This window comes from Natator depressus, chromosome 6 (genome assembly GCF_965152275.1).
Source record: "Natator depressus isolate rNatDep1 chromosome 6, rNatDep2.hap1, whole genome shotgun sequence".
Taxonomy (NCBI): Eukaryota; Metazoa; Chordata; order Testudines; family Cheloniidae; genus Natator; species Natator depressus.
The window spans coordinates 49,054,211-49,333,651 of NC_134239.1; the positions used below are offsets into that span (position 1 = coordinate 49,054,211).

At 40.6% G+C, this 279,441-nt stretch overlaps 2 protein-coding genes and 1 long non-coding RNA gene across 3 annotated transcripts; all 3 read left to right on the plus strand.

Moving 5' to 3' along the window:
* Positions 1-109,596: 109,596 nt before the first annotated feature.
* LOC141990033 (uncharacterized) lies at positions 109,597-123,094 on the plus strand. Its single transcript, XR_012640053.1, has 3 exons — positions 109,597-109,619; positions 120,036-120,068; positions 122,959-123,094. It is a non-coding gene; the product is annotated as an uncharacterized LOC141990033 (long non-coding RNA).
* A 2,357-nt stretch (positions 123,095-125,451) lies between these two features.
* On the plus strand, positions 125,452-241,083 carry ANO1 (anoctamin 1). Its single transcript, XM_074956985.1, has 28 exons — positions 125,452-125,504; positions 125,792-125,875; positions 167,971-168,149; positions 174,030-174,356; positions 179,167-179,265; positions 181,021-181,172; positions 182,519-182,573; positions 186,725-186,776; positions 190,981-191,036; positions 192,605-192,646; positions 195,856-195,920; positions 198,198-198,332; positions 202,994-203,154; positions 214,454-214,536; positions 216,607-216,618; positions 217,497-217,568; positions 219,496-219,573; positions 220,699-220,773; positions 222,610-222,811; positions 223,875-223,986; positions 224,580-224,637; positions 224,749-224,849; positions 225,344-225,489; positions 228,346-228,498; positions 231,208-231,260; positions 234,524-234,708; positions 238,032-238,137; positions 239,218-241,083. Exons 2-28 carry the CDS (start codon positions 125,818-125,820, stop codon positions 239,476-239,478), a joined length of 3,078 nt encoding a protein of 1,025 aa, XP_074813086.1. The 5' UTR covers positions 125,452-125,504; positions 125,792-125,817; the 3' UTR covers positions 239,479-241,083.
* A 13,746-nt stretch (positions 241,084-254,829) lies between these two features.
* Positions 254,830-260,118, plus strand: FADD (Fas associated via death domain). The gene is made up of 3 exons (XM_074956986.1): positions 254,830-254,922; positions 255,301-255,609; positions 256,268-260,118. The coding sequence occupies exons 2-3, from the start codon at positions 255,312-255,314 to the stop codon at positions 256,543-256,545; spliced, it is 576 nt and encodes a 191-aa protein (XP_074813087.1). The 5' UTR covers positions 254,830-254,922; positions 255,301-255,311; the 3' UTR covers positions 256,546-260,118.
* The last annotated feature ends 19,323 nt before the right edge of the window (positions 260,119-279,441 follow it).

The window sequence follows — 279,441 nt, forward strand, 5'->3', positions numbered from 1 at the left end:
AAAATACCACAAACCCTTAGATGTTCAATAATAGCCTCTGAAATTATACTAGATAACTGATAAAAAATTGGGTAAAACACACAATGTATTTTCACTTTAATATCTGATTACATCCTTGTGGAGAAGACCATGGTTCGGCTTGTCAATGAGCTAAACTTGATATACAAGGTATATCTACACGGCATCTGGGAGTGAGGCTCCCCGCCTGGCTCCGCAGACCTGTATTAGCAGGGCTTATGCTACCATGCTAAAAAATAGCTTGTATAGATGTTGCAGCTTGGGCCCAAGCCCACCCCCACTCCACGACAGCCCAAGATCCAGCCTGAGCTGCAATGTCTACATAGGAATTTTTAGTGCAGTAGAGCAAGCCGCACTAACACAAGTCTGTGGACCAGGGCTGGGACCTTAATAGGTCATTTCTATTTCTAATTACTGTGATTCTATTAAACTATATATTGACCAATGGCTTTACTCTGTCCTTATGAATTATATATTTCAAATTCCATTAAGGACAATGGAAGGACTCCCATTGACTATTACGATGATGATGATGATGGTAGTGTCTAGGGACCAACCAAAAACATGGCCCATTGTACGAGCACTGGACAGACACAGCATAGTAGATGTCCCTGCCCTAAAGAGCTTACAATCTAAATAGATAATACAGTCACAGTGTAGGGGGAAAGAGATACAAAGTGAGCTGAATCAGGCCCGGTGCTATTACATAGAATGGACTGGGATCTGGATAGTTAGTACCCTGGAAGTCAACATCCTAATTAACATGATAGCAACTCTGTCATACCTATGTTAGGGTCCAGTATTTCTTCCTCTGATACCAATGTGAGTTTTATCACTAATTCAAAGGAGCACAACTTGCCCTTAATCATGACTCTGTGTGTGTGTGTGTGTGTATTCTAAATACTTTATAAAGCATATTTTAAAGTTTTGGACCTAAAAAGAAATCCCAGCTGAATCTTGAACTACAAGGTTTGTTTGGTTTGAATTTTTATCATTTTTTGGACTGGGTTTATATTGCTTTTTTGGCAAGTTATAAAGTTAAGAAGTGAATGATGACAAATCTTAACTGTGCATCAGCATGTAAAGTACCAGGGACTTTGCCATGAGAGGGGACCATCAGGGCCTGAACAAGAACTGCTGGATCTGGGGTCTGATCCTGCTTCCTATACTCTGGTTTCTGAATGAGTACTGCTGAGTCAGGCTTTTAGCCCCAGAAGGGCATTATTAGTAGTATAATTAAGGAGTATTTTCCTTTGCTTCTGGAAATCTCACAGACTCTATTAGTACCAGGCATTTTTTCATACAGCATTACATAGATACCATTGCTTCCATACTGTACCTGATCAATGTCATTGGGCATTTTGCCTAAATAAAGACATAAGAATTTGGGTCACTTAGCATTAAAATCCGGATACCTTTTGTTTGGACTTTGAACTAGTCTTTGACATCTGAATGGATTTTGTTATTTTGAAAAATATGCTTGCAGCCTGCCCCAGTGAGAGAATCTGGTTTTACTATTTCAAAAATGCTGCTCTTGTGACGCATGAGGCAATTGGATGAAACATGGGTCTCCTCCAGCTAGGCCTTTTCCAATGAGGTTGAGGATAGGGAAGCTGCTATTCTGAGGGTGCACTACAGCCCTCAGTCAGCTTGTCCCAATCTGAAGAGTTGTAAGAATTCTGAGGCATTATAAGCAATGAAAACCCACAGCTGCTATTCACATCCTGAAATTAGTCCCTCCCCAAAAGACTCTTTTGGATCATTATGTGATCCTGTCTCGCCGCCCACTCGCTCTGTCATTTCCTAAACTCTGATGTTCTTTACAGCATCTCTGGCAGTTAAAAGAACATATGTATCATTGCTGGTTTCTCCTGCCCACCCACTCCCAATGAGATGACTACAGTGATATTTTAATCAAGAATGAAGAACGCATAATTTAAGAAGCAGGGTCTGAGGCCTTGCCTGTACAGGAAAATTGCATCGTTTTAATTTAAATCTGTTTTTAAACCAATGGAGTTAAACTGATACAAAGCCCTATGTAATGGATTGATGACCTTAGTTTGGTTTAAGAGTAATTTATTTTGCTTTAGCTTAAACCTGTTCCCAACTGATTTAGGCTAAACAAATAAAAGCTGCTCTTATACAGACATAAGTGTCCACACAGTATTTGCACTGGTTTAGCTAAATCACTTTAAATTCACACTTTAGGTTATACCAGTTCAACTTTCCTATGTAGATAGGGATTTTTAAGGACAACAGTTTTGATTCAATAAAGCACTTTTACATAAGCCTAAGTCCTATTGAAGTTAATGAGTTTTATGCATATGCTCCAAGTTAGGCATATCCTTACATGCTGTCCTGAATCAGAGACCTAATCCTGCTCCCATTGAAATCAGCAGCAAAACTCTTCTTGACTTCAAGGGGAGTAGAACTGGGCTCCGACAAGTTTAACATTTACCCTGGCAAAGCCCTTTTCCAGTGGTTTGTGTGTTTGCTTTATGACTTAATGAATGTTGTTTTCTAGATATGAGTCCAAAATGGATCCAAGTACTCTAGAATAGTGAGGAAATGTGTTTCAACATTCTTTATTTACAGCTTGGGTCCACCTCTGCAAGATTCATTTGGACCCCCTTTATTTTGGGAAAATTTCTATCCGGATCTGAGCTTTACAATTTAGAACTGTCTTCATTATGGTCCTCACTCCCTCTTTTTTGACTCAGACAAGATCTTTCATATATTTATTTTGATATCAAAGAATGTTCTCCTTTTCCCCCTCAATTTTGAGATCATTCTGTCATAACTGTATAGGCTTACGTAAATTTTACCTGAAACAAGTGGATTGCACCAATTGTTTCTAGCAATTCCATTTGGGAATTGCACCTTTCACAGCAGGTGAGCTCATTGTTATGTGCTTAAAAGATGCTGATGTTAAAAGGGATGTATTGAGCCCTGCTACACAGAACAAAATCAATATTTTTTTAAAGAAGCATAGGGAGAGATGGAGGAGGCCTTTTACTCTAAAGCTCAGTAAAATCTGTACCTGCCACCAAAAAACCCCAAAACCCAACAACAAAAACCAGCAGTATACAATGTGTTTTTTGCATTTTAGCTTCTTTCAGACAAATGGTATCCCTTGAAATGTTTTACAGAGTTAGACTAACAAAGTCCCTTGCTCAACAGTACAAGGTTGGAGGGCTCTGGGGAGTAGAAGAACCAGTAATCTTGTTGTGCACTGCAAGTGGCTTCCTCTGTTCTGCTCTTTACACAAATTCTTAACACTTCAGGCTATTCCCTGGTGCTCCACCTGGGGTAAGGCAGCTTTATACTTTTGGCACAGGGTACCACAGTGTAGCGCTTAAATAATAGTTACCTAAATAAATAGTACCCACAGGGAAGAGAAATACAGACATAGAGACAAGGGATCAAAGATATGTATTCATCTGAAAAGAGTTGGAGACAAAAGGTACCTCTGCACTGCAGCTGGGTGCATGCTTCCCAGCTGCTCGAGCTAGCATGCAAAAAATAGCAGCATGGATGTTGCGGCACTGGCAGAACTTGGGCTACCTGCCTGAGCACAAGCCCACCTGGACCCCTGGGTACATATTTGGGCTGCTAGCCTGAGCCACTTATGTTGCTATTTTTAATTGGCTACCTTGAGCAGAGCTAGTGTTTGTCTACCTGAGCTGGAAAGCATGCTCCCGGCTGCAGTGTAGATGTACCTTAAGTGAGGCAGAGATCCATAAGAAGTCTGTCCAGCGGACAGGAGCTGCAGAGGAAAAGACACTCACAACAGCGTTGGTAAGGCTGTGTGGAGCAGTGGTTCTCAACCAGGGGTACATGTACCCCAGAGGGTGTGCAGAGTTAGCTTTGCAGGTGTTTATGGGGAGCTCCTCCCAAGTGAGTGCAGCAGCAAGGGGAAAGGCAGTGGAGCATCATGGGGCTGATCGTAGGCAAGCACTGACAGCTCGAGTGAATGAGAGATGATAGGTAGGATGGTGATTGACTGTGAAGGGCCTAGAAAGTGATTACAAGCAGCTTATGTTAGATGCAACAGAGATGCTGAAATGAATGGTGGAGACAATAGAGTTGTTTAAGAAATGGGGAGGATGTCCCTGTTTTCTAGGTATATGTGAGAAGGCAGGAAGTCAAAGACATAATGTGGTGTGTTTTGTCCTTGCACTGTATTCAAGTAATATATATTTCCAATTGCCCCCCAACTCAAATCTCTCCTTTTTGTACATTATTTGAGATTGACTTTAGAGCACAAAGATATATTGTTGCAGTTTTTATCTGTTAATTTTAAACATTTTTTTTCTCCTGCATTTTTCATTTTCAAAGCCTACAAAGTTCTGTGCTGTTTTTCGAGTGTATTGCTTGTCAGGCAATGCTCCATGCCCTTGGCTGCCAATGTTTCATCTAAACACTGCTAGTCATTTAAAAAAATCCAGATGTGCCCATATGCTTAGTCACTACATAATTTTCATTTGATTTCCTGTGCCTCTCGAAACACTCTCCTAAACTCAGAGCATGCTAAACTCTCTCTCTCTCTCTCTCTCTCTCTCTCTCTCTCACACACACACAGACACACACACACACACCCCTGCCTACCTCACTATGTTAACACTAGAGTTGAGCACATGTTTCAACACATATGCTGTGACTATTCATTTGACTGTTTAAACAAATTTGCTTGAGCTCCTTTTGCATTTGCTTTCCCAGGCTGCTCTAGCCAATGACTTTAGTGGCAAAAATGTGTGTGGAAACACTGAATTTCGAGCAAACATTGAAAAGAGTCACAGGAAGTGAATTCTGAATGTGAAAATGTCAGTATTTGCACCAGAAATCTGATCCTAAGACCTACATCCATCTAGTCAGATGCAGAAAGTTACCTATGTGTCTGAAGTATAAAGCACAATACATATTTTTTTAATGTAATTCCTTGAACTGTCATGTAATTTCATTTTGTATAATACATATGTCAGCTGGAATAACAATGGCAACAGCAGCAATGCACTACCTGCCTGTGAGAAGGATGTTGATAGGATAATTCCTTTTATTCTGTCATTAATGGAAAATGGAACATACTGAACCATCATTCTGCTCTCCCTTGTACGCAGTGTACACTGGAGTAATTCTACTGACTTCATTGTACACGTGCAACGTAATGAGGTGCTCTGATTTTTCTTTATAAAAAAAAGTCTTATTAGGACTAAATGCCAATAATAACATAGAACATATTGGATGAATTAGGGAGTTTTTACAGTGCAGATGAAAAGTAAAATATGTGTAGTAATCCTATATGTTTCTATAACTTCTTCTTTAGGGTGTAAGTTGATTGCAGCAATACAGAAGATGATAAAAACCTTCCTTTCCAAACTATAGTATGAATGAGTGATATTATCTTCCTCAGTTCCTATGACTATATGAAAAATAAACCCAAACATTAGTAGCATAGCTCTAAATATTATTATCCCAAATAAGTCAATAGCACCTAGATCCTCAAAGGTATTTAGATACCTAACTCCCATTGATTTCCCATTGGATGTTTTCACTTCGCCATCTAAGAGGCCCAGTATAATTGGAATCAGATTAGAGGTTAGAACCCCTGAAGTCCTGCTATAGATTAAATGTGTAGCCTTTGGCAAGTCACTTCCCTTGCATCAGTTTCCCAATCTGCAGAACTGAGAACTATTTACTTACCTCCCTGGGATACTGTGAGAATTCGTTAATGTTAATAAATTAGCATGCAGATGAATAGGATGATCGATGCTCTGAATGCATTTTAACTGCTTTGAAGATATGATATGTTAAATCTTGTCACGTGATTGACCACTATAAATATCTCTATATTTTAGATGAATCATGAGAAGTCATTATCTGTCCCAGCCACCGCAAGTACTGCAGATCCCTGCATTTTTTTATATCGCTTTTCTAACCTGGTTATTTTCACTATGGATAGAATCAGACCATTCTCACTTAAAGGTGCTTATGCAATGTTATTGATGCAGAGTAAATTGGTTCTTTAAGCATATCAAGGAAACAATCTGATGCTTTAATCCTTCAACATGTCTAGCTTTGTTGGCAAAACAACAAGGGTTTATGGATATTGTGGCTGCTTTAATTTCTGCCCATAATTGTTAATAGTTCATAGCAATGATTTAAACAAAAAAGAACTGAAATATTACTATGGGATCAAAGCAAAGGAAAGAACAGGTTAGAAACCCACATGAAAAAATGTGAGGTCTAGGGGGCTATGGGGACATTGTCTCATGAGGTAAGAGTTTTCTCATGGGAAAAGTAACACTTTGCTTAAATAAAAGAAAATAGATAGTCAAGGACAATCAGTTTGTTGTTTGATGTAACAATGTTATCTGTTCTTCAGGCTTTTTTTGTTTCTGTTCAAGGCATAAACATAATTATTGAAGGAGGCTGTTTCATCTTCCCAGAGTACAAAAGTCCCCTTGCTAATTGCCACATCAAATGATTCAGAAGAACCCAATAGAAACCTGCAAATGACTGTGAAAAAATTCAGGCCATCACTAAAGGCTGGGTACCCCCTTTTTTTTTTGGTGATTTCCCATCACAGATTAGGTTACTTGGGTGGGGGGCTTATCACACAGGAAGGGTCTGGCTGCAGATTAGTTCTGCACCATTGCAGGTCTGTTATGCCAGTCTCATCCTTGACCAAATCCACGGCTAGCACCTTTATTGTATTTTCGCGATAAGCAAGAACATTGGACTGCCTAAGGAACAAAGAGGGAAGCAGAAGGCCTACTGTGTTACTAAAGTGTAACTTCTCTACTTTTGGTCATGCATCAGTGACATGAGTGCCAGGCCCCAGACTCTAACCCCACACAGAGCCAAAAAAAGCTGTCAGTCTCGGCGTGTTCAAAGACATCTCCTTTGTGAGGATAAAACTATAGTGGCATGGTCCATATACTCACTAAAGCATGCCTGAAGTCAAAAAGTCATAGTCCTCCTTTGTACTTATTGCTATTCACATTTTCTTCCATACTTGGTGCCCAATTACCACTGCTGTAATTTTTCTCTTGTTGGAAGCCATATAAGTTTAGCCACCACTTATCTTATCCAGGTCATGACCTAATGTATTTAGACTTTGCAAATATAAGTAACAGTTCCCTTATCAGTGTCACCAGGTCTCTTTAACACTTAGAAAGCAGAAAGATAAATATACTTGGCAGATACAATTTGATCCATTGCTAAGCCTTCCATTTTACCGATGACCCATGGAGCTGCCATTCACACATATGTTAACTATTATAACCTTATACCCTTCAGTTAAATCTCTGAAACTGATCAATTTATGTTTACAAAGCCAGACTTTCATATAACAGCATGTTTCAGAGTAGCAGCCGTGTTAGTCTGAATTCGCAAAAAGAAAAGGAGTACTTGTGGCACCTTAAAGACAAACAAATTTATCTGAGCATAAACTTTCGTGAGCTACAGCTCACTTCATCGGATGCATCATGCATAACAGCATGCAAACCTCACCTGTAACAATGAACAGTGGATTTTATGTGTCTAGCTGTAGAGTCATTTATGCACATGCTTCTTGGGAAAAAATTGGCCAGGTTCTGATCTCACTTATACCAGTTTTAGATTGATCCAATTTCACTGGTCTCACTGGAATTACTCCTGACCTACACCAATATCAGCTGATCAAGAGTCAGGCTCCACTTAAAACCAGATTCAGACCTAGTGGAAGCCAGCTGATTTCAGCATTGCTGGTCGAACTTTAACTTTTCTGAATTTCCTGACTTTTGGGGATGAATTGAGCAGCCTTAATGTTACTTTACAACTCTAATGCTGCCCTCCCAGGACTGTTCTCTAAGGCCTTTACCCTCTTCTCCTTCAAATCCTTTCTCAAAACCCACACCAGCCATGATGCCTACAAGACATCAACCTGCATTTTAATGGCTAGGCTGAGAGGTGGGTGAAAAAAATTGATATTCTGTTATGTATTAAGTTAATTACAAAGCTCTCTGTGTGTTTGTACGTATACACACATAAGCAAGTGTATATATGTATACATTTTTCATATTTTGATCATTTAATTCTTCACCACCTGGCATATATTGTTAGAGGGTAAGCTTTTTAAGGCAAGGACTGTGTCTACCTCTATTTTAGTACAGCTTCTAGCACAATGCGAATACTGACTAGGGCCTCTATGGGTGCTATTTCAGTATCAAAATTATATATATTGTTGCATTATATTTCTTAACGAAAAGTTCTGAAGGAGGTCAAAGCATTTAAGAACTTTCAGATGCTAAAGAGGGCATAATCTTTAAACCTCTTTAAATATTTATACCTGTATTAGTGCTTGAGCTACTTTGCAGCTACATTAGCATTTAAACAACTTGAAATCCTTAAGTGGCATGAGGTTTTAAAGCACAGTAGATTTTTAAATAACATAATAATCTAAACCACCTCAGATCGTCTTAAAAGCACCATTACTTAGAGAGGCATAACCATGTTACAGTGGCAGAATTGATCAATCCAGTAATAGCATACATTGAAGTGTGTATTGCATTAAGCCCTTTACAGTTAGCCCTTTTAAATCCTTATGGCTCTCTGCCTCACTGAAATGTGCTGAAAAGAGGTGCACACTTAACAGGCACCTAGTTAGAGATGGGCTGAAGATGCAATATCAGATCTGGATGGGGATCCAGTTTAGAATGAATGGGGTGAGGGGGATTCAAGGGTAAATTCAATAATGTCAAAATCCTTTAATATTTTGGTCCCAAATGATGGAAATCTCACAAGATCATCATAGTATCTGTTTTGTTGAATGACAGTTTTGAAAGACGCAAGGCCATCAGTTTTGTAGCATCCAACCCCTTGAATAGTAACTTCAGAAACCCATTGTTTATTAATCATAGAATAAACTTTTAGGCTGAAATTTCAAAGCTAAGCCTAAGGGGTTTGATGTTCAGTGCTCATTAAAATGAATGGGAATTGAGGTTCAAAATCTCCTAGATGGTTTGAAAATTTCAACCGAACTCTTCATTATTTTGTTCTCCATTTATAATCAGAGGGGTAGCTATGTTAGTCTGGATCTGTATAATGATATCCAGGCCAAATGATCCCTTCTCTCCTTGAAGTAAATGCACAACTTATGTTAATGTTATCGTGAATTGTATGGACACATCAAAGGGAGAATAGTCAAAAAGGTGCTGTTCTGTGATTTTTTAAAAGTGTTCTGCCTCGGAGCCAAATCTTGGTCTCATTAGAATTTTGCCATAGATTTTAGCGCCTAGATAGAAAACTGTTCTAACAATATATTAACTGTACAAGAGCTGAATAGTTTGAAGTCCATTGGTAAGGATAACTCTGGCCTGATTCTTCTCTCAGGTACACCAGTATACACCACAAGAAACTCCACTGAAATCAATAGAGTTACAGCATCATGAGATGAAAGAAGATTAATGAGCAATATGGAGAGTCTAATTTGTTTCTATGAGTTGTATATGCCTTCTAGTGTTATTTCCTGCATTACTATATAGTGCTGACTCTTAATACAAAGAGCTTAAATACAATCCCGTTCTGTTACCCACATTTTATTAGACATAGAGCAATGTTGGCAAATACCAGAATCAACCCTTCAATTAATAATGGAGATCTAACATCTTAAGATGCTTTTTTTAAACTACAGAGACTTCACAAGCTGTTATCGGGTATTTTGGTTCGAACTGTAGACAATTTTTTATGACCACTACAAACATCCTCTGAGTATCCCCCTTGAGTAGGTTATAATATGCTTCAATCATCTAGAGTTCTTAAATGCTAGTTAACTAATAGAAAAAAGAAGAAAAGGAGGACTTGTGGCACCTTAGAGACTAACAAGTTTATCTGAGCATAAGCTTTCATGAGCTACAGCTCACTTCATTGGATGCATTCAGTGGAAAATACAGTGGGGAGATTTAGATACACAGAGAACATGAAACAATGGGTGTTACCATACACATTGTAACGAGAGTGATCAGGTAACGTGAGCTATTACCAGCAGGTAACGGTAACACCCATTGTTTCATGTTCTCTATGTATCTAAATCTCCCCACTGTATTTTCCACTGAATGCATCCGATGAAGTGAGCTGTAGCTCACGAAAGCTTATGCTCAAATAAATGTGTTAGTCTCTAAGGTGCCACTAGTCCTTCTTTTCTTTTTGAGGATACAGACTAACACAGCTGCTACTCTGAAACCAGAAAAAAGAAGATAACTATTTTAAGAAAATTAGAAACAACCTACTACTTACAGTGGAATCTTAACCAATCTAAAATGATGGCTCAGATTCATTATTTATTAAATTAGATGAACCAGAATTAACGGCTGAGCAGCACCACTGGCTCATTTACACAAGCAATCTGGTGGCAACTACAAATTTAGATGTGATTAAAGGCACAACTTAAATATATGTCCATGTATTTAAAGGAATGTATGGTCCTTAATTTCAAATCTGGAAATCAGAGTGTGATTCTACACTCCTTGCCTAGGCAAAGCTTCTATGGAAGTCAAAGAGTTTGTTTGAATAGAGACTGCAGAATCATTCCCTTAGTATTGATATTGACAAGAAAATATTGTATTGTGATTAAACTTCTAACTCTCTATCACTAGTAGTGCAGTGTCAGTATTAAATATAAGCCAATGACTGAGAAATGAGTTAAGCTTTTGGTAAGTTCTAAACACTGAGCTTTCCTGACAAGATACAGCAGACAGAGGATTAATACCATTGGCATTGCACTTAATTTTTGTATTGCATTTTCAGCCCAGGATGACAACACTTTTTTAGTCCAAATTAGAAAGTTGTTTGTTCCTGTTTTTTGAGCAGTTCCAATTTTTAAAGGGACCTTCTTCAGATCAATGTAACGAGGAACCATGCCATGGAAATGAGAGAGTATTCTTGGAAAAAACAATTCAGTAAGCAAGTTCATTCTTCCTCTTTAAAAAAAAAAACAAAACCTCTCTGACTGCTTGATCTTATGGAAAGCTGTATAGTCAAAATCAGCAAGGAAAAGGGCATTACACACATTTATCGTATTGCTTTTCTAGATTCATATAGTCTACCTTTTTCTTGCTTCCATCCTTTAATCCATCTCTTTCTCTACAGCTGAACATTAGCAGTTTGTTTTTTAATACATCTCAGCCTTAACTAATGAATAGTAATTATATAGGGTGGTTCCAGCCCTACTGAATGCAATAGGAGCTTTGCCATTGACTTAAAGAGTGAATAAGATCAAACCCTTACTGAGCCTTACTGAGTGAACCTGTAGGGGTGATAGTCCCAAACCCTATATCCAAGCATTCCATGTTTTGGTAAAGTTTTTCTCCAGGGACAGACTTTGCAGTTGTCCCATTCGCTACAGCCGGGCAAGCCAAACCCCCAGATTCAAATTCTTCGTGAGTTTGGGGAAGATGGAAATTGGTTCCAAACTCTTTGACTCAAATCTTTTCTCTGATTTCATTTTCTTAGAGTCCATAATCTTAGTGAGCACCTCACAGCAGCTTTTGGTGGAAGAGCCAGTTTTATGGGATCCATTTTCAGATGTTACTCTTACCTAGAGTGAAGATGCCCAGGGGAATAAAGAGTAGAGATTCTTTTTATTAATGATGTGTCAATGGATGAAGATTCCTGAACATTTAGTAAAGGGATGTCAGGGTGGAGCAGCTGCACAGATTAAGAGAGCAGTGAACTCCAACTCCTTTTCATCTTCTAATTTATACAGCTCTTTGTGAAATTACTCCACAGGGCAATGTGTGAATAACTGCTAAGTAATGCATGATCCATCCCATTTAAAGGTGATACAAATGGGGCTACCTGTGTTAAGCCATCCCCATCCCCCAGTAGCTGTTATAGGCAATTGAGCCAGTGATGAGAAAACTCAGTGTCATAAACTGATTCAAGTGATATGGGCTGATTCTTAGCTAATTATTTTATAGTTCATTGACATCCAGCAAATGTGAGAACTGCAAACCTTATAGCCACAAGGTGCTATAAGATAGCTGTAAACAAAATGTCTTTGATCCAACAAATGGCATGCCAGGGCAATTCTGTACAAGGATCACTATGACAGAGCCTCACAGAAGGGACCACTGCCAAAATTAAGAATAAACTAGGCCCACCTCTGCTATTCCAATCCTGTGCCCATGGGAAAACTCTGACATGAAAAAGTCCAAAGCACTCAACCTACTTGTCACTATCAGATCTTCATCTCTGATCCAGTTACAATTCAGTAGATGTTTGTGAATTATAAAAGAAAAAGGACTCCTTCATTTGTGTTGGTATAAAATGAAAACCCTTATGAAAAGAGATCTCATCTGCTCTGAGTCTCTAAGGCTATGTCTACACTACAGCTTATGTCGGTATAAGATATTTTGCTCAGGGGTGTGATTTAAATAAATCACACACACACACCCTGAGTGACATAAGTTACACCGACATAGGCACCGGTGTGGATAGCACTATTTCTGCATGGTGACAGGTTTCAGAGTGGAAGCCATGTTAGTCTGTATCAGCAAAAACAACAAGGAGTCATTGTTAGTCTCTAAGGTGCCACAAGGACTCCTCGTTGTTTTTGCTATTTCTGCGTGAGAGCTTCTCCCTCTGACATAGATACTGCCACTCACGGGGGCTGGAGTGGTTAAGCCGATGTTGGCTTAGAGAGCATCGAAGCAGCTGCATCACTGTAAACTCTCTAGTGTAGCCATGCCCTGAAACTTTGTAACTCAAGGGGACAATTAGAATTCTTGAAAACCTGTAAAAACAAGAATACAGGTAAAGCAACATGGAATGTTTACAGAAAGCTTATACTAGAATCATAGAAATGTAGTGCTGGAAGAGACCTCAAGAGGTCCTCTAGTCCTGCCCCTTGTACTGGGGCAGGATCAAGTATATCTAGGTCATCCCTGACAAGTATTTGTCTAATCTGTTCTTAAAAACCTATAATGAGGGGGATTCCACAACCTCCCTTGGAAGCCTATTCCAATGCTTAACTATATTACAGATTAAATGGAGAGAGCCTGGCTTAGCTGATCATGTACTGGCCTGGGATGCACAAGACCTGGGTTCTATTTTTGGTTTTGGTACTGGCCTGCTAGTGACCTTGGGCAAGTAATTTCACTTCTCTGTGACTCAATTTCCCCATCTGTAATATGGGGATAATGATATGCTACCCCCTTTGTAAGGGGCTTTGTGAACTATTATTCTTCGTTTCCCTTTAAAGACATAAATCCAAGAGTTAGCAGTAAAAAGCTGTCTCCTAATTATAGATAAATGCTACTTGCTGTTATAATGTCATAAAACTCTGAGAAAATGATGTTTTAACCAGGAGAACATGCCCTGAAAATCATTCAGTTAATCTGTTAATCTGTTTAATACATGTTCTATAATTTTTCACTGAAAAATCACAATTCACTTTATTTTTTAACTGTAATTACGTGGCCCTTAAGTTTTCCTGTGTTACTTTTACTGAAGAGAAGATCAAGTATTGGAGATCCAAAAGGTTTCTTGGTGTCCATCCTTGAATTAATTTCAGTGGTGTACATTCAGTGAATTTATTTTGTCAATCTACTTGCAAGTATTTGAAGGAGGGTTTCAGCCTTCAGTGATCAAAGTTTCTTCAAATTAAACATAAATAACATGTGTTTAAAGGTTTATTAGCATTGTTTACAAAGAATACATAAAATCTCCTTTTAATCTGTTACTGACAGATGTGAAGACTGCAAAACATTTACAAGGCAATTTGGTTTGAGATGTGTTGACCAAAGTGCCACTTAGTTGAGTGAGCTGGACATTTTTCTCAGAGTTTTATGACATTATAACATATTTTTAAAGTACCAGTTTAAATGTCCTAGCACAATAGAAATCCAAAGTGAAAGTATTTGAAATTCTTTTTTCTGTTTTGTTTTTTTTTTAAATGTGAGTTCAGAAAAGTGTGTTGAACACTCAGGAAGAGAACCTACATGCAGCCATAAGAAGTTTATCATTCTGTTAGAATGAAATCTCACACTGAGTACCTGAAAATAGAGGAGTTAGATATTTATATCCTTGTGATATATATAAAGAAAACCCCTTTTTCCGCATATGTCATTAGCGGGCACTCACATCCACCTCAAAATACAGGAAAACAGGACCCTTTCATGAGCTCTTTCACTACAGCTTTGTATAGTCAAACCTCTTTTATAGGAAGGGGTTGCTCTTGGGGTTAAAGCACTGGACTAGGACTCAAGAGATCCAGGGTGAGTTTCCAGCTCTGCTGCATACCTCCTGTGTGTCTTAGGCAAGCCAGTTACTCACTCTTTGCCCCAGTTCCCAATTTTCTGCTTGTATGATGTAACCTGCTCTTTGTTGTCTGTCCTGTCTATTTAGACTGTAAACTCTTCAGGGCAGGAACTGTCTCTTATGCATTTTTTTTTTACAGTGCTTAGCATAACGGGGCTCTGATCTCATTTGGATCCTCTAGTTACTGCAATAGTAATAATAATTATCATTCCCATCCCCTGGCAATGCCACAGACTTCCTTTGTGACCATAGTCCAGTCACTTGGAGCCTGAGTTTTAGACTAGCCTCAGGCCAGTCTCCCTTTTTTGTGCCAACAAAATTGTGGGTGCAAATAATTGTGCGTGTAAGTAATGTCATGTGACATGTGAGACTCTGATTTCACTCACTAATTGGGTATCTCAATATCTGAAAGCTGTTAATTCTAGCTCACAATTATCTGCACTTGCCAACTATGGTCAAACAATAGGGAGCCAGCTTTTAAAACCCTAGCCTTAGGTTCTCTGTCCCCCAGTTTACTCATCTATCAAATATTGGCTCCAAAACTTAATTAGTATTTTGTAAAGCACTTTAATGATCCTTGCAGAAACAAGGAATTAATTCAAAGCCTATCAATTAATTTTACCCTGATACCTTTACTGCAGCATCCTATTATTATTATTTATTATAATATTTTCGTTTACCACATCGTCTCAAAGAGATACTAGAAAAATACATGGGTTTTTTTTTTTTCCAAGCTTGGGACACCTTTCTCCTTCTTAAGGTTTGATTTTTACAGAAAGCAAAGCAAACAGCTGAACTGTTCAATTTTTGATGGGAAAAACTTTGACTGAGTGTTCATTCATTTAGGTAATTAATGCTTTAGTGCTAGTGGTCAGATATGCAATGGAGTTCAGCTCTGCCAGACCTTTCTCCTTATTTTAATGGCAAAATACAACACTGCATATCTTTAGATCAATGATTCCTACTTAAGGAGATCCCACATTCCGATTTAGTCTGATGAATTTCTATTGATTTATTATTACAAGTCTCATTATTCACATCATGACTTTAAATTCAGGGATGTTCTCTTTAATCTTATTTGTATTAGTATTCCGCATACAGTCTGAGTTTCGGTGTTCTGAATGTCCTCTGCTCAAGTTTCCTTTAGATGATATTATACTTCCACTTGGGAGCTCCCATCATACCTTATGTTCTGTGAATATAAGCACATGGAATGTTTAATTCCAGCAGTACTTTCTCTGCCCTGATTTTGGGCTGCATGCTGCTAATGTTCTTAATACTAGATTCCCATGTGGACTTTACTAGAAGTTATGTGAGTTCACCAGGGTAGGATATGATCAGTTCCACACCAAACTGGAGCCATACCGTAATACTTCCTTTATATGCATCTTTTTATCTAGCTGTTCAGCCAGAGGATAAGTAAGAAAGCTCTTAGTTCTGAGCTGCAAATAAGAAAATAAGAATTGCTGCAAAATTCTCCTCCCAGTTACATCTGGGAAATTGCATTGACTTACAGAGGAAAGGTGTTATGAGCAAAGGGATAGCCTGGGAAAAGGATAAAAGTGAGACTAAAAGAAGGAGGGAAACTTAGGAAAAGTCAACAGGCTTAAAATTGTGCTAAGCATAGAAAGAACTCAGAGATTTCAAATCTTCCATATACAGATGGCCTAAGCCAAAAAATTCAGGGATCTTTAGATATGGGGTTTTGTTGCAGGACCTTCTCTAGTTTCTAGGCCTGAGATTTTCAAAGGAACCTTTAATGGAGTTATGTATCCAACTACCACTGAATTTCAGTGACATTGGGACACTTAATTCCCTTAGGATATGTTGAAAATCCCAGTCTAAATGTTTAAATGATTTCTTTGCAGAATATTATGAATGCACTACATTTCCTAAGTTCTTATTGGATATCCAGTATCTACACTGAAAGCATGTTTAATATATAGTTGAAAGCACTTACAGTAAACAGTCTCTAAAAATTGAGGTTCAATATTAGGAGACGTTTCCTTCCTTCCTTCCTTCCTTCCTTCCTTTTTTAAAATATCCTACTACAGCAAAATATCACAGGCTTAAAAGACATGATATAAATAATAGGCCCAATCTTGCATGGTGCTGGGTGACCACAACTTCCATCAATTTCAAGGGCAATGGAGGGTGCTTGGCACTCTTAAGAGTCAACCCCATTTTACATCTTTTTTTTGTTCATTTGCTTTCTGAAAAAAAAAATTCACATGAAAGATGACAGATTGATAGCCTTGTTGCTTGTGGTTGGCAGGACTGCATTCAGATATCATGAATTTGGCCCAAAGTATCACGAGATTGGCTTTAAAAATCCTTATATTTTAAAAGAATAATAAATATAGGGCTCTGTAACCATGAGGGCTAGAAACTAACTTTTCAAAAAATGAAAGCTGAGATTCTCATGGAGATGTTGGACTCCAAGAACTGGGGCTTTAAGAAAAACACTAAATATTGTGAGACTCTCACTAAAATCCTGAGAGCTGGCAACACTGCTTGTTGATTGAAGTCCTTTAGTTTTACAATGTCACAAGTCTATTGCAAGCTGTAGCTGTGCAAGCGTCTTCAACAGACTCTTCTGATATTTTAAGGCTGAGCTTGGGAGCCCACATTTTAAGGTAAGAGCTTATTCACTCAGCTGGAAATACCTAAACGTCACTATCAACCTGAGCAAATTCAAGCCATGTAGGAGGTCAAAACCTGTATTTCCCATTACAAATCTTCTCTACCATCCTGTCCCTTGTGATTTTTTTTTTACATCTAGATAAGTGTAAGATATTTCAAATATGAAATTTCAAATATGAATTTCAAATATGATTTTGTAAGGGATTGCAAGAGTCCACCTATTTCAGAGGAATGGCATTGTCATACTGGGGGAAAGACTTAATTTCTAAAAGGATAATAAAAATTAAGATTAGTTCAGGAATAGCTCCAAGAATATTATATAACCTATAAAATGTCTATTTAAAAAGGAGACACTTTGTCTTTTTTAAAAAAATCAACAACAACAACAAAAAACAACCCCGAAGCCTGTGAGAGTCCCACCATCTGAACAGAGTTCTTTTTCTTCCCAGATGAATTAGTTGTCAGGGGAGGAATTATTTTAGGAATCAAGTAACCTATGATTGTGAGTGACAGACTAACACAAGAGCAGATGCAAGGTTACTGCTGTCTATCCATTATACAGAAGGGAGGCCCATGCTTGTACTTCTCACTGTGAATACTGACTTAAGTTATTGAAAGAGTAATTAGAAGCAGGTCAAACTCACAAAACTATCCATATGACTTATAATATTGTCTGTCAAATAGTGGATATTTTCTTGGGATATTGCTGGGGCGGGGGGAGTCTTGATTGCCTTACAGTATACTACTGACTCAAAAGTTCATAGAAATATAAATATATCATTGCACTTAAAGAAGAATTGGTATGATAGAACTTAGACTGTAGAGAATTCTGCAGCAACTGTGTCTCTGGTCTGTGTCTTTAGATACTGAAGGTGCTGTAAATCCACACAAATATGGTTACTTATAAATAGCAATATTCTGGATTCATTCAAAGACATATGATCATGAGCACTGCAGCACATCTTGAAAAAAAGCCTATAATAATTTGAAAATAGAAACCATTAAAAATTCAGTACTGCCCACCCCAGGTATCTACAGCAATTGGGCTAACTTATTTAGCTAGAAGAATAGGGAATGCCTTGCTATTGCAATCACTATGCTTCTATGGAGTCTCTAATGACACCCATCATATTGCTATATCTGTTTAGAGCATATTATATATAACCATATATATATTCCTACATATAGAGAAAGAGATATTGATATTAGAGCCATATGAAATGCTTCTATGAATCCACATGAAACTTACCTGATTTTATTTATATATATATATATATATATAGTTGCAAATTCAAAACTCAGACTAGCTTCACCCAAAGGATTGCCAAGGTTTGTGATATTTGCATTTGTACCTGGGTTGCCATATGATTTCACGTCCAAACCAATGTTGGTTTATATGGGAACCAAAGCAAATTTCAGTTACTTTGACTGAAAACTCAAAGTAAAATGTATGGCTGGGAATCCTGCATAGATTAGAAAGGAAAATAATATGTAGGTGCACTCCATAAAGAATCCATGTATAGCTAGATCCCCATGTTTTAAAAGCTAATGCATACACAGTGTGTAGATAAAATAAACAGGTGTATATAATATATGTGCCTGTTAAATATTAATGACATCTGGCTATTTTCTCTCTACAGCACATGGTGAAACATAAGAGCACTGTGGACTGCAGTAGTAGACAATAAAGAAACAAAAAAACAGTGCCATCTTGTGGTAAATAATATATTCAAAGTGGAAGAATAGTTTTCCATAAGTACTTAAAACTCCGCTCCAGAATTTTGAATTCAAACAAATTTGGATTTAGCACCAGGCCTTTTGCCCATCGCTTTTCATGGTGAACCTGAAAGTGCTAATAATTTTTTTTTTATGTGGAGTTTGGCAGGTTGCTCAGTTATACCAACAAGAAATGTAACTGCTTACAATCAGCAGCTAAAACAAGAAGTTGTTAGACAGTAACTTCGGTAGACACACGCAGTTTGATTCACCATTGTGTTAATCCTGTTTTACACCAGTGAATATGCACTGAATTCAAACTCCCAAGCCACATAACTATTCTTTAGTGGTTAAAGAATTTGCCCACGATCACACAGCAAAAGTGTGGTAGAGCCGGGAACACGTACGAGGAATATTGATTTAGGAACTAGAGCACACTGCTTCTTAGAGATATTAGTTGGAATTAATTCACAAGGCCTGTTTGTCAAAAATAGACTCTCAACCACAAAGTACGGTTTTGCATGAGCAAATCTGCACGTTTGGAATGTGCATGTGTTTTCTATCTCAGCCTCTGTATGAAACATGAAACTGGTTAATCAATGCATTATTCCAACATCTGAAATTCCAGCATAACTAAAAATCAGCTCCTATATTTTATCTGGGGTGAAATTCTGGCCCTACTGAATCAAGAGGAATGTTGCCATTTACTTCAATGGGGCCAGGATTTCACTCCCTTGCACACGTATATCTAAGATCACAGAACATTTTCGTTCTTACTACAAAAGATTTTTCCAAACTCATGTGATCTGTTTACCAGTGCAACTAGTAGTAATGACATATAATAATAATATAGTAATAATAAAAGACTGATAATTATTTGTAAGAGCCATGGACTGTCTGGTACAGTATCTTACAAAAAGTAATAAATAATCTGAAAGCTACTCCATTAATTTGCTCCATTTAATTGCTTTGGGATAAGGAAAACACTTTAAAGGAAAGAACAGCTACACTTTTGTCATTAGAAGTTAGTTCTAACTTTCAAAAACCCTCAATTTTTTGGATATTTGCAAGCATCATGGAAAATAAGGAACAGGGAGAGAGGAATATCATTTTAGACACATATTCTACATGGAGTTTGAGCAAATTTTTTTGGACATTTTCAACCTAAGACTTAAGGTTAATGAGTTTATTTGTGTCATTAATTCTTGGCTCTTAAGCAATAGTACTGGTAATAAAGGGATTGAAATGTCTTTATCAAAGGTATGTCATTCATCATAAGCAATAAAGCCTACTCTTTGTCATAAACGTTGGTTTTAAGTGTTCTGAATGCAGCCAGGAGGAGAGACACTTAAGTGAAATATTATAGGTAACTTTCGGGCAAAACTTAAGTGACCCGATTGCCACTGAGGTTTCAAGCTCCTGGATAAACAACCATTTTACAATGTTATTGAAACAAGTAACTTTAAATTTTATAACACCATACCTTTGAAAAGACAATTCAGCTGATTTTTATTGATGAATAAATTCCAATCCCACAATTCCAACTGAAGTCCATGAGAGCTGCAGATGCTCTGCACCACTGAAACATCAGGTTCAATGTGTTCCAAGTTGGGCACTGAAAAATCGAGGCATCCGAAATCAGTAGCTGCTTTTAAAAGTTTTAGGCCAAAATTGGACTCAGAAGGTCACACAGGAATATGAACCTGTTTTGTTGTTTTTCCAGACACAAAGGTAATCATACACTTTCTGTCTATATTGACTTTTGGTTTAGATTAAGGAAAACAACAAGAAAAAAAGTCAAAGTCACCACAGATGAGCTATGTGCATGTGTCTTTTCTGTAACAGGCTGCAGCAACTCTGAGAACAAAATGATTGATCTCTCTGCGCATAGAGATCTTTGACATTTTGAAGTGTAGTGCATTGAAAACAAAGGAATCTTAATTTCATAGCTGTCTACACCACAAGATCTGAAACCAGGTCTTTGTTGTAACTATTAGATAAACTCCCTCCCAAAGAGTAACAATATCTACATTAAAAATAAAAGTCAGATCCTTTGGCTTCAATGGTGCTATGCCGATTTACACCAGCTGAGGAACTGGTTTAAAGCAGCCACAGCACTTCATCACTTTGGGCTAGACTGATGCTCAGAGTATCATAATACTTCTCCTGTTTGCACATGCTCCTGTGGGCAGAAAGTTGTAATACCCTTCCCACCCCATAATGCAAATTAGTTCCCCCCTGCCCTAATCTACATACTGCCCACCTATTTGCTTGAAGAGGGAGTAGCCAGAGTGCAGGGGCTGCACTCCACACTAGACCCAGATCCAGGATCCATGGGCCCCAAAAGCTGCCATGAGGCATGTAGGACAAGACCACAATCTAGCCCTTTGTGTCTAGCTATTGAAGGATAATTTGAGCACTGCCAGTGAGTGTGCTCTACCAATAGGGCCTTATTTTGTGGAGATCTCTTAGACATGTGGGAGTTTGGCACAAGATTCAGGAATGAGATATAATCCCACATTTGCTATAATATTTCCACAGCACCAGAAAGATGATAAATAAACTGTCTGGTCTAATCTGAATTTCTGGGCAAGGAAAGGATTGTACCACTTAAGAATAGACAAATGGCTCTGGTCTATTGTAGAAAAATGTATTTCCACATTTTAAAAGTAGGTGCTATTTAAATGGATGATGCGACGTGAGTGCCAACAAAAATACACTGGCTCAGCATTGCAATTTTAGGACTGATCTTAATTATTTTAACAAAATAAAGCAGAAGTCAACAACTTCAAACACAAAAACTAAAAAGCAGAAAGGCAACAAAGCACAGACAACAACCCAAGTTTCCAAATGAATTTCTTGTTTCCTTCAGATGCCTCCTACCCCAGACTCAGCTCTCTGGAAAGGGCGGCCTTTATTCCCTGGAGAAGGTTTTCAGAATATGCCTTTGCTATTTTTTTCTTAACGAAGAAATCAGTCACATCCGCTTCTCTATCCTTAATTATACCTTTGGGGGAATAGATGGGCTTCTAGGTATCAGGGGCCTAACCTTGGTCTATCTCTTTTCTCTGACCAGCTCAAAAAAGGCAGCTGTTAATAAAACAGCGTGGATGGGATTAAAAACCTTGCAAGACAAATCAGCATTTCTGCTTTCAGAAGGTCCTGATTCCCTGTGGTCCTATTTCAGATAACTGACTACTACAATCTTTCAGTCCTGAAATTACTGTCCCTTGTATGTAGTGCACCCAGTTTTAATGCACCTGACCCGTTATATCTTATTTTCTGGAAACATTATGTTTCCCTTATTCAGTTTAGCCTTCCTCTTCTCTCTATCGCCTCTCCTCATCCTTAACAGACCACCCAACCTTTGGATGATTAGTATGACTGCATGTTAACAGATTCGTGTCCCAAGGAGCTTACAGCAGAAAAGTTCCAGGAGATGAAGAATTAATAGAGAAAATGAAGAGAAAAGAGGTAGATCTGCCAATTGTAACAGGGCGGGCTGTCCTTGTCAGGGCCAGGAAAGCAGCCGGTCCTCTTCTGGACAGAAGCCCAGATGGCAGTTGCTGGGAATCAGCTGACCCAGCTGGAGAACATTAAGTGATTGAGTCTGAATCCCACCTGGGGGATATAAATGAGGGCCCCAGCAGCCCCAGACTAGGAGAGGGTTCCCAGCCCCTTCCTAGGCTTCAGAGCCCAAGCTTCAGCCTGAGCTGTAACTTCAAAGTGCAGTCTATTTTTGCAGCATTAGTGGGAGTCCCACAAGCCCTAATCTGTTGACTTGGGCTGGGAGGCTTATTCCAAAATTCTGTGTAGACATACCCTTAGCTAGCAGAGGCCAGAAGGCCCCATAGTCTCAGTCAAGAACAGGACTATTGCTTTTGTTATTGTTCCACATGTCCTTCTGTTTGTAAGTTGAGGATAAATTAAGCCCTGAGGAAAGGACTGCAAACTGAACTGGGCCTTGCCAATTGTTTGTCTCAGTCTGGCGAGTGGGTCTACCAGCCTACACCAGTTATTCTTCAGGAGAAAAGAAAAAGATGGGACCACACAAGCCATGAAGACCCACCCTGATGGGCAGAAGCTTTGGGCCTAGCATACATATACTGTTCACAAATATTGTTGGAGAAGTTACTTACTTCCCTTGAGACTGTGAAAAGAAGACTCAATGTTTCCTTCGGGCACCCTTAAATAAAATACTCCTTTCAAACTAAAGATCTGTAGACTCTGGAATTTCATAAATTAGATCACTGTTTGTAGTCAGAGACCACAGGGCTTAGGTCACAGGGATTCAATGATCCTATCTCATCCATTCTTGTAAAATAGAGTAAGACAACTCCCTGTTGATGTATAAGCCCTACCCATTAGTTCGTATAAGGATCTGACCTCAGAGATTAAGGGGCAGCAGTACTATGTACCCAGGGTACTTCTCCTCCTCTTTGGGTCTTGTGCTGGCAGGAGGTGGCCAGCCAGTATTAATCAGTGCCTTTACTATTAAATGACTGGCACATCGGTGTCTCTCCCCTACCTAACTACAGAGCACAGGGGCCAAGGATCCTGCAGAGATCAGGAGAAGACATGCTTAAGCAAGAGGATTTCTAAGAGGCTTTCCAGCATGAGCAGAGGCAGGAAGATCTGGTAATCTCATAAGAAGCTGTTCTTGTGAGATTTTCAGCCCTATATTGCAGTTCCACAAGAATCAGAAAAGAATCCAAATGTCTGTAGGCTTATTAGCGATGGTTCAAATTTCAAAGTTCAGAACTGGATCCAAACATCTCCCAAAACTAAGGCCCCCATTTCTTGCTTATCCATATTAAATCAAAAGTCCTGAGATTTTCTCTTGAGAATTCCCCCTCTGTTGTAAAGACAATACAATAAAATCCATATTTTTGAAGGTAGATGCTAACATTGGCCCATATTCTGCCATTACTTTTTAAACAGAACTCCCAATTTGTCTCAAAAAGCCTAACAATTGATGGCATAATCTGGTCCATGGTTATTCACTTACGTTGTGAACTTACAAATTACATCCTGTGGTTTGACCCCTGTGCCCACCCAGAGTCCTACTGAGTTGATAAGGACTCTGCAGAAGCTCAGAGCTCTACCTCTATGGAGCTCGTTGTAGGATAGAGACCTTAGGGCCTGATCCAATGACTACTTAGTCAGAAGGACTCCTTCCACTGCTGAGTCTTTAGGGCCCTGTGGTGACATCTGTGAGAGATTTGCCTATTAACGAATGAGCTTATTATCTTAGTATCTAAGAAATCCAGCTTCCACAGCAATTGAAATAAGAAGAGGGAAGGAAATATGCAGTTTTCTGACAGAAATAAAATCACAGACACAGATAACTGCTTCGCTGAATGAGCATTTAGTTGCTAGTATTTAAAAAATGCCAAAAGTGAATCATTATTTCCAATCCTTCCTATGAAAATATACCCCAGGCCTAAAGCAGAGCAAAGCATCATGTTCTAAACCTTGGCACATATTTATTCACTGACACTAAGAAGTAATTGATTTTAACATGACTGAAGTAATCAATTTCAACAAATGGCCATGAGCTATATATTACATGATGACAGCAGCAGGTACGTATATGAATGTGTTATAATTCCACATAGGTCAATGCACAGATTAACAAAGCATTTTAGTCACAGTTTAGGTCATAACATACAAAGCTGTCCAGTAGGTGGTGTTATGAGTCACAAGAACTGGAAGTTTCTCCAGAAAACTAAAGTAACATGAATGTAAGGCAATGTTAGGATTTCATAGGGTTGTGATATTGCTAAATTAACTTTTAGAAAGTGGTTAATGAAAGTAATTATATGTAGAAGAAAACAACAAAGCATCTGGAGTGAACCATTTGTACAAGCAAACTCCACATCCTGCAAGCCATTTCTTTCACAGGATTGCCATTCTGTCACAAATTCATGATAGGGGAGAGAACTTGATTTTTGTCACCTAAGGTCTATTCGGCCTCATTTTAAACATTAAAAATTAGAGATGAACCTGAGTTACACATTTAGAACCAGAAGAGGGGTTGTTCGAATCTAGGATTTGGGCCTGAGCCAGCTCTGTTAAAAGTAAAGGACCAGATCTGCAAGAACACCAGAGCATCAATCAGGGCACCAGGGGAGAGTGGAGTACAAGGGGCTTTCTACCCTCTTGAGCCTTGGGGCTTTGGATGGCAAACTGGCCCCCAGCCCAAGTTAGAACAGACTCAGTAGTGATCTAACATGCATGGGTGGATAATATCTCACACGGAGCTGCTCTGCTGGCCATGATTGCTAGTGCACATCACACCCTGGTATTGGTCCCAGCCCAGCAGCTGGCTGTGTCGATCCTAAACCAGCTAACCGTTCCTTTGTACCAGCAGAATCCTCATCCGCTACCTCAGGGCTGCTGTAAGTCTCACCGCAGTGTTGGTGTTGTACAGAGGAGTCTTAGAAGGTGATGAGGGTCAGGCTCCAAAAGCTGAAAGAATGGTGGATTTACCAAACTAGTCCAGAGAAATGTGGCTATCCTTGAAAAGAGGAGACCTGAAGAAGGGTGAACCTTTTTGCTACTCACACCACTATTTAACCCTGTTGAGATTCCTACAGCCACAGAAGCAAGATGTTACAAAGTAAGGATGAGATATATCAAATGGTCTCCAACAGCTTACCAGTCAGGGCATATCCTTGGATAACTTTGTATCCTTGGTATCTTAGGCATTAGAGAGATACTGTACATTTCAGCGTCATCTCTGACTTTCTTCACTTTTGTGGTTTTATGGTTCAATATAACCAAATCTTCAGAAATTTTGACGTTTTTGGATTCTTTCATACTATTGTACCAAGTGAAACTAAATAAAATGTAGTCAATCTATTTTTTCATTCTAATGCTTTAGCCAATAAAATATAAACTATATTCTGAAAATGTATAGCTGCTGAGAAAGAGCAATAGCATGGATTTGTCTGTAGCAGAATTAATGTGCAAAATATTGTGCCAATAACTATCCGCTTAGGGTCAGATTTTCAAAAAAGCCCAGCACTGACATTTTCTATTATTCTCATGGGGAGCTTCTGGGAATTGAACACTTTTGAAAATCTGGCCACTTCATTTAGATGCCTACATGGTAGCTGAGCTCTTTTGGGCCCAGGTGTGGGAGCTAAGTTCTTTGTTCATTTTCAGATGTCTGAGACACGTGAAACATGTACCCTGTTCTCTTCTTCTCAAAAGTAGGAAAACTGGCTTAATGATATGTTATTGAGGGCCTGAATGTGAGGAAAGAGTCTGCTCTCTTTTGTGTCTCATTCCCTCATTTAATGTAACACATGATCTTATCCCATAGGTCCAGTGATGTGTCACTGTTCAGCATGTCACAGGACAATGCATCCATTGATCCAGAGTCCTTAGGTTTCAGTTTAATTTTACAAACCAGAGGGAGACATCCCCTGGCAAAAGTGAGTTTATGGCTTCTGTCTGAAGGCTGAATTTGACAGTACACTCTACAAATGACATATTAACTTACAAAATTCCATCAGGATGCAAAAGAAACAAAGACTGTTCTTCAGGTCCATCGATTAATTATGTTACAAACGCTAGCACAATACAATTTAAATAATGGCTATTCTTGAGCATGAGAATATGGCTTAAAGAACACAAAACCATAGAGTTGTGAGCTTATTAACCACTGCTGCCTATTTATTACTCCAGATGTGCATAATGTTTATAAACATCTCTGGTGCTCAGTGTGCTACAAGGCTGGAAGGAAAGTATAACTCCTAATGAAATAAAATATACAAATGACCTTTTAATGTAGGTAAGGAGTTCAGAGTTACACAGTTGTTATTCCTTAATTGCTTGGGTTAGAACATTCGTTATCCAGTGATAGTGCTTTCTTCAACATTCTTACTTTCTGGTAAAGGGTAGCAGTCACATAGCTAGCCTCCTACGCCTTCATATGCGATTTCACATAGATAAGCCAGTAATGGAAAGAAACAAAAATTGAGAGAAACACAGTCAGTTGACTAACTATCTATTCATCAGCTATAAACATCTAATCACAGGGTTTATCTCTAATTTGCCTTTCACCACCAGTTACAGTTTTACTGGTGTATGAGAATTATCTTGTTTATTACTGATAACTAAAGTGAGTAATATCAGGCTGTGACAGGGAGTGCTGATTTACCAGGAGTACAATAAAGAGAAATCGTATAGCCTCAGCTATTTGCTATGATTAACAAGGGCAGGGTCGACAATACTTATAAGGAAATATAAAAAATGTTGAAAATGGTTGTGGGGCGAAAGGCATCCAAAAAGATGGCATTCAGTGAATATTTAACATGGATCCAGTGCTGAATATGTAACCGAAAATAAAGTCAATACACTATTAAGACAGTTAAGCACATTGAAATCAATGAGAGTATTTTAATTGGCTTTAGTGGGCTTTGGATCAAGCCTTTATAAAGCAAAGCAATCTAATGCATAACACTGAATGAAATCCCCATGCTTTGCTGAACTCCAGTGTGTGTGTGCCCTTGTTACTCAGAATTATAAGCCAAGAAAATTCCAGGCCAGGTCTGTAAAAGGTATGGCTTCTGCTTTTTCTATCAAAGTATTCACAATTCTCTATAAAGCAAATTCCAAGAGAAATTCTAAATGTTTAAAAATATTTTTGCACTGGTATGCTCCAACAATCTTTTCTAAGACATAAGCTGGACATTAATGTCTATGCATAGGCTGGCACTTCGCCAAGATTGCCTTAAAGCTTCAATTGGTAGTAAGCAGCATGTTATCAAACAGTTTTATAACGTGACAACCAATACAGGTAGCTGAGCTTTCACGTGAACAATGAATATGACTTCTGTTTCTGAGGCCATTTTAAAATAGGAAACAAAGCATAAGAGGTGTTTGTTGAACCTAGGCAGCAACTGGAAGACTCTGTTGTTCCATATACATGCAACTAGATGGCAAAGTATTTATTCAGTTTGAAGAATGTATTCTAAAGAAAGACAAGTTGACTCAAGAAGACCCACCCCTCTGAAGTGCTAAGCAATTCCAGCAAGATTCTCATGTTCAGTTCCCAGTCACATAAATGCATTCAGCATCTCATAGGAAGTACTTAGCATCTTTAATATGTTATGTACCCATTCCTTGGCACAGGCTAAATCAGATTTATTATACTGCAGATGTGCAAAGGGACTTAAAGCTGCAATTCTCCTATTAATGCCATCTACTCACCCCTCTCTGTATTGATTGGAATGGGATGTGGCCAGAATATAGTATGGTCTAGTCATCCTACGCCAGCCCAACAGTTCCTAAGGGGCTGTTCCAACCAGTCTAAGTTATAGCAGTCATAGGGCTGCTATAATTTGCATCAGGGCTCAAAGTGGCCTCTTGCCACCTTCAGAGTGAGTGGAGGCAGAAAAGTAGCTTAGACCCTCTTTTGCATAGTCTCCCACAGCTGGGCCTAGCCTGAGTTTAGCACCACTGATGATTCAGCACTACATTTCTAACATGTAAGAAACAAAGTAACTCTTGTCTTTAATAAGATGATGGCTATCAAACTTAAACACTGGTGTTTTGGATAACGTCACAAACCGCATAAGGTAGTTAAATCAATAAAATTTGCGTGGATGAATATGTGACAGTTTTGTTACAAACACACAAAAGCTCCTTAAATTGTATTGTATGAACTGAAAAAAAAATATATATATATATAAATATATATATTTCTTTCTGCCTCTGTAGTTTTTAGAAGATAATTCCAGAAACTTAATTACAGTCTGGTGTGTGAATTCATATTTACATTATTTATACAATCAGAGGCGGTGCATAATGGTGACTGGGGAAAGCTAAGCCTCCCCAAACCTCACGCTGCTGGGTCGGGGGGTGGAGGGGCAGTGGTGGATTTGGGGCCCCTGGAAAAATCTCCCCCTGCCATAGCCCGGGGGCTGGAGGAAAGCTTTTCCAGTCTCTGGGCCACAGCGGGGGGCAGGGCCTTGAGGGGAAGAGGTGGAACAGGGTGGGGCCATGGGCAGGGTTGCAGGTGGAAGATGCAGAATGGGGGAGGGGCTCTGGGCTTGGAGCTCCAGCCTGGGCCGAGACGAGAGCTCAGTATGGTCCCGACTGAGGTTGAGAGCTCGACCCCAGCAGGGGGCTGAGCTCTCAGGCCCCCACACCCCCGGTGGCCCCGTCTGAGCTCTCAGACCCCACTGCCCTGCCCAGGGCCACTGGGGGGCTGCGAGCAGTGAGTGGGATGGCCTTGGCCAGAAGAGGTGGGACAGGGAACGAGCCTCCCCAAGGGGAAGCTTTACCTGCCGCCCATGTATACAATGAAGCTGGGATTTTCAAAGAGGCCTGATTGAGTTAGTTATCCAAATCACACTGAAATTCAATGGGAGCTGGACAGCTAACTCACCTAGGTCTCCAGATTACTGTATGCATCAGATACTGATATGATAAGAAAATATTTGGTCCCATGCTCTGGCAGCCAAACTTCCAGGTTCAAAAATCTCCAGAGACTTTTTAATTGGTCAGGGGCTTCAACAGGGACAATACAGGGACAATTTGTTAGTCTCTAAGGTGCCACAAGTACTCCTTTTCTTTTTGCGGATACAGACTAACATGGCTGCTACTCTTTCAGTGTTAGTCTGTATCCGCAAAAAGAAAAGGAGTACTTGTGGCACCTTAGAGACTAACAAATTTATTTGAGCATAAGCTTTCATGAGCTACAGCTCACTTCAGTATTTAGGTCACATGGGGAACTGAAGTTCTGGCACAATACCAAAGAAGACACCAGTGCAGTGCAATTTATGCAGTGGGCCCAGAGAATGTTAACGTTTTCTTGCTGTAATGGTTTCATTCTCTTTCACAGAGGCACCTTTCTTTGCAATTTAAAGAAAGCTGTCAGGGCTTAAGTTGAACCAACTAGCTGCTGATATTGTAATCCTTTTGCAGTTCATTGACCATAACTGAATTAAGTATTGGTCAAGTGCCATGTCACTAGTTCAATGGAATTCAGACTTTGGCACCCTGAAAAAGGCAACAGATGTGCTTTAATTGTTATATAATAACTTTATATATATATATATATATATATATATATATATATATATATATATATATATATATATATATATATATATATATATATATATATATTTTTTTTTCAGTTTGCTGTGCTAATGAAATCTAATCTCATTGACCCTGCAGACAAAACCATAACATTAAGGACATTAATGGGAAGACAAAGGACCTGAACAATAACACAGTTTGGCAAGAGTCTAGGAATCAAAGCTTTATAGAATGTATTAGAAGTGACAGATGGCCGGACCTCACTTGCACAAGCCCCCTTTTTTAAATTAACTAAACAATCTGAGAATTAATGGCAAATATATGAAAACAACTTGTGTACACATAATCATCCTAAAATACAACTGCTTTCCCCAGGATTGCAGTAAATCAGAACAAAAACAAATTTGGTTAAATTAATTTATGTTGGAATTTCAAGTTATATCAGGGATGAATTTGAATCATAGTACATTATCTTGTGAATACAATAAATCATAAAAGGCCTCAGGGATTATTGTACATAAGACAGTAAAGGAAGTACTGAGTTTATTTCTTCACTTCATGTATAATGTGCATAATCTCATGTCATGAACTCACAAGTGGAAAACAGATTAATAAAAGGACATTCAGTTTTTCACATATTTAGTTATTACCTCTTTTGTAGTCGTGCATTTGAGTTTTCCTTCCTAAGTGTCATGCTTCACACTTGTCTTTATTGAATTTCATCTTGTTGAATTCAGACGATTTCTTCAGTTTGTCAGGGGTATTTCGAATTGTAATCCTGTCCTCCAAAATGCTTGCAACTGCTCTCAGCTTGGTGTCATCTGCAAATTTTATAGCATACTCTTCACTCCACTATTCAAATTATTATGAAAATATTGAATAGTACCGGACCCAAAACTGACCCTTATGAATAGGGTGACCATATTTCCTTATGCTCAATATGGGACACCTTGTAAAATTTCTCATATTCAACAGCAATCAATCAGAACTATGCAGTAGCCCTCACAACATACTATAAAAACTCCAGAGCCCAGAAGCGAAAGGGGGGCCTCAAGGGTTGGGGGAGGTGGCCTCGGGCATAGGCGTAGTATATCTTCTATTTTGGGGGGCAGGGGCCAGCGGGGCTCAAGCCAGCTCCACATGGCGGGTCTGGGGAGGGAGTGCCACCTTCACCCCGACTTTCCCCAGGAGGCTACCCAGTCTGTCTTGGTTGTGACAGGAGGGAGGCACAACCAAAAATTATAACTCAAAAGTTGGGGGGAGGGTTTCAGCTCAAAAAGTTTGAAAACAGTTCAGGGTGCAGGGAAGTGGGTAGCTGGGGGCTGTGGGGGGGCGGGAGGTAGCTCAGGGTGCAGGGAGGGGGTAGCAGGGGGCTATTTGTGGGCAGGGTTAGCTCAGGATACAGGGATGGGGGTAGCTGGGGGCTGTGTGCAGGCAGGGGGGTAGCTAGGGGCTGTGTATGGGCAGGGGATAGCTCAGGGTGAAGTGAGGGGGTAGCTAGGGGCTGTGTGCAGGCAGGGGGTAGCTCAGGGTGAAGGGAGCAGTCTCTGTTCCCTGAGGGCTCTGCCAGCCCCACCCCTACGGCTCTTACTGGCTGCCTGAGAAAAGGGTGCTGGGAGCTGAGGACCAGCCAGCAGGAGAGGAGGGCAGAGGGCTCCATGGTACCAGCCAGAGGAGCAGTTGCCCTGCACTGCCCGGCTCCAGCGTCCCGCCTCTGAACTGTCCAGAGGGCAGAGAGAGAAGGAGGTGTGGGGGGTGTGGAGCTGCCCCCGGGATACCCCTTCACGTGCACTGCAGTTTGGGGTGGCAACTTTCCCGGTGCCCCCCAACTCTGCCCATGGGCTCAGGGGGCTTCTGCCCCATGGAGAGCACTGGGGATCCAAGATTCAGCCCTGCAGCTCCTGCCTTCAGCCTCACGGAGGTTACCAGGGCTCAGGCATTCAGGCCCACAGCTTCAGCCCCACGGTGGGTACTAGGAATCAGGGCTTCAGCCCCATCCACGGCTCTGGCTTCAGCCCTGCAGTGGGTGCTGGGAATCAGGGTTTTAAACCCCCTCCCCCCTGTGACTCTGGCTTCAGCCCCATGACAGGCGCTGGGAAATACCGGCTTCAGCCCCCCCATGGCTCCAGCTTCAGCTCTGGAGTGGGCGTCAGGAATCAGGGGCTTCAGCCTCCCCGCGGCTCTGGTTTCAGTCCCACAGCAGGCACCAGGGATCAGGGCTTCAGTCCCATGGCAGGCACAGGGAATCGGGGGCTTCAGCCTCCCCGCAGCTGTGGCTTCAGCCCTGTGGTGGACGCCAGGGATCAGGGCTTCAGTCCCACATCTCCAGCTTCAGTCCCACGGTGGGGGCCAGGTATCAGGGCTTCAGTCCCATGTCTCCTGCTTCAGGCCCGCAGAGGGTGCCGGGGATCAGGGTTGCAGCCCTACGGGGGGTGCTGGGGCTCAGGCTCTGGGTTTCATCATCGGCACCCAGTGACCCCCTTAAAGCACTTGCAGACCCCAATTGAGAACCCATGCTTAAGGTTTCACATGGTGAGGGGTGACACACACCCCTAACCCCTCACACATGGGGCTGCCTCTCGTCCTACCTGACATGTCATCTTCCTGCCTCTCCATGCAGCCTGAGGCCACCACGTGCTCTCACTGACAAGCCACCGCCTGCCCGCACTCACTCGCCAGCCACAAACAAGACACAGCTGGGGCTGCGCTGACTGACCACTGACTGACCAGCAGCAGGAGCAGAAAATACTGGACAATTTGCCCGTTTTTTTAAAAAAAGGTGGAACACCTGCAATAGGGCTTAAATACGGGACTGTCCCGTTAAAAACAGGATGGATGGTCACCCCACTTATGGAGCCCCACTAGATATGCCTTCCCAGTTTGACAGCAAACCATTGATAACGATTCTCAGTATCATCTTTCAACCAGTTGTGCACCCACCTTACAGTAATTTAATCAACCATGTTTCCATAGTTTGCTTATGAGAGTGTCATGTCGTACTTTGTTAAAAGTCTTACTAAAATCAAAATATATCATGTCAACTGCTTCCCCCCCTCATCCAATAGGCCAGTAACCCTGTCAAAGACATATCTTAGAGGTATTATGAAAATAAATTAATTACTGTTTGTGAAGCACTCTGATACTATAGTGATGAGTGCCTTAGAAAATCCCCTGAGGAAATTAATAGTTCTCTCTTCAAAGCAGGGTTTGAACAGTGTGCAGTATTTAAGGCCTAGGGCCACACATTGAGCAACGAGGAGAAAACAGTATATTGAATAGTTGCTTATTAAGTAAGCATCATCTAGCTGGTTCACTATGTGGTAGGACTCCTATGGAAAAAAAATAGAATGTGATCATATAGTTAGACTCTGTCATAATACATATACACAAGACATCCCTTTTAAGGTTGCACAGGCAATGTTCATTCTGGCATTTCCTAACTTTTATGTGCTTGGCTTTGCAACTTGAACAATGTTCTTTTAAGATAGATTTGCTGCGTGTAGCATAAAAAGAAGGAATAATGTTGGTGTTTAAACTTTTCAGCTTTTGACTGAAATCTTTGCTTTCAGACACAGACAGGACTGCAAACATTTGGAGCTTCCAAACACTACAAGTGCCAAATATTTACTGGGAATGCTAGAAGGTATTGTAATTTTTTCCTTGTTTAGTATCACAAGCATGAATGGCTCATAAGAGGTTGTTGTTTTCAACTTGAGGGGAATTAGTTTAAAAGTTTAGTTAGTTATATGAATTTATATATCCCATTTTGAATTGCCTTATATCAGTTTGGTCTCACCTATTCAAGTCTGTGTCAGGATATACTCTAGGAATTATTTCCGGAAAGTTCTGTGGCCTGTGTTATACAGGAAGTCAGACTGTATAATGGTCCCTTCTGGCTTTGGAATCTATGAAATCTATGAATCTATACAGCACACACAAAGGAGTAAAAGAAGTAGGGTAACATCCTGGCCCAATTGAAGTCAATGTGAATTTTGGCATTGGCTTCAGAAGGCCAAGAATTTCACTCATAGTGTGTTCACAATTTGTATTATGCATCAAGATTGCGCAGATTACATCCTCATTATGCCCTGACAACAAACATATCCGCTCATCTTTACAAATAAGACAGCATGACTGAGAGCCATGGCAGTGAATTCAAGGCATAAGATGTCAGAAAATAGCTTGGCATTAAAAGGAAAAAATATTTTCATGTTGAGAACAAAATTAGTAAGACGGAAATTAAAGGCATGCATCCCACAAATTGTTACATTATTCTGAATGTATTAAATCAGAGTCATTAAGAGAACAAATCTCTCTCAGAACTCTGGCTCACACTTTTCACAAATGTAGTGGGAGTTTTTCATAAAAGGTCTCTTATTCTATTTGGATTTAGATCAATACTTTGTTCAATGCATCTTGACATTTCATCCATCATTACAAATTTCTCAAGAGGGAAGAAGGAAGATCCTTGTCTCCATGAGAGCAGAAAACAATGATTGAAATAAGAATACTGTATTTGTTGTTATGGCAGTTTATTTCAAAAATGACATAACCCAATATCACATACAGTACAAAGGCTGCATCATGTTCTTAGCCTTCAAGTTATGTCTTGTTGCCCAATATTGCCTCGTATAGCAGCAACTATGGAGTTATGCTTTAAAAAAAAGTTTGAGGACAATAAATCAATATTTGGATCTGTAATACAGAATAGAAATAAAATCTTTTCAGCATATTCTGAGAAGTTTCAGCATACCATAAATCAGTGTTCAAAACCCTTTTCTATTTCTACTTGTCCACATTATTCTAGAAGATAGAATTGTGATTACAGATCTAAATAAATATATATCCATCAGCTGCAAACTAAACAGAAACAGAACTCAAAACTCCATTGACAAATGGCAAAGCAAAGTTGCCGGGTTTTTCCTCCGCATTTTAGTGTTCGATATTTTTTTTTTAACATATACACACAACAGCAGGATTATTTTATTTCCTGGAATCATTTGAATCATAGAAACACAGAAACGTAGGGCTGGAAAGGACCCTGAGAAGTCAGCAAGTCAAGCCCCTGCGCTGTGGCAAGACCAAGTAAACCTAGACCATCTCTGACAGGTTTGTGTGTGACCTGTTCTTAAAAACATCCAAGGATGGGGATTCCACAGCCTCCCTTGGAAGTCTATTCCAGAGCTTAATTAGCTTTTTTAAGTAGAAGGTTTTTCCTAATATCTAACCTAAATCTCCCTTGCTGCACATTAAGCCCATCACTTCTTGTCCTACCTTTAGTGGACACAAAGAATAATTGATCACAGTCCTCTTTAAAACAGCCCTTAACATATTTGAAGATTGTTATCAGATCCTGTCTCAGGCTTCTTTTCTCAAGACTAAACATGCCCAGTTTTTTTTAACCTTTCCTTCTACATCAGGTTTTCTAAACCTTTTATCATTTTTGTTGCTCCCCTCTTGACTCTCATCAATTTGTCCACATCTTTCTAAAGGTGGTGCCCGGAACTGGACAATGTACTCCTGCTGAGGCCACACCAGTGCCAAGTAGAGCAGGATAATGACATAACTCTCTTGCATAAGACACTCCTGTTAATACACCCCAGAATGATATTACTCCTTTTTTGCAGCTGCATCACATTGTTGACTCACATTCACTTTGTGATCCACTATGACACTCAGATCCTTTTCAGGAATACTACCACCTAACCAGTTATTTTCCATTATGTAGTTGTGCATTTCACTTTTCCTCCCTAAGTGAAGTACTTTGTATTTGTCTTTATTGAATTTCATCTTGTTGAATTTAGACCAATTCTCCAGTTGGTCAAGGTTGTTTTGAATCCTGTCCTCCAAAGTGCTTGCAACCCCTCCCAGCTTGGTGTCATCTGCATATTTTATAAGCATACTCTACTCCATTATCCAAGTCATTAATGAAAATATTGAACTGTACCCAAGACTGACCCCTGCAGGACCTCACTAGATATGCCCTCCCAGGTGATAGCAAACCAGTGGTAACTATTCTTTGAGTATTGTGCACCACCTAACAGTAGTTTCATCTAGAACACATTTCCCTAGTTTGCTAATGCATGTCATGTGGGTCAAGATATAATACATCTGCCCCACAACCAGTAGGCCAGTGACCCTGTCAAAGAAGGAAATTAGATTGGTTTGGAATGATTTGTTCTTGACATGCTGGCTATTCCTTATGATTCTTACACATTGATCGTTTAATAATTTGTGCTAATATCTTTCCAGGTATTGAACTTAGGCTGACAGATCTATAATTCCCCAAGATCTTTTTGTTCCCCCCTTTTAAGATAGCTACTATGTTTACCCTTCTTCAGTCTTCGGGACATCACCTGTTCTCCAGGAGTTCTCAAAGATAATTGCAAACAGTTCCAAGATTGCTTCAGTTAGTTCCTTAAGTACCCTAGGATGAATTTCATCAGGCCCTGCCAACCTGAATACATCTAACTTATCTAAATAGTCTTCAACCTGTTCTTTCCCTATTTTGGCTTGAATTCTCTCCCCCTTATTGTTAACATTAATTGTGTTGATTATCTGTTTGTCATTAACCTTTTTAGTGAAGACTGAAGCAAAATAAGCATTAAACACCTCAGCTTTATTGATGTCATCATTTATTAGCTCTCCTTCCCCACTGAGTATGGGACCTACATTTTCCTTCATCTTTCCCTTCTCCTAGAAGGGAACATCTTCTTCTTGTCTTTTATGTCCCTTGCTAGGGTAACTCATTTTGTGCCTTAGCCTTTCTGGTTTTGTTCCTACATGCTTCTGCTATTCGTTTTGTACTCCTCCTTAGTAATTTGTCCATGTTCCACCTTTTCGTATGATTTCTTTTTGATTTTCAATGGAGTCATATTGGCCTCCTACTATTCTTCCTATCCTTTCTTTGCATTGGGATAGTTTGCAGTTGTACCTTTAATATTCTATCTTGAGAAACAGCCAGCTCTCCTGAGCTCCTTTTTCCCTTAGATTTTCTTCCAGTTCCCTGAATTTGTTAAAGCCTGCTTTTATTGAAGTCCACTGTCCTTATTCTGCTGCTCTCACTCCTTCCTTTCCTTAGAATCTTGAAATCTTGCACTCCGTGGTCACTTTCACCCAAATTACCTTTCACCTTCAGATTTGCTACCAATTCCTCCCTGTTGGTCAGAATCAAATCTAAAATGGCTGCCTCCTTGGTTACTTCCTCCACCTTTTGGAACAAAATATTGTCCCCTGTACATTCCAAGAACTTATTGAAAATTTTGTGTTTTGCCATATTACTTTTCCAACAGCTATCTGGGTTGTTAAAGTCCCCCACTAATACCACGTCCTGTGTTTTGGATATTTCCTTTATTTGTTCTAGAAATGCCTCATCCACCTCTGTTTTCTGATTTGGTGGTATATAGTAGACCTCTACCATGATGTCACCCTTATTTTTTTTGAATGCATTATCCATCTATACTTATAATGGGGAAACAGTGCCATAAATCCATCTTAAACTATTTTTGCTGGCTGACCTTCAGTTAGCTACTAATCCTTCTGGACTGCACTTTTTATTGATTCCGAATGCAAACAACTTTACTCCTACAGAATATTCTAACACTCTCCCATTCATCATGATGTTCCAGAAATCTAACCTGCATAAAGTGCAACCATCAAAATCAGGTTTCATAAACAGTACAAATTTCCACTGTAAACATTTTCACTCAGTTCACAAAATTTTCGTTTCACTATGCTAATGCTTTTGGTTGGGCCCAGTTCTGTTAATAGTAAGATATGGTTATACCAGAAAAGAATCCAACATTTGACTACATTAGATGATGACTGGAGATTAGAGAACAGGGCTAATAACACATCCGTCCCTTGGGTCTTTGTTTATAAGGTAGGATGTGAAAAGAGAATCCCAATGCCTCCCTCCATTTCTGCAAGCAAAGAAGAGCACAAACTTGCAGATCCAGCGCAGACAGCCATCGTAGGGAGGAGAGTGCTAGCTACCTGCTTGCCCCTACTGAACGCTATGGGTGTTCAGGTGGCTTCAGCTGAGCAGATTAAGAGGGAGCATGACTGGGAGGACAGCTGCTTCCGATATATTGGAGGGGAGGGAGTAAGGATATAATCACATATTTAATTAATAGCATAAAGCACTGTGATTGAGAAGGCTTTTACAAAGCAATAGTTACAAAAAGTGCCAAGCTAGTACACCAGAGCACAGGGAGGTCTGTATCCTATGTCATAATGGTTGTTATAACAGCTGGCTAAATTCAACATCAATTGCAGTGGACAGCAGCAGTTGGGGGCCCTGCTTGTTGGCTGGCCACAAGGGACCCCTACTATAACCTGTCATCACTCATCTAATGAGCTTGAAACAAGAGCAAAGACTTCTTGATCATCGTTTGCTATCTTTAGAAGGGATGGCATGAACTCACAACTGCTGTGTGTGGCAGTCCCCGTTGGAGCTGAGCACTGGGTGCTGATGACAGAGTGTCAGGATCAATTTGCACTTACTCCTACACTCAAGTGGGCAGACACTGTGGATTCACAGTGCAAATACACATTTGTTTCTGTCCTGGCTAAAGCAACATTTTAGAAAAGACCTTTAAGTCTTGCAAGTCCGACCAAACTGAAGCTATGATTGGGACGCCACATCAAATTAAAACATTCAGTATCATGATTTTGAAAGCACATCATTTGTGTGGCTCCTTTGCTCATTACAATTATTTGATTAAAATTTGCTTCCGTTTACGTGGAGATAAAATACAAGATTAAACAAAGAACACGTGCATTAATCTTGTTGAAATATGAGAAGCTGAGAAATTCAAATTCATAATGGCATAAAAACGTTGGGTCTGAACCTGTAGAATGCTAAGCAGCTTCTGTGAAGAGCTGAGCACTCTCATCTCCCACTGCAGGATCATGACAGCCTTACTGAGCTTCTGTTGGACTTTTGGTGCCTAAACCCCATTATCTAGTGATCAGTAAGTTAGCTGACTTGCCCTTTGATCATACAGTGACTGTTGTTTGGTTGTCTGCACCATTGATTTGATCAATATGTCTAATTGTCTCTCTGTAGCAGCATCTGGTCGATATGGTAGAGTTAAGGGCCATCCAGAAACCCTGTAATCATAGCTTAGCATTCAAAACTTGGTCTGAGTGAAAGCATTCCATATCAAGGTGGAGCCAGGAAGGATATTTAAGACAAATATTTAGAGGGACAAATCAGTGATTTCAAGTTACAAGAATTAAGGTGTAACAGAAGTTCCATCATTCACAGCATCTGATGAAGTGGGTGTTAGCCCACGAAAGCTGATGCCCAAACAGATGTGTTAGTCTCTAAGGTGCCACAAGGACTCCTCATTTTGGGTTTGTTTTTTTTTTGCTGATACAGCCTAACACGGTTACCACTGAAACCTGTCATTATTTAGGCTTTTTTATATCACACCCAATAAGCAATTACATTTGGTGAACAATGCCGGCTATATCCTGGCCTATTTTTGTGACTAGGGTGCACTTTCCTGCCCTAATTGAGGAAAGCAAGCACTGGGAAGGAAACCTCTTTACCTCCACTCCTCCACTCCATGAGAGTCCTTCCTACTCAGTAGGTCAGGCTGGTGCAGATCTGGTTACCATGCCAACTAATGAACTTTCTTAATTAATTTTGAACAGCAGGCTACAAATCCCAGTTAAGGCCCCAATCCTACATAAATGTATGCATGTGCTGGATTTAAACACATGAATAGGCCCATTGATTTTGACAGGACTATTGACATGCTCACAGTAAATCATGTGCATTAGGGTTTGCTCGATTAGACCCCATTTGTGGATGTAATAAAATCCCCATGTGACTGGTAGTCTCTTTCCAGGAGAGTCCTCACTATTTGGACTGTACTAGCAGGGGTGCTGTTGTACTGTTACATGAGGACTGAGATATGGACTGGTGGCTGAGATGTTGGGGAGAGGAAACATATTTCCTGGCTGGAGTCAGTGCTATTAGCTACTCATTTTCATAAGCGCTGTGTCCACTTGTAACATTCTGAACAAAAGAATGGGTAAAAGCAGTAAGAACAGTGGGGGAGAGGGTATTATATTCATGTCTAGGTATGTTTGGCCTCCTACTAACAGCAAACCTCACCATGAATTATTACACCATAAATCAAGCTTTAGACTAGTTTAACTATAGAAATGTCTTATCCAGGTGCATGCAGGGTTAGCAGTCTTAACTGCAAGATACCTAAGTATATAGTAATCTCCTTTAATTTACAGCATGCTGTGGGATTCAGATTCTTTAGAACCACCATTCATAATTTGAAAGCGTTGATTTGGCATCCTGATAACACACTTGGGTTGTATCTGACTTTCATAGGTGGATGTCTCAGCACACTATCCTTGTGGTATAGATCAAATGAGCTCCAGGCAACTAGCTGTGTGGAGTTTTTCAGGATGCAACTTTATAAAATGAAGGTCCTTTCCACCCAGTATAGACATTAGAAATTCCATGGCACCTTTAGCATTCCCATTCTTCTTGACCAACATTTCTCTTCCCAGCACTGTTGTGCAATGTACTGTGTGCTGATTGGCTCTACCCTTGACTTCAAAGGGTGAGACTACTGTCCTATGTAAGTGTTTGCTAGCAATACATTACAGAAGGGCTTGAGCCCCAAAACTCCCACCTGGATCAGGATTTTAGACATCCCAAAAGTTTAGGTGTGGCCCATTGTAAAGATATGGGCCAGCTGTGAAATTTGGATTCAGAATCTCATCTCCTCCAGAAAGTTCAAAGATGCGTCTATCCATGGTTTTGGTTCAGATCCATCCATAATAACGGTGCTAGAACTTCTTTCTGTTGGGAAATAATATGATCACTGGTGCATGGTAACTCAGAAAAGGAACAGTGCTATGCAGTGACACCTATATATTCCTTCCAGTGGTTCTCAAACTTTTGTACTGGTGACCCCTTTCACACAGCAAACCTATGAGTGCAACCCCCTCCCCCCCTATAAATTAAAAACACATTTTTTATAATTAACACTATTATAAATGCTGGAGGCGAAGTGAGGTTTAGGGTGGAGGCTGACAGCTCACGACCCCCACGTAATAACCTTGTCACACTCTGAGGGGTCACGACCCCCAGTTTGAGAATCCTGTTTTACTACATTTAAAGTAGGTGGCTGAGATTTGCATAAACAGGAGCCAGAAGTTATGCTCCTAGATCCTTAATTAGGCATATACAGTCTTGAAAATCATGGCTTATAGGGGGAAAATAACTTAGGATTCAATTCTGCAACGCTTATGCACTGTGATTAACACTTTCACAAGAGAGCAGGTCTGTTACTCCTTATGCAGCTTGAGCAGTGTTTACACTGAACTCAGTGGGACCACTCACATCCATGAGTACTACCCAAGGTCAGTAAGGGTTACAGCATCAGGCACTTAGTAGAATTTGTTTTCTGACCACCTTTTCTCTACTAAAGTATTTACTTTTCTCATCCCACTTAATTTACTGGGTGAGATGTAGCAATACCTGTGGAGTTCATCAGCACTGTCACCATTGTGACAATCTTTCTCCTGAACTGTACTATCATTTCTCAGCTATGACTCACTAACAGGCAAATCAAACTACTTGATTTCCTAATGCCATTTCATAGATTATGTCACACTATGGCAGGAAGTGCATTGCCCTGTGGGCCATATTACCTTACCCCATATCACTTTACAAAGCACAAGGCTTTGTCGGTCCATCTTTGGGGGAGGTTAGGATGTTGCTGCTGTGCTCAGTTCTCCTGGGCCAAATCCAGGAATATTTGCTCAATCCTTTACACGGTCAACAGTCCCACTGACTCGGAGCTGCCATTTCTTGGAGGGGGTGAGGCCATGGGAGTTTTGCCTAACTAAGAACAGAAAAATAGTGGAGATCCCCCTGCATCTCCTAATCCTGTATATATCTTCTGTGAAGGGGACCCTTGTCTCCACACTGTCCCCTGGGCCCACCATCTCCCACTGTCCCCTGGACTGGACAACTCCTGCCAGCTCCCCCAACTTCCCTTGCAAAGATGAGGTGGCAGCATCCAAATCACAGAGGAGGCAGCAGAGAAGCTTCCTCTGTTTTGCTCTTAGGTTTGGGGGAGGGAAAAGAATGATTTGCTTCCTTTCCCCTCCAAATCCATGTTGCTGGGACCCTACAGAATGCCCATAGAGGGACTCCCATGGAGCCTGGGTGGGGTGGATGGAGAGGCAGCTTCCTATGTGCTGGCACTTCCCCATTCCAGCAGCCTGTTCCCTCTCCACCACATACAGTGTGTGATCCACATTGTGCAGGCTCCCATACAGATGAGACGAATATTACCGTGATTAGAATATGGGGGGCCTGAGTAAGGACTTCATGATTTGGCCTAATAATTTTGCTATTCTTTGCTTTCACTGATGTCAGTGGAGCTTTGCTGATTTACATGAACTCAGGATCTGGCCCTTAACATTTTTGCTGTGCAGGGTTAGAGATATTAAAAGATTTACATTACAGACAGCACAACAGTTTGAGCCAAAGCTGATAATTTTCACACAGGGTTCAGCTACATGTGATTTTAAATGGCTGAAATGAAGGCATCCTGGGAATCAGTATGTACAATGACAGAGTCACTTTGAATGGCATTGCAATAAATAGACATAAAAAACAACCTTAACAACAAAATAACAGCTACATTTCACTGATGTGTAGAGGCTGCCATCTGGTGGCAGTATTAAGAAATTGGTTACTGAAAATAATACACCAAATAATGAAAAAAGTCATTAGAATTAGCTCTTGCAAAGTAATAAGTTCCTTATATAGGTAATAATGTACACACATTATACACACAAAGTGAAATCAAGCAGACCATTTTAATAGGGTCTTACCTTTCAAGATTAAAAGGAGACATGCATTATGATGCAGGGTAATGTTGCCACTGCAATACCCAGTTCTTGAGCAATTTCTTCAGTGCATTAGGAACTAATATGTTTTCCCTGAATAGCAGATCTTTTCCACCCAGACTTTTTGGTGCATACATGTTTATATAATTGTTTGTAAAACAGAAGTTTTGTCTAACAAGAAATTCAACCATTGCAAAATTAGTTTCCATTCTGCACTGGAACAGAAATCAAAGTACTGAAAAGTTCCTAAACAGAAATGTCCACACACACAAAAAAAGTTGCAACATTTCTTTCTAGAAAAAATCAAAAATTTTCATTAGAAATGACATTTTCCTGCAAAAAAATTCAGTTTAAACTAAACCATGTTTTTTGGCAGAAAAACTTTCCACATTAGAAATTTTGACTAACTACTGAACAATTGTAAATTTAAATATTTTGTAAATATTACACCTGTTTATGTATCCCGAACACAATGTCATCTGGAATTGCAGTATGCCTCACAATTTAATACAGTGAAACTCAAGAGAAAAATACACACAAAATCCTCTCTATCCCAAACCATGTTCCATATCATTCAATGTTAAATCCAGTTGTTAAAAGAATTGCTTTTAAAAGAAAAAATACATTGGAACATAGACGAAGGAGTAAGAATAAATTACCTTGGCTAATTAATTATTCTCATATTAATATCATACTCTATTTTAGTGAGAATTTAGGGACATTTCTGAAGACCTTATTCTTCCTAAATATCCATTGATGTTGGCAGGAATGTTGCCTAAGTAAAGACTAAATAATGTGATTGTAGTATAAGAGTCTCAATTTGGGGTATACAGAAGTGGGTAAGCATAAAGATGACCCTGAACAGAGGGGCAACATAAAACTATGCACTTAGGCTCTGATCCTGCACCGTGAAAGTCAATGGGAGCTTTGTTACCGACATCAATGAGTGTAGGCTCAAGCCCTAAAGCACTTAAGTGGGTCTTTGATGGTTCATAGGCCTTGTACATCCTTCTACCCAGGGGTGAATTTTATCTATACTGTATATCATCCTCCAGCTTCACAAGTGATGAGATATTTCCCCTGAAATTTGTAGACACAGAGGCCTTGATTCTTCATTGCATTAGCTTAGCCTCAGATTCTCCAAATGTCTCTGCCTCTATCTCATCCTGATTGTTATGTCTGCTCATTATGAGTTGGCAAGGCATAAAAAAAGACTAAAATGGTCTGAACTCTCTAGAACACTGTAGCTCCCCACATTTGACTTATGATCTCTCTTGCCTTAAAATCATCAGCACTTCAGACTGTTCCCGGAAACATTGGTGGGAATTCTGTTCTCCTCTGCAGAGATGAATTATGTGATTAATAGTGCATACACATACCAGAATCTCCCAATGACCACACATTGTAAAACTTCTGAAATAATGTTTCCAGAAAATGAAGCTACCAAAACTAGCCACTTTTATTTAGGTGCATGGCAGGCTATGATTTCACCATGAATGTTTAAGAATTTCAGTAGTAAACTAACTGCCCCAGTTCAGGATGATGCCTAAGCATGTGCATGTGTTACTCTCCCTTGTTTCAATAGGACACCTGACATACTTAAGGTTATGGATGTGCTTAAATACCTTTCTGAATCATGGCCTATTCCAGTAGATAGATCTTTACATACCAGAACTTTCAACAAAATAAATGATTTTTTTTCAGGAGAAGGAGACGGAAGGAGGTATGGGAGTGGAGAACTGGTGTAAAAAGACTGACAAATACAATGAACACTTCTACATATGTAGCAACAAATACAAATAAATAGAATTGATTGAATGCTTAGTTCTTGGGACTGGGAGTCAGGGCCCCAAAACTCTACTCCCAGATCTGTGCCAAGTCACTCTGGGTCTGATCCAAAACCCATTAAAGCCAGTGGAAATACTCCATGTATTAGATCCTCCACGTCTTTGGTTTAGTCACCTACCCACTATGTACCTCATTTTATTCATCTGTTAATAGGTGAGTGCGGCTAAGCTAATAATTTGTCAAATGCTTTGTCATGGAATGAAAGATAATATTGAAGTGCAAAGTCTTGTTTATGACTTCTTGAAGATTTGGGAGGTGAATATGGAAAAACCTAGAGTAAGTATAAAAATATAACCAATGGATCATCATAGCAGGTCCAAAACCAGTGTAATGAAAAACATCAATTTTGGATGATTCCATTTCACAGGGTTCAAAGTGGGCCTGTTTTCCTCCCCACCTCCACCCCTCACAACATTTTTGGATTTTTTTTAATTGAAAAGGGACAACACTTTGTCCAGCTATTAATCATCTAGTGCTATGAATAGAGACCATAACATATCAGTCCTTCCTCTCTAGACTTGCAGGTTCACTGACACCAGAGTATCATTCCTCTGCATTCATATCAGTCTTTGAAAAGTGCTCATCACTGCAGTACATGTGAAGGACTCTCCTCCATTTTTCACTCATTTGACTCTGTTTTCCTCAGTGCAATGTTCTGGCTTTATGAATATACAACAGAAACCTGAACTGTAAACTAACTGACCTGGGACTCGTTTGAAAGTTCATTTTGTTTGATAATGCTATTTTATTTTACTGAAGACAGTTTTCTTTCTCATTGGATTTTCAAGAAAAGTTTCTCCCCCACAGTCATAAAATGAAATTGTGCCCCTTCAGTCAAATGCCCTGTCTGTAATTTCCACAATAGGGCGCAGAAATCCATTTCAAATATTCACCTCGTTCATTCATTGCCCCTCTCTTCTAAGTGCAGGCCAGTGAACTAGAAGTCATTTTTTATTCTCAGCTTCCACTGACCAGCTGATAAAAATAGATTCAAGAACTCAGATCCCAATCTCACAGTGAGCTTTGTGTAGATGACCCCAGCATCCATGAGGAGCCCTATTGTCTTCAGTGGTGCTCTGACTAGAGGGAGAGGTCTGCCAACATGGAGTTCATTGCAGAATTAGAGCCTCTGAATTTAGGTTCACAAAGAATTTCAGTGATAACGGTGATATTGCCAAGAGGCCCCAATCAGAGATTGGGGCCTCATTGCACTAGAACACATTACACACATAAAAAAACAGTTCCTTCACCAAACAGCTTATGATTGAAGTATATGATGAAACACAACAGACAGATACCACAAACAGATGTGGGATGCACAAGTAACAATGATGCTAACTGTATGTAATAAAACACGGCCGTAGCAAAACTGCCCATCCGTAGTCAGGTTTTTGTGGGCATCATGGCATAATAGAGGTCTGAAGGAGGATAGCATGGTGACCTTGCAAATGTTTACGAGGTGCTCCACCCAAGAATAAGAGGCAGCACTGGAGAAAGTGCAAAGGAATTTGTGGGGAAAAATTGGTTAATGGGTAATGAAGGATGGCATCATTGGTGGACCAGAGCAAAGGTCAACAGCTCAGCAGCCATGAGAGATCATACTGGAGTCAGGAATAAGCCATGAAGTCCCTTACTGGTGAAAAAGAGCCACTATAAGGATATAAAAAGAAACTGGTGACATGGTTGAAATGAGGAGTCAAGAAGACTTTTCTCGCAGGTTTTTGAATGGATTTAAGGGTGACAAGATGGCATTTGTCAAGAATAGAATTGGTCGAATTCTGGCCTTTGTCCCGGAAGAGATTGTGAGACCAGCTTCAGTGGATTGCAAGTATGCAAGAGAGACCATCTAGGATGGAATTAGAGGAAAGGAAGTCCAAATATCAAGTGTAACTGGTACATTCATTGAGCTGAGACATGATGCAGGTTAGAATGACTCTGCTCTACCAGTTTCTTAATAATAATAATAATAAATGTTAGATCTAAGTACCGTGGCATTTTGAAACAGGTTTGAAGCAAGAATGTTCCCTTAAAAATAAATAAAGATAAAACAGATGAGAGGTCATTTTCTATTAGCACTAATCACATCTCTTTCTGATTGTTAAATTTTCTGCACGCCAGATTTCTGGCTGAGCTGCTCTTTTCTCTCGTTGCTCAATGTGATTGGAAATCTGAGGTATTTATTGAACACTCCATAAGGTGGAAATGCACCATCCCTGTCTAAAACTTGTACATCTTCATTGTCTTTCGATAAATTTAAATCTGTGCACCAGCTCAAGTTTTCAGTCTGTTAAATATGATTTTTTTAAAACTCTTTTTTGCAATATAAAATGGACAAAGGGACCATTTTTCTTAAACGAATAAAAGTGTAATGGTGCAAATTTTATTTTAATGACTAGATGAAATCCTGTATTACTCAACCAAAAGTCCAATTGACTTCAAAATTCAGGACCCAAATACTGCAGTCCTTACTTGTTCAAAGCTCTCACTGACTTCATGTGTGCTCCCAAATGTGCATTTGTGTATGAAAATAAGGTAAGTACATGCACATATGGGTAGCTAACCGAAGGGTGAAATAACAGAGGGTGAGGGGCTGCAAGATATAATAATGGTGGAGGACAGCTTCCCCTCTTCTGTTAAACCAGAAGGAGAGTGCCCGCCTTCTTGGTTTGCATAAGCACAGCTCCCTCTTCTGACTGCTGTGATTAGACCTTCCCTCCTATTTTAACCACCGTAGGTATCTATTTGCAAGTAAAGGTTGTTTGTTGTCCCTTGTTGTATTGGATGGGAGGTTAGACCGAGTTGTGGACAGTGTGAACTGCAGGGTTACCATAAAATTGAAAGCTTCATGGAAAATCTAACTGATGTGTATAAAAGCCAAATGAACAGAACAAAAGATTAATTCCTGAGTTTTTATGTTTATTGAAAAGAGAATCTAAATACACTCAAATATTGCAACTTCACATTGCTATGAAATACAGTTTTCTGTGACTATACAAGAACTCAGTAATTATCGCGAGAACAATTCTATCATTTGAAAATACAGCAGATACTCAAGGAAGAGGGACTAAAATACTGCAAAATGGGAATAGGACTGAAATTCTACAAAGCTAATGCATCTACTTGTTCCTTTAATATATGTGGCCCATGTTCCCAAGGTTGGTAAACTGAAAGTACAGTTTAGTAGCCAGTAGATGGGGCTTGACATCTCCTGCCGCGATAAGTTTGGTTTTTTTAGATTGGAAAGTTATATCTTTCTTTGGGATTTTTTGCATGCTTTTTTCCCCACTTCTGGTTACTTTGAGAGTCTGATTTGTTGCCATGCTATTATGTATTAGTTGGTTGGTGGTATAATACTGATTTAGAGTGAGAAATAAAGAATGCCCAAATTTTAAGAAGCTTTTGAAATAAGTATTCGGATACTACAGTGATGGGGCCACAGAAATATCTAGGTGGAGAGATATAGTAGACTGGCAGTACAGAAGTTGACATTTTGTAGTAAACTCTTTAAAAGGGCTGTTTCATATTATTCTAATTCCCAGGTCTTTTTCTTTCTTAAGGAAGTAACTTCTGAAGTATTCTGCATTCAGAAAGGGGATTTAGCAAAGCACTTGCCTAACTTTAAGCAAGTGCTTAAGTGTGATTGAAGACAACGGAATTTAGCAGGTGCTTAAAGTTAAGCATGTTCTTAAATGCTTTGCTGAGAAACAATGAAGTTAAGCATGTGCTTAAGTGCTTTGTTGAATCATGGTCTTAACTTATTTACCCCCTTTCACCAAGCTATAAATGGTGTCTGGTGGCTCTATTGTTTGTGAGCCTAAAAAATACATTTTCTAATCCATAGGTTTAAAGGAGTTCTTGGTGTGTGTTAAAGAATAAGGATTATCGGTCACCTATTCCTGTCTCCAATAAAACCTGACAAGTTTTAGACTGGCAACCACGTATAAGGTGTGAGAAATGACATTGCCACTCTTCCAGAAATAACAGGGTATAATGAAGGCTCCCTTTCGTAATATAAGGGTTTAGGCTTGTTTATGCAGTGTGGTATTTCCATCCCAGCACAAGTCTTATGCACCACTTAAGTTTTAGGAATAACTCAGAAGAGAATTTACCCTCCAAAACACAAAACAACAGTTCAGGGCTATTTAGTTTGGGGATTTTGGTTTTGTTAGTAGGTCTCATATATTCTTTGTTCCTGAGCATATACTGTACTTAAAGCTCCCCCTCCAGGTGGCATTTTTGCCTCTGCAGAGTTTATAAGGGCAGCAGACTACTGGCCAAATCAGCTGTCCTTAACTAGACCATGATTCACTGGTTGTAAGTTGCTTGATATGGAGGTATTCAACCTGTGGGATTTACACTTACGCAAATAAATCATTAACAAATGGGTCCTTCAACTGCATTAGAAAAAAGTAATAATGGAGAAGTTCTAATGCACTTGAGCAAAATTGACAACATTAATCATTCATATATTTAAAACTGATGGTCATCAGTCCTGGCTTGATTTGAACTCAGTGACATCCACAAAACAAGCCCATGTGTAAAATTTCTAGTTTATCCATTTTTGAGTTACCAGATCACTACTGGAAGACATAAAGAAAACATTCTTTTTATTCATGCTAAATAATTGAAAAATGGTTAAAACTTTCCCTCAACATTTCTTGGGACTAAGACCAAACATGAAAATATTCAGCCCAAAAGATATGTAGATAGATGATTTTTTTTAAAAAGAATGATGTGGAAAAATGAGGATTAGAATGGAAAGCATATTTCATCCTTCTCTAAAGTAGATGCCACTGTAATTACAGTAACAGAAACAGCTAAACTAGGAAAATGACAGATGATAGGCAGAAGGAGGGGAGGTTCTGCATTTAGGATGAGTCACAGTGAGTTTGCAGATAAAATGCAGTAAAATATTTTGGCTCGACAGTGTGAACAGAAGTTAGATAAGTTAAATGATTCTCTGTAAGTGGTCTGGTCTTTAAATATGCAGCAGACGAAAGGTTGTGGAAGGACGGAGACATTGCTGACCAGGTGGCAGTCAGTGAATTACCTGCTATTTCTATCAGTCTTTCAGTATGAAGAGATTGTGGAGGAGATGTTGTGATAGTGCAATATTGCAGCTACAGGGGCAGCACAGTTTTACACAGGAACAATTTCGATTTTAAGAAACCCAACATCCATAGGATGTTGAATGCCCTGAGGAGTTTTAATTAAAACTCTTTAATGTGAGCTTCTCCAGACAAGCAAGAAACATGAAAGAAGCAAAACTACAATTAAAACTCATTCCAAGTCATCCTGATTAGGGAACCTGACAAAATGGTGTAGTCAAGAAATAAAAATGGAAGGAGTGTTGTCTAGAATTTACAGTAGATGGCTGGGATTCATGCCTCCTGGATTTCCAGTTGTGTCACTGACTTGCTCCCTTCCTGTGGACAAAGCACATAACCACTCTATATCACAGTTGCTCCAACGGTACAATGGAAAATTTAGATATTTATTAAAATCTATCTGTGAGGTAATTATTTTTCAGGTGTTTTGAGATTCTTACATGAATGGTGCCATATCAAAGTGTACTTCACTAACCAGGTAGCCTTTAACTTTTTCTTTATCCCTTCTTACCAGTGACACACCAGTCTTGTTACCTCATTCCACCAATGGCACAGCAGCTTTGATACCCAGTTTGTATCCTTCTTTTATAGGCATCTTTGTGCTTTCTCCTGTGCTGCTCCTTATATTTGGGATGCCTTCCCTCAACCAAGTCACCTCCCGCACACCTTCAAATCCCTTCTAAAAACCTCACTTCTGCCATCTTGCCTCTGAGAAGTGCATAGGAGGAAATGCTAAACACACTAATAAATATATAAGTTGTTTTAATGTAACCATCAAGATGCTGGTCGTATCAAAAGGCCCTACCCAATGATTGCTAAATCAATTAAAAGATTCCCATTGACTTCAGTGGGCATTAGATCAGGTGCTTATTGTGTAACCACATTATCTTGTTCTCATCTCCTTTATTCTTCCTCTCCCTTCCCACAATTTTGTCTGTTTTTGACCACCCCCATCATCTACATCCACATGCACTGTTTGTATCATGTTGAATCCGGATTGTATGCTATTTTGGGCAGGGATTGGTTTTTCTTTTGTAAGGCACACAGCTTATCTTTGGGTGCTTGATAGTAATAGATACAAAATGTTATTTTAAAAACATGAACTATTTGATAAGAATAAGAAAACATAGTATGTTACATGTTAATTAGCAGAAAGAAATATTAAACAAAGTAACAGAACACTTTAATTGACATTAATGAAACCCTGGAGATTCAGTGTAGACAGAAAGTAAATGAGGAAGCAATCACTAAGAACAAATGGTGAATCTCAGACAGGATAAGGAAATGTCAGGTTAATCTGACAATTATTTAGCTTCTGTCTTTACAGAGCAGGGAGAGTCCAAAGAGCTACTGGCCCATGAGGGTTAGATTTCCTAACATGGAGTGGGAGGAGTGAAAGATTGTTTAGATCATAAGGGAAACGGCTATGGAAAGACTGAATACACTTATGTGGACAAAAGTCTGAACAGTATGTGTATGTGAGTTTCCAAGGAAGTAACCAAAATTAATGACATCCTTATTGATATTTTTAGATAACTGCTAATCCCTTTGTCCTGTGGACTAAATGACAAAGATAATAGAAGGGGCACTGAAGGGAGAGAGCCAGAAATGAAGTTTGGCTAATACCAAAATTGAAAGTATTAAAATGACAAAGGGTGGTGCACAATTTTAAGGGATTTGGATTTTTCAGGTACACGAGAACTCGGGGTTGATGGTACGCAATGAAGGGTTGACATACAGAAGAGACTGACTTTATTTACCAGCCAAATTCGTATGAGATGGGTCAGGATTACGAAAGAGTTTACCATGACATGTAGCAGAAGGCAATGTCCACTGAGTGCAATGGCTTCTGTTACAACATAGAAAAAATAGGCATTGAAGTCATTGGATAGTCACCAGAGATGAATTTGGGCAAATAAAGCTTTGGGCAAAAAAGGTAGAGCAGGCTAAAGTGGAACAATTAGGCATCATGCTGATCCATGTAATGGGACTACAGGTAGATTGAAATCAACCTCAATGTATGAAGAGAAAGAGTCCTATGTAAACAAGTAAAGTTGCTATACAAGGGTCTGAGTCAAACTCCAGGAAACTGCCATGATTTGCCACAAGTGAAAAATCTAGTAAATTTGAAAAATTGCATAACACATGACAAAAATATTAAACTACATTTTCCATTAAATACAGCATAACTGTGGCCCAGATTTTTAAAGGTTTTGGAACGTAGCTCCACTGATAAAATACATAAATAGTCATTGGACCAAGGGGGGTGAGAGATTGACTATATCCCTGTGGTTAGGGCACTCATGTAGCAGGTGGGAGACCCAAGTTCAAGTTCTGCTCCTGTAAAATTTAAATATTTTATAAAATATGGAACAGGTTCAACAGAAGAAAGCTCCACCCCAGAATGTCCCATAGGCATTAGGGCAATCACCTGGGACTTGTGAGACAATGGTTCAAATCCCTGTGTTCTGTATCAGGCAGAAGGGGAGGGTGCAACTGGGTCTCTGACATCCTGGGTGAGTGCATTAACCACTGGACTAAAGGAAGAGGTTACTCCTCCTCCTTGTTTTTTCTTGACCTGACCTGGTTTAGCCTAACTCCAGGAAAGCATTCACAGCTGTGAAGCCCAAATTGAAGGAGGAACCTACTGCCTTTGCGGTTTGGGCCCCACCCTTTCCTTGGCATTTCCTACTGGCTATTTTAGGCTAATCAGCCCTGGTCTACACTAGGACTTTAGGTCGAATTTAGCAGCGTTAAATCAATGTAAACCTGCACCCGTCCACATGATGAAGCCCTTTTTTTCGACTTAAAGGGCTCTTAAAATCGATTTCCTTACTCTACCCCTGACAAGTGGATTAGCGCTTAAATCGGCCTTGCCGGGTCGAATTTGGGATACTGTGGACACAATTCGACGGTATTGGCCTCTGGGAGCTATCCCAGAGTGCTCTATTGTGACCACTCTGGACAGCACTCTCAACTCAGATGCACTGGCCAGGTAGACAGGAAAAGAACCGTGAACTTTTGAATCTCATTTCCAGAGACTGCGGGAACTGTGGGATAGCTACCCACAGTGCAACACTCCGGAAGTCGACGCTTGCCTTGGTACTGTGGAAGCACTCTGCTGAGTTAATGCACTTAATGCACTTAGAGCATTTTCTGTGGGGACACACACACTCGAATATATAAAACCGATTTCTAAAAAAATGACTTCTATAAATTCGACCTAATTTCGTAGTGTAGACATACCCTCAGAGTGCTGGTTTCAGTTAGTCCCCATTTGAGATGCCTAACTCTCCTCATGTGTTGTATAACAAGCCTGGGTACCTAACCTGGTGGTAGGGCACCTAAAAGTTAGGGACTGCCAACACTGAGTCTAACTCCCCTTTGCTCCCTCCTTTCCAGTTAGTAAGTATATGTCTCCTCTTTTTATATTGCTTTTTTCCCTGAGTTTCCCCTGAAGAAAATTTTCTTTGAAGCTGGGTATGAATGTTGAGCCAAGATTTTTTAACAGTCTGAGTGGGTTCTGCTTGGCGTCTCTACCCTTTTGCTGAACCCAGCCAGTTATGTAACTAAATCAGTAGAATACCTTTTCCATTAAAGTAAAAAAATTTATGTTTCACCATTTTGGTGGGGGGGGGGGGAGGGGTGTCAGTGTGAGGATTCTCCCCTCACACCAAGTTTTTCTTGAGGTAGCTCAATTGACTTTACTGGGGTTACTCAGGATTTAAACTGGTGTAAGTGAGAGGAGAAACTAGCCTAGCCAAGAGCATTTATTTCTTAGAGGCATCATGGGGATTAGCTTCCATCAGGTGTTCTTGCTTTTGACTACCTTCCTGCAAGTCAGGAATGGTCCTGCACAAGATGTAACATAGGTGGGGGGTGGGGGGGTGGGGGGGGACAAGAATTACGCTAAAGAGGTTGGATTAATTCAGCCGAAGAGAGAGCACTTTTAAGGTTACTTCTAGAGGTACTGAAAAAAATCTATAATCGAGATTGATGAAACTGAATGAGAAATAAGAAAAGGAGGACTTGTGGCACCTTAGAGGCTAACCAATTTATTTGAGCATGAGCTTTTGTGAGCTACAGCTCACTTCATCGGATGCATACTGTGGAAATTGCAGAAGACATTATATACACAGACACCATGAAACAATACCTCCTCCCACCCCACTCTCCTGCTGGTAATAGCTTATCTAAAGTGATCATCAAGTTGGGCCATTTCCAGCACAAATCCAGGTTTTCTCACCCTCCGCCCCCCCCACAGACAAACTCACTCTCTTGCTGGTAATAGCCCATCCAAAGTGACCACTCTCTTCACAAGAGAGTGGTCACTTTGGAGGGGCGGAGGGTGAGAAAACCTGGATTTGTGATGGAAATGGCCCAACTTGATGATCACTTTAGATAAGCTATTACCAGCAGGAGAGTGGGGTGGGAGGAGGTATTGTTTCATGGTGTCTGTGTATATAATGTCTTCTGCAATTTCCACAGTATGCATCCGATGAAGTGAGCTGTAGCTCACGAAAGCTCATGCTCAAATAAATTGGTTAGTCTCTAAGGTGCCACAAGTCCTCCTTTTCTTTTTGCGAATACAGACTAACACGGCTGTTACTCTGAAACCTGAATGAGAAATGAGGCTGAGAACATCACAAGTGAAGGGAAAAAGGAAAATTAAGAACAGACTGAGGATTCAGGCCCAGAGATTTCACTGACGCGGTAAACAACAGGACTAATTTGCCAAGTAAGGCCATCAAATAAAGTAAAGTTTAATGAGTTAGAGAGGAAGATGAACATTTTACTTGAGAGAGTGGATTTAAGGATTTAGTGACACAGCAGGAACACAGAATAGAGATAAACATAAAAGGCTTGTTCGACCCAGCAACCTTTCCCAGTTCAGCAATTCCATATGGCTTTATACTTTTCATCTCTGATTCATCATTCTAAACAAGGTCAATTAAATGCCATAAGAAGAGTATAGTTGCACTGGAGGAATGGATTTAGGCAGGCGAGTCAGGGCCAAATTAATCCCTGGTGTAACACCACTGATATCTAGAGGGCTAACAGAGTTGTGCCAGGCATCAATTTGGCCCATTGACTTTATCTGGAGCTAAATAGCTCTGTATCCATATCAATGGAGAAGTGCCAAAAATAAAAAGCTGTCTCAATCTGGTTCCACGGGGTCTACGTTCTGTTGTCACATCACTGGTGTGTGATGTCATGAGCTGTGAAGCTCCTTTGTAGTAATTTTGCCATAATTTTAGACCACCAAGCTGGACTGACACTTCTTGTTTTAATCTGTGCATGAGAAGTTTGTTCTCTTTCTGGCAGTTCCTAAAAATGTTTACACAGCTTTCTACTGAGTGACTCAAATGGGTCAGGGGCAGAGTTAGGGATTCTCAGGCAGATGGTAATGTTTTTTCATAAACTTGTTCTTTGAATTTGATGGGGGTGGGGAGGTACAGTTCATGGCAATGGCCAGATACAAAGAATCAAATGAAATCAAAAGGGATGAAAGTATCAAGCAACCAGTAAGAGTAAAGGACAGCCAAAAAAAAAGTCTGCAAGAATAAAAATAAAGCAATAAGAAATGTAGTAGATAGCAGTGCAACTTACATAAAGCAAAGCATTAGAGAATGCCACAGCATCCATAGATACAGCAAGGCAAAATAAAGGATATTGTAATAAACATGTTCCTGGTACAACAGCTGAGAAAGTGACTATCAAGCTGTCCAGAGTAGCACACGACCATGAGTGCCAACCTCATGGCAGACTGTCAAGGAACAGATCAAAAACCCCAAACTGGTTTAATGTTCTATAATTGGATTTCACCAACCAAGTAACAAGTTTGAATTCCTAAAGCACTATAACAGCCTTAGCATGGAGTCATAGACAGTCCCCTTTGGCACTCCACTCTATATTGCCACCCAAGCAAGCCTGCCTTTGTGATAGATGGTTTCTTATGCCAAAAATCACAACAGTATTCATGTTACAACCAGTCACTTGCCCCTAGGTCAATTGTACCTGAGATCTCAAACCAAAGACAATGCTTTTAGCCAGTCCTATAGTACTAAAAAGATTCATTAACTATGAAAAAGAGTTATTTTACAAGGTAAAAGCTGATAAACATACAGACACAAATGGAGATAGAGTCTTAGGTTCCAAAAGCTATATGTGCTATAATATGCAAGCCCTGTGTGTCTTTTAGGGCTAACCCAAGTCAAATAGCTTGGGGATCCCTTGCTTGTGCTTAGAAATATTGCCCTCTCCAAAATCCAAGCAGCATACTGATCCAGTTTCTTCTTGTCAGGCATTTTTATTCCATCCCCCCAGAGTTCAAGCTGATGGGAGGAGTTCATGCACAGATCCCCTCTTCATGGGTGAGGTGAAGAGAAATCAACAAAATGTCCTTTGATATTTCACAATGGCTCATTTGGTTTCACTGGGCCTTCTTGTGTACAGGACCAGCATTTTATACTATCTATTGCTTCTTTCCTGTTTGAGGAGATACACAATTACAGAGGTTTCAGAGTACGCATTTCAACAATTTTCATCCCACCATCAACCTCAGCCTAGACCAATCTACACAAGCGGTCCATTTCCTGGACACTACTGAGCTAATAAGCGATGGTCACAAACACCACCCTATACCGGAAACCTACTGAGCGCTATACTTACCTACATGCCTCCAGCTTCCATCCAGGACACACCACACGATCCATTGTCTACAGCCAAGCTCTAAGATACAACCGCATTTGCTCCAACCCCTCAAACAGAGACAATCACCTACAAGATCTCTATCAAGTATTCTTAAAATTACAATACCCACCTGCTGAAGTGAAAAAACAGATTGACAGAGCCAGAAGAGTACCCAGAAGTCACCTACTACAGGACAGGCCGAACAAAGAAAATAACAGAACCCCACTAGCTGTCACCTTCAGCTCCCAACTAAAACCTCTCCAGCGCATCATCAAAGATTTACAACCTATCCTGAAAAAATGATCCCTCACTCTCACAGATTTTGGGAGACAGACCAGTCCTCGCTTACAGACAGCCCCCCAACCTGAAGCAAATACTCTCCAGCAACCACACAACAAAAACACTAACCCAGGAACCTATCCTTGCAACAAAGCCCGTTGCCAACTCTATCCATATATTTATTCAAGTGACACCATCATAGGACCTAATCACATTAGCCATGCCAGCAGGGGCTCGTTCACCTGCACATCTACCAATGTGATATATACCATCATGTGCCAGCAATGCCCCTCTCCCATGTACATTGGCCAAACCGGACAGTCTCTATGCAAAAGAATAAATGGACACAAATCTGACATCAGGGATCATAACATTCAAAAACTGGTAGGAGATCACGTCAACCTCTTTGGCCACTCAGTAAAAGACTTAAGAGTGGCAATTTTGCAACAGAAAAGCTTCAAAAACAGACTCCAACGAGAAACTGCTGAGCTTGAATTAATATGCAAACTAGATACCATTAACTTGGGTTTGAATAGAGACTGGGAGTGGCTGGGTCATTACACATATTGAACCTATTTCCTTAAGTTAAGTATCCTCACACTTTCTTGTCAACTGTCCAAATGGGCCATCTTGATTATCACTACAAAAGTTTTTTCTCCTGCTGCTAATAGCTCATCTTAACTAATTAGCCTCTCACAGTTTGTATGGTAACTTCCAACTTATCTGTATGTATATATCTTACTCTATGATCCATTCTATGCATCCAATGAAGTGGGCTGTAGCCCACGAAAGCTTATGCTCTAATAAATTTGTTAGTCTCTAAGGTGCCAAAAGTACTCCTGTTCTTTTTACAATTACAGAGGTTTACAATGCAAACACTCAAAATAACTTTATACCATGGGCTACAGATGTTAGAAGTGAGATCAATACATGCAGCATCATACAAGCATTTTGTCCATTCTAAACATTCTTGTCAACTTAACGTCTATTTTAACAATGCTAACTCATAGGTGAGCCAGACTGGTTTCCAGCTATGCATTTATCAGCATGCAGTGAGGCCTCGGGGCCTTGGCTTGAGCTGGCTCCTGGTCTGCTAGCACCACAGTGAAATTAGAGGCTGTGGGAGGAGGACGATTTAGTTGTTTTATTTGAACTAGTCTGAGGAGTCTTGAGATGGGATTTTAAGGTGGTCTGGGGATCTGAGAGCAGCAGACAGGGGGAGACAGGAAGGGTCATCTCAAAAATCCTTAATCTCAAAGGATGGCTAATACAAGAGAATCATCCTGTGGTGGCAGCTATGTGGTACTGGCTATGATGGAAGCAGAGTCCAGAGAAATCAGACTACAATTGAAGTAAGGGTTAGAGAGAGAAATATAACTAAGGAGGAAAGGCTGACAGAAACCCACCTATATACAGTTCTTGAGACAGGGAGAGTGGGAGAGTCCATAGCTCACTCTCATTGCCTTGCAGGGGGCTTGTGTATCATATGGGATGGTGTTACTGGAGAACAATCACATCCACTTCCCCTCCTTAAGGAATTGTTCATCCTCAGCCTCCTCCTTTCACCACTTTAAGCTCTGAAGAAGGGGACCCACTACAATAGTCCCAGGTACACTAATGGGTTTTAGCATCTCACCTGAAGGAGCAATTAGTTCCTTTCCCTGCTTCACTTGTGCTCTGCAAACCACGACCATTTATCCAGTTCTATGGATTTTTTCACATCAATAGCACAAAGCTGATATTTTTTCAACTGTTGCTCAGGGATGCTTCTTCTTTAGGAAAAATGACCCCCTTGTCACATTACAATTGTAACTCTAGGTCACAAATGTGTGCAGGTCCTTTTATGGGATTGTAGTGGTGTAGGGATGTGTGTGGCCCTCCCTCACTGCCAGTCTCCGAGGAAGGCCACAGTTCTTTGCTGTCATGCCCCTAGAGTAGCAGTCTATCAAAGGGGGAAAGTTAGCAGTCTCACGGGCTCAACCCTCAGTCATGGGAGAGCAGCAAACAATCTCGGGGCCCAAGCCCATAGGTGAGGCAAGGCCCCAAGCAGCCTAGAGTTCCAGTCCTCAAGTGGGGTACAGTAGTTGAGGACTGTTCAGAGGCCCAGGCCCTTGGGCAGGGTGGGGCACCTTGCAATCTAGCGCTCTGGCCCTCAGGCAGGAGCAAGCACCACCCACAGTCTATGGGCTCAGGCCTGGGGTAAGCACCAAGCTGAGTCTATGGGTCAGGGTCAGGCACCCAGCAAACACTCTAGGGCACCGGCAGGGGTCTCATTGGGGTATAATGCCAGTGGCAATCCTAGCAGCTCCTCAACGTCGGGTGTGTCTGGCAATCCTGCTCCCTGTCGGAGGTGTCCTCAGGGCAGCAGGAGTCTTCCACAGGTTCCAGTTCCAGCAGCAGGCTAAAGGCATCTGCCTCCTTTGGCAGCTCCTGCTCAACTGAGCTACAGGGCCTGCCCATTATGCTTCCTGTTCCTGTCCTGCCTCTCTACATTCAGCGTGGTGGGCATGGACTCCCTGGTTCCGCCCACCATGGTGTGTGTGGCCCTCCCTCACTGCCAATCCCTGAGGGAGGCCACACCTCTTTGCTACAGGGATCCACTATTCATTCCTCCTGCCCTTCGGCCAAGAGGCAATACAAGGCAGGGCCATAGCCCTAAACTCCACTTTCTTAAATTGCTTTCAGGAGGCTTGCATAGCTGTCAGTACTAGCTTCAATCCATCTCCTCAGGGTAAAGATGGGACTTGTGCCTGGCCCCTGCAAAGTGAACAAATAAGGGGCAGCTTCCTTGTTCCCTCCTCTTCCTTCCTCTTCCATCCTGTACCCATCTAGTTGTTAACCAGCATGATTATCTGGTACCTTGTATTTTCTGTTATAGATGACTATTTGTGTGTGGAGCAATCTGTGATACTTGGGTTTGAACAAAGCGATGCCAGAATAAGATCTCCTGTCATGCATTACATTTCCTACTTGCCCTATTAGCTTTACTGTTGCTGACTGGAGATACAAGGATCACATCTTTGGTGTCACATTTGACTGCTTTCCCTCCGTCTCCACTATATCCAGGCTGTCACTGTATCCCATCAAATCTTCCTTTAAAATGTCTATAACTTCTTCCTTTCCTCTTCATTGAATCATAGGACTAGAAAGGACCTCAAGAGGTCTTCTAGTCCAGTCCCCTGCACTCAAGGCAGGACTAAGTATTATCTAGACCTGCCAGGTGTTTGTCTAACCTGCTCTTAAAAACCTCCAATGATGGAGATTCCACAACCTTCCTAGGCAATTTATTCCAGTGCTTAACCACCATGACAAGAAGCTTTTCCTAATGTCCAATCTAAATCTCCTTTGCTGCAATTTAAGCCCATGCTCAATGTTTTTTAGGATGTCTGTGCCTTATTGTTAACAATTCACTCAATGAGGCCCGATGACTTGTACTTTTATCTACAGCTTCCTATTCTACAGGAGCATGAAAAGAAAAACTGCTGGTGGAGAATTGCAGAACTGTGTGTGCCTGCTGGCTGTGCATTACTGGACCATTACAATCCTAATGCCACTTCCATCTTATAAATGGATTTCTGAGTTTGCATTACCTGTTGGTGAGCACAGAAATTAGGAAGTGTAGTGTAATATGCACTAACAGCCTGATCCAAAGTCCATTAAAATCAACAGAAAAAAATTCATTAGGTTTGGATCAGACCCTGTGTATGGGAGCCAGCTTTATCTTTGAACCAGTGCATTATAGTCTGCATTATAGATATGAAAAAGATATAATGTACTACTCATTGTTTTTCTTATTAGCCCCTTTTTTGATGTATCTAAACAATCTATTTTGTTCAAATAAACATATTTCTACATTGTATCTGAAAATATGTGAATCTATGAGGATCTTCAAACCAGAAGATTGCTTAAACAAGGAAAGGGCTGAAAAGAAAGGAAAACACCAAGAAAATAACGGATTGAGCCCTTCCTGGAGACAAGAACCAGGTACAGTCAAATGCTGGAGTCCACAATTACTTAAAATTCTTTTGACCAATGTATTTCATTGTGAAATTAATCAAATACTGTTTCTGTTAGAAGCCGGGGTTCATTTCCTTTCCTTAGATAAACACTTGAAGGTGCCAGACTCCTCTGTGGGATGATAAATGACTTCCTAGACGTCATCAGAAAGGAAGTTGTTCCTCATAACTCTTCTAAATCTGTTACATATCAAATTTCCTGTGCATGGCTGCCACGCTGTGATGTTTTCCAAACTGTGTTTCACAAATTCTCAGTGTGCCCTAGAAAATCGAGACACTCCATTTCTAATTCAATCATTGGCCACGTTTTCAAAACACAAGAGGCCATAGATTGGATTCGTAAGCTAGTACATTACATCCTGCCTACCCAGAATACAAACAAGACTCACTTCAGATGTTTGATTTATGGGGCTGTTCCATTTTGTTTTATTCTGTGATGAGATTGGAAAAAGATGAGGTACAGGTTCTACTGGAATAATCATGGAATACGAGTTTGTACTTTTACTGGTATTCTCTGCAATCGCATTGACGACCAATAAATATCATAACATCAGATCTGTAGAGTCTTCATCCATTTCCTTTACAACAAAATGGTTATAATAATAATTCTTTGAGTTCTATAGCACTTTGCATTGGTGGAGCATTCTTTATCAAAGCACTTTAATTCACCAAATTGCTTAAAGTCTAACAATACCACAGTGAGATAAGTTAATATTTTTAATATTCAGAGCTTGAGAAAATGAGATAGGGAGAATGTAAGTGACTCAACCAAGGTCACGCAGCAAGTCTGCAGCAGAGTCAGAGATAGAAAGCAGATTGCTTGATGAGCAGTTCTATGTTTTAGCCACCCAATTCTGCTTCATCTCCGTATAGTGATCTAAAGGGCATGTCTACGCTACAAAATTAGGTCGATTTTATAGAAGTCGATCTTTTAGTAACCGATTTTATACAGTCGATCGTGCATGTCTCCATTAAGCTCATTAGGTTGGCGGAGTGCATCCTCAATACTGTGGCTAGCTTCAACTCACAGAGTGGTGCACTGTGGGTAGCTATCCCACAGTCCCCGCTGCCCATTGGAATTCTGGGTTAAGCTCCCAATGCCTGATGGGGCAAAAACATTGTTGTGGGTGATTTTGGGTACATATCGTCAGTCTCCCCTCCCTCCTGCCTTGAAAGCAACAGCAAACAATCATTTCACGCCTTTTTTCCTGGGTTATCCATGCAGATGCCATAGCACGGCAAGCCTGGAGCCCACTCAGCTGAACACTGCTTTTGTGAGCATTGCAGACACCTTGTGCATTATCCTGCAGAGCCTAGCTAGGAGCCGCCAGCATGAGGAAGAGTGTGAGAAGGACATGGACACAGACATTCCTGAAAACACAGGATGTGGCAATTGGGATATCATGGCAGCATTGGGGCATGTTGTTACAGCAGAATGCCGATTCGGCCTGGGAAACAAGCACAGACTTGTGGGACCGCATAGTGTTGCGGCTATGGGATGATTCCCAGTGGCTGTGAAACTTTTGCATGTGTAAGGCCACTTTCATGGAACTTTGTGAGTTGGTTTCCCCCGCCCTGAAGTGCAGGAATACCAAGATGAGAGCTGCCCTGACAGTTAAGAAGCAAGTGGTGATAGCCCTGTGGAAGCTAGCAAAGCCTGACTGCTACCAGTCAGTCGGGAATTAGTTTGGAGTGGGCAAATCTATCGTGTGGGCTGCTGTGATCCAAGTAACCAGGGCAATCAATACCCTTCTGCTAAGAGGGGTAGTGAATCTGAGAAATGTGCAGGTCATAGTGGATGGTTTTGCTGCAATGGGATTCCCTAACTGTGGTGGGGCGATAGACGGAACGCATATCCCTATGTTATACCATGGGTACTGTGCTATATAATTGGTTATGTTTTGGCTATATCCAGTGTATGTTTTATAGTAAGAATTAAGGTATTAAAATAAATGAATAGGATAGTGGATACTAGTATTAGGCCTTTTCTTTTTATGCCTTGTAAGTAACAGACAGGATTTTATCTGTACCTATGTTAATTAGATTAGAGGAATTTTGGAGGCCCAGGCCCCAGTGTGGGAAAGGACAGTTACAAGATTTAGTAAGGTCTAATTTATGATGCCTTTCTTGTTCAACATAAAACCCTGCTATTTGTTACCTTTTGAAGGTCTCTGCAAAGAATTGTTTGCGTGAATGAGGAATGTATGCATCAGGGAAAGATAAGGTGTGAAGGCCATTTTTGAAGCCAGATGGCCAAGGGAGGAGGGGTGAAGAAACTGAAGAGACTGAAGAGACTCAGAGACACCAGAAAACCATCAACGGGCACCCATGGTTGAGGAGGGGCAGACTGACAACCCTGAGGTGAAGGCTGGCACCCTTAAAACACAAGATAATTGATTAAATCGAAACCAGATAGGATGACCCTTCTGGAGGTGTTTTAGGCCATCAAAAGATAACACCAATTAAGGAGTAACTGGTCGCAAACTGACACAGCAAAATCCGTAGACTTCAATGGAGTAAAAAGACTACAAGAACCGTGTGCTTTGCCATGGGACTTTGAGTTTGTCTTGCCACTACTCCAGGCGCATCAGATCATGACTGACAGAGTCTGGCTCCCCTCTGTGACCAATCTGGCTGGCCGCTAGATTGATCCAGACTCTGAACTGGTAACTATAAACATCGACTGGCGGGACTGTGTGCATGGTGAGTGTGTGTGTGACTGAAAAGCATATGCTAATTGCTGTCTTCTCAATAAATGCGGCGTGTTGCCTTTTACTCTATAAAAAGATCTCGTGTGCTCTGTTTAAGCATAACATCTATCTTGGCACAGGACCACCTTGCCAAAGAGTACATAAACTGCAACGGGTACTTCTCAATGGTGTTGCAAGCACTGGTGGATCACAAGGGCCATTTCACTGACATCAGTGTGGGATGGTTGGGAAAGGTGCATGATGTGCGCGTCTTTCAGAACTCTGGGCTGTTCGGAAAGCTGCAAGAAGGGACTTTCTTCCCAGACCAGAAAATTACTGTTGGGGATATTGAAATGCCAGTTGTTATCCTTGGGGACCCAGACTACCCCTTGCTCCCATGGCTCATGAAGCCATACACAGGCAGCCTGGACAGCCGTAAGAAGCAGTTCAACTATAGGCTGAGCAAGTGCAGAATGATAGTAGAATGTGCCTTTGGATGTTTAAAAGGGCACTGGCGCAGTTTGCTGAGTAGGTTAGACCTCAGCGAAAGCAATATTCCCATTGTTATTGATGCTTGCTGTGTGCTCCATAATATCTGTGAGAGTAAGGGGGAGACGTTTATGGCGGGGTGGGAGGTTGAGGCAGATCGCCTGGCAGCCAATTTTGAACAGCCAGACACCAGGGCAATTAGAATATCACACAGAGGCGCGCTGCGCATCAGAGAGGCTTTGAAAAACAGCTTCATGACTGACCAGGCTACGGTATGACAGTTGTGTGTGTTTGTCCTTGATGCAAAGCTGCCCCCTTTGGCAAATGTACTTCCCTGTAAGCCAATCCCGCTTCCCCCTTCGATCACAGCTGGCACAGGAAATAAAGTCCCCACTGTTCTGAATCCATTTATTCTTTATTTATTAAAAAATACTTGAGATCACTGACAACTCTTATTAGTAAAAGGAAGCCTGGGTGTACAAAGGGTTTAATAATGGGATGGGGTGGGGGAGGAGGGAAGGACAGGCCACATTGCTTATTGTAGCCACCCTACAAATCACAGCTGTTTGAATGACAGCCTTCTGTTGCTTGGGCCATCCCCTGGAGCTGAGTGGCAGGATGCCCGGAGCCTCTCCACCACGTTCTTGGGCTTCTGAGTGAGGAGGATGTGGAACTTAGTGAAGAGGGCAGGTGGTTACACAATGGCTGCAGCAGTGATCTGTACTCTAGTTGCCTTTCCTGCAGCTCCACCAGACTCCTCATCATGTCCATTTGCTCCCATTAGCCTCAGCATCTCCTCCTGCATGTTCCGATCATACTAACTGTATGCTTTCCTGGCCTCTGCCACCAAATGCCTGAGCTCCTTAATTTTCACACAGCACTGCTGTGCATCCCTGGTGTAGCCTCTCTCCACCATGCCCTGTGGGATTTTGGCATATATGTCAGCATTTCTTCTGCTGGATTGGGATTCTGCCTGCACAGATTCTTCTCCCTGTACTACAGTCAGATCCAGTGTCTCCCGTTCGCTCCATGCTGGAACTCGTTTGCGATTCTGGGACTGCATGGTCACCTGTTCTGCTGAGCTCACCACACTGACCAAACAGGAAATGAAATTCAAAAGTTCCCGATGCTTTTCCTGTGTACCTGGCTAGTGCATCGGAGTTGAAAGTGCTGTCCAGAGCGGTCACATTGGAGCATTCTGGGATAGCTCCCGGAGGCCAATACCATCAAATTGCATAGTGCTGCATCTACACTACCCCAAATTCAACCCAGGAAAGTCCATTTTAGCACTACTCCCCTCGCCAGGGAGGAGTACAGCAGTTGATTTTAAGAGCCCTTTAGGTTGGCGGAACGGGGTTGGTTGTATAGATGCATTCATTCTAAAATCGACCTAACGCGGCTAAATTTGACCTAACCTCATAGTGTAGACCAGGCCAAAGTCTTGCTCATTGAGGCCAAATATAATCTGGATTTAACATATATGTGAAATCTATTGTACCAGAGGCTATTTTCATCCGAGAGAAGAGCAAGCAAGTTCTACCTGCCTCTAAAAATGTATGTTTGATAGTTTTTTCCAGTATTTGAATGTAAAGTATGGTTGAAGGAAGCTAGACTACTTTATATAATTTAGAAATCCTTTTTTAAAAAAAGGCCATTAAGAAGAGAAAATTATGCACAGTTAGCTAGATGTCAAAGTATTATAAGATGTACACACAATAATCTGAAGGCGTAAAATCATTGGCTACTAAATCAAGCCCAAAAGGCATTTTATGCCTCTAATTTCAATGAGCAAGGAAGTGTACTAGAAGAGAAGTCCCTTTAGAGCTATCTATATTACTGTATTAAATACTAGTGGAGGGTTTCCTGTTTATATCCTTCCTTTCCTTTACTTCCTATCAGTCAGTGACAATCAGGAGATATGCCAAAGGAGTACTCTCTAGAGATCTGTGAATAAATTCATTAAAAGAAATATAACTTCGTTGTCAAAAAAGTTGAATGAAATTCCATCTAGGGCTCTACATTCAGATGATATTACATTCAAAAATTATTTGAAAACACCTAATACAATTTATGACAAGAACAATAGGAATGTACTGGAATCCACAGCTCTCCTATTTCAATGCATCTTCAACCTTCAAGTGAGAAGAAGATACACTTTACTTTGGAATATATCATATGCTTCATGGGTTGCTTCACCGCCGTGAACAGTGAAAAGGCAAAATGGATGTATTGCTAATGTTTTCAGGACCCGTTATCAATTCCTTTCTCCTTATCTTCTATTGAATTATTTTTGGAAACTTTGGTTGCAAAAAGTGCCTCTACAAGTGGTAATTTGTCTAGTAGTGAATCAGGCCCTTTGGTTGTTTCTAGCACTTTTGTCTGTTATGGTACTGTGACAGAAGAAAGTAAGTGCTTAGCATACTTCTGCCTACTTCATATTAAAATGAATGATTTCTAAAAAAGAATTCTTCAGTTGGAAATCAATTATTTGAGAGAGAAAATATTCATATTGTTTTATAGGTTCTGCTTGTGTGGACTGCTTATGATGCCAATCGTTCATAGCTCTCCTTTAAATGCAACACCTTCATAGAATGCATAGGTAACAAAACACTCAGCACTGTACAGAGTATGTGTTTTTAATTTTGTGGGACACCACATGTTAGGGGTGATTTTGTTTTTCATCTGGACTTCAATTAACACAGAGATATAGATCTCTAACTGCACCTACTATTATTGTATTGTGTACAGGTCCAGACTGAGGCATAGGCAATACAAGCACATGTGTAGGGCCCAAGAGGGCCGTCCATAGGATTTATGGGGCCATATCCAGTATTATTAAACTGGTGCCCCTATGCCCGAGGCAGCCTGAGCTCGCAGCCTGGAGGGGGTGGGAGGGATGAGGCAGCAAAGAATAACAAGACGCACGGCCCTACCTCACAGTGGCAGAGAGTCACAGTTCCCCGCAGAGACCCTTGTACCCTCTCCCTCATGCAGAATGGACATGCAGAAGGTACCTAATTAAAAGCACTAAAATTGGGAATAAAAAATGTCAGTCCAAGGTTTTTTGATATGCCCTGAAGTTTGTCAGACATTTATTTGCAAAAACTTTGAAGTAAGGGTGAGTCAACTGTCTTGCTGAGTACAACATTAAATATTATGGAATACATGATGCAGCTCGTCTCTGTTTTACATTTTCTTAATCAGTATTTCTAAGCTGATTTTATATTTTAAATGTACTCTTAATCCTTCATAACGTAATCATTCCAGATTAGTGCATATTTAACTCACTGAAACAAAGACATTATTTTAAATTAATCAGTCACAGAGGTTTAGTGTGTTCATAACAATGTTAATTGCTTTTAGAAAAAGGGAACACTAATTTACTTTGTGTGATCTCCATAACAATAGAAAAGGAGTACTTGTGGCACCTTAGAGACTTAGTCTCTAAGGTGCCACAAGTACTCCTTTTCTTTTTGCGAATACAGACTAACACTGCTGCTACTCTGAAACATAACAATAGACATGTTTATGAAATTTCACCAACTTTAAAAAATATGTTTCCAAAAAATTTAGGCCTAAAAGGATTGTATATCTCACTAAGATACTGATTTTGCTGGACCGTTCTCTTAGAACTAATTCATCAGATAGTCAAAAGTAAAGAAAGGGAAATTCTTTGTCCAGCTATCTGGAAGGAAAAGGGTGTTGTCCCTTTAAGGGCTCTCTTCAATGGGGGTAGGGTGGGGGGAATGGGGATGAAGGGAGAAAGGGATGGACAGAAAGGACAGGAAGACTTTGGAAGCAAGTTTTTTTTTTTTTTACTATAGCAATTAAAATGTGAATTTTAGATAAGGGTGATCTTTTTTGAAGGATTTATTTAAAAAAACTATGTGTCTGAAGATCCCGGCATTTAAGGCTAAAGATGATTTTGTATCTAAAAATCTATGCAAGGATTTTTTAGAGATGTGATTTTATAATCTTCACCAACTCACTAATGCAATATTTTAAAGCAAATTTTAAACTAAGGTCCTATAGACTGACATGTTCTGTGTAAATATTACAGTAATGCACAACTGTTTTTGTCAGTAAATTCAGAAACTGACAGTATACACCTGGGGTTTGGCAAATGCCTGTTAAATGACTTAATTCCCCCTTGAATGGCTCTTTGACAGTTTCAATGCTGTGTTAATAGGTCTGGCAGGCTGGAGCGCTTTTTCACTTTTAACTACTAGATCCCCTACAGAGGAAGACTCACCAGGCTGCAGCAGCCATCTGTGGGAGCCTGCAGGAAGGGTCAGAACAGGGACAGGAAAGCCAAAAGGGTGGACACTAAGGGCATGGCTACACTTGCATGATGTAGAGCGCTTTGAGTTAAACCAGCCTTCATAGAGCACAGTAGGGAAAGCGCTGCAATCTGTCCACACGGACAGCTTCAAGTGTGCTGGCGTGGCCACATTTACAGCACTTGCAGAGGCATTGGGCGTGGTGCATTATGGGCAGCTATCCCAGCATGCAAGTGACTGCAACGGTGCTTTACAAATGGGGGGGAGGGGGGATGGAGTGTGACAAGGAGTGTGTTGTTGGGGGGCTGAGCGCATGTCAGCATGCTGTCTTGTAAGTTCAGACTTCAGCAGGACCCCCCCCACCCCGCTCCTCTCTCCCTCACACACAGCATTCCACACAAATGGTTGCTTTGTCTCGGAGGAGATAAGCAGCGGGCTGTCAGAAATGGAGCTTTCAATGGGCATTTCCATCATTCCAAACAATGACAAGAGTGGCCACTTGACTTAAGGAGAGTATGGGATGTTTCCGGAGGCTGATCAGAGCACAGTAATGCAACATCTCGTTCACACTGGTGCTGCGGTGCTCCAGAGGGGGCGCAGCAAACATTATTCCACTCACCAAGGTGGAGTACCAGGAGTGCTGTAGCCGCGGATTCAGAGCGCTCTACGTGCCTTGCCAGTGTGGATGGGTAGTGAGCTAGTGCACCCGGAGCTCCTTTATTGCCCTGTAACTCGCAAGTGTAGCCAAGCCCTAAGACCCAGTGGTGCCCCAAATTTTCAGGTGCCCTGTGCATCTGCATATGTTGTGTATGTCTAAGGGCGGCCCTGGGGCCCAAGCTCCTGGACAGAGGGGATTACATAAGGATTTCAGCTTGCTTTATTTTTAAAAAAGGAACTTTCTAGCCCTCACAGTGGTGAAGAAATGTTAGAAAACATGACCTGAATGTAACAGGTGCAGTGACATCTACCAAGGTCTTCAGACAGGCTGATACAATAGCTCTGAAACACATGAGCTACCCCAGACATCACAATAGGGTGCTAACTCCAAGACCCACTTCTCTGTGGGACCCCCATCAACACTAAGACCATCAGTGCTCCTTGTACTCTACTGAAACAGTTCTTGCCAAAGTCTTTAATAACATTTTTCTAGCCAAAGGTCAGAATCAGTCCTCCATTCTCATCCTCCTTGACCTGTCACAGTCAACCATGCTTTTCTTCATAGATTCATAGTTTATAAGGCCAGAAGGGACCACTGTGATCATCCAGTCTCACCTCCTGTATAATACAGGCCACGGAGCTTCCCTGAATTGATTCCTGTTTCAAGTAGTGCAAAACAGAGGAAAAACATCCAATCTTGATTTAAACATTGCCAGTGATGGAGAATCCATGACAACCCTTGGTAAGTTGTTCCAATATTTAATTACCCTCACTGTTAAAAATATGTACCTTATTTCCAGTCGAAGTTTGTCTAGCTTCAACTTCCAGCCATTGGATCTTGTTATACTTTTGTCTAATAGACTGAAGAGCTTTTTAGCAAAGTTGTGCTCCCCCAGTAGGTACTTATATACTGTGTTCAAGTCATCCCTTAACCTTCTGTTTGTAAAACTAAATAGATTGAGCACCTGGGACCAAATTTACAAAGATACTTAGATGCCTAACTCCCGGTTTTAGGCACCACCATGAGCCACAAAACGCCCATTCAGCTACCACCTAACCTTGTAAGCACCTGAACTCACTTGGCACCTAAGTTTTCAGGAAAAAGAATCCCAACACTCCTAAGTATCTGCCTTTGGGCATGCACACTGGTGCTTCACTCTAGGCAAGTCTGGAAACCTATCTCCTGCCTATGCCCGAGTGCGATCTATGAACTAGAGGAAGACAGGCATGCTCTTCCACCTATCTCAGAGGTGCTCAGAGGCCACCTAACAGACTGCCCCACTCACAATGGAAGGAAGGATTAAGAGTAGGAGGGGTTAGTGTGTATAGTAGAACTTTCAGCCTAGTGCTTAGAGCAGTCATTTGCTATGTAGGAGACTCAGGTTCAATTCCCTGCTCTACCTCATGGGAAGGCAGTATTTATCTGAACAGAGGCCTCCTCTCAGGTGGCTGCCCTAAATAAGGTGCGTTGGTATATTCTGGGGTGGGGAGTTCCTTAATCGCTCCTGTTGAAGATGTTCTACTTTGTATCAATAATTAAATAGGCAATTTAGTTCCAGGTAGTGGAACTAAAACATCAATAAAATTAATGCCTTATCCTCCTTAAAACTGTCCCTTTCTGTGAAGCCTATCAAAACCTTTCAGCAGTTCTCAAGTTTTTTGTAAGCATCACAGAAAAAGATAGTTTTAAGAAGCGTTTAAGGAACCATCTGTTCTGTTTGTACAGTGCCTAGCACAATGGGGTCCTGGTCCATAACTAGGGTTCGTGGGTGCTACTCTAATACAAATAAATAATAATAATAACCATCTGTGATGAGGTATCTACCCCACACAGGTAAACAAAGAGTTAAAAGCAGTCAGAGAATTCAATTAGCCCACCTGGTTGCACCTGGAGAGTGGGTCAAGTCTAATTAATGATGAAACCCAGCTGGGGAGAGGTTTAATGGTGTTATAAACAGAGGCAGTTCAGCACGGGGAAGAAAAGGAGTTTAAAAAATAGCAAGAATTGTGGAATAAGGAGAAAAGAGGAAGATGATTCTATGAAGTATGCCCCCAGATAGAGGATAACGCACCATTTCAAAGGTATAAAAGGATCAGAGAAGTTCTCCTATTTAGATTGTTAACTGGTTGCTTTGATTTGACTAATAACTTATATTTATTGAATAAATACAAATGTGACACATGAAAGGATAAAGAAACAGTTGCTCAGCTGATATGGAAATGCTGGGGGTGTTCCCAGGAAAGAAAGGCTCTTTATGAAGAATTTAGCTGCTTTAAGGTGACAGAACATTCTGTAAGGTGTTTAATATTACCCCACTTTCCCCAATACTCTCACGAAAAAAACTCTCCTTAAGGCTGTAGAGGAAAGCAAGAAAGTGTAGTGGTGTGAATGTATGAGGGCTATAGTAGGTGGTGGTTATAGACTCAGTAGATGCATTTACTTATCCGTTATGCATAAGAAGAAGAAAAGGAAGGGGGCTGTAGGGAGAAACTTTGCATTCGCTCTCCTGATACTCAGAGCAAAGGAACAACAAGGCTCATTCAGGGCCAGTAGAAAGCCCGGGGAAGCTTATTAGGAAGAAGTCCAGAGAGCTGGTAGCAAGGAATCTGGCAGAGTGAACGTTGATTGCCTGTCCTAAGGTTACTGAACTGGTAGTTGATGTAGAAGGTGGGCCTGGGTTCCCTTACAGCCACTGGTAAAGTGACGGGATGCTCCTGAGAAGATGATCTGGACTACTGGAGAACATGAGAAAGTGGGTATGAACCTTTGGGACTACAATTGAGGGCGGCAGATCTCACAGAGGGGTTGGATATTTGTCTTGTTTTGCTGGACTTTGTTACCTGGGAAGGGGTAGGGACCAAAGATGACCTGGCTGGAGGGCCATGTCAGGAGGAAAGGCAAACTACCCGGGGATCAGAGTGATGTTTGGCAGGGGTCTCTACACAGGAGAGACTGCTGTACCATGCTTATCCATGAGGGGGCACTCTAGTGATGAGTCAACTCTTCTACACTATCTCAGAATAGGTCTCTCTTCATAATAACATGAGATGAATGCAGTGGGTCTAGCCAGCCAAGCCACTACATGCTGGAGGGTGGGGGGACTCTCCTGCTGCTTTCATTGCTTTTATAGATGGGAGATGGCAGGAGAAAGGATTTCTGCTATTTCTCCTGGGGAAGGTAGAGGGCCCGTGTCATGACTCTGCATCTCTGGAGGTGGGAAGGGAGAGGGACCCCCAATACTGCAATTTCAGGTGAGTGAAAGGAATGGGGGCCATGCCATGGTGTTCCTTGGGCCCCAGAGTGTCTTTAATTTTTGTTTATATTATGTTAGCACCAAGGAGACGCAGTGATGGACCAGGACCACATTTTACTGGGTGCTGTACAAACACAGAACTAAAAGATTATCTCTGCCCCAAGGAACTTCCATTCTAAGTAAGTCCATTCCTGATTATGTAGCTTTCCTCCCTTGGGAGACTGAATATAAGTGCTGCAAAGAGATAGATTTGTGTTATGGTGAAGATATTGTCTCTACTAGAACAAGTTAAATGTACAGAAACTTATTGTGGCTAACGTACCTATTACAGAAAGAACTGTGCAAGAGCAGAGCTTAATAAGAGAAGACCACTCACGATGATGTAGAATTGTTTGTTGGATACAAGAATCGCCACAGTTATAGGCAGATAGCCACAGAGCTAACTATAGCATGAGGGGTCCACTTTAGTTATGCACCTGATCTTCAAAACTTATTTGCAAATATTTCATTTTTTATGTAGGCAAGGAGATATCAGTTATGCCTGGGGAAGTTTCAGTAGCATACCGTAATGTAATACACTTTCAACACAGTGGGATTAGCATCAAATATGAACTGCTTCTGACACTTCTCTGCTACAGAGAATATATAAGGTGTTTGTACCTAGAATTGTACTGAATGGTATTAAGCACTGAAAAGGAACTCTTGAGTTTGGAAGTGTTTCAAAAGTACATTTGCACTAGAACATAATGGGCAGTACAGGATAACAATTAGATCTGCCCTCTATATGTTTCTCTTGAGCCTTTTAAGGTACATTTATCCTGAACTGTAAAAGGAAGACAAGACTACTTTTTTTTTTCCAAAAAATATATACAAGATTTTCTATTCTACTGACTTTCCAGAATGTATCAAATTTGAAGGGCAAAATAACATACAGCTATTTGGATTGTGAACTATTTCATAGAATCATAGAATATCAGGGTTGGAAGGGACCCCAGAAGGTCATCTAGTCCAACCCCCTGCTCGAAGCAGGGCCAATTCCCAGTTAAATCATCCCAGCCAGGGCTTTGTCAAGCCTGACCTTAAAAACCTCTAAGGAAGGAGATTCTACCACCTCCCTAGGTAACGCATTCCAGTGTTTCACCACCCTCTTAGTGAAAAAGTTTTTCCTAATATCCAATCTAAACCTCCCCCATTGCAACTATTTGGGGGCAGAGACCATCTTTTTGTTCTGTGTTTATACAGCACCTAGCACAATGAGGACCTAGTCACTATGGTAATACAAATAATAAACAATAAGTGAACTTTAGTGGGCTACACTGTATGACATGACTTAGAGTGGTGTATACTGCAGCCTACATCAGAGAGGTCTCTTGTTTTATACAAAGAGCAATTACTATCCAGTTACCAGGGATGGGCCTTGGCCCTGAATGTCTGGTGCAAAACTTAGCCATAACTTAAGTGCATTTAGCTCCAAGGTTTGGGGTTGGGTCCCATGTCTTCTATGTATTTTTATAAGAAAACAAAGAGTGGTGTTCATTGGTCCTGCTTTGAGCAGGGGGTTGGACTAGATGACCTCCTGAGGTCCCTTCCAACCCTGATATTCTATGATTCTATGATTTGGCCCATTGAAGTCCGTAATTAAAGACTCCCACCCTAAGTAGACTTCCAATTTGTGCATCAAACCATTACATAAATACAGTAAGCTATTAAACAAATGGGAAAGGAAAAGCGTCCTCTATTCTTCCTCTTCTAAAGTCTTCCCTTGAGTCACTACCATTGGTGTACTTGAATGTAAATATAGTGTCACAGCAAATACATATTTGGTGTCTGAATGGTTTATTTTATTGGCCTACACAAGTTATTAAATCTGAGTTATAATGCATATAAATTAGTGGTCAGTGAGTGTTGTTTAGTTATTGAGAAGCCTTGCCATTGACAGAATGACCTGTACTGGCTTTCTTGACAGAAAGTGTTGAAGTTGTTATGCTAAATTCTGGACAATGTAGTATAAATATTTACCCACCCATTAAAGAGATGCTGTATTCAGCCTCAGGATGTTAAGCTCCAGGAGAGCATACAAGTTTTCATAGGAAGCCAAGATCATGTTATACAGGGGAAACCTCAGATCTTGATGTAGTAAATGAATGCTTGCACTAACAAGGTGATGATAAAAAGAAGCCTGGACTTGGGCACAAGCACATCTCATTCATGCCTGCAAAAAATAATAAATAAAAATTGTAAAAGGTATATATCCCCACAGACCCATCTCTCTGTGTGGGTTCCCATACGGTGCCTGTCAGTGTGGTATCGGAGATGGTGAACTCTTTTCAGTGCTGATACTTTCGTTATAAATTCATGACAACAAAAAAGTCCAATGAAGATCTGAAACTTGGCTTTCAGTCTCAAAATGTATCTTTCATCAGTTTTAGGATCTTTGAGTGATCTTTGATCTTTGATCTTTTGATCTTTGATCTCTGGTGATCTTTGAGTCAGGGTTTTGTTTCCATACCTCCTCTACCAGTACCAGAAATGCAGGCACTGCTGGATAAATTAGTGGAGTTTTTAATACTTATCCCTCCCCCCCCCGTTTAAAACAGCAGTGTGAGACTCAATGTCTTTAAAAAGGCCGTGAGGCAAGAATTTCACAAGCTCCCTGCCAAAACTTTGTCAATACCACCCATTTCCTACCTGCAATGATATCCCTGGATTTTTTTTTTGAGGGGGGAAAAAAACTGTCTAATATGCTTAATTATGTTAACCTGCATGATAGGGAGATGAAGGAGTCCACTAAGCTTACTTTTACATGTGACCTACTGTAAATTAGGATATACCCAGGTCTCCAGAGATGAAAGTCTTGTCCATGAACCTGTTGGGACACCATCCTATTAGGCTTGTTATTTGTTAAACTAGTGCTGATGTTGTGCTCAGTTTTATAGAAGATTAAAATGCACACATGATTCCTGTCCTGGGAAGCGTACATGCCCCTTTATTGTAGATATTTGGAATGTTGGTCCTTATTTTTGGTTTTGTTCTACCAGGATGGTTTTTGGAAAATGTGCCCAGGGGGTTAAAGTAAAGAGGTTTCATGAGAGGACAGCTATTGCTCTTCTACTAAAGCAGAGAAGCTTCCCTTTCTCTCCTTGCTTTGAAGGAGCAGGGCTCTCCCTCAGCTCCCCCATTTCCTTAGCCAGTGCAGAGCTTCATTTGCTGTTTCAGTATACTTCCTCCACTGAATCTATGTATATGGATTTCCTTTGTGCCCAAGTAAATGGCAATTAGTCAGGTATTGGTATGAGGAAGAAGTACAGCAGCTTAACTGCGTAAGTGTCAAAAAGTGGTACAATGAATCTGAGCTTCACATGATTGCTGGTTGAGATGTAGAGAAAAAGCTGGAAAAGCCTGAGAATTTGTCCAGCTGCTTGGCACATCATAGGCATTTAAATGTGTTCTAACAGGATTGTTTTTATATATTCTATAGCACTGCAACTATGCTAGTCACCTAAAAAACCAGATAAGACATGGTCCCTGAACAGAACTACTAATGGTCTAATTTTAGACAGGACACAACAAACCGGTAGCAAAAAAGTAGGGGAGAGGTTGATTGTCTATGTAAGTAAAATGTACAAATGTCCTTGTTAGCTCATTTCTTTTCAGTCTCAATAGTGGAAGGGTCCATTTAGGGAAGGAAGAACATATTTCTAGATCCTGTGCTTTAAAGGATTAAGATGAGAGCATCTTGCTCTCTCTCTCCCCTTCAACCTTCTAAACCTAGATATCTTGTACTTTTGTACTATTTGGAAGTCATATGTTAAGGGCCATGTCCTCCGCTAGTGTGAAGTCACATAGCTCCATTGACATCCACATGTTTCTAGACACTACTACTGCTCTAAATAGGGTGACCATATCCCAAAGGGAAAATGGGACACCGTATAGGGCTAGCCCGACCCCTCCTGCCCCCCTGCATGGGGCTGGCCTAAGCTACTTATCGGAGCGTGGGTCCCCTCTCCCCATTTGCAGGGCTGGTGGCACTGCTCGTCCCCTGCATGAGCTTGGGGCTGGCTTCGTTGCTTGCCCAAGCCCTGCCTGTCTCCCCGCATATTCATCCGCACTACACCTTTTTGACAAAAGTGGGCATTTATCCTGTTTGCTCAGGCCACCTGATCAAGTCAGCAACAGCAAACAGGGCAAATAGCCAATTTTGCCAAAAAAAGGTCAGGATGGCTGGGACACGGCTTTAAAAAAGGGACTGTCCTGGCCAAAACAGGATGTACGGTCACCTTAGCTCTAAATAGAGCTTGAGTAACTAGACAAATTTGGGTCAGGTACATGTTTACTGGACACTGTTTCCTTTCTCCTTTGCTGTTATCTATTTTGCTGACTGTGACTGCTGCAGTTTCGGAGTCAACAGCTCCGACCACCCATAGCCTGTGCTTAGCAGCTGCAAGACCTAGATGCCAACCTTCAGAATGCATTTTTCGAGCAGTAATATCTCCTGTGGCTGGCTCTTTGGTTGGCATTAGGAGTAAGGTTTGATGGCAACCAGGGAATTTTCTTTAGAATGTAGAAGAATAAGGTCTCCATAACATTTCACTCAGTCTAAGCTTTTCTTATTGGGGAATTCATGTACGCATGAAAATAGGGTCTTGTACACATGAAAATAGGGTCTTGTCTGATTTTTTTTTTCTGACACTCCATATTTGAGGCACTAATGGCAAGGCTTTGAGAATTCTCAGCATTTATGAAAAAACAGCCATGGCCCACCTTGGGTTTATGGGAGAAAAGGAATGTGAATCAAAAAATTAAATTCACAGAACTTTGTGTGTGGCCTTCTCTGCTATGCAGAACATCTTTGTGTATGTTCATGTCTGCCATGGCTTTGAGAAAAGTCTTTTACTTGTATAGCAACAAACTGTCATAAGTCAGAGTGTTTACGTTCTTAAGTGTTGTGTCATATTTCTTGACTAAGATAATGAAACAAATTAAACAAAACGCCACACAGATTCCTCTGTTAGAAAACTTAGCAAAATTCTTACAGATTCAGATTATAGCAGTAGGTATATTTGACTAGCTTCATTTTCTGTTTTTACAAGCAATCTCAGCTGGCATGCTGAAAGTAAAGCTAAGTACAAATATGCATTTTTCACATTAAATTACACAAGGAACGATGGTCTAATTGTTACCCTCTTTCCACCTACATCCTAACTTTTGCTCAAAGACTTCATTGAAAACCCTAACCTAAAAGGAGCTAGATGCCCAAATCCCACTGGCTTTCAACAGGAGTTGGGCACTTTACTCCCTTAGCCCTGGTCTACACTAGGACTTTAGGTCGAATTTAGCAGCATTAAATCGATGTAAACGTGCACCTGTCCACACGATGAAGCCCTTTATTTTGACTTAAAGGGCTCTTAAAATCGATTTCCTTACTCCACCCCTGACAAGTGGATTAGTGCTTAAATCGGCCTTGCCAGCTCGAATTTGGGGTACTGTGGACACAATTCGACGGTATTGGCCTCCGGGAGCTATCCCAGAGTGCTCCATTTTGACCGCTCTGGACAGCACTCTCAACTCAGATGCACTGGCCAGGTAGACAGGAAAAGAACCGCGAACTTTTGAATCTCATTTCCTGTTTGGCCAGCATGGCAAGCTGCAGGTGACCATGCAGGGCTCATCAGCAGAGTTGACCATGCAGAGCTCATCAGCAGAGGTGACCATGATGGAATCCCAGAATCGCAAAAGAGCTCCAGCATGGACTGAACGGGAGGTACGGGATCTGATCGCTGTATGGGGAGAGGAATCCGTGCTATCAGAACTTCGTTCCAGTTTTCAAAATGCCAAAACCTTTGTCAAAATCTCCCAGGGCATGAAGGACAGAGGCCATAACAGGGACCCGAAGCAGTGCTGCGTGAAACTTAAGGAGCTGAGGCAAGCCTACCAGAAAACCAGAGAGGCGAACGGCCGCTCCGGATCAGAGCCCCAAACATGCCACTTCTATGATGAGCTGCATGCCATTTTAGGGGGTTCAGCCACCACTACCCCAGCCATTTTGTTTGACTCCTTCAATGGAGATGGAGGCAATACGGAAGCAGGTTTTGGGGACGAAGAAGATAGCTCACAGCAAGCAAGCGGAGAAACCGGTTTTCCCGACAGCCAGGAACTGTTTCTCACCCTGGACCTGGAGCCAGTACCCCCCGAACCCACCCAAGGCTGCCTCCTGGACCCAGCAGGCGGAGAAGGGACCTCCGGTGAGTGTACCTTTTAAAATACTATACATGGTTTAAAAGCAAGCATGTGAAAGGATTACTTTGCCCTGGCATTCGCGGCTCTCCTGGATGTACTCCCAAAGCCTTTGCAAAAGGTTTCTGGGGAGGGCAGCCTTATTGCGTCCTTCATGGTAGGACACTTTACCACTCCAGGCCAGTAACACGTCCTCGGGAATCATTGTACAACAAAGCATTGCAGTGTATGTTTGCTGGCATTCAAACAACATCCGTTCTTTATCTCTCTGTGTTATCCTCAGGAGAGTGAGATATCATTCATGGTCACCTGGTTGAAATAGAGTGCTTTTCTTCAGGGGACACTCAGAGGAGCCCATTCCTGCTGGGCTGTTTGCCTGTGGCTAAACAGAAATGTTCCCCGCTGTTAGCCACAGGGAGGGGGGAGGGTTGAGGGGGTAGCCACGCGGTGGGGGGAGGCAAAATGCGACCTTGTAACGAAAGCACATGTGCTATGTATGTAATGTTAACAGCAAGGTTTACCCTGAAAGAGTGTAGCCACTGTTTTATAAAATGTGTCTTTTTAAATACCGCTGTCCCTTTTTTTTTTCTCCACCAGCTGCATGTGTTTCAATGATCACGGGATCTTCTCCTTCCCAGAGGCTAGTGAAGATTAGAAAGAAAAAAAAGTGCACTCGTGATGAATGTTCTCTGAGCTCATGCTGTCCTCCCACACTGACAGAGCACAGACGAATGCGTGGAGGCAAATAATGTCAGAGTGCAGGAAAGCACAAAATGACCGGGAGGAGAAGTGGTGGGCTGAAGAGAGTAGGTGGCGGTCTGAAGAGAGGGCTGAAGCTCAAATGTGGCGGCAGCGTGATGAGAGGAGGCAGGATTCAATGCTGAGGCTGCTGGAGGACCAAACCAGTATGCTCCAGTGTATGGTTGAGCTGCAGCAAAGGCAGCTGGAGCACAGACTGCCACTACAGCCCCTGTGTAACCAACCGCCCTCCTCCCCAAGTTCCATAGCCTCCACACCCAGACGCCCAAGAACGCGGTGGGGGGGGGCCACCGGCCGACCAGCCACTCCGCCACAGAGGATTGCCCAAAAAAAAGAAGGCAGGCATTCAATAAATTTTAAAGTTGTAAACTTTTAAAGTGCTATGTGGCATTTTCCTTCCCTCCTCCATCACCCCTCCTGGGCTACCTTGGTAGTCATCCCCCTATTTGTGTGATGAATGAATAAAGAATGCATGAATGTGAAGCAACAATGACTTTATTGCCTCTGCAAGCGGTGATCGAAGGGAGGAGGGGAGGGTGGTTAGCTCACAGGGAAGCAGAGTGAACCAAGGGGCGGGGGGTTTCATCAAGGAGAAACAAACAGAACTTTCACACCGTAGCCTGGCCAGTCATGAAACTGGTTTTCAAAGCTTCTCTGATGCGTACCGCGCCCTCCTGTGCTCTTCTAACCGCCCTGGTGTCTGGCTGCGCGTAACCAGCAGCCAGGCGACTTGCCTCAACCTCTCACCCCGCCATAAACGTCTCCCCCTTACTCTCACAGATATTGTGGAGCACACAGCAAGCAGTAATAACAGTGGGAATATTGGTTTCGCTGAGGTCTAAGCGAGTCAGTAAACTGCGCCAGTGCGCCTTTAAACGTCCAAATGCACATTCCACCACCATTCTGCACTTGCTCAGCCTGTAGTTGAACAGCTCCTGACTACTGTCCAGGCTGCCTGTGTACGGCTTCATGAGCCATGGCATTAAGGGGTAGGCTGGGTCCCCAAGGATAACTATAGGCATTTCAACATCCCCAACAGTTATTTTCTGGTCTGGGAATAAAGTCCCTTCCTACAGCTTTTGAAACAGACCAGAGTTCCTGAAGATGCGAGCGTCATGTACCTTTCCCGGCCATCCCACGTTGATGTTGGTGAAACGTCCCTTGTGATCCACCAGAGCTTGCAGCACTATTGAAAAGTACCCCTTGCGGTTTATGTACTCGCCGGCTTGGTGCTCCGGTGCCAAGATAGGGATATGGGTTCCGTCTATGGCCCCACCACAGTTAGGGAATCCCATTGCAGCAAAGCCATCCACTATGACCTGCACATTTCCCAGGGTCACTACCCTTGATATCAGCAGATCTTTGATTGCGTTGGCTACTTGCATCACAGCAGCCCCCACAGCAGATTTGCCCACTCCAAATTGATTCCCAACTGACCGGTAGCTGTCTGGCATTGCAAGCTTCCACAGGGCTATCGCCACTCGCTTCTCAACTGTGAGGGCTGCTCTCATCTTGGTATTCATGCGCTTCAGGGCAGGGGAAAGCAAGTCACAAAGTTCCATGAAAGTGCCCTTACGCATGCGAAAGTTTCGCAGCCACTGGGAATCGTCCCAGACCTGCAACACTATGCGGTCCCACCAGTCTGTGCTTGTTTCCCGAGCCCAGAATCGGCGTTCCACAGCATGAACCTGCCCCATTAGCACCATGATGCATGCATTGGCAGGGCCCATGCTTTGAGAGAAATCTGTGTCCATGTCCTGATCACTCACGTGACCGTGCTGACGTCCCCTCCTCGCCCGGTATCGCTTTGCCAGGTTCTGGTGCTGCATATACTGCTGGATAATGCGTGTGGTGTTTAATGTGCTCCTAATTGCCAAAGTGAGCTGAGCGGCCTCCATGCTTGCCTTGGTATGGCGTCCGCACAGAAAAAAGGCGCGGAACGATTGTCTGCCGTTGCTCTGACGGAGGGAGGGGCGACTGAGGACACGGCTTACAGGGTTGCCTTCAGGGAGCTAAAATCACCAAAGGGGGTTCGTTTACATCAAGGAGTATTTCAGGCAGGACTTCACGGAGGGTTCCAATAAGAAATGGTGCACCTAAGTTATTGTTCTTATTGGAACAAGGAGGTTAGCCTGGCCTCTGATTGATACATGGCTAGATTTACCTCGCTGCACCTTCTCTGTGAGTGACTGCAGTGTGACCTAGAGGAATGAGTCCCCTAGACGGGGGAGGAGGCAAATGAGTACAAAACAAATCTGGTCTATTTCTTGTTTTGATCCACTCCATCTATCTTTTACATCTTTGGCTGGCAGCAGACGGTGCAGAAGGACTGCATGCCATCCACATCTCATGGCTGCTCAGCAGAAGATGGTGCAGTAGGACTGCTAGCCATCCTCATCTCTTGCCTGCCCAGCAGAAGATGATGCAATAGGACTGCTAGCAATCCGTATCACCTGCCCGCTCACCATAAGACAGTTCAATAGGACTGACTGCAGGACTAAAGAGAATGACCTGGTCAAGTCACTCCAAATTTAGTCCTTGCGCCCATGTCTGCCCAGGTGCTCCCAGCTGACGTGGCCAGGAGCACCTCGGACATGACGAGGACGGCTATCAGTCGTACTGTACCGTCTGCTGCCACAAGGCAATGGGTTGCTGCTACTGTGTAGCAATGCCGTACCGCGTCTGCCAGCACCCAGGAGACATACGGTGACGGTTACCTGCGCGGGCTCCATGCTTGCCGTGGTATGGCGTCTGCACAGGTAACTCAGGAAAAAAGGCGCGAAACGATTGTCTGCCCTTGCTTTCACGGAGGGAGGGAGGGAACGGGGGCCTGACAATATGTACCCAGAACCACCCGCGACAATGTTTTAGCCCCATCAGAGTGCTCCATTGTGACTGCTCTGGACAGCACTCTCAACTCAGATGCACGATTGTTTGCCATTGCTCTGACGCAGGGAGGGGCGACTGAGGACACGGCTTACAGGGTTGGCTTCAGGGAGCTAAAATCAACAAAGGGGGTGGCTTTACATCAAGGAGTATTTCAGGCAGGACTTCATGGAGGGTTCCAATAAGAAATGGTTCACCTAAGTTATTGTTCTTATTGGAACAAGGAGGTTAGCCTGGCCTCTGATTGATACATGGCTAGATTTACCTCACTACACCTTCTCTGTGAGTGACTGCAGTGTGACCTAGAGGAATGAGTCCCCTAGACAGGGGAGGAGGCAAATGAGTACAAAACAAATCTGGTCTATTTCTTGTTTTGATCCACTCCATCTATCTTTTACATCTTTGGCTGGCAGCAGACGGTGCAGAAGGACTGCATGCCATCCACATCTCATGGTTGCTCGGCAGAAGATGGTACAGTACGACTGCTAGCCATCCTCATCTCTTGCCTGCCCGGCAGAAGATGGTACAATACGATTGCTAGCCATCGTCATCTCTTGCCTGCCCGGCAGAAGATGGTACAGTATGACTGCTAGCAATCCGTATTGCCTGCCTGCTCACCATAAGACGGTTCAATAGGACTGACTGCAGGACTAAAGAGAATGACCTGGTCAAGTCACTCCAAATTTAGTCCCTGCGCCCATGTCTGCCCAGGCGCTCCCAACCGACATGGCCAGGAGCACCTCGGACATGACGAGGACGGCTACCAGTCGTATTGTACCGTCTGCTGCCAGAAGGCAATGGGTTGCTGCTACTGTGTAGCAATGCCGTACCGCGTCTGCCAGCACCCAGGAGACATACGGTGACGGTTACCTGAGCGGGCTCCGTGCTTGCTGTGGTATGGCGTCTGCACAGGTAACTCAGGAAAAAAGGCGCGAAACGATTGTCTGCCCTTGCTTTCACGGAGGGAGGGAGGGAGGGAAGGCCTGACGATATGTACCCAGAACCACCCGCGACAATGTTTTAGCCCCATCAGGCATTGGGATCTCAACCCAGAATTCCAATGGGCAGCGGAGACTGCGGGAACTGTGGGATAGCTACCCACAGTGCAATGCTCCGGAAGTCGACGCTTGCCTCGGTACTGTGGAAGCACTCCGCCGAGTTAATGCACTTAATGCACTTAGAGCATTTTCTGTGGGGACACACACACTCGAATATATAAAACCGATTTCTAAAAAACTGACTTCTATAAATTCGACCTTATTCCGTAGTGTAGACATGATCCAGCCTAAACACAGATCTCAACATAAGAGACCTGATACACTGATTTTTTTTCACCAGCAGAGGATCTCTATTGACTTCATCTAAGCTATATAGATTTACTCCAGTTGAGGTGCTCACTTGAAATGTCTCAGAACCCTTAAGACACACATTGCGGTTGATTAATTACATACAGCTCATGGGCCAGATCAGCAGCAGTGACAATTTTCACAAGCTGAGATTTGTCCCCATAAGTCAATGCATTATGAGTTACCAACAATAGTCATTTTCAACTTGTCTGGGAAGGTCAGTGATTTTACAGTGATCTTTGAGGTACCTTTGATGACAAAAAGGGTGGCTTTAGACTCTTCATATTAGAAGGGTACTTATAGCTTTTCCAGGAAATATAGATGGGTCACCTTCTAAGGGATAAGGTCACCTAAAAGTAGGTGTCTAAATGACTATATCAGCACACAAACAAGAGTGGTCTGACTTTCAGAGCTGCTGATCACCCACAAGACAAAAAAACAGGCCACTCTTATTTAGGTCTGATATGTGGATTTGAAGTTAGACTCTAAACCAGCTAGGTTTCCAAATGTTGCCCTTATTTTTCTAAATGCTTATCTAAATCAAACCCCAAATTTGGATGTGTAACCTAGACCTGCTCAGCATGGTTCTGTCTCTCTAAAGTGGTGGCTGAGCTATATGTAGAAATGGATGAGCCTACTCCAGCCTTAAGAGAGCTGGTTTGTTTAGCAGTGCAGTGGAAGATCATGCTTTCAGATGCAAAGGTCCCATGTTTGATCTCTGCTGCCAGTGACCCATCCAAGGAATAAAAGAAGCTTATCCAACCACTTGTGTCTGAAAACCTAAGCTGGAAATCCTAGCATGAGTCCAAGTCTTAAATTGCTCAGTCATTTTTAATCTGTGAATTTTATGTAAAACTATTGAGCGGGGAGGGGGGAGAAATGGTGGTGACACATTAGGGCCATAAAGGCTAGTGGAGTGAGAGGGCTATCATAGCAGAAGATGATAGAATCATAGGACTGGAAGGGACCTCAGTAGGTAATCTAGTCCAGTCCCTTGCACTAGACCATTCCTGACCGGTGTTTGTCTAACCTGTTCTTAAAAACCTCCAAAAAACAGATTCCCTAGGCAATTTGTTTCAGTGCTTAACCACCCTGACAGTTAGGAAGTTTTTCCTAATGTCTAACTTAAACGTCCCTTGCTGCAATTTAAGACCATTGCTTCTTGTCCTATCCTCAGTGGGTAAGGAGAACAATTCTTCTCCCTCCTCCTTTTGTGTGCTTGAAACTATTATCTCTTCTATGAAGAAAGATTTAAAAACTTGGATGTATTTAATCTGGAGGTAATTTTTTTAAACCCTTTTAATTATTTTTGTTGCTCCCCTCTGGACTTCCTCCAATTTGTCTACATCTTTCCTGAAATGTGGCACCCAGAACTGGACACAGTTCTCCACCTGAGACTTTATCAGTGGAGAAGTTTTTCAGCCTATAGGGAAAGATTCCTTGCTTGCCACTCCGATTCATCTGAGACGATAAGCATGGGAGAACCCACCTTTTTTTACTTTCAGTAAATTTTGCCATGATGGAGAAGCTTAGTTGACAAACCTGGATTTGATTTCCAACCCCCCCCCCACCCCCAGTCTCACATGAGAAGTTAAGGAGCAAGGATGAATTAAACACGACAGAACAACTCTGCCTTGTTGCTGAGCAGACAAACACATAACACTCTATCAGCATATTGTACTAAATGTCTTCATAGCACACAGTGATAAGATAATTTGTTTTTCTTGGTTGTGCTGAGTGTGCTACTCCCCATCCCATAATAGGCCTGAGATAGCAAGAACATGTATTTTCTCCATGCTAATGCTTGATTTTTCTTTCTGAAAATTATTAATCCCTCTCCAGGTGATCTGGATTTACATCTATTTCAGCATCCTTCCCTGAGATTCAATGAGAGAACTATACTCACATCATGAGTAATGCACGTAAGTGTCTGGTAGATTAGATTCTTAATATGATGTTCTGCAGGGAAACTTAGGTTTTGCAAGTACTGTATTTCCAGAGGGGGAAGTGTCTATAGCAGGAGCATGGAGATTGTATAATGAAACTGAATTTCTCCATCTACCACTTTTGGTTTAGTTACATTAATGGCACAGGAGAAAAAATGGTAAAATACTTTCCCACACCCAGATCTGCAGCCAAAGAAAAATGTTTTTTTCAAAATACCAGTGGAACTTGAACTTCGCTGAATTTCAGCATGGGATTGAATACCTGTGGAATGCATCATTTGTTCCAGGAGAGCCTTGAGTGGGCCTGACTCTTATAAAAAGCCAGTCAGCTGCAACCCAGCTGACTGGCGAACAGCAGAGAGGCTAAGAGAGGGAGTTTGCCTGGGGAGAGCCCACTAAGGCTTTCATCTTGCAGGCTTCTCTGAGTAGTTACTACAACACTTGAGGAAGCTCTTAGAAGGAAGGTAATATGGATGGTGAGCGTTCAGCTGTTGTTACCTGCACAGGATGTGCCATGTTTGTCTTTCTTCCACAGGAAAGAAGCGACTTTCTGTACAAACAGCAAAGAGTCCTGTGGCACCTTATAGACTAACAGACATATGGGATGTTAGATGGGGTGGGATCTGAGTTACTACAGAGAATTCTTTCCTGGGTATCTAGCTGGTGAATTTTGCCCACATGCTCAGGGTTCAGCTGATCGCCATATTTGGGGTCGGGAAGGACTGGAAGATTGGAAGAGGCCCTGGGGGTTTTTCGCCTTCCCCTGTAGCATGTGGCATGGGTCACTTGCTGGAGGATTCTCTGCACCTTGAAGTCTTTAAACCATGATTTGAGGACTTCAATAGCTCAGACATAGGTGAGCGGTTTATTGCAGGAGTGTGTGGGTGAGATTCTGTGACTAGATGATCATAATGGTCCCTTCTGACCTTAATATCTATGAGTCTATGGAGCATAAGCTTTCGTGGGTGAATACCCACTTCGTTGGATGCATGTAGTGGAAATTTCTGTACAAAGTGCAAGCTCGTCTCCATGTTGGAAGAGAAGGCTCAAGGTCTGGAGAAACAAGTATCGACCCTGCATTGCATAAGAGAAACTGAAGATTTCCTGGACAGATGGCAGGATATGCTTCTACGGACACAACATTCTGAAGATTGAGAGCAGGCTGCGCAGCGGGGACAGAAGGATGGTGAAGAAATTTGGCAGCATGTGACCTCCAGAAGAAGAAAGGGGAGCATCCATGTACCAGCATGCAGATACAGGAAAGCAACCGTTTTCATGTTCTCTCCACAGGTACTAATGCGGAGAGTGGACTAGATGATACATCTGAGGGAAAGAGAGCAGAAGGCGTCTCCGCCGATTGGAAGGTATGAGATGCACTGTCCTAGGGATGGGGGTTCCACGACCACCGCTCCCAAGAGAAGGGGGTGGGTGATGGTGGTCGGGGACTCCCTCCTCAGGGAGACTGAGTCATCTCTCTGCCACCCCGACCGGGAAAACTGAGAAGTCCGCTGCTTGCCAGGAGCTAGGATTCATGATGTAACAGAGAGACTGCCAAAACTCATCAAGCCCTCAGATCGCTACCCCTTCCTACTTCTCCACATGGGCACCAATGTTACTGCCAAGAATGACCTTGAGCAGATCACTGCAGACTATGTAGCTCTGGGAAGAAGGATAAAGGCGTTTGAGGTGCAAGTGGTGGTCTCGTCCATCCTCCCTGTGGAAGGAAAAGGCCTGGGTAGAGACCATTGAATCGTGGAAGTCAACGAATGGCTACACAGATGGTGTCGGAGAGAAGGCTTTGGATTCTTTGACCATGGGATGCTGTTCCAAGAAGGAGGAGTGCTAGGCACAGACAAGTTCCACCTAACGAAGAGGGAAGAGCATCTTTACAAGCAGGCTGGCTAACCTAGTGAGGAGGGCTTTAAACTAGGTTCACTGGTGAAAGGAGACCAAAGCCGTGAGGTAAGTGGGGAAGTGCGATATCGGGAGGAAGCACAAGCAGGAGAGTGCAAGAGGGGAGGGCTCCTGCCTCATACTGAGAAAGCAGGACAATCAGAGAGTTATCTTAAGTGCCTATACAGAAATGCAAGAAGCCTGGGAAACAAGCAGGGAGAACTGGAAGTCCTGGCACAGTCAAGGAATTATGATGTGATTGGAATAACAGAGACTTGGTGGGATAACTCACATGACTGGAGTACTGTCATGGATGGATATAAACTGTTCAGGAAGGACAGGCAGGGCAGAAAAGGTGGAGGAGTTGCATTGTATGTAAGAGAGCAGTATGACGGCTCAGAGCTCTGGTATGAAACTGCAGAAAAACCTGATAGTCTCTGGATTAAGTTTAGAAGTGTGAGCAACAAGGGTGATGTCGTGGTGGGAGTCTGCTATAGACTACCAGACCAGGGGGATGAGATGGACGAGGCTTTCTTCCAGCAAATAACGGAAGTTACTAGATCGCAGGCCCTGGTTCTCATGGGAGACTTCAATCACCCTGATATCTGCTGGGAGAGCACTACAGCGGTGCACAGACAATCCAAGAAGTTTTTGGAAAGTGTAGGGGACAATTTCCTGGTGCAAGTGCTGGAGGAACCAACTAGGGGCAGAGCTCCTTTTGACCCGCTGCTCACAAACCGGGAAGAATTAGTAGGGGAAGCAAAAGTGGAGGGGAACCTGGGAGGCAGTGACCATGAGATGGTCGAGTTCAGGATCCTGACACAAGGAAGAAAGGAGAGCAGCAGAATACAGAGGCTGGACTTCAGAAAAGCAGACTGACTCCCTCAGGGAACTGATGGGCAGGATCCCCTGGGAGAATAACATGAGGGAGAAAGGAGTCCAGGAGGGTTGGCTGTATTTTAAAGAATCCTTATTGAGGTTACACAAAAAAACCATCCCGATGTATAGAAAAAATAGTAAATATGGCAGGTGACCAGCTTGGCTTAACAGTGAAATCCTTGCTGATTTTAAACACAAAAAAGAAGCTTACAAGAAGTGGAAGACTGGACAAATGACCAGGGAGGAGTATAAAAATATTGCTCAGATATGCAGGGGTGAAATCAGGAAGGCCAAAGCACACTTGGAGTTGCAGCTAGCAAGAGATGTTAAGAGTAACAAGAAGGGTTTTTTCAGGTATGTTAGCAACAAGAAGAAAGTCAAGGAAAGTGTGGGCCCCTTACTGAATGGGGGCGGCAACCTAGTGACAGAGGATGTGGAAAAAGCTAATGTACTCAATGCTTTTTTTGCCTCTGTCTTCATGAACAAGGTCAGCTCCCAGATTACTGCACTGGGCAGCACAGCATGGGGAGGAGGTGACCAGCCCTCTGTGGAGAAAGAATTGGTTCTGGACTATTTAGAAAAGCTGGACGAGCACAAGTCCATGGGGTCGGATGCGTTGCATCCGAGAGTGCTAAAGGAGTTGGCGGATTGCAGAGCCATTCGCTATTATCTTTGAAAACGCATGGTGATCAGGGGAGGTCCCGGACAACTGGAAAAAGGTTAACATAGTGCCCATTTTTAAAAAAGGGAAGGAGGAGGATCTGGGGAACTACAGGCCAGTCAGCCTCACCTCAGTCCCTGGAAAAATCATGGAGCAGATCCTCAAGGAATCAATTCTGAAGCACTTAGAGGAGAGGAAAGTGATCAGGAACAGTCAGCATGGATTCACAAAAGGCAAGTGATGCCTGACTAATCTAATTGCCTTCTATGATGAGATAACTGGCTCTGTGGAATAGGGGAAAGCAGTGGACTTGTTATTCCTTGACTTCAGCAAAGCTTTTGATACGGTCTCCCACAGTATTCTTGCCAGCAAGTTAAAGAAGTACGGGCTGGATGGATGGACTATAGAAAGTTGGCTAGATTGTCGGTCTCAATGGGTAGTGATCAATGGCTCCATGTCTAGTTGGCAGCCAGTATCAAGCGGAGTGCCCCAAGCGTCGGTCCTGGGCCCGGTTTTGTTCAATATCATCTTTAATGATCTGGAGAATGGCATGGACTGCACCCTTAGCAAGTTTGCAGATGACACTAAACTGGGAGGAGTGGTAGATACGCTGGAGGGTAGGGATAGGATATAGAGGGACCTAGACAAATTGGAGGATTTGGCCAAAAGAAATCTGATGAGGTTCAACAAGGACAAGTGCAGAGTCCTGCACTTAGGACGGAAGAATCCCATGCTCCACTACAGACTAGGGACTGAATGGCTAGGCAGCAGTTCTGCAGAAAAGGACCTAGGGGTTACAGTGGACGAGAAGCTGGATATGAGTAAACAGTATGCCCTTGTTGCCAAGAAGGCTAACTGCATTTTGGGCAGTATAAGTAGAAGCATTGCCAGCAGATCGAGGGACTTGATCGTTCCCCGCTATTCGACATTGGTGAGGCCTCATCTGGAGTATTGTGTCCAGTTTTGGGCCCCACACTACAAGAAGGATGTGGAAAAATTGGAGAGAGTCCAGCGGAGGGCAGCAAAAATGATTAGAGGACTGGAACACATGACTTATGAGGAGAGGCTGAGGGAACTGGGATTGTTTAGTTTGCGGAAGAGAAGAATGAGGGGGGATTTGATAGCTGCTTTCAACTACCTGAAAGGGGGTTCCAAAGAGGACGGATCTAGACTGTTCTCAGTGGTAGCAGATGACAGAACAAGGAGTAATGGTCTCAAGTTGCAGTGGGGTAAGTTTAGGTTGGATATTAGGAAAAACTTTTTCACTAGGAGGGTGGTGAAGCACTGGAATGCATTACCTAGGAAGGTGGTGGAATCTCCTTCCTTTTGAGGTTTTTAAGGTCAGGCTTGACAAAGCCCTGGCTGGGATGATTTAGTTGGGGATTGGTCCTGCTTTGGGCAGGGGGTTGGACTAGATGACCTCCTGAGGTCCCTTCAACCTTGATACTCTATGATTCTATGATTTGGTGCTCCTGGTCAAAACTGATTAGATACTAGCTGCATGAATAATGGGTTTAGGATTTCAGCCTCTTTTTGTGATTAGCTCCCAACCTCCTCTCTTCCACTGCAGGGTAGCAAAGCCTTCATCCAAGGAAAACACTGTTCTCCTCTGTATGGAACAACTCTCTGAAGACAGAGTTAAAGCCGGTCTACTCACAATTATGGGAAAGAGCAGTCCTATGATACACAAGAGTTGTACCTTCCAGTCCTTCACTCATATTTGAGAGAGATGCCATGTCGCTCAGTAAATCACTGTAGGTGCTTTCAAATCCACCTGTACCTTAGTATTTTCATGTGATGGTCAACAGTCAAAAATCAGCATTTGCCCTCACTGAGCACAGTCAGTATCTGAGATAAACATTGCTTTTCTCTGCTCAGAACAGGAAGAACTTCAATATCTCAGATAATATTTACCAACAGCTACCCACAGAATTTTGACATTTTAGTAAAAAGAAAAGGAGTACTTGTGGCACCTTAGAGACTAACCAATTTATTTGATCATAAGCTTTCGTGAGCTACAGCTCACTTCATTGAATGCATACTGTGGAAAGTGTAGAAGATCTTTTATACACACAAAGCATGAAAAAATACCTCCCCCCACCCCACTCTCCTGCTGGCAATAGTTTATCTAAAGTGACCATTCTCCTTATAATGTGTATGATAATCAAGGTGGGCCATTTCCAGCACAAATCCAGGGTTTAACAAGAACGTCTGAGGGGGGGGAGGGGGGTTAGGAAAAAACAAGGGGAAATAGGTTTCAGAGTAACAGCCGTGTTAGTCTGTATTCGCAAAAAGAAAAGGAGTACTTGTGGCACCTTAGAGACTAACCAATTTATTTGAGCATAAGCTTTCGTGAGCTACAGCCTACTTCATCGGATGCATACTGTGGACTGTCCACAGTATGCATCCGATGAAGTGAGCTGTAGCTCACGAAAGCTTATGCTCAAATAAATTGGTTAGTCTCTAAGGTGCCACAAGTACTCCTTTTCTTTTTAAGGGGAAATAGGTTACCTTGCATAATGACTTAGGCACTCCCAGTCTCTATTCAAGCCTAAGTTAATTGTATCCAATTTGCAAATGAATTCCAATTCAACAGTTTCTTGCTGGAGTCTGGATTTGAAGTTTTGTTGTTGAAGACAGACTAACACGGCTGTTACTCTGAAACCTGACATTTTAGTAGTGACTAAACCACTACACCTTATGGACCAGATTGCAAAACCCCTTCCTCTCCATAGGCCCCAATTTAGGAAAGCACTTAAATTTATCCCTATTCAGGAGAGTACTTCAGCCTGTACTTAGTATTTAAGCACCCTCCTGAGAGGTATGTTTTCTTCAGCAGGGGCCATAATGAAAAAATGTTCACACACATTGTCCCACTGACTTTAGTCACCTGAGTAATTCCTCTCCTCTGTGTGTGTGTGTGTGTGTGTGTGTGTGTGTGTGTGTGTGTGTGTCTGGGGGGGTGGGGGGAAGAGAAGTGTTTCACAACCTGGCCTTAAACCATCATCATTCTCTAATAATTGAGTAGTCTTGTGTATGCACTACTTCTGTGGTATAAATTGTGTGTGTGTGTAATCTAAGTATATTTAATGACCTATATAGTAAGTATCAAATGTGGAATTTAGGAGGTTCTTTAGACCTTTTTGTATTTTTACTCACTATCAAATGCATAAAGAAAAGGAGTACTTGTGGCACCTTAGAGACTAATCAATTTATTTGAGCTCACGAAAGCTTATGCTCAAATAAATTGGGTTAGTCTATAAGGTGCCACAAGTACTCCTTTTCTTTTTGCGAATACAGACTAACACGGCTGTTACTCTGAAACCTATCAAATGCATGTTGCCTTCTCAGCTTTTTGCTGTTTTCCATTCGTGGCAGTAGTTACACTGAAAAACTTAACCTTTGCTAGTTTACAAGTCTTTCCTTCTACTCAGACTAGAATATAATTGTAATACCTGATATCAATTGGAAATTTTAACCACTGATGATATTCAATAGAATATTTAAAATGATATTCAAACAAATTCACAAACTGCATCTTAGAAAGAAAAACACATCGGAGTCTGGGCAGTGGCACTGAGTGCCAACATTTTATTTTGTAGTCACTATACATATTTCCAAAAAGCTAAAGCTTATTTTTCTTTTCAGGCCCTCTGTCTGGCATCCATTTTTAGAAGTACAGAAAAATTCCTCCAGCCTTCTAGATAGCTAAGTCCTAAAGTGCTATAAAAACAGTGTAAATATTTCTGTTGCTGGTGTTCCAGTTACCACAAAAGGGTTGCTTAGCTATTATGCTATTATCTTTGTCAGGAAGTTTGTTTTCCTCTCATGAAGGAAAACTGCCAGTCATTTTAATATGGTTATGCAAATATCCTGTTTTCCAACGGATTCCATCAGAGCAATCAAACACTCTTATCCTCAGTGTAAATGTAAATCTACTGAATCTTCCTCTGTCAATATTCCTAAGAACCACTTGTTGTTTATGTTCTGGAGTGATTGCAATAGCAAATTTATCTATATTTAACTTTGTCCCAGGAGACAAAGCCCACTGTGGGAAGACTTTACTATTGCAAAATGAGGAAGACTTTTACAAATAGTATTTTAATATCATGTTTATGAAAAGAATATAGTTAAACTATGATGTTGCTGTGTTTAATGGAAGGATACAGAGTGTGACATATTTAGGGAAAAGGAGAGGATAAAGTGGTGGTTAATCATTGTAAAATGTAAACAAGTATGTAAGCCTTTAATTGACTCTTTTGAACTGTAAATAGACTCTAGGATAGTGAGAACTTGTGAGTGTGTGCTTGCAGAAAGAGAAATTTTGTTTTAAATTAAAGTATTACCCTCCTTGTGGTGTTTGACGTCTCCACAGCATAGGCCCTGATTCAGCCAAGCATTTAAGCTTATGCTTAACTTTAAGCAAGTGGTTAAGAGCTTTGCTGGATCAGGACATTCAGTTTCACTTTCTGGTTCTCACTCTCACTAAATGTAAATAGAAAGTGAAGCTGACCTGTCCGATCGCATTAGAGATCCAGGTAAATAAGGCATAAAAAGTAACTAGTTTAATTAAACATAATGGTAAAAAGTGAGGTGCCAGTCCTTCAAATATGAAAGTTATGAACATTCTTATGACTATCCCTTTGGACTACTTGCATGGGTAAAGTTATGTACAAGCTAATATATTTAGGCATTATTCTAAATAGAATCCTAAAGTCCTCACTCAGTTTTCTTCACTAATTACTTCCTTGAGTTCAATCACTGTTTTGCTTGAGTAAGGGCTTCCAGCTTTTGGCCACAGTCTCTTTTTATTATTCAAGGTAACTGAGACAGTTTTTATTATCGAATATAAGTAGATATAAACCTGGGTCCAATCATGAACCAAAATGAACCTCACACTTTAAACTTCAGATGAGTTCAGTTAACCTTTTAGTTTATTTGTGTTAATTTTTGCATGCCTCTGCACTGCCTGGTGTTCCTCAGAAATAGATTCATAGATATTTAGGTCAGAAGGAACCATTATGATCATCTAGTCTGACCTCCTGCACAACGCAGGCCACAGAATTTCACCCACCACTCCTACAAAAAAAAACACCGGACACCTATATCTGTGCTATTGAAGTCCTCAAATCGTAGTTTAAAGAATTCAAGGAGCAGAGAATCCTCCAGCAAGTGACCCGTGCCCCATTCTACATAGGAAGGCGAAAAACCTCCAGGGCCTCTTCCAATCTGCCCTGGAGGAAAATTCCTTCCCGACCCCAAATATGGCGATCGGCTAAACCCTGAGCATATGGGCAAGATTCATCAGCCAGATACTACAGAAAATTCTTTCCTGGGTAACTCAGATCTCACCCCATCTAATAGCCCATCACAGGCCATTGGGCCTATTTACCATGAATATTTAATTATCAAAACCATGTTATCCCATCATACCATCTCTTCCATAAACTTATCGAGTTTAATCTTAAAGCCAGATAGATCTTTTGCCCCCACTGCTTCCCTTGGAAGGCTATTCCAAAACTTCACTCCTCTGATGGTTAAAAACCTTCGTCTAATTTCTAGTCTAAATTTCCTAGTGGCCAGTTTATATCCATTTGTTCTTGTGTCCACATTGGTACTGAGCTTAAATAATTCCTCTCCAGTATTTATCCCTCTGATATATTTATAGAGAGCAATCATATTCCCCCTCAACCTTCTTTTAGTTAGGTTAAACAAGCCAAGCTCCCTGAGTCTCCTTTCATAAGACAAGTTTTCCATTCCTCGGATCATCCTAGTAGCCCTTCTCTGTACCTGTTCCAGTTTGAATTCATCCTTCTTAAACATGGGAGACCAGAACTGCACACAGTATTCCAGGTGAGGTCTCACCAGTGCCTTGTATAACGGTACTAAAACCTCCTTATCCCTACTGGAAATACCTCTCCTGATGCATCCCAAGACCGCATTACCCTTTTTCACAGTCATTTCACATTGGCGGCTCATAGTCATCCTATGATCAACCAATACTCCAAGGTCCTTTTCCTCCTCCGTTACTTCTAATTGATGCGTCCCTAGCTTATAACTAAAATTCTTGTTATTAATCCCTAAATGCATGACCTTACACTTCTCACTATTAAATTTCATTCTATTACTATTACTCCAGTTTACAAGGTCATCCAGATCCTCCTGTAGGGTATCCCTGTCCTTCTATAAATTGGCAATACCTCCCAGTATTGTATCATCCGCAAACTTTATTAGCACACTCCCACTTTTTGTGCCAAGGTCAGTAATAAAAAGATTAAATAAGATTGGTCCCAAAACCGATCCTTGAGGAACTCCACTGGTAACCTCCCTCCAGCCTGACAGGTCACCTTTCAGTAGGACCCGTTGTAGTCTCCCCTTTAACCAATTCCTTATCCACCTTTCAATTTTCCTATTGATCCCCATCTTACCCAATTTAACTAATAATTCCCCATGTGGCACGGTATCAAATGCCTTACTAAAATCTAGGTAAATAAGATCCACTGCGTTTCCTTTGTCTAAAAAATCTGTTACTTTCTCAAAGAAGGAGATCAGGTTGGTTTGGCACGATCTACCTTTTGTAAAAGCATGTTGTATTTTGTCCCATTTACCATTGACTTCAATGTCCTTAACTACCTTCTCCTTCAAAATTTTTTCCAAGACCTTGCATACTACAGGTGTCAAGCTAACAGGCCTATAATTACCCGGATCACTTTTTTCCCCTTTCCTAAAAATAGGAACTATGTTAGCAATTCTCCAATCATACGGTACAACCCCTGAGTTTACAGATTCATTAAAAATTCTTGCTAATGGGCTTGCAATTTCATGTGCCAATTCCTTTAATATTCTTGGACGAAGATTATCTGGGCCCCCCGATTTAGTCCCATTAAGCTGTTTGAGTTTCGCTTCTACCTCAAATATGGTAATGTCTGCCTCCATATCCTCATTCCCATTTGTCATGCTACCATTATCCCTAAGATCCTCTTTAGTCTTATTAAAGACTGAGGCAAAGTATTTGTTTAGATATTGGGCCATGCCTAGATTATCCTTGACCTCCACTCCATCCTCAGTGTTTAGCGGTCCCACTCCTTCTTCTTTCTTTGTTTTCTTCTTATTTATGTGGCTATAGAACCTTTTATTATTGGTTTTAATTCCCTTTGCAAGGTCCAACTCTACTTGACTTTTAGCCTGTCTCACTTTATCCCTACATGTTCTGACCTCAATAAGGTAGCTTTCCTTGCTGATCCCTCCCTTCTTCCACTCCCTATATGCTTTCTGCTTTTTCTTAATCACCTCTCTGAGATGCTTGCTCATCCAGCTTGTTCTACAACTCCTGCGTATGAATTTTTTCCCCTTACTTGGGATGCAGGCTTCCGCAGTTTTGACTTAAAATAATCCCAGGCCTCCTCTACCTTTAGATCCATACATTCTTCAGTCCAATCCACTTCCCTAACCAATTTCCTTAATTTTTGAAAGTCAGCCCTTTTGAAATCAAAAACCCTAGCTGCAGATTTATTTTTATTAATCCTTCCATTCAGTTTGAACTGAATTAGCTCATGATCACTTGAGCCAAGATTATCCCCTACAACCATTTCTTCTATGAGGTCCTCACTACTCACCAAAACCAAATCTAAAATGGCATCCCCTCTAGTTGGTTCAGCAACTACTTGCTGAAGGAATCCATCAGCTATCGCATCTAGGAAAATCTGAGCCCTATTATTATTACTAGCACTCATCCTCCTGTCTATATCTGGGAAGTTAAAGTCTCCCATGATCACACAGTTTCCATTAGTAGGTTTCAGAGTAACAGCCGTGTTAGCCTGTAGTCGCAAAAAGAAAAGGAGTACTTGTGGCACCTTAGAGACTAACCAATTTATTTGAGCATAAGCTTTCGTGAGCTACAGCATCCGAGGATGCATCTGATGAAGTGAGCTGTAGCTCACGAAAGCTTATGCTCAAATAAATTGGTTAGTCTCTAAGGTGCCACAAGTACTCCTTTTCTTTTTCCATTAGTATTTACTTTATTAAAAACATTAAAAAGTGCTCTATCCATATCCAAATTAGATCCCAGCGGTCTATAGCACACCCCAAGCACTATCCCAGGGGAGGTTCTAATAGTTTTCTTCCCCAATGTAATTTTTGCCCAGACGGACTCAGTCATATTCATTTCATTGCTTCTTATTTCTTTACATTCTACCTCATCATTGATATACAATGCTACTCCACCACCTTTACCTTTATTTCGGTCTTTCCTAAACAGCACATACCCTTCAATACCTGTAGTCTAGTCATGACTACTATTCCACCATGTTTCTGTTATCCCTATAATATCTGGTTTCACTTCCTGCACCAGTAGCTCTAGTTCCTCCATTTTGTTACCTAGGCTCCTAGCATTAGTGTACAAACATCTTAATTTTTGCTGTTTGGCCTCACTCACATTCTGTACCCTATTAGGCAAGGTCATTTTACTACCAGTATAACCTATAGACTTGTATCTACACTGCCCTTCCTCCGACCCACGGCTGTATCCACTCTTACTTCATTTTCTTTCCTCTCAATGCTAAATTCTGGCGTGGAGATTACCTGGACATCTCCCCCTAATTCCTAGTTTAAAGCTCTCTTAATCAGTTGTGCCAGCCTCCATCCTAGAAGTCTATTTCCTTCCCTACTCAGATGAAGTCCATCCCGAGAGAACTGTCCTCTATCCATGAATGCCTCCCAGTGGCCATACTTATAGCCCCAAAGCCCTCTTTATAGCACCACTGCCTAAGCCATCTGTTGATAGTCATAATCTTGTCACACCTTTGTTGCCCTTCTCTAGGAACAGGCAGAATCCCACTAAAGATCACGTGAGCCTCAATTTCCTTAAGTGTCTTCCCCAGCCTAGCATAGTCTCCCTTAATACTTTCCAGCGAGAATCTAGCCGTATCATTTGTTCCCACATGAAGGATAATTAGGGGATTCTTTCCCGCTCCCTTTAGAATCCTTTTCAACCTCAGGTCTACATCCCGTATCTTAGCACCTGGAAGACAGCACGCCCTCCTATTCTCTGGATCAGCTCTGGTTACAGACCTGTCTATTCTTCTCAGTAAAGAGTCCCCAATCACATAGACCTGCCTTTTCCTAGTGACGGTGCTATTCTCCAGTCTATCCCCTGTTCCCTCTGGCTGAAAGTTCTTTCCATTCCTATTCTCCCTTGTAATCCTCTTAAACCCATCCTGAATCCTTCTGGGGCTCATATTTGGTGTAATCTCCATTAACTCTTCCCCTTTTCCATTAGGACTAGCCGCTCTTCTCTTCTTCCTTGCCCTTCCACCTTCATTGACTACCTGCTGAGCCCCTTCTTCATTTTCCAACTCTGCATACCTATTCCTGAGCTCTATTTCTCCTTCACTAGCCCGTCTTTTCCTCTGCCTGGTTCTTTTAGTCACATGCTTCCACTGACCACTTTCCTCACCCAGTCTCCCCTCAGAATTCCCCAGCCCTGCTTCCATCTGCAAGTCTGAGCTTTTCCCTTCAGATACCTCATGTCTTTGCTCCATAATCTGCTCAAACCCCTTCCTAAACTCTACCAGACTCTCCACCTGCAACTCCAAACCTCGGATCTTTTCCTCCATCAGCTCTATCAGACGGCATTTCATACAGACAAAACTCTTACCAGGTACCCCCTCCAGGATCATGTACATACCACAGCTTCCACATCCAGTCATCTTGAGTGTGTCTTCCATGACATGGGTCACTCCCACTGCTACCTCTGTATCTGTCATTGCCTTCCCACCTAAATCCTGTTAATCTGGGAAACACAAACCACACCAAAACACCACCCCCCACAGCAAAAAACAAGCACCACAAGACAAACTCCCCTTTCAAACTCCCACTCAAATTCCCCTGTTTACAGCTCTACTTCAGTCTAGGGCTAGGTTTGAGACAGCATCCTTAGTCTCTCTTCTAAGACTGCCAACAAGGTTGCCAAATGCAATGAAAGTAACTGTTCTTAATGTGCTTTAATACCAGGTACTTTGGTGTGGTGCAGAAGCATGTGTGTGAAAAAGATGCTTGCATTTATAGAAAATACCACAAGATGACAAAGATGAGCCAATTACTATTTGTTACACACATCAGTAATCCCATTAGAGTCAATCTGACTACTTCCGTGAGAAAGGTAAGCAGAATTTGACCTGATGTATAAAATGTAGAAAAATCACTCGGAATTTGACCCAGCCTTCCTTTGGATGGCATGTGCTCTTTCATCAGTCTCTTCTGGGATAATGCATGTTCTAAATTGTCATAATGAAGATGGCAAGGACAAATAAAATGTAGCTACAGGACCAGATCTTGCGGACAAAGTTCCTGTTGACTTTAACTGAGCTCCCACTAGAATCAGTGGTGGTTTTGCCTGACTTAAGGACTGCAGGATTTGGCCTATATTGATTTGTATGCATGTGCTCAGAGCGTCACTGGACTGCAAAAATCAAGACTCCCTCAAACATAGGGATATTTTCCACTGCAGCTTTTCTGAGAATGCTACCTTTAGTTTTTACTCCTGAAAACCATCATTTTATACTACACAAACACTTTTCTCTTCACTGATTTTTGGTGGGAGAGGCTTGAGGTTTGTTTTACTGCATCATGAAATAGTTTGTGCTGTGTTTGATTCTTTTATCTGGTTGATGTGATCACAAAAGTCCATTTAGGGCTAAGCTTTTTGCTTCCATTTCTAACAGCAATGTTATGATGGAGATACATTAATTCAAATATATTCAGCAAGGACTAACACAGATATAGAAAACATCTTATTATCATCCACTTGCAGCAGGGCTTTCATTTTTCTCTGAATAACAGGTCAGGGTCAGCCACCTTCTCAAACCAAGTGACCTCTGTCTGTTATCTCAACTTTTATAGACCTAGTATACCAGGTCAATCCCCCATTTGTCTCTCTGGAGAACTGTTAAATCTCCTAGCCTGTTTGATTTGTTTGTTTGTTTGTTTGTTTTTCCCATTCAAAAATGATAGATTTGGGGCAACCCTTTAACTAGTAATGCAAAATAGCTAGTAGTAACTTCCAAAAGCATGTGTTCCTGTATTTGATTAAACACTCTTCCCTCAGGAGGGAGAAGGGGGAATGTATGGAGGCAATACCTAAATTGTCCTCCAGACAGAACAACAAAATTGAGTTGGATGTGGACTAACTTGTTACTATGAAATAGTGGAGTTGGGCTGGGCTTTTTTAGATCTTTCAAGGGTACGTGCTGAAGGATAGAGTCTACTGCAATGAAACAAAGGCCCCACTTTAAGCACTGAGGCAGTACTGTGATAGAAATAATCAATAATCATTGGGATATAGGTGTGTGGTTTTTATGTATTTTATTTAGGCATGTTGACTTTTCTTCCCCCAAAACTAAGTTTCAAATATTTAGTCTCTGTATGAAATTCTCATGATATATCCACTGTCTTGAAGTCTTGTTTACTGCTGATCTGATGCTTTAAAATGTGTGAGACATGTTGTAAGTGTTGCTATGTTTGTGAACCAATAAAAAGTACTCTAAAGAAAGAAAAGAAGTACTAGTGGCACCTTAGAGACTAACCAATAAAGAAGTGGAATTTAATTATTTTAATATGTAACCTGGGGTTTCCAAAGGAGCCTGAGGTAGTTTAGAACAAAATTCCAAATGCATGTTAATGGGATTTGGGTACCTTTACTCCCTAAGGCTCCTTTGAAAACCACAGTCAAACCTGGATTAAGGTGGAGGATTTAGTGTGTCTCTTTTTGCAGACTCCATTCAAGAGTTGAAATAATATCACAAATAGTGAACATAATTTTATGCATTAGCTTACTTTTAAAAGTAAGAAAGAACTCAATTTTTCCAGGTTGTCTGTACCAAATGACTCCCTAAAAGGTAATTAATGAACAGAATGGCTTCTAAACTAGGGTGTTCAGTAAAGTTTTTGGTTTTTTTAAAAGCTTCAGTTATTGAAGGATGATACAGTTTACTAATTAAATTTTGTTTTTCTGTTTTAAATGTAAAGGATTATAATGGGGGATTAGAGGCACCAAAAGGTTAATGGGATGGGTTTGAACCATCTAAAATGTAACAGGCTCTGTATCTCAACTCAAAAGTTACCAAAAATGTATGGTTTGTAATTAAACAGGAAACCAGCAGCAATCTGCTTATTTTGGGGAATTTGTAAGGAAAACTTTATACAGTTCTATTATGTCCAACTCCATGATACTATTAAAAACCTCTCTCCAGTTTAGTACCATCTCTGAAAAATAAGTCTCCTCATTGCTGACGTAGCAATACTAGTTTATCGACATTACTGAGGTTTTAATGACATTCCACAGGGAAATGCTTCTAGAAATTAAAAGTTAATATGACAAAAGGATTGCAAAGTTTCTACTCGTTGTTCTGCTGATGCTGTCACTATCGTTGATATGAGCCCTCACAAAGTTACCAGCTGTCTTTTACATAAGTTATGCACTTAAAACGTTAATATGACCTTTAAAGAACATTCAACACTTTATGCCTCTCTCTCAAAATGTTTAGATTTGTTCAGAATGTACTAGTGTGTGTTTCTTTAAGGCAGCTCAACATTCAATAATGGGTTTCGTGGTACTGTGACCCAATGAAATGTATTCTGAGGAGCACATTATGTATTAACATTTCTTCAGTAAAACAGACTGTCAGGTTTTATAAGATGTTAGACTAATCTATTCATTACTGTTGCCTAGGAGTTATGTTCATTTCAACACTTTTCAGTCGTGTTTTGTTTTTTCTGGTGTGTGAATTTAATGTTAATGCACCACTTCCACTGGCTAAAGTGCCATGTGGCGTGCAGTTTTCACACACAAGTCAGCCAGAGTGGAAGTCAATAGTGGAAACATAAATACAGGTTTTTATACTAACAAAGTTTTTAGAATGATTAGCTGGAATTAAGAGTGAAATAAGTACTGTAGGAGAACTCATACATGAGATAAGCAAAATGAATCCTTTGTACCTTTCTGGCTATCATGGGCATTAATATCTCTGCTTACAGAATACCATAAATTACATGGCACTTGTAAGTAGCAAATCCTACTTTAGGATTTACTGTCTGTATCTACTTTAGCAAATGAAAGAAGATAAAAATATTGGGACAAATTCATCCCTGGTGCAACTCAGCTGAAATCAATGGACTTACACCAAGGATGAACACAACCCATGTTTATCCAGTCTACCTTTAGTGAGTTAGTCCTCTGTAGTGTGAAAATTTATTCAGAGAAAGTATTGCCAAAAACAAAATATTTGGTATCATGTCTGTGACAGGGCAAGGACTGAAGCCCATCATCGGATTAAAACATTTCCCAGGCCTAGATGTACTCAGGCCTTTTTCATAAAGTAAATTCATATTCGGCTATCCTTTGGAAAATGTACTGAAAGCAGTGAGAGGTGAAGGGTAATTTCTAAAGTACAGTAGGAATGAAAGAGTGAACAATAGTCAGCTACCTGGATTTTCAATTAAAATATGACCTACTGTATTTGTCTGTACAGGATATTTTTGTTAGACTTTCTGGAGTGATGCCAAAGAAGTCATGACCCTGCATTTTGCTCATGATGGATGGGATAGATTATGTAGGGGGGGGACTCCTACTGCATTTATAGCCCCAGTTCTCAAAAAAAGTCAACATCTCCTTTTAGTTACACAGCTACATAGGCAATATTGATGCCATCTTTAACTAAGATTAGGCAATAAGGGCCAAATGCAGAAATCCTTAAGAGTTGTGACTGTGTTAAAGCTTTTTGTTTTTTTGGGGTCTAACTAAGAACTTCAGAATTTGCCTTCAGGAATTGTTGTAATAGAACAGACAAGTACTCTATCTGTACTTGACATATAGCAAGAATTAGAGTTTTTTTGCAAAATGTTGGTAACAAAAATATAACTTGTGAACCAAAACACCAAGTTTCTTATAGCTCCAGTCAGAACAAGCTTATTTCCCATATTCTCAGAACTACTTTGTCTGTCTTCATTTTCTTATCTCTTTTACTTATACCCTAATATGACCCCATTAGGCAGGCTAAAGTCTCCTCCGATTTTGCTCCTGCAGTCTGAATCTTTCCAGAGGAAGAAACATCCCAAATGGATAAAAGTTATCCAAGAGAAACACTAACAAAGACAGTGAGATACTAGGTGCTTTGGTTGAAGGTACACACCCAGTCATGGCCAGTGCAGTCTGTAGCTTAGGACTGCTCCTGGATTCCTTTCTCAGCAACATGAGGCTCCCACATAGCAGCACCAGAGAATAATGCTTTCTACCATCTCTGGTTGGCAAGGAGCTCCGTCCCATCCTGGTGAACAGTGACCGGGCCTCAGTTATTCATGGCTTTGTCACTTCCTGGCTGAAATACAATAACTCCTCACTTAACGTTGTAGTTATGTTCCTAAAAAATGCGACGTTAAGCAAAACGATGTTAAGCGAATCTAATTTCCCCATAAGAATTAATGTAAATGGGGGGGTTAGGTTCCAGGGATTTTTTTTTTGCCAGACAAAAGGCATTATGTGCATTTTAAACAAGCAATTTAATACAGGTATAAGTTTTAAACAATTTTAAAGAAACAATTTAATACTATAATCATCATTGCTGAGTATGAAGCTTGGTTGAAGTGGTGGAGTTAGAGAGTGGAAGAGGGTGGATTGTCTGGCCGCTCCTCTTGCTGTTCTTGCAAGCTCAGGCACCAACTTTGCCAGGGACGGGGGGCTCAACCTTCAGGCCATCCACACCACCCCTTTCCCCCAAACCCCATCCTTAACCCGCCTCTTCTCCCCTGCCTCGTCGTCGTTCTCCTCCTCCTTTACTCCGCACGCCATGTCCTTGCTCCTTCCCCCTGCCCCCAGCCTCCTGCCGGCGGCAATCCACTGTCTTGCGGTGTTCAGGAGGCGGGGGGAAGGAGCAAGGATGTGGCACGCAGCCTCCCCCTGCCTCCTGCCTGTGGCAATCAGCTGGTTTGGGGCATTCAGGAGGCAGGGGAGAGAGGAGGGATGGGGGAGGCTTGTGGGCCGCATCCTCGCTCCTTCCCCCTGCCTCCTGAACACCGCAAGACAGCTGATTGCCGCAGACAGGAGACGGGGGAAGCAGGGGTAAGGCGCTGATCCGCGGGGTCCACAGGCGGGTGAAGGTGCTGGGTGGGGAGTGTAGGGAAGATGATATGGGGTCCGCCAGCTGTGGACAAAGCAGGCAGCCAAATGACGTTATAGGGGAGCATTGCACAACTTTAAACAAGCATGTTCTGTAATGGAGCAGGGACGTAACCTCGAAACAACGTTAAGAGAGAGGACGTTAAGTGGGGAGTTACTGTTTAGCAATGTGATAAACCCGGGCATGAAGCCTTCAGCACTTAGGAATGTGCAACTTTAGCACAGAGCACTGCAATGCATCTCCTCAGCAGCACAGGCTACCCTCAGCTCATTAACCTTGTGCTCTGCTCTCTGTACTGGCTTGCCATTGAATATCACATCAAGTTCAAGGTCTCAGTCTGTATTTTCAAAGTTGTTATGGCCTGGGCCCAGGCTATCTAAAAGATTGCCTAAAGCTCAGGCTGAAGACTATGTTGGACCACCATGTTCCTCTGGCACAATGGAAGTTTCTACAATAAGGGTAAAACTCATCTGTGCAGGAGTCAGAACTTTTTCAGAGACCACCCCAGGTCTGTGGAATGAACTCCCACAAGAATCCAGGACCAGCACAATCCTCACAACCTTCTGCTCTAAGAGCAAGGCGCAGTTCTTTGACCTGGCCTTCTCTAACATAAACATGTAGCAACATGTGTATGTTATAAAAATTTCATAATAAACATTCTACTGAACACACTCCTCCCTCTGGGGACAGGATGAGAGAGCAAACATGTGATGAATGTTAGTCACGTCGCTTAATGAACTACTGGAAGGCGTTCAGATAATATGGTGATGAGCATGATATAAGAATGTATATAGATTAGCATGAAATTAGTGCAAAATGGGCCAAATTCTGAGAGGTGCAACACCACAGTTCTCATTTTCTCCCAGTCCCATGGAGAATGAGAAGAGAGACACCTCACAAGGCAATGTCACAGTTGTAATTTTCTCATAGGACTATCCTTGGCAGCCATATAGTGACTCTGTAATAACATGCTAGAATCTTTGAAGGGGAATCCCCCTAGAATGGAAATATCTTTATTTATTATTTAATATCTTTAGAAGGAGCATCTCACTAACTATGTTCAAGTCTGTGGGAAATTATGATGCTATGATGATCTCCTCTAAACTGGGGAGGAATGATTTTTTATTTTTAAATTATGGTTTATTCTTGGCAACTCCCCCATGGTGACTTTGTCCCGAAAACAAGACCTTTAGGAGACTCTCAGAAGCTGGAAACCCCATTAGCAGTATTTATTCAGTAGACCTGACAAAGACAAATCTGGTTTTATAACTTTTCTCCTCCCACCCAGCTGTTCCTTTCCGTCCCCATTCCAGAGAAGTTGCTATCTATGTTAATAACCACTCTGTAGAGATGAAAGAAATAGATCTTCCAAATGAAGAGAAGATCAGTTGGAAAGCAGCCCTGTATCTGCACAATCTGACATGTGGCACCTGATCTTATAGTTTTGAAATATTTTCTATTATTTTTATTTGTCTTTTGTAGGGTGGGGCATAAGGGAGTGTTGTATGTAGGCATGCAGAAAACTTTGCTAATCTGAGTGCATTATGTATGTTGTGAATGTATGATCATAACTCTGCATATGTACATACACAGACTATGAAGTTACCTGTAATTATCTATACAATAGACTAGACCACTTTCTCTCTCTCCACTGAACACAAAGTGCATTTCTACTCTCCAAAAAGTGACTGTAAAATTGTGGAGTTTCATGTTAATGACTCAACAATTTCAGTATCAAATGTATTGTCAATTTCAGATTTTCAATATCAGAGTCCCGTCCCGTGCCCCCTCCCCATCCCCCCCCGGGCCCACCGTGCCAACCCTTCAACCTCAAACTGAGATCTTAGAATCAAGCTTGGTTCTTTCTTAATTGTGTATGATCAATAGCAATGTTTGTAGGCCTAATTATGCCCTCGGTGATACCTACGCAGACCCATTTATGTTAACAAGGTTGCATAGACATAACATGTAACTGATTGGAACTTGGCAAACTCTTCTGTTGATTATGCACAAAACAGGATCCAGCTCACAATACAGGATCCAGCTCACAATATTTTATTGGTTTGGTTCTGCATAATTAACAGTAGAAAAGAGCAGAAAAATCTTTAGCCTTTAAAGGCAGGTATAATTCTGAATGCATGTGTAACCCATGCTGACTGGTGCCAGTCCGCGAGCCATCAGCTGCCGGTCTGCGCGCACATTGGAAAAAAAAAATTGCCGGTCCCCCACATCAGATAGCTTTAGAAGCACTGATCTAAACCATCCCTGACAGGTATTTGTCTAACCTGTTCTTAAACTTCCAGTGACAGAAATTCCACAACCTCCATAGGTTATTTGTTCTAGCGCTTAACTACCCTGACAGTTAGGAAGCTTTTCCTCATATCTAACCTAAATCTCCTTTGCGCAATTTAAGACCAGAATTTCTTATCCTATCTTCAGTGTTAAGAAGAACAATTTATCACCCTCCTTTTTATGTACTTAAAGACTGTTATGTCTCCCTTCAGTCTTCTCCAGTCTAAACAAACCCTATTTTCAATCTTCCCTCATAGGTCATGTTTTCTAGACCTTTAATCATTTTTGTTGCTCTCCTCTGGACTTTCTCCAATTTTTTCACCTCTTTCTCGAAGTGTGGTGCCCAGAACTGGACACAGTACTCCAGTTGAGGCCTTATCAATGCTGAGTAGAGTGGAAGAATTGTTTCTTGGGTCTTGTTTACAATGCTCCTACTAATACATTCCAAAATGATGTTCATTTTTTCTGCAACAGCATGACATTGTTTGACTCCTATTTAGTTTGCAATCCACTATAACTCCCAGATCCTCTTCTGCAGTACTTCTTCCTAGGCAGTCATTTCCCACTTGTTCATCACAGTATGTGAACTGTCCATTTTACTTGAACTAAACTTGGAAAAATAATATTGAATTTAGAAAAGGAAAAAGCAAGTTATTAATATTTTTACTTCACTTTCAAGATATTTTCTATTTTTCACATGAATCTGCAAAGCCTCCATAGTATCTAGCACTTAGAGTCATTTATTTTATGCTCAAAATGGCAAAAATAACATTGACTTCAATTAGAATAGAATCTGAGGCCCTCTCTTATAACTCAGTGGCCAGGCATATGCAGCGTTTTGCATTATCTCCGTTATCTTCTATGACAAAGTGAAAATGAAGATGCTTGTGCTTAAGAAGCCTGATGAACTTTCTTCTTTTACACACAGCCCTGTTAAGGTTTGATTTTGGTTACATAAAACATCTTGTGGTGACTTGCTTCTGCACCTCTTTTTAGTAAAACCCTGTGAAAACCATCTCAGGCATTCCCTGCAACACCACCCAAAATTTCCAATACAGCTTTGATTATTTCGTATTTTTTATTTCAGAAGGTGGAGAAAGCTACTAGGGAATAGGCTGTTCTAGATTTTATTTGGACAAAGAAGGAGGAACAGGCTGAGAATTTGAAAGTAGAAGGCAGCTTAGGTGAAAGTGATCATGAAATGGTAGAGTGCATGAGTTTAAGACAGTGGTGGGTAACCTGTGGCCTGCAGGCTGCACGCTGCCCATCAGGGTAATCTGCTGGTGGGCCGCCAGACAGTTTGTTTACATTTCCGCAGCCACCCGCATCTCCCAGTGGATGCGGTTCGCCGTTCCTGGCCAATGGGAGCTGCAGGAAGCGGCAACTAGCACGTCCTTGGCAGATGTAAGTACGGAGAGCTTATTTTACATCCTCCCTCACAGTCATACTTTTTGTGATTTTTAGTAGAGCTAGAATCCAGTCTTGCCACCCAATACGTGCAGGCATTGGCATGTATCTTTGTAAGATCAGATACTTCACTTATGCAAATATCAGAATTGAGTTGGTATGTGATGATTCATGTCTTGGTATCAGAGGGCAGGGCAGTGCTTTTAAATGCTAAACCTATGTTTAGACCTAGATTGAACAGATAACCAACCTAGAAAAAAGATATGCAAAGGTACATAAAGAGCCTTACATAGTTTCAACTTCCAGTTATTGAAAGTTGTGTAATCAAAGGTAAATGGCTATCTTGACTACAAAGCATACAGTTCCTTGGAAACGGTTGTCCAGTGCATAAGCTTTAACACAATGCTTGACTAACAAATTTTTCCTTTGTTGGACTTTAAGATTTATCCCCTCATTTAAAAAGATCAAATAAATAAACTCAAGTTTATGAAATCTATGTTTGCATTTAAAACTGTTCTGCTGTTCATTGTAAGATAACTCTGGAGACATGGACTGTGTTATTATATCACTTCCATTAAACATTGGAAGCTCATGTTTTTACAAAAAAATTCATACAAGCATTCTTCCCCTGTTAATCCAAACAGAGAGGTTGTGAACTGTACCTCAAAACAGAACTTTTCAATAGTTCTCTTTACAAATCAGTAGCACCAATAGGGTATGCCAACTACAATGCAATGTAATTAATTGTCCTTTTAGAAGAAAAAAACTTTTAAGGCAGAATACCTTCTGCATATAGCTCATAGGCATTTTTAACCAAAAAAGGTAATATAGCATTTCACTGTTTATAATAGCAACATGAAATACGATGTTTCAAGCTGTTAGAGAAAACATATTTCAACCTTTCCTGCCCATTTCCAAGTTTCTTTATCTTTTTTTAAAAACTGGCTATGAATCTCTGACAGATTTATAGAAACTTCCATTTTTCACTTTCAAAACGTTTTAACAAAGCTTCAGAGATGAACAAAATATCACCTGAGTTCTGGCACTTATGTAAGAATTTCACACACAGTTTGGAACGAATAAACATGTAAAAATCAATCCCAGAGACTGACAGAAAGCGGAACTAATTAAAAAGACCAAAACCGCAGAGATCGTTTTTTGAGACAAACATGTCTTTTCCTTAAACTTATTTCAATATTTATCACATGAGCAAGGTTACTGCTGCAGTGTATCGTGGATAATATTAATACTCTGGCAGTATTTATAAATGTTTGGCACTGCAATGTGTTGGTTATTAGCATTACTGTAATAATAAGATGAGTGTAAATGTTAAGCCCTGCTAGGTGACTTTCAGTCCAGTACTTTAGGCCTCTGTCTTACCAGTGTACCTACATGGACTTCAGTAAAGTTACTCTTGATTTACATCAATGTAGACAGAGGAGAATCAGTCTCCATGTAGTTTTCATTAAATGTTTTCTTACATAATTCCATTGTCTATTTAACAATAATACGTTAAGCTATTCTGTGGGTGTAGGGCCAATATTGAAGGGTGCTGAGCACCCTAAATTTCTTTAGACTTTGCCTTGCACAAGGTACTCGGCATCCCTTGAGATCAGGCCCTGATACAAATCAGGCAAAATGCACTCTCAGAATTACACTATGCTATTATGTTCTATTGTGATCACAGAGAAATGTCAGTGAATTTGCTGCTGGAGTGGGGAACAGCAGTTTAGGATGAAAGAGTTGTCTTCCTCAACGTAGAAAAAATTCCACAGTCAATGTCACTAAAGGAAAAAAAACACTTCTGAAACAAAAATTGTATCTATCATTTAATCATGTCGCTCTGTTTTTGCAAACTCTGCCCTAGCCATGTTAGGATGGCCTGTGAAACTTGTCCTGAAGATGAAACTCTCTAATCAGTGTTGGCGTATGTCAGTTGTGAATTAAGATTATAAACTTGTTGTTCAAGAAATTCAAGGTAGGTTCCATTAGAACACTGAACTCCACCTTTATTTATCAGCAGTGTTTTTTTATTTTTTCCCCATTAACTTCCTGTTCATATAAATCGAGAGGTCCAATTTTCACTAGCGGTTTCTTTTTGTTTCTAGCACACTGTAGCATCTGAAACAGGAATACGTGAACAGGGGACTGCAACTGCACCTTCCACTGCAGAATGTACTTCCTTGCCACTGTTACCAAGTAAGGAACCTCTTTTGATTATACTACTGTGCATTAAACTGACTGAAATCATTTTTATTTAATTTTATAACCTTGATTCTTTAGTATATTTTAGAATAAAGTTTATCTGAGGTCTGTTGGATTGCTCAGCAGTTCTGTAAACATCAAATGCACTCAGTAAGCATTACAATTTTTAAAATTAAAGCGTTAGAGGTAACAAGTTATAGAACACAATTCTCTGCAGATCCAATTTTAGTTGATGATAATGGAAATTCTCTGTGCAAAACAAATGGAGATCTGCAGCAGAGCTACATACTGCAGATAACACGGCTACAACAACGCTGCATGAAACAGTATCTAAAGAAAGACACGTGGATTGGAGAGCTTTGCCTTCAAACGTGCATTATTGGATATCCAAGCTTGTGTCCACAGTATGTACTGTATGTAGAAGCTCCCTTTTATTAATGTTATGTGGTGTTCTATGAATTCAGGCCATTATTTTTTGGAGGACAAAACAATAGTCTTAATTGGAAAGTGAAAATAAAATAGAAAGTGAATTATGGTGTGTTGACCATCAGACTTTTTTCAAACTTGTTTTTTAGTGGATGGCTTAACAATACAATTTCCTTTCCAGGGGAAATTCTGACATTTTGAAATATGCTACAAATGGAAATGTTTGAAAATATTTAGTTTCAGCTCAATCAAAACAATTGGGAGGGAGGGATGGCTCAGAGGTTTGAGCATTGGCCTGCTAAACCTAGGGTTTGTGAGTTCAATCCTTGAGGGGGGCCATTTAGGGATATGGGCCAAAAATTGGGGATTGATCCTGGTTTGAGCAGGGGATTGGACTAGATGACATCCTGAGGTCCTGATATTCTATGAAACATTATTAAAATGTTTTGTTCAGATTTTGATTTTATGTAAAATTAGAATTTAATACAATATAAAATAAAACACATTTTTAAACAAAAAGTTGAAACATTCTGTTCTGATAAGTTTGAAGTGTTCCAGTTTTGACCTCATTGAAATTGTTTTCAATTTTTTTTCTAAGTGAAATTTCATTGAGACACATTACTGCAGAAAGTTTTGATTTTGACAAAAGAGCATTTTCCAATGGAAAATTTTTGACAAGCTCTAGATAGTAACTTAAGTATCATGTGTGGAATGTCTCGCTTCCCTAGAACAACATGTTCAAATCCCAACACAGTTGATTCATACTTCTGAGGTAGCTATATTATCATGCAATTTTCTTGCATGAGGATCTTTTGGATGTGAACCAGATGTTCTACGTGAACATAAAAGATGTAAGGACACTGTTTGCAATAGTAGAGGCTTGCTCTGGTGTCCTTGATCCGCCCCTCTGTGTTGTTCATTGTGTTGCATTCTGTTTGGATACCACCCAAAGCGGATGGTTGTCAGTGGTGTTGTATGTACATCTGTCTATAAAGTGACAAGGGATGAAAGTCAGTGTACAAATGTAAAATATCTGTAGCTGAAAAAGTTAGCAAAATGGAAAGAAAGCAGTAGGAATCAAAGATATTTCACAGGAGAGAAAAAACTAAAGATAAATATCGAAACACTACAGCAAGTACTAATTGTAAACAAAGGATCCACAAAAACATAGAGGTATTAGTCCTGGGTTGCAGTAGAATAGATGATGCCTTGCATTTGCTATAATCCAAACTATCTGTCCCAGTTGTAAAGTCTAGCGAATAAACTTATTCCAGTTCATAGGCCATGGAGCTGGGGGGAGACACTTGGTTCATGGCCCAACCATTTTTTGGCTAGGCCAAACTCCAGTGGTGCTGTGACCCCCAGTGCTACTCACTCAAATTTGCAGAGGGTAGGGGCTAATGGGCCAGGGGTAGGGTGACCAGATGTCCTGATAAAATCGGGACTGTCCCGATATTTAGTTATTTGTCCCACGTCCCGAATGATGTACAGTCGGGACGCCATTTGTCCCAATATTTTGCTTCAGCGGCACTCCGGCTTTTTTTTTTTTTCCTTGTGGCGGCAAAAGACCCAGAGCTGGCCCTGGTGGTGGTGGGGAGGGGGGGGGAGGAGTGAGCCTGTGGCTGCCACCCCATGTGTCCCAATATTTTGTTCTTGTCATCTGGTCACCCTAGTCAGGGGGTCAGTCTGCTGGAGGTGGTTGTGGGATGCCTAAGAGGGCAAGAGAAGGGTCAGGCAGGGGTGCAAATCTATGCCCCCCCCCAAAAAGGTGCACCACAGCCCTCACAGTTAGTAAGGTGACTGCTGTTGTCTCAAGTGGTGCAGGCTGAGGGTAGTTCTGGATAAATAGGGAACATTGTGCAATCACATAAGAAGGAAACATAAGCTTTTGGAAGTACAAGAACCCAATCGCAATAAAATAGCTGAATCATGATCATATTCAGAGTAGTGTGTGTGTGTGTATATATAGGAAGTGAATGCCACTGATATTTTTGGAAGTGATGAGGGAGGAAGAAAGAGAGTAAAATTTGGCTTAAGTACCAGCTTAACAGGTCCAAACCAAATGCATTTCCCCTCCCCATTTCCATCCCCACCAACAGCCTCATATTAAATAAGAGAAGGAGTGGAAGCTAACCTGCTTTGGATGTGTGACCTCTACCCTCTAGTGACTGGCCCACAGGGATGATAGGAGATTTGCTGCTACTCTCAGTTAGAGCAGAGCAGTCATTCTCAACCAGAGGTATGTGTACCCCTGTGGGTACACAGAGGTCTTCCAGTGGGTACACGAACTCATCTAGATATTTGCCTAGTTTTACAACAAGCTACATTTAAAGCATTAGCAAAGTCAGTACAAACTAAAATTTCATACAGACAATGACTTGTTTATACTGCTCTATATACACTGAAATGTAAGTACAATATTTATATTCCAATTGATTTATTTTATAGTTTATATGGCAAAAGTGAGAAAGTAAGCAATTTTTCAGTAGTAGTGTGCTGTGACACTTTTGTATTTTTATCTGATTTTTGTAAGCAAGTAGTTTTTAAGTGAGGTGAAACTTGGGGTGCACAAGACAAATCAGACTCCTGAAAGGTGTACTGCAGTGGCTCTCAACCTTTCCAGACTGCATTAGAGCACATCTCCTTTAGATCAAATGAGGCCTTTGTTTTTGGAGCTGCAAAAGTAGGGGTTTAGGTCCAGGTCTGCACTAGTGTTTGATTTTCCTAGTAATTGTCTCTGTCATGAATGCGTGGATTCCTTACAATAGGTAAATATTTTATCCATGAAGAGCTCAACCTCAGAAAAGCTAACTGATTAATGGTCACACAGCAAGTCCTTGTCAGAGCTAGGAAAGATCTGATCTATTGACTCCCACGTCTGTGCTTTAGCCACGAAACCATTCTAAGTTTGCATGATGTTTGCAAGCCTATTGAACTGAAAGAATACGTCGTACGCTTTCTTTAATGTGGGTTTATTTACAGTACCAGGAAAGTTTTCTCAACCTTAAACTCTACTGGTAATTCTATATAAAACAAGTCAGTGACAGTGACTAGCAAGTATTAGTTAAAACAGGGCAAGCTTAAGATGTATGAACACAGGGAAAAAAGTATGAGTATCTTTTTATGAGCAAAAGTGGAAATAGCAAATAACTGGTAAGTGATCCTTCGCATATGTAACCTCATAATATGACACAGGATTGTGCCGTAGATTGCGAGAGTTAGGAAAGCAAGGCATACACTGAGCATTCAGGGCTTTAATTATCACTTTTCAGTTATATATCCTAGTATATTGTAAGGAAATGCTGCTTCATAACTCAGGATAACAGGTACAACTCTTGGACCATCCCAGAGTAGGAGAAAAATTCTAGGAGCCTGTGACACATCACTCGATGAATATTTTCATACAGAACAGCACTGGTCTCAAGCTGAGTCTTATTTATTCGTGGGGAAGGTTTATATGTACTCAGTAAAACTCACCCCTGTGAAGAGGGACAATCCCAAGGCCTAGTTACCTCTTATGTCCCACTGCTGCCCTGTTTTTGAGACTTTAATGGTGCACAGACCTCATGCTGACCCTCAGCACTAAGATGAATTTCACTGTGAGCATGTGCATATGTAAAGAGATGGCCTTGAATCCAAACCCCAGATTCGAGTTCAGAGTTGACAAATTTAAAATGGAAAAGTTCAGATCTGAATCTACATTTCAAGCTCCCAAGTTCAAGAGTGTTTGGAATTGCCTATGAAAGGAATGCAAAATTCAGATCTGGAGCTGACATTTGGATTGAATTAACACATAATCCTGCAAATTCCATTGTTTCATTTAAAAAAAAAGAAAAGGCACTTGCATGTCCTCTGGGATCAGTGTTCTCACTCAGACATCCCCACGCATTCAACAATTTCTACTGAGATGTTAAAATATCTTCCCTACATTGTAAAAGGAACTGGATTTTACCCTCTGTAATATGAAATAATTCAAATTCCACCTAGCAAAAGAAACAGCATACGAGGCACATAACAAGGATTTTTGTTTATACAGTTATTTAATATAAATTAAAGAGCATATTACATTGCCACCTTTTGTTCTCAAAATCATTTTCACTTTAAAAAGTGTGAAGATTTGCAGCAGTTTTCTCTAATTTAACATGCGTGAGAAAAATTTAATCATTCATCCTGCTCCACTAGCTTGCTGGTGCCCCCTTGTGTTTAAAAGAACCGGATACATTTTGCCTGATGCTTTTTAATCCTTTAAGAAGTAAACTTCATACAGGAGAACTTGAAATATTGGAGCCAGTTGAAAAATGAAATCTAATTTTGAGAAAAAACTGAATTTTTGAAGTTCTTTCATTTTGAAGGGCTCAAAACAGGTCACTTTTTTGTTTTTTCATAATGTTTTAAATGTTTAAATATTCTGAAAAATATTGAAAAATTTGAAAGTAAAATTTTTTCACATGAAAATGAAAAATTTGGATAGTGCTGACAATTTTTAAAAAAAGCCATTTTTCAAATAATTGTTTTTACTATCGCTATTAATTATTACAACGGCTCTATTGAACCAAAAATATTTGTTTCACTATTATAGAGGTATTTCATAGAGACATAATTACTAAAACAAAACTGGGTACCTGTGGAATGAGATACTACTCAGTGTAAGGCTGGCAGAAGCTCGCCCTGTATTCTTAATCAGAGAAGGCATGGTAAGAAAAGATTTACAAGACTTGGGGCCTAATTCTGATGTCACTCTTACATGTTCTATACAGGCATATAGAAATTCTCTGAGATCAGAATCTGCACCTGTATTATGCAACTAGGCCTGTCACTTCCTTGCTTTCACACCTTGGGCAAATCACTTAACTATGCTGAGCTTTAGTGTCTCCATCTGTAAAAGGAGATATTAACACTATGTACCTTTTTTACAGCATCTTGAGATGAGGGTGAATGACTATAAGAAGTACTCTGTATGTCTGTCTGTCTTTTGGCACCATAAAAATGTTGTTGTTCATAGACATATAATATCAACTTAGTTGCTAATGCCTACATTTTGTGTTTAGTCATGTAAACAGATCTAGGGGAGGGAAAAACCATGGCATTCAGGTCCCAGAACTAACATAAATGTATTTGTGAATTCTCCTCTGAGTCAGCAGCAGAATTGGCAAACACACATGTGATTGGGACTGGGGTTAATGGCAGAAAATTACACCCATCATATCTGTTGCAACTCAGGTGTCAGTGTATAGTCCACATTGATTTAGAAGCATATGAGGACATGTCAGCAGCATATCTACCAAAAAAGAAATACTAGACTGTGGCGTAGCAATTGGAATAGTGAGGTGCAGATACAGGTTGATGGATGGTATATGCAGGTATAGTACAAAGATCCAACGAGTTCTAAAGGATGCTAAAATGCATTGTGTTTTCAAAATTTGCCTTAAAATGTCCCCTTTTGAAGGGACCTCAACCTAGCCACCATATGTTCACAAGTTTGTTTATGCAAGTACAGTAGTTTGTACATGCATTTTTTGAACACTATCATTTGTGGAAACAAATGATGGTATATACACTGTTATCTGAAGCCCCTTAAATTGTATTTTCATCTGTGGTTATGAGGACTTTCCTGTATATACTTCTGACCGCTGCCCTGCAAGCAGCACATATTCTGGAACAGGATTCCTTAGTCCAGGCTCTTGACTGAGAATCCTGAGCAGGGTAAGATCCAAATGACTGATCTTCAGCTACCATTCTTTAGAGGTAGCAGACTATTTATTTGAGCTCTCTGGGACAGTCTTCATGAAATTCCCAATCAACAGTTTAAGTCTCAAATGATTCATTTATTAAGGGTATACAAAGAAGATGAGACTAAAACAAAATGGCCTGCTTGACACTTCTAGACTGAAATATGACAAAAATTAATCTAGACAGGTTCTTCTTAAACTTAAATTATTCTTACTCATTTTTAACACACTACTGCTTGTGTTGAAGCTCGCTGTGTTGCAGATGCTACACCTGGTGTATTTTATGGGTGTGTTAGTTTTAATTATGCAATGGGAGACGTGCAGCATCCTTTACACCATTGCTGTTTGCTCACATATGGCTGTGTATGTGCAAATACACACTCTGCCCTTGCACTTTATAATAATCAGGACACAATCATAGCAGCCTTATTTTATTTATTTAGATGTATAAAAAGCATAACATGAATATGCTCATCTAATACTCTGGGCACCTTTGATTATTTTTTTTAAATATACTAATATAACAGACCTGTCAATTCCCCAACAACTCAATACATAGTGATGACAGAAATGACCGAAATTAATTGACTGAATCCGCAATCTTCAAATGCCTACATTCATCCAAATCCAACACTCATATTCTTATATGATATTCAGTCCTGCTTGGATCTATGTATTCTTCCCTGGCTAAATTATTCCATATAGAAACAGTTTTTCTTGGGGCACATACATTAGAGGTATATAGGTAGGAAGACTGAAGAAGACAACACATCTGTTCCTTTAACTATCAGCACCATCATTACATCTGATTTCTGCATAGTTTATTCCCTTTTTTTTAAGTGAACCTTCACAGAGGCCATGCTTGAATTTGGGCCTCACTTGTTTCTTTAACTCAAGCTCTCTAGAGATGAATTATTGATATCAACACAGGTAACTTAAAACAAACAAACCAGAAATATTGACAATAGAATACAGTTAAGGATGAAACATACAGAAGGCAAGAAACTCTGTAGTAGTCCTTCTGCATAAGTACTCCGCTAATTATGGTTAACTATAAAAGGGTCTTGCAATATTTGTATATTAAATACCAGGGGAAATAATTATTGTGTTAGACCCCTATGGCACGAATGGCTGAATGTAAAACATGTGATTGTTTCCTGAGACACTGTGTAACCATAGTATATTTGGTAACATCACCCAGATAGTTTTGCAACATGTTGTTCTATCTTTTATACATTTTGTAATGCCAGATTCTGATACCTTCACTCACATTGAGTAGCACTTTAGTCCATAAGTAGCCCTGTTTCAGTGGGACCATATGAATAATAAAGTACTACTTTTTGTGAATGAGATTGATGAAATCTGGCCCTAAATTATCTGCTCTCTCTGCATCAAATGTGCCATTAAATAATTGACACTCTAGTAGGTAGGAGTTCTAGTGATTTATTCCATGATATGTAATAAAGATGTATCAATGTATAGCTGTCTGTTTCACGTATTTGTCTACCTTAAACCATTATAACTACCGGCAAAATGCCTCTTGATTTCAATGTGAACCAGAGAGGAAGTATAATTATAGATTAAGGCCAGACGGAACTATTGTGATCAAATGATACATGTGCATACAGGAGTGACTGCTGCTCTTATGCTGTTCAGATCATTTTGATTATATGTATGCCACTGTCTTCAAATATCCATCTAACCAAACTGCTGAAGAGATGTATTAGAAGGAGCACTGAGAAGGTTTCACAATACCTGAAGTGAATAAAAGGCTTAACCTCTTCTCTGTACTTTTCCTTGTAAATTATACAGTGATCTTAGATTGGAAAGGCAACATCACAGTGTGGAACGGGTCACTGAATTCAACAGGTTTCAGAGTAGCAGCCGTATTAGTCTGTATTCGCAAAAAGAAAAGGAGTACTTGTGGCACCTTAGAGACTAACCAATTTATTTGAGCATAAGCTTTCGTGAGTGCATCCGATGAAGTGAGCTGTAGCTCACAAAAGCTTATGCTCAAATAAATTGGTTAGTCTAAGGTGCCACAAGTACTCCTTTTCTTTTTGTGAATTCAACACACATCTCTGGAGAAGAGTATATTATAAATTAAATAAATGCCAAAGCATATAAACAAATACTCAACTCTTTTCTCCATGTGATATAAAGGGGGCTGAAGGAACTTTGGCTGTAACCAGAACCATGAAGGCTCTTGCTTTCTAATCTAGGGGGAACACTGTCTGTCTGCTTTTCTAACTGGCACCTCAGTAGAGTCAGAAAGACAAGAGTCAGAATGTAGTAGTGGCTGGCATAGGTAGAGCCTGCCATTCAGAACCTATATTTGGGGTTAGTTGTGACTTGAACTACACACCCCTGCAAGGGAGTAACATGAGTCATAACTCACCTTATGCTCTCTTAGGTCCAGGCATGCAGGAATAAGTGGCTGTCAGTGGGTGGGGAGTGGAGGGAAACGACAAGTGGCTTGGTTCCATCCCCCCCCCCCCCTTTCTTATTCAGCTGGACTGGCATGAGGTTTGCTATAATTTCCTTCCCTCAACAGCAAGAATGGAGCAAGAGGAACTGTGACTCAGAGTTGTGTCTGAGTCAGTGCCTCTCTGGCTACTCCCATGGCAATGCAGCTTATACACAACTTCTTGCAGTTAAATCAAAATTTAGCCTTCAAAGTCCTCTCTGGACCCACAGATAGCATCACATCTCACAGTGTACTCCTCAGTGGGAGAAGCACTGAGTTCCTTCAGCTTCCTCAAAATGTCTCTTGAAAACTTTTACCAGTACTAGTGCTAAAACTTGTACTAGTTACTGTTAGCCACTGAAAGAAAAGGAGTACTAGTGGCACCTTAGAGACTAACCAATTTATTTGAGCATAAGCTACAGCTCACTTCATTGGATGCATTCAGTGGAAAATACAGTTAGTCACTGAAGAGACCCCAAATCTTGGCTGCTGTAAAGTGAGCAAAGTAAACACAAGTAATACAAGGGAGAATGGGGTGTCAAATGTGTTTTGTGTGTGAGCAGATGCTATAAAATAATAATTTAGGCCCAAATTCTGCAAGCACTTATGCTCATGCTTAACTTTAAGTATGTGCATAAGTTTTTGCAGGATCAGGGCCACAGTGAACCTTGTGACTGTTCATGGTTACTTCATGTAGAGCTAAGAAGGGAAGAACCCAAGGTAGGAAATGTAGGAATCCCTTTTTATTTTAAAGTAAAAGAGTTTGTATCTGAAACCTTCCTTATCTCTCCTGCTGATCTGCTAACAGGTTTTATTTTATTTGACAAAGCAATACATTAGTTTGGGTAGCAAATCCCCAGTTTGACATCTTTACCCGGTCCTATGCCCTAAAAATGTATCCCATTTTTAGGGCATATATTACTGTATGCAATGAGTTAATTTGACATAATGTATATTTCTGTTTATAAAGTGAACTCTAAATACCTCTCTCACCCTTGCCCAAATTCAGCAAAGCGCTTAAGTCCTTCTAGCACTAGCACTTCAGCACAGCAATTACATTTTCATTGGAAGGGGAAAGAATAAGTCAGCCAGTGCCAGTCCTAGTTATGATGCCTATACAATAGGACCCTGATCCTGCAAACATGAGTATATACGCTTACCTTTACTAGCTTGGCTCATGTCATTGAAATCACATACTGGCAAGTTGGTGTCTTTACATTTTGGGCCATATCCAATAGCTGGAGTTTTGCACAAAAAATGAACTGACTTCAATGAGAATTCCTCAGAGGGAATGATAGGATATAAACAGCAAGCTATCAAGTGCTTTGAGATCTGTGGATGAAGAGTGCTATATGAAAGCTAGGCATTGAGTATTACATGGTCCAATTGTATTCCTTGTATGTGCCCTACCTGTTGACATTTTGCAACTGACGATTGGAGGTGGGAGGTTATTGCTTACAGTATTACTATTGAAGAAAATACATTGGCTATGGGATTGTTCTTGTAAACACAGTCAGTGTTTTGTTTCATGATCATGTGATTATCCTCAAAGAGTGTCACTCTATTGCCAAAGCTGTTCTCTTAGGTGCCCCTTATTAAAATTCTACCACCCAATCCAAGAGAGAATTGAAGTGATTTCCCTGCCTCCCATAGGGTTCACCTCTAAGCCATCCAAGGGGTTCATAAAAATAATTCTAGGACAAAAATAATTAAATCATTCCAGGGCAACTGCAAGACAATTGGGGAAAACCCCAGACCCCAATAAAATGTCTGTTTTCTGTGTTTCAGATTATGTGAGAGGAGCCCTGCTATACTATCCAGGTACTCAGTATATTTTTCAGGAGCAAAGTATAAACATTGCATGCAAGTGTACTTAATATAAGCTTGATTGCCAAGTGGTGCCGTCTCCTTCCCTGCTTGTGAGAAAGCATTTTTGTTCAAATGGGCAGACAAATGAATAGATTCACTGGCCCATTCCACTTCTTCCTTGCAAGTACACACTCCAATGGTAGACTGGGGATTATCACAAGAAGCCCTTGTTAAAACACTGACAGAACTTCACTGACATTTACTGAAAGTTCAGTTGGCAGCTATCACAGAGCCTGGCCATTGAAGGGGAGTCAGCCTACCTGCCACAGGCTTCTGGAAGAGAGAATGAGCCAACTCAGTTACATCTGAAAAGAATTCAATCTCTAGGTGGCTGGTTGGTAGCTAATTAGCTAATGAGCCTGATAAAAGGTTACCAGGGTGCAGCTGGGATAAGTTGTAGAGACTGGAAGCTGGAGAGGTGCTCCCAGGAGAACTCACCAGAGCAAGGGCTCTGGAAAGTGTGCTCTGAAGGACAGGTAACTCCTATGCAATGGCTGGCAAGTCCAGCCCCTGTCAGGACTGACATGCTGTACCAGAAAAGAGCTGCAGCTGTCAGATCTATGTAGACCTCTAGCTCTGGGGAAGGGCCAGGTAGTGGCAAGATATCTAACCCCAAGAAAGGGATCTAGGCAGAGAGAACCCTACTGGAGTGAAGAGATGGACCTAGGTGGGAATAGTCTGTCTCAGGATATCCATCTTCCAACTATGATGCTGGGAGGAAGGCTTGCTTGTATTTTAATTTTATTTTTGATAAAGTAGACCTCCCTACCCCTCAGGAAGGCTGTATTGTTCCCTACGTAAAGCCTTAATGACCTTCTGGATGACATTGGGGGATAGGGAGCACCTACAAGGTCACATTTAGTACCCCTTCCTGGCCATAGATCCAGGACATCCTTTGACAACAGCCCTATTCTCCAATGTACATATGTTAATGTTGTACAGGCGCACATTTTATTTGAATGTATGGTACCTTTTTTGAGGGGAAGATTTTTGCTTGCTATACTTACATGAGTAGTCTGATGTAAAAGGGATGAATAAAATGAGCATGATTTTTATGCTTGTTTTTTTCCATGAACCAGTTCACCTTAGAATTATAGATTTCAAGGCAAGAAGAGACCTTTAGTCTGAGCTCCATGCTTTGGTATTTGCTCTTTCTCCATTCACAGGATGTTAGTGTGCTAGCCAAATCACGTATCTACTGGCACTGCCTGTACAATGGTGAAACCAGCATCTGTTTTTTGCTTTATCTGACCATTTTATATCCATGAATGCACCAACATTCCTTATGAAAGCTACCTGATACTTTGACATTAGATTAGTAAGAAGTCCATGGCCCTGCACTCACCAATGTGGTGAAAAGTACTATTGCACTGTGTGCCTTGATCATTGCATGAATGCAAATGATCATAAGTGGAAGCAACATAGCCTATAGACTTATGGAGACATGACTGCTTCTTTGAATGCAAGACTTTGTTCTTAAATTTGATCCTTTATAGGAGTACATGGCACGTACTATATTTTTAATTTTCAAGACCTTTTATGAAGGCTTGATAAGTCATTAACATTTAGTATTGTCCCCATTCATCCAGATGTCTGGTTCAATATATAAAACCCCTAAAATAATTACACTGGTTGGCTGGCACAGAAACTCAGTATTTGAAATCTTACTTGTCAGGCCAACATTTTCCAAGGCAATTACAAAACAATGTCATCATGAGGAGGGCTGCCTTTGAATGGGCTATAGTCCCATTCAAGTCCTCTGCAAAGAATAGCCTTTATCAAAAGGCATATGCTTTGTGATAACAGCCAAGCCATGAATGACTACTTTGTTGCAATGTATTGTGTGTATGTTTAGGAAAGGTCCCAATGCCCAAAATCTTCACAGATGGTAAGAACCCTGATGTGAGGTATTCCACCTTCTTAAAATCCAACTAGCTAAGCCATTCACTTACCACGGATGGCTTAACTCTAGTCAGCCCCAGCTAGATAAATGAGTGATTTCACACTCACCAATCATGAAAATATCACTTCTACTCTCTTAACTGGATGCTTCTACATCTGTACTTTATGTGTGTGGGAGTATTCATCAAAAATGATGAGTTAAATTCCAGGTTGATGAGTGTTACTCTATGCAATAAAACCTAGAAATGAGGTCTATGGGCTAGATTATGATATTTTGTCACACTGAGTAGCACCTAAATAATCTGAGACTATTCACATCTATAAGGTTTTATTTAGTAAGAGTACTGGAATTTTGATCCTTATGGCTGCATTTTCCAAGACTACGGTAGGCAGTTGGTTAATTGCGTGTGAAGATTTCCACAGTTTCTACTTTACAAAACCTAATAGGGAAAAAAACCCCACCTTTTTTATATTTTAAACTTTGTGAAATATATATTTTGATCTTGCTCATATATAGGATTCTGCTGTGACTCTCCAGCAGGAATGAATGAAATTTAGACAAAGGAAAAGAGAACTGTCTTTGATATTAAGGGCATGATCCTCTAGCAGTTTATACGCACATAAATAAGAGTAGCAAGATTAGGCTCAAATATATCACAGATCTACAAAACAACATACTGTACTGTTACTCTAATAATATTTTCAAAATTGCCTAAACTCATATTTGCATAAAAATAAAAGTTAAAAGGGAGTAAACAATGGGTTTTAAAAATAGCCTAAAAGCATACTGACTCATTTTAAAGCCTCTCAGGATTACATTCTGTCAAGAAATTATCTAAATTCTAAAATTCCCTTGATTATACATTTACCCAACTGTGTCTTTCCACTCCATCACGTCCGATTTCAAACTTATTCTGAGAAAAATTGTTCTTTGTTTTAGTACTGCAGTGACCACAAAAGCCTAACCAGTTAAACCACCAAGGAAACCTGAGAAAGTGAAATTAGGAGTCTGACTACTGAAGCACTCCTTCAGTGAGAGAGAAAAAGAATGAGGTCTGTGGCCTAGTGCTATGCATAGAAGGTAAGAGTTTGAATTCTAATACTATCTCTAGCCCCCAATACTTCTGCAGCTTTGGCTAAGCCAATTGGAGTTACATTGGCACCCTGCAATCTGCCCTGAATAAGGAATAGACCATAGCTGCACTGCTCCAGGAGCAATGAGGCATCAAAATGACTCCATCACAATAGGGTCCTTGCGTCCCCCTTGTTCTGTGGGAGAAGTAAACTGTGCCTGCCTCTTTCTTGGTGCAGCTCATTTTGGAAGCAGTGGTAGCCAGTGTATTGGGGAGAGGACAGAACCAAGGCCCGGCCTACTTGTGCAGGAGGGGGAGCAGAAGCCTAGCAGCAGCTGCTCTCACCCCCCCCCCCCCATAACCTGCAATGCAGGTAGCCCACCTAGGGGAATGAGGGAGTTCCTTATGCACTTTACTCCCTTGCACAGGTATTCATGAGCTACAAAATGCCCTGCTTCCATTTCCCCATCTCTAACATCACTGATGAGGCTCAGTGAGTAAGGTCTTTAAAGATATGTAGGCTCCTAAAGGCGAAAGTAGGTGCTTTTGAAAATCCCACAAGGCACTTATCTGCATCTTTAGGCAACTACATTAAAAACTAGGCCCTTAGGAATGATTTTAGATGACAAGGCCTACATATTCTTAAAAAGAGGGGAAAATAAAGTTAAAAATAACTCTGGTGGGCACTCAACCATTAAATCCTGATCTGACTAGGCAGTTGAGCACCAGCAAGATGCATGAGGAGGGCCTCCTCACCACAGTCCTATTAAATTTTGGCCTTTCCTTGGGTAAAAGCCCAAAATGTGCTAAAGGATTTGTTTTCTTTAATGAAAGATTCATGGACAGGTTCAGCATCCATGAAGTCTGGGAAAGTTAAAGAAATAGTTAAACTATGATACAAAAAAGATTAGGACACTGAAAATCTTCCAAAAGGAGACAGATCAATATCTTCAATAATTACTCTGTTAAGTGTCATTTGGCTTTGAAGATGTCAAACCACCAAAGACTTTATAGTGCTAACAGCGTCTTAATTATATTTTACTCTGATTGCTATCAGCAGTCAAGACACATTAATTTTCTCAGCACCCTGAATGCTGGGGGTGATGTCCAAGAACTCACCCCAACCCCCTTAAAAGTTCTTCTGAGGTTGCAGTGTGTGGTTTCCAAAAGTTGCGTAGGCTTCTGCAGCCTGCTGGAGGGAAAAAAACGTTAGTGACCTTTGAGAGGAATTCTCCCTGCACATGTCAGCTGCTGCCATCATTCAGGCGGGTTACTCAAACGCCCAAGGTCAGCTCACTTGCTGCAAACCCACTTTGTTTAAGGGAGATCTGGGTTGGGATTTATTATATTTATCTATGGGTGTCATTGGCAGGGTTTTATGGATACATAAGAAGGCGCCTTCCTTTACAGGCTACGGTTCAGCACTTTTTTTTTTCCCCCCCCTCTCTTGCCTGCAGCAAAACTGGAGGAGAGCGCCTGAAATCTCCTTTGGCCTCAAAGCCTGTGGAAAGGCACTGGGAATGTTTCAAGTTTAGAAAAGAGCCACATACCCTCCGCTCTGCCGGGTCCCCTTTCTCTAAATTCTCCCATCTCAACACCGCAGACTTACTGCAGAGGGGGTTGGGCAGCTCCATCCTAACCTCTCTGCATTTTCTAGGCACCCCAATTTCACCCCCTCCCGGCAACTCCGGAGTCTGACCAGAGCCTGGGATTACCACAGGAGCCCGTTCGGCAGTAGTGCGTCTCCTCCTGTAAAGGGAATGCTCCTGTCCCCACAGTCCCTGGACAAAACACCCAGCTACAGGTGCTCCGATCTCGGATGCCTGTCAACCAACGGTGCAGAAGAGAGAGAGCTCCTATTCCACCCGACCGGCGCCTCAGGGCAGAGCCACACAACGGTTCTGACTCGCTAGTCCGGCGGGCGGACGCCAGCCAGCAAAGCAAAGCACGGGCGCTGGTGGGGCCCCTAGGAGATGCCGGGAGCCCGAAGCCGCTCTCTGCGCTACCGTGAGCGGGAAGTGCGCCCAACTCTTCCTCGGGCGGTTCCTCCGGCAGCTTAGGGTCCGCGTGTGCGTCGGTGAGCCCCGGATCCGGGAGAGGTTTGGATCATGTGGGGAGAGACGCTCCCATCCGCCTGCTCCCGGCTGGATTTTCGTGCATAGTTCTGCACCCATCTGAGTCACGCGGGGGGGGGGGGGGGGCTGGGTTCCCACTGCCTTCTGTCTCCAGCGGCCGCAGTTAGCGTGAGCGGACTCGGCGCAGAGCGCTGCTATTTAAAGTCAGTGCCTCTCTCTTCGCCAGGGGGGCTCCTCGCGCAGCGGCTGCAATAGCAGCAGCGATCAGTTTAAACCTCCTGTGCCGGGCAGAGGCTGCATCTGTGACTCGCTGCAAGGGGAGCAGGGTCAGCTCTTCGGTGCGTTTTAAGCTGCTCTGTTTTCCAGGGCAATTTTGGGAATTTTCTTCTCTCTCTCTCTCTCTCTTTCAAATTTGGCTGCCTTCAATTCCAGGGACCCTACTTTTATTGTTAGTGGTGGTAGTAGGATTGCTTGCAAGTGTGCTGTGTGGCAACCTGCAGTAGCGGACTGACTTCTTGTGCCCATTGAATGAGAGCCCCCCCCCCCCCCAAAAAAAAAAAAAAAAAAAAAGCAAAGAGGAAGGATCCCTTCAAGTTCAAATATTCTTTTTGGTACTAATTTGCAGCTGAGCTTTCCAGGCTTGGATAAGAAATGGATAAGGATGAGCTTGACCTTCACAGAATCCCCCCAGAGGCACCTTGGGGGCCACGTAAGTGTTTATAGCAATGGGGGAGGGGGATGCAAAAGGTCTTAGAGTTTGGAGCTTGGGGATGTTGTTAAAGGGAACGTCATTTTACTCTAGTCTGGTAATTCTAAAGGAAAACCAGATTATCCAAATGCTTCCCCATCAGAAGTGCCATAATAAGGAACTTACTAGCAATTTTTATTTAATACTTTAAAATTCCAGGAGTAATATCCTACTTAGCAAAGTACTGGCCAAAATAAGTCTTTATTTTCTTCTAAAACATAAAACATGATCAGTCATAGCTGCCCAAATATAGCAATTGAAAGCTCAAATCTTACAAAGCCAATCTACCTATGAAACACTGAAAAATGCAGTATATGGTAATGATATATATAAACAAATACTATTTCAATGAATTCACATTATAAAACCGAAGACAAACAAAGAAGGATTTAAATTGAAATGTCTTTCTGTGTGTGTATAAATTGTTAAATAAGGTAATTTGTGTATCCCACTATTAATTAATGAGTGCAAACAGATATCTATTGATTGGAGAGTGAAAGTACATTCCTTGGCTGAGAACTTACTTAACATTTAGAACCAAAGAACAGATACCTTGGATGATATGGGGCACAGGGAGAGAATTTCCTTGGTTTCCCCATAGAAATAAATCATTGCTGTGTATGTGTGCATCTATATGCACACACAAAAAAAATTCACTTACTTCAACAGTTGGAAAACAAATGACACTATCAATGTTTATTGAATGAAATTTTCTCCTAGTTTAGAGGCTGTTAAACTCAGAATTGAGCTGCTAAGCAGGAACATACTGTAACACTTGATTATCCAGCTGAATTGTATACAAACGAAGTAAATTTAGAATGGCAACGTTTATAAATTCCATGCTTTACAATCAAAATTCCAAATCTAACTGTGTGCTGCTAAGAATAGCACGGGGAGCCCTTTCTTCACTCCCTGTTTTTGGATTCCCATGAAGACTGTTATCCTAAAGTCTGCGTATTAAACAGCCAAATATTTAACTGGAGTTCAGCCCATTTCTAAAAGTAACACTGTATGCTCATCAAATCTCAGACTAGCCAGAGTGTCTCAGGATAAAAAAGGAAAAAAAACTTGTGGAAATCAACCTGACAGAAAACAGCTGGGTTTTATATCAAAATATTGCTCTTCTGCTGTCCATTAATTGCCCCCATGTTAACATATTTATAGTAGAAGAAGAGGTATAACTTCTTCATTTCAAAGTTGAACATGAAGGGGCACTCTGGAGGAAAAAAAGGAGGAAAAACAGGGGAAGCTACAGTGTTATCAAAGTACATCAAGAGTGAAATCAATATGAGGACCGATTGGTACTAAAAAAAAAATACTATTTCTCATGAGGCAGGCAGCTATTTATCATAAGGCAATCAAAGTGATAGCCAAAAGAGCTCTGAGAAATACTTTAGTGACATTCTCCATTTAATTTACTGATTCACCCATTAGCAGCGTGAACTGAATGTACCCAATCCCATCAATATGAGCAGGGAACAGTTTTTGGTCTCCCAAATACATCATTGCATTTCTATTGACAAGCCATCCAAAACGCTTCTTTTGAATGTTTATAAAAATATAAGCCATCTAACTACACTGCAGAGCTGTAGATTGTCAGTTTACCTTGGGAACCTTTGCTCCCACTGAAAAATGATGTAGAACCTATTCCTGAAGTCTCTACATGGTCCTTACTCAAGCAAAACTTCCACTGGCTGCTGTTGCAATTTAGCCTGGAGTAAGGATTGAGGGACATATTTTTAAAAAACAGAAGAGAATGGGTAAACAAGAAAAATCTGCAAAAATTGGTTGACTTATGCGTGACTATAGTCAAGCCTAAGTGTCATCAGTGCCCCTCTGCCATTGACTCATCAGAAGCCCCCTCCAGGAATTTTGGGCTTCATTGGTATCATGAAGGGGAAAGATCAAAGGGGATGAGTGTCATCTGCTGTGTCATGGCCCCACAAACCCATAGGCATGTGATAGTGCTGGCATTGCTAACAGTTTTCAGCATTCTCTTATGCTGTGGAGTTGCAAGTAGAGGTAGTGCTGGGGCTCCCTCTATAAAGGAGGCACAGGCAACATAGTGTCTGAAGGAACCATGCTGGCATAGGTAAGATGAGACCTTGGGGAGCAGTTTGGAGGCAATGGGCATGAGGCTCAGTATATCTTTAGGACTGGAGGATGAGGTCTCCTGCAGAACTAGAATGGAAGCAAATCCCCACTTCCAAGTGAAGTTTAAACCATCAACTCCTTCTTCCCCCTGGGGTGAAATCTTGACCCTACTAAAGTCAATGGGAGTTTTGCCAGGGTTTCACCCCATACCCATTTCCCTGGCTCTCCCTCTAGAAGAGATTATTCAGCTCTGAATTGGAACTTCTAGAGCAGACCTATAGGTTTATTGTTTTTATTACATTTCTGCCCTTGATAACAACACTTGAGCTATTTCCACTGCCAGTTAAAGTGATGAATTATCTCCAGCTAATAATTAATCAGTAGTGATAAGAGACTAACTAATAACCACTTTGATTTAATTAGACTTTCTCTTCCAGCTCTGCAGTCATTCACCTCATTAACTTTGTTTTAACTTGAAATAACTTATTCATTTATGGAGATGGGTACACGTTCAGCCCAAGCACCTCCAGCAGGTAGTTTTGATTCAGTGACAGTTCTTGGGGTCTGCAGCCAGATGTCTCACTCTGCTGAATAACTTGTGGTACAATATGTCTAGTCCTCCATAAGCCTGGCAGGCAGCAGAACAGTTCACCAGTCACGGCAAGGGGTTATGGAGAAAGTGAGTATCAGGAAATAAGTGACACAGCAGAGCTGGTAATGGGGTTAAGACCCAGCATGTTTACCACAACCAGAAGCTGCTATAGCTATGGTCTGTTACGCAACTGTAGTTATGAAATATGGAAGAAGGCTAGCCTGCCAAAACAGAAGGCGGAAGAGTCACCCTGGGAAGTGGCAGCATTTGTTGGCACCAAGAGGGAAAAAATGTCCCTTTTAAATTGTATTATACCCCCTGGATTCTGATGAGAAAAGGAGATGCTGGGGACTCACTGTGAGTGGGGAGAGAGATTGTATTCAATCACTTTTCTTGGGGAATCTTAGCAGACATTGCAGATTTCAGGGCCTGATCCTGGTGCTGAATGCCCTCATCTCCCATTGGCTTCAAAGCACTGAGCACTTCTCAGGAGCTGCTCAGCACCTTGGAATGACTGGGACTTTGGCAATGCTGCTACTCTGAGATAATTTAAATAAAGGTAAGCTTTTTAACAGCAATCAAAATAGGTGGCTTGTAAGTTAGAGCCCTCTCATGCAAACTCTTATTCATGCAAATGGTCCTTGTAATATTTATACTCTGGGATTGTTAGTGCTGGTTAGGACTACTCGCATGTATATGGGTTTGCAGGCTCTAAGCCCTTAGAGTGCAACTCCCCAAGATGGAATTTGTCACTTTTTTTAAATAATCTTTAAAGTTCCATAGATAGATAGATAGCTATCTTTACAGAGAATATCGCTGCTTTTTTTTTTTTAAGAGGTTACAAGGGAACTTGTACAGCATTTTTCTCCTAGGTCAGTTGCACAACATAGATGCTTATTGGTCATATTATAATCCTGATACTAAGCCTTTTTACAGCACATTTCAAATTGCTTTACAAACATTTAAGGAATCATGTCAACATCCTGTGAGGCTGGAAAATATTATCTCCATTTTACAGAAGGAAGGATTCAGGCAGAGAAATTCAGTGACTTAACTTTGGCTATAGAGCAAATTAGTTTGAGAACTGAGTTTAAAACTCAGGTGTTTCTGGATGCCAGGCCTGTGACCATTCCTGTCTGTATGCCAGGAAACTTGATCAGTATGCACCAGTATGTGCAAAATTCTCTCTCCTGTCCACACTACAGATATTTATTGCCTGTTCTGCACTCACTGATGTCAGTTGAAGTTCTGCTCATAGAACAAGCTCAGAATATGGAATAGAAATCTGCATGGCTGATGAGATCAAATAGCAAAATTCTGTCCAAAGAGAAGGGATTAAACTAATTTTAAAAGCACCCGGTTAATAATGACAGGAAAGGAAACGCATGGACAACTATTAAATTCACAAATACAAAATTCAGAACATGTTGCCTTGTATTAGGTAAATCACACAACCACTGTTCTGAGCCAGCTATCCTGAGCAGATACTTACTTAACGTTGGCCTTGTGATGCTGTTGAAGTAGGGATGAAAGACTTTTAGACTCTTGTCTTCACTGTATCCCTAAATATAAATAGCTTGCTCTAAAATATAATTTATCCATGCCACCTTTTTCCATTGCTTTTATTTTTGGGGCAGTTTTACAATTGACTTCAGTGGGATAAGATAGGGCCTTATTTAGGACTCTCAGGATTTGACTCCTTAACTTCAGTGGGATTTGAAAGTGTTCAGCTCCTTACAGGATCTGGGCCTGCTTAGTGTGATCAATAACAGGAAGAAATTTATTCATTTATGTCTAGTCTGTCATATTGTTATATTATCTCTTCAAAATCTTGTTTCCCATCCCCTATATGTTTGTGTATAGTGACTGATTTTTAAATTTTTTTTTTCTTGACTAGCATGTAGAAATTCAAGGAACTTTGTGCCAACCTAGGGGGAAAATTATTGCAATGTACAAAAGAAGGAAGTGTTTGTGCCAAAAGTCACTAAATTGACCCAAACTGATTTGTGGTACTGATGTCTTAAAAGGGAATTCTGCACGTGCATCTGTGTGCATACACTTTTCCACCCCTATTCTAGCACCAGAGCCACTACAAGAAAAATTTCAGGGAGAGCAGCAGACCTAGTGGGTGTGTTTCACTGACTTGTGTGCCTATGCTCCCTGACTTGATAGTGGCAGTGTATGCACGTGTACATACACACACACACGCACAGTGTTATGAGCAGGAACAATCTGTTCATTGGGTTGCTGAGAGATGATCATTCAGGCATCCATTAAAACTGCTTTCTTGAACATGAGTATGGGCCCATTTGGTGGTTATGTGTGTGAGGGAGCTGAATAAGGCCATGTGTCCTCTGCTCTAATATTCAAGTGTGCACACTGCCAATATCAATGGAAGATGTGTATTGAATGGTTTGGGGCATCAGATGTGGCAGCAGTGAGAGGATAAGGCTGGACAGACTGTCAAAGCAAGCTCTGTCATGTACAATGAAGCCCTGGTATAGTTCTACTTACTGGTAGAAATTATTACATTGCTGTATATCTCCTGTGTTCACTGGCACAGAGTCTGAACCTGGTCTAAAGATGAAAAATGGTTCTCTATATGTAATATGCATTTCAGCATGTGGTCAGGCAAACCTTGCGCAGATGCTGGTATCTGAGTGCATATTGTGAATGTTCTTTTTGATGAATGACGAGTCAAGGTTTCTAAAAATAAATTAATGGTTTTTCCTTTTTTTATTTCCTGTGACTTAATATATTTTATTCAACCATATAATTACCAGGAGACTTAGTGTAAGAGCTGAGTTACCAAGTTTGGATATGGAACTGAACTGTCTCACCATTTGCAGTGGGGGTAGAGGATTAGGATCCTGGGTTTGTGATGTGTGTTGAGGGTGGAAGGGGAGTGGATCCAGGGTTCTGCTGCAGGCTTCTTTCTAATACAGAATGTTCACATGTTTAATTTGTAGAATATTGGGAAATGCCCTCTCCTGTACCTTTAGCACTGTGGAGATCGTTGGAAAGACCTTGTAAATAAATGCATCTGCACAATCAGCAAAAGAGAATCTAAGAAATCTATTAAGGTCTGTTAATTACTAAAATAATTAAGCGTGAGGGAGCTTCCAATTAACTATTCCCTCAACACCACTCCTAATACTGATCAGGCTATAGTCCAAAATAACAATTACTTCCACTTCATTAAGTCAAGCAAAATTTTTTTTACATAATTTAAGCTCTTAGCACATACTCTCAGTTCATCATCTTGCTGATAAGCCCATAATCTTGCATTCAAATAGGTCTGAAGATATATGCATTTCATTCAGGTTTTAAGTAAGTGAAGAGTCCACCTTTTTGTGGGGATTATCTACTAAAATATTGGGATCTTCTAACCTATAGAAAACATAAGTTACTATCTTGTTTCTGTGTCCTTGGAAAATATAGGGCCCAATCTAAAATATGCCTGGATGTCCATGGGAAATTGAGGGAGTACATCTCTTTAGAGAAGACTCGGAGCACTTCCCAGGATCAGGTCCATATGGTACCCCGTATATCCAATGCAGAAGCAAACCTTATAGAGTATACTATATATCTCTCAAAAAGGTACATCTTTAGGCAGTATAATGTATGCCTGATATAAGGGCTTGTCTTATAGGATATGCTGTATGGACAATGGATGGGGAGGGCTTACTGAAGTCCACTATGCATTGTACTAATAAAAATGGAATGACCGAATTGACTAGAGACATGACTTGGGTAGTAATAAAACCTCCCTTCAATATGATAAGTAGAGTTCTCAGGGCTGCTGTGTCCAGACAAGTGATTAAAGAAATTTAGACCATAGCAATATACTGTACATGTTTCTAAGTGATGTCTACTCCTTGACCTTGTGTGTATTATAAGATTAAAATAAGAATTTTCCCTTTTCCCATTCCATGTATTCCTTTTCTGGGCTTATGAGATACAGGCTCTTAAGTTTTTGGTACGTACAGTATGTACTATGTCTGTGCATTCTAATCCACACTACTAGCATTTCTTTATAGCCTCTGTTTGCAAATATATTTTGTATGAAAGATTGTTTCCTTTTTGTCCTTTTGGGAGCCATAACATATTTAGCTTTATCCACACCTGTGCTTAAAATTACTGCTGCACTGTTTGCTGAAAAATAGAATTTCTGTTAATGTCAGTATATAGGGCCTTGTGAAAGGCATCCAAATCATAGATTCTGAATGTCTAGATGATGAAATGAAATAAAAGTTTGAAAGTTGGACCAGGGGGAAAAAAGTTAGTTTTATCTTTGGATCCATGCTTGTGTCTTCCATTTTCTTCAATGAAAGACACCTATAAACACTGGCAGAATTTAGCCCTAATCATTTTAATTCAGTGTATTGGGATTACAGGTTTCCAGGGACATGGAATTCAATGATCTAAAAGTAGAATCTTATTAGTAGGTGACCTGAATTCTGTCTGAACAGTTTTCTAGGTCCTCTGATGATCACAGGGAAGCAGGTTTGAAATATTATTCCACCTTTACAGTCATTATCAATAATGATATTTGGCAGGCAGTTGAGCCTGGGCTAAAATGCATTTCAGAATGAAAGCTCAGTTTAAGGCATGCCTTGGAGACTGACTTAAACCAAACAACAAAGACAAGAAATTCAATATTATAACTGAAACCCTGAGAAAGGTTCAGCTATTGTGCCATGGTGTTGTACAGGAGGTTCAGGCTTTCCAAACACAGGAATGTATTGCATATCTGAGCTATAGTACCTAAGGACATTCTCATACTCAGTAAATTCTCTTTTAAGGTGGGTGAGGAGGCTAGATTGAGGTCCAAGGGTTAAACAGTGATGTGTAACATTAATCTGAATAATCCTGTTGAGGTGGGTTTATAATGGAATAAATCTTTTGTACTTCTATAGCACCTTCCAACTGCAGATATCAAAGAACAAATCATAATGAGCTTGCAATGGGGTTGCGCAGATGTACCTGAGGGCATGATTTGGAGAAAATAGGTGTCGCACAGGTCTTACTGAGAGTATGATTTGGCTTGCCAAACCTTTATTACACATGATTATGATGAGGAGAGGACTTGACTTTCGGATCTGAATTTGTTGGGCCGGCAGTTGAGGGCAAAACCTTTTTCCTTCCAACCTGAGTAAATTTGAAATGGAGTCAATGAGAGACAATAAAACATGGAACTACATAGTGGTATTTTTGCAAAGTAGGCTGCTGCAAATTGCAGTGGAGGAGACCAAAACAGCATATTTTTGCCCAGAATCAGGGGAGTGCAATGATCGTGTTAAGCCATCTTTGCAACCCCACTTCTGAGCTGCTCCAGGTGTTCCTCAGCTACAGCTCAGGATCTGGGCCTAAAGCTACCATGCTACACTCATTAGTTTGGCTGTCTGCTTCAAAGAGATCATTGGCTGATCAGCACATTTAGAAAATATGGCTTCATTTTAGGTCCATATTAGTTTCCTCTCAGAGCAAATATGGTCTCAAACTAGGGTTACGATAATAACTGATGATAATGCTAACATCAACTGGAAGAAAAACTGTGCCTTAAAAATACCATTTCAAATGATCATGTAAAAAGTATTTTCTCTTCATGCTGGTCCAGTAAATAAATTTATGATAGACGTATGAATCTTCAAAAAGGGAGAAAAAAAATCACTGCCAGAATATAAATGATTTGTTGGATGACAGAAAGCAGAACCTCTACAGCCTGCCAATGGAAAAGCAGAACCCTTTTTCACACTGTAGACTTTTAAAATTTTATAATAATACCTGCTGCATAAATATAAGCCTTCCACGTTAGTTGTTTTTAAATGGTAGGTACGTTAATTTCATTTTAATCTTTCTCCTTTCAGCAGCTTGCTAATAATACTTCTGCTAAAGAAGCTAGGCTCTTGTTTCCAAAATATAATTTTTTTTTACTTTTCTATTAAAATGAATGAAGCCTCTTTTTTGAGTCAGTTTCTCTGTCTTGCAATGTATTTTTCCAGAATAGTTTATCTAGACTCAAAAAGTTTCAAGACTAGCCTTAATCAGGCAAAGCACTTAAGCAAGTGCTTTAATTTTAAGCATGTGAGTAGTCCCAATGATCGCTTTTGGTGAAGAACAAGGCGGTCAAGTGGCTGAAGGCCTGATCTTGCAGATACTAAGCAGCCTCCATTTATAACCGCCTTCAGTTAGGGTTGCCAATCCTCCAGGATTGTCTTGGAGTTTCCAGGAATTAAAGATTAATCTTAAATTAAAGATTAATGTCATGTGATGAAACCTTCAGGAATATGTCCAACCAAAACTGGCAACCCTACTTTCAGTAAAAATTTAATTTGCATAGTACTTTCCAAGATGTTCTCAGCACCCACCACTAGCATAGCCTAAACTGAAACACAGGGACGCTACTCTTTCTTTTAACTACTGAGTCATAGTACAAGTTAGAATCTGCATCCCTTTCTCAGGAATATTTTTAATTACATCAGTGGGTGTTTAGTCTGAGTAAGAAGTGTGGGATCAGTCCACTCTTCCTTAAAGACCCAATCCTGTGAGGTGCTGAGCACCCTGAATTCCAGTTAAATTACAAAGGGGCCTGTTCTACCTCCAATTTAAGTCAGTGAGAGTTTTGCCATTGACTTCACTTCTGGAGCAGAAACACAGGTCTAATTGGAGTTAAAGGTCCACTAACTCACAGGATCTAGCACTAAATCTTTATAGCAATGTCCAGTCAAAGCAGTCCTGGACAGCCAGATACTGGTTTTGGTATGTTCACATAATTCACCTGAAAGCAGTGAAGACCTAGTCATGCAACTGGCTCTCTCCAGACAGACCCCAACACATAGTAAAGTCTGCGGCCCAGAACTGCCCATGCAGAATCAACTGCAGAATTTAAGCTTGGAAGTTTTTGCAGGTTGGAAAAAACACAGATCTATTTAAACGTCTATTAAAAATAATAGTTAAAACAAATGCATTCTGTGTATAAACTGCCTGTGGCTCAATACTAATCAACTGAAGAATATTCAAATTGAAAAATAATCAGTTCTCCTAGTCATACTTTTTCAGAGGGGTGACACATCCAAACACATTGAGACATGTGGGGTTCAGTTTCAGCTCAAAACACTGGACAAATTTCAGCCCTTACCAAATGTAATCCCCTTGCCCTTTTGTTTCACAGCGGATTTTGGAACAGAATGTTTACATCTTGCCTCCTCTCTGTGTGGCTGCTTCTATTATTACTGTCTTTTTTAGGAATAGGGTTTAAGACATAAAAAAGATGAAAATACAGGAGATAAAACAGAGACAGAAGTGGAGGGGGAAGGAGACACTTTAAAATAAACTCTGCGCTGGAAGTTTGCATTCTGTCCGGAACCTGAATTAGTTTTGGAGCAGCATCATTATTTTTAATATCTATTTCCCCACTTGACTCTTCTGTCAGCTTTTTCCTTATTTATCGTCTAAGTGACCCCTGAGGGGACACTTGTGAAAGAAAAACTAATCTGTAGTGAAGGACAAAAATGCAGCTTTTGTTAAACTGCAAATGACTTGATAAGTTGGCAAAACCAAACATTTTTGAATTCCCATAAGAATTTGAAAATACATCTGGTTCTTCTTCCCCCCCAAATAATGCTGCATTGTTGTGGGGATAGGGAAGATGGAAGCAAAAAGGATGGGTCAGGGAGATATTGTCCCAGTGAAACTCAGGTTGAGCCAATTTTTGGGTGGTTGCCACCTCTTTCCACTTCCGGTGGTTGAGCAAATGCAGATAGGTTTGTAGCAGTCTAAGGGGCGGGGGGTGGGGGGGGAACAGTTTCTCCCACTGGTTCACATGAACTGCTCTGAACTGGAACAGATGTGGATGTACAGAACTATCTGCTTACAGCAACCATTCCATTTATAACTGCAATTTTCTATTCAGGTCTTTATCATTTTAACTTATTTTGTGCTTCCACATTCTGTTCCAAAAACTACATAATAAAATAGCCCCATTTGGGTGGGTTTTCAACTTGCATTCAAAAACGTTGGAAATGTTATTCCTTGCATGACTTTACAAGAGCAAGACTTTTCTGTTCAATGCTTTATTGATAATAGTGATAGTCTGAGGCAGTGTTCATTTTGGGTTTGGAGCCTCTTTAAGGTGGGGTTCAGAATGCTGGCTCAAGATCAAACTAGGGCTACTCTGGCTTCAGATTCAAGAGTGCTAAAAGCTCACAAAATGTTCCTTACAATATTTAATCTCAAACTGGTCCTTTCATGAAACATATCTTTTATTGGACAATGTTCAAACTAGATGTAGAAAATAGATCCCTTCTTGGTTTGGATGAAATCCCTAACCAGATCAGTAATGACTGGTTCAGATCCAGGGATTCAAATCCAGTTCCCCTGAAATTCAGGCCTCTGTGTGGATGGTGGTTCAGATGAGCTCCTACATTGGTAAACTCTTCATTAATAAAATTCAGCATTGAATGCTTTCCATTCCATCTTACATAAGAACACAAGAATGGCCATAGTGGTTAAGACCAGTGGTCCATCTAGCCCCATATCCTGTCTTCTGACAGTGGCCGGTGCAAGATGCTTTAGAAGGAGTGAACAGAACAAGGCAATTTATCAAGTGATCTATCCCCTGTTATCCAGTCCCAGCTTCTAGTAGTTAGTGGCCTAGGGACATCTATATCATGAGGATGTATCTTTGACCATCTTGGCTAATAGTCATTTTGGACCTATCTGCCATGAATGTATGTAATTATTTGTTAACAGAGTTATATTTTTGGCCTTCACAACATCCCCGGCAATGAGTTCCACAGGTTGGCTGTGCACCATGTGAAGAAGCAGTTTATGTTTGTTTTAAACCTGCTGCCTGTTAATTTCCTTGTGTGACCCCTGGGTTTGTGTATTATCTGAAGGAGTAAATGACACTTTTTCTCCACACCATTCATGATTTTATAGACCTCTATCATATTCCCTTCCCCTCCCCCCCCCCGAGTCATCTCTTTTCTAAGCTGAATACTCCAAGTCCTTTTACTCTTTCCTCATATGGAAGCTGTTCCTTACCCCTAATCATTTTTGTTGCCCTTCTCTGCTTTTTTCCAATTCTAATATATCTTTTTTGAGATGGGGTGACCAGAACTGCACACAGTATTCAAGTTGTGGGTGTACCAGGATTCTATATAGCGACATTATATTTTCTGTCTTCTCTATTCCTTTCCTAATGGTTCCTAACATTCTGTTAGCTTTTTTGCTGATGCTGAACAATGAGCAGATGTTTTCAGAGATCTATCCAGGATGATTCCAAGATCTTTCTTGAGTGGTAGCAGCTAATTTAGAGCCCATCATTTTGTATGTATAGTTGGATTATGTTTTCCAACATGCACTGCATTTATTAACATTGACTTTCATCTGCCATTTTCTTGCCCAGTCACCCAGTTTTGTGAGATCCCTTTGAAACTCTTCAGAGTATGCTTTGGAGTTAACTATCTTGAGTAATTGTGTATTATCTGCAAACTTTGCCACCTCACTGTTTACCCCTTTTTCCAGATCATGTATGAATATGTTGAACATCTCTGGTCCCAGTACAGATCCTTGGGAGACCCTGATATTTACCTCTCTCCGCTGTGAAAGTCCATTTATTCCTACCCTTTGTTTCCTATGTTTTAACCAGTTACTAATTCATGAGAGTACTTTCCCTCTTATCCCATGACTCCTTAAGTTGCATAAAAGCCTTTGTTGAGGGACCTTGTCAAAGGCTTTCTGAAAGTCCAAATACACTATATCAACTGGATCACCCTTGTCTACATGTTTATTTGACACCCCCGCCCCCAAAGAATTCTGATAGATTGGTGAGGCATGATTTCCCTTTACAAAAGCCGTGTTGACTCTTCCCCCAACGTATTGTGTTTATCTATGTGACTGATCACTCTGTTCTTTGCTATAGTTTCAACCAATTTGCCTGGTACTGAATTTAGGCTTACTGGGCTATAATTGCCAGTATCACCTCTGGAGCCTTTTAAAAAATTGGCGTTACATTAGCTATCCTCCAGTCATCTGGTACAGAGGCTGGTTTAAGTTATAGGTTACATACCAAAGTTAGTAGTTCTGCAATTTCATATTTGAGATCCTTCAGACCTTTTAGGTGAATACCATCTGGTATTTATCAACTTATTCCAAAACACTGACACCTCAATTTGGGACAGTTCCTCATATTTGCCACCTAAAAAGAATGGCCCAGGTGTGGGAATCTCTCTAACATCATCACAATTAAGTCTCATAACATTTCAGTGTAGTACGTAGTTAAATGTTCTGACTCCTGCTGACTGAGCTGCAAAGAGGTTAAGGGACATGCCCACAGTTGCGGAAGGAATCAGTGGTAATGTTGGGTATAGAATACAGAAGTTACTGACCCCAGTCCTGTGCTCAGTATACCAGACCACACTGCCTCTATTACAAAATTACTTTAGTGGTCAATTTTTTCAGAATGACTTTGTTTGTTTGAGTATCAGGGAACTGTGCTTGTCAAATTTGTTTTAGCTCTCCACTTTCAGCCTTAATACAGCAAACAAATTCCCCCTAAGTTCAGAGACCGATAGGATCATAATAAAAGTTATCACCCTCTGGGATTCAGGCTAGGGTCATGCTTTCAAAGCTGTCCATTTGAAGTGAGAGTTTTTTGCTTCCCTTATTATGGTATTGACTAATATGAACTTATGGGAATCCTTATGCATGCTGTATTCTCATACTATTCAGTGGGAGTTTGGTATAGTAAAGAACTGCGGGATCAGATAGCAGGTTGGCAAGTTTTGATGAAAAGGAAGAAGGAGCACCTCCCTTTCATATGCTGACATTTTGTTTGTACAGAAGGAAGTTCTGTAGTCCATTTAAATCCCATCTGCCCAATGTATGTAGCTTGCTATATTTTTATTTTACTTATTTTAATTCCCATTAGGAGTTTTGCATGACAAGAAGCCACAGGAGTTCAGCTTTAAGTGCTTTTCTAATGCCTTTGAATATGTTCATGATTACATCTTCTGTTGATGCCACTAGACGAGTCCCTGTTTAGCCCCTGAATTGAAAGATTTCACCCTTTTACCCTGAATTGTTCTGTCCCCTCTACAATTCGTGATTTATAATTGCCTGATAAAATATTGTCAAGTTCTAGCTTTTATTTAAAGAATATCTAGTGTAGGCAACTTAGTATACAATTGTTTGATGGGTCAATTCCACCTTTGTTTGCATTAGCCGGTCCCTGTTGACTTTATCCTTTAAGCAGAAGTAATCTTAGGTAGTCTGGTTTTAGTCTATGACTTTGCTATTTTGTGTTCAGAGTAAACAAAGGCTATAACCCCAAGTGGGTAGAATTACATGGGGGAAAGGAGTGTTCTTTCCTTCAACAAATAAATCAGCTCCTTCTACAATGCAAGAGTATATACCAATGTAACAGGGTGTGTATAGTAAGCATAAGCAGACATACTAACAGAGGGGAAATCTCTGACAAGTTTTAAGTATGTCCCCTGTTCAAGTGAAGTCTTTTAGCAGACAGGTCTGTCACATTTATTCCCTAATAACTTTTGACAATAGGCAGACATTACCACAGAGTTTATTTTAAGGAAGATTGTTTAATTCTGCATCTTGGGTTTTTTTCTGGTTACTTTTCCTTTTTTTTTTTTCATACAAAGAATCTGGTCATTTATTGAGTTTGAGGTATGGTTATATTTGGGAAGGAAGCAATAGACACAGAGAACTGCTGGACTATATCTGAGGTGTCTGGCTATAGGAAAGGTGCTCTCAGCTACCATGATTTCTGCAGACATAATTCCCACTGAAGTGAATGGGAGCTTTGTATACTCCAGTGACTGTAGAATCTGAAGCTGTATCCAGGAATGATTTTATATTCCTGAGTTATCTGTTGGTCAGCAGGCAGGGAAAGTAAGACACAATTTTCTTGTACAAGGGAGGAATAGAGTGTTGGTTAGAACCAAACATCCCTACAGAGCTCCAATTCACCTTGTTTGCAATGCTCTTACAGTTGCAATCCCCAGACTCTTCTGAGCAGAGATTGAAAATTATGTGGAAATATGCCAAACTGTGTGTCAGAACAGGACACTTTGTTCTTTGGAGCAAAGGAAATTGAAGCTAGGTTTCCAAAGAGAGATGCTAACCCATTTTGTGTCTTAGCACTGTAAACCTGGGTCTGTGGGAGCTGGGCTTGTGGACTTGGTGTTTCCAAGTCCATGCTGGAGTGTCCATATGGCATTGTAAACCTGGATGTACAATTTCTGGACCTGGGTCTCACAGCTAACATGTACATACTGTATTATGCAGACCTTCTGACTCAAGTTTGCTGCTTGAGCTCATTGCACTGCAAAATGAGAGGCCTTGAACCTCAGTTAGAGGGACTCGGACTCTGACCCACCCCCCCAGCAGGGTCCTAGAACCTGAGTGCTTGCTGACCCGAGTCAGACTGATTTTGTGTGTGAATGGAAGGGGGGCTTGTGCTCAAACCTGAGTCAGAGCTCTAGTTTAGTGTGCAATGTAGAAAACAGACACAGATATTCATTGCTTTCATGTCTCTACATTTACTGCTGCAGTCTCTCCACAACAGTAAACTCTAGGCTGAGCAGCTCCTGAGAGGCACTGAGTGCCCTCCACTCCCCTAGCTTCCCACGGTCAGAGGGCACCCGGATGGAACAATGAGTCAGTATTAGGCAGCTGTGCAACATGAATCTGATCTGATTAATGTATTCTGGGGAAAGCAGGGCTGCCTCACTTGGGAGAATGATCAAGGATTCAGGAACAGGAGGAAGATAAGATTTCATTTGGGAATTGCACAAAAGAGACAGTCCATCCTGAGAGGCTCAGCTGGGAAGAAGGGTCTGGGAGGCTTTTAAAGGGCTTTGGGTGGGATTACAATTTTGGTGAATCATGGTTACATTTTACAGAGTGTATAAATAATAATACTGCAGTACAGATGTATACAACACTTTGCAGTAATAAAAATACTCCAAAGAACATATATTCTAAGGATGAACACAGAATAGAACAATTACTACAAGAATTTGAAAGGCAAATTGCATTTGGATGTTAATACAAGAATATGGAATTATGATACTGGATTAGACCACTGATCCATCTAGTCCAGTATCATGTCTGCAACATCGGCCAGTACCAGATGCTTGAGAAGAGGTGTAGGAAGGTGTAGCAGCAGGCAGGTATGGCATGGGATGACTTGACCCAATGGAAGTTTCCTCCCAGCCCCAATAAATAAAGCATAGCTAAATCTCAAAGCATTAGGGTTTTATATTCCTTCTAAAACTCATGTATGGTTTTGCAGTATTTCCGGTTACAACTTTGTATATTCTTTTTATCCATATAAATGTCTAATACCTTTTGGAAATATGCTAAGCTCTTGGACTCAGTTGATATTTTGTGGCAATGAGTTCCATAGGCTAAAGTACATTCTGTTAATAAGTATTTCTTTTTATCAAGTTTCCCTTTGCACCTTTCAGTTTCATTTAATGTCCCCATGGACATTCAACAGGTGGTGGATGAGGGGTTAGGAGTGATTTTAAAGGAGCTTAGTGAATATTGATTTGGAAGCTGGTTCATTGCCAGCTTCTGTAATTGGAAGAAGACATGGCGACCAGACTGTCAGCTGATATAAATCAGAGTAGCTTCACTGAAGGCCATCTATACCATTTGAGGATGTGGCCCAGAGTCAAGAGTGGGCAAGGGGAGTAGTGATAAGGAGGGAGGCAAGGGTAATGATGTGAGGATCAAACAAGATTTTTGTGACATTATAACATAAAAATTACTCAATATTGTGGTAGTACAAAAGTAACAAATGTTCATTTGGATTTCTGTTGCTAGGGATTTGCTTTGCTTTGTTGTATAGCAGCAAACTAAGGAATTTAGTTTGAACATGCACAAAAGGAAAAGAGGGAAAAGATTAACATTTAAAACTCAAAACTTCAAATAAATCTTCACTTAGTAAACTCCTATATTCTCTTTCACTTAGTCTTTTAAAGGGAAAAATCCTGCCTTCTAAGTTTTTCACATCCTCTCCAAATGTTCCTGTTGGAGGGGAAAAGTCAGCTTTACGTGGTAGTGCTCAGAGTTTGTGTTAAAGTTTGAGCCTGTGTTTTCTCAACGCAAAAGAAGACATATGCTCATAAAGAGGGAGAGCAAAGAAAACCAAAAGAAAATGTGCTGACAGTCACTTAATGTTTGCATGTCAGTTACTGGAAAACTGCGGGCAGAACAGGTGTCAAGGTTCCTTCTCCACTCTGAACTCTAGGGTACAGATGTGGGGACCTGCATGAAAGACCCCCTAAGCTTATTCTTACCAGCTTAGGTAAAAACTTCCCCAAGGTACAAACTTTGCCTTGTCCTTGAACCATATACTGCCACCACCAAGCGTTTTTAAACAAAGAACAGGGAAAGAGCCCACTTGGAGACATCTTCCTCCAAAATATCCCCCCCAAGCCCTACACCCCCTTTCCTGGGGAAGGCTTGATAAAAATCCTCATCAATTGGTACAGGTGAACACAGACCCAAGCCCTTGGATCTTAAGAACAATGAAAAATCAATCAAGTTCTTAAAAGAAGAATTTTAATTAAAAGGTAAAAGAATCACCTCTGTAAAATCAGGATGGTAAATACCTTATAGGGTAATCAGATTCAAAACATAGAGAATCCCTCTAGGCAAAACCTTAAGTTACAAAAAGACACAAAAACAGGAATATACATTCCATCAACCACAGCTTATTTTACCAGCCACTAAACAAAAGGAAATCTAAGGCATTTCTAGCTAGATTACTTACTAACCTAACATGAGTTGTAAGGCTGCATTCCTGATCTGTTCCTGGCAAAAGCATCACACAGACAACCCCTTTGTTCCGCCCCCCCTCCAGATTTGAAAGTATCTTGTCCCCTCATTGGTCATTTTGGGTCAGGTCCCAGCAAGGTTATCTTAGCTTCTTAACCCTTTACAGGTGAAAGGGTTTTGCCTATGGACAGGAGGGATTTTATAGCACTGTATACAGAAAGGTGGTTACCCTTCCCTTTATGTTTATGACAGCAGGGCACATGGAATCACTTTAGCATGCCAACCTGGTCACAGCAAAGTGTTGTAAGGTTAGATTTGTGCTGCCTTGCTGATCTTGACTCTGGTTAGACAGAAGTTAAACAGAGAAAAATAGGAGAAATAAGGTGATGCAGAAACTGACATGCTGTAGAGGGACTAGCAGGAGCCTTTGGTTCACCTCTTGTGGAGATGATGCTCTTCTTGTGTAGACTGATCAGAACATTTTTTTCAGGATCAGGAAAAAGGTCCAGTGATGTGGTAATTGCCCAAGTACCAGCCTGTAATGGTAATGATTTCCTTGGTGTGCTTTAAATTCTCTGCAATATTAATTTATTAAGTGCTTTAGGGAATAAAATGTTAAAGGGGTACCAACATTGGTCAGTCAAAAGAGCTGTCCTGTCATCTGCATATGGACATTCCCTTTCATTTTATGAAAGTTCTAGTCTGGTCTAACAGTCTTGTAACTTCACTAAGAGCTTTGAAAAACCCTTTATCAACCATTTGTAGGTCAAAGATTAAAGTGACTTTCCACTTCAGAGAAATTAAGGTTTTAATTCACTCCAAAATCCAGCAAAACAGTGGATAAAGCATAGGGTGGGTAGGGGTCTAGGCACACAAGCAATCAGAATGGAGACAAGAGCAGAGCTGTAGGTACCTTACATGCTCAGCTGAATGCACAAGAGCTGGGAAAGCCAATGCAGAGAGATATAAGCATACTAGCATAGGCTAGTAAACCTACCAGCATTTTAAAATAGTGCCAGAGCTGGGATATAAATTTATTTGTGACATCACTTACACTTTCTTCAGTCTCTGGCCTCTCTCACCCTTTCTCAATGATACCTCTCTCCTGCTACCTCCTCCTGTAAATTATTTTACACTAGTAACAATATACACAACACGTAACACTAACATACTACAAACTGTTACTGCACTAGTACTGTGCTAGAGTGGAAAAGAAAAGCTTATTATGTAAATCCTAAATATAGTGCTTTACAAGGGAATGGCTTGTAGTCTATTTGTTTTTACCCTTCTGTTATTCACATGAAAAGAAAACCATGTAATGATCTCTCTGGTGTTAATGAAGTTGATAGTCCTCAAAAGATGTTTTATGGTGTGTAAGGGGAGATTCCTGTGAGAGGCTGTTAGTGAGAACAAGCCAAACAGGAGGCATGAAAGGAGGAATCAGAGGCAGCAATATTACAAATGCACAAGTCATTGAATTCATTAAGCATTTTACAAAAGTTCAGTGTGGAGAGAAATTGCTAAAATTGGGAGTTTGCAACACAGAATCAAGGAGTTCTCAGTAGATGCTAAATGAACAGAGAAAGATCCATGTGATCTTACTGAATTTAAAAGATAAATAGAAAGAGGGAAGCTCTCCACAGTACTATTCTGTGTTCTTGCACCTTCAAAATCTTTGGGCCTTATTTCATAAAATATTATGGAGTATTTACAGAAATGGTGCAAAAATGTTGCAGTTACAGTATGGTAAGTTCTATTCACTTTTAAGCCTTACTATGGAATACTGTAATGGCTTTTGTGTTAACAGGTAACTAACAAAAATTACAGGATCACCTTCAGATGGAAAACTTCAGACTGCTGTCTTGTTCTGAGTGATACGTTCTCTTATTCACCCCAGCGTGTGTACATATTCCATTATCCAGGATGTGGTAAAAACATTTTGGAAATGGCTTTATAAAAGTACTTCCACCTCTGTTTTCCCTTGATACCAACAGCTATTGCACCCCTGAAAAGAAAATTTCTAAACTAATTAATGTGCCTGTAAGGTAAGAGAGTGTTAAGTTAATGTTTGTAATGTAAGTGTTCAAATTTTATGCACTGTTTGCTTAGATGGCCTTAGAAATTTGTTGTTTAAAGGCAAGGACCAAGGCCCCACTAGGATCTAGGGATGGACTCTAGAGGAGTCAATAAAAATGTGGATATGCCAAGGAAGAAGATAGACGGGTTAGGCCTGTGGCTAGGGTTAGGTCAGATTCCAGGTGGTTTCCATTATCTGCATCCTTTATTCTTCAGCCTACAATGTGCATATAGTTCTGACCATGTCCACTGAACTTTCCAGCATGAACAGAAAGGGATGATATGTCAAAACTTCTTGGACTCTGTTACTATAGATATATTGATTCTCCCTTTCCAGCCCTTTTTCTGGGACAGGGGGAAGCTTATTTTAATGTGCAAATAGAGGAAGCAGGAAGACCGCAACTCTACCTCTGTGTAATTAAACACTTAAGTAATGCCAGTGGGAAACAACTGTTTTTAAAGTAACATGATGGAATTGTTTAGGAGTTTTGGTGGCAATAAGCCCAGGTATATTCACAACTGAGAGTGTACTCTCTCTCTGGCCTGATGTTTCAAATATCCTTAAGGTTGGACCTGTTAATGGGCTCTGCTTAACTGTTTTTAAAGACCTGATTCAATAAGCAGGTATATAACTTAAAGCAAGTGAATCAATGGAACTACTCACATGTGTAATGTTACATGATGCTAAGGCTCCATTCAGCAATGTAATTAAGTCCATATCTTAGTGAGGCTCAAATAGGACGAATGGTTGTTCAGGTTTTAAAGAAATATATAAAGATATCAATACATTTCATAATCCATATAATAGTAGCCTGTATATACGGATTATTCATACAGGGTAATTCTGGTAGAATTCACTGCATTATAGTCTAAGGTTTTTTTATTCAATTCCGCTTCTTTCTGTGAATTCTATTGAGAGCTGGTTGAAATTTTTTCATATTTTGAGTCTGATTTTTTTCAGTTAAGATTTTTTCCTGGAAATTTTCAATTTCAACAAAAAACAGAAGGAGAGGGGGAAATTTCAGTTTGTTACCCTTTTTTTTTTTTTTTTTTTTTTTTGCAAATAGTGTTGGAATTCCTATAGTATTTCAGAGATTTTCTTTGATATCTCCAATATCACAAAGAAGCATCATATATGTCTTGCTGTTCTCTATGCCCCCATTATCAGAGTATGTAGGTGCCAATAATATTCTTCTTCAAGTGATTGCACGTGTCCAGTCCATGGCAGGAGTATACCTGACCAGTGCACTAGACCCGGACATTTTTTCCCCTGTCGGTATCTGTCAGGGCAGTGCCGCTAGCATTCGTGCACCATTGCTTTATGGTATACAGACCAGGGCTGCCCCCAACCACCCTCAGCTCCTTCTTTCTGCCCATGATAAGTATTCAGAGCATGTCAGCTTGCTACTATACATTTTCTCCCATTGCAGAGGGTTTATCTCCCCTCTGTAAATAGTTAGCTAATAGTACTTGTTAGTGTAAGTTAGCATGGCTTGCTTTGTTGTTTTTTATTACAGCTTTGAGTATCAAATCCCTACCTTACAAGGGGAATAGTCTCCCAATACTGGGGTTTATGCCCATCTCCAAGCTTTAAGCCTCATGCCAGCTGCAAAAAGTCTTTGCTGATGCGTAACTCCTGTTCTGATCCGTGTCTAAAGACTCTTGGTGAGGGTCACTTGCAAGATCGTCCACCTTCTGAACCTTTCCGTTCAGGATGGGCATCCGGTATTTCTACCTTTGGTTAGCAGTGCCCCTCCAGGAAATGCATTGGAAAGTCAGCACCAATCCCTTTCTCTGGTGCCAGGGAAGAAGCACAGAGCATCAAAACAGCATTCCTTAAAAGAGCCGAGCTCCTCTAGATGGTCACGGTCCCCAGTGCCAACTGCTAGTAAGCTATCAGGAGGCAGAGTGCCATACAGGCTCTCCTTTGGACTCACTCAAATTTGCCAACCTAGAGCTGGACATTGTATTCCAGCTGAGGCCTCACCAGCACTGAATAGAATGAGAAAATTACCTCCTGTGACTTACATAGGACATTCCTATTAATACACCCAAGAATGATATTAGCCTTTTTAGCAGTTGCATCACATTGTTGACTCATATTCCATCTGTGACTCATTAGACGCTGCAGATCCTTTTCAGCAGTACTATTGCCTCACCAGTTCTTCCCCATTTTGTAATTATGCATTTGATTTTCTTTTCTTCCTAAGCATAGTACTTTGCACTTGTCTTTACTGATTTATAGCTTGTTGAATTCAGACCAGTTCTCCAATTTGTCAAGGTTTTTTTGAATTCTAATCCTGCCCTCCAAAGTGCTTGCAACCCCTCCCAGCTTGATGTCATCTGCAAATTTTATAAGCATATTCTCTACTGCATTATTTAAGTCATAATGAAAATACTGAATAGTACCAGACCCAGTACAGACCACTACTGGATCCCACTAGATCCATCCTCCCAGTTTGACAGCAAGCCATTGATAACTACTCTTTAAGTACAGTCTTTCAACCATCTGTGCACCTGTTTTATAGTAATTTCAACAGGACCACATTTCCTTAGTTCGCTTATGAGACTGCCATGTGGGATTGTGTCAAAAGCCTTACAAAAATCAAGATATATTAGTCTACAACTTCCATCCTATCCCCTAGGCAAATAACCCTGTCAAAGAAGGAAATTAGGTTGGTTTGGCATGAGTTCTTGGCAAATCTATACTGGCTATTCTTTATAACCCTATCGTCCTCTAGGTGATTATAAATTGATTGCTTAGTAATTTGTTGCAGTATCTTTCCAGATATCAAAGTTAAGCTGACTGTTCCACAGTTCCCTGGGTCCTCTTTCTCCCTTCCCACTTTTTTTAAAGATAGATACTATGTTTGCCATTCTTCAGTTCTCTGGAACCTCACCCGTCCTCTGTGAGTTCTTGAAGATAATTGCTAATGGCTGCAAGACTGCTTCAATTAGGTCCTTAAATACTCTGGGACAAACTTCATCTGGCCCAGCCAACTTGAGTACATCTAACTTATCTAAATATTCTTTAACCTGTTCTTTCCCTATTTTGTCTTGTGTTCCTTCCTCCTTGTTGATTGTCAAGAGTCTGGTTGTGGTTCACCTTTTTAGTGACGACTGAAGCAAAATAGGCCTTCTTGAGGTTGTCTCTTATTACTCTCCTTCCCTGCTACGTAGAGGCCCTATACTTTCCTTTGCTTTCTCTTGATTCTAATGTATTTATGGAACCTCTAACTGCCTTTTATGTCCTTTGCTAGGTACAACTCATTTTGTGCCTTTCTGATTTTGCCCTTACATGCTTGTGCTATTCATTTATACTCATCCTCAGCAATTTGTACTTGTTTCTACTTTTTGTAGGATTCATTTTTGATTGTCAGGTCATTAAAGAGCTCTTGGTGGAGCCATATTGGCTTCTTTTGTTTGCATCAGGATGATTTGCCGTTTTGCCTTTAGTATCATCTCTTTTGAGAAACTGTCAGCTCTCCTGAACTCCTTTTTTCCCTAAGATTTTCATCCCATGGGACCTTATTTACCAGTTCTCTGAGTTTGCTAAAGTGTTTTTTTTGAAGTCCATTGTCCTTATTTTGCGGTTCACTCCTTCCTTTCCTTAGCATTAAATCTATAATTTCATAATCACTCACCCAAATTTCCCTCAACCTTCAGATTCACAGCCAGTTCCTTTCTGTTAGTCAGAATGGAGTCTAAAGTGTCTGTCCCTCTGGATACTTCCTCCACCTTCTGAAACAAAAAGTTGGCCCCGCTCTTTCTGTGTTGGACCATTCCAACTGGTTTTCTTATTTGAATTGTAATGAGAGGGAAAGCTGGCTATTGTCCTTTTTCTATTGCATTTTCTGCTGTTGTTCAGAGCCTGATCAGTAAGGGTGTGGAGAATATTAAGAACTTTTAAAATAATTGTGTACATTTTATTTGTAAACCCTACAGGACGGGAGCTGGAGGAGGGAGAGCTCTGAGACTCTGTCATTCCCACAAGACGTGGGAATCCCTCTAATATCCCTCATGTCCATTACAGGCACATTGCCACGCTGCAGATTCCGAATGCCTCTGCCCTGAGTCCTGCATTGCACCACCACTCTGATAGAACTATGTTGCCATGGATTATACCACTCCTCAGTACTTCTGAGTGTAAGAACCACTAATACAAAATTCTCTTTCACACGTGGAACTATATTCCCATAAGCAGTATATACCAGTGAAGATTCTAAATGAGTCTTTTGATGTTATCAGTGTGTCTGGTTATTGTCACATCACATAGCTCTTGATGCAATATTGCTTTATTCAGATAAAGCCAATGTTAGGTTTTTTAAAAGATAATCAGTGGATAGAAATGTCCATCTTCTAGGTGTGAGCAATGATGTTACCATCAATGATGTCTGTAAATCTTAGAATTGTCTGGCCTTCCTCAATGATGCAATATGGTTGATTAAAAATACAATTAAAGTCAGACAATAGCTTGTGGGTTAAAAAACAAAACAAACAGAAAAACCATCACCTCTTACTGATTTTTATGGAGCATATTTTCACTTGGGTGTGCTGCTGCCACAGTATTTCAACATTTAAAGAGCACTTCAAATTGTTTATTGAGCTGGTATGTGATATGCCATCCAAACCACCAGGGCTAATATCATAAATCACCCCGATGCAGTTTGCATAAAGAAAAGAGCCAATTGGGCATCAACATACCAGAAAAGTTCCAGACAATCAGTGTGTCTCCAGCTATGTCAACATGATCCTAAATTATTATTTTTTAATAATAAGAATGAAGACACTAATTTGTCTGTCTTCAGCTGCTGTTGGTATTTGATTTGCTGAATCTTGTTTAGGAGGCCCTGGGTCAAGTACTGCACTTGTGCCTGAAGGCCTGCTCAGCCAGACGCAGTAGAGATGCCATCTGATACAACCAGTTGAAAAGGAATCCTGACAGTGCAGTGGAGAAATCCACATAGCAGGCTGAAGTAGGTGCTGCGATGTGCCCTTTTAACTCCTTTCAGCTGGCCCACATTGTTCAGTGGTAACAATGCTAGTATACATATATGTGCTTCTGTAATAGTGTGCACTTAACAGCTTTGGAGCTAGCCAGGCTCTAAACTTAATGGGGAAGATATTTATATATCCATCCCCAGGGTATCTCCTTCCACAAGCCACCATTTTATTGCAGCCTCTCAGGCTATGAGAAACATCTCAGCACATGAGCCAGCAATATCAGTTAATGCACTTTTGAGTTCCCTGTCTGCTAAATCCAGAATTTACAGCAATGTTTGTGGAGGTACAAATTACCTTTCCTCTGTTGGGTTCATAGGGCCACCAATGGCAGGAATTAGCCCTGCAGAGAGACAATGAATAAACAAGATGAGAATGGTGGAGATCAGTTCTAAACAATTTCTTTTATTGAAAATGTGTAATAAGAGTTAAACATCAAGAAACTGAATTCAGGGCCACATAAGCCAGAATCAGGCCCCAGGTAAAAATTACATAGAGAAAATAGGTTAAGGAATTTGAGGTTTTGTACTAATATTGAAATAACTATTCCTTTAATTGTACTTGTATCCTGGTTGAGCTATGCAGTCGCTTGATCATGTGTACAGTTACCACCATCCTCTGTGCACACTGTGTATTGTGTATGTATACTGGGAGTAAAAGTGTCTTTAAACCAACTTTCCACTATGTTCTCCCTCTCTCTTGCCTGTCCAATTCTGGATCTAGCTAGGGACCAAGCTGACCCTCAGTGAAAGTCATGGTACCTACTTCGCCTCCTTTTCCCCGACTGACAATTGCTGCTGTACTTTGCACCGGCTGGCCCCTTAGGGGCCATTATGCCAGTGAAAATTGTTGAAGCACCACATGCAATAGCCCCTATCAGACACCCCACTATTCAAGCATGGCCCCTACACTGGAAAGGAAGGGTGTAGTGCAGAGCCCACTATGCTTATCAGTATCACTTGGAGATTCTCCTAGGCCAGGGACAAATCTGGCGGCTTTGCTATGCAAAGAAGCTAGAAACTGGTCCAGCAATCTGGCCCTGTATGTGTGTGTATTAATCCTTGGACTGTATGCTTTTCAGGTCAGGGGCATTGTCCTCCTATAGGTTTATACAAGAGACAAGGTGGGTAAGGTAATATATTTTACTAGACCATTTTCTGTTGGTGGAAGGAACAAGCTTTCAAGCTTCACAGAGATTTTCAGGTCTGGAGAAAGAAACCAGAGTGTCCAAACTAAATAGAAGGTGGGGCAGATTGTTACACATAACACACATATTGTAGGAGACCACTTAAAATGAAGAAGGCAATTAACACCTCTTCAGTCAGGACAGTGGAAGATTAGTGGGCAACAGGGTGTTGTAAAAACTGGGCCATAGAACACGTGTCTGTGGTAAGTCCATGGTTTTCAGTGTTCAGCAGAGTTATGAATTTAAATTCCCAGGCTTGTCTTTTGAAAGGGTTGTGCAGATTTCCTTTAAGGATGTGGACTGAGAGGTCAGATTTTGAGTGATCGCTTTTTGAAAAGTGCTCGCCTATGGGTGATATGGTGTTTTTGTCTTATAATTTTTCTGTGAGTTCATTTGAGAGCTTAGTAATTTATCTGGCTTAACCTAAATAGTCGTCGTCGGAGCATTTGATGCACTGGATGAGGTGTGCCACATGTTGTGATAGGCACGTGTAGGACTCGTAAATCTTGAAAGGTGTGTTGATCATCATAGCAGTGGACATATGTCCACAGGTTTTGCATCTGTTATTCTGGCAGGGTCTGGTGCCACTTTGAGTTGGTGTGTCCTGGTCAGTGGAGAGCTTGCTTCTGATGTTGATGTTGGAGGGGCGGGATGAGAGGGTTAAAGGCCAGAAGTTAATATTTTGCTTACATAGGGCAATAGCCTATCCAGTGTCGTCATGCCTGTTCCACTCTTACCACTGTTGTTCCATCACATCACATCATAGAGTATCTCCCGTGCAACAACCAAGGGTTCCAAAAATCCAAAAGGTTAAGAAAACAGCATGTGAGTAGATTCAAGGGCAAAAAAAGGAAACTTTCTACATAAGGACTGAAACAGTTCCTTCCGTAACTCAATATTGCACCATCTTTGGTTTTAATCTATAGGCTGTCATTTGTTACTATTGCCCTCCACTCTAGTCAAATATTGCTATCAATAAAAGTACTGTGGCCAGCTCAAATGGAATTTCTTTTCCGTTTTCAAACAACAGATTTGCTCTCCGTGTATAGTAATTTTAAAGGCAATCACTTTGATATGATTTTTGAAGAACACAAAGACTGAATGTTAATGTTTTCATTTCAGAAATAGAAGCACATTCATGAAAACAAAAACCTCTTAGCTGGCAAGCAATGCATGATGCTTCTGAAAACAAGTTGAACATATCAGTGTGGAACAGAAATTATGAAGACTAAAACAGGAAAGTTTGCTGGTAGACTGTAGTTGCAATATGTTGTTGAAATTCTTTTTGGAATTACAGATATGCTGAAGCAACATATCAAAAATAAAAATAAAATGACTTTTGTCTAAATATTTTGATAAAAACACAAACTTTCCATCATATAGAATATTATTTTCTATCATGTTTCTAGGCTTGGAGAGCAAAATATTAAGGTTTAATTCCATTTTATTCCACTGTTTAGTATTCCCACTGAACTATCTGACAAACATTTACCCGATAAATGAACTAGTGGACTTGCTTACTATTTTCTTTAAAGCAAAACTATTTTTCAGTTAAGTAAAAATAGAAATAACATATTAAACTATGGTGGAAGCATATAAACTTAATCCCATCTTGGAAGGAGAAAGCGGTGAGGAGAGAGGGAAAAGAATCCCTCTCTTTAAACTTCTAGGGTGAAACTCTGGCTCCATGAAGTCAATGGGAATTTTGCCATTGTCTTCACTGGGGCCAGGAGTGCTTCCTAGAGCAAATCTACTAATAAGAACACAACACCTTCAGGAATTTCACTGGGAAATAATGGAAAGAAATAATGTGTGCTCTCCCTTTCCATACATCTTCATTTGTGCCGTGAATGCATTTCCCATTTCTCTTATCATTCATGTTATCAGACAAATAATCGCAGAACACATAATGAGTGTGGAACGCTATGGCCCGCTCTATGCCTTACTATGCTGGCCTAAAGCTTCTACACTGAAGATTCACAGTGATTTTAAAGTACTTTGATCATGAAGAAACCATTAATAATTTTATAAATGGCTCCCTCCTCTCCGCAAGAGAACAATACGTTCTCTGTGTGCTGTAAACATATTTGTTTACAGTCCTTTGTATCATCGATTTAAAGGTTAAAAAAGCGATTTTTCTGAAAAGCAGGAAAAAGTGCACTAACAATAAACCTATTTGCTGGCTGCTTATTTTAAGTTAGATACATGATAGTTTTATGTATTTTCTATTCACAGTATAAAAATTGGTTTTATGGGTTCAGTCCTGCAAGCACAATTCCCATTGCAGTTTGAAAATGAACAGGAGTTTTGTCTGCACAAGAAATGCAGAATCTGGCCCCTTTTGGGGAACACTATTTGCATGAAGTCATTTGTAGCTAAGCTTTGATGGGCAATAAGAATGATATGGTAACTATAATGGTTTCTGATGATCTGTAGGTAGCACTGAATAGGTGATATTCTCTTTTGTGTTCTCTCTAGTTGTCAGGTCATAGTACATCTGAAAACTAGTCTTTATCTGCTGGAGTTTCTTAGTTGCAGGGGGATGGTTTCTGCATAGCGTTCTGTACAAGATACTGAAAAACATTAACCAATTAATCCTGAAATTAGTAAGCTACATGGCAAACTCAAAGCTCAGCCATGCTATAATATTTTATCTTTCTTTGAAGCATCTAATACTGGCTGCTTCCAGGGATAAGATACAAGACCACATTAGAACAGTGGTAATATCTGGTATGGCAAGTCCTGTCTGATTCTGATGTCCTTTGGAACTACGCTGTCAGGAAGCAGGGAGATAGGGGTGATTTTGGGAACAGGACAGGCCTAGAAGCACTGTACTCAGGCACATTCCCCTGCCACCTCTGAAACTCCTGAGATTCTCCAGGTTTAGGGATAGAACCCACAGCTCATTTCAGGGGGCACAATTCCTAGCTGGCCAATGGAATAATCTAGAAGATTTTCCATGAAGAGAACCTCCAGGAGACTTCCTCTCTTATCCCTTTTTGTAGTGTACAGGAATGGGGTAGTATCTCTTAAGAGAGCCTGTGAGCCCTCTTATGAGACTCCCTGTCTATTATTGCTGAAGCCACCGGAACTTGACAGAACAGTAGTTTATATGCATAGCTAGGCTTTGTGTGTTTGCATATAGGTAGTAAACATGGTTATTTGGAATCCAACTGCCTATGTGGTGTCTTCATATTCTCAGTATTGTGCAGAAAGCAAAGACAAAACAATTGTTTTAAAGGGATACTACCCAATTCCTATACACTGTACCTTCAGATGGACTTTACTGCAGGAGAGGGTCATCTGGCCCCTTGTGAGTCTTTATTCATTTCCCTGGCTGTAGTAACACTTGCAAGTCCCTGACAAGGAGCTTGTTGGAAAGTATTTAACTTCAACTAGACTTTAAGGCAACGCCCTGTATACCTATTTTTGGAAGAATTTCAGTCCATTCTAAATCTCTGAGATAACATGATATAACTATTTGCCATGGGTGTGTTTATTTCATCTACAAAACAGCAGCTTAATACAATAGACCTTTGTTAAGGAGGAGATTCTGTTTATGGTGCATACTGTAGGCTGCACAGTCATAGTTGGCGTCCCTTGTGAGGGCCAAAATATAAAGATTTTATGGGCTGCTTCAAACAGTAATTCATGATTTTAAACTAAACATTATATTAATAAGACTTTGCACTTCTAGTATGCCTTTCAGCTGAGGATCTCAAAGTTCTATACAAATACATTGGTCCAAATCCTGTCTCCGGCCAGCACTGAAAGTTGAGAGTATGCTGACATCTGAATACTGTGCTCCAAGAATCTTGCTCCCAAGATGGGATTCCCCCAGAAATCCTAAACAGGAGCAGCTTGCTTCCTTGGACAGCATATGCCACAGATCCAGCTTGTGCACTAGCAGGCTATGGGCTGGACCTCCTCCTTGGCTAGCAGGCCACACCCTCTTGAAGTGCATGTATCTGTGTGGTACTCAGATCTCTCCTGATACCTCCTTGAGAATAAGCAGAGAGTCTGCCCTGTTATCTGGATGGGGAAGAGGCTTCCCTTCCTTGAACACCAACAGACAGTACTTAAATTAAAGGTACATTTCATATCCATCCAAGATAGTTCCCAACCTAATGAGTCTTTCCAACCTTATTTCTATTATTATACCCCTGTTCTTACCTTGTCAGTGAGAGATAGAAAAGTATCACTTCTCCCGCCAATGAAATTTAGTAGCTTATTAACATCATACAGTAACACTGCATTACAGTTTAGGACAGGGAATGAAGATGTCTGCATCCAGGTGAAACTTCAAGATCTTCAATGACTACAGATACTACCTCTCTCTTAATGTAGTGCTGAGTCATTGGTTCAGGACCAACTCTCTGGGCTACCTATTGAATCAAGCCCATCCCATTTTGCAGTACATGCTATTTATTGGTGTTCTATGTAAATCTTCAATACAAGAACAGATTCAGCTCAACTGTGTGTAGACTGAGATATCTGACAGTATCACAGCGGAAGGTGAAATGGCAGCATTTAGATATGGAACACTACTAAGTGGCCTTTAGACCACATTTATATGCTTGCAACATCTTCAATAACATACATGCTTCTGTAGAGACCCAAAAGGTGGTAGCGTACAGCATAATATTAATTTACAATAACATGTATAGATAAAACAATATATAGTTTACTTATACCTTTACCCTGGAAGTACTAATGCATGTGTTTAAGTTTAATCAGTGAGTTGTCCCATTGATCTCAATGTGTAAAGTTAAATATGTGCATAAGTCATTGCAGGATTAGGGCCTTAGACTGTAAACTATATAGGGCATGGCCTGTCTTCTTATTGTGTGTCCTGGGGGTAGCACAATGGAGCCCCCAATGCCTCCAGATGCTAAAACAATATAAGTAATAATATTTGTATCCCCACTTGTACAAGTTCAGCATTGCAAGCTGTTATGGCTAAGTGCATTTTACATTTTTACTTATTTTGGATTAACAAGAGAAAGCAGTACTTCGATATTTGTGATAGCTCAAACATACATACATATTAGACCAACATACCTTAATGTTTCCCTGAATATTCTTCTCCCACAAGCATATCTGTCCTTTCTCCTGCTCCTCACAGTAGGGGTGACATCCTTTCTCCCATGGGCCATGCAAATTAATAATAATAGATATGTAAAAGTTCCATTTAAAAGGAACTATCAGAATTCATAGGCTACAAAAGCGATTTAACCTCCCTTCCTTACCTGCTCTACCCTCTTTTCTATTGTTCTGCCCCATGCCATAGACCCAACACTTCAAAACACACTCACTGAAGTAATCTTACTTCCTTGAGTAATTCCATTGAAATCAAATGGCTACTCATGTGAGTAAGGGTTGCAGGATTAGGGCCTTTCAATTGTAATGCCTTTGAAGGGGTTCCTGTGATTCTGCTCTCATTAGCAGTGATATAAATACAGAATGATTTCACTGGAGTTATCCCAAATATGCGTCAGTATAACGGGAGCAGGATTTGGCTAATTTTTTCTTTTATGTGGCTGTAAATTAAAATAGACAGCTATGGGGTACATAGATAATAAGAATTATGCAAATTATTTAATTAGTCATGCCAATAAATAGCTTTCCTCACAAGAACCTATTAATATTGTGTGTAGAATAAAGTAGTGGCATTCTCAGTAAAGGTTTTAATGGACCATGGACACTGAACTCTCTTCTCACCATAGGTCAGAAATGAGCCACATTGGTGGGATGGGGTGGCGGAGTGTTCCCTGACATTATCCCTGCTGTACTTGTCCAGGAGACAAGGAGAGGATTTCAGTTTCCAGTTTTATGAGCACTAAAATGTATAAAGAAAACAAAGAGGAGGTGGTAAGTGGATCAACTTTGTGGGAAAGATTGTTCTCAGCTTAGCTTAAGCCTGACGGAACAACCTGTACCTTTGAATGTTGCAGATAGACAGAAAATCAAGGAAAAGCAGGGGTGCTGAGGGAGAATTCTGCTCCAGGTGGCAATGTATCTTCCACAGAGCCATGCTGTGGGAAGTCAGATTTCCAGAAAATTCTGCTTTGAAACAGCAATTTTGTTTATTAGTAGCAGGCGGAAGTATAGTACAGTATAACCCAAACGTAGAATCTAGAGAGGAGGAAAGTCAGTACAAGTGGCAAACAAATATATTTGTTACAGGCTACCAAGCAGCTTTCGTAACATGGTTTTTGTATATACCTAGCGTGATGGGGCCATGATCAGATTTGGAGCCTCTGAATACTACTGTAATACAATAAATAATGATAAACATGGTGCCTTAATTTTAAGGATTCTAGTAACAAATTTTCAATACCAAAGCCCCTTTTGAGAAGGACCTATAATATGATTTTTAAACAATTATTTCACACAGTTAAAAATCCTGTTTATTTTTACTGCTAATCGCTGCATGATTTTTAAATTTTCCAGCATTACCACTGTAGAAATCAGACCCATATTTCCTAAATGGCAATGAACTAATTCTTTGTTTGACATGAGAGACTCTAATCCTTATATTCATGCAAAGGTTGGCAGACCAATGTGCTTTTCTCTGTTGGATTTCAGTGTGTGTTGGGAACAACTGAGGTTTCAAACTTAGATGTATTTATTCCAGCCATTTTCTTAAATATAATCATTCAACAGAAAACAAATGAAGATGAGATAAGAAAAAAACTTCAGTTAAATTCTCTCTGAGAAACATTTCTTTCAGCTATCTGCAATAATTTGTTTACATACAGTCAGGGTGACTTCATGATATTCATTTAGCTGTGAACACACTTTACTGAGAGCTGTATGTTACACTCTGCCTGCCTGCTGATCGTCCATTGATTCTAATGAAAATTTCTTTTGTGGTTTGAGAGTATTAAATGGCCGTTAAGTGCTTATTACTAAAATATTTAAACTAATTGTTTTGGTGTGCAACCAGGGGGTCCAATACTGCAAATTGCCTGACGTCCTGTTCCCGTGGGTACTCCCACTGAAGTCAAAGGGAGGGAGTATTACTCAAGTGAGTTACGGTTGCAGGATCAAGTCCCAAATTTGCATAAAAGAAAATAATCCATTTGTAGTTATGAGAGGACAGTTTGGATGAGAATCTTAACAATTGTGTTTCTAAAGTCTGAGCAAAGTGAAACAAATGTTTTCAACAGGGAGGGAATTCATTATGGGAGAATACTCCTGCACATGCCATTTCCTTTCTTCTATTGTCTCACTTAGATTTTACAGTAGTATTTTTTTCAGGGTGACTGTTGTCTCTTCTGGTCTTCTTATTCTTAATATTCCTTCCTCAGGATCCTTTCTGTTTGGTACATACAAGTATGTGATTTGCAGCTGTGCTTTACCAATCTTAGTTGTTTGACCAGTGCTTGATTATTTTTTTTTAAACTTTTTGTTTTCATTGCAACTGATGTCTCCTGGGGTTTTAAGTTTAATGAGTACCTCTTTTTCCCTGAGGATTGTCTGGCTGACAAAACTGGTTATTACCTGCAAGGCCTTCTTCCCAAAAACATGCACTCACGCTTCTGTCTCTAGGCAGAGTTTGGCTGACTTGTTGCATTCACATTAGGGAAGTAACCAGGGAATTCCATCCCCCTTTCTCTAAGAATGAAGGGGGACATCACAAGACTGAGTTGACCCTGTATATGTAACACAACATTCTACCACAAAAATGCAGCCTCCAACAGTAGGTAGTGCCCTGAGGAAATAACTTGTTGGTGGACCTGAAAAGATTCATAGGATCATAGCAACTGAAAGCTTTTGTCAGACTCAGAGGCAGAATCACTGGACGAAAATAAGAAAAGCTGTTGTAACACTATATTTCTAACTGGAATTATTCAGGGGGCTAAGTTGTGACTTGGACTACCTTCTCCTTGTACCCTGGGGCAGCCTGCCTGGATCCTGAGTCCAAAGCTCGCCTCAGAGCAGATAGCTGGGAATTGGTTACAGTCGTCGCTCTCTGGCCTGTGCAGCTTTGACTGTATTGGTGCCAGGGGCAGAAGGGGTGTGGTCATAACTGGCTGCTGTTATACATCATCCGCAAATTATCACTCACTTCCTTCACCTCCAGAACATGCCAACAGAAGTGGAATCATGACTCAGAAGTCTGGGTCGTAGTGTCCCAAGGCTACTCCTGGACTGATGCAATTTATGCCCCAACCCTTTCAGGGCTGTGCCTAAAGGCTCCATCTAAGCCAGGAAGTACTGGCAATTTCTAAACTTAAAGATATTCAGTTAAGTGCAAAGATTTTAGAACTCAAGCAAAATAAGTTATTTAAACTTTTCCTAATCTAAGAAGCTTTGAGTTCAGTTTGATTTGAATTTTGAGCAGAGATTTGCTTATATTGTTTGAACCATTTCAACATTCTTTCCTGGAAAAACAAACAAACAAAACCTACTTCATAAGAAACAAAGCAACAGGATTGTCCACAAAAAGGCCACATTGCTTTTGCCATCTTCTGAAACTTTTCAGCTGAGAACCAGTGGAGATCCTGCCACGTCATTTCTTTTGGGGAAAGGATGTCTCAGGATCCAGAGGAAAACTCCCTAGAGTGCAGGGACCCCATGGAGAACATACTTCAGGCTCTTCATCTTAGCCCCTCCTCCCTAAGCATCGCTCACCTCAAAATGTTGAAGATGTTCATTGGATGCACCTGTCCCTCCATCTGAGCTGCAGAGTCAAAGTTAACATTCAAACCACCAGCACTAAGTCCTAGGGGATTTTCAGGTAAGATTTCTATGTTGCTGCTAGGGAATGATATTGTACACCTCTGAGCTCTTTTTCAGCTGGCTTTCCTTCCCCTTCCAAATGACTGATCCTCCCAAATATTCATGGGATTACAACCACATAGCGTTCAGATGGAGGGGCATAAACCTATATTGGAGAAGAGGAGAATGCTGCAGCTTTGGCTCCAATCCCATCATCCTTCCCAACCTTGCATTCTGTGCCCATTGGCCATATTTGGCCTATATTTGGGTTACTTTCATCTCCTTAATGCCTAAAATGTGGGAGGAGAGAAAGAGAGAGGGTCCATGAGAGATGCAACAAGGGTCCATATTAGTATTTCATCATCTCTGTCCTACTCTCCCAATCTGTACAGCTCGCCACAAAAAAAAGAACTGCTGCTGAGAAACAGCAATTATTATGACCAGTTACTCTGTGGATCAAAAATCTTGAATGTGATTTCTCCCTAAAGACACATGAATACAAATCAAGAACCTACCTGTCTTTACTAATTGTCAGGATATAGAGACGTGGACATTAATGAATAATGGAATTGCCTGGCAATGCCACAGGTCAAGAAAACAGAAGACATTTATGCCTGATGTTGACTGAACACGGACGTGTGCAGTTAATTGAAACTATTGTTCAAATGTTGGCCTCTGCCAGGTGCATACAACACCATCATAATTCATATATGGTCAAGGCTGAGACATATGAGACATAGAGTACGGTATTTTATTATATACCACATACCTGTAGGTTTAATGAGATGCAAGAGCAAGGATAGTGAAGAAATAGCTTATTGGCCCTCTCTGTTGGCCATTGAGAGAGCAGTAGTTGTATCAGCCCTTATTTGCATCTCATGTAATGTATTCTGATTGGCTAACAGAAAGGGTTGTGATAGTCATACTCCCGGGACATCAAGAATGGCTTTAGGGTAAAGAGACAGTGAAGTTGGGAATTTCCATAAAAGACCTCATGCTAAGAAAAAATACTAGGTTATGCCCTTGCCTCTGCAGGACGAGAGCGTGTTGACATGCTATGTTTGCTATGTATACTAATATTTCTATAAATACCACTGGAAATGTTTTCCAAATCCGAGAAAACATGAATTGTGTTTAATATGTTTAAAATAAAATAGGAATTGAAATCCATATAGTTTACATGAATGAAAGTCTCAATTTGGAAGAGTGGCTTCAACAATAGTTTAAATGCTGCTAAAGTACAAAGGGAAGGTCTGAGGTATAATGTATGGCCATAGACCATTCAAACTAAAATTCAGTTATGCTTACTATTCTGAACAGTATCCCAAAAATAAACTTAATGGTGTGCACCAGAGTGCTTTTACCTTTTATGCCAGACAGCAAATTTGACATCACTAATTATATGCAGGTTGGGATTTTAGCTAAATGGCTTGGACTGACCTATCCAATATTAGATTATATTATGACATTCTGATGTAGAAAATTACTGCAAACTTGTTCTAACTAGGATTATATCAATAAAATACTCACATTTCACATGTTTTCTCGTAGTCATAAAACAAAATGTTTGGTTCCTTACCTACTATGTTTACATTTGTTCTTTCATATATTGCCAGGCTACTGGTGTGCAAACACAGAGGTAAATATATACTGGCAGATGGGTGATTATTTGAATTCACACAATAGTACTGAGTCATCTGGACAGAGTTCCAGTCTGATCTTGCATGTATCCTATTGTAGACTCAATGATTTATGTTCCAAAATGCAACCTCACAACAAAGAGGGCTCAATTAATCACTTCCAATTTTCTCTTTATTTAAGTCTTTACTCATACTTATGTTTTGCTGCACCACTGTATTTTAATATGTTTTAGATTTCTTGGATAACTCCTAGAAAAACACCCGTCAGTTCACAAACACACATTTTACAAGTCCTGAAGGTATATACAGATTCTTTAGCTTAGGAAAGAGGTAATGATCTGCTCCCATGTTCCTGGTCACCTCAAAAGTCCCAATAAAGACACTGGGATTTTATCAGGCACAAGAAATTCAGAATAGTGTTCAATATATGCTATAAAACCATTTGAACACTACATAGCTAGAGAATGAATGACTCGGCCCTTAGGATTCTGCTACTGAGAACAGGGATATCACCTTCATATATGTAGGAAGTGTGTATAAATATATATTTTTCCTATGTATGTGTGTACATATGAATCATAAAAATAGTTAATGTTCCATAATATAAATTTGCATTGAGCTTTCCAGTGAAACCCTGATTTGGCCACATCTCTACATTCTTCAGAAGAAAATCCTTTTGTTTGAACTTCTTGTTCATTAATGATTTGCTAAGGTTTGGGATCTATGCCCAGATGCTAAAGAAGAGTGGCACTTCCATTCTAAAGCAGTTTGCAAGCTGGGCATCCAGGTTCTGATGAAATGCTTAAGTTCCAAAGAAATGTTATACTTGTGCCAAGAAACTGAAGAGATGTGGGAAATGCCCCACAGTTCTAAAGTAGTATGGAGCTGTGCACCAGTATTCTGAAGAAGGTGTCAGAAACATACCTCATTCTAAAGGAGTGTGGGTGCTGAGCATCCAAGTTCCCAAGAAGCACAACAGTTGTGCCAAAGTTCTGAAGAAGTGTGGAAAATGTTCATAGTTTTAAAGCGGCATGAGAGCTGGGTTCAAGATTTCAAAGTAGTATGAATTCCAAAGAATCATAGTATCTGGATCCCATAGTTCCAAAGAAGAGTGATAGCTGCCCCAGAGCTCTGGCAAGCACAAGAAGTATACCAAGGTGACTTACACGTCTCCTCTCACATCCTGGGTCAATGCCTTCACTACAGTGGAACAGCTAACTCCTACATGTCCTTCTGTGGAACTCATCTAGCCTGCAAGGAATCTGGAAGGTATTATAATATCCACCTTCTAGCCCTGCCTAGCCTTTAAGTGAGTTTTGAAGCCACTAGATTCATTGAGCCTGGAGCAAGAACTCTCCTCTGCCCCAATCCTCAAAACACCAGGATAATCATATCATGCAATGAATCTGGACTAATGTAATAATTACAAATGAGATTCTAAGCCTTGCAAGGATACCTTAAAGTCTTTAGTAAAACATACTGGATATTAGGGACACTTTGTCTCCATAGACTTAATGAAGTATGCAGACTTCTTAAAGTCCATAGCAAAGCAGCCAGAAAGAAAAGTTTTTAAAAGTCTATGGGTGTCAGTTTGAAGAAATTCTAGTACCATTCTACCATGTAAAACACCATAAATCTAGGATAGAATGTACATTTATATCCTGTAATTAGTCAAAAATATATGTAGATACAATGAGGTACTAGAATTTTTTTCTTGATAACTTTATCAAAACACTAAAGAAATCTCTAGACTAACGACTTTATGCTAGAGTTACATGTTTGGAAGTATCAGTAACCTTTTAGGGAAAAAATACACACAAGAACATTGTCGTTTTAACAACCAAACATTAGAAAGGCAGGAACTGTAAATTCAGTTCAGAATTTGATAGTATAAAAACACCCAGTTAAGGTACTCCAGACAACCTTATCTCGCTTTTACTAACGTCTTGGGGCGGGGGAGGGCGATTAGAGCAAGGTTAATTTTTAAAATGATTGATTTTATTTTATTAAATAAATATTTGACTTTTTTGTTACTTTTAAGTTACTGTGTCTTTGGGGAGGTGTTTGGTTTTTTTGTTAACCTTTACTCCACCTTAAAGTACTGGTGTGTATGCCAGTATTTATATATACATACTCTCTCTCTCTCTCACACACACACACACACACACACACACACACACACACACACACATATATTTACAATACAATATGTGCAGAAGAGCTGAAGTTTAAATGCAAGTTTTGTTCAATAAAACATAATATTAGCTAGTTCATATGTTGGATTGTGTTGTAAATGCTATGTGGTATTAGAAGATCAAACTTTTACATAATCCAGCTATACTATTCAGGAAAGCATCTACTGACTGCAGTGTTAATTTGCATGAGTGAGGATTGCAGCCTCAAGCCTTTGTTTACTTTCACTCTCCAGTCCCTCAGTTCTCTGTGAGGTGCTTGTCACTCACGACTTATATACCTCTAAATTGCTAAGCGTTTCCACAGCCTATTGAAGTCAATGGAAATCTTTCCATTGAGTCCAGGAAGCTTTGAATCAGGCCTGAAGCGTCTACTAGTTCTACTTATAGGAACTCAGAGGTAAATACTGATATTTTAACACTGAGTAGCTTTTTATCACAACACAAAAGATGCTTTGACTGATACATACTTTGGGTTTTATGCAGGTTCAATGGGAGTAGATCACATTGGGTTTTGAGGTTTTGTAAAATCTACTGCAGTATATATTTCCATGTTGATATTTATCACAGGCTATAAGGTTCTGTGATGACCTTTATCACAGTATGTGTTTCTGTAGTGCTAGCTGTGATGATAAGTATGTTCAAACTGGTTAAAAGGATATATAGAGGTTTTTTAGCCAACCTTTAATTCCACTGTGGTATTCACCTCTACGGAATATTATTGTGGCAAATAATTCCTTACAGCTGAGCCAAATCTGAAATAGTAAATTTGAATTTGGCTGAAGGTTGGCAATTTCAGATTAAGCTAAGAATTCGTGAACTCAAAAAACCCAAAGAACTACTTAGCCTGTATAACTTGTATTAAAGCTATACAAGGGTATTTTATCAGCCCAGTTAAGTGCCAGACTCCCTTTTTGCAGCCCCAATTTGCACCCACAAAATGAATTAATGACACAAGTACTTGTGTCATTAACTACCTGACTTGCCCCTTTCTGAAAATGTACCTCACAGTTGAAGTATAGGTTGAATAAATTCAGAGAAGAGGAAAAACGAAATATGTAAAATGTTGCAGAATTTTATTTGCAGTGAAATGATGTCCCCTCACTCATCCCTATAGTTCACAGTATTGCCAATGCCAAATGTTCAAAAATCATGAGGCAGGCTCACCAAAAATCATGAGATTATGTAAAAATAATAGATCTGGTGTTCTTGTTATTTGCCTTCTGCTTTTTGAGCCTTTAGGCTGCACCGGGGTCACATTTTTTAAGCTTTCTCCACAGCCACAAGGGCTAGAAACTTACTTTTCTTTAAGAAAGGCTGAAATTATCAATATCCACTTGACTCCAGGAGCAGGGGCTTTAATGAAAACAATAATTATCATGGGACCTCATGACAAAATAGTGAGAATTGGCAGCACTGCTTTCACTTCTGTTTAAAGGCTAGTTACTTTCCCGAAGGCTCTTAAACACAACACTACAGTTATCGAGTTGCAGTTCTCATAGGAGAATATTTAAAACCAAACACCAAGAAAATTCCACATTTTTAAGTTGAGGAAAAAAATGGAGACTTCTGAAGTATATCGGGGCCATTGCAGGCAGGAAAGGAAAACAAACAGACACAGGAGCTCTGGGCAGCTCTTCCGCTTGAAAATAGTTGGAGGGTCAAATCTTCCAGTCCTTAAACAGGTAAAACTCCTACTGTCATCGGTGCCTCCACTCATAGATATTAACGTGCTCAATAACTATACACTTCATAGACTCATAGACTTTAAGGTCAGAAGGGGCCATTATGATCATCTAGTCTGACCTGCACAATGAAGGCCACAGAATCTCACCCACCCACTCCTGCAATAAACCTCTCATCTGTGTGTGAGCTATTGAAGTCCTCAAATCATGGTTTAAATATACTTAAATATCTGAGCCATCTTATCCAGGGCTATACATTTTATACACATTGGCTCAGGGACTATGTTTTCTGGCATATTCAGAACAGTGCTGAGCACATAGATGGTGCCTGGTGAATAATACAAGTCATGACAATAATCATTGACTTTATGGACTCTATGGATGCAGTTTCTGTTTTTTGCTCTGGAATTGGCCTCAGTACAGCTGAAACCCTAAGAAATTGAGACATAAACACATCTGATACTCATACAACACTTTCTCACTCCTGCCTTTACTCAAAGTAAAAAAAAATTACAAAACAAAATGGTGTTCAGGTAAAATGTATATTTAACAGCAGCCATTACTCAACAACCCAGCATAGGGCAGGACCTGCCACTCCTTGGGGGTTTAGAGCTCTCCTCTCATCTGACTCTCGTTCTCTTTCTTTCTTCATCCTTCCTGACCTCTGTGCTGCTTTTCATGGTGTCAGCCATGACATCCTTCCTAACCGCCTTGGGACTGTTTGCTGGAGTCTCAGAGAACTGGCCTTCTTGGTTTTGCTCCCATCTATCAGAGTCCTCTTTTTTTTGCAGCAGAGAGAGAGGCTGGTTCAGTGGATAGGGAGCTACCCTAAGAAACTTGGGTTCTACTCCCACCATGGACTTCCTTTATGACCTCAGGCCAGTGCCTTAGGGACAGAGTTTCAAAGGTTTTTAGGCACCCAAAGATGCAGCTAGGCATCTAGTGGGGTTTACAAAGCACCTAACCTTCTAGGCACTTTTGAAAATCTCACTAGGTGCCTAAATACTTTTGAAAATCTGGCCTTTAGTTTCTCTGTGCCCAGTGCTTCAGCTGTACAATGGGGTTAACAACACTGCTCTACCTCACAGAGGGGCTGTTAAGATAAATAGGTTAGACATTGTGAGGCACTCAGATACTATGGTGATGTGGCCACATAAGTACCACAAGTAGAGTGGGAACTTTATCTATACCACTGCTATCCTTTCCCTTGGTTTTGGCCCCTTCTTTTCACCTATCCCCCTCACAGCTCCCTCTTTTCTGAATGTAACCTGGGCTGTATTTCTTCTGAGTCCCCTGTGTTCTGTCTTCAACACCCCCTCCCACCCCACCCCACCCCCGCCAAAGCGCCTTGCAAAGGGGTTCCTGTTTTATAGGCTCTTCTAATGACTTCCAGATCCTTAATTTAATTACCAACTCTTTCTTATCTTAATCACCCTCCCCCTTTTTGTAAACAAAATATGGACTCCCTGCCCCAGGGGCACAAGCTGGGAGCAGCACCTCTCCTCTGCAGAACTCACATGTCACACTCAGGCGGTGCTGCAGTTAAGAGCTCTGCCTGGGGCTAGGATGTGCGCTGCAAGCAGAGCTCCTGTACGAAACTGCTCCCCTGAAATGGTGACTTTTGACTTTTAGGCAAAAAATATGGAGTCTCTTGAACCAAAATAGGAATAAAAATTCTACTGTACAAGGGGAAAAGGGCATGCAACCTCCACTCCACTGCTAATGTGCAGAATCATTTTATTTTTAACTAAAATGTATTCAAGTCCCTGTGGGGCTGAGAAGAGACCATTAGTAAACAAATCTTGAGTTTTAATAAGCATTGTAGAAAGCAACTTAGGTAATTATCCAGAAGGGAGCTGGAAAGAGCGGAGGGCACAGTCAGGGTAGCAGGAGGTAAGGCTGAGAGGGGAGGAACAACAAAGGGTGGGAACAGAGAAGGAAGGCGGGGCAGAGAAAGGCAAGAACTGCTTATGTTTCAGATGGGGTACATTGGGAGGAACTAAGACAGGGATGAAAGTGTTTAGACCAACCTGTTTCTTTTTTTTTTAGACACTGACCGTGCATTTCATGGGGTGGAATTTCTGCCAGAAGATCTTGGTGAGGCTCTGAATAAGACTGCAATGAGAGTGAATGAGAAATATTCCTCTCTACCTGCTGAGGAGAAGGGGATTCACATTATCAACATCCGAGCTATTGAAGACATCGGATACGTCCAGCATGAAAGTATAGTGAGTAGAGCAGTTATTAGATGGTACTTATCTTCTGGGGTTTTGTACCCTGGCTTATCACCCTGGAATCCAAGTGCCGTCATTCTCAACACCATCACCCCTCTGCAAAAATATATAAATGTTAAAAATATATATTTGGGGATTTGGATAGTGTGAGTTCTGCACTATTCCTTGTCAGATGTGAACCGTTACCAGCAACCACAATACAGGCAATTTTAAAGGGTTTGTGTTGACTCATATATAGGAGGAAGGGAGTGGGAGAGGTTGAGGGATCCTAATTTGAGCTAAATCATATAAAGGGCTTAGGGTGACCAGATGTCCTGATTTTATAGGGACAGTCCAGATATCTGGGGCTTTTTCTTACTTAGGCTCCTAATACCCCCTACCCCCATCCCGATTTTTCACACTTGCTATCTGGTCACCCCAAAAGGGCTGCTTATTCACAGATTAAACAAACCAGCAAACAAGGCAATGGCAGCTTTTTGAATCTGTGTGGCTGCATCAAAGAGAGCCCTTAAATGTCTAAAAATGTGCACCCAAAAGCTACACATCTTCTTGCATTGATAACATTACACCAATAACCTACAGTATAGATTCCTGTTGTCTGAATGGATTTTCACTGTCATTTGTTATGCCTTCATTAAATTTTTTAATTAAAATGTTTTGTACCTTAAATACCCCTGCAGTAATTTCTAAATGTTGTAATGCCCAGGTCGTTAGGAATCAGTAATGTCACATACCTGTAAAAGGTCAGAATGTGTATAGGTGTGTTGATACCATTGCTATCCCTCTGATCAATATTGTCTCATTGTTTCCTTGAACTCCCTTGTCCGTCTGTATCCATCTGTTGTCTCTTGTCTTAGATTGTAAACTCTTTATAGCAGGATCTGTCTTTTTTTTTTCTCCTGTTTGTACAGCATGTAGTACAATGGGGTTGTGGTCCATGATAGGCACTATGGTTATACAAATTAATAATAATAGAGGAGGGAACAGAGGTTGGAAGGACCGAAACACAAATGTTAAATGATCAAGGAAAATGTACTGGAAATAGAATATTATCTTCCACAGTGGAGAAAGAATACTTAATTGGAATTGACTTGGGAGTGAAGAATAGAGCATGAACAGCCTCCTAAGTGTGGGGATTTAAAACGAAAATGTCCTTTTAGTGGTTTTACCTTTAGATTGAGCAGTTAGATCCTCATTTGATGTAAATCAGCATAGCTCTGCTTATTTCAATGTCGCTACGCTGATTTACATCAAATGAGGATATGGCCTACCAATATTTTCTCAACCTTAACCCGAGGTTAATGCAGTTATTGGTTTGGGAATTTCCTTAGCATTTTAATAGCATTATAGCAAGAAATTCCTGTTATACTTGCCATGTGGAACTGTGTATTCTCCCCCAAGTACATAAATGATATTATAGATTACAGGAGTGTAGCCGCTTGGTTAATAGACCGGCACCAGTATTTCTTCCAAGCTGTACTTGCAAGCTTCTTAAAATCTTTCCACCTTGCCAGTTCAGATGTGGTCTTCATGATAGCCTCATACTTTAGTAATTTTATTGAGGCCAAGTCTATAGACTCCTTAAAGTCCTTAACCGATCAGGTTTTACCACAGTGTAAGTAGGACTCAGGGATGGGGCAGGGCCGGGGGAGGAGGGAAGGAGAGGGGGACAGGTTCTCAGCAGGAATCTGTACAGAGCTGAGAATCTCAATGTCTGTGATATATTAACCCAGATTTGTTTTTATGAGCTGTGGGGTGGGAGGTGTTAGTCTCTATGTTTCCCCGTCCCAATGATTTTAGTAGTTTCTAAGATCAATTAGATTCTGTGCTGGGCTTAGAAAATGAAATGAGCACATGAGCTGCTTAAATACTTGGTTGAATCCTTTCCGTGCTTATAGTCTCCATAGAAGATCATGTGGGAATGAAAGATGTGCAAATGTGAGTCATGTGGGACTGAGAGAGGAAGGAGCCATATTTTTTTGTACCCTAGAGCATTGGCTCATTTCCCTGCTTTTTTGGATCCTCAGTAGTTCCCATTCTGTTTCTGAATCTTGGTGCTGTTTCCATGCTTGTTTGGAGCACTGGTGCAGTTCTTAAACCTTAGCAAATTACTAGTGAATGACTCCAAAATTAAACCATCTGTACTGTCCAATCCAAACATATGCGCTAGAGCTCACCAAACACTCTGGAATAAAATACATTTTAAGTAAGTTGACCAGGCTGCTTGGGGGAAATAACATGACAAAAACCATTACAACATTCTTTTTTTTTTCGCAAAAAGTGAACAACATCTGTTTTTATTGAGGTGAAAATTTCCATTAGAATTATTCTCTAAAGAGTGAGTGAGTGTGTGTGTGTGTGAGAGAGAGAGAGAGAGAGAGATAGAGAGAGAGAGAGAAAGCTGGTAGCAATCTTAACTATGGAAAGACTCCAATCTCTCCAGATTTAAAAACAAACATTTGAAATACAAATGGAGTTTGCAAAGGAAGATTCCAGTTGAGAGAAGTGCCGCTGGTCCTCATCATCCACTGGGCCAGATTCTTTAATGCAATCTGTCCCCTTTCTGCTGGCTAAAAGGGACTAGAAAGCAAATAAATCTTCTATGCCATCCTTTGCCACCCCTATTACAGAAGGTGTTCTGGGGGGTAGGGAAAGGTGTGGCCATAGTGCACTGCTCTCAGATGATCTCCAGATGATAGGTGGCCCCTTGCGTGCAGGCCATAAACAACTGGCACAGTAGTTCTAATCTGCTGGAACCATCTGCTTGATCCAATGCAGAACTGGCCACAGAACCTGGGAGGTGAAAATGGCTTCTTTGTGACTTCCACAGTCTAGCCCAGTTATTTCAATAAGAATTGAAGACACTCAGCACTTTTCAGAATTGGCCCACTGATAGATACTGAGCACCCCAGAAAGTCCCATTCACTTTGTGGGAATAGTAGGTGTTCATAGGATCAGGCCATAACTTTTACCTTTTAGACCAGCCTGCATTTTACTGAGGAATTCATCATTTGACCCCAAGTTTTCAAAATTAAATGAGACTGGTGATCTTGATGGAATCCCCAGAGTTCCCAGGCCTTATTGAGAGTGGCTGGTTGCACTTAAGAGATTTGACTGCATGAAGACTGGAGTATTTTGTATCCCAGAATATTTTGCTGTCACAAAATCTGCTCATCTTTGAATTGCCCCCTGCAAACCAAATGTCCGAATGGTGTTCTTGAAGGGGGATGCTGAGGAGAGGAGTGGTCCCATCTGGACTCTTCCTTCATCAACAAATGAACGATGAGTAAATTATATCTTGTTACCATTGGCATAGTTATTACTATGCTTGTAAAACAAGAGAGACATTTGCTTGGTCATCCCAGCCTGACTCCCTATTTGAAGTGTTTATCAGCTAGCTCCCTTCCAACTCAGGCAGATTGAGAATTGTTGGCCAAAGTCAGAGTATTGCCTGAGTGTAAATTGACTTCAGAACTTGGCCTAATAATAGACAAAATCTTGGGACCAGTTTGTCCCCTGAAGGCACTGGCTTACATTAGAGGAAGTATGGAACTGCCTTATCCCAGGAGGAGTTCTAAGACAGCAGGATCCTGCAGGTTTGAAGGATAGTGGGTTGATACTGCAGAAAGAGATGTACTTGGGCCACACTCACCAAGACCGAAGACGCCCTAAATATGTGGAAGGTGCTTCTGGTGAAGGATCAGAGGAAGAGGGGATGATGCCTCTTTAAATCAGACTAGCCATTCCAACAAAAATTGACCTTTTAGCAGAATGTACATATTTTTCATGCATCCTGAAGGATTTTGTTTTAATCTGGTCCTAAGAACTTAATATTGAGTCTAAAGTAGGCTGTAATGAATTGCACTCTGAATGTTGTTATGAGTACAGCCAAACCTTGTAATACTTTGAATTAAAACCTCACTAACAGGTATGACCACATCCTTCAATTAACATAACTGTAAAGATAAGCCCCTCACCTAAGAGAAGAGGAATATGTGAACCCACCTAGGAGCTTTTGCTAAGTGTTGTTGTAGGTCCGGTGTGGATGGAAGGAAGGAGAGAAGGCTGAACATACAGAAATAGGGAGAGACAGAAGCCTGGTCTACACTTAAGTTAGGTCAACATAGCTGAGCGCTGGTAGGTATCCTGACCTAATCCCTGGTGTAGGCACAACTAGGTCAGTGGAAGAATGCTTCCATTGACCTAGCTACTGTGGCTCATGGTGATGGAGTTTCTACAGCAACAGAGAAACCCTTTCCCATCACTGTTGACTCATCTACACTGCAGCAGTATAGTGGCACAGCAATGGTGATGTAGCTATGCAACTGTAGCATCTATAATGCAGAAATGGCCTAACAGACAGAGGGAGAGCCAAAAGGAGCAGCTGCAATCCAGGTGTCTGACCCTGGAAGAAACCTGAAAGAGGTTTTTCAGTCAGGGATGCGGGCTAACAAGAGTGTTCTTGGTGCTTGTGCTTGATGCTTGCGTGGTCCTGCTATTTGATTCCTTTTGCATTTAGAGAGACAGGTCTTTTGTAAATAAACAAAACTGCATCAAAGAAACATCTGTTACCAATTTCTGCTCCCAACTGGGACATCCCAGGGCCCCAAACTTTGACTAGCCACTCAGGTGAAAAATGGTAACAATATGTAGCTCTCTTCATTTGAAAATATCAAACCTGGCCTCTTTGTGAACACAACCGTGTTCCCCCAAATGTTTGCATCCACTGTTTTATGTACCAAGCAAACTGCAGATGCACATATTGCAGTTGGACATTGAACTTTTTGATTTGCAACTGATGGCCAACTGCTACCATTTGCACCAGCAATTTATTACAGGGGAAAGTATCCCTTGCCTTAAAATTCTGCCTACTAAATTAAAAGCCATAAAATGTACAAGGGCTCCTGAACCTCTGTAGTGTCACTGCTGACATTAGTATTTACTGTGGAAACAAGTAAAATCTATTGGCCCATTTCTGCCCTTGTTGTTATGTGTGCACATCCAAAGGCAGAATTTGGTATTGTGTGAGAACGCACTATATGAGAGAGGCGTATAAATAGTGTTATGTATTAATATTTTATTAATATTAATTTTTTGTATTTACCCTGTCAAGTCTAGAATTAATAAAGAAATGATTGATTTAGGGTTCTACTGGAGTTTCAGTCTCAGAAATGGAGTTTCTAGCGTCTCATAACACCAGTGTAAATAGGTTTTAATTTGCAGTGAATTATTCCAGTCTGGAGTACGTATCTTTGTTACCATCAAATTGCAATGAGACATGGGCTGTACACGAGAAAAAAATTAAACTAAGCAAGGACTGAACCCGGTTCCCTGTCTACTATCCACTTGCATTTTTGGCTCTGCTACATAGCCAGCTGGCTCCTGTTAGTCTCTATCTAAGCTGATCTCTTTCTCAGATGATGCAAACTTGTAGCCAGAGATAAGAGAAGTGAGAAATGTTTGCACATGAAATTAATCTGTTTATCAGAATTAAAACACAGATGTCTTTGGTGAAGGACAGATGATCTTACTGGTGATTAGCCTACAAAGGGGGAAAATCAAACCCACCAAGTAGCTCACTTATGAACTAGTGTGCTGGTAATTAGATTAAATTCCAGTCATTTTATCTATTAATTTCTGACCAATAAAACGCCAACTGGTCAATCATCAGAATTGTAGGTGTTAACTTGCAAAATCTTTCACTAAGTGGCACAGGAGGCAGTCCTCAAACTCTCATGTGTTTGAAGGTAAGACGTTCTCTGCTCTGTACAAGGAGAAACAATGTGAATGTGGTTTTTTTTAATGTTTGGTTTGTTTGGTGTCCATGTCTGCAAGTGTACTAATGACTCTTCTTCCTCCCCCCATTGTTCACAGCTATTAAATTCGCTGTGTCAGGATCCAGATGCCAACTGTAAACATGGACTCTATTTTCGAGATGGCAAGAGGAAAGTGGATTACATCTTGGTTTACCATTTTAAGAAGTCCTCAGTCAGTAAGACGCTCACTAGGCGAATTCATCACAATGACTCAAGTGCCCAAAGCATCAAACAGGATCATCAGCTTCCTGGGAAGGGTGGGCACCTTGACGTGGGAGAAAGTGAGCCCCACATGGACTATCACGAAGATGACAAGAGATTCCGCAGAGAGGAGTATGAAGGCAACCTCATGGAGGCTGGTCTGGAATTGGAAAGAGATGAAGATGTAAATAAACTTTTGAACTCTTTTACCTTAATAAGATAAGTAAGCGCCAAATACTGAGAAATATCAAGCAGTTCCTGAGAACCTGAAACCCCTGTTGCCTCTAGTGGGAGTTACAGATGCTCTTGGCCTCCCAGTATTTGGCCTTTATTTTTTGTAGCACCCTCAACTCCCTTTCATACCAGTCATCTCAGCAACTCACTGGGTCAGCCCATAGTGTAGTTGATCTCCCAGTATATAAAAGACAGTTTCTGAAGTAAGTGTTAACTTTTTAAAATTCATATTTTAATTTCTCAAGAAAAAAAATGTGATGCAGGCTTCTCACGGCATTTTCATCATCCAGGAATTGAAGTACTCTGAGTATTTAGTGAAGAATAAAACTGGAGCATTTTTAGAACTGTCTTATCTGATATTTTCCAGACAGATACCCATATTTCTCTGGAAAATATCTGATACGAGTATACAAGTGTACTGTACTTCAAGAGCTTAACTGCCTGAACTCTGCACTAAACTAAGATATGTATCAACAGCCCCAAAGAGCCTGATATGGCAGCTGAGATCAGTAACGAATAAACCCTAGTAGTTGTGAGAAGAGTACATGTTACCTCAATTTTTGTCTTAGCATAATAGGATATAACTTCTCCTTCTTAATAAATATAATATAACACAAACTGATAGCACATTTTGAAACCACTGGGAAAATGTTACTCAATATGCTCATTAGCAATATTCAGATTCTCTCAGCTATTCATATTCTATATAATGTCCATAGCATTAATCAACTTCATGGCCTAAACAAGCAAATATACTGTGAACACATTCAGGACAGTAGCATATTTAGCCTCTCATGGTGTGGAGGGGCTGAAACGAATGGAATCCCCTTGGTTGTTCACACACTCTCCTCTCACTTAGTCCACCCAAGGCCCTCCATGCAGACACTACAGGTTCTGCGGGTTTGGGTGGGAGCGTGACCAGTCAGTGGCATGGAGAAGTTTTTATGTAGCATTGTCCCAAGACAAACCAGTTGAGAAATTCCCATGGAAATGAGTTCTGACCCTGTTAATATTAAGCACCACATCCCAGGACCTGTCTCTTACTGTCTATGACACCCCTCCCATCCAGCCCCCGAGAGATAGTGGGGGGTGTGAAGAAACAAGGTGGCAGAGAGGCCTGGTTCCTGAGAGTCCTACTTCTGGGGAAAGGGAGAAGCCAGGGGAGTAACCACAGAAGGGCCAGCCATCAGTGAATGCCCTGGACATCTTGCAGATGGCCAGATGTGTGTAAGTTTTCTCCACGGATTTCAGGATTTCCATATATTTTGGAGAGCCCTTTCTCCTACTCAAGGCCTGCAAATCCTGCCTTCTCTCCCTCAGGAACTCAAACATCTGCAGGATTTCCCTCTAATTATACCCCTCTTCTGGGTTTGTCCTGGCCATAATTTTCTCCCTCCTGTTGGAGCGAAACTGAGGACAAAAGTGGAGTGGAGGAGGAGAAAAGGTATAAAAGTGGTGACCATTGTCAATCCAAGAAGTTAATCATTACAATATTTAATACATCTCAGAGAGTTAATCATTACAATATTTAATACATCTCAGAGTTAGACTTCTGCATACCGCGGGCTTTTAAAATAGCAAATACATTAATACAGACATCAGGGGGGAAAATTTTTGTGGAATTGCTAAAAGTGATCTTTAACTTATCTACATAGTACTCTTCATAATTAGCCTCCTTGTTAAAATATGTAGAATTTTTTAAAAATCTGTAATTTAAGAGACTTTTTGAAAGTTCTTAAGATGGACCCACATCAAACCCTGAGATCTGAAAATCCCTGAACCTTTTGGACTGTTCAAAACCGAGATGTGAATTTGAGGTATCCCTTAGATTGAACAACTCTATTGGTGTGTTTAAAATATTGACCTAGATCTGAGGTTTCTCATTTTAGGACTATCTCTTGAAAGTTCATGTTATGGTGTATCCTTTATTATAACAGAAGTCACTGACACTTTAATATTACAGCTAAAACTGAGCCTGAAAAGAAAACTCCAGCTTCAAACACCCCTTGAACTTTGGTCAACATCTAAACTGCATCTAAATTCTGTGGGTTTGGCCCACCTGTAATTCCAATCTGTTTTTAAAAAGAGCTATTTACACTGAAATTGTCACATTTCAGTTTAGCCTGCAAAGGAATGAAATCTGTTCATGGGGACCTTGTGTAAATAGTCTAGATTAAGTGCATGGATTTCAGATGTTATTTCATCTTTCCGCTATAATTAGAGATCAGTGATGCTGTACATAAATCCTTTCACCTGTACAGCAAAAACAATGTGTTCTATTAAAAGACTGACTATATAAATGATTGGGGGTGTATGTGATCTGCTGCCAGTGTGATTAGCAGAGATAGCCATGGTCAGATTCATTTCAAAGGAAGCGACTATGTTTTAATTAACTGATCCAGCCAATGTGCCTGAAGTTGCAGAGGGAGAAGGTAAACATTTTGTAAATTTTATTTACAATATCTAAAAGCTGGGTTTTAAATCTGTGATCTGCACGTTAAAAAATGCTCAATATGTCCATTAAATATTCATGAATGTATAGATAGGACAAACCCTGGAAAAGCGAAATGAGTTTCCATTTCAGGTTCTATATTCCCAAATGTAAGTAAAAAGAGCCTTCCATCTAATTTGCAAACTATCATATTAGATTGGCAGTCATCTTGTGCCAAGTCATGCAGTTTAAAATAGTTTACACGGCAGGGTGTCCCCACCTCTGACATGTAGTACTACTTTAAATAATGTTGAAGGTCTTTGAGTTCAAACTAGGACATCATGCATAGCCATCCTGAGGGACACTGTCCTCTCAATACAAGATCAAAACAGAAAAGAAATGTACAGAGATGAGAGCCACAGGGATCTACATCAACTTTCATGTCCAAAGCTTGAATGTAAGGCAAAGGCTTGCAGACACTTGCTTGAGTCTGAAGGGCATTATTGGGAGAGCCATGAAGTCACACTGCAGATCTTTAATATTAGTAAAAGTGAGCACTTGTTACAAGTAAGACCTATATTAAATTGCTTAAACTCTCTTCCGTGGAGTTAACTCATAAATGTTTTTGAAGCTGTGACATATCGGAGGATGGCAACTATTTATGTCCCCAGAGTAATGTATTTCCAGAAAGCAGGTGCAGAATATTACAGGCTGAAACAAGCTTTTATACTTGCATAAGCAAGTATAGCAGCAAGAATGGAACGATAAAGCCAGAAAGATTGAAGTCTTTTCCTGTTTAAAGCTATACCTCAATTTAAATTGAATAGCCTATTGATCTGATGAATGATGGGAGCCATTCACTCTCATGCTTTGAAATGGAAAGGGGAGAAAACCACTATCACAATATAATGTACATTTAAATACATGTGCATCTGACAAGGGCCTGAAGGATCGTGGGTGGCTGTAAGTGTCGGAAAATCTCTACCGCATGTGCGTGAGGATGACAAGCACAGGAATCGGACAAGGCACTCTTCTTTTGCTAGTTGCCCACCTTCCTAGGATTCCCCTTTTCAATGGCAGGATGGCATCTAGACAACACTATTCTGGGGGCAAGGAGGAGGAAGGCTTTTTTTTCTCATGCATATTTGGAGTTTCCAGCACTTCCACTACACACAAGAACAAAAAGGTCCAGTGCTGTCATCTGTTGTCTTTGTGAGTATATGCTATCAAAAGCATGGAATCACCCCAGGTTCTTCCTTGCTTTCAGTGTTACAAGCGAGGTGGTTATGCTTTTGAAGATTTCTGTTCTTCAAATACAGAACCTGTACTACTGGCTTTAAAATTCTCTGCAGACTTACTTGCCTTTGCACATAGATAACACAGCTCTTCATATGAAAGCTCCTCAGTTTATGTGCAGGCCAGAAATAAGGCAAGTAGGTACTTCAACTCCATGGCTCTTAGATCACACAATACAAAAATATCTGAAGACCTAAATATTACTTATAAACTTGGCTGCCAAAGGAAGGCAGAAAATAGATGGGAGCAATTCCTGTGATCTATATGTGTTCATGAGCTCCATGGCTTCCTCTTAATGCCAACTGCTGATTTTGAAGGCTAGCCTCAAATCAAATGTCACCAGTCTGCTCTTGTGAAATGCATTGGCATGCCCTATCTGTTCCTCTTTACAATTACATGACTGCACTCAACACATGCAGCTCAGAAGCAGCAAGCATGAACTCTCTCAGCAGCTGCGTCATTACAGGGGATAGTGAGGAACACACCGCCAAGAGCAAATATGTCTTTTGAAAATAACTTTTATAATAGAAAAGATGAATGAACCACAATTCTGCACAATTCAGCAGGGACAACCCACCGCATTACTGTACGCTAGCATTTGGAGGGCGGGGGTGGGGGGCAGGATTGTCATAGGAACCATTACACCAACTCTCTGCCTCTTCATATAGTCAGCTATGCTGGCTTTAGGACAGCTTCATGTCAGCCATGCAGTACAAAGTGGCCCTAATGCAGGGAAGAATCTGGACCAATGTATAAAGAAATTGGATATTTTCCTATAAATCTTTCTGTAGTATTAATGTAAAAGTTCATGTTTGTGGTTTGAGTACCTTGTGGACAGTAAATCAGAAGATTTATTCAATGATAGTATCATAGCTATTTAGAAGCAGTTGTTCCCCAGTTTTGTTTTAAACAGATTAGATTTATAATGTTATCTGGTGGAGGCTACTTGATTCCTCAATATATATGAAACTGGAAGAAAAATAGCATTTTATTTTATTTCATCTGAATTATTGTCTCTTTCTTCCTTTTTTAGACTAAAATACATGGGGTTGGATTTGTAAAAATACATGCACCTTGGAATGTTTTGTGCCGGGAGGCAGAATTTCTGAAACTCAAGATGCCCACAAAAAAGGTTCGTGATAATTTTCTTTTTCTCCAAAAGTCACACCTCCACGTACACACACAATTTACACACAACACTTACGTAGGGCTTTTGATCCTCACAGCACTTTACAAGCATTAACTAATCCTCACAACAATTTTGCGAGGGAGATAAGTAGTCCTATTTGCCTTTTACACATAAGGAAATTTGAGGAAGAATGCCTAATTAACTTACCTAACCGTACAGAAAGAATCATGTTTATAACTGGGAACAGAAATCAAGAGTTCCTAGCTCCTGGTCCTATTCTTCACATGATACAAATGAGTTTGTACAGTATTTCATACCTTCAGTACATTTTGAAATGGTAGATTGCAGCTGATAATGGACTCTTAAATATACATTATGGGGGATGCTTATTTTTTCTTACTCCAGCAAAGCCCCAATCCTGAAAACACGTGTGGGAGTAGTATTTTGAATGCAAATAGTTCCATTGAGCTGAGAGACTACTCATGTGCATAAAGTTAATCATGCACGTAAATGTTTGCAGGGTCTGGAACTAAATTAGCTTAGAATAAATTACCCTTCGGAATATTTGGAATATCGTTATAAAAGTGATAGTGTATTTTCTCCAGAGACCAAAATTTAAATAATCTTTGATATGTAGCTCTACCTATTCAGTGAACATAACGTAGAGGTGGATTAATATTTAATGATATCCTAAGTGCCGGTTCCAGACACTGCAGAGAAAGAAGTCTCTAATGGAACAAGAGACAGCCTCAAAGCCCAAAGTAATTTATTGTAAGTAAAACTAAATTTAAACTTTTGGTTTAAATATTGTATTAGTAGCATCCTAGCCCACTTATCGCTTTGTTTACTTTAATTGTGTTTCCTCTTTTGTTAAGGCCATTAAGCTCCTTGGAGCAATTGTATTTCATAGAAAAGGGCATTTTTGTCAAAAGAGTGAGTGAGAGGTTTCTAAGCTTTCAGGCACAGTCCAGTTATTGCCTGTACCTAGCAGAAATGAGGAATGAATTTTCACTTGGCTACACCTAGAAATGAGCTCAAATCAAACTCCTTCATCTAGGTAGTTTGTATCTGGCTTTAGAGCGGAACTTTGTGGCTCAGGCTGTGATGTTTATTCTTTTCTTTTTTATCTTCTAATACAATTCCTGTATAACTTTGGCACTTGTTTGGTACCATAGGCCCAAATTGCCCTTACTGCACTGGTGAAAAGTAGTTCCACTGTGGTTCCATTACATGGAAGAGGTGGGGTGCCAAAAGCCCATGATGCAGGGCATTCACATGCAGGCTTCCCTGTGTACCATGGAGATCAGAAGTGTGCTCCTGATGTGGTTACACTCATCAGTTCTTGGGAGAAAGGAATCCATTGCTATGTGGATCTTCCAGTCCTTGGTCTCACCCCACAGAGTGGCTTGCAAGGGCCACAGAAGTTACTTCAACCTTTAAGCTGCTATAGTGGCCACAGAGTAGCTCTATGGTTTTAGCTCTGTGAAGCGGTCCAGCCTTATCCTTTGGAATGAATAAGGGGCAGGATTTGACTCTTAGGGGACAATTGGATTCTGAGTTTGCCTCAATTTGCCCCTTTCACAACCCGTCCATCTGTTTCTCAACCTTTTAAAGAAGGTAGAGCAATAGCACACTGCTCCTCATTAGTTTATTTGAGTGTATTTATTTAAATGATGGTTTTATTCCTTATACTTCAGAATCTTTTATGAATAATTTGAGAGCGATACAGTATTAATTGTTCATTTTCCTTCTTCTCAGGTGTATCAGATAAATCAAGCCCATGGTCTTTTGAAAAAAATTAATTCTGTAATTCAAAAAATAACAGAACCTATCCAGCCAAAAGTAGCAGAACTCAAACCACAGACAGTGAAACGCCTCTCTTACCCCTTCTCCCGGGAGAAACAACACTTGTAAGTGAAAGCTTCATCTAAATTAACCGTTTGCATCAACAGGATCCAGACTTGTAATACCACTTGCCACACAGGCATGAATAGGTTAATAGAAAAATGTTCATCAGCACTGATATTGCAGTAGTGATCATTAAAATGGGCACTTTTCCTTCTCATAATAAGTGAAATCTTATCTAGTTCACTTTTTAAGAGTCTCTGTGTGGCATTTGTGTTCATTTTAGCTGTCATATAGTATATGTAGCAACCCTCCTGAACAGAGTAACAAATATGTCTGTTTTACTACAAAGATAAATTTATATCATAATACTTATGGTTTTACTATGGTCCTTTTCACTGCAAAAACGAAGTGTTCAGTAAGATTTGTAGATAGGAGTGTGGTTTGATAAACATAACTGATAGCCTCCTTAATAGTATATGGGCAGGTAATACATGTATTGTGTACCATCTACAAGGAGAGGGCCTGATCTGGCTCTCCTTGAAGTCAGTGGTAGTTTTGCCACTGATTTCAATAGGAACAGGTTTGGGCCCATTTTGAGATCTCAAGAATAATTTCAATTGTATATACATGCATGTCAGGAAAAATGGAAAAAGCAGAGGCTGGGCACAGCATCTTCACCACACAGACATTTGTTTTTACCTTTAGTGGACACAGAACATGAAAGGGTGCTGTGCAGTAGGATGGTATCAGGCAGAATCTGGTTGCATGCAAATGACATGTTTGCAGAGTATGTCACCTCTGATATGTGCCCAGATTTGTAGAAATTGACCTGATATGAGAATTTATAGCATGAGGGATGTTCATCCAATAAACCAATCAGATGCCCGAGTATCACAAAGGATCAGATTTAGTAACTTGCACTCGGATTGAAAAGGAGCTTACACATGTCTTGTCTCACTTTTTTTTTCTTCTTTCAATTAAACTACTTTTAGAATAATCATTGAATCAAGGAGGCAAAAGATGGCCCAGCATGATTAACAAAAGAACTCTTGGCTAGATCAAAAAAATCACTGGGTGAAATGCTAGGTCAGTGTTATGCAGAAAGTCAGAGTAGATGATCATAACGGTCCCTTTTGGCCTTAAAATCTATGAATCTATAAAACCAATGAAACATGTTGCCAAACCCCCTAAACCGGGGAGTTTGGGACGGGCATTTCTTTTAGAAGAGATATTAGATTAGATTCATTTTATGTTTATTCATTGACAATAACATTCATTACAAGCAGTAAACTTTACTGCTCAGCGGTATCCCCAGGATAAATGAAAAGAGGTCACCAAGTGTAGAAAATTATAGGCAGCTTTTTACCTAATGTGCAATCTTTTTTTCTCCTTTCTAATGTTTTAACAGATTTGATTTGTCTGACAAAGAGTCCTTTTTTGACAGCAAAACTAGAAGCACGATAGTAAGTATTGTATTTTAAACTCATTTGCAGCAGGGGTATTCCCATTATGGTGTGGGTTTCAAGTGCTCCTTTGCTAGTTTTAATCCAAACTCCCAGGACCAAATGCCACTAATTGTCAATGACAGAAGTTGTTTACATAACAAAACGAAGCGTTTCCAGCGCACAGTTCTAGTGTGGCTGCTAAATACTGTTTGGGATTAACAGTATGCCTTCTTTTGCACAGTAACTCAGTTTTGATTCTATTAGGCTTTGTCCACGCTTATGGTGGTGTGTAGAGTACAGGCACTATACGTGTAGAAACATGCCACTGTGAAAGGCAGGGGGTGTCCACACTTCTCACTGCAGTGTGTAGCTACACGCGGCAGGGAAAGACTGTGGCATTGGGGAGGCTTTCCCCTCAGCTTTCCGCCTGCTAGAGCCTTTCAATATTGCTGGAGCCTTTCACTACAACTGGGAAAGGCTCTGGCAGCAGGCAGGCAGAAGGACACTACATTGCTAAAAATAGCAGCGTAGACATGGGAGGTGTTGTTGGGGCATGTAGAGAGCAACGTAGGCTATATTCACTGGGGGTTCAGGCATTTTGGGCACTCTACTCTACTCTGCCCACCTAAGCTGTGCCTCACCGTTTACACTGCTCTTTATACACATGCTCACCTGGTGTGCAGTGTCTGTACTTTACACTCCACCAAATGTGTAGACGTACCCTTAGAGTCTCAATAATTCTGGGACGCAGCATGGACTTGGACTCAGATCTGGATGCCTTTCCTGGCTCTGCTACAGGTCTGCTCAGTAACATGGGGCAAGACACTTCCCCTTCCTATGCCTATATTCCCACATTTGTAAAGTGAGGCCCCTGACCTCCTTTGTAAAGTGCTTTGAGATTTACTGATGAAAAACACTATCTAAGAGCTAGGTATTACTGGCACTGGTGGATATTTTTAAAGCAGCATTGGGCTATGGAGCAGGATTAACATCTCCTAACTTTTAAAATAATATCTGTATTTAACAACAACAAAAATTACATTAAACCAAGCTTAATAGGAACAGAAGTCACTGAATTTCAATCGGAGTTATTGTTTGAATGACCATTCCCCCTTATTATGTTAACTTGTGACATTCACTTCTATGGTGCACTTTAGTCAGTGCTAGGGTAGATTGTCAGAACTCTAATAATATTTAGCAGGTGTATAGAATCTTTCATCCACAGAGTTCTTTACAAAGGAAGTCAGTCACCATTTTACAGATGGTGAAACTGAAGCATCTGGGAGTGAAGTGACTTGCCCAAAGGTACACAGTGAGTTGGTTCAGAGCCAGGAACAGAATACAGATTCTGCCTCCACATCTGGTGTTCTATTCACTAGACACACTCCCTCGTATACTGCTTGTACAGCATTTTATAAATTTGCCCTAATTTACACCCCTACAACTCCATTGCAGGACTTAATGCTCTGTGTGTAGGAGAAGTGCCATAGAGAGACAAGGTGAGTGAGGTAATACCATTTACTGGACAAACTTCTATTCGTGAGAGAGACCAGCTTTCAAGCTTACACAGAGCTCTTCTGAAGAGCTGCTATTATTATTTAATTGTTTTGTGCCACAGACGTGCAATGCAAATAAAGACATAGTCCCTGCCCCAAGAGCATTTACAGTCTAAGGACTAGGATTGTGCCTTAGGCATGTCAGAGGTGATGTAGTCTAGTGGATAGGGTACTGGATGTGGAGTCAGGAAACCTAGGTTGTATTACAGGCTCTGTTCCTGACCTATGACATCATCATGAGCAGGTAATTTTACCTTTCTGTGTCTGTGTTTCCTCCTGTCTTTTGTCTGTCTTGTCCATTTAGTTTGTAAGCTCTTTTGGGCAGGGTGTCTCTTGCCATTTTTTTCACAATGGAGTTCTGGTATTCTTTAAGGTCCTTAGGCACTACAATAATACAGATAATAATAATGGCGTCCCAATCTCATCTAAGACCTCTCGGTGCAAATAATAATAGAGGAATGATTCCTCTGAGGCTCCTCTAACTTCCTGCCCACTTGTTTCCTTGCTCATCTGCTGTATAGACCCTGAGCATCCCTAGGCACTATGGTTTAGGTAGCCCTTACACAGCTGTATGATGTTAAGGGAATCCTCACACACAGACATGCCCCTTGGCTGTGTCGGGGTGGGGGTAGTCACAATATAGCCCTAAATTAAGAAAAGAGCAAAGGGAGGAGATGAGAGGTTTGGGCAGGGAACAAGGATGAAGACAATATGATCAGGCAGTCCCTTGAGAAGCTAATGCATGTGTCTCAAGAAGAGTTATGTTGTTTGTTGATAGAACTATAGTTTATAACATATAATCATTAGTAAACATATGAGACAATTGAATTGATTTCTGTAACAACCCCTCAGCTCAACCAAGTTGCCATATGTGAGAACGAGAGCAAGAGCTCAAGCAAATTAAGAAATAGTAATATTTAAGGGAGATAAGGTGGGTGAGGTAATAACTTTCATTGGACCAGCTTCTGTTGGTGAAAGACAAGCTTTCAAACTCCATGAACCGAAAAGCTTGTCTGATTCACTAACAGAAGTTGGTCCAAGAAAAGTTATTACCTCACCCACCTTTTATCTCTTGTATCCTGGGACCAACACTGCAAACAGTAAGATTTAAGGCAGAATGACAGACAGGAAGAAGGTTGGCCTAGTGGATAGGGAACTTGATTGGGCTTAGGCAAGTCACTTAGTCTACTCTGTGTCTCAGTTCTCCTTCTGTAAAATGAGGATAATATTTTCTTACCTCACTTCAGTGTTGCAAGGATAAAATCCATCCACGATTATGAGGCACTCATATTCTGTGGTGATGAGTCATATACGTACCTCATAAGATAAAAGCAAAGACATCCAAAATTAACCCTTTGAATGTTTATATGAATAGGCATATAATTTACAATGCCAGAGTGTACTTGGGCATCCTTAGCATGTAAATTCTTTACTAAATAGACCTCAAAGATTATTTTGGCTCCATCAAGGTCTGTGTGGTAGAGTCCTTCATCATTGCGCTTCTGAAACTGGTGCACTCTCTCAAAGCACTAACTTATAGATGTGGCTGCACTAGCAAGTTATAAACATTAATTGGCCCTCTAGAATATCTTTAAGAAGAGCAACAGCACCCTCGGTTATCGCCTGCCTTGAAAGAAGCGAGGAATGTCCCATATATCCACCTGCCCACTCAATTCAAGAGGGAAAGGAAATTGCACGATGGTGCCCTTGGCTGGGACATGGTGTAGAGGAGATAGAGCAGGCCAGCATCCTGAAGAAATCACTTTGTGACCAGACAGGGCAAAGGGGAGTAGAGTGCTTTCCCTCACAGGGTTTATTTATTATTTCATTCATTTTTAATTATAAAAGAATTTCCCCTAGCCTCCCTCCAGCCCAATATTTGCTTCATTGCATGAGAGCACATCTCTTTACTACAGGGGTGATTATTCAGCCACTCAAGCTGCCTGGTGGAACATACAAACATGTTTGACAATAAATTAAATAATAAATAAATGCCATTTTTGGCACTGAAGTCATAATGCCTAGGAAATTTTAGTGTCGAGTTATTTTATTGTGTAACTCAGTGTTTGACAAAATGGTGAGTACTTGGAGCTTTGCCTAGATCTAATGGGCCAGATCCCCAGGTAGTAAAATATTCACAGTACCATTTTAGTCAATGAAGTTACGTCAATTTCCACCAGCTGAGGATCTAGCGCTATATGCCAGTTTAGCAACATACAAGATGCTTGTAGGAAAAGGTCTTTAATCTGGGATCTATGTGTTTCCTATGGCGCCTATGAATAGCATCACTATCATAGTGAACAGTTAAATCTAACACACTCCTCCTCAAACAAATAAAAATCGCATATCTTACTAACTGGCAGTTTAGTCATCAAGCTTTTTTCCCCCCTTTCTACAGAAAGTGTATATGAAAATAACCACATTCTTTAAAACATAATAACATCAAGCTTTTAATAGAGAACATTGATTTACTAGCTGTGATCAACAGCTCAATTGTGCCAATAACTTTTATTTGGGTTGTGCTCTGAAAAAGATTTGTTTGCACAGAACATGTTGATGTCCACTGGCAGTATCTCAAGTAACTCTTTCTCTTCTTCCATCTTGCAAATATAGGTTTATGAAATATTGAAAAGAACAACATGTACCAAAGCCAAGTACAGCATGGGTAAGGAACTTTACGTAGGTTTGAGATCAGCATAATTTTCAGGTGTCACAAATGTTTGCAAATTTGCAGCTGAAGGGATGGTTTGTTCATTTGTTTTGTTTTTATCCTCCATGTTTTGATTTAAGTTCATTTAGTTTAGTTATTGTGTTTATGATTTATGTTTAGACAGGAACATTTTTCATCTGTAAAGATGTAGATTCATTGCTGTAAACCAATTTTATGGTCAGATCTTTAAGCAAATTGTAAAGCAAGATTAATATTTTCAGGCACAAAGAGGTCATTCACAAAGGGGCTGAATGGCAGTATAAAACACTAAGATATGGCCCAAGAACTAATAATGTGTGGTCATTTCTTGACCACTAGGGGTTCAATCCTATCCACATTAAAGTCAATGAGAGTATTGCCATGGACTTCAGCAGCTTAAGGATCACAGTCTAGATCCAGCCACATAAATCCAGTCTGTTTCAATAGTCACCTAAAATTGTTATCATTTGATATCTCTTTAAGGGCTTGTGTGAAATGGTCTCAGTTACAAGTCTTCAAAACTCTCCCATAATTGGCACTTATTGGCATTCTTCACTAACTCAGCAGAGAGGCCATGTATGGGAGTGGGCATGGGGACTAGATTAATTCCTCATCACTAGAAGTAGACATAGTCTCTCCAGTTCAGTGACAAAGTGGAGGAGAAACTTACACTACTGCTGCCGATGGATGTGGGATTTTAGCCTTCAGAACTGATCCAACTGTTAAATTCATTAACAGGAAGAAATAAAAATCAGGTCACCCTGATAAAGACCTGCTGACCATGTATCCCCTCTTCTGCTGTTTTATAGTCTCTTTAACATTGATTATGATATGCAGGGATCCACTAAACTATGGCACTGAAGTGAATAAATAGCTCATAATAAACCAAATCATGTGTGGCAAAAACTAAATTTCCTCAAGTCCAGTCATCTCCACCCCTGATATCCCATGGAAGACAAAAATCAAATGGAAAAACTGGCAACTGTTAAAACATTCATTTGTCCACAGGTAGTTAAATACAAGTATGAATTACAGGTAGCTCTGACAAAATATTGACAAAAATGCTGTTAAGAAATCCATCTAATAATGGAGGGATGATTAAGCCAGATGTGCTTTGTATACTCTGACTTTGCAATTTAAGACATAACCTACGGTGTACAGGTGGCGAATCCTTATATGCCTTAAGATTACTTTGGATGCAACCAGGCACTGTTCCTGTAATGTGGAAAATCCAAATGCAGGAGTGGCCTCCTTTTCTCAAAGCTCCTGTTGGATCGGTTTCACAGCCGAAATGACAAACTTTCACAGTGGCAGGGGGAAAGTCCCACAGCTCAATGTGGAATCTTGTCCTAGAGTTGGCTGCTTTCGTGCTTTCCTAGTCAGAAACAGGAACCACATTAACAGTTACTTGAATGAGGAAAAAGACGTTATGTATTTGGGTCCCCCTGCTTCTTCCGCCTTCACCAGACATGGGCATGGAAAAACCACGCACAGTGCATGATATAAAGAGGTGATTGGGCCACGTAATCAGTGGGTGTAAATCAGCGTGGTTCCATCTGACCTTGTATGTTCAGTCATTATATAATCAAAGAAAGTTTTGGAACAGATTTGAACAAATACGAGTAACACTGGGATATTTTGGAAGTGCTTTCCTCTGAACTTTGCTGCCAAGTAGAAATAACAAAGCTGCCCAGTGAACACTCTAGTCTTTTGCTGTTTATTAGTGCATACTTGTGAAACTGTGAATTGTAGTCCAAAACTTTTCATGTCCATATGTAGTAGGTGGGGTGCTCAAATCTTCAGCAGTGCAATCACTAGAGCTGCTCATTACCAGCCTGCTACCTATTTCTAACTGAAGGTAGTATGAAACCTGCAGGTAATTCTTACTGCTTGATAACTGTGCAGTCTTGGTACGATTTTTTTTTAAAGCATGGCCTTGAAAGGTACTGAGCACCTCTTGAGGGTTGAGGACACTCAGCAACTCCTCCAGCAGTCACTTAATGCCTTGTAGGATCAGGGCCTCAATGAGCTTGTAAAAATGTCCAGAGTACCAAAAAACACACCCTTCATTGGTTCATGCTCTTAGGGTATATCTACATTGAAGATCATATCCATGTCCATGGATGGTAAGGGGGTTTGGGCATGTGTCAGAGGCCGTGCCCACATGATAGTGTAGACCAGTGGTTCTCAAACTTATTTGATCAGGCCCCCTTCTTTGTGTCTGTAGTCATTTATTTCCCCCTCCCCCCAAGTATATATGCCATCACCCAGCACTGAAGGCAGAGCAGAGAGTAGTGGCTGCTGGCTGGTCACCCAGCTCTGAAAGCAGCACTGTGCTAGCAGCAGTACAGAAGAAAGAGAGACCATGTGAAAAATAACACTCATCAATATCACTTTTCACATTGAACTTAGTGCACCATTGCCACCCTTACTTCTGTGCTGCTGCTGCCATCTTGGGGCCGACAGCCAGAGCCCCATCACCTCCAGGTGATGGATGGCGGTGGGGGAGAAGGAGAGCCGAGCCTACGTGGTATGGCTCCAGCTGTACCCTTTATCCCTGTCTCCCAGGCGTGCACGGACCTTCTGCATGAGCCCCAGCCACCCGGGGCTGGCAGCCAAAGCTCTTAAAAAAAAAACAAAAAAACCCACAGTTCGTGCCTCCCTTGGCACATTCCCATGCTTTCCTTGGGAGACCTACCCCACTGTTTGAGAACCACTGGTGTAGACATACCCTATATTTCTCTACATCCGGACCCATGCTGTTATGTCAGTGAGGGATCAATAAACAATTGTCTAGCTAGAACACACCACAATATGTCAGGTTTTTTGTTTTCTCTTTGTAATATTCTTAAACTCTTATTATACACATTGGCCCAATTTTGATCTGGTGATAATCAACTTAGCTCTGTTACAATCAATGGAACAATGTCAATTTACTCCAACTGAGGACGTGATCTTAAAAGTCATCATTCAAGATTAGGTAGCAGAGTCACCAAACATATCTTCAGTGGGTAACGAGACCCATTCAAAGACTTGTAGAAACTCCATATTTGGCAGTGGCTATATTAATGCCAACAGCTATAATAAAACTTACAGTATCTCGAAATTATATACCGTAGCCTCCAAGGATCTGTGTCCTGTTAAGCAGTCTTTGGAATTCTGTAGCAAGATGAGATTTCTAAGTGCATTCTTCTCCCATTGCACAATTCTAATCATATGTATAACTTCTCCTGTTATGTCCTCACTTCTCTTAATTAATCCGAAAGTTAAAGAATGAGATCACTCTCCACAAGGCAGAGAATAAACTCCACAGAGCTCTCCCACCCCACACACATTATAGATGCAGCATTAACTGATTTAAGGCTCATGCATGTAACTAATAGACAAATGTGTAAACAGGGACAGGAGAGGGAAGAAAGACGGAAACTACACTTTTAAATAAAAGATGGAAATGTGGTAAATATGGTAAGTATTATGCCAAGGTCTTTGCAAAGGCTTTCCCTACAACTTTGCTAACCAATCTCAAAAACTCTGAGTGTATGATGAGTGCCTATGTATTAGGGTTGCCAACTTTGTATTTCAAAAATAAGGGACTGTTTTCTTAGCACCCCTTCCCCGCCCCCCCTCCTGGTACTAGTAATACTAATAATTAGTAGTACTCACCTACATTTGCCTGGGGTATTTCTTGCTGCTTTTTGCAGCACTCAGAAACTCCCGAGCTTCTTGTACAGAGATTTAAAAATAAGGGACGTCCCTTGTAATAAGGAACTGTTGGCAACCCTAGTATGTATGTTCCCTTACACAATCAATCCAGCCATATTCTTCTTATGATCCAGCCTTTTGCTTTAAAATCTGCAGCCTTGCTCTTCAAATCAGACTGACTTTTCAGAGAATGTCATTTATTGTAATGACTGATTTCAAGTCATTGTCTCCTAATTCTTCATTCTCAAACATATGACTTCCTCTTACTCTCTGCAGTTTTCCATTTTGTAAAATGAATCCTGCTTAATGATCTGTATGAATGAAAATGAAACTATATAGAGAGGAATTAGATGGCAGAAGATTTATTAGCTAGCCAGATGAGTACTATTTTGAGGGAATTCTTCAGAAATGTTGGATGTTAACTTGAGACTGTCCAAATTTAAAATTGTACATTGCCATTATGCCTTTGTCTTTCAAGGAATCACCAGTCTGCTTGCCAATGGAGTTTACAGTGCTGCATATCCTTTGCATGATGTAAGTGATCTTGGAATATATTTTACATTTCTACAATCTGACACCAAAAAATCCTTAGTATGTTATGTATTAATGGCATCATCTCAAACATTTTTAGTGTTTCACAAGCTTAATTTCCTGCTCCGCTTTTATAATGAGTTTTCACAACTTGTACAGTCTTTACCTGTCAGCTGTGTTGGCTTTTAATAATACCTGCCAAGTTAGTTCCCTTGGTCATCAAAAATGCTACTTTAATATAAAGTTAGTGGAGTTATTAATGTGTCTTGGCAAATTAAATACTTTTGCTACTTTTTGACCTTCTGCTCCCAAGGACTCTGGCACTATGGCGAGGAAATGTATTCATATCTGTACTCCAAGTGGCTAATTTCCTGGTCTAAATCCCCTGGCATCCCCCTATATAAATAGCAAATGTCAGTGATTGTATGTATAATGGGTTGCCATTGGGGAAGTGTCCAAATACTTTAATGTACAGTGCCAGTAGAGATTGGTAGGATCAGACAGTAAGGAAATTTATATGGAGTCTTTTACCACAGGTGTACTGGTGTGGATCTGTATCGGGTTGGTAGTGACCCAAAGATTTCATCCTCTGACTTGATGGTCTTATAAAATGAGTTGGGGATCACTATCCATGCCAAAGTGGACTGATGGGTACACCACAGTTAGCATTAATTGACACCCTTACCCAAGAGACTGAGAAGTGGCTGGTGTTGAAACATTTACAGATGGTCCCTTCCTATAGAGGCTTCATGAATGTCTATAGAGCAGTGTTTGATGCCCCTGCTGCACCTGTTCTGTGAGTGTATAAAGGATCGTGATGTGAAGCTGAAGTAACACAGTGGTGGAAAAGGCCCTTTGAACCTCATACTCCTCTCACTTGCAGGGGGTTTAAAACTAATGAAACTTCATTGACTTGAATGGGTTTCTCACTGGTTTACATTGGTGTGAATGAGATCAGAATCCGGCCTTTTGTCTATCTGGCATTTATCACAAGCATCTGCTATAGAGATACCATTTAGCATTCAAAAAAGATTAAATAAATTCTACTTCATGTATATGCTAATGCTCTGCTGTGCTTTATTAGACATGTAGACAGCTACTGATAGCCACTGATATGTATATTTTATTTGTTCCATAATTGTATTCCTTATCATATTTAGAAATGACCCCAAATCAAAGCCCCAGACTTAATCATCCCTGAGCTTTGGGACAATTTGGATATGGGTCAGCCTTCTAAGCTGGTCTCCTCTTTTTATAATGGATGACTAAATGCCAAATATCACTCAAATGTGGGCCTATCTCTAATCACATTCTTCCCTTAACATTTTTAGGCTGCCTTTATTACTTATTCATTGCTTTTTACCCTGTGACCGACTTTATTACTTTTTCTTCATGTGCTCGATGACAGAAGACAAAGTGTGCCATGAGAAATGACCCCATATAATACAGCATTATTTTACAAATTGCCTTTCTGTTTTTGATGCATTACGTGAGTGGGATACATGGTATGTGAGCCGCATAACGGCTCTGGGTGTGACTTGTTGGATGATGCCATTTTTCTTTCTTTAAAGGGTGACTACGAAGGTGAAAATGTTGAGCTCAATGACAGAAAAGTAAGTTGATATATGCGATTCAGCAAGTTCTCAAGAGTGTTAGCCTCACAAGTCACCTGTCGGGAACTGGACATTTGCCAAGATTTCCCAGAAAATATCGTGGAAAGGCAATCAGTGCCATATAGCAGAAGTATTTCTAAATGTTAATTTTACTCCAACATGGATGTGTATAAATTACCCCGTGTAATAATGGTGCATTTCACATCATCATAGGAAAAATGTTAGCATTTACAATCTAATTTCTCTTAAGGTTGCTGTGACATTAAGTACAATCTGGACTGATGGACAGCTGTGTCCCCTCAGTTCTCCAACCTGGGGTGCCTTTTACACTGCTTTGCTGTGAGAGCAACCACTCCTGGCCTGCTCACACATACATATGTAAATCACTCCCAGCTATACTGCATGAGTGCTATGCATGAATAAGGGGATCAGAATCTGACCCTGAGGAAAATAATCTCAAAACTAACCATTTTGATACTTAGAATTTATTGGGCAAAAAAAGATTGCCTGGTTTCAAACAAGATTTTGCTGTATGTAACTAAGTTAAGGGCAAATTTTTATTCTTTAAGTCCCAGCCTGTGCTAAGGAGTGCTACAGTTCATCTCCCAAATGGGCCCTACTGGCAGTATTGGATCTCACTTAGTTCCGGTTTAGCCAAGTTCATGACTTAAAGGATGTTGTTACTCTCCTGATGCAGGGTGCTTCAGACTGACTGTGTTTCAAGACACCGTGTTAAGAGAGAGAGAGAGAGATAGAATTTCATCAGACCTTTTGTTTTCCATTTTTAAATATATAATATTTTTATAGAAAAAACAAGAAAGTGGGAATGAGGAGGAAGGTTATAAGATAGGTATAATAAACTATGGAAGGACAATTGCACAAGATAATATTTGGTACATACATAGTGTTCTGTAAGTATAATCAACTTAATTCTCATAATGCTTCCAAGAAGAGGGGTTTCCATTTTGCAGACAGAAAAACTGAGACAAAAAGCTTAAGACCAAAGTTTTCAAAAGAGGACACAAAGTTTGGGGGCCTCAGTTATTGGGTTTCTAAACTTGAGACTGCTTGGGGCTGACTTTCAGAATTGGTGCATACCCACAACTCCAAATGAAGTCAGTGGGAAGTGCAGGTGGTCAGCATGTCTGAAAATCAGACAAAAGACATCTGAGATCGGGCCCCCGAAATCAGAGGCCAATGAGGCTTTTGGGTTTTTTTATTTAATTTTATTTTATTTCATGGTAGAATTGTAAGCTGCTGAGATGTCAGGTTTCACCACATCGTGATTCAAATAAGCTAATGACTTTAGGAAACATCAGCCTGTTGTTAGCTATTCTTATATGAACAAAATATCTGAAATTGGTTTATCTGCACCTAAGGGTAATTAATTTAGAACTCCTTGTGTCTACGAGTTAGAAGCCTTTTATTTAATTAATTATTTAACAATTAGGCAATGCTAGTTTTTATGATTTAATTATTTTGCTTCTATGAATCAGTTTAAATAAAACTCTAAAGAAAAATATCACACTCTTTGGTTTTGTAAATAGGCCAGTGTTCACATCCCCATTCTCAGCTCCACATGGGCTATTTAATATTCCACTTACTGTTTTTTAATTGTTAATTCAGAGAGAGGGTTTGACTTTAAGCCCAGCTTTAGGTAAAAGCGACGCATATACTGCGCCATGCAGGTGGATAGCCATGGCTGGCATTGACACATAGAGGCACACCTCCAAATTAAATCCTGCCCAGCTATCCCTGTGCTGCAGGTTAGGTTTGTAATTTGCTGTTGGCCTATACCCCCATTCCAGCCAGAAGTAGGGATGATGGGGTGCAGGCTCTGCCCAGCTCCATGCCCAGTCACCTACCACATGCTCTGGTAGTGGGAAATAAGTGAGCATGCAGCTCACTTGCTTGCTTCCTCATGTCTAGAACTAAGGTGCAAGTGACCCCTGTGATGATAGGTGGAATGCTAAATTGGTTAAAATTAAACTAGAAACAAAGGGAAAAAAGATGCAGTTAGCAGCAACTTTTAAATGAATCCTGGTGTTTCAGAATTTGAATGCACTGGCTGATTAAATTAATCTGATTCTGATTCTCTGTGCTACATTTCATGTGTTTTGGGTTTTTTCTTACAGTTAAAGAAACATATTGATAGCAACCAACTCATGCATTTAAATTTTAGAGGTTTTACCATTGTCAAATGATTGAATGAAGACAGTGGTGACCATTAGAACAAACAGACCTATTCATTGCTATTGCTTGCAGGGATTAATCATTGTTATATTGTTTATATTAATATATCAAACTAAAGAAAAAAAACTAAATAGAGAGATTATCATTGTACTGGAATTCGCAGGTAGATCATGGGAATCTAGGGCTTTATTTTTCCTGGTTCTGTGTGAAGAACTTTCACAGAAATCAATGAGATTTTTGTACCAAAACTAATATTCTGTGGCAAGATATAAAATGAGCTGAATGGCAAGAAGGATGTCAAGTAGCCAGTTTAATAACTCCTTGTTCTCTCTTCAGAATTGGACTGGGTCAGGAAGAATCAAATCTCAGAAGTGTAGTCTTGTTTACAATGTAAATTATGTAATAAATTGAGTGCTTTCAGATGAACCTAGTTTTGTGAGTATTTAATTTCATTTTGTGAGCCATTAATGGTGACCTTTATTTTCTTTGGCCCAAATCCTGACTGAAAGTAATGAGTGAAGACCACTGTGTTCTTCCTAAGATCTTAAATGCAGTTTCTTGGACACTTCAGTACATTTCCTCTCTACAGATGCAAAATATTAGTGCAGCAACAGCAAACTAGTTTATTCCAGTTTGGTGTCTGTATGTCTCTCTCTCTCTCTCTAATAACTCCAAGAACAACCATCCTTCACACCCACATCCATTCTGCTAAAGACTTGACTGATGTATGACTTGCAACAAATCATAAAATCCCCCTTACATCTATCCATTAGTCCTGTTGTTGGAGAGCTTTTAATGCAGTAGAATTCATCATTGTAGCATGCAGTGTGCCAAACCATCAAACTTGTTTTTCATACTTAATGCAGATGCATGTATTGGTCGATTGAGGTATGTGCAACCACAAGAAGAGCGACCCCAGAGCACAACACGAACTGTGCAGTAACTTGGAACAAAAGGAGAAACAGCTCATTTACGTGATGCCTTATTTTAGCTTTCATTTGTGATTTATTTTATAGCTCCTGTGTGACGAATGGGCAAGCTATGGAGTCTTTTATAAATACCAGCCAATTGACCTAGTGAGGTAAGGAGAATTCTAAATGTCCTGTTTCCAGGCAGAATTTTAGAAGTTTCATAAAGTTTTATGCAGTGTGATAGAATCATTAGATCTTCATAAACACAGATCCTGGAGCCCTTCCCCTACCTTCCACCAGACTGCCCTCATAAAGTTCACAGATACAGATACAGGGCCTGATTCTCTCCCTGGATTCTACTGGTTTCCCAGGCTCGGGATCCCTGGCAGTGGAAAGTCCTCCCTGGGGGATGATAAAGAAAGACACAAACCTTCTATAGGCTTGGAGCCCTTGATGCAGCTCAGAGAGAGAGCGGGGGGGGAGGGGAGGGAGGTGGGCAGAACTTGCTAGGGATGGGTCAGGGCCGGGGCACCCAGTATACGTGCTGATTCCCTGGCTAGAACATAAAGCTACCTTCCCTCTGTAGCAGGGGCGGCAGGTTTGCATAATTTTTGGTGGTGCCCAGAACAGGTCCAAGTCCCGTCCCCCCCCACACACACACACCTGTCTTGTAAGCTGATATATATTTTTTTAAATAATGTAAAAACATGAGGCCTCTGGCATGGGGCTGGTAAAGAGGGGTTTGGGGTGTGGGAGGGGCTCAGGCAGAGGGTTGGGGTGCAGGGATGAGGGCTGTGGGGTGGGGCTGGGGATGAGGGGTTCACAATGCAGGAGGGGACTCAGGGATGGGGCAGAGGGTTAGGGTGCAGGGGGATGAGGGCTCTAGCTGGGGCTGGGAATGAGGGGTTTGGGGTGTGGGAGGGGCTCAGGGCTAGGGCAGAGGGTTGGGTGTGTTGGGGGGTGAGGGCTCTGGGATGGGGCAGGGCTGGGGATAAGGAGTTTGGGGTGCAGGCATGCTGCCCCAGGGCTGGGGCCAGAGAGGAGGACTCCCCCCAACCCTCTCCCTGCCAGCAGCAGCAAGCTCCGGGGAGGGGCCTCCCCTCCCACCCGGCAGCACACTCACCTCACACCACTGTCACTGCACATGGTCCTAGGGCCCCTCTCAGGTCCAGGAAGCCCCCTCGCCTGCCCTCCGGTGGGCTGGGGGGGGGCTGCCATCACATGTGCACCTCCTCCCCTGCTGCTGCCCCTCACTGTAGCCTCACTGGGGGTGGGGGATGGGACTGCCCCTTGCCCAGTGTGGGGCAGGAGCAGTGACTGCAGGCGGGGGGAGCCCCTGTGTTGGTGGAGGGTCCCGCTGGAAAAGGGAAGGGTCCGAAGCGGAAGGGAAGGGCAGGGTCAGCCTTCCCTGGCACTAGTGCATGGGGGCATTAGGACCCTGCAGCAACAGTTGATGCTGGGAACCAGCAGAGCCCAGCGCAGCATGGAGTTGTAGGGGGCAGCCACCCGCTTGAGACAGGGACACTCTGAGGCCCGGGGGAGAAACACGGGGGCAGAAAGTGGGGGCCAGGGGAGATTCAGGGGAGGTACGTGGGGGCAGCAGGCTGGGCTGGGAGAGAGACCGGCCCCAAATATTGGTGGAGCCGGGCCCTGAATATTGCTGGAGTCCGGGCACCCCGGGCCCATATAACTTGCCGCCCCTGCTCCATAGAGGCACTGTGGCAGGATATTGATAATACCTAGATATTTGTGCTTAGTTATTACAGTGACTATAGACCATTAGACAGACTGACAAAGCTTGAAAACCAGAAAGTGATGGGTCCAGATGGGAAACAGACATTTAGTTTAGTTACATCAGCCCTTTCAAGTGACTTAAACCAGAAGATGCATTTGAGCTTGCAGTTAAGTTTAAATTAAAGTTCCAATGGGAACGGGGACAAGGCTTTCTTTTCCTAAATTCCCACTTCACTCTCTCTCAGGTTGACCATGCATTCCCAATACATTCAAAAGTCCAGCTTACCACAATGGGAATTTAAGGTGCACAAAAGAATATAAGATTTTGATTTTTTTTTCTTTTTATTGAGGATGAGTTTTGTTTGTCATAGTTGAGATTCAGAGTCCATGGAGTAATTTCAATAAAGAAAAGGGAAAAATTCTTGTTTAGGGAGATTTGATCATGATAAATCTAAATATATCTGTTTAGACACACACAAGAGCAAAAGAGTTTGGCGAGTAGGGCTAACTGACTTTCTTGGTTCCTCCATCACTGGATTCATTCCAAGGGGCATGCAAAAAGGAATCCTCCTAGGGGAAATGCATTCCAGCTAGTCAAGAGTTTACTTTCCCCTTCAAGCTTAATACTGCTGTGATTCATAATTTTAGCCATGGTATATTTTAAGCTATAGTAAACATTTCACTGTTTTTTTTTTTCCCTCAATGTATTTCAGAAAATACTTTGGAGAGAAGATTGGACTGTATTTTGCCTGGCTGGGAGTTTATACTCAAATGCTCATTCCTGCTTCCATTGTAGGGGTTATTGTGTTTCTGTATGGCTGTGCAACCGTGGATGAGAATATACCAAGGTAAAAAAAATATGCAAATGCTCACTTTTATTTCTTTACACATCCAAACGGCATTCAGAATCCAGGCTGTTATATATGTATGACACCAATCGTTTATTCAAGCTTTATGTTGGTGCTGAGTTGTAGGGTTGGAGCACTGAAATCTTCAATCCTACCTGGGACCAGGCCATCAGTTGGAATACTGGCCACAGCCGTTTTGCATTACTTATGCAGTGTGATAGAATAATGAGATCTTCATAAACACAGATCTTAGAGCCCCTCCCCTACCTTCCACCAGGCTGCCCTCATAAAGTTCATTCGTATCATTCATGGCATAGAGAGAATTCATACTGAATAGAGTTCAAAAATGTTCCTGAGGCTGGAAAACAAGACTTACAATAAGAAAAGGAGTACTTGTGGCACCTTAGACTAACCAATTTATTTGAGCATAAGCTTTCGTGAGCTACAGCTCACTTCATCGGATGCATACTGTGGAAAGTATGCATCCGATGAAATGAGCTGTAGCTCACGAAAGCTTATGCTCAAATAAATTGGTTAGTCTCTAAGGTGCCACAAGTACTCCTTTTCTTTGCGAATACAGACTAACACGGCTATTACTCTAAGACTTACAATGTGAGACTTAAGGAGCTCGATCTATTCAGTTTATCAAAGAGAAGTTTGGGCGGTAACTTGATCATTGTGTACAGAGACTTAGATGTGGAAAAGATATCAGATGGAAGGGATTTTTATTCTTGGTGACAAAGATATAACAAGATCCAGTGGCTGGAAGTCAACTTTGAAATAAGATGCAATTTCCTAGCAGGGATGATGATTAAACTTTGAACATCTTACCTGGGTGGTGGTGAACTCACCATCATTGTTTGGAGTCTTCAAAATGAGATTAAATATCTTTCTAAAAGATATTCTTTAAGTCAGCTTCTGGGAAAAATTCTGCCTGTGTGTGCAGGAAGTCACATGGGACATAGGATGGTCATAGTGGTCTCTTCTGGCATGAGAGTCTGTGAATCCTGATGTTTATTTGTTCCCTTCATGGGCCTTGGAGAGAACAGGAAGCTCTGCATTACCCTCACCATGCTCAAAGCACTTGCAGTTCTGCTTCAAGATAATGATTATGAACAAATATCATGCTTCAGGGATTCAGTCAGTCACCTGCAGAGGTCAGGAAGGATATTTTCCCCCAAAGCACAATTGGCCGGATGTATTTGGGATGGGAGCAGGGGGCAGTCACCTTCCTCGGAAGAATCAGGCAGTGGCCACAGCTGGAGATAGGACACCAGACAGGGTGGACTAATACTCTGAAGCAGCACAGAAAATCCTCTTTCTTAGAAGCTTGACTGGTATATCTTGTTCACATGCACAAGATACAACTGATCTCCACATTGGGGTTGAAAAGGAATTTCCCTCCAAATCATATTGGCAGAGACCTAGCAGGTTTTCACCTCCCTTTGCAGCATGGAGCACGAATCACCTGCTAGGATCATCTGGGCAAATCTCACCTAATCAATTCCCTTCCATTTCAGGGGCCTCAAGGTGTTGCTGGCACCTCAGTCTCTCCTGTTTTCTGCTTGTGGCACACAACAATTTAAACCCAAGTAACTGGGCTCAGTATAGGAGTAATAGCGTGAAATTTACTAGCCTGTGATGTACAGGGCAGAGTAGATGATCTAATAGTCCCATCTGGCCTTAAACTCTGTGAAATCTATGAAAAGGTGCACAAGGTACATGAATTCACCCTGTGCAGCCAGTCTTTCTCCTTTGCACAATTCCAGCACAAGCCTTGCCTCTCTGCATCAGGTTGAATTCCAAACTTAGGCTGCAGTCATAAACACACAATGTGACTACTCAGGTGTATAACATCAATCACATGTGTTTGCAGAATCAAGTGAATACATGTGTTCATGTCAGATAATTTGGCAAAGTTTTAACATCAGTAAATTTTCTTATCTGTTGGAGTAAAGATACAATTAATCGTAAAATAGAATGTCCCTGCCAGCAGTTTAAGAATCTAGGCAGCCTGGTTCTGGAACAATTATAATTTAGAACTGCTGCATCATAAAACTTCCATATGCCTGATCAGAAATAGTTCACATCAATCAGGCCATTGGAGATGAGAAAAGATTAGTTTTCTGGGCGTTTGTTTTAGTTTTTCAAGTATAGTGGAAATATCAGTGCTATAGGATATGTAAAATAAATTAAGATAATTACATAATTTTGTATTGAACAACAGTTTTTCCTTCTGGTACTTGGTTGAAGCAACTAAAAACCCAAAATAAAATGCTACATATCTGTGAAAGTGTAGTGTCATTAAGGCCTAGAGTTTGGCACACCAGGAAGCTAGTTACAACTCCCCATTCCTGAAACCAGCTCTACACCAGACTCTGTCTGATGGACTGCATTAATATATGTATGCTGTCTGGCAATGGGTCCCAAGTGTCTATCTGCCAGCCTGCAAATGCCAGAACACAGTCAGCTTTGGCCACACCTCCTGCACGCCTCATCCATTTGAGTATTTTACATGTGATGGGTACTCTTCCACACCAGGGGAATCTCTAGGAGGGAACATTTGGCCTCTTTCTGTTCCCTTTTAATGCTGGAGCTCTCAAAGGGTTTGAAGCAGGTTTCAGGACTGAGTCCACAATATCCAATACTGGGCAAAAATGTTATGTTATCAGTATTCTACCACCTTAGTAATCTAATAGTGAGTTATTATTATTTATTAATACAGTGCCATAGGCGTGCATGACAATGTAGAAGTATTCACAGTATTCATCTAAGAGTTTGTTCTCCACAGCAGAAAGATAAAATATGTACAGAACAAAATACATGTTCTCAGAAAATAGAATCTGGAAAACAGCTGTGGGTAAAAAAACAGATAGCATGTAGACAAAATAGAAGGTCACAGTTAAGCTTATGATGAATCAGCACTTGCTTAAGTTTTGAGTTTATATGCACCTAAATCTCCAGAGATGTGACAAAATAATCATGTGGCCTGTTGATGAGGTATGTGCTAAAAATAATTTATTTTAGCTCACTTGTTGACAGCGACTTTTCTGTCCTTTTCATAATTGTAGATCAGATCATTATATAAATTAATCTTAAAAGAACATAAAAAAATTGTGTAACCAGAACACAGATGGCATGTCTGTTATAAAGTAGTGGAAAGCATCTACTATGAACAACAAAGACAACTCAAGAATACATATGTCTAAACTAGGTAATCTGGTCAAATTAGTAAAATCCAGGTGCCGGGTGTTTTTTAATTGTACTATTTAGTTATTTATTATACATTTTCAAAAAAGGCCTCTAATTTTGCATTTCCAGTTTTGCTTCCATAATCTGTTTCATGTGCAAATGATAGAAATTTAGATATCAATCAGGAACAACGATATCTGTGTCCACAAATCATGTAGTTGGATGTCTAGGGCAGATTTTCTGGTCTGATAGGGTTGCTTTGCATCACTCCAACTGTTGACAAGCTTAGCAGCCAGCATAGAAGCTCCTCCAATATCCCCTTACCAGCCTCTAGAATAGGGGGGGTTTCTGTGTAGACGATGTAGTGAGCTCATCTTCCTGCCCCAGATGCTAGAGTAATTGCTGGGAATCATAGGCAGTCTTGCTTAAAGTAGAGCAATCCCCTTCCTGCTGTGATTTATGCTGGGCACTGGCACAGGTTGAAATCAATTTTGCCTATCACCTCACCAGTCCTATCCCTTGCTTAGCACAGCAGGACTAGAGAATCTAGCCCCGAAACTCTATCACTTTCGCATGCTACTGATTGCACCTGCAATTGATTGTAGATGCAAAATTAGCATTTCAATTGAGGCACCTTAAAACATGTGGTGCTAAGATTCATGACTGTAGTAGTGGCCTAATTCCAACAATTCCGAGACGCTCTTTCTCATACCGCACAGCAAACTTTAGACCGGACTGCCAGATAGTCTTTTTTCCCCATTAAATGGAGTGCAGGTCAAAGCAAAAAACATTGGATCAATTTCATTTAATGAGCCTCTTCTAACAGTGTTGCCTTGATCTGAGGTCACATATTCCCGATAGTGTAGTTCCAGAGACAGAGCTAAGTGAGGGGGTTGTCTTGAGGACAGTAGAGAGGAAGAACAGTTTTGTGATTAAAGCTCTGGAGATCGGAGTTCAATTTCCAGGTCTCCCACAGACACACTCTCACTCTCTCTTTCTCTCTCTCTCTCTCTCTGCCTCAGTTCCCCATGTATCAAATGGGGTTAATACTTATTTTTCTCCTATCCTTTGTCTGCCTTTATTTACACTGTAAGCACTTCAGAACAGGCTCTGTCTCACTTTGTGTTTATACAGTGTATAGCATAGGGCCTGATTCATTTCCTCTTGATGTCAATGGAGAGACTTCTGTTGACCTGAATGGGAATTGGATCAGACCTATAGTGGGACCCTGATGTCATTTGGGGCTTCTAGGACTGACCATAATACAAAATAAGTAACAATACTAAGAAGAGGTTGAGAAATGAGAAGAAATATGAAGGGAGCATTTGGCAGCCCAGCAGGTTGAATGTGCATTCAGTGACGGGGAACATATGCAGAGGACAAATGTCTTATCAGAAGAAATGACCTGTGCATGGCAGATGAAATGTATTAACCTTACTCTTTGCATTTACTTGTCATTTTCCTCGCAGTATGGAGATGTGTGATGAGAGAAACAACATCACCATGTGCCCTCTATGTGACAAAACGTGCAGTTACTGGAAGATGAGCTCTGCCTGTGCCACCGCTCGAGCGAGTCACCTGTTTGACAACCCAGCAACTGTCTTCTTCTCTGTCTTTATGGCTCTGTGGGGTAAGAAATGTATGGCTTTGACGTGGGGTTTTTAATTCTCTTAAATACAAGAGGAAAACAAACAAACAAACAAAAGCTAAACCAGTATTTTTATGCTCGGGCAGTTAATTATGTCAAGTTCCTCGTCACCCAGCCCCCTCCCCGCTTTTTCCAATGAAACTGTCGTCCCTAAATTTATATGCTGGACTGAAGGTTAAAATTCAGGAGGTTGCTCAGACGAATATAAAATGAAATTGTTAGGCATATGTCATAAAACTGCTGCATGGCATGTCTAGATTTCATTAAGGGGATTGCATAGCTTGCCAACAAAATCTAGTTACAGAGCCAGCTTCCAAATTAGAACATTGCTGAAGAGATGTATAGAGTACGTGGGGCAGAGAGGGGAAAGAGGAGCGTAATGGCCGTTCGTGTCTCAGAACAAAACGTGACTGAGTTTTGCTGTGCTCATAAGTGCAATTAAGTTTATCAGGGAACAGGCCTGGACTAGTGATCTGCACAGAGGACCATGAACCTGAAGCTGCTGCGTTCTAATTATTTTTCGAATGCTGACTCCTCCTGAGCTCTTGAGCAAGTTTCTCTGCTTCAGTTTCCACTTGTAAAATTGAGTTGTTAATATTTAGCTGTCCCAGGGAAGTGTTGTGAGAATGAATTAGCTAAAGTTTGTAAAGTGGTTAGAAGCATTGTGTAAGTGCTAAACATTATTACTATTGTCTCAGCTAGATTACCTAGTGTGGACAGTAGCCTAGATGGTATCAGAAAACCCCGACACAGGAGATTTCTGTTGAAGAGAGATTCAGTGCTGAAGTAACACAAGGACTTATTCCTTTAGGATAGAGAACTCAGTTAGTCAAGATCATTGCCACTGGTGGGAAGCACAAAGCAATAGTTTCCTTTTAGCTGGTTGGGTGAACAGAGAGAACTCCAATTTCTAGCATTACTAATCTTTGTGGATGACATTCACTTGCTGTGGGAGGTTTCATATAAGGCCCTCATGGCTATGGAACCGTCACACTGGCCCTGCATGAGGGGGAATACCAGTTAAGTGACTAACCACATCCTCTGCAAGTCAGGGGGTTTCCATTAGGAGAGATAGAGATAGATGGTCTGGAGCCACTTGTGAACAAACCTAATACATAGGAACCCTGCACTAGGGAGCACAGACAAAGGCTAGCTGCCATTCCAGCCCACAGGCTGCATTTCAGCCTAATAGCCTGCTTCCACTTCGGTGGGGGTGGATTCATTCCTACCATCCACCACATTGAATAGCCACAACGTCACTAGTACGTCACTAAAAGCAGCACAAGGAGATCTTTGCCTATGTGGGCTTTTATGTATGAGTAGTGAGCTCCATTTTTGACACTGTATCTCATTTAGTTCTGGAAATACAACCCTAGTTTCCATTTACTGAGATATATAGGGAACCATTTTTTTTATTAGCAGTAATTTAAGATGAGGTTAGTGTATCCTTCAAAATAAAGTAATAACTGTGGCCAAAATTTATAGAAGGTGCAATACCATCTGCTATGACTGAATATTCTGTTCAATGTAAGGTTGGAAGAGGGGTGGGTACCTATCGTATGATCCTGTTGAGAGTTGGGTTAAAATGCACACAGCAAACAGGCATAATAAGATAATCAGCAGGAAATCTGAAGGAGAGGTACAGAATCTGTGGTGGTCAGTGATCTGTTATCTTGAACAGCATCTTGTCATGTTACATATATTGAGAAATGTGATATAACCCAGAGCAGCATGCCAACCCATGTCAGAGACTTTAAATAGTCTGATTCTGTCATATGGGTAATCAAATATCTACTTGCATGCTCTCTCTCTCTGTGCATTGACAGGTACTCCAATTGGTCTGCAGCATACTCAAATGTATCATGACATGGAAGGTTGCCTGGGTTCCATTTCTTAGCAGAGTATATTGGTCCCCTCCACCCATTTTTGGTGACTGAAGGGGCAATCTCTATCATTATGCAAAGTCAGAGTAAACAAACAACTTGGGGGTGTGTCAGCAAAACACCTCCCCTACAACTGCTTGTGTATTTGGATACTTGTATATCCTCCATCACCAGAGCATCTGAAAGCCTCACAGACATTTATGAATTTATTCTTTGCGGCAGAGAAGTATTGCCGTTATTTTACAATGAAGAACTGAGATATAAGGCAATCAAGGCCCTTCTTTTAAAAAAGTATTTAAGCATATGCCTAACTTAAACACTTGAATTTTTCCATTAACTTTAATAGTACTACTTACATGCTTAAGTACCTCAAAGTAAGGCCTTAGGCCTGGATACATAAAGGTACGTCGGCACCTCTGTGTCATTTTTAGACGCCACCATGATCCACAAAACTCCTGTGTATTTTAGAGTAAGGCTATGTCAACACTACTGCCTATGTCAGCAAAACTTATGTCGCTCAGGGGTATAACTGTTCCACCCCCCTGCGTGACGTAAGTTATACCGACATACGTTTTCATGTGCACAGCACTATGTCGGCGGGAGAAATTCTCCCACGAACATAGCTACCGCTGCTCGCTGGGGTCAGGTTTTTATGCTGACGGGAAAGCTCTTTGTATGCCCGTCGACATAAAGCGTCTTCACCACATGCGTTGCAGTGGCACAGCTGTATCGGTTCAAGTGCACTGCTGCAGCGTGCGCTCTACACCTATGTTTCTGCCTCTGGGCATGCACCCTGCTGCCTCCCTCTAGGCTAGGGTTCCCAGCCATCCAGGATTGTCCTGGAGTCTCCAGGAATCAAAGAGTAATCTTTAATTCAAGATTATGTCCTGTGATGAAACCTCCAGGAATACGTCCAACCAAAATTGGCAACCCTACTCTAGGTACCCAGATGTTTATCTCTTACCCTAAGCCCCAGAGCAATCCACACCCAGGGGAAGATAGGCATTCGTTCACCTAACTTGTGTGCTGGGCCTGATCCAGTCAGTGTGCTCAGAGGCTGCCACATAACTCCACACAAAACAATTGGGGGGAAGGGAAAGTTTCTTATATGCTTTAGCCCAGTGGTGAGGGTACTTACATAGGAAGTGGGAAACCAAGGGTTCAAGTCCCCCCTCTGCCTGAGGGGGAAAAGGGATTTGACCAGGAATCTGCCACTTCTCTTAGAGCCCCAACCACTGGACTATGGGATACTCTGATGTGGGACTCCTTCACTCGCCTGTTGAAGTTGTTCCACTTTAAATACATAATTGAATAATTAATATTAATTGGGCTGGAGGAAAAGGGAGAATCTCTGTGTATCTTAGTGGTAAGAGCACTCAATGGTGAGGTGACAGATCCGTTCTCCTCATCAGGCAGAGGGGAGTGGACTTGAACGTGGGGTCTCCCACACCCCAGGTGAGCACCCTCATCACTGGACTCAGTGTTACAAGGGAGCTGTCTCCCACCCCCCAGCTGTTTTGTATGGAGTTGTGCAGCTTCTGACCACACCTACTGGATCAGGCCCTGAAGACAAATTTGGCAGAGGAACCCTTATCTTCCCCCAGTTCATCTATCACAAGCAGAGATAGGCACCTCCCTTCAAGGGGTGGGCCTCAGGACATATCAACTATCCCATTGGCTCCTGGCCTAGGTTACTGGCTTTTGTTGATTGCATTCCTGAGCACCTATGTCTCCCCATTCATTGTACAGGAAGCCTAGGCACCTAACTCAGGTCTTGTGGACTGCGGTGTTGTTCCTGTGATTATCTGGATGCCTGAGACCTTTGTGGATGTGGACCTAAGTGACTTCCACAAAATCACACAGGAAATCTCTGGAAGGGCTGGGAATGGAACTGCGATAACCTGAGTCACAGGATAGGGCCTTAACTACAAGATCATCCTTCCTCTCTCACATGGCCAACCTGCCTGGCACCCACACAGTTGTTCCACATCTGCTACTGTTGCTACAAGCCAATAACACACTGTGCTTCCGAAAGACAGGATTTTTCCCATACCATACCCTTATGTTTCCGTGACTTACTGGTCTTTCTCACCCCACCTCCAACACACATGCTGTATTGCTATGGAGACAAGAGTTCATTCCTTAGGTATCAGAAAGGTGAAGATTTTGTCACAGTTATTTTTAGTAAAAGTCAGGGACAGGTCACGGGCAATAAACAAAAATTCACAGAAGCCCATGACCTGTCCCTGACTTTTACTAAAAATAACTGTGACAAAATGGGGCTGAGCCCAAGCCCTACTGTGGGAGGAGAGCAGGAGGGTCCCCCTGCCGCCCATGGTGGCTGACAGCTCCGGATTTCCCCACCACCTGCAGCAGCTGAGAGCTGCATGGGTGCCTACAGTGGCTCGAGCTCCAGGTGGCCCCCCACCACCTGTGGCTGTTGCGAGTTGTAAGGGGCCCTCCATCACCTGCAGCGACTCAGAGATCTGGGGTTCCCCCACTGCCCACGGTGTCTCGGAGCTCTGGGGCCAGTGGGTGAGAGCTCCGGGTCCCCCCCAACCTGTGGCTGCTGAGAGCCCCTCCGCTGTGGCTCAGAGCTCGGAGCTGCAGGGACCCCCTGTCACCTGCAATACCTGGGAGCTGCGGATCCCCCATCTCTTAAATAAGCAGTCTGACATTGATTTTCTCTCCCCTAAAAATAAGGCCTGAATTTGTGTGGTATGAAACCTCATCCAGAATCCCTCAAAATCCAGCTCAAATAATGATCTAGAAAGCAATCTACCAGAACCTTTGAGCTCAGTTTGTGTTTATGGGCACAGATGAAATATGAAAATGCATGTGTGTTTAGCAGAAAGACATTCTTTCTTTGCTACTTCTTTGAACCTGCCGCACTCAGTTGGTGCTTCTCATATGAGTTAACAGATGGCTATGTTTCAGATGTAATATTTAATTTTACATTTTTCTAAGTTGATGCTGTAAAATGATTTCTGGTAGCAGCATGACACAATGTGTCTTTCATTTTCTCACTGTACATGGAAACTACAGACCACAGTGTAAGAGCTCCCAGGGACACAGAGAAGGGGCAGGGATTCAAGGATTATATCATAGACTGTTTTAAGATATAATTATGATGTTACCAGTTTACAGGAAGCACAAGAGTTATAAAGGGGTTCAGCTGTAGGCTTTGTACGTGAGAATTTCACTTGGAGGACTGATGAATGCTAAAAGCATAGCCTGATTCCAGTCACCCTTTTATCTATATTAGTCTTTCTCTCTCTCCCCTCTCTGCCTTCAAGGTTTTACTGAATATCATGGGTACATCTTGTTGAGCACATCTGTTAGTATTCACTGCAGAAGAATTCTTGTGCGGTTAGCCTTTCTCAATGGACTTGCTTCTTTCATAATTACTTATTTACTGAACTGTGCTGGTTTGTTCCCAGCATTAAAATGTATGTCCTCTGAGAACTTCCTCCACCTCAAAGGCACGTACACTGATAAAGAACAGGGTTATTTGCTACAACTCAAGAGTTGTTTTCATATTGCTCCTTTTTCCTGAGTCTAGCCTGTTAAAAACAAAATGACTGCTGCACAGTGGATCCCCTTACAATGGCCATTAAAAAGCTCCCTATTTGCAACACTTATCAGGTTTGGTCTACATGCAGTTTTTGTATAACTATTTTGGTTACGTGTGTGATCATTTATTGAAACAGTTATACTAGTAAAACCTCTAGTGTGGACATATTTACATCAGTATAAAGGTGTCTTATACAGTATAGCTTAGGGTATGTCTACACTACGAAATTAGGTTGAATTTATAGAAGTCGGTTTTTTAGAAATTGTTTTTATATATTCGAGTGTGTGTGTCCCCACAGAAAATGCTCTAAGTGCATTAAGTGCATTAACTCGGCGGAGTGCTTCCACAGTACCGAGGCAAGCGTCGACTTCCGGAGTGTTGCACTGTGGGTAGCTATCCCACAATTCCTGCAGTCTCCGCTGCCCATTGGAATTCTGGGTTGAGATCCCAATGCCTGATGGGGCTAAAACATTGTCGCGGGTGGTTCTGGGTACATATCGTCAGGGCCCTGTTCCCTCCCTCCCTCCGTGAAAGCAGCAGCAGACAATCGTTTCACGCCTTTTTTCTTGAGTTACCTGTTCAGACGCCATACCAGACGTCTGGCAAGCATGGAGCCAGCTCAGGTAACCGTCACCGTATGTCTCCTGGGTGCTGGCAGATGTGGTACTGCATTGCTACACAGCAGCAGCAACCCCTTGCCTTGTGGCAGCAGACGGTGCAGTAGGACTGGTAGCCGTCATCGTCATGTCCGAGGTGCTCCTGGCCATGTCGGCCAGGAGCGCCTGGGCAGACATGGGTGCAGGGACTACATTAGAAGTGACTTGACCAGGTCGTTCTCTTTAGTCCTGCAGTCAGTCCTATTGAACCATCTTATGGTGAGCAGGCAGGCGATACGGATTGCTAGCAGTCCTACTGTACCATCTTCTGTACCATCTTCTGCCAGGCAGGCAAGAGATGAGGATGGCTAGCAGTCCTACTGCACCATCTTCTGCCGAGCAGACATGAGATGTGGATGGCTTGCAGTCCTTCTGCACCGTCTGCTGCCAGCCAAAGATGTAAAAGATAGATGGAGTGGATCAAAACAAGAAATAGACCAGATTTGTTTTGTACTCATTTGCTTCCCCCCATCCCCATCTAGGGGACTCATTCCTCTAGGTCACACTGCAGTCACTCACAGAAAAGGTGCAGCGAGGTAAATCTAGCCATGTATCAATCAGAGGCCAGACCAACCTGCTTGTTCCAATAAGAACAATTACTTAGGTGCACCATTTCTTATTGGAACCCTCCGTGAAGTCCTGCCTGAAATACTCATTGATGTAGAGCCACCCCCTTTGTTGATTTTAATTCCCTGTAAGCCAACCCTGTAAGCCATGTCGTCAGTCGTCCCTCCCTCCGTCAGAGCAATGGCAGACAATCATTCCGTGCCTTTTTTCTGTGCGGATGCCATACCAAGGCAAGCATGGAGGCCGCTCAGCTCACTTTGGCAATTAGGAGCACATTAAACACCACACACATTATCCAGCAGTATATGCAGCACCAGAACCTGGCAGAGCGATACCGGCCGAGGAGGCGACGTTAGGACATGGACACAGATTTCTCTCAAAGCATGGGCCCTGTCAATGCATGCGTCATGGTGCTAATGGGGCAGGTTCATGCTGTGGAACGCCGATTCTGGGCTCGGGAAACAAGCACAGACTGGTGGGACCGTATAGTGTTGCAGGTCTGGGACGATTCCCAGTGGCTGCAAAACTTTCGCATGCGTAAGGGCACTTTCATGGAACTTTGTGACTTGCTTTCCCCTGCCCTGAAGCGAATGAATACCAAGATGAGAGCAGCCCTCACAGTTGAGAAGCGAGTGGCGATACCCCTGTGGAAGCTTGCAACGCCAGACGGCTACCGGTCAGTTGGGAATCAATTTGGAGTGGGCAAATCTGCTGTGGGGGCTGCTGTAATGCAAGTAGCCCACGCAATCAAAGATCTGCTGATATCAAGGGTAGTGAGTCTGGGAAATGTGCAGGTCATAGTGGATGGCTTTGTTCCCTAACTGTGGTGGGGCCATAGACGGAACCCATATCCCTATCTTGGCACCGGAGCACCAATCCGACGAGTACATAAACCGCAAGGGGTACTTCTCAATAGTGCTGCAAGCTCTGGTGGATCACAAGGGATGTTTCACCAACATCAACGTGGGATGGCCAGGAAAGGTACATGATGCTCGCATCTTCAGGAACTCTGGTCTGTTTCAAAAGCTGCAGGAAGGGACTTTATTCCCAGACCAGAAAATAACCGTTGGGGATGTTGAAATGCCTATAGTTATCCTTGGGGACCCAGCCTACCCCTTAATGCCATGGCTCATGAAGCCGTACACAGGCAGCCTGGACAGTAGTCAGGAGCTGTTCAACTACAGGCTGAGCAAGTGCAGAATGGTGGTAGAATGTGCATTTGGATGTTTAAAGGCGCCCTGGCGCAGTTTACTGACTCGCTTAGACCTCAGCGAAACCAATATTCCCACTGTTATTACTGCTTGCTGTGCGCTCCACAATATCTGTGAGAGTAAGGAGGAGACGTTTATGGTGGGGTGGGAGGTTGAGGCAAATCGCCTGGCTGCTGGTTACGCGCAGCCAGACACCAGGGCGGTTAGAAGAGCACAGGAGGGCGCGGTACGCATCAGAGAAGCTTTGAAAACCAGTTTCATGACTGGACAGGCTATGGTGTGAAAGTTCCGTTTGTTTCTCCTTGATGAAACCCACCACCCCTTGGTTCACTCTGCTTCCCTGTAAGCTAACCACCCTCCCCTCCTCCCTTCGATCACCGCTTGCAGAGGCAATAAAGTCGTTGCTTCACATTCATGCATTCTTTATTCATTCATCACACAAATAGGGGGATGACTACCAAGGTAGCCCAGGAGGGGTGGTGGAGGAGGGAAGGAAAATGCCACATAGCACTTTAAAAGTTTACAACTTTAAAATTTATTGAATGCCAGCCTTCTGTTTTTTGGGCAATCCTCTGTGGTGGAGTGGCTGGTTGGCCCGAGGCCCCCCCACCGCATTCTTGGGCATCTGGGTGAGGAGGCTATAGAACTTGGAGAGGAGGGCGGTTGGTTACACAGGGGCTGTAGTGGCAGTCTGTGCTCCAGCTGCCTTTGCTGCAGCTCAACCATACACTGGAGCATACTGGTTTGGTCCTCCAGCAGCCTCAGCATTGAATCCTGCCTCCTCTCATCATGCTGCGGCCACATTTGAGCTTCATCCCTGTCTTCAGCCCGCCACTTACTCTCTTCAGCCCTCCACCTCTCCTCCCGGTCATTTTGTGCTTTCCTGCACTCTGACATTATTTGCCTCCACGCATTCATCTGTGCTCTGTCAGTGTGGGAGGACAGCATGAGCTCAGAGAACATTTCATCACGAGTGCACTTTTTTTTCTTTCTAATCTTAACTAGCCTCTGGGAAGGAGAAGATCCCGTGATCATTGAAACACATGCAGCTGGTGGAGAAAAAAAAAAGGGACAGCGGTATTTAAAAAGACACATTTTATAAAACAGTGGCTACACTCTTTCAGGGTAAACCTTGCTGTTAACATTACATACATAGCACATGTGCTTTCGTTACAAGGTCGCATTTTGCCTCCCCTCCACCTCGTGGCTACCCCCTCAACCCTTCCCCCCTCCCCGTGGCTAACAACGGGGAACATTTCTGTTCAGCCACAGGCAAACAGCCCAGCAGGAACAGGCACCTCTGAGTGTCCCCTGAAGAAAAGCACCCTATTTCAACCAGGTGACCATGAATGATATCTCACTCTCCTGAGGATAACACAGAGAGATAAAGAACGGATGTTGTTTGAACGCCAGCAAACATACACTGCAATGCTTTGTTGTACAATGATTCCCGAGTATGTGTTACTGGCCTGGAGTGGTAAAGTGTCCTACCATGGAGGACGCAATAAGGCTGCCCTCCCCAGAAACCTTTTGCAAAGGCTTTGGGAGTTCATCCAGGAGAGCCGCGAATGCTAGGGCAAATTAATCATTTCACATGCTTGCTTTTAAACCATGTATAGTATTTTAAAAGGTACACTCACCGGAGGTCCCTTCTCTGCCTGCCGGGTCCAGGAGGCAGCCTTGGGTGGGTTCGGGGGGTACTGGCTCCAGGTCCAGGGTGAGAAACAGTTCCTGGCTGTCGGGAAAACCGGTTTCTCCGCATGCTTGCTGTGAGCTATCTACAACCTCATCATCACCATCATCTTCTTCGTCCCCAAAACCTGCTTCCGTGTTGCCTCCATCTCCATTGAAGGAGTCAAACAATACGTCTGGGGTAATGGTGGCTGAACCCCCTAAAATGGCATGCAGCTCATCATAGAAGCGGCATGTTTGCGGCTCTGACCCGGAGTGGCTGTTCGCCTCTCTGGTTTTCTGGTAGGCTTGCCTCAGCTCCTTAAGTTTCACGCGGCACTGCTTCGGGTCCCTGTTATGGCCTCTGTCCTTCATGCCATGGGAGATTTTGACAAAGGTTTTGGCATTTTGAAAACTGGAACAAAGTTCTGATAGCCTCTCCCCATACAGCGATCAGATCCTGTACCTCCCGTTCAGTCCATGCTGGAGCTCTTTTGCGATTCTGGGACTCCATCATGGTCACCTCTGCTGATGAGCCCTGCATGGTCACCTGCAGCTTGCCACGCTGGCCAAACAGGAAATGAGATTCAAAAGTTCGCGGTTCTTTTCCTGTCTACCTGGCCAGTGCATCTGAGTCGAGAGTGCTGTCCACAGTGGTCACAATGGAGCACTCTGGGAGAGCTCCCGGAGGCCAATACCGTCGAATTGTGTCCACAGTACCGCAAATTCGACCCGGCAAGGCCGATTTAAGCGCTAATCCATTTGTCAGGAGTGAAGTAAGGAAATCGATTTTAAGAGCCCTTTAAGTCGAAAAAAAGGGCTTCATCGTGTGGATGGGTGCAGGTTTACATCGATTTAACGCTGCTAAATTCAACCTAAAGTCCTAGTGTAGACCAGGGCTCTTTCTCCTTTATTTTACTTCCCTAATGGGAATAACTTATAAGTACCTTTATACCAGTATAACTGTGTCCACACTTGGGGATGTGCTGGAGGGGAAGGGGGTCATACCACTTTAACTATACCAGTATAGTTAGAGATCTGCAACTATTATGTGTGGACAAAACTAATACTGTTCAGCTTGCTAGGCAGCCATATACAAATGACACCTGCTAATATCATTACAGAGACACAAAATATTAGTTAAATTTGATTTGGGCACCTAACTCCCTGAGGTACCTTTGAAAATTCCAGCCTTAATCGTGCACTTAACTATCCGCTACCAGGAACAAACAAAGGTTTTGTGGGTATATGAGCATTTCTTTTGGCTCCCATAGTTAAAAGTTGGCTCCCAGAGTTTGGCCCTTAGTATTTACCAAGTACTCCTACTGGAGAACTCAGAATTTTCACTAACATAAATTTCCATTTACAATTTAATTATAAATTATTTTTAAAAACAGCTCCTGAAATTAAACTGCCCTAATAACTAGCCACCTTCTGTCCAAACCTAATGGAAGTTTTGGATGTACCAGATATGCAAAACCAGGCCCTTATGCATAATAGTTTTACTTATTAACATCTTGTAGATATCAGGCCAATTCTGCTCTCAGTTGTTCTCAGTGGAGATCCTCTGGATTTACACCAGGGTAACTGAGAATAAATTTGACCCAACACACCTAAGCAGATACTTTAGACAAATTCTAACCCAGGCCAATTTGATTTTGAAGACCTTATAAATGGTCCAAATAACTATGCTCTAACAAACTTTTTTTTAATTTCTAGCTGCCACTTTTATGGAACACTGGAAGAGAAAACAGATGCGTCTCAACTATAGATGGGATCTGACTGGGTTTGAAGAGGAGGAGGTTAGTTTTTAAGTTGGTTTGGTTTGACTCCATTTCCTGGTTTTGTTTTGTTACATTTTAACTTCAGTAGTTACACTGTAAATGGCGCCTTACTCTAAACTGTTAAGACTTTGCTTCATGGAATACTGCAAGATTTTTGCAGTGATTCCTTGGTGCAAAGGAAAATCCTGTATGTGAACTATTTCTGAGTTTTTTATTATGGGTGTATTGCTAGCACATCTTGTTACCATGGAAGCATAATTGTATATCTACAACAACACCCCTCACACACACACACACACACACACACACACTGTTTTTAAAAGAATTATGTTAGGTCATACCTAGTAATGCAGGCATGGAATATATTGCTCATACATAATTCCCTGACTCAAGAAAGGATATTAAAAGCAGAGAGACTTACTCGCCTCTTAGCTACTCTGCTATAAGTCAGGAATGGCTCTGTCAAAGTTGATAAAGTTTACACCATTGTAAAGCCAGCATGAAGAACCAGTTTCTGAAAATGGCATAGTTGCTCCATTCAAGCCAATGGGAAAAGCTCCCATAAACATTAATGGTGCAGGATCACATTTTAATCAGGAAAATTTTGTGGAAAATACTGCAGGTACATTGGTATGGAGCATTGTGTAAAAACACTAGGACACAAATTTGGAGGTTGTCTTTGCCGTGTGTGCCAAAAGACATGTTTGGGAGCGGATAGAGATAGGAAGATCCAAGCAAAAGAGTACTAAATATATAATATATGCAAAAGAGTGCTAAATATTAAAATGTTTATAGAATAAAAAGAAAAGAGTCATTTTGAGGATCTACATTTCAAAGCACTTGATCCAAAGTCCATTGGAGGCAGTTGTAGTTTATCAGTGGCTTCAATACGTTTTGGATGAGACCCTAGCCGCACAATTCATTTGAGCATCTTTGGCATACACAAAAAACCCATAGAAGATAAGGAGGACAGTTTAGATTTATTCCATCTCAGGTGTTTTGGGTTTTTTAGAAACAATATTTGGATTGCAAATTGGAATTGAAGGCAATGGGAGTTCTGAGTGGTAAATATTTGGGGCTTTATTCAGCCCAAAAAACCATTCAAAGCCATCACTCAGCTGCAGCTGTTGCACTAACTTCCATGAGAGCTGGACTGGGCCCAATATCTTTGTAAAATTCATTTCTTGGGATTTATGCCTGTAGTTCTTTTATTCAAAATATGACTGCCTGTGCAATCTAGACATAGTGATTATATTCACAAAAAATATTATTCAGTTATATGGGAGTGTATTGTAGGACACCTTTTATTAAACAGTGGGTCATGCTATCTGATGGGCCTGATATAATTATTCTACAAAAGCTTTTTTATTTTTAATTGACTTCTCAGAAGAAAGTTTGGTTTCTAAGGTCCCAGTCCTGGTAAATTCTCCGTGCAGGCATATCCTGTGCCAATGCATGCTGCAGGATTGGGGCCTGCTATTTTATTGGATGACAATAGGAGGATGCTTTTTTTCCTAGCTATTGTAAGACGACTATCCTTTTATTTTTGGTATCTAATTGTTAGCATACATGAAAGTGGAAAGGATTAACTGTATCTTTCCAACAGCTATCCCCTTTGTGGGTGTGTTCAGAGTTCTCTGCAGTAAAAACAATGTCTGACCAGAGACAGCAGCTGTTAAAAAAGTATATTTTACTCTCCACTTAATATGCTCCCCGCTAGCTCCCCTTGTTTAGCAGCACACTTACGCTCCTAACTTCCCATTGACTTCAATGGGACTTAAACAGATGCTTAAATGCTTGCTGAATCAGGATCTTAGATGGCATCCTAAAATACTAAAATATTTAATCTTCTGTAGGGTACATTTATTCAGTAAACTCTTTGATGCAGTAATGTTAGTATATCATCAATATGAAAACAAGAGCAGACTGATTTTTCCTGGTTGTGTCTATCCATCCACTCTATCTATCACGTTGTTGCATGTGATTTAAAAAAAAATAAATTCAGTGCAATTTGCAACAGTGCAGTAATCATCTTTTTTGTTTGTTTTTTGTGTTTTGTTTTTTTCTTTCTTTTCTGGTTTCCTGAAGGAGGCAGTCAAGGTTTGGAATTTTTTTAATTGCTCTACCTTTTTTATTACCTGTCTATCAGTGAAAGGTATCTTTTTGATTTCACCCACTTCTTTTTTCCAGCATCTAATTTCCTTAAAGCTCCCACTACAGCTTTCTTTCCTTTTTTCCAGTGGTTGGTCTTTTTTTTTTCAAATCCATTCTATTTTTTCATCCAGTGCATTCTTGTGGGTACTTTTGGAATCCTTCAGCTGTCTTGTTCCTTCTATTTCGGGTTATTTTCCTATATCTCCTCTTTTCATTGTATGTGGCTAGTTTAATATGCAGTGTCTGTTGCATTGCAAAGATGTACCTTTCTAGGGATGTTGCTGTAGGTATGAATAAATTTGGTATCCAATCTTGGCCCACCTGAGGGCCTCATTGGCAACTTGCCAGTACCCCAAGAGCTGCACATATTTTGCCTAAATTATAGCAGATAACAGCTACCCTTCATGAAGAATGGTTCATAGAGATTATAGTTTGTAGAATGCAATGTTTCATCTTGATCCAAATGGCAATGTCTCATATCAAGATGGAACATCAAATGTTGTGATCTGTAGTCTCTGCAAGCTGCACTGTAAATCACAATGACCCAAGCTTGATCTGCACAGGGTTACACTTGATATATTCTGTAGAGCTTTTTTCTGTTTCCTAAACATTTATTCCAAGGAACAGAATTTAGAATGATATAGTACTTCAAAGATTTTAGCTACAATATGCTATCAACATTACGTTAGTGATATGTATAGTAAATTAGAATTCAGTATGAGAAACTGGAAACTAGTAGGAACTGGACTTGTCATTTGTTCATATATAGATGAACTAGGAAATCGATATAATTTCTTTACTATTAAATGTGACTTATTTCACAGGCTCATCCAAGAGCAGAATATGAAGCTAAAGTATTAGAAAAATCACTGAGGAAAGAATACATACATAAAAAGGTATGGTAAAAATATTTATTTCTTTAACCACGTGAACTTCTTTGGTGAACAAATCCATTTACAGATGACTTGACCAAGATTTTGGAAACAAAAATAAACATAAAGACACTGCTGTATATCAAATATAAGCTTTCAAACATTTCTTTAACCATTAATTACATTTGCAGTAGTACATACATTTCATATATATAAAGCTTGTACAACTCTAGAAATGACTTCAATGTTTGGGTATAAGATATATTTTAATAGAATTCTTCACCTATCATTTGAATTCTTATTAGGCTATGGATAAAGTTTGAGAAATCTATAACTTAACCTGGTATCTTGCAGTATTATAAGTAACTAGAACTTCTCAGGAGAGATTCTCATGCCTTCCTAGCATCCATCATCATAACAACATGCTAATTGTTTGGGTCAAACCTTGAGGTCCTTTACTTATTCCAATCAAAGTTTGGCTGAATAAGAACTGAGCAAAAACTGAATGCTGATTCATATCCTACTGCAGATTTTCCCACAGGAGAGGTATCTGGAAGAGGAAAACTCAGTAAGCGTCTCTGATGGATTTTCCTCCCTACTTTTCCATTGGGAAATTAAGATTTGCTTTCTCCTTCTTTGTGGTGTATGTATCTATTGGAATGGACTGTTCACAAATTTAAAAATGCCTCTAAAAGACAAATGTTCAGCCACTGGATTGGAATCTGGCTTTCTGCGCTTAGGTCTTGAGATGTTTGTGGCTTTTAAAAATCCCATGGCATTTAATAAAATAGTTACTAAAATAATTAATAATAATACTAACCCCAATATCCTGGCTGGATTCCAGCTTGGGCAATAACCTTCCACATTTCTAAATATAATCCCCCTGCCACCTCAGCTGAATAAGGTATCCTTCACTTCTGGTCCCAACTTCTTTTGTTGTGTTGTGGTTAAACAGTTGCTATGTGTCACCCCAGAGGTGGCTGCATTTCAGTGGTGGATGAAGTGATACCTGTGAGTAGCTTGTACAGCATAGCAGATGTTTGGATTGTAAGACACATTGGGATCCTTCAATATAGAAGGTATTCTGTAAATGCAAGCTATTATTATAGCCAGTTATCATATGACAATTAGGTTACTTAGTGATGGACACCTATCTACTTAGTGATGGAATTATTTTAATTTTGTCTGTTTTGTTTTCTTACATGCTGACATTTAGGTATAGTTTGGCCATTCTTAAACAATGGCATCAGCTGGTTCGAATACATTTTAGTTAGACTATAGCAGAAAATGTTCAAGCTTAACCTCTTTAATAGACAAGGTTTTAATTTCAGTGTGGAATATCTTACATGCAGCATTACTTTAAAAACAAAGAAGCTTTTTTGTGATGAAGAAAGAAGATCTGAATATGTTGTTTTTATTTCCCCAGCAAAAGTGGGGGGCTTTCTACTTTTAATACTTTAGAAATACAGGTCTCACTCCTGTAAATTTCAGCCTAAAGTGCCAATGTATTAAAGCTTGCAGTAAACATCCCTTCTGAGACCTCTTGGAAGCCAGTCAAACCAGGAAAAAACAGACCTGAAATTCCTGATATTTCTCAGACCAAACCTCAAAATGAAAAAAAAAACTTTCAGAAGAGAAGTCTTTCAGGCTTTCTTTATGCATCATAAAGAAGAAGAAAAGGGCCTGATATTTTGTAAATTCTTTGCAGGTCACCTTTAAAAGTGGGATTTCTTCCAGATAGTGGGTTGTTGGTTTTTTGGTTTTATTTTTATTTTTTTAAATAAACCTGAAGCTGGAACACAAACCATTGAGCAAACTAATGAAGTACTTGTTGCTAAATTGCACTGTGTACTTACTCAGCAGAGAGAGTATGGATTAATTTGGCATTGTTAGTCAATGCTTTGTAACGTTGTATCGCATGGTCCTTTTTTTTTCCTTTGATTGCCATCAGAAGCGTCGACATTTGCCAGAAGAGACAGCAAACAAATGGAGACAGAGAGTTAAGACAGTCATGGCTGGGGTGAAATTGGTACATTTCATTCAAATTTATGGAGAAACTCAAACTATGAGTAATTATGGAAGACACAAATTGATTGTTTTGGTTGTTGAACCTTTGTTTAATATTCACGTTCAGTTGTTATTTTCTCCTCTCTTCGGCACCCAGAAAGACACTGTGTTTTCGTGTAGTGGGGATGGCACTGCATGGCTAATCTTTGGGTTACCATATTGAATGGATGTTGCATTTTTGTAATGAAGCATGTGCCACATGATTGACAGAGTTGCCTGCTGTTCTATTAGACAACATGCATGTAACTTTGAATGAGATATTGTTGTTCAGTACAATGTAGTGTCATCTTCTTTAATGTTACTTTCCTTTGACATTTTCTTTCCGCTCTTAAGAAATCACTCTCATGCTGCAAACTTTACAAATGAAATCAGATCAGAGATGACTTTCTAAATGAGATTGTCATTCCCAGATAGATTGTGTGATCAAAATTGATAGAGTGATCAAATATAGTAAGTGTGATCCTGCAGAGATTTTGCATGTGAGTAACTTATCTCATGGGTAGTCTCGCTGGCATCAATATTATTCATGTGTGTAAAAGTTACTCATAGTTAGGTGTTCACAGGATTAGATCCATAGCAAAGGAAAATCAACCCTGGCAACATTGCACTAAGGGCCCAATCCTGAACAGCCTCCCCCATGTGAGCAATCTATATTGCAATGGGATAACCTATAGGATTAAGTATTCCTCATGTGAGTAAGGCTTGCAGGGACAGTCCTAATGGTGCTTTATTGAAAACATATTCTAACAAAAAAAGTTGAAATCTTTTCTGGGAAAGGAAAATAAAATATTTACACTAGGAGAAATCTAATTTCACAGTGTAATAGTTTACTTAAGTGTGTTTCTCAAAAAAGCTGTTCAGACTCATTTATACAATGCAGGACTTAGCACCAAATTGAAGCTAAATGTGCTGTAAGAAGTTTTCCTGTATAAAATTGTATCTTTAAACATGTGTCCTTCCACCTTCTAACTGGTTGCGTGTTTGATTGTTTTCCTGTGCCTTGGTGTTTTTGTTACAAGAACAAATAGAAGGGATCTTTTTAGACGCTGTATTAAATTACAGGGTGGATTTTTTTTTCATATTTTAGACTGATAAAGAGAAACTGACATGGAAAGATCGTTTTCCAGCATATTTTACCAATTTTGTTGGCATTATCTTCATGGTAAGTATTTCCTGGCAAATATTTAAGATTCACCTTAGTGAGTCATTGTGAAATCCACCTTTTACAATGGACACATCTTTATCTAGGAGAAAAAACTGTTTGATCACTTTAAAGTTTAAATCATTTGAAAATCACTTTGCTCAGGTGGTACTTGACTTTTGTTTTGCTTGTATGTCTTTCTTTCATAGTGTCCTTAATGAGGACTGAGAAACAAAAGATATATTTCTCTATAGAACTGTACACTTCCCATGCACTGCTTTGAAAGGGATGGTAATTTACCACACACAGTCTGTTTGGAGAGTTTGTCAGTCATGGGTTCTTTTGGATTACAGGTTCCAAATTGAGTGTGTCTTCTCTTACATCTGAGTCAGAGCAGTCGAAGTTCACCAGTTACATGTAACACAGGGTCTGTAATTCAGAAGATGGGCAGAAAATTGCTGTAGTTATTATGACTCAGATTGTCCCTTCTCATGGTAATACCTGCAGGACAGGTGGCTGGGGATCCCCATTCCAGAGTTCTTAACTAATTGTTCCATGAAATTGTCTCCATGGAATAAGCCCTGGGGTCTCCAAATCTGGATACTCTAAGGGAGGCCAAGGGCAATCAAATGGAGACCATGTGCTTCCATGCCAGTTCTGATCCTGGTGGCTACCAGCCTCTCAGATCCTTAGCAGCACAGCTCCAGTACAGCCTCATTATCAGGGATTCCCTCTGGCCTTATCTGTCCTCTGCCTTAGTGTGTGTGTGTATGAGCAAGAGAAAAGAGAGACTCTCAGTGGAAAAGATAATATAGGCCCTAGGCTATATTATCTCTTCCTGGGAATCTCTGTGAGGATGAGGAAGGACAAAATTGTCCTAGGCCCTAGTCTATACTTGGCCTATCCAGTTGCTGCCCCCTATTCCAGTGTGTAGACCCATAGAATGGCCTCTGAGGGGGCAGAGGTGCTACACAGGTAGCTGACCCCCCACTTCTGCATTGCAGGTAAAACAAAGAACTCATGGAGATGTTTGAGTCTGGGAACAATGATCTAGGCCTACCTGTAGAATAGCCCACAGTTCAGTGTTTTAATTCTTTATTCCGAACGGGTGGGCCTGCACCATTTGGGATCAGAGGACAGAAATATGTTCCTGAAGTCCTCTTAAGGCCCAATCCTGAGAGGTTCTGAGTGCCTCCTTTGATTTCAGTGGGAGCTTCTCAGGAAAGTGCTCAGTATCTTACAGGATCATGTTCTTAATATACTCTTCCATTTAAGCAGGGCTTTTTTCCCAAATCTTTCAGGAGTCAGCTATATTTTTCTGGGTTTTATTATACTCTTGTAATAATATGTAGTTGATCTGCAGCACCATTACTTTTAGTTTAATCTTTGAACTCTCACAAAATTGGAGGTCTCAGAAGGACATTCAGAAGTTTAGACACAAAGAAAAGCTAAGCCATATCACTCTCAGAAATATTCTCCTCTTCATATCTACAGGCCACATTCATTCCTGGATTTTCCTTTATAACAAGCCACTTACCACATATCCATTATGTTATGAGCATCAATTAAAAGTGAAGTGCATCAATATTAATATAAACTATACCTCTAGCATTTGCATTTAGCTTCCTTTTTATTAAGTGCTAACACCATAATATAAAATTACTGTTATGATCAAAGTGCTAGGAACAGAGGATCTGTGCCAGAGCCAATTGAAGTCAATAAGAGTCCTTTCAGTGATATCAGTGGGATTGGGATCAGGCCCAGGGAGTACATGGGAGGCATTTCAGAGTTCAATCTGCTTGCTGATGAATGACAGTCTGGTGTTTTATAACAGATAATGCCACCTTTTATTCCCAGGTTGGACTGACATTTGCTATCGTGTTTGGAGTCATTATATACAGAATCTCCACTGCAGCAGCCTTAGCCCTCAGCTCAACTCCCTCTGGCCGGTCTAGTGTTAGAGTAACAGTCACTGCAACTGCAGTTATTATTAATCTGGTGGTGATCATCATCCTGGATGAAGTATATGGCTGCATAGCCAGGTGGCTAACTCAGATTGGTAGGTATAAATCATTGTCAGTTCTATTAGATCAGTTATTTTATAAAGTACAAAAACTACTTATTTACATGGCATCATTTTCTAACTTCAGACAAATAAGCAAAAACAGGAAATTCAACCATAAGGCTGCAATTCTATCTCCTTAGCTTAAAGAAAAAACATCAAAGGGCATATGAAATTGGTTTTATTTTTAGCTGCTTTTTCTCTCTGCTGCTATTGCTCCAATTATGAGTGGGCAAAATGGATCCAGATAAATTAAAACTCTTGTGCCCAGTCATAACTTATTTTGGGGATGCAAATGATTTTGGGTCTTTCTAAGGTTTGGTAATGTACAGATACTTTTTCTTTTCTTTTCTTTCTTTCTTTGTTTCTTTTTTTCACTTCCAATCATTATTTATTTAGCACAGAAAAATATAAAGACATGGAAAAAAGAAGTGCCAAAACACTGTAGAACTAATTTTCTTGTGCTATTTTCAGACAGGACCAGAAGCAGAAGGGCCAGAAATTTTATCCAATCTCCTGTTTTATGCTAGATCCATACTAATTTTACAGACACAAATAGTTTGGATATTCTCATTGCAAGTGAGATTCATGGGAGTTCCAGACACAGAGTTATTATCAAATTGGGCCTATTGTTTGCGAAATACTGTAAAGAAGGTCACCAAATTACCTTTCTTTTTTCTCTAATCAATTTTCTTATCTTCCCCTGCCATAGCTGTTTGTTTAAATGTGCAGTTCTGCCATCAATACATGCAGGCAGCTCCCATGGACTTCACTTGAGGACAGCCCTCCTGTTTTGTTATGCTCTTTTGTTGTTGTTTTTTAAAAACCTCACATATATTAAGTAGATCAGAATAAGTTATCTGTGTGGCTTGTTTCTTTTCCCATTGGTCATTGCCTTCAGTGGGATCAGGTTTCTGCACCTCCATTTAAATATGTTCATATGTCCTTAAGGGAATAGTTGTTTGGATTACATTAGGGAGTTTTCCAAAGTCCCAACTTCATAAACCCTTAACACTTTCCAGTCCAGAAGTTTCCTTTATGTGTGTCTTGTTTACTTCAGAGGTCCCCAAAACAGACAAGAGTTTTGAAGAGCGGCTGATCTTCAAAGCCTTCCTTCTGAAATTTGTCAATGCCTACACTCCCATTTTCTATGTTGCTTTCTTCAAAGGCCGGTGAGTAACCTAGACATATAGTTTAAAATTTCAGCTGTTACTCTGAGATTATTTTTGTAGGGACATGTTCTGATTGAGTCTCAGTGTGCAGCTAGTACTGGGAGTCTTACATACATCTAAAGATACATCTAAAGACATCTAAAGTGTGATCCATAGAATTTATCTGTCTCTCTCTCTCTCTCCTGGTATTGTCCCCTTACTTGACTTCCCACTTCTCTTTCTCATCTCCTCATGTTATCTCATTTTAATTAAAGTTTGTTTATTTTTCTTTGTTAGATGTACTTGTAAAATAAGTTTGTAGATATGTGTCTGTAATACTTAGGATGTATCTAGAAAACTTGGTAAAAACTTTATAATTTAACTAATTCACCAATTGAATTTAAAAAATAAAATTAAAATATTCCAAACACAAGTACCTAAAATTGTCCTTTCTGAACCTTACTATGTGATGACAAATTATTAACTGATCCTAAAGTCCTTGGGCATGTGTAACTCTCATTCAAAGAATTAGCTATTTTACATGAAGGACTGCAGGATCAGATGTATAAAGAAGGTAGAATATAATTCTAACCATTGTTTCCAAACTATCCTAGATTTGTTGGACGTCCAGGAGATTATGTCTACATTTTTCATTCTTTCCGAATGGAAGAGGTAATTGCAATTTATCTTGTGCATATTCATCATTGATCAAGAAAATAACAGTGAATTCACGATCAAATGATTTGGCAAAAATGCTGACTTAATCTCCTTTCTTGGCTTTAGTGTGCCCCTGGTGGTTGCTTAATGGAATTGTGCATCCAGCTTAGTATTATCATGTTGGGCAAACAGCTGATTCAGAATAATCTCTTTGAGATTGGTATCCCGTAAGTAATATAGTTACCTTCATTTTATATCATACGTAAAGTACACTGCATATCAACCTTTTATGATGCAAACATCTGGCTTCTTTTGGTTTATAGTCCTGATGCAAGAAATCTTTACAGCAAGACTATGCCTGCAATATAGCTGTGCCTTTGTACCCCATAGCATTTTCAAACTCCTCATGCATTTTTGTAACATGCGGACTTCTTTGAAAAGTGTTAGACTATTGATTTTATACTCTTTACAGCTGAGTTTGATGTTCAGTATTTGGTTCAGTTGTTACCAGATTTGAATATCAGTGAGTGCTGATCCCTAATTGCTTGTCTTTACCTTTGGCTTTTACACAGTTTTTGTACAGATTATGAAAACTGATGATATAAGGCTTTTTTGTGTCTATTAGCATGAATTTAACTGTCATTCCTGAACCATCCAAACAGGGAGTGCTTTTTTAATGGGGAAAAAAATCTGCTACGCTGATCATTTTTTTTTCTTCCAGAAAAATGAAGAAATTAATCAGATATATCAAATTAAAGCAACAACGCTCTTTAGATCATGAGGAGCATATGAAAAAAAAACAACGCTATGAAGTGGACTATAACTTGGAACCTTTTGCTGGGCTTACTCCAGAATACATGGAAATGAGTGAGTGAAGTGGAAAATAATTAAGTTTAAACTGTAATGACTATAATTGTGGAGATGGTGAGTTGAGTTCTTTGAACTAGCAGATATGATTCATGTTACACTACTTTATGAAAATGTCCCCCCTGGCAGTAACTGAAACCCTGCTGGCTGCTACAGGTGACTAACTGGTTCATGTGGTATGGCATAATGGCCTGTGTGTGTGTGTATGTATACCACTGTCCTAGAGTGGCTAACCTAGAGAAGATAAAAGAGCCCTATAACAACAGCTCAAGTGGAAAAGGGCTGGCTTCTATCTTCCATACCATATGTTTGTGGTAATAGCTGACAGCCATGGTTCCAGATACCTCAATACAGTACTGAAATACCAGGTGTTATCTGTTGATCTTTGTTACAGTTTAACACACAGTTTGAAATATACTATATTTATAGCACCATTTACATTTGGCTCCAAGAGACAGATTTTGCTCTCAGTTGCACCCCTGTACACCAGCAATAACTCCACTGAAGTTGGTAGAGTTAATTCTGGTTTAAGAGAGCATAAAATTTGGCCCTGTTTCCTGAATTCTGGGCTGAATCCTCACAGATACTCCAGCAATCTCACACAGATCATACACAAATTGTTATTAGTAATTAGGGCTGTTGATTAATCGCAGTTAACTCACGCAATTAACTCAATTGCACTGTTAAATAATAAATACCCTCCAAAATTTATTAAATTTTGTGGATGTTTTTCTACATTTTCATACATATTATATTCTGTGTTGTAATTGAAATCAAAGTATATATTATTTTTGCTTACAAATATTTGCACTGTAAAAATGATAAACAAAAGAAACTGTATTTTTCAATTCACCTCATATAAGTACCATAGTGCAATCTCTTCGTCCTGAAAGTGCAACTTACAAATGTAGATTTTTTTTGTTACATAACTGCAGTCAAAAACAAAACAATGTAAAACTTCAGAGCCTACAAGTCCATTCAATCTTACTTCTTGTTCAACCAATTGCTAAGACAAACAAGTTTGTTTACATTGAATGGAGATAATGCTGCCCTCTTCTTGTTTACAATGTCACCAGAAAGTGAGAACAGGCATTTGCATGGCACTTTTGTAGCCGGCATTGCAAGGTATTTATGTTCCAGATATGCTAAACATTCGTATGCCCCTTCATGCTTCAGGCACCATTCCAGAGGGCATGCTTCCATACTGATGATGCTCATTAAAAAAAAATAAGCATTAATTACATTTCTGACTGAGCACCTTGGGGGAGAATTGCATGTCTCCTGCTCTGTTTTACCCGCATTCTGCCATATCTGTTCTGCCCACATTCCCAACATGTGTTGGGTCATCATCCGAGACTATAGCAGTCTCGGATGATGACCCAACACATGTTGTTCATTTTAAGAACACTTTCACTGCAGATTTCACAAAATGCAAAGAAGGTATCAATGTGAGGTTTCTAAAGATAACTTCAGCACTTGACCCAGGGTTTAAGAATCTGAAGTGCCTTCCAAAATCTGAGAGGGATGAGGTGTGGAGCATGCTTTCAGAAGTCTTAAAAGAGCAACACTCCAATGCGGAAACTACAGAACGCAAACCACCAAAAAAGAAAATCAACCTTCTGCTGGTGGCATCTGACTCAGACAATGAAAATGAACATGCGTCAGTCCGCACTGCTTTGGATCGTTATCGAGCAGAACCCGTCATCAGCATGGACGCATGTCCCCTGGAATGGTGGTTGAAGCATGAAGGGACATGTGAATCTTTAGAGCATCTGGCACGTAAATCTCTTGCGATGCCAGCTACAACAGTGCCATGAGAACACCTGTTCTCACTTTCAGGTGACATTATAAACAAGAAGCGGGTAGCATTATCTCTTGCAAATGTAAACAAACTTGATTGGCTGAACAAGAAGTGGGACTGAATGGACCTGCAGGCTCTAAAATTTTACATTGTTTTATTTTTGAATGCAAGTTTTTTTGTACATAATTCTACATTTCTACATTCCGCTTTCATGATAAAGAGATTGCACTACAGTGTTTGTATTAGGTGAATTGAAAAATACTATTTTGTTTTTTTACAGTACAAATGCTTGTAATAAAAAATAAATTTTAAGTGAGCACTGTACACTTTGTATTTTGTTGTAATTGAAATCAGTATATTTGAAAATGTAGAAAACATCCAAAAATATTTAAATAAATGGTATTCTATTAGTAACAGTGCGAATAATAGCAATTAATTTTTTAATCACTTGTCAGCCCTATTAGTAATTGATTAATTAGTACTTAATTTAAGCATAGAGTGTCAGCTTACTGCTGTTGAAGGAGCAGGGGACAGGTAGCTGTAATCCACCTTTCCATTCCCCTCATCCTGGAGGATGCTAAGGACTGCTCTGCGTTATGCTGGTTGCTGCAGTCTCATAAGCACCATTCCAGGGCTGATTGCAGTGTGGTACATTCCAGCCCCACTCCCAGCATGACTCCTCCCTGCCTCTGACATGCTTCCTATTCAGATGGGGAGCAGGTGGCCTAAACCTGGCTAAACCATCTTTGCACCACTCAGGGGATTTAATTAAGTCAAAAGAATTCCCAGCTGCCCCTTTAGGGCATCTTCGTGGTTGGTTTGTGCTGCCTGACCAGCACAAACTATCAGAACAGGGACTTATGGCTCTTTATGCTTGGATGAAGTACCAATTAATCAACTACATACTGAAATTTGTGTGAGGTATAACTAGCAAGTCTCTCTATGTTGTTAGGGTTTGTAGAAATATTTACGGGGGAAGCATTAATTTGTTGTAACACACCAAAGCACAGTTCATAATTGCAGAGCACTCTCAGTGAAACAGTTTCTCTTTTCAGTTATCCAGTTTGGATTTGTAACCTTGTTTGTTGCATCCTTCCCGCTGGCTCCTTTGTTTGCGTTGTTGAACAACATCATTGAAATACGTTTAGATGCAAAGAAATTTGTCACTGAGCTTAGAAGACCAGTTGCAGTCAGAGCAAAAGATATAGGTAAGTAGATTACCAAATAGCCTAGTCATGAGATAATGTTACTCCTTTTTTATTTATTGATTGATGGCAGGAATTTTTTTATGCTGAGTTGGGTTAATTAACAGGAAGATCTTTATAGTACAATTGAAAACATTAGAGTGTAACTTAGCTGTGAATTGTCATAAATTATCAAAGCTTTACTTTTAAAATATTAAGAGCAGTGTTTTAAATTCAGATTAATATTTTATTAAGTTAGCATAAAACATCTGAGGATCAGGAATGATCAATAAAACAATGAGATACAGTGCATGGTTTTCCACATCAATAGTTCTTCCTGGCCATGCAAGTTTTATTGCGGAAACAAAAGCTTCTGCATTAAAAACTCCAGATCCTCAGCTGGGCAGGGGAGATACATAGGGGCAAAGGGGAGACTGAGTGACTGTTGAAACATGTGGGAGTTATTTCAGCTGCTTCCTTCCTGGCCAGTATGAATTCTGGGACATTGGAGGCTAGAAACAGCAGTGGATCTGGCTGAAACCAGGTCCTACAATTGCATAGAAGCACAGAACCAGGTCTGCTACCTGCGGGATCTCTTGATGGCAGAGGAGATGAGAGATGGATTTGCCCCTGCAAGCTATTTTCCCTCATTACCAGTTAATTGGGATACTGGAAATTCACAAACAGAAAACTCAATGAAAAGAATTATTCACGTTATAGTATAGTCAATCTGAGCAAAGAAAATCTACTGTTAATTACCATACGTGTTCCACAGTTCTGGGGCATTTCTGAATGCTCCCCACTGTGCCTAGGTATTGAAGGACACATGAAGGGTTGTTTCTGTGGTCTTTTCCTTTCCTTTTGTCAAATTGTTGCCATCACCATCACATCCTTTTTTCCGTAGTTTGTGTGAGTTCCCTGGCTTCTTCAGCAACTTCTGTGTTTTTAAAATGTCTGTGTATTGTAATTCAGTGCTAGTGAGATATTTGAGGAGAATTTCAGATTAAAATGAGTTTCTGCCAAGGTTCCACAGGGCCAAAATATCACCTTGTCATGAAGAAAACCACATAAGGCTTGAGACAGGAATCAACAGACAGAAAGGAGGAGCATGCATAATGAGAGGGGATGTTCTAGAATCTAGATAACAGAAATCCTATGCAATCTCTGGCAGTGACCAGGGGCCTACTCCTGCTCCCCACAATCAGCTCTTCACCAAGCACAACTGGTACACAGCCCAAGATTGGCCTTTAAACGTGAGCAGAAGAAGGCCCTATATCTGATTCTGTTACAACTCTGCTGGAAAAACAGATGCTTTTTTCTGCTCCCCTAGTTTTTCTGAAACACGAATTAAGTCACTGTTGCTAAAAAGAGATATACTAACCAGATGCAAAATAAATGATGAGAAAGGTGGAGTTGACCATATGTTTATTCATAGATGCTAGAACTAGGGGTGCTGAGGGTGCTGCTGCACTACCTGACTTGAAGTGGTTTCTATCATATACATGATTTAAAGTTTGATTCAGTGCCTCTCAGGAGCCTCGCTATACAATTTGTTCCAGCACCCCTGTGCTTATTAGTTGCTCAGGGTTTATCTTAATTACATAGGATTCTCTAGGTTACAAAGTACTAGTCCCTGGAAACTTTATGTATAGTAAACACGCACCAAACCAGTAGATGTTAGACAAACTCATCTTGAGTGTCTAAGGGCTACAGAAGCTCAAGTCCCAGCTGGGGTGCTGTTTTGTCATGGAACTGTGACCTTATACATCTAGATACCAGAGTCATTTGCACAGATCAAACCTGGGACATTCAGCACCAAAACCACAGGCCCCTAGTACTTGAGCTAAAGGAGAACTCTTTTAGCTGTGATTAGTAACCAGAAGGTTGTTACAATCCTAGGGGGACAGTTGCTGGTTGGGTGCGTTATCATATACACAAAATCAGTGTGTTATACCAAGACACCATAGAATATAAGGAGAGACTGCGCAGTGGGACTGGGTGATCTTTGTGCATCGTCCTTCCAGCACACCCCCACGGTTGATACTAAGTTAATATGCTGTCAGTATATCTTTTGCATGCACAGCCTCCATAGTGCAGAAACCATGCTCAGGGGTTCCCAGATACAGTGAAGTGAGCAGCAAGGAGAAACCTTACCAGAGTGGCTTCACTGGAACCATGCTGCTGGTGAGGAGGGCAGAGGCAATGCAAAGAAATAAGGCATCCATGTGGAAAGCCCTAGTTTATGACAGATCCCTTAAGATTGGTACTCTCAACAGAGCAATATATTCTGCAAAGGGATCTTCTGTTGAGATTCTAGTTCCCCATGTGTCATTTTTTCCTCCTTCCTACAGAAAATTATTTGGGCCCATTTGATCAAGCTTCACGATTTTTTTGCTTATATACTGGCTACTTTCTTCCATTTTGCAGTAACCTTGCCTTTCTCTCCCCCCCCCCCCCCCCCCGCAAAAGAGTGGCTGGCTCAGGTGCTTTTAAAAATGAGGCAGGTGTCTAAATATGGATGTATGGAGCCATATTTTAGGCTCCTGTTGGTTTCTGTTGTATGAAATAGGGTTTGTTACAAACTGAAGACAAACTAAATAAAGTTTGTTACAAACTAAATAAAGCTGTAGTGATGTGCAATCACGAGACGTGGCAGATACATGATATTTTCAGTTAACAATGATAAGTTTAACAATCTGAAAGCATTTACCACCATGTTTGTCTTTCCCATAGGAATCTGGTATAATATCCTCAGAGGTGTAGGAAAACTTGCTGTAATAATAAATGTAAGTAATTCTTTGTCAGTAAAATTTGAATGCAATGGGCCTGATTCTCCACTCCATTACACTGGTTTTCTTCTAACTAATTTCCACTGAAGTCAGCGGAGTCACATGATTTAAAGAAGCTCATCAACTAGAGAATCAGCTCCAGGGTTTAGTTTTACATTGTCACAGCGTATCATATATTATTTATGCATTATAAAAACTTGCAAAATTAAAAGGTTCAGTACTAAAGGCTAGTTGGCAATAAAAGCCATAGTAAACACAATCAGTGGTAGCCTTAGCGTCTTTTTCCAGACTATTTTTACTGCATCTGCTGACCTTAAACTAGCCTTGCTTCCTAGTGGTCTAGATATTTTGTAAGTATCTTTCCTTGATCACATTTTTAAACAAATGCTAATTTAAAAAACCTGTTACCCCTCTACACATATTGGGCCAGATCTTCACCTGGTGCATGTCAGTTTAGCTTGACTGCATTCAGTTTACACCACCTGGGGATCTGATTTGTTCATATGATGTGTTCATATTAGGAAGATGGGATATGATCCATGTCTTTAGGACTCTGTGCAACTACGGAAATTAATAAGAATGTTTTCATTCACTTCAATGAGTGCAGACTAGGCCCTTAGGAAAACATGCAAGACTACTTCGATGTGTCATACATGTGATGCTTTGGATCATTCGAGTCTTCAGAAAACTTTTATACTGGGGTTAAAACAGTAGAATAGCTCTGACTTTTGTTTACATTTACACATTTTTCTGTGGGGGTGTATTCCATGTGGTACACAAACAAACACTATTTCATCTCATAGTCCCTTCACACCCACCAAAAGTTAGATCTGTGTCAAAGTTACAAACAAGGTGAAAAGAGGGTCTAGAAACAACAGGAGAGGAGACAATGCTGGACATGTGGCTCTTCTTGAATACCATGCATCTGTGGAGTCTCTGGTTTTCTCCCAGCCTTAAGTTCTAAGGATGTGATTTCCCCTTACGTTATCTTATAAATAGATCCTGATGAAATCTTTCAACCAAAATTTTTCTCAGGAAAAAATGCAGACTTGGGTCAACTGAAACACTGTGCAAATTTGTATAGATTTTGTTGAATTGCTTTGGTCAAAAAGAAATAGCCTACAAAAAATTCTGAAAAAGTAAAAATGTTTCATTTCAACATTTCAAATTAAACATTTTGATTCAAAATGACTTTTTATTTTGAAATTACCTTGAATTTCATTTTGTAAAAATTAAAAAAGAAAAAGAATCAAAATCAAAATGGAGCCTTTTGTTTTGAGTAGAACAAAACATTTTGTGTGACCCAAAATGAATTTTTTTAACTTTTCTATTCACTAAAAGTTTTGAAAATTTTCATTTTCTGGTCAACTCAAAATTATTGTTTTCTTGAATTTTCAGACTTGACAGAAACCTAAACAAATCTATTATTTGCACAGCTCTACTTTTAAGCTCCCTCTCTAGCTCCTGGACAGTTGTCACTGTGGAGTCTTCCTCCAACTGGAAGGAGAAGATGAGAGGCCACTCAGAGGCCTGTGCCACTCTTGAAGTGGTCCTCAGGATAGCAAAGAGCATATAGCCCATCACCCTCCCTCCAAGCAGGTTAGCTCCACCATGCACTTCAGTAACTTGGGAAGTGATTTCTCACTGAAGACTGATCCAAAACCCATTGAAATCAATGGAAGGACTTCCACTGACTTCAGAGGACTTTGGATCAAGCCCTTATTTCCAAGCAGAGAAGTTTCAGAGGCAGCACCCAGAATTGTTGGCAGAGCTAGTTCCCAATCAGTCTTATATTTTGGTGTTCTGCCTTTAATTTCCCCTTTCTCATCTTTTCTGCTTCTCCTCTTTTGCCTTAGAAAATCTTCCTATTCTCCCACATTCCTCCCTGCAATCTCTCTCTTCAGGCATTAACCACTGTTGTTCTCCTTACCTTAATCTATCTACTCTCTGTTTTCTATCATAGCATAAGTAAAACTTTTTGTACTTCACATACATGAGCTGCATGCAAATTACAGTCTTTCATGATAGCAATAAATGAGAAAAGCCAAAGCTATTGAGAACACAACTAAATTGTCTGTCCTTGCATTCTGTATATCACGCTTATTTATAAAACCTGAGGAGAATAAGAAATTTTAGTGACTGTAAAAAGGCCATCTGGCCCAACATGCTTGCTGTTTTATCTTGATCTAGTTAAAAACCTCATTAAAATTAACAGATTTTTGCAAAGCAGAGGGCATTTAAAGAGTTGGTTCACCGTAAGTTATTTGCAGCACATAAAAGTACATCCAGAGCAATCAATCAGAGCTTATACAATCCATCTGGGACCAGTTGTAATTGGAGCAGAGGGGAATAGCATGGTGTTTTGCTTTTTAGCAATGTTGCACAAGTTATTTTGTACAGTCATAGACTTAATATAATTAATACACAGCAGAAGAGCACAGTAAAATCTAAGACACCTTTAAGGTTGGAAACATTACTGGTATTTAAAAAGAAAAATACCTGCTATTTATTTATTCTAGTCATTTATCTAAGAATAGCAAAAGACCAAAACAAAACAAAAAAACTCTGCAAAGTCTAAGAAACTCTAGAGTCTGGGTCTGATCATGGTTGATCAAGTTGTAGTGATCTTTAGCAGCTTTTGCTACAAGGAGATCTTGTTCCCTTTTTGTTGTGATCAGCTATTATCTGATATGCAGGGCCAGCTGAAACAAATCTGGGGTCTCTGCAAGGTCATTTGTTTGGAGCCCCCATCTTCAACGCCCAAAGCTCGGTCTGTAATCTTCTCTTTCTGTCTACCCTAAACACAGAATGTGAGGGCTTGCGATAGGGGTTGAGAGGGAGCTGAAGAGGGAACAGAAAAAGTAGTGTGTCCAGGACTAGTACATGTGTTTGTGGAATTCAAGGAATAGCAGATAGAGGTTTTGTGCTACATAAGGGTGATGGGGACTGAGTAATGAAAACGGGGACAATATCTGGATTCCCCAGGGAGCTCAAGTTATTTACATAGAGATCTCAGCCAACATGAAGCTACTTATACTTGACACCATGCAGCTCTGGAACTTGAGCAGCAAACATCACACTGATGAGGTTTCCATATCCTTAGTATCCCATGGGCTGCAGACTTAGACTTATTGTCTGAATCAGCCCACTGTATACCATTTCTTCGATTCATAAGCATTATGTGGGGAAGATGCACTTGAGTATATTATCCACTAAGCATTACCTGAATATTGCGTTCATTCTTTACTCTTATGGCTTAGGCATTTGTGATCTCATTCACATCTGACTTCATTCCACGCCTCGTGTACCTGTATATGTACAGTGAGAATGGCACCATGCATGGCTTCGTGAACCATACGCTATCCTCTTTTAATGTCAGCGATTTTCAAGGAGGAACAGCTCCAAATGACCCAATGGAACTTGGCTACGAGGTTCAGATATGCAGGTACTCTCTTGAATGATAGCCATTTTAAGTTATTTTCCCTGTTGAATGGAGGTACTAGCTTCTTCGTGTGTCTGGTGGGACTCATAGTTACACAGTCACATACCACCTGATTTAGGTCCTGTTGTAGTCTATTGGCAGCTCAGTCTTCTTTATCCAATAGAGAGAGCAGTTACCATTGAAATCTTTGCATATAGGTGAAGTTACCACAGCACTTGTAGCATATACATTGCTTAGTCTGAGAAAATGAGTAAACATTAAACACTTGTCAGGGCATTTGCAAAGTGTTTATTGCTGACAAAATATTTATCAACTATTTGGGTTAGAGGAGGGAGCCAAAAAAAAAACAAAAAACCTCAAACTTCCAACATTGTATGGAACTCCCCTATCCAATTTCAGGATCTAGCATGATTGGTGAGTTTAAAAAGTCATAACCTCCTCCACTTTTAAAAAGTCATAACCAGCATCCTTCCAGCTCAGGATAGGGCAACACCACTTTCTTAATCACCCAAAGCTGCTGGTGGGTCAGTGCAAGGCACTTCTCTCCTTTGCTTGGCCAAAAAGCCTCTGCCTCACTTCAAGTCACTACAGAACTGGAGGGAGATACTGGTAATTATAGGAGGGTCTTCTGCAACATGCTTGTTCCAGGATGGTGCCATTTTACTAAGATGATCTTATGTTTCCATGATTCTATTTCTGAGGCTTGTAAAATATCACCACATCGTAATGTTGTGCTGTGACATGATGTTTTGATGCAGTCACTTCACAGCATACTGATGCTTTGGGGCAACAAGATGACATTTTGCCAAGATGTCACAATTTTGCATCATGATTAGGCTTGGCAGGAATCGATTTAAATCGATAGATGTCAGTAAACATTGATTTCAACTGATGCACCAAAATAGACGGGGAAAAAAAATCCATCTGTTACAAATGGCACAAATGCAACCTCCCCCGTGCACTTGTGTCTGCAAGGATTGGCTGTCTCTGGCCCTGTAGTAGTGCAGAGAGCATCTGCAGCCTTACTGTCACAGGAGTGAGGGAATCGGGCCATGGTGGAGAAGCTGCAGAGACTCGCTGTGGGGCCGGTGATGCTGGATCCCTGCAGCACAAAGTGCAAGGAAGGCTATGGTCCTGGTGGGGCAGAGCAGAGACCCCCGGCCAAGGCCGCAAGGAGGAGGGCAAGCCTCTGGCCTCCAGGAGGCCACCCTGCTGTTGAATGTCTCCTGCCTGGGGATGGAGACATTCAGCAGAAAGGTGGCCTCCTCTGCGGCTGGGTGCTCATCTTCATCCTTCTCATTGCAGTCCTGGCCAGGGGTCTCTGCTCTGGCTGCAGCCTTCCCCATCCATGTGCCTGCAGGGATCTGGTGTCATCGGCCCCACAACTATGCAGGGAGCCATCTGCAGCTCCACCATCACGGCTCCTCTCTCTCACTCACCAGGCAGGAGTATAGGGGCCATTCCCAGGCAGAACTGTTCAGCAGCAGAGTGACCTTCCCTGCTGCTGGGGGCTCATCCTCCTCCTTGCAGTCCTGGCCAGAGTCTCTGCTTTGCTGGGCCAGCACTTTGCTGGGCCTCCCCTGCATCTTGTTTCCTAATGTCTTGGGCCCTTCAGCGCTTGGGTCTTTGCAGCTCAGCTGTCAGTGCTGGGAACTCCCTGAAACATCACTGTCAGCACTTTCCCTAACTCCAACCACAACCTTGTCTCCCTTAGTTTCCCACAACTTTAAAAATAGAAGTTGTTTAAAATAATAATAGATATTAATCAAAAATGCAAAAAAATAAAAACTGAAGTCTGCCAACCCTAATCATGATGTACTGATGCAATGACACTACTTCAAGATCTACCTATCATACTGTCCAGTTGATCCAGTAGTTCAAGCTGACAATAATGGCAACTTTGTCTACACTGTGGGCCCAATTTTCCAATCCCTCCTGGTGTGGAATTCCCATTGACTTCAGCACTGACAGAATTAAATCCTTGGTCTTAGACCCATCTAAAATCCTAATATACATGGAACTAGTGTGATCAAAACAAATGTTACATATTATTTGCGTTTTTGAAGGAAAATTCTTGCTGAATATTTCAGCTGGTCAAGAAATCTGGGTCAACGTTGAAATGCATTCTTTGCCTAGGCTAACTTAGATATGCATCAGCTTCAAAATGTTCTCAAAGCCTGCAATTGGGGATCAAAGCCAAGAGCAGCAATGAAAGCAATTCAAACAGCAAAGATAAGGACAAAGATTGGAGACATTACAGAAAAAAAATACAGGATTTTGGTCTGTTTCTACTGGAAAATGACAGAAATTGACAAGAGAAAAAAAGGCAGATCATTCAGAGTTTTTCTTAATTTATACTATTTACAACTGTCAAAGAAATCAAAACTTAATCTGTTAAAATGACTATTAAAATTAAAAATCACTTTTACTGTGACATGAAAGTAAAAACCAGCTAGAATCAGCAAAGTTATCTACTCTTACCTACCTTTCCTTTCCTCTGTATCCCTGAGGTGATCTCTCTTGGGGGAGGAAATACCAGTTTGATTGAAATGTTTTCAGTGTAGAATTATGACTAGAAGGGAAGAGTAGGCTTCATGGTCCAACACAGAGCACTGTGTTTTCTTCTCTCCTTTCCCCACAAGTCCCTTTTTAAGTCTCATTCCATCTTTTCTCTCACACTCCCTTTCTTCTTGTAAAATCACATTTCAGAATATGGAGATATAATTCCTGCATACATTTATAATATAATGGTGCTAATTTAAATTCTTCCATTTTTTGGTCAGGATACTTTTTAAAAACAAAATAAAATTGCTATTGATACATCACAGATTCATAGAATATATAAACCAGTGCTATGGTGAAATTCTTCTTTCATATCAACTCAGCAAGAGCTTGACTCCAATCTTCTGTTCTTCCTATGTGTGGAAATCTAAATATTGGAGTTCTGATCCACCATATCAATTTGAGTTCAGTATTTTGCTCTTATAACTGAACCTGAAACATAAAATACCTCCCAAACTTGGAAGAAGTTGACATTGTGATCTGAATTTTGCAGCTCAGCCCCTCTTTACTCTGAGTTTATATTGTTCATACTGATCAGAAAGCATAAATATTTAAGAGTTGTCTTCTTCTAATCCACATAAAATTTCAAGGTTGTGGCAGGCTGTTAGTTTTGTCTTGTTTGGCTGGATTTTTACACAGCCTTTCTGTAAGAGGGATTTGTATCAAGAAGATCTGAATTAGTGTTTAATGCATGTTCTGTACTAAATCCTAATTGTGTGAACATTTTAAAACAACATCCTTATTTATTATGTCTTGTTTTACAGATACAAAGATTACCGAGAACCCCCATGGTCTGAAAACAAATATGAAATTTCAAAGGACTTCTGGGCTGTCCTAGCAGCAAGATTAGCATTTGTGATAGTTTTTCAGGTACTGTTTGATGTAAATCTTTTCAGACTCCTAACAAGGAAAGAGAGATCACATATACATACATAAAACTATTCCTTAACTAAATGAGATGAGAGTCCACTGGATATCATTTACCAGTCAGAGTTCCTCCCTGAGGGCACTGATCTTCACAACCTTCTCAAGCATGATGCAAAGCCACAGAACAGCCACAGGATGTATCCCCCACAGGGATACACTGCTCCCTGCACCACATGCAGTGTATACAGACCAGTAACTTTAATGGGAGGTGAGGCACAAGGCCTGTGCATCACTTAGGTCCCATTTAAATCCTACAAGCATGGATTAAGAAGTATTTAAGTGCAGACTTGGAATAGCCAATGTGCACTCTGTGCACTTGCACAGGGCCCCTAACATAGGGGGTGCTCTGCTCACCGGATTTGGATGGGTGGCATTGTGATGGGCCAAACCTGAGTGGTGCTCTGACCCCACATGCCATGTAGAAATTCCACTTATTCAAATTTGGCCTAGCCACCAGCCCGTCTTGTCCTGTGAGTGGGACGCAGGCAGTGGGATTGAAGAGAGTCACTGGGCAGCCAGGATCAGGAGGAGCCTCCCTAGCCCGGGACAGCAGCAGAGAGCTGAGCCAGGATGGGAGGAATGGGGGGGCCCACTGGTGAGCCCCCAGGAAGATCCCAAAGCAGTGGGTGAGGGACTGGGGGTAAGTTGTTGGTGGGCTATTGGGCTGAGGCTATTGGCCTCAGAAAATTCTCAGCCTACTTAATCATTTTTCATGCACTGTTAATGTCAAGCATAAACGCCATATACCAACTACAGTATTTCTCTCTGTCTTCTCATTACTGTATATTCTCTGCATCAGTCAGGGAGACCTATCCCTGCCATTTTCCTCTGTCGCCTAATATTTATGGGAAAGTGGTGGTAAAGCTAAATAGCTGATACATGGAACTTTCAACATGCTTGTGAGGAAGAGAAAGGCCCAGCCTAGAATATTGTCCCTTCTGAACTACAACAAAAATCTAAATATCTATATCTATTCTCGTTTCATTTGACCTTGCTAACATTTTCTTAAAATTTATTTTTCAGAACTTGGTCATGTTTATGAGTGACTTTGTGGACTGGATTATCCCAGACATTCCCAAGGACATTAGTCAGCAGATTCATAAAGAGAAAGTTCTCATGGTGGAGGTGTTCATGAAAGAAGAACAGGGAAAGCTGCAAATGATAGAAACCTGGAAAGACAAGGACATGAAAAAAGGTGAAAACTGTAACAACCACAGTCCCAAGGTCCCAAGGAGCCACAGCGGGAGCATGTCCTCCTGCCATTCATATCACATTGATGTATAGAAGAGGAGGGCAGTTTTGTTTTGTTGAGGCATTCCACTGATAAACAAGCCATCACTTAAAGGGCAAGACTTGATTTATGGACAACCAGGTGAATGTTTAAGTATGTGCAACCATTTTGCTCCCATCTTTGTGAGAAATGCACTTCTTACAAATATGGAAGGCCACATTCTATTTCTGATAGGATTTTTTTTTAAGTAATGCAGGGAATTTTTATATTTCATAGTTAGATAACACTGTGGATGTTCGTGTGTGTTAACAAAATGCTGGTACTTAGAAATGTTCTCTGAGAATCTGACTTTAGCTTATTAATTAAGAAATAACCAAAGTAAATTTCAAATCATAATAATTTTAAATCTTTTTGGCAGTCCATCCCTGAAAGGCTTTGGGCAGATCTACAAAATATATGCAAAGTCAATTTTACAATGTGCTCTAGCATTTCATTTAACAGGAGAAGAGAAACAATATAAACCTTATAAGGCATCTTCAGTTTCAAAAGATGCAGCTCAGCTCCCCTGGCAGACATAATCTGGATTTGAACCTGCAGATCCTAGGCAAACAAAACTCTCCTTGTCAGGAGTCTGAAAAGATTTACATCAAACAGTATATAACTAGGCTAAATACACTGAAGCTGGTGCACGGTAAATTACCCATTGGGAGATTCACCCCATCGACAGGGATAGGGCGGGGGAATAGCTTTTTTTTTTTTTTTTTTTTTTTTTTAAAGCTGAGACTCCACAGGGACCCTGCTAGCAGTCTGCTGTGCGCTAGAGTCTTCCATTTGGGCACTTCCCCACTTTGAAAAATAAGAAGATGAAGTCGGTGCCGCACACGTTAACCTTAACCCCAACTCTGTGCACCACTGACAGCTGTTCACTTACCCCAAAAGCTCATCAGGTGAACGATTCATGTTGGTGCAGGTGCTCCAGTGCCCTAGACTGTATTGTGGTTTTGTCATAGTCTACTAAGGGTTCTGAAGCAGTACCAGCACAATTTCATAGGATTTCCCAGCAGCCAGAGCACTGTGGAGCATTTTCAAAAGTGTCCCTGAATTATGAGCACATGTATAGCTACAGTAATTTACACTGCCCTGCCTAATATCTAGGCACCATCGTTGCTGAAAGGATACACTGAATCCACCTTTCGCCACCAGCTCCTTCTCTACAGCCCACTCTCCTTTGCAATGAAGAGGAGGTCACAGCCATTTTGCTTGGCTACAGTCTCCCCAGTGTGGCAGACTTTCTGATACTGGTAACATCTACCAGAGACTATGCCAGGAAGAGTAAGGGTAGATTCTGGATGAATATGGATCTTATTGTCTTTAATGGAAGTTTTGCCTACTCTGGAACTACAGGACCAGAACTTCAATTACAGGACTTTTATTTTGTCTTAAAATATGTTATCTTATATATATAACATTTCCTTAAAATAAATCTAAAATCCTTATCTGTAATGCATATCTAGACCCCATCAGTGCAACTCTTTTCATGTACAGTAAATTTTTAGTTTAAGGTTTGTCTAGTGATAAACTGCACTTCCTAAGAATATTGGTGCAATGAACCTCATTTCTTTTAACACCTTCTCTTGTCCATTGCACTTATACTGAAAAAGCAAACTAAACAATACACTAAACCAAATAACTAAAATAAAAACAAAAGTTTTTCAGTCTGTCTACTGTATGGTTTGTTACAAAACCAAATGTCAAAAGACTTATAGTTCATGAAAATAAGTGGGGTGGGGATGGGGGGGTGTCTTTTTTTATTTTTATTTTGTTTGCCAAAGTAATATAAAGATTTAAAATAGAACTTTAAAAATACCACACTTTGTTTTGTAATATTTATTGTTTTTACTATAAAGTATGTGATTACCTTCAGATGTTTTTTCTGTAGTCTGTTCAAAAAGACACCAGAAGAGAAATTATGTGGAAAGAAGTGAATTATAATAACCAAATATTGTTAAAACTAATTTAAAATATTGATCCAACCAAAGATTTTTATTAATAAAGGGCTTATATTTTGTTAACGCTTGTTTCTTTAATATTTTGACTTGCAGGAATGTCACTATTTTTTTTTAAATTATAATTTGACATGTTTTAGTAAAATAGGGCCAAATCCTGTCTGATTTATTCTCGCACAGAGTATGCCTGGTAGTACCTGTATGCAAAATCAGGCTCACTGACTGCAGCAGAGCCACTAGCATATGAGTAAGACAAGCAGAGTTTTGTCCATACTTCTTATAGAAAATATATTCTTTATTTCATTCATTAATAACCTAAAAATTCTAGAAGGAAACCAACAGGTAGACACCTTTTATGAGATAAATGTTCGGGAACTTCCTCTGAAGGAATTTCAACTGTAAATAATTTATCTAATATTCTTGGCTTAATACTGACATTCCTGTAAATAGTAAAACTATACCCAAGTACATATTTGTCATAAATTTTATTATTTGCTGAAATCATAAGAGTAACTGATGGTTATACTTTCTTTTGTACAGTAAATTGTTTGAAATGAGATTTTGTATATAAATACTGTATTACTACTTAGATGACTATATAAAAATCCTTTCATGGAAACCATTTTTTAAGAAAAGTAAATGCTTTAATTTTTTTGTTGAACATTTATTCAGAATAAATTGAAATATACAAGAGTTTCTCCTGTGGGACAGATTCCATTCCCCCGTCATCACCACAGACTGTGTGCAAACATGAGTATTGTTGGACTTGAGAGACGTGGAAAATGAGTTGAATGAATGCATAAATGTAGTGATATTGTTACATGCAGTACTCTTTACACCAGTGGTGGGCAACCTGCACCCCGCGGGTCACACACGGCCCATCAGGGTAATCCGCTGGTGGGCCGCAAGACAGTTTGTTTACATTGACCATCCACAGGCATGGCCACCTGCAGCTCCCAGAGTGGCCACGGTTCGCTGTTCTCGGCCAATGGGAGCGGCGGGCAGGGACGTGCTGGCCGCCATTTCCCACAGCTCCCATTGGCTGGGAATGGCAAGATGCGGATGGCTGTGCCTGCGGACAGTCAATGTAAACAAACTGTCTTCCGGCCCGCCAGTGGATTACCCTGAAGGGCCGCAGGTTGCCCACCACTGCTTTACACTGTGCTTTGTCTGTGTGAGCATTAGTGACAAGAGCTGAGAAATCTTTCTGCCATTATACATGAACCAATCTGTTTATAGACGCTATTGTAAGCAGAGCTGGTGCTAGGCATAAGCAGACTAAGCAATTGCTTAGGGCCCTGAGCAGTTCAAGAGTGGCCTCTATTAATTATTAATATGTGTTGGGGGGGGCAAAATATTCCTGCTTAGGGCCCCCAATGGACTAGCACCGGCACTGATTGTAAGCCCCTTGTATGAGATGCTGACTGCCCTCACCTCCCATTGACTTCAGTCAGAGCCGAGGCTGCTCAGCACCTTAGAGTCTTCATTAGCATAGTTTTAATTGGATTCCTGGCAAGGATATGTGACTGAATAGCAAGCAAAAATGTTATTGTATCAAAAGGTAAAACTAAAGCTGTAACACTGGCTCATTCTCTCACATCTCCCTTTGCTTAACCCACCTCAGAATGTGGAAGAGTGGAGAAGATGAAAGGGATAGATTGTGCAGATTATATTCTTATTGCAGTTGTCAGACCTGTTCAACTAACATGGTTGGATTTAAGCAATTTAATTTTTTTGTCCACCAACCTTTGGATTGGAGTTTCCGGTAGAGCAAAAAAGAGAGATTTTTCACACCAGTCTTCCCTTTCAGCCCCCAAAATCTGCAATTCAGCTAACTTTGATTGGTGCACTTACAATTTAACTAGAAAGTAGCGTGCCATGTACTGAGATATTGGATATTGAAAAGTGTTCCTAGACTACACACAGACACTTTAAATAGTTTATTTTTAGGAGTTTAATATAACATATAAGGCCCCAATTCAGAAAAGCATTAAAACACACGCTTAACTTGAAACATTAGTCAGCCCACTGAAGCCAACGTGCAGTGTTTTATATTATTGTGCTTGGGCTGATGTATTCTCCAAACAAAGGTAAGGCCTTAGTTTTGTACTAAAGATGTCTTATCAAGTAGGCTAAGAACAAACCTTAACAATAACCCATGTCAAACACAGTCCCAGTTCATGTTATTCAGGTAATAGATTTGGACCAGAGTGGGCAAATCTTGTAAGAAGCCAATAAGGCATTGATTAACTGGTGGTTGGCTTGACTCTGTCGCTTCTGAAAGACTGATGACAAAGTAGGAGGTAGGTGTGCCATAGAGGTGAGAATTCAGTTAGTTATCTGATGCTAATGAAAGCTCTATGTATATTCTTGTTGCAAGTGGAGGCAAGTTTGTTGTTTCACCTTTCAGATAACAGTTTGAGGAATGATTATGTTCATAAAAGATTGAACAGAAACACCAGCGGGCATTAATTCACAACCAGAGTGCGGGGAGTGAGGAAGAAATAATAGTACTAATTGCAAAGATCTGAATGTGATTCTCAGCTACAGTGTGGGCAAGAGTCCCCGTATGTGAAGATGGGTAGCACTTGAATCTCCCTCAGCTGAGTACTGCATTAACATGAAGGTGCCTGTTCTCTGACATCCTATCAATTAGCACTTTAGAGCTGCTTCCTGCAGTGAATGTTAAATGCTAGCGATCCAACAAAGGAAAAATCAGTCTTCTCCAAGGGGCAAAAAAATAATTTGAGTGCAAAGCTGTAACAACTGAAATTGTGAAATTGTCCACTGTGCACTTAGCAAGTGAAGGCTGAAGGGCAGGAAAGATTAGAGTTGGAAGTGTTTAGCTGGAACATTTTAAAATATTGCTATAATACACTACTTATCTTTCACTAACAAAAGTAGGAGAGACATAATTTCTGTTTGAAGCGGAAATACTCTGACCCTATTCTGTTGACAGTACAAGACTAAATCTTCTGGATTGCCATTTCATTGTGTTTTTAAGATACTGCACTACAAATACTTTGCAGACTTAAATTGTTTAAGGGTAAATAAGACTCAAGTCAAGGCACAGATATGCTTTTATTTTTAACCTTTCAGTGATGTTTGGTGCTGTAGCTGCAAATGAGCTTTCTGGTTGTTACATGATATTTAATAATAATTTTAAAAATTGCTTTTCATCATCTTAGTTGAGAGGGTGGGGCAGCACTGATACCTTTAGGTATTTTGAAAGCATTTCATTTTCCAATGACATTTTCAGAAGTAAAGAACTCTTCTTGTTTTTAATCCTTATATATGTCTTAAAATTCACTATTATTCTACTCCCCTTGCTCAATTATTTTCACATGTAAACTGCTATTTTTCATGACTTAAGCACAATATGCCATTTTTAATACAGTAATAAATTAGACTAGTAATCATTTTTATTTTATTTATTTTTATTTTAGCCAAACAGACAAATACTTAGGGAAAGAAAGTAATCATTTTTTAAAGACCTAAAGGACACCATAAATGTTTCTTTCTTCACTTTTGACATCCTCTTTACGGGCCTAATCCAAAGCCCACTGAAATCAAAGGAAGTCTTTCTTTGGCTCCCTGCTACAATGTAAATCAAACAACTAAGAAAGGGAAAGTTGACAGCAATGAATAGAAATCAGAAGCTAGGAATTATAGGAAAATTGATAAGGGAAGCCAAAGGACACAAGGAAAAATCAATGGTCAGAGGAATTAAGGACTATAAAATGGAGCTTTTTAAGTGTACTGGGAATAAAAAGAATCCTAACAATGGCTAGTAGATGGAAATGGTAGTATTGTCAATAATAATGCAGAAAAGGAAGAGGTGTTCAATAAATATTTCTGTTCCGTATTTGGGACACTGTTTCATGTAGTTATATCATATAATGGGAGGTGAAACACTTTCCAATAGGTACTCAGGAGACTGTTAAACAGCTACTAACATTAGACATTTTTAAATCAGCAATGCCAGATAACTTGCCTTCGAGAGTTTTAAAAGAACTGGCTAGGGCGCTCACTAGATAATTGATTTTCAATAACTCTTGGAACACTGGGAAAGTTACAGTGGATTGGAAGAAAGCTAATGTGCCAATATTTTACAAGGGCAAACTGGACAACAAGGTTAATTATGGGCCTATCAGCCTGATATCGATCCCAGGCAAAATAATGGAAACAGCTGATATGGAACTCAATAAAGAATTAAAGGAGGTAATATAAGTAATGTCAATCAACATAGGTTTATGGAACTAGATCCTTTCAAACTAAAAATATATTTTATTGATGAAATTAGAAATTTGAATAATGGTAATAGTTTTGATGTAATAGACTTCTGTAAGGCATTTGACTTGGTACTGCACATTTTGATAAAAAACTTCAGCAACACAAAATTAACACAGCACACATTAAATGGATTAAACACGGGCTAACTGATAGATCTCAAAATGTAACGGTAAACAGGGAAACATTTTCAATCAGGTGTGCATCCAAAGTGAACTTTTCCTAAGTCCCAGTATGATCAGATGGGAATTGGTTTGGACCCTTATAGGGAAGAGCCACAAATGTCACATCTGGAGTTAAATTTCTCCCATGTCCACAGGTGTTTGGCTCTGAGCTTTTGGTTCAGGTGCATCTCTAAATAGAGGGATGTAGCTCTAAAGTCAACAAAAGGACCTCTCTGCTGCTGTTTGGTTTAGCCAGGAGTAAGAAATATTAGCCATTCACTATCAGGTGACTGAGCAGAGATGGACAGAAAGGCCCCTCTGCTCTAAAGGTCTTCCCTCAAAGTTACACAAAAATGGCAAAATAGAGTGAGAATGTGGGTGGGAGGGTGGGTGTAGCTGTGTACAAGCGCTCTCAGATTGCAAGCCACATTGCTGTAATTGTATGCACTTTGTATTTAAGAATGATGCTGTATAATTATCACAAAAAAGCATGAAGTGTCTGAACTATGTTGAGGTACAGTTAAGCATACTGGAGGTGTCTTTTAATTGTTATTGTTTGAATAAACTAAAAAAATGTATATACTGTGTATATATTAAAAATTGTATAGATTTGATTGTATCCAATTCCCACACCTTCCATGTGGCACTTGTCTTCCTAGATGATACGCTTTCAAGTGCAAGGAACTTGTCCTTCATTTGTGTTTGTATGTCGTGACAAAACTCTGACCTTATCTCAGTGGGTCCTGCGCTTCCAAGCGGATTATGCTAGCCTCAGAGGCTCACTGTGACCACCACGTAGACCTTCTCTCTGTAGAGGCAAGGGTCACAGCCTACTGAGCCATTTGCATCATAAGCCAGCAAGGGAGGTGGGAAGAAGCAACCCGCCCTTGCAAAGTCTCGGTTGTATCACAATCTCTGTGATTACTCGGGGAGAGTGGGAGGGGAGGAGCCCGGGCCTGCCCTCTACTCTGGGCTCCAGCCCAGGGACCCTAATAGTAGCAGCTATTGGTAGCTGACTTTTGAAACAGGACAAGTATAATTCCCTGGGCCACTTTCCCACAGCAGCCCCCACTTCCTCTACATCTACCTCACCCTTATCTCAGGGCCTCCTTCCTTGTGCCTGACAAGGTTTGTACTGCCCAGTTTCTCCAGCCACGCAGCTTCCTCCTACAGCTCCTGACACATGCTCCTAACTGCCTAACTGGGAGGCTTTTAACTAGTTCCAGCCAGCCCTTGATTGGCTTCAGGTGCCCCAATCAACCTAGCTGTCTCCACTGCTTTCTAGAAGGATCTTAATTGGCCCCAGGTGTCTTAATTGACCTGGAGCAGCTGCCATTTGGTTACCATAGTAACAGGGATTTGTTTAGCCTGTGGCTAATATACCTGTTTCTCACTACTTTCCTATATAGCCATCTGGCCTTTTCCCATCACAATGTGTATTTGAATTCAACACTGAACTACGAACCCATCATGTATTGAATGGTTTGTTTAAAGAATAGAAAAATATACTATATTTCAGAGGTAGCCTTTACTTTGAATGCCAAAGGTGGGGTTCTGTGACAGTGGATTTATTTTCTTACTCATTATTTCTGAATTCCTATGAGTAACTAGCCTAGTCATATCCTGTATCATTTATTGGCAGCACTGAATTATCCAGAATGTAAAAGGAAATGACTACTTGAAGAACACTGTTTGAGCAAGCAGAGCACCTCCCTTTCTAATCAGATTCCAAAAAATGTGTACCTTCCAACTGACTCATACAGAAAAGGAAAGGACTGTTTGATTATGTTCTTTAATGGGAAAAATAAAATGTACTTAGTCGCACCTCTAATCAGTGACTGTATTTAGATGAAACAATCCCAGATGTCTGCATTGGCATTCGTTCTTTAAGAAATAAATGCACCTTAGTTTGGTATTAAATTATGAGTCATTGTCTGTGCTCAATACTGTGACCACAATAGGCCTGATTCTGCTCTCACGAACATCACTATCAATCAAGAGTAACTCTTCTGAAGTCAGTGGAGAAAACACCACTGGCGTAAAACTAGTGTGAGGTCCCATTCAGAATTACTTCCCATTTTCTTAATGTAAAGCCAGCTTCATTCTTTCTCTTTGTTAAATGGATGTTTTAGTAACTGATGGAGGGGAGGGGACCAGTTTTTATTTTCTAGTCTATGAGAGCACTGGGAAGCGAGTGCAGAAACAGAATATTTGGGTGCTGACAGGAAAAAGCATATGTTACTTAACAGCACCCCGTTCAGCCAAATAAAGGCTATAACATTGAAGGTTCCAAAGGGAACTCTGTTCAGTTGGAAGAGCGCACGGCTGAAATATTCACACTGGGAAAATCTTGTCCTTACTTCTGCAGGCACAGAGGCTTCTTTAGCAGAAGATCTGCTGCTTTTCTGCTGAGCAAGGTTGGAGCAGGATTCCAGAGGCTGAAATCAGTGGGACTAGTCACATGCTTGGGCTTGTGCAAAACGTGTTCCCAAGAGTGGGCCCTAAGTTGGTGCAAAAATTGACCCACTCTCTGTAAAATAATTCATGGTGATGCACTTTAAACCTCTTTTTTTATAACTGTCTATAAATTTGTATTTCCAACATAGGAAGAGACAACACACACACACACACACACACACACACACACACTTCAGCTCTTAAGTATTTCCCTTCCCCTGTTTTTATTGAGTTGGAAACTGAAAGGAAGATGGCAGGTAAGTAAGAGAATAAATGTATACAATATTTAGACATGCCTAAGTGATAGCATGTTAGCTTTGGGGACTGGCAGTCAAGACTCCTATAGTATATTGCCAACTCTGCCACTGATTCACTATGTGATTCTAGACAAGTCATTTAGTCTCTCTGTTCCTCAGTTTCCCCATGTGTAAAAATTTATATGTGGCTTAATTAAAAAGTGTGGCTTTAGTGGACAGCAATGTAATGTTAAGCTAATGTGTGGATCTATCATAATAGTTATATGTATAATGCTTGTATAATGTCTGTTAATTACATTGTATGATAAACATTGATTATTTAAGGAAAAATCAAATATAAGAGGTTTTTAGCTAGGAAAAAATAAACAAAAGTTTAAAATTTACCTTTCCCCTAAAGGTAATTTAATTTAATTTAACTGATGCTAGCCTTCTCCTGCCAACAGTAACACAACCTAAATGTATCTACAGTTGGTTGGATTAACCCTCCCCTTGTTTCAATAGTAAGTTCAGCCATTGGTAACAATTGATTTTTTTGTTGCTGTTGTTACTTGGTCAAATCTTTTAACTGTTTGCAAGGTATTTATGCCGAAGTTCAGTTCCTTGGCTGTACTTGTGTTTTTTCCCCCACAGAGAGCTATTTCAGAAGTCTATCTCTAATTTTCTCTCTTTTAAACCATAATAATTTTACATTTCCAAAAGCCCCTTTCATACTGGACAATTCCCTTTTAGGATCCTGAAGCACTTTACAAACAGTATAGAAACAGCGTCCTCATCAAAATGCAGCCACCTGTGGAGTGGAAGGCAGCCACAACACGCACACAGCACACGTGTAGAGAAGGGTAAGTTTTGACCAAAGACTCAAGGGCAAACCACTTCATTAATTAAAAGTACCAGGGGAGCTTTAATGTCCATGCAGAGCATTCATGATCTCACATACAAAAGACCCTCAAGATGGGAGTAGTGTAAGAACCTCGATATATAACAAATTTCATGGAACTCAGCTTATCTGTCTTAGAAGTACAAAGAAATGAGATATTATCCAGATAAATTACTTTTCTTGTCCTTGTTCTTTTACTTCACTCTAGATTGTTACTTTATTTCTCCTTAACTGCAATATTCTTCAGTATTTCTGTCTGAGATGCCCATAAGTTCCTTAAAAGAGAATGATACTTGATAGCTGAAAGTCAGATAGGTAACTTATCTCCATCATTCAAACCTATTTAAGCCTATTTAAATTGAAGACATCATCTGTAAGTTCCAGCTACCAACTGACTCTCTTATTCATCAGCTGACAATTGCCGGTTTCAATTATGTTTTCCTCTTTTTTTCTGGCCAGAGAAGTAAGACTGCTTTTTTTCACAGCCCCATTCTGGCTGGGATGTGTTTTGGGGGATCCATTCAGTTCCATAGGAAGAGGATGTCAGCAAAATGATTGATCACACCAGGCAGGAATGCAATGAATTTCAATATCCCGTCATTTTGGATGCCCCCCTTCTGCTTTCTATTTGCCGAGATAAAAACCACATGGCCCTTGCCAGTTTTCTCACTCTTATGACAGTCAGCCCAGCCATTCTCACAAAAGCCACTTATCCACCTATAAAGCAACAGCAGGAGGGAGGCAAGCTTTCTCAAGTCCCATCTGGTTTGAATCCAGCTTCTACCTCTGAAGCTGCCTGTTGGCTTTCTCCTCACCCTGCAGCTGGGGCACCAGTTTTGATCTGGATAGTCAGGTCATATATGTGGTAGCAGCTCTTTTAAAGACATGTTCCTGAGCTCTCCTCTAATCTGTACAATCTCAGTCATAAGCCACTACCGATCCAGTGAGCACCATGCCCTCTTACCTCAGCTATTCAGGTATATGAGGGAGCAGGGCAACATGCTAAAGTATCAAATTGATTTTGACTTTCATCATATCAAAGGCAAGCAAAATAAATATGAACTGACAGACTTGTAGCTCAGAAACAAGGCAAGAGATGAAATATATACAGTGATACTGCAATATGTATTATATACTTCATACTTTGTACCCAGGGTTCCCAGTCTTGGGAAGGGAAAGCAATCTCTATTAAATGAGAGAGAGTGGTCTGATAAAGAAATCAGATCCTGTATTTTCCAAGCCTTCCACAAGGCACGTCATTGAGGAGAGGGGTGGAAGACATTGTTTATATGAGGCTGTTTGGCCAGTTTATATAGATGCACTGACCTCAGACCCAGAGGATGCTGCTTAAGAGTAGTAGAGAAAGCACTATAATTACAACTGGATACAGCAGCTCCAATATGATGGGAATGAGCACTGATATCTACATTAGATTAGAGTAAGTAGACCATCGGTCCCACAGGAAGCATTGTGTGAATGTACTAGAATACAGAAAGAAGTATATAGGGGACCAGACTGTAGGTGTCCCAGAATGAGGCAAACCCAGCCAGCTTGGCCAAAGCTGGGCCACGCAAAGCACCTTCCAAAAGTGTAACCAAACCCACTTAGCAAAACCGTTGTTGCTCAGGGGATTTCAAACACAGTGCTATAAACGTTACTTAAATATCATTAATGTACAATACACACAACTTGGTATACTGCTTTTAAAGCAACAACAAGGAAACAAATTATGTACCTCCCAATAGACATCTAAGCTGTACCATTTACACCACGTTTACACGCACAAAGTAACTGAAGCCAACTCATAGGGCAGAGAGCAAAATCCTTTACAGAATACATTTTGTATTCTTTAGTGGATGCCTAGATACCTTGGAGACTGGCACCTTATAGAAATCTAGAGAGCTGGAGTTCTTACTAATGCTGTTCTCGAAACTCTGCAGCACAGATCTGTTTAATGTTCTATAAAGCTTTGAGCACCCTCTGTCTGATTTTGTAAGATATTGCCCTTGAAATCTACATATCATTTGATTATGTGACAGGATCACTCTCAGAGCTATATATCTAGGAAACTGTCACTGAAATCTGAGCTGGTCAAATGCATAGTTTTTGTCAAACTTTATTCTGCACATTGAAAAGGCTAAAATTTGTTGCCTACTGGCCGACATCTCCTTCACTCAACCCTGTGAATTGGCTTTAGAGGCAATAGGCTAAAGGAAAGCAAGCTGCTTGGGTTTTTCAACTGTGCATGTATCAGACTAGCCTTAACAGACCAAATTCAGGCTTGGTAAAAATGGGTGCAACTCCATTGTGCCAAATTTCAGAGGTGAGTCTAAGGAAATTAAACAGTGTTGATACCAGTTTAGACTCCCTGACACTCACATTTACATACTGAACTGCAATTACATCACTTCACATATCAGCTCTGACTCTGGCCCTGAATTTATGGGTGTCTAAAATAATCTGAGTTTAAGGAGGTTTAATTTACATGCTGAGGGAGCTACCAAAAAGGTGTAAATTACTGTAATTTAGAGTTCCTTTGCATAGACTCAGCTCTGAATTTGACCCACTGACATCACCAAGCCTGAACTGAGTTCCATGTATTTTCTTGTTTCACTAATGCAGTTTGATAGATTCATATTTTATTGCAGAATAAAAATATACACTAAGATGCCTCATTCTGTACAATCAGACTTTATATTGTTTATTACTAGGCCTTATGCCTGATAATTCTTTACATTCTGAACCTGAATATTTCAAATTGCTGTGCTGTGAATGGATCTTACCTGGACCTCATTACACCAGCCCACAGTAACTCTGGTGTCTCATGCCTCTGTTTAAAGGCATCATCAGGACACAAGAAAGAAAATACTTAGACCTACTCTGTTCCTTAGAAAACAGGGAACGTAAGTGCCTAGAGTGAGTTCCATCATGTCCATCATTATCAGTGTTGATAATTCTCTCCAGTATTAGCATATCCTCTCCATATGACACTGCTGCTGGTAATTCTCCCCTTCCTGCACCATTTGGGGCTCCCACAGAACCAGACCTTTAAGCAGGTCTGATATTCCAACCAGTGGAGGGCAGTCGTGATGCATATACATTAGCCATCTTATAACACCTGCCTATTAGGAAGGCTGCCCATTTCTCCTGGATCAAAAAAGAAGAGAGGAGGCTGGTGACGACACCAGTGTTAACCCTGATTTTTGTGATTAGTTGGAGGTAGGGTCAGAGAAGGTTTCACATGTACCATGGGGATGACAAAATTTAAAGGGACTAATTGTTGGGGGCTGGTTTGTTCTTTTTGGATTTTTTACAATTTTTGCTGGAAAGTTAAGTTGTAGAAAATGGCTTTTGGCCTCCTTAAAACTGGAGCATGAGGATGGAGATGTGGGAGACACAGACAATAACCTTTGAGTTTGTATAGGTGAGACTGGAAACTCTTTGGGGCAGGGACTGTACCTTCTGTGTATGTACATTACCTAGTAAACTGAAGGCTTGGCTGGAAATAATGAATAATGTTTGTGGTCTGGGGAAGAGTGAGAGAGTTCTTCCCCACCCCTGACACACACACACACAGAGAGAGAGAGAGAGCAGAGTACAGGGGAGAACTTCAGGTTGGTTTACAAAGTTATGAGAAAAGTCCAGGGGTTGGTCCCTGTAAAGCCCATAATCACAAGTTCCCCAGGGCTTAGCAGCGTCAGTGCTGAATTTAGGCTGGGAGCTTTTCTTAAAACTAAAAGCTTTCTCTGTATAAAAACAGGCTTGAAAATATTAATTGATTGCTGGGTTTGAAAATTTGTCCGATTTTCTTAACAATCATGGGGTATTCATAATTCTAGGCTTCACCTTTGAGGTCAGTGAAATTCTCAGGTCCCTCAGCTTTTAGAAGAACCTGATATCAATTCGTTGCTGTGAATGGCAGTATAACTCAGGCAGCTGCTGCTGCTGCTCCTGCAGATAGCCTGCAGCTGAGTTGACCTCTCCATTGAGCAGCCATTTTGACTTTTGGCCACAAGGAGAAGCATCTTAATAGCATGATGGACAAGGAATAAAGGACTCCTATGTTCTGATCCTGGCTGTGACACTGGCTCCCTTTGTGGCCTTTATCAACTCACTTCATCACTTAACTGCTGTGATTCATTCCCCTCTTGTAAAGAGAAAATAATAAGTAGGCCTTGCAGAGTTATGTGCTGATTGATAGCTTGTAAAGCACTATGTAAATGCTAAACTTGACCAGAAGCCATAAAATCCTTCAGCAAATGGGGGCCTAGTTATCCCTAGACTCCCTGGCTTATTTAAACACTTACCATTCACAAATGTTTTCAAATTGCAGGAAACTATGCACAGATAACCAGCCAAGCAGCTAGACCCTCTTTTTCCTGCAGCAGGAGGCAGGTAGTGAACTGAATGTTTACACCAAACACACACATTGTGCATAATTTAACATAAAATGACTCTGTTAACTTTATGTATTCCTCACTGTGGGGATAGTTTTCAAATAAGGTTTAATCTGCCCTCATATCTATTCTGAATTTGGTCACCTACTTTTCTGTGTCGTCAATATCCTAAACACTAATCTCTGCAGGAAACTATATGGAATAGGCACAATGTACTTAGCAGTGAGCACCCTGACAGTGAGCACCCTGACTTACTCCATAATTACCCCATCCTAATTTATCTACCCCTACACTCAAAAATCCATGTACACTTCCAGGGGTCCAGTTTCAACATGATGTCATAGTTCAATCTCAGTTTAGGTGCTGAGAACTGAGCAAGGTGTGAAAATAGGCTTGTGATTCTCTTATGATTAGGGCTTACTATTGGATTAGTAAAAAGAATATGCTAACTTAATTCTTAATGTAAATCCACTGATCTAAAAGGAATTACACCAGGCATAAATTTGTCCCACTTTTTTAGTGTGAAATAAACCTTTATGCAGCTACCATAATAATTCAGAGTAAAACTTCTGAATCCTTTCACATTCTTTTCTATTTTTTATATTTTTGAACATCAGTTTTTACTCTTGATACAATTCTTAAGGGGAAGGATTTGATTTAAATATATACACAATCCTTAACTGTGATGTTTTACTTAACATATAATTGAATTGCTTTGCTTTTTCATAATAATTTAGAACCATTTTGACAGTTCTTCTGTTGATCTTTAGACTACAGATTTTGATGTATTTATTCAGTACTATGTGTGTACATGGCACTAGTATTCAGGGTATGTGTGTGTATACGGTAGGATAGATAGTTGTATGGTATTGCCATCTAGTGTTCACTGGAAAATAGAGCACTCCCGGAGGCTGAAAAGTTTGCATCATTCATTCATGTGATTTCCGGTGACAGGCAGATCTCTGTGTAAAAGGAAAGCTGCCTTCAACACAGTGAAGTTTTTCTTCATCGCGGCTAGGCTTTCAGGGCAACATAGATTAAACCAGGAAGTAAGTAGCAACTCCTATGAAATGAAACATATCTTTACATATTGTTCATAACAGCAATTTGATTTCCAGGAGAAAGTATATTGAAGTTTGTTCCAAACTTTGGAAAGTATAAGATTTTAGTTACTGATAATGACAGTGCGTTGTGAAAGTGAAAGTAAGAAATGTTTGTAGAGAAATAGCTAATGTTAATTGCCTTCCAGGAAGGTAATCATGCCAAAGAGCTTTACTTTTGTTTTTAAGAACTTGTCTATTTAATAAAAGAAAGTTTTAGCTTCAGATGAAAGGTGTTTCCTAGGCAAGTAGAAAGCAAACAACATGTGAGACTTTCTGTATGTTTTCTTACACACACAATATCTTTTTCTTGATATTCTTTCACAGGGCTTACCAAAATGGACCCATTTTTGTCTCTCTTGCATTCATTTTCCATGAGTTTATCTGACCATGATCTCTCTTCCCTTAAATTTCTGTGCCTGGACAAAATTGGCAAAAGGAAGCTTGAGTCCGTCAAAACTGGTATTGATCTCTTCCTCATCCTCCTTGAACAGCGGGAGATTGCAAAAGAGAAGGTAGATTTTCTCCAGCTCATGATCAAAAGCATTAAAAGAGAAGATCTGATAATCCAACTACAGGAGTTCATAGAAGGTGGACAAGGTGGTGTTGTCAACCATCTAGATGAGACAGAAAAACGTAGGTGGACACATCTTCTTATTTTTATTTTGCAAACTAACACTGTGGGAACCACTGATAAATGGGTTTTTTTTAAAGTAAGGTATATGTGGAAATCTTTCAATCTAACCCCTAACACTGTTGCATAGGAATACTTTGGAGCAGAGGTCTGCCTCACTCTTTAAAAAAAAAAAAAAAGTGAATAATGTTTCAAATAGTTGGAAATAGTTTTGTGGTGAAATTTACCCCTCTTCAAAAGGCCAGTACATGAACTATGCATTATTTGAGTCTCACTTACTCTTAACAAGGACTTCCAAACTAGTACTATCTCTGGCTCTAGACTGCCACGTGGAATTCCACACACTAGCTTCTGCACTGGCCACATGCAGGAGGGTGAGGGAGCACATGCTGCAACCAGCTTTTCAGAAAGGGTAGCATAGCTCCCCTGGCACTCATGCAGAAGTTTTGTCACTGTGTGATGCAAGGCTTCTGGAAACTCCATCAGGTCTGAGGTGTTTCTACACTGCCCTCAGCACATCCAGTGGCTTTACTGTGACAATGTGATCCTTAATATGTACCTATACAGTAAGAATTAGTAGAGAAATGCACATTGTAAATATCTCTTCGTAAATCATTCATTTGGCATAAACTGGATTTTTCCATTTTGTTTATTTTTCAGGTCAGCAGAATGTAGCTTTTGAAGTTATATGTGACAATGTTGGGAAGAACTGGAAAATGCTAGTTCGAAGATTAGGAATTTCTGATACAAAAATTGACAGAATTCTAACAGCCAGTCCTTATAACTTGCAAGAACAATTGATGCAGTCACTTCGAGAGTGGCAGAAATGGAAGGGAAAGGAAGCTAAGGTTGCTGACTTAATAAAAGCCCTTCGGGATTGCAAAATGAACTTGGTAGCAGACAAAGTAGAAAATGAACTTTTACAACGGGAGAACTAAAACTAAATGAAATCAATACAATATATACAAAATACAACATTAAAACTGAGAGCTTAAATGAAAAGGGAGGGAATGCTGTCTAACTGTTAGAACAAGAGTCAGGATACTCCACCATTGATTTAGGAGCTTAAATTCACATTTAGAGACATAGACCAAGATTTTCAGAAAACACTTATGATTTTGGGTCCTTAATTTTTGGGTTCTCAATCTGAGACCATTTAAAGGGTTTTGATATTTCAGAAAATGCTGATTGCCTGCCCTTTGAGAATCCTTATTTTTTTTATCAAGTTAGGCACCCAAAATCATTAGTATCTTATGAAAATTCTGGCCTTAGCATCTGATTTGTAGATACTTAAATCTTGATGCCCACAGTCATATTTAGGCACTCAAGTGTGAAATTCTCTTTGCCTCCCACATCTGCCAAATAGGAATATTACTACGTACTTGTGGAACCTACCTCAAAGGAGTTTTGTGAAGCTTATTCATGTAATGCTTATAAAGAAGTTTGTGCTCCTTGGATGAAATGCTTCTTCCTAAATATAAAATATTATTCTTAAATTCACAAAAATCAAGAAATTCAAAATTGCAATTCCTTCAGTACCCCTAACTCAGCCCACTATCCATATACGGTATTTTGCATGACTGCAGATGCTTTTAAAATTTGCTTTGAAATATGTATGCAGGGTGATTGGTGTGGGAAACTGACTTCTATGCATTTCCAAATTTTTGAAATTTCCAAATTTTTGGCTAAATAATTTTGTTGGTAATAAAAAAACCCCAAACAGATACTAGCAATATGCTGCCCTTTCTGCCAGATCTTGAGAGGTAAGGAATATGTTCTGAGTGGTGCTTCAAGCACTTCTTTTCCATGCAAGGGTGTTAAACACCATATAGAATTAGGCCTTAAGATTGCAGTGCAAGGGGCCCAGCAGTTCTGGTGGCCTTTCCTCAGCTCAGAAATGCCTGTTTTCAGAATAAACTGCCTGAGACAAAGGGTTTATATTAAGTGCCTTCCCTGCCATAAAGAATGGGATGCTACCCTGCCACTGTAAAATATAGAAAGACCTTGCCCTGTAGTTGTGTAGAAGGCCCTCCTTGTTCCTCCTGCAAAAGATTCAGCCCATTGTAACTGTACATCTGAGGATGCTGCTCACAGCCACCACCACAGCAACTCTGACAGCTGACCCTGTTAGTAGAATCCAGAGCACTGACCCCATTTGGATCATCGGCACAATTTTCAATGGGGAAAGTAGAATTCAGTTGTCTGTGCTCTTAATAACATCAAATGTTAAGACAAAGAGATACAGAGTGAATAAAGAAAAGCTTTTCTTATGGAGAAATGAAGTTACTGAAGAAAATATAATCCTATCCCCTACAGTTTATCCACCCTGCTATGCAGATGAGGATCAGTTCTTTACTACATGGTGCTCTAACTGAAGGTGGCTCCAGGTCCAATACTGCTTTAATCAGCATTCTTCAGTTTTCCTTGACGTCAGCTCCTTCAAATTTGGCCCTTACACTAACCCAAGATTGTGAAAACTGCACCTACTTTAAAACCTGCTTTCATGCCTTCTCTATCACCTATGTGGAGTGCCAGCATCTTGCATGAGTTCCTCTGAAATCAATATTGATTTGACTTTGACTTGGACAGCAGGTAGCCTCAGAAACATAATGTAAAATTCATACCTAAACGGAGAGGCTTCACTTCTCTGCTAAACCTGTCTCATTTTGTTTTGGGTAGCTGATAGCATACTGCTCTTTGTCAGTTTCACTGCACTCAGCACTAGTATGAAATTGACAAGAAGCCTGAAATTCAATAGGAATGACAGCAGGTAGAAACAACACAAAACTGTCATGACTCTCTCCATATTTTCAATTCAGCTGATGACTGAGCTTCAGAAATTGGCAAGTTAACACATGATTACAATTACTAGAAAGGTTGAAGTAATGTGTACCTAGTACCTTCATACAACATTGTCATAAAGGCTTTTCTTTAGAAGCTGAACAGTGAAAGATTGGCACACAGATATTTATGATCCTAATAAGCCGGAGACCAGTGTTTGCAAGTGTCTACATAGAAAGGAGTAAAGGGTGATGTTCTGGCTTCCACATGTCTGCCTTTGTGCATATATAGTTTCAAGTAATTGAACCGTAATAGAACAATAGCTTGCTTTGCCTGTATCTCATACAGACTTCAGAAGAGTTCTTAAGAACTAATGAATAAATAAACAAATTCTGAATTCAGTGCTGAATAAAATGCTAATCTTGAGCTGAATGACAAATTCAACAAATTTTAGTTTGTTAAAATAATCTATGGATTTTTTTTCATTATTCTTCCTGCGCTAAAGATAACACGATCTGTTTCAAAATTTTCTGCCTATCATTCTCTATATTCAGGGGTTTTTTTGGTAATGTTGGTTGGATGAGCTGTTACGTTTACAGAAAATGCAAATGTAATTTTGTATTGAAATAGCAAAACCTCCTCTGCAACAACTGAAAGTTCAATGTCCCAAGCAATTTGTCCTCATTACTTTTTCCCCTTTATTCCCAATATTTAACATAACATATGGTATTTTGGATCACAGCAGATATATACATATATGATACAAAGATTACAAATATGGTACTTCTTGCATGTAATTAGAATATCTTCTTTTGAGAACTAACCGGAAAAGTTTTTACATGTGGCTGAGTCATATTTTTGAAGGAAGCAGCACCTGACCCATACTATGGTTAAAACCAAATTTGCTCAAGAATTGGAACATAATAATATAAAATTGGTTGACTCTGTGAAATAAGGAAGCAATGGGGATAGTGGGGGGAGCGGTAGGATGCACCAAATAGATCATGTTTGAATTTCTGCATGTAAGATTGAAATTGTAAGATTTTATATGCGCATTTCACAAATGGTATTTCTTAAAACATCTTTCCTTTCATGAAAAAATGAATTTGGTATCTGTGTTGATTGGGGAGAAAAAAGTAAAAATGTGCAGTTGTCAATTATATATTTTCCTGATTTGACATAACATGAGAAAAGGAAAAATATGGGAGCCTTCATTCAAAGTTTAATTTTTCTTGAGTTCTCAATATCAAAAAGTTGTGATTAAAAATCCAAAATTCAACTTCTTATAGCCACATAAACTGTGAAGGAAACTGTGTCTAGTGATTACTATGGGGAATTAGAAGACCTCTCTTCTGTTCCAAATTCTGCCACTAGCCTCCTCTAAGCTTGGGGAGGAAAAAAAAATCACTTAGCCTCTAAATGCCTCCATTTCCCCAAATATAGAACAGGAGTAAAAAGAGTTCACCGTAGTTATCGGGAGCTCTGAGAACAAAGTATTGTCATTAATGCTTCCTCACCCACTCACAGATTATGAACAGCAAAAGTTTAAATGAAAGACATGCAAAGCTAATCTCTACTTTAAAGTCTGTGAATCCCTACATTATGTGACTTATAAATGAAGGCATATTACAGCCTTTCTAACCATTTAATATATAGTTTAAAGGGAGAGCATGAAGTTATAGCCTTAAAATAATAAATAGCATGAAAACTCAAAAATGTTAGAAATATTTCCCCATTCTGTGTTTACTTTTTGTATTTCACTTTTTGTACAATAAAAATAAACTAGATTTTTTTTAATGTGCATTGCTAGTCAGTTTTGCTTCCTGGTTCTCATGCGCAATGATGCAATGCTTAGATTACAAAAAATGTCAGTGAATGCTTAAAGCCAAACAAAAGTTTTCTTTCAATGTTACTTGTTAAATTGAATTAAAACATTTATATTGAATACTAAACCTTGTTTTTAAAAAGTGGCAATACTAAAACCTACATTTCGGGCATTGGTTACTAGTGTTCATTTTCATAAAATCAAACAATATAACATGTAAGACTTAATACTGTTTCTCTTGGAATTTCTTATAGTTACTACTGGAGCACAATTGCCACAGTATGAAGACGTGAATGTACCACATCATTCTGTAGTAGGCCAGTGTAATCTCAGAAAGGTTCTGCCTCCTCTGGAGAGCCTGAAACCAAATCTCTGCAAAAAGTGTTGCATGGGGAAGAGTTGTGATGTAAAAGAGTGCCCTAAAATTCTCTTTCTTTTTAAATCTGACCATGCAATGTTGAGTAAAGACTCAGGAGGCTTATTTGGCAGAAGAGAAGGCACAACACTTTAAAAAAAAATATGCATGAACACAGCTCAATTTGAGTCTGTTCAGGCTTCTGGAAACATCTGGGCATGCTCAGAAATTAAACAGCTATTAGCATAGTCACTCCAGAACAAGTGTTACACCATACCATTTGAAAATATATATATATTTATATAGCGCATGTATTACTGTGATATGAATACCTGTAATGCCCATTCTAGCAATTTCATACCTTATCCTTCCACCACCTTGTGAGGGCCAAATATTTCATGAGAATTACTAAAGCCTTACCTACTCAGACCCATGGTCTGCTAATGAGTTGTTTAAAAAAATATATCAAAATGACCTACCAGGGCTAAGGATGCTGGGCACCTCTCCCACCTCTGATCTCAGGCAGAGTACTTCTGGAGGGTTCTTTCATCAGGTCACTGGACAGGGGAGATAGTGGGGCTGTCATCTTCCCTGATCCCCCTCCCCCCCCACACTTGCCTTTGTGTTTTGGGATATGAATCATATATAATGTGTTTAAATGTAAAAACAAATGCATGTACCATTACTTTTTCATAAATTAATTAAAGAACTTAAGTACTTATGCTATAGGGTCATCATTAAAATTCCTTGTATGTAAAGGGTTTAAGTGCAATGTTTGTTTTCCTTCCACATTCTCTATCCCTGGAGCACATTTTATCTCACATTTCACTGCCCTGAAATACCAGCATGCTAACTGCTGTATATAGTCCCCTCATTAACACAAGCAGCACATTGTGTGTTCACATGCTGAATCTTTCTGAGCTGTACCTTTCACCTCTGTCTTCTTAACTCATACTTTTCATGTCTTGAGTATTTTTAACTTCCATTTTTAATTCTGGTTCATATTATTCTTTGAGGTTCTTGCCTTTTCCCAGAGATCTTCTTTTACCCTTTGAAATATGTTGATAAATTTCCATCATTAGGAGAGATTTTCTGAACTGCTCTCTTTGGTTTATTACTTATTTCCTGTAACAGTGTTTTTACTGCAAATTTTAAAAGTACAATTATGAAATCACAGAAATGAATTCACTGCCTCTTCTGTGTGCCATAGGAAAGTTAGATTTTTTTTACTGGGGGAAGGTGCTGTTTCCTTCCATGATGTTGAACTACAACTAGTAAAACTATAAGAGCTTTAAAAATGTGTTGCTACATTCATAACCCCTTCATTGTTGGAGCAATTAGAGCTATATAAGGAGTCTGTATGTTGCAGTGGATTCTGGAAATAGTAGATTGAAACGAAGAAAAGGAAAGGAAAGGAAATACATTATATTCTGCCAAGGTTATAGCCAATGAAGCTCAGATTTCTTTAACTTTATAAGGAAACACATACAGACATGCCTATAACATGAAGACACCCATACCCACTTGTATATAGGAACCTATACAAACGTGCAGCCACCCTTTAGGCTCTGAAGAGAGTATACTGAAGTAGGCATAAATTTCATCAGAAGAATTATTTCTTTCATACTGGATTTTACCCATTCATCACTAAAATAGCTACAGCTTCACAAAAAAATCACGGTGTGGAGGTTTCTTTTCTCAGTGCTCATTGTAATGCACAATTTTATTTTAATCTGTATGTTTAGTTAGTAATTTCAACATTTCCAGTGACATATGATGAATGACAGAGGCTGAAGTTGTTTAATTTTAGTGTATTTTCAAGCATACCACAGATTTTTTTACTTTAGCTGCAGAAATTCAATTAGCATTAATATCATGTCCATTTCCCCCATCTTTCTAACACAAGAACGGACATACTGGGTCACACCAAAGGTCTATCTAGCCCAGTATCCTGTCTTCTGACAGTGGCCAATGACAGGTGCCCCAGAGGGAATTAACAGAACAGATAATCATCAAGTGATCCATCTCCTGTCGCCCATTCCCAGCTTCTGGCAAAGAGAGGCTAGCGACACCATTCCTGCCCATCCTGGCTAATAGCCATTGATGGATCTATCCTCTATGAATTTATCTAGATCTTTTTTGAACCCTCTTATAGTCTTGGCCTTCACAACATCCTCTGGAAAGGAGTTCCACAGGTTGACTGTGCATTGTGTGGAAAAAATACTTCCTTTTGTTTGTTTTAAACATGCTGACTATTAATTTCATTTGGTGGCCCCTAGTTCTTGTGTTATGAGTAGGAGTAAATAACACTTCCTTATTTACTTTCTCCATATCAGTCATGATTTTATAGACCTCAATTATATCCCCCCTTAGTCATCTCTTTTCCAAGCTGAAAAGTCACAGTTTTATTAATCTCTCCTCATATGGAAGCCTTTCCATACCCCTAATAATTTCTGTTGCCCTTTTCTGAACCTTTTCCAATTCCAATATATCTTTTTTGAGATGGGGCGACCACATCTGCATGCAGTATTCAAGATGTGTGCGTACCATGGATTTATATAGAGGCAATATGATATTTTCTGTCTTATTATTTATCCCTTTCTTCATGATTCCCAACATTCTGTTCACTTTTTTGATTGCCACTGCACATTGAATGTATGTTTTCAGAGAACTATCCACAATGACTCCAAGATCTCTTTCTTGTGTGGTAACAGCTAATTTAGACTCCATTTTATATGTATAGTTAAGATTATGTTTTCCAATGTGCTTTACTCTGCATTTATCAACATTGAATTTTATCTGTCATTTTGTTGCCCAGTCACCCAGTTTTGTGAGATCCTTTTGTAGCTCTGCGCAGTCCGCCTGGGACTTAACTATCTTGAATAGTTTTGTATCATTTGCAAATTTTGCCACCTCACTGTTTATCCCTTTTCCCAGATCATTTAGGAATACATCAAATAGGACTGGGCCCAGTATAGACCCCTGGGGGACACCACTATTTATCTCTCTCCATTGTGAAAACTGTCCATTTATTCCTACCCTTTGTTTCCTATCTTTTAACCAATTACCAATCCATGAGAGAACCTTCCCTCTTATCCCATGACTGCTTACTTTGCTTAAGAGCCTTTGTTGAGGGACCTTGTAAAGGCTTTCTGAAAATCTAAATACACTATATCCACTGGATACCCCTTGCTGACCCCCTCAAAAAATTCTAGTAGATTGGAGAGGCATGATTTCCCTTTACAAAAACCATGTTAACTATTCCCCAACAAATTATGTCCATCTATGTGTTCTTTAAAAAGTTTCAAGCAAGCCTGTTTTCATATTACTTTTGTGCTAAGAAATAACCACTGTAAGTGAAAATTTGGTAAAATTGTTTTGCATGCTTTTGTTGCTTTTTTAAACCCCTTTACTACTACTGAAGTCAATAGGACTAGTCATATGAGCAAAGTTTGCTGGCTCTGGTCTCAGTACCATAAGTACTTCATATGTTGAGCTACTTTTTCAAAAGGGCTGTATCCATTGCTCTAGAACTATGGGTGTAATTTTGCACACACATATTTTGACATACAATTATATGTCACAAAGTTTTGTCTGTGCAAAAAGTGACTTCTTGTGACAGGATGCTATGAGCAGCACCCTGATCACTGACATTGCTGCAGCCTGGGTGACAATGATTGGGCTAACAAGGTAATTGGGAGGAGAATATAATGGGAGGAAACAAGGGCAGCTCAAGAGGAGCTCAGAGGGTGAGTGTGGGCTGGGGAGGGCTTTAGAAAAGCCTACCTTTGTTGTAAGCCTGTATTACTATGAAGAGGGAAATAAATACACACTTTGGTGTAAGATAAACAGCCAGGTGTGTGTTTGTGTTTGTGACTGTGAAACCATCTGAACTGGCTTGGCAGTGAGGTTCACAAGGTAGCAACAGAGGTGCCCTGTGACACTTGTATACAAAAAAAGCATTTGTACATACAAATTGATAGCTGATTTTTTATACAGATCAAACTGACTTATCTGCAGAAATTCAGTATGGACATCTAAAGTTGGATCAAAAAAGAGTGCGTGCAAACACTTGGTCAAAAAAATAATTGTCTCTACGTGTAGCCTCTTTAAGTGGTTTAGAAACTTTTCCTATGTTTGTTGTACATGGTTCTGCTCCAAAGCTATAATCATTTGTCTTGTAGAATAATCACTCTCTGCTATTATTCAGGATCTAATAAATTCTATTTGTTAAAGTAGGCACATGTCTCCACTTTTAAAAAACAACTTCTCTTACCCCATCTATTAAACTAGACACAGCACTAACTATATCTAAACAATAAAATCAACCCCCCAATCACCCTTTTTATCTTCTTTTCTGAACAGTAGACTCATGGGCAAATGCTTTCTGTGGCATTATAGCATATATTGCTCAATTATAGCAATTTATAGAAACACTGGGCATTACGAGTGCTCAGTACCTTTTAGGAGTGGACCATACACACTAGATGCTAGATCCTGGTCCCTTTACCCCGCTCCAGTGGCACAAAGTGAGCAGAACCAGTGTGGGGGAATTGTTAGCAGTCATACTCTGTTAGCTTAGCTGGCTCCTTAATTACCACTGCATGGCAGCCACCTATGAAGGCGTACCTTGGGGGGGCTGGAGTGTACTGATTTCTGCCCATTCCAACTAGCAGAGCATTCTGTGAGAGCTGTTACAAGTTGGCAGAGTTTATAGCTGCCTTCAGGCTACTCTACACTGGCCAAAAAACAAAACAAAAACAAAAACAGTCCTAGGATCAGGTAACTACAGCTGGGTCCTGACAGCCCTTCCTCATTGCTGTATCCAGCGGAGACTGGGCACAGCAAAGGGGTTGGGGCCTAGGAAATAAGAAAATTATTTCCAAGTCTTCTAAAAATGTTCCTAAAATATTTGAGGGTGCACCAGTTTTTGCAGTCACATTCACTCATGAAAACTGGGAATTGTGTGTGAAGCTGCATGTTTGTGCATGCAATTACTAATTTATATGCACACAGATTAAAACAAATTAGAGCAAAAACTATGTAGTGTACAGTCTACCTACATTTGCAATGTTGTTATACATCACTTAGCCAATATTTATTTTGTATAATTCAGCAATGTTTTCAAGTAAAAACATCACTTTTAACACTAGAAAGCAAAATAGATTATATTTCCACTCAATATATACATCTTTTTTAGAGAAAAATGTAAAAATACCTCTAATCTCATTTTCCTGATAAACCAAAAATAGACAAGCAGTTACATTTACTGAGAAGCTTTGAAAACTTCCTGTGCCCTGGGATTTATTTCAGTGCTCATAATAGGCTTAAATCTAAAACACAGTTTTGGTGTAAAGTAGGGCTGTCAAGCGATTAAAAAAATTAATTGCGATTAATCATACTGTTCAACAATAGTATACCATTTTTTATTTAATTTTTTTTTGGACATTTTCTACATTTTCAAATATATTGATTTCAATTACAACACCAAATACAAAGCGTACAGTGCTCACTTTATATTTATTTTTGATTACAAATATTTGCACTGTAAAAAGCAAAAGAAATAGTATTTTTCAATTCACCTAATACAAGTACTGTAGTGCAATCTCTTTATCATGAAAGTTGAACTTATAAATGTAGAATTATGTACCAAAAAACCTGTTTTATTTTTGAATGCAATGTAAAATTTTAGAGCCTGCAAGTCCACTCAGTCCTACTTCTTGTTCAGCCAATCACTCAGACAAATAATTTTGTTTACACTTGCAGGAGATAATGCTACCTGCTTCTTGTTTACAATGTCACCTGAAAGTGAGAACAGGCGTTCTCGTGGCACTGTTATAGCCAGCGTCCAAGATATTTACGTGCCAGATTCGCTAAAGATTCATATGTCCCTTCATTGTTCAACCACCTTTCCAGGGGACACATGTCCATGCTGATGATGGGTTCTGCTCAATAACAATCAAAAGCAGCTTTCTTTTTTGGTGGTTTGGGTTCTGTAGTTTCTGCATCAGAGTTTTGTTCTTTTAAGACTTCTGAGAGCATGCTCCACACCTCATGCCTCTCAGATTTTGGAAGGCACTTCAGATTCTTAAACCTTGGGTCGAGTGCTCTAGCTATCTTTAGAAATCTCACATTGGTACCTTCTTTGCATTTTGTCAAATCTGCTGTGAAGGTGTTCTTAAAATGAACAATATATGCTGGGTCATCATCTGAGATGACTATAACATGAAATATATGGCAGAATACGGGTATAACAGAGCAGGGGACATACAATTCTCCCCCAAGGAGTTCAATCACAAATTTAATTAACACATTTTTTTTAACGAACATCAGCAGCATGAAGCATGTCCTCTGGAACGATGGCTGAAGCATGAAGGGGTATGTGCATGTTTATCATATCTGGCACGTAAATACCTTGCAATCCCAGCTACAAAAGTGTCATGCAAATATCTGTTCTCACTTTCAGGGGACATTGTAAATAAGAAGAGGGCAGTATTATTTCCTGTAAATGTAAACAAACATGTTTGTCTTAGTGAATCGCTGAGCAAGAAGTAGGACTGAGTGGCCTTGTAGGCTCTGAAGTTTTACATTGTTTTGTTTTTGAGTGCAGTTATTTAACAAAAAAACTCTACATTTGTAAATTGCACTTTCACGACAAAGAGATTGCAGTACAGTACTTGTATGAGGTGAATTGAAAAATACTATTTCTTTTAACATTTTTACAGTGCAAATATTTAGAATAAAAAATAATATACACTTTGATCTCAATTACAACACAGAATACAATATATATGAAAATGTAGAAAAACATCCAAAATATTGAATAAATTTTAATTGGTATTCTATTGTTTAACAGGACTGAGATTAATCGCGATTAATTTTTTTAATCACGATTAATTTTTTTCAGTTAATCGCGTAAGTTAACTGCGATTAGTCGACTGCCCTAGTGTAAAGCCTAGGAAATTGTTCTAGCTATATTTGGAGACTTATCAGGTATATATTGCAACTATTTAAGGAGAAAATAGGTCAATGACTGAAGCTGATGAACGTTGCCTTCATTTACTGTTCTATGTTTTGATGCGATAGAAAGTGGCCCTGTCCAGTTTCATGCAAGAGAATGATTTCATAGCCACCAGTTGGATTTAAACACTCAGTTCTGAATGAAGAGCTCTTTTTTAAAAAAAAATAACTGGCAAGATAATCTATTTATAAACTCTTTGCTTCTTTGGGGAAAAAGATTTCCTTTATTTTCTGGCACCAGTTAAACATTACAGTTCCCAACACTGAAACATTTACTTGCATGAGTAACCTGTTCTCATTTGACTAAAGACTACTTGAGTAAGAATTTGACACATCCCTATATTTTGTTTCAAATGAACACATTAATAAACAAGAATGTAAGTCCTTAACTATGTAACCTAGACAGCTGCCAAGAGAGGTATTTTAATGTTTGTTGTATGACCAATCCTCCACATATTGGCCGTGATTTTCCATTTCTGTATTCCGTGTAGTTATTGTGTGGGGGATGGACAGAGGCGTCTTTAATCCACATTTGTGCTCCCCATATTTTTGGGGAAGCCAGTGGCCTCAACAATCAGAGAGCTGCCCATGATCCCTGTGGATAGCTAGACCACAGCATCCTCTGGCCATTACTCCCTCCCTCTCTCTAGAATCTCTGCAGAATGCCTCCTTTCTTCCCTGGCATCACTTAAGAGAGGAGCTGGGAAGGGGGTTAAGTACAGAATCCTCAGGCCAGATGGGGAAATCCTCTGCTCTGGAGATATTCGCTAGGGACCATTTTAACCAGATTTTCAGTGAGTAGTATAGAAGGGGCAGATTGCAATGAAGAATTAAGCACAAGGTATAGATTCTCTTTATATACTTTTCATTATTCATGGGAATTAGTGATACAAAAGGTCTCCAGGGCTGCCAATCCACAACAACTCTCCCGTAAGAGATTTAGATGGAATATTTATATAAGGTATATATGTAAAAAAATGTAATTTAGTATTAAATGTTCAGTGGTCATCCTTAAAAGACTTGGATTTGCTTTGCAAGTAAACAATATTACCGCAGTATTCAGTTTCCCTAAACTTAGTATTCTTACTGTAGCATATGCTTATTATTGGCAATGCTGTAGTCAAGCAAAACTGGAAAGTTTAACTGAGACCACTGTACCTGACAATGACCGACAAAGATGATGCTGCCAAGCCTCCATCCACAAGGAGACTTACCAAAACCGCTCGTGATCCAATGCTGCATCATAAGGAGTGTAAGCTGCTTTGTGTGGACTGAGCTCTGAGGCTAATAACTTGAGCTCCTGGGGAATCAAGACATCTTTCTTTCTAATGCAGCCTTGCCTGGGGCACATCACAGGTTAGCCTCTTTGTCTTGTTTAAAAGGAAAGAGGACACTCCTTAATTTCCTTCCACAAACACGTACCCCCATTTTGGATCCCCAGTGCCTTGTAAGAGCTGAACAACCTTACATCCATCATGCCACAGGAGCTTAGGGCACCTCGAACACTGGCATTGCAATGAGGACTATAACTTTGCAGAGCGCTGTGAATTTGCTTGGATAAGACCTAATGTGTCAGATGATCAAGCCCTAGTTAAATCTAATGTATTCAAATTAGGCAGATTGCTGAGTTTGCTCACCAATCTAAAGTAGCAAACAGGGCTGCTACTAGAGTTGCCTCAATACCTGTGTGCAGGACAGAGAACATCCTGTTTTGGAAACATTGTTATGCTAAGCACTACAGCAGCAGCAATGTCCTGTTTTTTCTAGTGAGAATGGGTTGGGGAATATTTCTAGTTTGTTTCAACAACATTTTTTGGTATCACAAAAGTGACATCATTGAAGGCTGACAAAACAAAACACAAATCATGCAACTGAAATGAACCACAGGAGCTGAAAAACCTTTCATTCATGCTCTCTATAGAACTTTCTTCAAATATTATCAAGTGGCCCGGAATACAGGCTTTTTTCCTTGATTCTGACCTTAAACTGATATAGGTAAGATGTACTGTGTGTCTCCTGGCAGTTCAGCTTCTGGGGTCAAGGACATCTCTGCTGTAGGCTGCCAGCAACAATGCTGTAATTATTACATGTCCTTGTCTTTCCAGAATATGTGGTAAAGCATCCAAACTTTAATGTGGTGGTTTTATACAGCACAGAAAAGCTGCTTCATCCCACTTGGCACTGTGAAGGAAAGCAATTTCAAAGAATAGAGGACAAATACAGACCAATCCAGCAAAATGCCAAAAATTACTGTGAGGTGCTACGGGAACTAAATTCCTGCTGATTTTGGCAGGAAGAACTCTGCATATCTCAGACTCAGATCCACAGTTTCTAGATATTAAAATAAAACAAAATTAGTGAAGGGCCTGAATCAAACCCCCAGCCTCATGTACCTCTGATCACCAGAGTAGTGCGGAATCTGAACTTGGACTTGATGCAAATTTCACTGCTAACACCTCTCTATATATTGGATTGAACCACCCCTGGAACTAAGCACTTCATAACTTTGGGAACTCCAAAATCCAAATCCAGATTTGAATTTTGCAGTTCACACCTATCTCCAGAAACTACTAAATTGACACCCTAAATTTTGGTAGGCCTGAAAATTGATACTTTCATTTCGAGAATAACATTGATAATCCAAAATTCCCTCTTGTTTGAAACAGGGTTAGGTCCCCCACATCTACTAGTTACATTGAAAATTCCTTTGATTAGCCCAAAGGTTAACTAGCTGAACTTATTCAAGGTTCCCCTTGGCATGTGGTTAGTCAAACTTGTATCCAACAGCTGATTACTGCTGCAAAAAGCAATGTTTGTACTTTGCTTGGAAGATGATATATATTGGAATCACACTTATGTTACTTATGCTAAAACAGCACAGTTTACTATGAGATTACAATGAAGAGTTTGAGACTAAAGTCAAATGCTTCCTCTTGCCCTGATATATTCAAACACTTCTAAATAAAATTATTGTAAAATGATCTGGAAAAGCAAAACTATCCTGTACGGACTATTTATTATGCCAAGTCAAGTCTAAGGACTATAGTTTACCAGTATCTCCATATGGATCTATTTCCTTGTGGCAACCACCAGGGGGAGCCCTACCTTTTGTTAACACTCTGCATTCTATTTTTAGATAAACCCTAAGCACATAAGGTATAGCTCTGGGAGAGATTCTGTGCTGCCAAGAGGCTCCGTAGAGAATGTGCAGCCATAGGAAAAGGGAGTAAAGATGGCTTTATAACTTCTTTACACTCTCCCAATTCTAGAGCATTATAGGGACCAGCTGGTGTACCACATGGTATAAATTAGAGCAACCACAGGCTTCTCTTATTTACAGCAGCCCCCCAAAAGCTTCCTAGGAGCTGTTCCTTAATACGGAGCTGCAAAGACTCTATCAAGTACTGATATGACTTCTTCTGCCTCCTAGCCCCATGCCCCCTGCAGGATGGCAGCATATGATCATTTATGATTGCTGTACACACTTGAGAAATTTTCATCACTGGCTGCAGGGCTTTTATGACCATTGTATGGCAATGGAGCAGCATGCATGGGCCACAGTGGAACGGAGGTCATTCTATGTCCATTTTTAGCTCATGTGAATTCAGTGCTGCATGAAAGATGTTGGACTGAAAGCTTTGGAAGACGAAGCCCTTTAGTTATTCATAAATAAGTCAGCTCAAACAGCAGCAATACAAATTTCCCCATGATCTCCTGAATAACACTCTCTAGGTGGTAAAGGACAGGTCATTCTCTTTGCCCTTTTGGTCGTTGACTTCATTGATGAGAGAGCCAACCAGAGTGCTATTTGGTGCCAATTTCAATGGTGGTTTTTGTGAGGATGGCATCTAGGTGCTGGTAACTGGTCTGAGACCACCACATTAATCTCACAGCAGTTAAATATTCCAAATCTGAAATATACAAAATAGTGTTCTTTTTACATGAAGAAATATGAACCATTAAAAGAAAGTGTTACTGCTGTGCACATAATAGAACCTCTTTTTGTCCCTTGAATAATATGCATATTGATTTGGGATGGGCTTTGAACTATATTTTGAATTAAAACAAGCTATATGCATTGCCTAAAGTAGGCAAAGGGGTGAGCATATTGCATTTCTATGTATGAGAATTTAATGGGTTTTTTTCTCTGTTTTGACAGCTTTACTTATGGCCCAACCTAGGAGTCTGTTCATAAGAAAATATTTATGCTGGCTCTTTTATGAGAGAGTAATGATGTCAATAATATGGCACAAGTCAAAATGTTTCATGTGAGCAGAGTTTAGAGGAACATGAATTTTAGCCCAGAAACAAACTGAGGGCAATGTTTCCCCTTGCTTATTATAGACTGAGTCCCTTAATGATTCCTGACTGTTCCATCCTGGACTTCTATTCCCTTCATTACACACACACACAAGACTATTACTGTCCATTTGCTAGGTCTTTACTGCATTCATCACATTATCGTCCAGTAAGATATTAGCTAATGATTAACTAGTTAATGTTTGTACAGTGCTAATTAAGTGTTAAGTATAATTATTATATAGCAACAAGCAGTGCTGAGCCAGGTCTCAGATCTTGTCCCACTCCCTCAAGACAGTAGATATTTTGTCAGAAGGTGGGAGAGGGGACAGTGTTTCCCATCTTTCTCGCCTCCAGAGATAGCTAGTTTATTAATCTTACAGTCAGCAGATGGATTTTATGTGGCTTTTATATAAGGAAACAAATGTCACCAGCTTTTGCTACAACTCCATAAAAGCTGTGAGATACCATCATAAAGAAATGTGACACCTATTTGAAGAGCAAAAGGCATGTCCAACAAGCATGAGACATCCACAATAGCATCAATTTTTAACTCTCTCTGAGTATGACATCCTACAGTCATAGAATCATAGAATATCAGGGTTGGAAGGGACCTCAGGAGGTCATCTAATCCAACCCCCTGCTCAAAGCAGGACCGATCCCCAATTAAATCATCCCAGCCAGGGCTTTGTCAAGCCTGACCTTAAAAACTTCTAAGGAAGGAGATTCCACCACCTCCCTAGGTAACGCATTCCAGTGTTTCACCACCCTCCTAGTGAAAAAGTTTTTCCTAATATCCAACCTAAATCTCCCCCACTGTAACTTGAGACCATTACTCCTCGTTCTGTCATCTGCTACCACTGAGAACTGTCTAGAGCCATCCTCTTTGGAACCCCCTTTCAGGTAGTTGAAAGCAGCTATCAAATCCCCCCTCATTCTTCTCTTCCGTAGACTAAACATCCCCAGTTCCCTCAGCCTCTCCTCATAAGTCATGTGTTCCAGTCCCCTAATCATTTTTGTTGCCCTCCGCTGGACTCTTTCCAATTTTTCCACATCCTTCTTGTAGTGTGGGGCCCAAAACTGGACACAGTACTCTACAGTCCTTAGATGCCAAATCTGCCAGTGATGTCAACAAGAGCCATGCCTGCTTAAGGATGGCAAAATTGGGTCTAAAGTCCAATATAACAAAGTATAAAAATGCAGTTTTATGGTACTGTAGCGGGTTGGTCACCCACTGCGGCCTTAAAGGGCTTAAAACAGCCCAGGAGGGGGCTGTGGCTGGGAGCAAGCAGTTCCCAGGCTGATTGGGGGAAGCAGGCTCAGTTGTGGCCACGCCCCAATCAGGGCTCAGCTGGCCCTTATAAGAGGGCGGTGGGCCAGAAGCAGAGAGTCTCCTTTAGCTGTGGAGGGAGATGGGCCTGGCTGCTGGGGAGTGTACCAGGGGTCAAGCAGGGTGGGGGAAGGCCAGAGGAGCTGGGAGGCTCCAGACTGGAAAAGCCCCAGGCTGTAGGCCTGGCAGATGGCCTAAGACAGGATACTGGGGTTGCAACAGGGGAGCTGATGAGTAGGCAGAGGAAGCAGGTCCAAACCCCCCTTGCCTGTGATGATTAGCTTATACACTACAGTCTGCCCCAGTGTGTGGTGGCTCAGTGGTGACTGGCAGTAGCCAAAGACTGAGGTGAGGTGGGGATAGTGGGTGGGGTGTTCCCTGGGGAGGGGAGACCCAGACACCAAGGGGGTACTGCCAGGGGGCAGCACCCTGGGCAAAAGGAGCACTGGGGTCTGGGAGGGACACAAAAGCAAGCAGGACACCGGCCTGCAGAGGATGCACTGGAGACTGGTGAGCTAATTCCCTTAGAGACCACCAGCAGGAGGCGCTGCAGGGGTGAGTCCTGCACTGTGACAGATACCCTGGAGTACACACTTCTAATTTGCAAAGAAGATTAACTAAATATAGACAAAACTATTTGATAGTAGAAACGCAGAGTGCTAGTAGTCCAAAATGAGGATGTGCAGTTATTATCCAAACATGCTTTGTTTCATTCTGAATGCTAGCTGTTACTTCATAAGTGGATGCGTCCCTAGCAGCAGTTGGGAAGAGGCTATCCTGAAACCAATGACTGAGGAAGGAGTCAATTGGAGGCTTCAGTGAGTTTTTACCTTGGGGATTATTTTCTTAGATATATTGCTGGCCTAAAATCAATTAAAAATAGAAATCTAGTTACTTGGCTATCTGGCTTGAAATCCAATTGTGTATTTGAAAGATTGGTGTCAAAAGGTAGGGTTTTAGGTTTGTGGGGCACTGGGTAGTCTCTTTGGAATAGATACATTCTAAACAGTCAGATAATATGTCTGCACAGAAGGTGCAACTATAGAATGTACTCATAATGGCTGAGAGGATATATACTGGTATCTATCTTCTATGCCTTTGCATAGTGAATGAAATCCAACTTTGTGCCAATGGTCTGCACAAGGCTGTCCTCATTATTTAAATCCTCCATGTGCACTATGCTGGTGGTGGACACCTGGTTGGAGGAGCCATACAGGAGGTCCCTTTATTCCCTGTGTGCTGGGAGGGTGGCTCTGGTCAGGCCAATACAGAGGACGTCACTGATGGCAGGCCACAGAAGGAGCTACTGGATCTACTATTTATTTTTCTTATTTATTTAGACAAATAATAAAAAAATGCCCATGGAAGGCTCTAGGTACCATAATATATAAAAAGTAATATAGTATTATTCCAACAGCATTACAATAATTTCAAACTAGAACTCAGCCAACCAGCCACCTGCATTTAAAAAAAAAAATACATTGATCCAGTGGCACTAACCGTTCATTCAAGTAGCAAGGGGAAAGGGGCCAGCCAGTATTCCAGCTCCTATGTGGGGGTGTGTGAGACCATTGTGGAGAGGGCTGTCCTGCAAATCCTCTGGCTTTGGGTTGGGGAGTGATGGATTTTTACCTATTATAGCCCTTGCAGATTTCATCCACATTGTCTACTTATTCAGGTTTCATGAATGCAAAGTGAATTTCACTCACTATGAATAGCCCATTTTTAAAATTATAGTATGACAGAGGCAATGTTCAATCAATGATGTAAAAACATTACATAGAAGACCAAGTTACTGATCTGCAGCTGATATGTCCCCCCATTTATTAGAGAAGTGTATTTAAATTTCAAATTTAATACATAGAACTTTGGGGCATGTTTAATTTATGATGGAGGGTCAGGGCAGGTCCATACAGCAGCCAGCAGAAAAGGAATTTTAAAGAAAAGCTATGATCAGTGGAAAATAAATGGAAAACATACAAGCAAACATTCAAAATCCCTACAACTTTGACAAACAGTACAGGTATTTTCTGCAAAGGAGAGAAGACATGCTTGCTGTGTTTCCTTCACTTTTTTTTTTCAAATTTATTTTGCATTGACTAGAGAACCATCCCCAAAGGCCTCATTTTGTTTCTCTGATAACAGTAGGTCTGCCCTTTTTAAAATTTCATTGTCGTCCCTGAAGATTCTATTTCTGGTTCCAATTCTTTTAAGCCTGTATGTTGCTACTTGCAGCTACTATTAGATGTTATAACCTCAGTATTCACTGTTACATGGATGATTCTCAAACATACTTATCTGACCTGTCAGATCCTGGAATAGCAGCCGCCTTCATGTCCAAATGTTCAAGGAAAAATTCAGATTTAAATAGTTTGGCTATACCTTAATATAGCCAAGATAGAATTCTTATTGTTTGTTACAAGACAATAGTGTTAGAGGTGAGCTTCCTTTGACAGCAGTTTAGTGGGACATAGCTATTGCAGATACTGTAATTTCATTAGGAACCTTGGTATCATCTTGGAAGGTGAGGTCGTTTTTGGCCAAGTATATTGCTGTCACCACAAGTTGAATTTTTTTCCATGCTTTTTAAAATTTTTATCCATTACAGTGCTTGTTATGATTTCCTGGCGTAGCTGTGTTCTCTTTGATGGCTTTGAACTATAGTAGCCATTTAATTTCAACAAATCAGAAATGTCCAGCCAAAATTTCTAGGCAAAAATTTGAAATTATGGAGGGAAAAAAAAGTGTCCACTGCATATGTACATGAATTAATGGATTTCCTAGAAACAATTTTTGTAAAGCAGTATTTTCATGTGAACCGAAAACTTGCACCAAAAGGTTCTTTTGTCTGGGCTATATTATAGTGGAATTAGTAAAAGAATCTACAGGTGGATGTTTCAATCCAATTCAGTTCTATATGATTTTAGTAACTGCTGGATATAATTTCACACAAATGATACTCCTATAATAAAGGGATATTATCATCCTCAAAGCTAGTCCTTTTCATTTTTTTTTTTTTTTTTTTTTAAAGTTTCAACTACAAAACCTACCACTATAACAACACTGTCTGGTGTTTGGGGTTGTGTTTTTGTTTTGTTAGAAAAAATTTTCTCTTCCCTGCTGTGGTGTGAAGAACTCACAACACAGAATGCTGTCTATACATAAAATGCTATCCAATGCACTTAAATTGACTTTGGATCAGGCCCTAAGTCAATGAGGGGGCCCTCCACTGTAAAAAATAGTGATTATTTCCCCTCATCCTCTTTAATTTATAGAAAGCTGAGGTCAGTGGTTCTCCACTCTGGCCCACCACTCGTTCAGGGAAAGCCCGTGGTGGGCCGGGCCGGCTTGTTTACCTGCCGCGTCCACAGGTTTGGCCGATCGTGGCTCCCACTGACTGCGGTTCGCCGCTCCAGGCCTATGGGGGCTGCAGAAAGCGGCGTGGGCCGAGGGATGTGCTGGGGCGCGCTGGGGCTTTCCCTGAACAAGCAGTGGACCAGAGTTGAGAACCACTGGTTTAGGTGTTACAACTAGTAAATTTACAATCAGTCACAGAAATATAATGTTTAGGTTGCTGGTGTCCTTTGAAGCAAAACCAGAGGTGAAAGTAAGCCGGTACAGCGTACTGGCAAGAGTCAGTGCACCGTACCGGGGTGGATAGGCTTCCCCAGGAGCCATGTAAGGGGGCTGTGGCTCCCAGCAGCGGCTGGAGCCCCTGGCCCTTTAAATTGCTGCCAGAGCCCCACTGCCGGAGCCCTGGGGTGGCAGCGATTTAAAGGGCCCTAGGTGGTAGCGGCCGCCGAGCCCTGGGACCTTTAAATCGTCCCCGGAGCCCCGCCGCCACTTCCCCAGGGCTCCGGCAGGCTCCGGGGACAATTTAAAGGGCCTGGGTGGTAATGGCGGCCGGAGCCCCGTCACAGGAGCACTGCTGCCAGAGCCCTGGGGAAGCGGTGGTGGGACTCTGGGGATGATTTAAAGGGCCCAGGGCCCTTTAAACAGCTGCCAGAGCCCCTGGCTGCTGCTGTTACCCCGGGGAGGGGGAAGGAGGCGCTTGCCGGTACAGGGTTGACCGGTGCTGGCTGTGACCTCCCCCAGCCCCGCCCGTCCTGCCCGAGGCCCCGCCCCTTTTGGGGGCCAGAGCCGGCCCCAGCCCAGCCCCGTACCAGTAAGTCCCTAGACTGACTTTCACCCCAGAGCAAAAACAACATATGTAGCCTGTCTGAAAATTGTTTAACTACTATGGTTACAACTAATGCCTAAACTCACTATAAAGGAGAATGATTAGGGAAAAGAAAATTTTGTGTAGTGTTGCTTGGCCCTGTTCAACAGCTACTGAGGTGGATACATTTTGGTGGTGTGTGAAGATTGTATGTCAGTTTGTGGACTTGATCCTGCAAAATCCTCCAAAGGGATCCACAGGGGTAGAGCCTTATTTCCTCAGTCCTGCTGAAGTCAACAGAACTCTACACAGGTGTAACATTTCACTCATGCAAATCCTTTTCACTTCATCGTGACTAACATACATGTAGACTAACTTCATGTATAAGTATTAAAATAATAACTTGCATTTCTACAACTCCTTTCATCCCAAAGGATTTCACAACACTTTACAAATTTGGCCCAAATCTTGCAGGGAGTTCCATACAGGCTGACCCCTGCACCCTCTTGGGGCCTCATTGGTTTGAAGACTGAGTGGGCACAAGGCTTCGCTTCCACAGAGCTCACTTTAAGGTCAGTGCCCAAATCTGTAAAGTGCTTTGGTATCCTTTGAGATGAATGGAGCAATAGGAATACCAGTTTTTTGGGGGTTTGATTTTTTTTTTTAAATTAATGGATTTTATTAGTGCAAGGGCCTCATCTACGCTATTGACATCAATACGAGTTTTGATTGACTTCAGTGCAGGCTGGATCAGGCTCTAAGAGAACATCATTGCATTTCTCTTCATTCTACTATTTTGGGCCCAAATCCTGCAAATACTTACACAGGTGGTTAACTTTAGTCCAATTTAAAATTAATAAATCAAAAATGAGCAATAATGACTGAATCCAAAGCAATAAGCAGTTATAGCTTGATAACACAACTGTTTATTTCTGTCTTCTTTCATGTTCATTTTGGTTTATTTCTGCTACTAACACACTTTGCAATGTCTCCCAAACATTTGAGCATTTTGTTAGTTATTCAAGAACCATGGCACATTGGAGCTGTTTCTGAAATCCTACCTCTAGCCACTTCTTTTATTATTATTCTCAATTATCATTGCTGTCACATGCTTGTGCACACATCTGGCCCTTCCAAAATGTAAATTTTAATTAAATGAAGAAAATGCATGTGACAAAGTAAATAAGAAATGGATCATTCTTCACATCCACTGTACAATCTTACCTCCCTAATTTATAATTGTTTGAATTTTTAAATTGTTTTTTTCAAACTTCATGTTTTCAAAAGCTATTTGATTAACATTTATTAAAATTTCCTTCCTGATAGTCTAGTACATATTACTGAATTTTGGTGGATGCTTACTTTGAGTTAAATCAAAACTATTTATTTTAAAAATCTTCCAGTTTGGAGATACTTTTGTGATTTATAATTGAGAGGGGTAAGTAATAAGACCTCAGTCCTGAACTGAGAATCACACAAGCAAACCCCTAGGCAGAGGGCCCTTTATGTTCAGCAGGGCTGCACTTGGGACTGCCTATACAGTTCTCATTGCAGGAATGGGGACTACCGTTTTGAAAATATCGCAGGATTTTTAGCCATGCATGATTTCCTATCAAATAAAGGCTATAAGCTCATCCAATGCCTTTGAAACTTTAGCCACAAATTTCTTTGTTCAATTTTGGGGGAAAAATTGGAAAAGAACATCTTTCATGCATATTAAGAGATCACCAGAAACCTGGGCTTTTTTTTTTTTGCTCTAGCTAAATCAAATAAAATATATGATACTGATGTGTCCTTTTTTGTTGTTTGTTTTTTCCCTTGGCTTATACGACATGCATCCAGCTCAAAAATGCAATTCTTTAGTGGACCTGATTTTGACTTTATTTATACTAGTGTATATATCAGGAGCAACTCCAGAAAAATCAATGGAGTTACATCAGTGCAGAGCTGATATAAATGAAAGGTGAATAAGACCCTAGTTTCTGGAAATCTTGAATTCTATAGCCAAAGGGCTGACCTACATTTGAATGCACTTATCTTTATAAATGGACACTACCATTAATTA

Bases quoted from the DNA above. Each gene is read 5' to 3' on its own strand.
- FADD (XM_074956986.1), top strand. From the start codon at position 255,312: ATGGACCCATTTTTGTCTCTCTTGCATTCATTTTCCATGAGTTTATCT. The intron at 255,610-256,267 runs GTAGGTGGACAC...TTTATTTTTCAG, and splicing joins TCTAGATGAGACAGAAAAAC to GTCAGCAGAATGTAGCTTTT.
- ANO1 (XM_074956985.1), top strand. From the start codon at position 125,818: ATGGATAAGGATGAGCTTGACCTTCACAGAATCCCCCCAGAGGCACCT. The intron at 191,037-192,604 runs GTAAGTGATCTT...CTTTCTTTAAAG, and splicing joins CTGCATATCCTTTGCATGAT to GGTGACTACGAAGGTGAAAA. The intron at 195,921-198,197 runs GTAAGGAGAATT...AATGTATTTCAG, and splicing joins CAGCCAATTGACCTAGTGAG to AAAATACTTTGGAGAGAAGA.